Here is a 243,793-nt window from a genome sequence, read left to right as displayed (position 1 = left end):
GCAGATAAGGTTGGGGTATCAATTTGAATGAAGAACGTCAACCAACTTGGGTTAAGGCTTCCGCTTGATAATCATATACATGTATATCGTATTTTATGCATCTTTATATGGTGCCAATCATCGTGAGGTACGATATTTGTCGTAAAAAGGTCACATGACAAGAAACGTGCACGAGTACAAAAATTTTGTCATTGTCAAAAGATGTTTGTCAATAAGTGATGGCAGACTTGCAACCATCTAACACGAACAAAAACTCATCTTCAATCATCTTTATCAATTTTTTTAACAACTGAAACGTATATATTCAACCTAGTTACTACTAAACCAATCATATTTTTACGCCGTGGCACTCGAATGTAGTACATGTCTATTATAACGAATTGCTTAATCTTATTTCAATGTATTTTGTTTTCGGCCTGTGTGAGTAAAAAGCGCGTTTGAATTTCGCGAATGCAGTAAGACTAAAGGAATATGAATTTGTTTACTGCAAAGTTTATTCGCATTGTTTATTCGCGAAGTACTAGTTAGTGGAGCTGGTGTTGGACAGTCGCGAATGTAGTATATGTTTATTTGAACGAATTCTTTTTCTTCTTCCTCTTCGCTGCGTTTGTACACAGTAGATTTTGTTCTTGTTTTTGTCGTGAAAGACATGTTTTAAAAGTGATAGTGACAAAATTTTTAATTTGCATTGGAATTGAACTGAAATTCGTGTAATGAATCGCAGTACGTCGTTTTATGATCAAACGTCTACTGAACGTTGTACATGTTTCTATGTCAAGTACCAATTTTGGGTTTGTTATATGAATTTTGAAACTTTCTTCTTTATTTCCCATGATAAATTTCAGGAGAATTACGTTTCAAAGAATTTAAGCAAAATTTTTGTTTTGATCTGAGTAAGTAGTGAAAACTTTGCAAATGTGTTGCCGCAAATGTACCATTGAGTAACTACATTTTTCCGAGATAGGGGTCATTTATTTTCCAAAATTAGTGTTACTCTGGTTTCTCTTCAAACCCACGAATATATCTTTCGCCTTTTACTAAAGATATCCGTGGAGAGGAACAATTAATGAGTCTATAGACAATTTCTCTGTGCCCACTTCTGTGGGAATCATAACATTAATATAAAGTTTGTTCCTCTTAAATTTTACTTTCAGGTAAACCATCAGTGCAAGTAAACGAAGTGCAATGCTAATCGTGAATATATTTTTTTCAAAGTGGGTGCGGTGGTAAAATATAAAGCTGCAATGTGGTGTTCAATGTGTACCTGTATCGTACATTGTATTCATTGACTTAACTTACATGACGACTGTTGCCTTTGAGCTGCGTAACTGGTTCTCTCCGATTCCTCTCCAAGCACAGGCTAGTGCTAATCGTTAGAAATCATTAGCACTTAAGAGGTCCCTGGAAAAGCGACGGATATTCGATGTAGTTGTCCGTCAGGTTCTTCTCTCCTAGCACAGGCTAGTGCTAATTGATATTTAAACACCAGCACATGGCAAGTACCAGGAAAGATTTCCGACTTTAGTCCCATGTCCTGTGTCGTCTTCTCTGATCACTGTCTGGCTAATTATCCGAATGCATACTATACATATCGCCGTTCCCGTGTCATCTTGAGTTGAGCATCCGCTTGTTTTCACAACTGCATGTCATGATTGGAGTCGTGCATGCTAAACAAGTCCCAAGCCCGCGTGGCGCTAGCTATCCAAACAATATTGTTATGTTTTAATGACAAGTTTTAATTATTTTGATTTCAATGTAATATGTGCGTTTCTTTTTCCTCATCTCATACTTAAATGCAACTTTAAGAGAAAAAAATAATATCAAAACTTTACTTTAATCTTATTTCAATGTATTTTGTTTTCGGCCTGTGTGAGTAAAAAGCGCGTTTGAATTTCGCGAATGCAGTAAGACTAAAGGAATATGAATTTGTTTACTGCCAAGTTTATTCGCATTGTTTATTCGCGAAGTACTAGTTAGTGGAGCTGGTGTTGGACAGTCGCGAATGTAGTATATGTTTATTTGAACGAATTTTTTTTCTTCTTCCTCTTCGCTGCGTTTGTACACAGTAGATTTTGTTCTTGTTTTTGTCGTGAAAGACATGTTTTAAAAGTGATAGTGACAAAATTTTTAATTTGCATTGGAATTGAACTGAAATTCGTGTAATGAATCGCAGTACGTCGTTTTGTGATCAAACGTCTACTGAACGTTGTACATGTTTCTATGTCAAGTACCAATTTTGGGTTTGTTATATGAATTTTGAAACTTTCTTCTTTATTTCCCATGATAAATTTCAGGAGAATTACGATTCAAAGAATTTAAGCAAAATTTTTGTTTTGATCTGAGTAAGTAGTGAAAACTTTGCAAATGTGTTGCCGCAAATGTACCATTGAGTAACTACATTTTTCCGAGATAGGGGTCATTTATTTTCCAAAATTAGTGTTACTCTGGTTTCTCTTCAAACCCACGAATATATCTTTCGCCTTTTACTAAAGATATCCGTGGAGAGGAACAATTAATGAGTCTATAGACAATTTCTCTGTGCCCACTTCTGTGGGAATCATAACATTAATATAAAGTTTGTTCCTCTTAAATTTTACTTTCAGGTAAACCATCAGTGCAAGTAAACGAAGTGCAATGCTAATCGTGAATATATTTTTTTCAAAGTGGGTGCGGTGGTAAAATATAAAGCTGCAATGTGGTGTTCAATGTGTACCTGTATCGTACATTGTATTCATTGACTTAACTTACATGACGACTGTTGCCTTTGAGCTGCGTAACTGGTTCTCTCCGATTCCTCTCCAAGCACAGGCTAGTGCTAATCGTTAGAAATCATTAGCACTTAAGAGGTCCCTGGAAAAGCGACGGATATTCGATGTAGTTGTCCGTCAGGTTCTTCTCTCCTAGCACAGGCTAGTGCTAATTGATATTTAAACACCAGCACATAGCAAGTACCAGGAAAGATTTCCGACTTTAGTCCCATGTCCTGTGTCGTCTTCTCTGATCACTGTCTGGCTAATTATCCGAATGCATACTATACATACCGCCGTTCCCGTGTCATCTTGAGTTGAGCATCCGCTTGTTTTCACAACTGCATGTCATGATTGGAGTCGTGCATGCTAAACAAGTCCCAAGCCCGCGTGGCGCTAGCTATCCAAACAATATTGTTATGTTTTAATGACAAGTTTTAATTATTTTGATTTCAATGTAATATGTGCGTTTCTTTTTCCTCATCTCCTACTTAAATGCAACTTTAAGAGAAAAAAATAATATCAAAACTTTACTTTAATCTTATTTCAATGTATTTTGTTTTCGGCCTGTGTGAGTAAAAAGCGCGTTTGAATTTCGCGAATGCAGTAAGACTAAAGGAATATGAATTTGTTTACTGCCAAGTTTATTCGCATTGTTTATTCGCGAAGTACTAGTTAGTGGAGCTGGTGTTGGACAGTCGCGAATGTAGTATATGTTTATTTGAACGAATTCTTTTTCTTCTTCCTCTTCGCTGCGTTTGTACACAGTAGATTTTGTTCTTGTTTTTGTCGTGAAAGACATGTTTTAAAAGTGATAGTGACAAAATTTTTAATTTGCATTGGAATTGAACTGAAATTCGTGTAATGAATCGCAGTACGTCGTTTTGTGATCAAACGTCTACTGAACGTTGTACATGTTTCTATGTCAAGTACCAATTTTGGGTTTGTTATATGAATTTTGAAACTTTTTTCTTTATTTCCCATGATAAATTTCAGGAGAATTACGTTTCAAAGAATTTAAGCAAAAATTTTTGTTTTGATCTGAGTAAGTAGTGAAAACTTTGCAAATGTGTTGCCGCAAATGTACCATTGAGTAACTACATTTTTCCGAGATAGGGGTCATTAATTTTCCAAAATGAGTGTTACTCTGGTTTCTCTTCAAACCCACGAATATATCTTTCGCCTTTTACTAAAGATATCCGTGGAGAGGAACAATTAATGAGTCTATAGACAATTTCTCTGTGCCCACTTCTGTGGGAATCATAACATTAATATAAAGTTTGTTCCTCTTAAATTTTACTTTCAGGTAAACCATCAGTGCAAGTAAACGAAGTGCAATGCTAATCGTGAATATATTTTTTTCAAAGTGGGTGCGGTGGTAAAATATAAAGCTGCAATGTGGTGTTCAATGTGTACCTGTATCGTACATTGTATTCATTGACTTAACTTACATGACGACTGTTGCCTTTGAGCTGCGTAACTGGTTCTCTCCGATTCCTCTCCAAGCACAGGCTAGTGCTAATCGTTAGAAATCATTAGCACTTAAGAGGTCCCTGGAAAAGCGACGGATATTCGATGTAGTTGTCCGTCAGGTTCTTCTCTCCTAGCACAGGCTAGTGCTAATTGATATTTAAACACCAGCACATAGCAAGTACCAGGAAAGATTTCCGACTTTAGTCCCATGTCCTGTGTCGTCTTCTCTGATCACTGTCTGGCTAATTATCCGAATGCATACTATACATATCGCCGTTCCCGTGTCATCTTGAGTTGAGCATCCGCTTGTTTTCACAACTGCATGTCATGATTGGAGTCGTGCATGCTAAACAAGTCCCAAGCCCGCGTGGCGCTAGCTATCCAAACAATATTGTTATGTTTTAATGACAAGTTTTAATTATTTTGATTTTAATGTAATATGTGCGTTTCTTTTTCCTCATCTCCTACTTAAATGCAACTTTAAGAGAAAAAAATAATATCAAAACTTTACTTTAATCTTATTTCAATGTATTTTGTTTTCGGCCTGTGTGAGTAAAAAGCGCGTTTGAATTTCGCGAATGCAGTAAGACTAAAGGAATATGAATTTGTTTACTGCAAAGTTTATTCGCATTGTTTATTCGCGAAGTACTAGTTAGTGGAGCTGGTGTTGGACAGTCGCGAATGTAGTATATGTTTATTTGAACGAATTCTTTTTCTTCTTCCTCTTCGCTGCGTTTGTACACAGTAGATTTTGTTCTTGTTTTTGTCGTGAAAGACATGTTTTAAAAGTGATAGTGACAAAATTTTTAATTTGCATTGGAATTGAACTGAAATTCGTGTAATGAATCGCAGTACGTCGTTTTGTGATCAAACGTCTACTGAACGTTGTACATGTTTCTATGTCAAGTACCAATTTTGGGTTTGTTATATGAATTTTGAAACTTTTTTCTTTATTTCCCATGATAAATTTCAGGAGAATTACGTTTCAAAGAATTTAAGCAAAAATTTTTGTTTTGATCTGAGTAAGTAGTGAAAACTTTGCAAATGTGTTGCCGCAAATGTACCATTGAGTAACTACATTTTTCCGAGATAGGGGTCATTAATTTTCCAAAATGAGTGTTACTCTGGTTTCTCTTCAAACCCACGAATATATCTTTCGCCTTTTACTAAAGATATCCGTGGAGAGGAACAATTAATGAGTCTATAGACAATTTCTCTGTGCCCACTTCTGTGGGAATCATAACATTAATATAAAGTTTGTTCCTCTTAAATTTTACTTTCAGGTAAACCATCAGTGCAAGTAAACGAAGTGCAATGCTAATCGTGAATATATTTTTTTCAAAGTGGGTGCGGTGGTAAAATATAAAGCTGCAATGTGGTGTTCAATGTGTACCTGTATCGTACATTGTATTCATTGACTTAACTTACATGACGACTGTTGCCTTTGAGCTGCGTAACTGGTTCTCTCCGATTCCTCTCCAAGCACAGGCTAGTGCTAATCGTTAGAAATCATTAGCACTTAAGAGGTCCCTGGAAAAGCGACGGATATTCGATGTAGTTGTCCGTCAGGTTCTTCTCTCCTAGCACAGGCTAGTGCTAATTGATATTTAAACACCAGCACATAGCAAGTACCAGGAAAGATTTCCGACTTTAGTCCCATGTCCTGTGTCGTCTTCTCTGATCACTGTCTGGCTAATTATCCGAATGCATACTATACATATCGCCGTTCCCGTGTCATCTTGAGTTGAGCATCCGCTTGTTTTCACAACTGCATGTCATGATTGGAGTCGTGCATGCTAAACAAGTCCCAAGCCCGCGTGGCGCTAGCTATCCAAACAATATTGTTATGTTTTAATGACAAGTTTTAATTATTTTGATTTCAATGTAATATGTGCGTTTCTTTTTCCTCATCTCCTACTTAAATGCAACTTTAAGAGAAAAAAATAATATCAAAACTTTACTTTAATCTTATTTCAATGTATTTTGTTTTCGGCCTGTGTGAGTAAAAAGCGCGTTTGAATTTCGCGAATGCAGTAAGACTAAAGGAATATGAATTTGTTTACTGCCAAGTTTATTCGCATTGTTTATTCGCGAAGTACTAGTTAGTGGAGCTGGTGTTGGACAGTCGCGAATGTAGTATATGTTTATTTGAACGAATTCTTTTTCTTCTTCCTCTTCGCTGCGTTTGTACACAGTAGATTTTGTTCTTGTTTTTGTCGTGAAAGACATGTTTTAAAAGTGATAGTGACAAAATTTTTAATTTGCATTGGAATTGAACTGAAATTCGTGTAATGAATCGCAGTACGTCGTTTTGTGATCAAACGTCTACTGAACGTTGTACATGTTTCTATGTCAAGTACCAATTTTGGGTTTGTTATATGAATTTTGAAACTTTCTTCTTTATTTCCCATGATAAATTTCAGGAGAATTACGTTTCAAAGAATTTAAGCAAAAATTTTTGTTTTGATCTGAGTAAGTAGTGAAAACTTTGCAAATGTGTTGCCGCAAATGTACCATTGAGTAACTACATTTTTCCGAGATAGGGGTCATTTATTTTCCAAAATTAGTGTTACTCTGGTTTCTCTTCAAACCCACGAATATATCTTTCGCCTTTTACTAAAGATATCCGTGGAGAGGAACAATTAATGAGTCTATAGACAATTTCTCTGTGCCCACTTCTGTGGGAATCATAACATTAATATAAAGTTTGTTCCTCTTAAATTTTACTTTCAGGTAAACCATCAGTGCAAGTAAACGAAGTGCAATGCTAATCGTGAATATATTTTTTTCAAAGTGGGTGCGGTGGTAAAATATAAAGCTGCAATGTGGTGTTCAATGTGTTCCTGTATCGTACATTGTATTCATTGACTTAACTTACATGACGACTGTTGCCTTTGAGCTGCGTAACTGGTTCTCTCCGATTCCTCTCCAAGCACAGGCTAGTGCTAATCGATAGAAATCATTAGCACTTAAGAGGTCCCTGGAAAAGCGACGGATATTCGATGTAGTTGTCCGTCAGGTTCTTCTCTCCTAGCACAGGCTAGTGCTAATTGATATTTAAACACCAGCACATAGCAAGTACCAGGAAAGATTTCCGACTTTAGTCCCATGTCCTGTGTCGTCTTCTCTGATCACTGTCTGGCTAATTATCCGAATGCATACTATACATATCGCCGTTCCCGTGTCATCTTGAGTTGAGCATCCGCTTGTTTTCACAACTGCATGTCATGATTGGAGTCGTGCATGCTAAACAAGTCCCAAGCCCGCGTGGCGCTAGCTATCCAAACAATATTGTTATGTTTTAATGACAAGTTTTAATTATTTTGATTTCAATGTAATATGTGCGTTTCTTTTTCCTCATCTCCTACTTAAATGCAACTTTAAGAGAAAAAAATAATATCAAAACTTTACTTTAATCTTATTTCAATGTATTTTGTTTTCGGCCTGTGTGAGTAAAAAGCGCGTTTGAATTTCGCGAATGCAGTAAGACTAAAGGAATATGAATTTGTTTACTGCCAAGTTTATTCGCATTGTTTATTCGCGAAGTACTAGTTAGTGGAGCTGGTGTTCGACAGTCGCAAATGTAGTATATGTTTATTTGAACGAATTCTTTTTCTTCTTCCTCTTCGCTGCGTTTGTACACAGTAGATTTTGTTCTTGTTTTTGTCGTGAAAGACATGTTTTAAAAGTGATAGTGACAAAATTTTTAATTTACATTGGAATTGAACTGAAATTCGTGTAATGAATCGCAGTACGTCGTTTTGTGATCAAACGTCTACTGAACGTTGTACATGTTTCTATGTCAAGTACCAATTTTGGGTTTGTTATATGAATTTTGAAACTTTTTTCTTTATTTCCCATGATAAATTTCAGGAGAATTACGTTTCAAAAAATTTAAGCAAAAATTTTTGTTTTGATCTGAGTAAGTAGTGAAAACTTTGCAAATTTGTTGCCGCAAATGTACCATTGAGTAACTACATTTTTCCGAGATAGGGGTCATTTATTTTCCAAAATTAGTGTTACTCTGGTTTCTCTTCAAACCCACGAATATATCTTTCGCCTTTTACTAAAGATATCCGTGGAGCGGAACAATTAATGAGTCTATAGACAATTTCTCTGTGCCCACTTCTGTGGGAATCATAACAATAATATAAAGTTTGTTCCTCTTAAATTTTACTTTCAGGTAAACCATCAGTGCAAGTAAACGAAGTGCAATGCTAATCGCGAATATATTTTTTGCAAAGTGGGTACGGTGGTCAAATATAAAGCTGCAGTGTGGTGTTCAATGTGTACCTGTATCGTACATTGTATTCATTGACTTAACTTACATGACGACTGTTGCCTTTGAGCTGCGTAACTGGTTCTCTCCGATTCCTCTCCAAGCACAGGCTAGTGCTAATCGTTAGAAATCATTAGCACTTAAGAGGTCCCTGGAAAAGCGACGGATATTCGATGTAGTTGTCCGTCAGGTTCTTCTCTCCTAGCACAGGCTAGTGCTAATTGATATTTAAACACCAGCACATAGCAAGTACCAGGAAAGATTTCCGACTTTAGTCCCATGTCCTGTGTCGTCTTCTCTGATCACTGTCTGGCTAATTATCCGAATGCATACTATACATATCGCCGTTCCCGTGTCATCTTGAGTTGAGCATCCGCTTGTTTTCACAACTGCATGTCATGATTGGAGTCGTACATGCTAAACAAGTCCCAAGCCCGCGTGGCGCTAGCTATCCAAACAATATTGTTATGTTTTAATGACAAGTTTTAATTATTTTGATTTCAATGTAATATGTGCGTTTCTTTTTCCTCATCTCCTACTTAAATGCAACTTTAAGAGAAAAAAATAATATCAAAACTTTACTTTAATCTTATTTCAATGTATTTTGTTTTCGACCTGTGTGAGTAAAAAGCGCGTTTGAATTTCGCGAATGCAGTAAGACTAAAGGAATATGAATTTGTTTACTGCAAAGTTTATTCGCATTGTTTATTCGCGAAGTACTAGTTAGTGGAGCTGGTGTTGGACAGTCGCGAATGTAGTATATGTTTATTTGAACGAATTCTTTTTCTTCTTCCTCTTCGCTGCGTTTGTACACAGTAGATTTTGTTCTTGTTTTTGTCGTGAAAGACATGTTTTAAAAGTGATAGTGACAAAATTTTTAATTTGCATTGGAATTGAACTGAAATTCGTGTAATGAATCGCAGTACGTCGTTTTGTGATCAAACGTCTACTGAACGTTGTACATGTTTCTATGTCCAGTACCAATTTTGGGTTTGTTATATGAATTTTGAAACTTTTTTCTTTATTTCCCATGATAAATTTCAGGAGAATTACGTTTCAAAGAATTTAAGCAAAAATTTTTGTTTTGATCTGAGTAAGTAGTGAAAACTTTGCAAATTTGTTGCCGCAAATGTACCATTGAGTAACTACATTTTTCCGAGATAGGGGTCATTTATTTTCCAAAATTAGTGTTACTCTGGTTTCTCTTCAAACCCACGAATATATCTTTCGCCTTTTACTAAAGATATCCGTGGAGAGGAACAATTAATGAGTCTATAGACAATTTCTCTGTGCCCACTTCTGTGGGAATCATAACAATAATATAAAGTTTGTTCCTCTTAAATTTTACTTTCAGGTAAACCATCAGTGCAAGTAAACGAAGTGCAATGCTAATCGCGAATATATTTTTTGCAAAGTGGGTACGGTGGTCAAATATAAAGCTGCAGTGTGGTGTTCAATGTGTACCTGTATCGTACATTGTATTCATTGACTTAACTTACATGACGACTGTTGCCTTTGAGCTGCGTAACTGGTTCTCTCCGATTCCTCTCCAAGCACAGGCTAGTGCTAATCGTTAGAAATCATTAGCACTTAAGAGGTCCCTGGAAAAGCGACGGATATTCGATGTAGTTGTCCGTCAGGTTCTTCTCTCCTAGCACAGGCTAGTGCTAATTGATATTTAAACACCAGCACATAGCAAGTACCAGGAAAGATTTCCGACTTTAGTCCCATGTCCTGTGTCGTCTTCTCTGATCACTGTCTGGCTAATTATCCGAATGCATACTATACATATCGCCGTTCCCGTGTCATCTTGAGTTGAGCATCCGCTTGTTTTCACAACTGCATGTCATGATTGGAGTCGTGCATGCTAAACAAGTCCCAAGCCCGCGTGGCGCTAGCTATCCAAACAATATTGTTGTTTTAATGACAAGTTTTAATTATTTTGATTTCAATGTAATATGTGCGTTTCTTTTTCCTCATCTCCTACTTAAATGCAACTTTAAGAGAAAAAAAATAATATCAAAACTTTACTTTAATCTTATTTCAATGTATTTTGTTTTCGGCCTGTGTGAGTAAAAAGCGCGTTTGAATTTCGCGAATGCAGTAAGACTAAAGGAATATGAATTTGTTTACTGCCAAGTTTATTCGCATTGTTTATTCGCGAAGTACTAGTTAGTGGAGTTGGTGTTGGACAGTCGCGAATGTAGTATATGTTTATTTGAACGAATTCTTTTTCTTCTTCCTCTTCGCTGCGTTTGTACACAGTAGATTTTGTTCTTGTTTTTGTCGTGAAAGACATGTTTTAAAAGTGATAGTGACAAAATTTTTAATTTACATTGGAATTGAAATGAAATTCGTGTAATGAATCGCAGTACGTCGTTTTGTGATCAAACGTCTACTGAACGTTGTACATGTTTCTATGTCAAGTACCAATTTTGGGTTTGTTATGTGAATTTTGAAACTTTTTTCTTTATTTCCCATGATAAATTTCAGGAGAATTACGTTTCAAAGAATTTAAGCAAAAATTTTTGTTTTGATCTGAGTAAGTAGTGAAAACTTTGCAAATGTGTTGCCGCAAATGTACCATTGAGTAACTACATTTTTCCGAGATAGGGGTCATTTATTTTCCAAAATTAGTGTTACTCTGGTTTCTCTTCAAACCCACGAATATATCTTTCGCCTTTTACTAAAGATATCCGTGGAGAGGAACATTTAATGAGTCTATAGACAATTTCTCTGTGCCCACTTCTGTGGGAATCATAACATTAATATAAAGTTTGTTCCTCTTAAATTTTACTTTCAGGTAAACCATCAGTGCAAGTAAACGAAGTGCAATGCTAATCGTGAATATATTTTTTTCAAAGTGGGTGCGGTGGTAAAATATAAAGCTGCAATGTGGTGTTCAATGTGTACCTGTATCGTACATTGTATTCATTGACTTAACTTACATGACGACTGTTGCCTTTGAGCTGCGTAACTGGTTCTCTCCGATTCCTCTCCAAGCACAGGCTAGTGCTAATCGTTAGAAATCATTAGCACTTAAGAGGTCTCTGGAAAAGCGACGGATATTCGATGTAGTTGTCCGTCAGGTTCTTCTCTCCTAGCACAGGCTAGTGCTAATTGATATTTAAACACCAGCACATAGCAAGTACCAGGAAAGATTTCCGACTTTAGTCCCATGTCCTGTGTCGTCTTCTCTGATCACTGTCTGGCTAATTATCCGAATGCATACTATACATATCGCCGTTCCCGTGTCATCTTGAGTTGAGCATCCGCTTGTTTTCACAACTGCATGTCATGATTGGAGTCGTGCATGCTAAACAAGTCCCAAGCCCGCGTGGCGCTAGCTATCCAAACAATATTGTTATGTTTTAATGACAAGTTTTAATTATTTTGATTTCAATGTAATATGTGCGTTTCTTTTTCCTCATCTCCTACTTAAATGCAACTTTAAGAGAAAAAGATAATATCAAAACTTTACTTTAATCTTATTTCAATGTATTTTGTTTTCGGCCTGTGTGAGTAAAAAGCGCGTTTGAATTTCGCGAATGCAGTAAGACTAAAGGAATATGAATTTGTTTACTGCCAAGTTTATTCGCATTGTTTATTCGCGAAGTACTAGTTAGTGGAGTTGGTGTTGGACAGTCGCGAATGTAGTATATGTTTATTTGAACGAATTCTTTTTCTTCTTCCTCTTCGCTGCGTTTGTACACAGTAGATTTTGTTCTTGTTTTTGTCGTGAAAGACATGTTTTAAAAGTGATAGTGACAAAATTTTTAATTTGCATTGGAATTGAAATGAAATTCGTGTAATGAATCGCAGTACGTCGTTTTGTGATCAAACGTCTACTGAACGTTGTACATGTTTCTATGTCCAGTACCAATTTTGGGTTTGTTATATGAATTTTGAAACTTTTTTCTTTATTTCCCATGATAAATTTCAGGAGAATTACGTTTCAAAGAATTTAAGCAGAAATATTTGTTTTGATCTGAGTAAGTAGTGAAAACTTTGCAAATGTGTTGCCGCAAATGTACCATTGAGTAACTACATTTTTCCGAGATAGGGGTCATTTATTTTCCAAAATTAGTGTTACTCTGGTTTCTCTTCAAACCCACGAATATATCTTTCGCCTTTTACTAAAGATATCCGTGGAGAGGAACAATTAATGAGTCTATAGACAATTTCTCTGTGCCCACTTCTGTGGGAATCATAACAATAATATAAAGTTTGTTCCTCTTAAATTTTACTTTCAGGTAAACCATCAGTGCAAGTAAACGAAGTGCAATGCTAATCGTGAATATATTTTTTTCAAAGTGGGTGCGGTGGTAAAATATAAAGCTGCAATGTGGTGTTCAATGTGTACCTGTATCGTACATTGTATTCATTGACTTAACTTACATGACGACTGTTGCCTTTGAGCTGCGTAACTGGTTCTCTCCGATTCCTCTCCAAGCACAGGCTAGTGCTAATCGTTAGAAATCATTAGCACTTAAGAGGTCCCTGGAAAAGCGACGGATATTCGATGTAGTTGTACGTCAGGTTCTTCTCTCCTAGCACAGGCTAGTGCTAATTGATATTTAAACACCAGCACATAGCAAGTACCAGGAAAGATTTCCGACTTTAGTCCCATGTCCTGTGTCGTCTTCTCTGATCACTGTCTGGCTAATTATCCGAATGCATACTATACATATCGCCGTTCCCGTGTCATCTTGAGTTGAGCATCCGCTTGTTTTCACAACTGCATGTCATGATTGGAGTCGTGCATGCTAAACAAGTCCCAAGCCCGCGTGGCGCTAGCTATCCAAACAATATTGTTATGTTTTAATGACAAGTTTTAATTATTTTGATTTCAATGTAATATGTGCGTTTCTTTTTCCTCATCTCCTACTTAAATGCAACTTTAAGAGAAAAAAATAATATCAAAACTTTACTTTAATCTTATTTCAATGTATTTTGTTTTCGGCCTGTGTGAGTAAAAAGCGCGTTTGAATTTCGCGAATGCAGTAAGACTAAAGGAATATGAATTTGTTTACTGCAAAGTTTATTCGCATTGTTTATTCGCGAAGTACTAGTTAGTGGAGCTGGTGTTGGACAGTCGCGAATGTAGTATATGTTTATTTGAACGAATTCTTTTTCTTCTTCCTCTTCGCTGCGTTTGTACACAGTAGATTTTGTTCTTGTTTTTGTCGTGAAAGACATGTTTTAAAAGTGATAGTGACAAAATTTTTAATTTACATTGGAATTGAAATGAAATTCGTGTAATGAATCGCAGTACGTCGTTTTGTGATCAAACGTCTACTGAACGTTGTACATGTTTCTATGTCAAGTACCAATTTTGGGTTTGTTATATGAATTTTGAAACTTTTTTCTTTATTTCCCATGATAAATTTCAGGAGAATTACGTTTCAAAGAATTTAAGCAAAAATTTTTGTTTTGATCTGAGTAAGTAGTGAAAACTTTGCAAATTTGTTGCCGCAAATGTACCATTGAGTAACTACATTTTTCCGAGATAGGGGTCATTTATTTTCCAAAATTAGAGTTACTCTGGTTTCTCTTCAAACCCACGAATATATCTTTCGCCTTTTACTAAAGATATCCGTGGAGAGGAACAATTAATGAGTCTATAGACAATTTCTCTGTGCCCACTTCTGTGGGAATCATAACAATAATATAAAGTTTGTTCCTCTTAAATTTTACTTTCAGGTAAACCATCAGTGCAAGTAAACGAAGTGCAATGCTAATCGCGAATATATTTTTTTCAAAGTGGGTACGGTGGTAAAATATAAAGCTGCAGTGTGGTGTTCAATGTGTACCTGTATCGTACATTGTATTCATTGACTTAACTTACATGACGACTGTTGCCTTTGAGCTGCGTAACTGGTTCTCTCCGATTCCTCTCCAAGCACAGGCTAGTGCTAATCGTTAGAAATCATTAGCACTTAAGAGGTCCCTGGAAAAGCGACGGATATTCGATGTAGTTGTCCGTCAGGTTCTTCTCTCCTAGCACAGGCTAGTGCTAATTGATATTTAAACACCAGCACATAGCAAGTACCAGGAAAGATTTCCGACTTTAGTCCCATGTCCTGTGTCGTCTTCTCTGATCACTGTCTGGCTAATTATCCGAATGCATACTATACATATCGCCGTTCCCGTGTCATCTTGAGTTGAGCATCCGCTTGTTTTCACAACTGCATGTCATGATTGGAGTCGTGCATGCTAAACAAGTCCCAAGCCCGCGTGGCGCTAGCTATCCAAACAATATTGTTATGTTTTAATGACATGTTTTAATTATTTTGATTTCAATGTAATATGTGCGTTTCTTTTTCCTCATCTCCTACTTAAATGCAACTTTAAGAGAAAAAATAATATCAAAACTTTACTTTAATCTTATTTCAATGTATTTTGTTTTCGGCCTGTGTGAGTAAAAAGCGCGTTTGAATTTCGCGAATGCAGTAAGACTAAAGGAATATGAATTTGTTTACTGCCAAGTTTATTCGCATTGTTTATTCGCGAAGTACTAGTTAGTGGAGTTGGTGTTGGACAGTCGCGAATGTAGTATATGTTTATTTGAACGAATTCTTTTTCTTCTTCCTCTTCGCTGCGTTTGTACACAGTAGATTTTGTTCTTGTTTTTGTCGTGAAAGACATGTTTTAAAAGTGATAGTGACAAAATTTTTAATTTGCATTGGAATTGAAATGAAATTCGTGTAATGAATCGCAGTACGTCGTTTTGTGATCAAACGTCTACTGAACGTTGTACATGTTTCTATGTCCAGTACCAATTTTGGGTTTGTTATATGAATTTTGAAACTTTTTTCTTTATTTCCCATGATAAATTTCAGGAGAATTACGTTTCAAAGAATTTAAGCAGAAATATTTGTTTTGATCTGAGTAAGTAGTGAAAACTTTGCAAATGTGTTGCCGCAAATGTACCATTGAGTAACTACATTTTTCCGAGATAGGGGTCATTTATTTTCCAAAATTAGTGTTACTCTGGTTTCTCTTCAAACCCACGAATATATCTTTCGCCTTTTACTAAAGATATCCGTGGAGAGGAACAATTAATGAGTCTATAGACAATTTCTCTGTGCCCACTTCTGTGGGAATCATAACAATAATATAAAGTTTGTTCCTCTTAAATTTTACTTTCAGGTAAACCATCAGTGCAAGTAAACGAAGTGCAATGCTAATCGTGAATATATTTTTTTCAAAGTGGGTGCGGTGGTAAAATATAAAGCTGCAATGTGGTGTTCAATGTGTACCTGTATCGTACATTGTATTCATTGACTTAACTTACATGACGACTGTTGCCTTTGAGCTGCGTAACTGGTTCTCTCCGATTCCTCTCCAAGCACAGGCTAGTGCTAATCGTTAGAAATCATTAGCACTTAAGAGGTCCCTGGAAAAGCGACGGATATTCGATGTAGTTGTACGTCAGGTTCTTCTCTCCTAGCACAGGCTATTGCTAATTGATATTTAAACACCAGCACATAGCAAGTACCAGGAAAGATTTCCGACTTTAGTCCCATGTCCTGTGTCGTCTTCTCTGATCACTGTCTGGCTAATTATCCGAATGCATACTATACATATCGCCGTTCCCGTGTCATCTTGAGTTGAGCATCCGCTTGTTTTCACAACTGCATGTCATGATTGGAGTCGTGCATGCTAAACAAGTCCCAAGCCCGCGTGGCGCTAGCTATCCAAACAATATTGTTATGTTTTAATGACAAGTTTTAATTATTTTGATTTCAATGTAATATGTGCGTTTCTTTTTCCTCATCTCCTACTTAAATGCAACTTTAAGAGAAAAAAATAATATCAAAACTTTACTTTAATCTTATTTCAATGTATTTTGTTTTCGGCCTGTGTGAGTAAAAAGCGCGTTTGAATTTCGCGAATGCAGTAAGACTAAAGGAATATGAATTTGTTTACTGCAAAGTTTATTCGCATTGTTTATTCGCGAAGTACTAGTTAGTGGAGCTGGTGTTGGACAGTCGCGAATGTAGTATATGTTTATTTGAACGAATTCTTTTTCTTCTTCCTCTTCGCTGCGTTTGTACACAGTAGATTTTGTTCTTGTTTTTGTCGTGAAAGACATGTTTTAAAAGTGATAGTGACAAAATTTTTAATTTACATTGGAATTGAAATGAAATTCGTGTAATGAATCGCAGTACGTCGTTTTGTGATCAAACGTCTACTGAACGTTGTACATGTTTCTATGTCAAGTACCAATTTTGGGTTTGTTATATGAATTTTGAAACTTTTTTCTTTATTTCCCATGATAAATTTCAGGAGAATTACGTTTCAAAGAATTTAAGCAAAAATTTTTGTTTTGATCTGAGTAAGTAGTGAAAACTTTGCAAATTTGTTGCCGCAAATGTACCATTGAGTAACTACATTTTTCCGAGATAGGGGTCATTTATTTTCCAAAATTAGAGTTACTCTGGTTTCTCTTCAAACCCACGAATATATCTTTCGCCTTTTACTAAAGATATCCGTGGAGAGGAACAATTAATGAGTCTATAGACAATTTCTCTGTGCCCACTTCTGTGGGAATCATAACAATAATATAAAGTTTGTTCCTCTTAAATTTTACTTTCAGGTAAACCATCAGTGCAAGTAAACGAAGTGCAATGCTAATCGCGAATATATTTTTTTCAAAGTGGGTACGGTGGTAAAATATAAAGCTGCAGTGTGGTGTTCAATGTGTACCTGTATCGTACATTGTATTCATTGACTTAACTTACATGACGACTGTTGCCTTTGAGCTGCGTAACTGGTTCTCTCCGATTCCTCTCCAAGCACAGGCTAGTGCTAATCGTTAGAAATCATTAGCACTTAAGAGGTCCCTGGAAAAGCGACGGATATTCGATGTAGTTGTCCGTCAGGTTCTTCTCTCCTAGCACAGGCTAGTGCTAATTGATATTTAAACACCAGCACATAGCAAGTACCAGGAAAGATTTCCGACTTTAGTCCCATGTCCTGTGTCGTCTTCTCTGATCACTGTCTGGCTAATTATCCGAATGCATACTATACATATCGCCGTTCCCGTGTCATCTTGAGTTGAGCATCCGCTTGTTTTCACAACTGCATGTCATGATTGGAGTCGTGCATGCTAAACAAGTCCCAAGCCCGCGTGGCGCTAGCTATCCAAACAATATTGTTATGTTTTAATGACATGTTTTAATTATTTTGATTTCAATGTAATATGTGCGTTTCTTTTTCCTCATCTCCTACTTAAATGCAACTTTAAGAGAAAAAAATAATATCAAAACTTTACTTTAATCTTATTTTCAATGTATTTTGTTTTCGGCCTGTGTGAGTAAAAAGCGCGTTTGAATTTCGCGAATGCAGTAAGACTAAAGGAATATGAATTTCTTTACTGCCAAGTTTATTCGCATTGTTTAATCGCGAAGTACTAGTTAGTGGAGTTGGTGTTGGACAGTCGCGAATGTAGTATATGTTTATTTGAACGAATTCTTTTTCTTCTTCCTCTTCGCTGCGTTTGTACACAGTAGATTTTGTTCTTGTTTTTGTCGTGAAAGACATGTTTTAAAAGTGATAGTGACAAAATTTTTAATTTGCATTGGAATTGAAATGAAATTCGTGTAATGAATCGCAGTACGTCGTTTTGTGATCAAACGTCTACTGAACGTTGTACATGTTTCTATGTCCAGTACCAATTTTGGGTTTGTTATATGAATTTTGAAACTTTTTTCTTTATTTCCCATGATAAATTTCAGGAGAATTACGTTTCAAAAAATTTAAGCAAAAATATTTGTTTTGATCTGAGTAAGTAGTGAAAACTTTGCAAATTTGTTGCCGCAAATGTACCATTGAGTAACTACATTTTTCCGAGATAGGGGTCATTTATTTTCCAAAATTAGTGTTACTCTGGTTTCTCTTCAAACCCACGAATATATCTTTCGCCTTTTACTAAAGATATCCGTGGAGAGGAACAATTAATGAGTTTATAGACAATTTCTCTGTGCCCACTTCTGTGGGAATCATAACATTAATATAAAGTTTGTTCCTCTTAAATTTTACTTTCAGGTAAACCATCAGTGCAAGTAAACGAAGTGCAATGCTAATCGTGAATATATTTTTTTCAAAGTGGGTGCGGTGGTAAAATATAAAGCTGCAATGTGGTGTTCAATGTGTACCTGTATCGTACATTGTATTCATTGACTTAACTTACATGACGACTGTTGCCTTTGAGCTGCGTAACTGGTTCTCTCCGATTCCTCTCCAAGCACAGGCTAGTGCTAATCGTTAGAAATCATTAGCACTTAAGAGGTCCCTGGAAAAGCGACGGATATTCGATGTAGTTGTACGTCAGGTTCTTCTCTCCTAGCACAGGCTAGTGCTAATTGATATTTAAACACCAGCACATAGCAAGTACCAGGAAAGATTTCCGACTTTAGTCCCATGTCCTGTGTCGTCTTCTCTGATCACTGTCTGGCTAATTATCCGAATGCATACTATACATATCGCCGTTCCCGTGTCATCTTGAGTTGAGCATCCGCTTGTTTTCACAACTGCATGTCATGATTGGAGTCGTGCATGCTAAACAAGTCCCAAGCCCGCGTGGCGCTAGCTATCCAAACAATATTGTTATGTTTTAATGACAAGTTTTAATTATTTTGATTTCAATGTAATATGTGCGTTTCTTTTTCCTCATCTCCTACTTAAATGCAACTTTAAGAGAAAAAAATAATATCAAAACTTTACTTTAATCTTATTTCAATGTATTTTGTTTTCGGCCTGTGTGAGTAAAAAGCGCGTTTGAATTTCGCGAATGCAGTAAGACTAAAGGAATATGAATTTGTTTACTGCAAAGTTTATTCGCATTGTTTATTCGCGAAGTACTAGTTAGTGGAGCTGGTGTTGGACAGTCGCGAATGTAGTATATGTTTATTTGAACGAATTCTTTTTCTTCTTCCTCTTCGCTGCGTTTGTACACAGTAGATTTTGTTCTTGTTTTTGTCGTGAAAGACATGTTTTAAAAGTGATAGTGACAAAATTTTTAATTTGCATTGGAATTGAACTGAAATTCGTGTAATGAATCGCAGTACGTCGTTTTGTGATCAAACGTCTACTGAACGTTGTACATGTTTCTATGTCAAGTACCAATTTTGGGTTTGTTATATGAATTTTGAAACTTTTTTCTTTATTTCCCATGATAAATTTCAGGAGAATTACGTTTCAAAGAATTTAAGCAAAAATTTTTGTTTTGATCTGAGTAAGTAGTGAAAACTTTGCAAATTTGTTGCCGCAAATGTACCATTGAGTAACTACATTTTTCCGAGATAGGGGTCATTTATTTTCCAAAATTAGTGTTACTCTGGTTTCTCTTCAAACCCACGAATATATCTTTCGCCTTTTACTAAAGATATCCGTGGAGAGGAACAATTAATGAGTCTATAGACAATTTCTCTGTGCCCACTTCTGTGGGGATCATAACAATAATATAAAGTTTGTTCCTCTTAAATTTTACTTTCAGGTAAACCATCAGTGCAAGTAAACGAAGTGCAATGCTAATCGCGAATATATTTTTTTCAAAGTGGGTGCGGTGGTAAAATATAAAGCTGCAGTGTGGTGTTCAATGTGTACCTGTATCGTACATTGTATTCATTGACTTAACTTACATGACGACTGTTGCCTTTGAGCTGCGTAACTGGTTCTCTCCGATTCCTCTCCAAGCACAGGCTAGTGCTAATCGTTAGAAATCATTAGCACTTAAGAGGTCCCTGGAAAAGCGACGGATATTCGATGTAGTTGTCCGTCAGGTTCTTCTCTCCTAGCACAGGCTAGTGCTAATTGATATTTAAACACCAGCACATAGCAAGTACCAGGAAAGATTTCCGACTTTAGTCCCATGTCCTGTGTCGTCTTCTCTGATCACTGTCTGGCTAATTATCCGAATGCATACTATACATATCGCCGTTCCCGTGTCATCTTGAGTTGAGCATCCGCTTGTTTTCACAACTGCATGTCATGATTGGAGTCGTGCATGCTAAACAAGTCCCAAGCCCGCGTGGCGCTAGCTATCCAAACAATATTGTTATGTTTTAATGACATGTTTTAATTATTTTGATTTCAATGTAATATGTGCGTTTCTTTTTCCTCATCTCCTACTTAAATGCAACTTTAAGAGAAAAAAATAATATCAAAACTTTACTTTAATCTTATTTTCAATGTATTTTGTTTTCGGCCTGTGTGAGTAAAAAGCGCGTTTGAATTTCGCGAATGCAGTAAGACTAAAGGAATATGAATTTCTTTACTGCCAAGTTTATTCGCATTGTTTAATCGCGAAGTACTAGTTAGTGGAGTTGGTGTTGGACAGTCGCGAATGTAGTATATGTTTATTTGAACGAATTCTTTTTCTTCTTCCTCTTCGCTGCGTTTGTACACAGTAGATTTTGTTCTTGTTTTTGTCGTGAAAGACATGTTTTAAAAGTGATAGTGACAAAATTTTTAATTTGCATTGGAATTGAAATGAAATTCGTGTAATGAATCGCAGTACGTCGTTTTGTGATCAAACGTCTACTGAACGTTGTACATGTTTCTATGTCCAGTACCAATTTTGGGTTTGTTATATGAATTTTGAAACTTTTTTCTTTATTTCCCATGATAAATTTCAGGAGAATTACGTTTCAAAAAATTTAAGCAAAAATATTTGTTTTGATCTGAGTAAGTAGTGAAAACTTTGCAAATTTGTTGCCGCAAATGTACCATTGAGTAACTACATTTTTCCGAGATAGGGGTCATTTATTTTCCAAAATTAGTGTTACTCTGGTTTCTCTTCAAACCCACGAATATATCTTTCGCCTTTTACTAAAGATATCCGTGGAGAGGAACAATTAATGAGTTTATAGACAATTTCTCTGTGCCCACTTCTGTGGGAATCATAACATTAATATAAAGTTTGTTCCTCTTAAATTTTACTTTCAGGTAAACCATCAGTGCAAGTAAACGAAGTGCAATGCTAATCGTGAATATATTTTTTTCAAAGTGGGTGCGGTGGTAAAATATAAAGCTGCAATGTGGTGTTCAATGTGTACCTGTATCGTACATTGTATTCATTGACTTAACTTACATGACGACTGTTGCCTTTGAGCTGCGTAACTGGTTCTCTCCGATTCCTCTCCAAGCACAGGCTAGTGCTAATCGTTAGAAATCATTAGCACTTAACAGGTCCCTGGAAAAGCGACGGATATTCGATGTAGTTGTCCGTCAGGTTCTTCTCTCCTAGCACAGGCTAGTGCTAATTGATATTTAAACACCAGCACATAGCAAGTACCAGGAAAGATTTCCGACTTTAGTCCCATGTCCTGTGTCGTCTTCTCTGATCACTGTCTGGCTAATTATCCGAATGCATACTATACATATCGCCGTTCCCGTGTCATCTTGAGTTGAGCATCCGCTTGTTTTCACAACTGCATGTCATGATTGGAGTCGTGCATGCTAAACAAGTCCCAAGCCCGCGTGGCGCTAGCTATCCAAACAATATTGTTATGTTTTAATGACAAGTTTTAATTATTTTGATTTCAATGTAATATGTGCGTTTCTTTTTCCTCATCTCCTACTTAAATGCAACTTTAAGAGAAAAAAATAATATCAAAACTTTACTTTAATCTTATTTCAATGTATTTTGTTTTCGGCCTGTGTGAGTAAAAAGCGCGTTTGAATTTCGCGAATGCAGTAAGACTAAAGGAATATGAATTTGTTTACTGCAAAGTTTATTCGCATTGTTTATTCGCGAAGTACTAGTTAGTGGAGCTGGTGTTGGACAGTCGCGAATGTAGTATATGTTTATTTGAACGAATTCTTTTTCTTCTTCCTCTTCGCTGCGTTTGTACACAGTAGATTTTGTTCTTGTTTTTGTCGTGAAAGACATGTTTTAAAAGTGATAGTGACAAAATTTTTAATTTGCATTGGAATTGAACTGAAATTCGTGTAATGAATCGCAGTACGTCGTTTTGTGATCAAACGTCTACTGAACGTTGTACATGTTTCTATGTCAAGTACCAATTTTGGGTTTGTTATATGAATTTTGAAACTTTTTTCTTTATTTCCCATGATAAATTTCAGGAGAATTACGTTTCAAAGAATTTAAGCAAAAATTTTTGTTTTGATCTGAGTAAGTAGTGAAAACTTTGCAAATTTGTTGCCGCAAATGTACCATTGAGTAACTACATTTTTCCGAGATAGGGGTCATTTATTTTCCAAAATTAGTGTTACTCTGGTTTCTCTTCAAACCCACGAATATATCTTTCGCCTTTTACTAAAGATATCCGTGGAGAGGAACAATTAATGAGTCTATAGACAATTTCTCTGTGCCCACTTCTGTGGGGATCATAACAATAATATAAAGTTTGTTCCTCTTAAATTTTACTTTCAGGTAAACCATCAGTGCAAGTAAACGAAGTGCAATGCTAATCGCGAATATATTTTTTTCAAAGTGGGTACGGTGGTAAAATATAAAGCTGCAGTGTGGTGTTCAATGTGTACCTGTATCGTACATTGTATTCATTGACTTAACTTACATGACGACTGTTGCCTTTGAGCTGCGTAACTGGTTCTCTCCGATTCCTCTCCAAGCACAGGCTAGTGCTAATCGTTAGAAATCATTAGCACTTAACAGGTCCCTGGAAAAGCGACGGATATTCGATGTAGTTGTCCGTCAGGTTCTTCTCTCCTAGCACAGGCTAGTGCTAATTGATATTTAAACACCAGCACATAGCAAGTACCAGGAAAGATTTCCGACTTTAGTCCCATGTCCTGTGTCGTCTTCTCTGATCACTGTCTGGCTAATTATCCGAATGCATACTATACATATCGCCGTTCCCGTGTCATCTTGAGTTGAGCATCCGCTTGTTTTCACAACTGCATGTCATGATTGGAGTCGTGCATGCTAAACAAGTCCCAAGCCCGCGTGGCGCTAGCTATCCAAACAATATTGTTATGTTTTAATGACAAGTTTTAATTATTTTGATTTCAATGTAATATGTGCGTTTCTTTTTCCTCATCTCCTACTTAAATGCAACTTTAAGAGAAAAAAATAATATCAAAACTTTACTTTAATCTTATTTCAATGTATTTTGTTTTCGGCCTGTGTGAGTAAAAAGCGCGTTTGAATTTCGCGAATGCAGTAAGACTAAAGGAATATGAATTTGTTTACTGCAAAGTTTATTCGCATTGTTTATTCGCGAAGTACTAGTTAGTGGAGCTGGTGTTGGACAGTCGCGAATGTAGTATATGTTTATTTGAACGAATTCTTTTTCTTCTTCCTCTTCGCTGCGTTTGTACACAGTAGATTTTGTTCTTGTTTTTGTCGTGAAAGACATGTTTTAAAAGTGATAGTGACAAAATTTTTAATTTGCATTGGAATTGAACTGAAATTCGTGTAATGAATCGCAGTACGTCGTTTTGTGATCAAACGTCTACTGAACGTTGTACATGTTTCTATGTCCAGTACCAATTTTGGGTTTGTTATATGAATTTTGAAACTTTTTTCTTTATTTCCCATGATAAATTTCAGGAGAATTACGTTTCAAAGAATTTAAGCAAAAATTTTTGTTTTGATCTGAGTAAGTAGTGAAAACTTTGCAAATTTGTTGCCGCAAATGTACCATTGAGTAACTACATTTTTCCGAGATAGGGGTCATTTATTTTCCAAAATTAGAGTTACTTTGGTTTCTCTTCAAACCCACGAATATATCTTTCGCCTTTTACTAAAGATATCCGTGGAGAGGAACAATTAATGAGTCTATAGACAATTTCTCTGTGCCCACTTCTGTGGGAATCATAACAATAATATAAAGTTTGTTCCTCTTAAATTTTACTTTCAGGTAAACCATCAGTGCAAGTAAACGAAGTGCAATGCTAATCGCGAATATATTTTTTCAAAGTGGGTACGGTGGTAAAATATAAAGCTGCAGTGTGGTGTTCAATGTGTACCTGTATCGTACATTGTATTCATTGACTTAACTTACATGACGACTGTTGCCTTTGAGCTGCGTAACTGGTTCTCTCCGATTCCTCTCCAAGCACAGGCTAGTGCTAATCGTTAGAAATCATTAGCACTTAACAGGTCCCTGGAAAAGCGACGGATATTCGATGTAGTTGTCCGTCAGGTTCTTCTCTCCTAGCACAGGCTAGTGCTAATTGATATTTAAACACCAGCACATAGCAAGTACCAGGAAAGATTTCCGACTTTAGTCCCATGTCCTGTGTCGTCTTCTCTGATCACTGTCTGGCTAATTATCCGAATGCATACTATACATATCGCCGTTCCCGTGTCATCTTGAGTTGAGCATCCGCTTGTTTTCACAACTGCATGTCATGATTGGAGTCGTGCATGCTAAACAAGTCCCAAGCCCGCGTGGCGCTAGCTATCCAAACAATATTGTTATGTTTTAATGACAAGTTTTAATTATTTTGATTTCAATGTAATATGTGCGTTTCTTTTTCCTCATCTCCTACTTAAATGCAACTTTAAGAGAAAAAAATAATATCAAAACTTTACTTTAATCTTATTTTCAATGTATTTTGTTTTCGGCCTGTGTGAGTAAAAAGCGCGTTTGAATTTCGCGAATGCAGTAAGACTAAAGGAATATGAATTTCTTTACTGCCAAGTTTATTCGCATTGTTTAATCGCGAAGTACTAGTTAGTGGAGTTGGTGTTGGACAGTCGCGAATGTAGTATATGTTTATTTGAACGAATTCTTTTTCTTCTTCCTCTTCGCTGCGTTTGTACACAGTAGATTTTGTTCTTGTTTTTGTCGTGAAAGACATGTTTTAAAAGTGATAGTGACAAAATTTTTAATTTGCATTGGAATTGAAATGAAATTCGTGTAATGAATCGCAGTACGTCGTTTTGTGATCAAACGTCTACTGAACGTTGTACATGTTTCTATGTCCAGTACCAATTTTGGGTTTTTTATATGAATTTTGAAACTTTTTTCTTTATTTCCCATGATAAATTTCAGGAGAATTACGTTTCAAAAAATTTAAGCAAAAATATTTGTTTTGATCTGAGTAAGTAGTGAAAACTTTGCAAATTTGTTGCCGCAAATGTACCATTGAGTAACTACATTTTTCCGAGATAGGGGTCATTTATTTTCCAAAATTAGTGTTACTCTGGTTTCTCTTCAAACCCACGAATATATCTTTCGCCTTTTACTAAAGATATCCGTGGAGAGGAACAATTAATGAGTTTATAGACAATTTCTCTGTGCCCACTTCTGTGGGAATCATAACATTAATATAAAGTTTGTTCCTCTTAAATTTTACTTTCAGGTAAACCATCAGTGCAAGTAAACGAAGTGCAATGCTAATCGTGAATATATTTTTTTCAAAGTGGGTGCGGTGGTAAAATATAAAGCTGCAATGTGGTGTTCAATGTGTACCTGTATCGTACATTGTATTCATTGACTTAACTTACATGACGACTGTTGCCTTTGAGCTGCGTAACTGGTTCTCTCCGATTCCTCTCCAAGCACAGGCTAGTGCTAATCGTTAGAAATCATTAGCACTTAAGAGGTCCCTGGAAAAGCGACGGATATTCGATGTAGTTGTACGTCAGGTTCTTCTCTCCTAGCACAGGCTAGTGCTAATTGATATTTAAACACCAGCACATAGCAAGTACCAGGAAAGATTTCCGACTTTAGTCCCATGTCCTGTGTCGTCTTCTCTGATCACTGTCTGGCTAATTATCCGAATGCATACTATACATATCGCCGTTCCCGTGTCATCTTGAGTTGAGCATCCGCTTGTTTTCACAACTGCATGTCATGATTGGAGTCGTGCATGCTAAACAAGTCCCAAGCCCGCGTGGCGCTAGCTATCCAAACAATATTGTTATGTTTTAATGACAAGTTTTAATTATTTTGATTTCAATGTAATATGTGCGTTTCTTTTTCCTCATCTCCTACTTAAATGCAACTTTAAGAGAAAAAAATAATATCAAAACTTTACTTTAATCTTATTTTAATGTATTTTGTTTTCGGCCTGTGTGAGTAAAAAGCGCGTTTGAATTTCGCGAATGCAGTAAGACTAAAGGAATATGAATTTGTTTACTGCAAAGTTTATTCGCATTGTTTATTCGCGAAGTACTAGTTAGTGGAGCTGGTGTTGGACAGTCGCGAATGTAGTATATGTTTATTTGAACGAATTCTTTTTCTTCTTCCTCTTCGCTGCGTTTGTACACAGTAGATTTTGTTCTTGTTTTTGTCGTGAAAGACATGTTTTAAAAGTGATAGTGACAAAATTTTTAATTTACATTGGAATTGAACTGAAATTCGTGTAATGAATCGCAGTACGTCGTTTTGTGATCAAACGTCTACTGAACGTTGTACATGTTTCTATGTCAAGTACCAATTTTGGGTTTGTTATATGAATTTTGAAACTTTTTTCTTTATTTCCCATGATAAATTTCAGGAGAATAACGTTTCAAAGAATTTAAGCAAAAATTTTTGTTTTGATCTGAGTAAGTAGTGAAAACTTTGCAAATTTGTTGCCGCAAATGTACCATTGAGTAACTACATTTTTCCGAGATAGGGGTCATTTATTTTCCAAAATTAGTGTTACTCTGGTTTCTCTTCAAACCCACGAATATATCTTTCGCCTTTTACTAAAGATATCCGTGGAGAGGAACAATTAATGAGTCTATAGACAATTTCTCTGTGCCCACTTCTGTGGGAATCATAACAATAATATAAAGTTTGTTCCTCTTAAATTTTACTTTCAGGTAAACCATCAGTGCAAGTAAACGAAGTGCAATGCTAATCGCGAATATATTTTTTTCAAAGTGGGTACGGTGGTAAAATATAAAGCTGCAGTGTGGTGTTCAATGTGTACCTGTATCGTACATTGTATTCATTGACTTAACTTACATGACGACTGTTGCCTTTGAGCTGCGTAACTGGTTCTCTCCGATTCCTCTCCAAGCACAGGCTAGTGCTAATCGTTAGAAATCATTAGCACTTAACAGGTCCCTGGAAAAGCGACGGATATTCGATGTAGTTGTCCGTCAGGTTCTTCTCTCCTAGCACAGGCTAGTGCTAATTGATATTTAAACACCAGCACATAGCAAGTACCAGGAAAGATTTCCGACTTTAGTCCCATGTCCTGTGTCGTCTTCTCTGATCACTGTCTGGCTAATTATCCGAATGCATACTATACATATCGCCGTTCCCGTGTCATCTTGAGTTGAGCATCCGCTTGTTTTCACAACTGCATGTCATGATTGGAGTCGTGCATGCTAAACAAGTCCCAAGCCCGCGTGGCGCTAGCTATCCAAACAATATTGTTATGTTTTAATGACAAGTTTTAATTATTTTGATTTCAATGTAATATGTGCGTTTCTTTTTCCTCATCTCCTACTTAAATGCAACTTTAAGAGAAAAAAATAATATCAAAACTTTACTTTAATCTTATTTCAATGTATTTTGTTTTCGGCCTGTGTGAGTAAAAAGCGCGTTTGAATTTCGCGAATGCAGTAAGACTAAAGGAATATGAATTTGTTTACTGCAAAGTTTATTCGCATTGTTTATTCGCGAAGTACTAGTTAGTGGAGCTGGTGTTGGACAGTCGCGAATGTAGTATATGTTTATTTGAACGAATTCTTTTTCTTCTTCCTCTTCGCTGCGTTTGTACACAGTAGATTTTGTTCTTGTTTTTGTCGTGAAAGACATGTTTTAAAGGTGATAGTGACAAAATTTTTAATTTGCATTGGAATTGAACTGAAATTCGTGTAATGAATCGCAGTACGTCGTTTTGTGATCAAACGTCTACTGAACGTTGTACATGTTTCTATGTCAAGTACCAATTTTGGGTTTGTTAAGTGAATTTTGAAACTTTTTTCTTTATTTCCCATGATAAATTTCAGGAGAATTACGTTTCAAAGAATTTAAGCAAAAATTTTTGTTTTGATCTGAGTAAGTAGTGAAAACTTTGCAAATTTGTTGCCGCAAATGTACCATTGAGTAACTACATTTTTCCGAGATAGGGGTCATTTATTTTCCAAAATTAGTGTTACTCTGGTTTCTCTTCAAACCCACGAATATATCTTTCGCCTTTTACTAAAGATATCCGTGGAGAGGAACAATTAATGAGTCTATAGACAATTTCTCTGTGCCCACTTCTGTGGGAATCATAACAATAATATAAAGTTTGTTCCTCTTAAATTTTACTTTCAGGTAAACCATCAGTGCAAGTAAACGAAGTGCAATGCTAATCGTGAATATATTTTTTCAAAGTGGGTGCGGTGGTAAAATATAAAGCTGCAATGTGGTGTTCAATGTGTACCTGTATCGTACATTGTATTCATTGACTTAACTTACATGACGACTGTTGCCTTTGAGCTGCGTAACTGGTTCTCTCCGATTCCTCTCCAAGCACAGGCTAGTGCTAATCGTTAGAAATCATTAGCACTTAAGAGGTCCCTGGAAAAGCGACGGATATTCGATGTAGTTGTCCGTCAGGTTCTTCTCTCCCAGAACAGGCTAGTGCTAATTGATATTTAAACACCAGCACATAGCAAGTACCAGGAAAGATTTCCGACTTTAGTCCCATGTCCTGTGTCGTCTTCTCTGATCACTGTCTGGCTAATTATCCGAATGCATACTATACATATCGCCGTTCCCGTGTCATCTTGAGTTGAGCATCCGCTTGTTTTCACAACTGCATGTCATGATTGGAGTCGTGCATGCTAAACAAGTCCCAAGCCCGCGTGGCGCTAGCTATCCAAACAATATTGTTATGTTTTAATGACAAGTTTTAATTATTTTGATTTCAATGTAATATGTGCGTTTCTTTTTCCTCATCTCCTACTTAAATGCAACTTTAAGAGAAAAAAATAATATCAAAACTTTACTTTAATCTTATTTCAATGTATTTTGTTTTCGGCCTGTGTGAGTAAAAAGCGCGTTTGAATTTCGCGAATGCAGTAAGACTAAAGGAATATGAATTTGTTTACTGCAAAGTTTATTCGCATTGTTTATTCGCGAAGTACTAGTTAGTGGAGCTGGTGTTGGACAGTCGCGAATGTAGTATATGTTTATTTGAACGAATTCTTTTTCTTCTTCCTCTTCGCTGCGTTTGTACACAGTAGATTTTGTTCTTGTTTTTGTCGTGAAAGACATGTTTTAAAAGTGATAGTGACAAAATTTTTAATTTACATTGGAATTGAACTGAAATTCGTGTAATGAATCGCAGTACGTCGTTTTGTGATCAAACGTCTACTGAATGTTGTACATGTTTCTATGTCAAGTACCAATTTTGGGTTTGTTATATGAATTTTGAAACTTTTTTCTTTATTTCCCATGATAAATTTCAGGAGAATTACGTTTCAAAGAATTTAAGCAAAAATTTTTGTTTTGATCTGAGTAAGTAGTGAAAACTTTGCAAATTTGTTGCCGCAAATGTACCATTGAGTAACTACATTTTTCCGAGATAGGGGTCATTTATTTTCCAAAATTAGTGTTACTCTGGTTTCTCTTCAAACCCACGAATATATCTTTCGCCTTTTACTAAAGATATCCGTGGAGAGGAACAATTAATGAGTCTATAGACAATTTCTCTGTGCCCACTTCTGTGGGAATCATAACAATAATATAAAGTTTGTTCCTCTTAAATTTTACTTTCAGGTAAACCATCAGTGCAAGTAAACGAAGTGCAATGCTAATCGTGAATATATTTTTTTCAAAGTGGGTGCGGTGGTAAAATATAAAGCTGCAATGTGGTTTTCAATGTGTACCTGTATCGTACATTGTATTCATTGACTTAACTTACATGACGACTGTTGCCTTTGAGCTGCGTAACTGGTTCTCTCCGATTCCTCTCCAAGCACAGGCTAGTGCTAATCGTTAGAAATCATTAGCACTTAAGAGGTCCCTGGAAAAGCGACGGATATTCGATGTAGTTGTCCGTCAGGTTCTTCTCTCCTAGCACAGGCTAGTGCTAATTGATATTTAAACACCAGCACATAGCAAGTACCAGGAAAGATTTCCGACTTTAGTCCCATGTCCTGTGTCGTCTTCTCTGATCACTGTCTGGCTAATTATCCGAATGCATACTATACATATCGCCGTTCCCGTGTCATCTTGAGTTGAGCATCCGCTTGTTTTCACAACTGCATGTCATGATTGGAATCGTGCATGCTAAACAAGTCCCAAGCCCGCGTGGCGCTAGCTATCCAAACAATATTGTTATGTTTTAATGACAAGTTTTAATTATTTTGATTTCAATGTAATATGTGCGTTTCTTTTTCCTCATCTCCTACTTAAATGCAACTTTAAGAGAAAAAAATAATATCAAAACTTTACTTTAATCTTATTTCAATGTATTTTGTTTTCGGCCTGTGTGAGTAAAAAGCGCGTTTGAATTTCGCGAATGCAGTAAGACTAAAGGAATATGAATGTGTTTACTGCAAAGTTTATTCGCATTGTTTATTCGCGAAGTACTAGTTAGTGGAGCTGGTGTTGGACAGTCGCGAATGTAGTATATGTTTATTTGAACGAATTCTTTTTCTTCTTCCTCTTCGCTGCGTTTGTACACAGTAGATTTTGTTCTTGTTTTTGTCGTGAAAGACATGTTTTAAAAGTGATAGTGACAAAATTTTTAATTTGCATTGGAATTGAACTGAAATTCGTGTAATGAATCGCAGTACGTCGTTTTGTGATCAAACGTCTACTGAACGTTGTACATGTTTCTATGTCAAGTACCAATTTTGGGTTTGTTATATGAATTTTGAAACTTTTTTCTTTATTTCCCATGATAAATTTCAGGAGAATAACGTTTCAAAGAATTTAAGCAAAAATTTTTGTTTTGATCTGAGTAAGTAGTGAAAACTTTGCAAATTTGTTGCCGCAAATGTACCATTGAGTAACTACATTTTTCCGAGATAGGGGTCATTTATTTTCCAAAATTAGTGTTACTCTGGTTTCTCTTCAAACCCACGAATATATCTTTCGCCTTTTACTAAAGATATCCGTGGAGAGGAACAATTAATGAGTCTATAGACAATTTCTCTGTGCCCACTTCTGTGGGAATCATAACAATAATATAAAGTTTGTTCCTCTTAAATTTTACTTTCAGGTAAACCATCAGTGCAAGTAAACGAAGTGCAATGCTAATCGCGAATATATTTTTTGCAAAGTGGGTACGGTGGTAAAATATAAAGCTGCAGTGTGGTGTTCAATGTGTACCTGTATCGTACATTGTATTCATTGACTTAACTTACATGACGACTGTTGCCTTTGAGCTGCGTAACTGGTTCTCTCCGATTCCTCTCCAAGCACAGGCTAGTGCTAATCGATAGAAATCATTAGCACTTAAGAGGTCCCTGGAAAAGCGACGGATATTCGATGTAGTTGTCCGTCAGGTTCTTCTCTCCCAGAACAGGCTAGTGCTAATTGATATTTAAACACCAGCACATAGCAAGTACCAGGAAAGATTTCCGACTTTAGTCCCATGTCCTGTGTCGTCTTCTCTGACCACTGTCTGGCTAATTATCCGAATGCATACTATACATATCGCCGTTCCCGTGTCATCTTGAGTTGAGCATCCGCTTGTTTTCACAACTGCATGTCATGATTGGAGTCGTGCATGCTAAACAAGTCCCAAGCCCGCGTGGCGCTAGCTATCCAAACAATATTGTTATGTTTTAATGACAAGTTTTAATTATTTTGATTTCAATGTAATATGTGCGTTTCTTTTTCCTCATCTCCTACTTAAATGCAACTTTAAGAGAAAAAAATAATATCAAAACTTTACTTTAATCTTATTTCAATGTATTTTGTTTTCGGCCTGTGTGAGTAAAAAGCGCGTTTGAATTTCGCGAATGCAGTAAGACTAAAGGAATATGAATTTGTTTACTGCCAAGTTTATTCGCATTGTTTATTCGCGAAGTACTAGTTAGTGGAGTTGGTGTTGGACAGTCGCGAATGTAGTATATGTTTATTTGAACGAATTCTTTTTCTTCTTCCTCTTCGCTGCGTTTGTACACAGTAGATTTTGTTCTTGTTTTTGTCGTGAAAGACATGTTTTAAAAGTGATAGTGACAAAATTTTTAATTTACATTGGAATTGAAATGAAATTCGTGGAATGAATCGCAGTACGTCGTTTTGTGATCAAACGTCTACTGAACGTTGTACATGTTTCTATGTCCAGTACCAATTTTGGGTTTGTTATATGAATTTTGAAACTTTTTTCTTTATTTCCCATGATAAATTTCAGGAGAATTACGTTTCAAAAAATTTAAGCAAAAATATTTGTTTTGATCTGAGTAAGTAGTGAAAACTTTGCAAATTTGTTGCCGCAAATGTACCATTGAGTAACTACATTTTTCCGAGATAGGGGTCATTTATTTTCCAAAATTAGTGTTACTCTGGTTTCTCTTCAAACCCACGAATATATCTTTCGCCTTTTACTAAAGATATCCGTGGAGAGGAACAATTAATGAGTTTATAGACAATTTCTCTGTGCCCACTTCTGTGGGAATCATAACATTAATATAAAGTTTGTTCCTCTTAAATTTTACTTTCAGGTAAACCATCAGTGCAAGTAAACGAAGTGCAATGCTAATCGTGAATATATTTTTTTCAAAGTGGGTGCGGTGGTAAAATATAAAGCTGCAATGTGGTGTTCAATGTGTACCTGTATCGTACATTGTATTCATTGACTTAACTTACATGACGACTGTTGCCTTTGAGCTGCGTAACTGGTTCTCTCCGATTCCTCTCCAAGCACAGGCTAGTGCTAATCGTTAGAAATCATTAGCACTTAAGAGGTCCCTGGAAAAGCGACGGATATTCGATGTAGTTGTACGTCAGGTTCTTCTCTCCTAGCACAGGCTAGTGCTAATTGATATTTAAACACCAGCACATAGCAAGTACCAGGAAAGATTTCCGACTTTAGTCCCATGTCCTGTGTCGTCTTCTCTGATCACTGTCTGGCTAATTATCCGAATGCATACTATACATATCGCCGTTCCCGTGTCATCTTGAGTTGAGCATCCGCTTGTTTTCACAACTGCATGTCATGATTGGAGTCGTGCATGCTAAACAAGTCCCAAGCCCGCGTGGCGCTAGCTATCCAAACAATATTGTTATGTTTTAATGACAAGTTTTAATTATTTTGATTTCAATGTAATATGTGCGTTTCTTTTTCCTCATCTCCTACTTAAATGCAACTTTAAGAGAAAAAAATAATATCAAAACTTTACTTTAATCTTATTTCAATGTATTTTGTTTTCGGCCTGTGTGAGTAAAAAGCGCGTTTGAATTTCGCGAATGCAGTAAGACTAAAGGAATATGAATTTGTTTACTGCAAAGTTTATTCGCATTGTTTATTCGCGAAGTACTAGTTAGTGGAGCTGGTGTTGGACAGTCGCGAATGTAGTATATGTTTATTTGAACGAATTCTTTTTCTTCTTCCTCTTCGCTGCGTTTGTACACAGTAGATTTTGTTCTTGTTTTTGTCGTGAAAGACATGTTTTAAAAGTGATAGTGACAAAATTTTTAATTTACATTGGAATTGAAATGAAATTCGTGTAATGAATCGCAGTACGTCGTTTTGTGATCAAACGTCTACTGAACGTTGTACATGTTTCTATGTCCAGTACCAATTTTGGGTTTGTTATATGAATTTTGAAACTTTTTTCTTTATTTCCCATGATAAATTTCAGGAGAATTACGTTTCAAAGAATTTAAGCAAAAATTTTTGTTTTGATCTGAGTAAGTAGTGAAAACTTTGCAAATTTGTTGCCGCAAATGTACCATTGAGTAACTACATTTTTCCGAGATAGGGGTCATTTATTTTCCAAAATTAGAGTTACTCTGGTTTCTCTTCAAACCTACGAATATATCTTTCGCCTTTTACTAAAGATATCCGTGGAGAGGAACAATTAATGAGTCTATAGACAATTTCTCTGTGCCCACTTCTGTGGGAATCATAACAATAATATAAAGTTTGTTCCTCTTAAATTTTACTTTCAGGTAAACCATCAGTGCAAGTAAACGAAGTGCAATGCTAATCGCGAATATATTTTTTTCAAAGTGGGTACGGTGGTAAAATATAAAGCTGCAGTGTGGTGTTCAATGTGTACCTGTATCGTACATTGTATTCATTGACTTAACTTACATGACGACTGTTGCCTTTGAGCTGCGTAACTGGTTCTCTCCGATTCCTCTCCAAGCACAGGCTAGTGCTAATCGTTAGAAATCATTAGCACTTAAGAGGTCCCTGGAAAAGCGACGGATATTCGATGTAGTTGTACGTCAGGTTCTTCTCTCCTAGCACAGGCTAGTGCTAATTGATATTTAAACACCAGCACATAGCAAGTACCAGGAAAGATTTCCGACTTTAGTCCCATGTCCTGTGTCGTCTTCTCTGATCACTGTCTGGCTAATTATCCGAATGCATACTATACATATCGCCGTTCCCGTGTCATCTTGAGTTGAGCATCCGCTTGTTTTCACAACTGCATGTCATGATTGGAGTCGTGCATGCTAAACAAGTCCCAAGCCCGCGTGGCGCTAGCTATCCAAACAATATTGTTATGTTTTAATGACAAGTTTTAATTATTTTGATTTCAATGTAATATGTGCGTTTCTTTTTCCTCATCTCCTACTTAAATGCAACTTTAAGAGAAAAAAATAATATCAAAACTTTACTTTAATCTTATTTCAATGTATTTTGTTTTCGGCCTGTGTGAGTAAAAAGCGCGTTTGAATTTCGCGAATGCAGTAAGACTAAAGGAATATGAATTTGTTTACTGCAAAGTTTATTCGCATTGTTTATTCGCGAAGTACTAGTTAGTGGAGCTGGTGTTGGACAGTCGCGAATGTAGTATATGTTTATTTGAACGAATTCTTTTTCTTCTTCCTCTTCGCTGCGTTTGTACACAGTAGATTTTGTTCTTGTTTTTGTCGTGAAAGACATGTTTTAAAAGTGATAGTGACAAAATTTTTAATTTACATTGGAATTGAAATGAAATTCGTGTAATGAATCGCAGTACGTCGTTTTGTGATCAAACGTCTACTGAACGTTGTACATGTTTCTATGTCCAGTACCAATTTTGGGTTTGTTATATGAATTTTGAAACTTTTTTCTTTATTTCCCATGATAAATTTCAGGAGAATTACGTTTCAAAGAATTTAAGCAAAAATTTTTGTTTTGATCTGAGTAAGTAGTGAAAACTTTGCAAATTTGTTGCCGCAAATGTACCATTGGGTAACTACATTTTTCCGAGATAGGGGTCATTTATTTTCCAAAATTAGAGTTACTCTGGTTTCTCTTCAAACCTACGAATATATCTTTCGCCTTTTACTAAAGATATCCGTGGAGAGGAACAATTAATGAGTCTATAGACAATTTCTCTGTGCCCACTTCTGTGGGAATCATAACAATAATATAAAGTTTGTTCCTCTTAAATTTTACTTTCAGGTAAACCATCAGTGCAAGTAAACGAAGTGCAATGCTAATCGCGAATATATTTTTTTCAAAGTGGGTACGGTGGTAAAATATAAAGCTGCAGTGTGGTGTTCAATGTGTACCTGTATCGTACATTGTATTCATTGACTTAACTTACATGACGACTGTTGCCTTTGAGCTGCGTAACTGGTTCTCTCCGATTCCTCTCCAAGCACAGGCTAGTGCTAATCGTTAGAAATCATTAGCACTTAAGAGGTCCCTGGAAAAGCGACGGATATTCGATGTAGTTGTCCGTCAGGTTCTTCTCTCCTAGCACAGGCTAGTGCTAATTGATATTTAAACACCAGCACATAGCAAGTACCAGGAAAGATTTCCGACTTTAGTCCCATGTCCTGTGTCGTCTTCTCTGATCACTGTCTGGCTAATTATCCGAATGCATACTATACATATCGCCGTTCCCGTGTCATCTTGAGTTGAGCATCCGCTTGTTTTCACAACTGCATGTCATGATTGGAGTCGTGCATGCTAAACAAGTCCCAAGCCCGCGTGGCGCTAGCTATCCAAACAATATTGTTATGTTTTAATGACAAGTTTTAATTATTTTGATTTCAATGTAATATGTGCGTTTCTTTTTCCTCATCTCCTACTTAAATGCAACTTTAAGAGAAAAAAATAATATCAAAACTTTACTTTAATCTTATTTTCAATGTATTTTGTTTTCGGCCTGTGTGAGTAAAAAGCGCGTTTGAATTTCGCGAATGCAGTAAGACTAAAGGAATATGAATTTCTTTACTGCCAAGTTTATTCGCATTGTTTAATCGCGAAGTACTAGTTAGTGGAGTTGGTGTTGGACAGTCGCGAATGTAGTATATGTTTATTTGAACGAATTCTTTTTCTTCTTCCTCTTCGCTGCGTTTGTACACAGTAGATTTTGTTCTTGTTTTTGTCGTGAAAGACATGTTTTAAAAGTGATAGTGACAAAATTTTTAATTTGCATTGGAATTGAAATGAAATTCGTGTAATGAATCGCAGTACGTCGTTTTGTGATCAAACGTCTACTGAACGTTGTACATGTTTCTATGTCCAGTACCAATTTTGGGTTTGTTATATGAATTTTGAAACTTTTTTCTTTATTTCCCATGATAAATTTCAGGAGAATTACGTTTCAAAGAATTTAAGCAAAAATTTTTGTTTTGATCTGAGTAAGTAGTGAAGACTTTGCAAATTTGTTGCCGCAAATGTACCATTGAGTAACTACATTTTTCCGAGATAGGGGTCATTTATTTTCCAAAATTAGAGTTACTCTGGTTTCTCTTCAAACCCACGAATATATCTTTCGCCTTTTACTAAAGATATCCGTGGAGAGGAACAATTAATGAGTCTATAGACAATTTCTCTGTGCCCACTTCTGTGGGAATCATAACAATAATATAAAGTTTGTTCCTCTTAAATTTTACTTTCAGGTAAACCATCAGTGCAAGTAAACGAAGTGCAATGCTAATCGCGAATATATTTTTTTCAAAGTGGGTACGGTGGTAAAATATAAAGCTGCAGTGTGGTGTTCAATGTGTACCTGTATCGTACATTGTATTCATTGACTTAACTTACATGACGACTGTTGCCTTTGAGCTGCGTAACTGGTTCTCTCCGATTCCTCTCCAAGCACAGGCTAGTGCTAATCGTTAGAAATCATTAGCACTTAAGAGGTCCCTGGAAAAGCGACGGATATTCGATGTAGTTGTCCGTCAGGTTCTTCTCTCCTAGCACAGGCTAGTGCTAATTGATATTTAAACACCAGCACATAGCAAGTACCAGGAAAGATTTCCGACTTTAGTCCCATGTCCTGTGTCGTCTTCTCTGATCACTGTCTGGCTAATTATCCGAATGCATACTATACATATCGCCGTTCCCGTGTCATCTTGAGTTGAGCATCCGCTTGTTTTCACAACTGCATGTCATGATTGGAGTCGTGCATGCTAAACAAGTCCCAAGCCCGCGTGGCGCTAGCTATCCAAACAATATTGTTATGTTTTAATGACAAGTTTTAATTATTTTGATTTCAATGTAATATGTGCGTTTCTTTTTCCTCATCTCCTACTTCAATGCAACTTTAAGAGAAAAAAATAATATCAAAACTTTACTTTAATCTTATTTTCAATGTATTTTGTTTTCGGCCTGTGTGAGTAAAAAGCGCGTTTGAATTTCGCGAATGCAGTAAGACTAAAGGAATATGAATTTGTTTACTGCCAAGTTTATTCGCATTGTTTAATCGCGAAGTACTAGTTAGTGGAGTTGGTGTTGGACAGTCGCGAATGTAGTATATGTTTATTTGAACGAATTCTTTTTCTTCTTCCTCTTCGCTGCGTTTGTACACAGTAGATTTTGTTCTTGTTTTTGTCGTGAAAGACATGTTTTAAAAGTGATAGTGACAAAATTTTTAATTTGCATTGGAATTGAAATGAAATTCGTGTAATGAATCGCAGTACGTCGTTTTGTGATCAAACGTCTACTGAACGTTGTACATGTTTCTATGTCCAGTACCAATTTTGGGTTTTTTATATGAATTTTGAAACTTTTTTCTTTATTTCCCATGATAAATTTCAGGAGAATTACGTTTCAAAAAATTTAAGCAAAAATATTTGTTTTGATCTGAGTAAGTAGTGAAAACTTTGCAAATTTGTTGCCGCAAATGTACCATTGAGTAACTACATTTTTCCGAGATAGGGGTCATTTATTTTCCAAAATTAGTGTTACTCTGGTTTCTCTTCAAACCCACGAATATATCTTTCGCCTTTTACTAAAGATATCCGTGGAGAGGAACAATTAATGAGTTTATAGACAATTTCTCTGTGCCCACTTCTGTGGGAATCATAACATTAATATAAAGTTTGTTCCTCTTAAATTTTACTTTCAGGTAAACCATCAGTGCAAGTAAACGAAGTGCAATGCTAATCGTGAATATATTTTTTTCAAAGTGGGTGCGGTGGTAAAATATAAAGCTGCAATGTGGTGTTCAATGTGTACCTGTATCGTACATTGTATTCATTGACTTAACTTACATGACGACTGTTGCCTTTGAGCTGCGTAACTGGTTCTCTCCGATTCCTCTCCAAGCACAGGCTAGTGCTAATCGTTAGAAATCATTAGCACTTAAGAGGTCCCTGGAAAAGCGACGGATATTCGATGTAGTTGTACGTCAGGTTCTTCTCTCCTAGCACAGGCTAGTGCTAATTGATATTTAAACACCAGCACATAGCAAGTACCAGGAAAGATTTCCGACTTTAGTCCCATGTCCTGTGTCGTCTTCTCTGATCACTGTCTGGCTAATTATCCGAATGCATACTATACATATCGCCGTTCCCGTGTCATCTTGAGTTGAGCATCCGCTTGTTTTCACAACTGCATGTCATGATTGGAGTCGTGCATGCTAAACAAGTCCCAAGCCCGCGTGGCGCTAGCTATCCAAACAATATTGTTATGTTTTAATGACAAGTTTTAATTATTTTGATTTCAATGTAATATGTGCGTTTCTTTTTCCTCATCTCCTACTTAAATGCAACTTTAAGAGAAAAAAATAATATCAAAACTTTACTTTAATCTTATTTCAATGTATTTTGTTTTCGGCCTGTGTGAGTAAAAAGCGCGTTTGAATTTCGCGAATGCAGTAAGACTAAAGGAATATGAATTTGTTTACTGCCAAGTTTATTCGCATTGTTTATTCGCGAAGTACTAGTTAGTGGAGCTGGTGTTGGACAGTCGCGAATGTAGTATATGTTTATTTGAACGAATTCTTTTTCTTCTTCCTCTTCGCTGCGTTTGTACACAGTAGATTTTGTTCTTGTTTTTGTCGTGAAAGACATGTTTTAAAAGTGATAGTGACAAAATTTTTAATTTACATTGGAATTGAACTGAAATTCGTGTAATGAATCGCAGTACGTCGTTTTGTGATCAAACGTCTACTGAACGTTGTACATGTTTCTATGTCAAGTACCAATTTTGGGTTTGTTATATGAATTTTGAAACTTTTTTCTTTATTTCCCATGATAAATTTCAGGAGAATTACGTTTCAAAGAATCTAAGCAAAAATTTTTGTTTTGATCTGAGTAAGTAGTGAAAACTTTGCAAATTTGTTGCCGCAAATGTACCATTGAGTAACTACATTTTTCCGAGATAGGGGTCATTTATTTTCCAAAATTAGTGTTACTCTGGTTTCTCTTCAAACCCACGAATATATCTTTCGCCTTTTACTAAAGATATCCGTGGAGAGGAACAATTAATGAGTCTATAGACAATTTCTCTGTGCCCACTTCTGTGGGAATCATAACATTAATATAAAGTTTGTTCCTCTTAAATTTTACTTTCAGGTAAACCATCAGTGCAAGTAAACGAAGTGCAATGCTAATCGTGAATATATTTTTTTCAAAGTGGGTGCGGTGGTAAAATATAAAGCTGCAATGTGGTGTTCAATGTGTACCTGTATCGTACATTGTATTCATTGACTTAACTTACATGACGACTGTTGCCTTTGAGCTGCGTAACTGGTTCTCTCCGATTCCTCTCCAAGCACAGGCTAGTGCTAATCGTTAGAAATCATTAGCACTTAAGAGGTCCCTGGAAAAGCGACGGATATTCGATGTAGTTGTCCGTCAGGTTCTTCTCTCCTAGCACAGGCTAGTGCTAATTGATATTTAAACACCAGCACATAGCAAGTACCAGGAAAGATTTCCGACTTTAGTCCCATGTCCTGTGTCGTCTTCTCTGATCACTGTCTGGCTAATTATCCGAATGCATACTATACATATCGCCGTTCCCGTGTCATCTTGAGTTGAGCATCCGCTTGTTTTCACAACTGCATGTCATGATTGGAGTCGTGCATGCTAAACAAGTCCCAAGCCCGCGTGGCGCTAGCTATCCAAACAATATTGTTATGTTTTAATGACAAGTTTTAATTATTTTGATTTCAATGTAATATGTGCGTTTCTTTTTCCTCATCTCCTACTTAAATGCAACTTTAAGAGAAAAAAATAATATCAAAACTTTACTTTAATCTTATTTCAATGTATTTTGTTTTCGGCCTGTGTGAGTAAAAAGCGCGTTTGAATTTCGCGAATGCAGTAAGACTAAAGGAATATGAATTTGTTTACTGCCAAGTTTATTCGCATTGTTTATTCGCGAAGTACTAGTTAGTGGAGCTGGTGTTGGACAGTCGCGAATGTAGTATATGTTTATTTGAACGAATTCTTTTTCTTCTTCCTCTTCGCTGCGTTTGTACACAGTAGATTTTGTTCTTGTTTTTGTCGTGAAAGACATGTTTTAAAAGTGATAGTGACAAAATTTTTAATTTGCATTGGAATTGAACTGAAATTCGTGTAATGAATCGCAGTACGTCGTTTTGTGATCAAACGTCTACTGAACGTTGTACATGTTTCTATGTCAAGTACCAATTTTGGGTTTGTTATGTGAATTTTGAAACTTTTTTCTTTATTTCCCATGATAAATTTCAGGAGAATTACGTTTCAAAGAATTTAAGCAAAAATTTTTGTTTTGATCTGAGTAAGTAGTGAAAACTTTGCAAATTTGTTGCCGCAAATGTACCATTGAGTAACTACATTTTTCCGAGATAGGGGTCATTTATTTTCCAAAATTAGTGTTACTCTGGTTTCTCTTCAAACCCACGAATATATCTTTCGCCTTTTACTAACGATATCCGTGGAGAGGAACAATTAATGAGTCTATAGACAATTTCTCTGTGCCCACTTCTGTGGGAATCATAACATTAATATAAAGTTTGTTCCTCTTAAATTTTACTTTCAGGTAAACCATCAGTGCAAGTAAACGAAGTGCAATGCTAATCGTGAATATATTTTTTTCAAAGTGGGTGCGGTGGTAAAATATAAAGCTGCAATGTGGTGTTCAATGTGTACCTGTATCGTACATTGTATTCATTGACTTAACTTACATGACGACTGTTGCCTTTGAGCTGCGTAACTGGTTCTCTCCGATTCCTCTCCAAGCACAGGCTAGTGCTAATCGTTAGAAATCATTAGCACTTAAGAGGTCCCTGGAAAAGCGACGGATATTCGATGTAGTTGTCCGTCAGGTTCTTCTCTCCTAGCACAGGCTAGTGCTAATTGATATTTAAACACCAGCACATAGCAAGTACCAGGAAAGATTTCCGACTTTAGTCCCATGTCCTGTGTCGTCTTCTCTGATCACTGTCTGGCTAATTATCCGAATGCATACTATACATATCGCCGTTCCCGTGTCATCTTGAGTTGAGCATCCGCTTGTTTTCACAACTGCATGTCATGATTGGAGTCGTGCATGCTAAACAAGTCCCAAGCCCGCGTGGCGCTAGCTATCCAAACAATATTGTTATGTTTTAATGACAAGTTTTAATTATTTTGATTTCAATGTAATATGTGCGTTTCTTTTTCCTCATCTCCTACTTAAATGCAACTTTAAGAGAAAAAAATAATATCAAAACTTTACTTTAATCTTATTTCAATGTATTTTGTTTTCGGCCTGTGTGAGTAAAAAGCGCGTTTGAATTTCGCGAATGCAGTAAGACTAAAGGAATATGAATTTGTTTACTGCCAAGTTTATTCGCATTGTTTATTCGCGAAGTACTAGTTAGTGGAGCTGGTGTTGGACAGTCGCGAATGTAGTATATGTTTATTTGAACGAATTCTTTTTCTTCTTCCTCTTCGCTGCGTTTGTACACAGTAGATTTTGTTCTTGTTTTTGTCGTGAAAGACATGTTTTAAAAGTGATAGTGACAAAATTTTTAATTTGCATTGGAATTGAACTGAAATTCGTGTAATGAATCGCAGTACGTCGTTTTGTGATCAAACGTCTACTGAATGTTGTACATGTTTCTATGTCAAGTACCAATTTTGGGTTTGTTATGTGAATTTTGAAACTTTTTTCTTTATTTCCCATGATAAATTTCAGGAGAATTACGTTTCAAAGAATTTAAGCAAAAAATTTTGTTTTGATCTGAGTAAGTAGTGAAAACTTTGCAAATTTGTTGCCGCAAATGTACCATTGAGTAACTACATTTTTCCGAGATAGGGGTCATTTATTTTCCAAAATTAGTGTTACTCTGGTTTCTCTTCAAACCCACGAATATATCTTTCGCCTTTTACTAAAGATATCCGTGGAGAGGAACAATTAATGAGTCTATAGACAATTTCTCTGTGCCCACTTCTGTGGGAATCATAACATTAATATAAAGTTTGTTCCTCTTAAATTTTACTTTCAGGTAAACCATCAGTGCAAGTAAACGAAGTGCAATGCTAATCGTGAATATATTTTTTTCAAAGTGGGTGCGGTGGTAAAATATAAAGCTGCAATGTGGTGTTCAATGTGTACCTGTATCGTACATTGTATTCATTGACTTAACTTACATGACGACTGTTGCCTTTGAGCTGCGTAACTGGTTCTCTCCGATTCCTCTCCAAGCACAGGCTAGTGCTAATCGTTAGAAATCATTAGCACTTAAGAGGTCCCTGGAAAAGCGACGGATATTCGATGTAGTTGTCCGTCAGGTTCTTCTCTCCTAGCACAGGCTAGTGCTAATTGATATTTAAACACCAGCACATAGCAAGTACCAGGAAAGATTTCCGACTTTAGTCCCATGTCCTGTGTCGTCTTCTCTGATCACTGTCTGGCTAATTATCCGAATGCATACTATACATATCGCCGTTCCCGTGTCATCTTGAGTTGAGCATCCGCTTGTTTTCACAACTGCATGTCATGATTGGAGTCGTGCATGCTAAACAAGTCCCAAGCCCGCGTGGCGCTAGCTATCCAAACAATATTGTTATGTTTTAATGACAAGTTTTAATTATTTTGATTTCAATGTAATATGTGCGTTTCTTTTTCCTCATCTCCTACTTAAATGCAACTTTAAGAGAAAAAAATAATATCAAAACTTTACTTTAATCTTATTTCAATGTATTTTGTTTTCGGCCTGTGTGAGTAAAAAGCGCGTTTGAATTTCGCGAATGCAGTAAGACTAAAGGAATATGAATTTGTTTACTGCCAAGTTTATTCGCATTGTTTATTCGCGAAGTACTAGTTAGCGGAGCTGGTGTTGGACAGTCGCGAATGTAGTATATGTTTATTTGAACGAATTCTTTTTCTTCTTCCTCTTCGCTGCGTTTGTACACAGTAGATTTTGTTCTTGTTTTTGTCGTGAAAGACATGTTTTAAAAGTGATAGTGACAAAATTTTTAATTTGCATTGGAATTGAACTGAAATTCGTGTAATGAATCCCAGTACGTCGTTTTGTGATCAAACGTCTACTGAACGTTGTACATGTTTCTATGTCAAGTACCAATTTTGGGTTTGTTATATGAATTTTGAAACTTTTTTCTTTATTTCCCATGATAAATTTCAGGAGAATTACGTTTCAAAGAATCTAAGCAAAAATTTTTGTTTTCATCTGAGTAAGTAGTGAAAACTTTGCAAATTTGTTGCCGCAAATGTACCATTGAGTAACTACATTTTTCCGAGATAGGGGTCATTTATTTTCCAAAATTAGTGTTACTCTGGTTTCTCTTCAAACCCACGAATATATCTTTCGCCTTTTACTAAAGATATCCGTGGAGAGGAACAATTAATGAGTCTATAGACAATTTCTCTGTGCCCACTTCTGTGGGAATCATAACAATAATATAAAGTTTGTTCCTCTTAAATTTTACTTTCAGGTAAACCATCAGTGCAAGTAAACGAAGTGCAATGCTAATCGTGAATATATTTTTTTCAAAGTGGGTGCGGTGGTAAAATATAAAGCTGCAATGTGGTGTTCAATGTGTACCTGTATCGTACATTGTATTCATTGACTTAACTTACATGACGACTGTTGCCTTTGAGCTGCGTAACTGGTTCTCTCCGATTCCTCTCCAAGCACAGGCTAGTGCTAATCGTTAGAAATCATTAGCACTTAAGAGGTCCCTGGAAAAGCGACGGATATTCGATGTAGTTGTCCGTCAGGTTCTTCTCTCCTAGCACAGGCTAGTGCTAATTGATATTTAAACACCAGCACATAGCAAGTACCAGGAAAGATTTCCGACTTTAGTCCCATGTCCTGTGTCGTCTTCTCTGATCACTGTCTGGCTAATTATCCGAATGCATACTATACATATCGCCGTTCCCGTGTCATCTTGAGTTGAGCATCCGCTTGTTTTCACAACTGCATGTCATGATTGGAGTCGTGCATGCTAAACAAGTCCCAAGCCCGCGTGGCGCTAGCTATCCAAACAATATTGTTATGTTTTAATGACAAGTTTTAATTATTTTGATTTCAATGTAATATGTGCGTTTCTTTTTCCTCATCTCCTACTTAAATGCAACTTTAAGAGAAAAAAATAATATCAAAACTTTACTTTAATCTTATTTCAATGTATTTTGTTTTCGGCCTGTGTGAGTAAAAAGCGCGTTTGAATTTCGCGAATGCAGTAAGACTAAAGGAATATGAATTTGTTTACTGCCAAGTTTATTCGCATTGTTTATTCGCGAAGTACTAGTTAGTGGAGCTGGTGTTGGACAGTCGCGAATGTAGTATATGTTTATTTGAACGAATTCTTTTTCTTCTTCCTCTTCGCTGCGTTTGTACACAGTAGATTTTGTTCTTGTTTTTGTCGTGAAAGACATGTTTTAAAAGTGATAGTGACAAAATTTTTAATTTGCATTGGAATTGAACTGAAATTCGTGTAATGAATCGCAGTACGTCGTTTTGTGATCAAACGTCTACTGAACGTTGTACATGTTTCTATGTCAAGTACCAATTTTGGGTTTGTTATGTGAATTTTGAAACTTTTTTCTTTATTTCCCATGATAAATTTCAGGAGAATTACGTTTCAAAGAATTTAAGCAAAAATTTTTGTTTTGATCTGAGTAAGTAGTGAAAACTTTGCAAATTTGTTGCCGCAAATGTACCATTGAGTAACTACATTTTTCCGAGATAGGGGTCATTTATTTTCCAAAATTAGTGTTACTCTGGTTTCTCTTCAAACCCACGAATATATCTTTCGCCTTTTACTAAAGATATCCGTGGAGAGGAACAATTAATGAGTCTATAGACAATTTCTCTGTGCCCACTTCTGTGGGAATCATAACAATAATATAAAGTTTGTTCCTCTTAAATTTTACTTTCAGGTAAACCATCAGTGCAAGTAAACGAAGTGCAATGCTAATCGTGAATATATTTTTTTTCAAAGTGGGTGCGGTGGTAAAATATAAAGCTGCAATGTGGTGTTCAATGTGTACCTGTATCGTACATTGTATTCATTGACTTAACTTACATGACGACTGTTGCCTTTGAGCTGCGTAACTGGTTCTCTCCGATTCCTCTCCAAGCACAGGCTAGTGCTAATCGTTAGAAATCATTAACACTTAAGAGGTCCCTGGAAAAGCGACGGATATTCGATGTAGTTGTCCGTCAGGTTCTTCTCTCCTAGCACAGGCTAGTGCTAATTGATATTTAAACACCAGCACATAGCAAGTACCAGGAAAGATTTCCGACTTTAGTCCCATGTCCTGTGTCGTCTTCTCTGATCACTGTCTGGCTAATTATCCGAATGCATACTATACATATCGCCGTTCCCGTGTCATCTTGAGTTGAGCATCCGCTTGTTTTCACAACTGCATGTCATGATTGGAGTCGTGCATGCTAAACAAGTCCCAAGCCCGCGTGGCGCTAGCTATCCAAACAATATTGTTATGTTTTAATGACAAGTTTTAATTATTTTGATTTCAATGTAATATGTGCGTTTCTTTTTCCTCATCTCCTACTTAAATGCAACTTTAAGAGAAAAAAATAATATCAAAACTTTACTTTAATCTTATTTCAATGTATTTTGTTTTCGGCCTGTGTGAGTAAAAAGCGCGTTTGAATTTCGCGAATGCAGTAAGACTAAAGGAATATGAATTTGTTTACTGCCAAGTTTATTCGCATTGTTTATTCGCGAAGTACTAGTTAGCGGAGCTGGTGTTGGACAGTCGCGAATGTAGTATATGTTTATTTGAACGAATTCTTTTTCTTCTTCCTCTTCGCTGCGTTTGTACACAGTAGATTTTGTTCTTGTTTTTGTCGTGAAAGACATGTTTTAAAAGTGATAGTGACAAAATTTTTAATTTGCATTGGAATTGAACTGAAATTCGTGTAATGAATCGCAGTACGTCGTTTTGTGATCAAACGTCTACTGAACGTTGTACATGTTTCTATGTCAAGTACCAATTTTGGGTTTGTTATGTGAATTTTGAAACTTTTTTCTTTATTTCCCATGATAAATTTCAGGAGAATTACGTTTCAAAGAATTTAAGCAAAAATTTTTGTTTTGATCTGAGTAAGTAGTGAAAACTTTGCAAATTTGTTGCCGCAAATGTACCATTGAGTAACTACATTTTTCCGAGATAGGGGTCATTTATTTTCCAAAATTAGTGTTACTCTGGTTTCTCTTCAAACCCACGAATATATCTTTCGCCTTTTACTAAAGATATCCGTGGAGAGGAACAATTAATGAGTCTATAGACAATTTCTCTGTGCCCACTTCTGTGGGAATCATAACATTAATATAAAGTTTGTTCCTCTTAAATTTTACTTTCAGGTAAACCATCAGTGCAAGTAAACGAAGTGCAATGCTAATCGTGAATATATTTTTTTCAAAGTGGGTGCGGTGGTAAAATATAAAGCTGCAATGTGGTGTTCAATGTGTACCTGTATCGTACATTGTATTCATTGACTTAACTTACATGACGACTGTTGCCTTTGAGCTGCGTAACTGGTTCTCTCCGATTCCTCTCCAAGCACAGGCTAGTGCTAATCGTTAGAAATCATTAGCACTTAAGAGGTCCCTGGAAAAGCGACGGATATTCGATGTAGTTGTCCGTCAGGTTCTTCTCTCCTAGCACAGGCTAGTGCTAATTGATATTTAAACACCAGCACATAGCAAGTACCAGGAAAGATTTCCGACTTTAGTCCCATGTCCTGTGTCGTCTTCTCTGATCACTGTCTGGCTAATTATCCGAATGCATACTATACATATCGCCGTTCCCGTGTCATCTTGAGTTGAGCATCCGCTTGTTTTCACAACTGCATGTCATGATTGGAGTCGTGCATGCTAAACAAGTCCCAAGCCCGCGTGGCGCTAGCTATCCAAACAATATTGTTATGTTTTAATGACAAGTTTTAATTATTTTGATTTCAATGTAATATGTGCGTTTCTTTTTCCTCATCTCCTACTTAAATGCAACTTTAAGAGAAAAAAATAATATCAAAACTTTACTTTAATCTTATTTCAATGTATTTTGTTTTCGGCCTGTGTGAGTAAAAAGCGCGTTTGAATTTCGCGAATGCAGTAAGACTAAAGGAATATGAATTTGTTTACTGCCAAGTTTATTCGCATTGTTTATTCGCGAAGTACTAGTTAGTGGAGCTGGTGTTGGACAGTCGCGAATGTAGTATATGTTTATTTGAACGAATTCTTTTTCTTCTTCCTCTTCGCTGCGTTTGTACACAGTAGATTTTGTTCTTGTTTTTGTCGTGAAAGACATGTTTTAAAAGTGATAGTGACAAAATTTTTAATTTGCATTGGAATTGAACTGAAATTCGTGTAATGAATCGCAGTTACGTCGTTTTGTGATCAAACGTCTACTGAACGTTGTACATGTTTCTATGTCAAGTACCAATTTTGGGTTTGTTATGTGAATTTTGAAACTTTTTTCTTTATTTCCCATGATAAATTTCAGGAGAATTACGTTTCAAAGAATTTAAGCAAAAATTTTTGTTTTGATCTGAGTAAGTAGTGAAAACTTTGCAAATTTGTTGCCGCAAATGTACCATTGAGTAACTACATTTTTCCGAGATAGGGGTCATTTATTTTCCAAAATTAGTGTTACTCTGGTTTCTCTTCAAACCCACGAATATATCTTTCGCCTTTTACTAAAGATATCCGTGGAGAGGAACAATTAATGAGTCTATAGACAATTTCTCTGTGCCCACTTCTGTGGGAATCATAACAATAATATAAAGTTTGTTCCTCTTAAATTTTACTTTCAGGTAAACCATCAGTGCAAGTAAACGAAGTGCAATGCTAATCGTGAATATATTTTTTTCAAAGTGGGTGCGGTGGTAAAATATAAAGCTGCAATGTGGTGTTCAATGTGTACCTGTATCGTACATTGTATTCATTGACTTAACTTACATGACGACTGTTGCCTTTGAGCTGCGTAACTGGTTCTCTCCGATTCCTCTCCTAGCACAGGCTAGTGCTAATCGTTAGAAATCATTAGCACTTAAGAGGTCCCTGGAAAAGCGACGGATATTCGATGTAGTTGTCCGTCAGGTTCTTCTCTCCTAGCACAGGCTAGTGCTAATTGATATTTAAACACCAGCACATAGCAAGTACCAGGAAAGATTTCCGACTTTAGTCCCATGTCCTGTGTCGTCTTCTCTGATCACTGTCTGGCTAATTATCCGAATGCATACTATACATATCGCCGTTCCCGTGTCATCTTGAGTTGAGCATCCGCTTGTTTTCACAACTGCATGTCATGATTGGAGTCGTGCATGCTAAACAAGTCCCAAGCCCGCGTGGCGCTAGCTATCCAAACAATATTGTTATGTTTTAATGACAAGTTTTAATTATTTTGATTTCAATGTAATATGTGCGTTTCTTTTTCCTCATCTCCTACTTAAATGCAACTTTAAGAGAAAAAAATAATATCAAAACTTTACTTTAATCTTATTGCAATGTATTTTGTTTTCGGCCTGTGTGAGTAAAAAGCGCGTTTGAATTTCGCGAATGCAGTAAGACTAAAGGAATATGAATTTGTTTACTGCCAAGTTTATTCGCATTGTTTATTCGCGAAGTACTAGTTAGTGGAGCTGGTGTTGGACAGTCGCGAATGTAGTATATGTTTATTTGAACGAATTCTTTTTCTTCTTCCTCTTCGCTGCGTTTGTACACAGTAGATTTTGTTCTTGTTTTTGTCGTGAAAGACATGTTTTAAAAGTGATAGTGACAAAATTTTTAATTTGCATTGGAATTGAACTGAAATTCGTGTAATGAATCGCAGTACGTCGTTTTGTGATCAAACGTCTACTGAACGTTGTACATGTTTCTATGTCAAGTACCAATTTTGGGTTTGTTATATGAATTTTGAAACTTTCAGGAGAATTACGTTTCAAAGAATTTAAGCAAAAATTTTTGTTTTGATCTGAGTAAGTAGTGAAAACTTTGCAAATTTGTTGCCGCAAATGTACCATTGAGTAACTACATTTTTCCGAGATAGGGGTCATTTATTTTCCAAAATTAGTGTTACTCTGGTTTCTCTTCAAACCCACGAATATATCTTTCGCCTTTTACTAAAGATATCCGTGGAGAGGAACAATTAATGAGTCTATAGACAATTTCTCTGTGCCCACTTCTGTGGGAATCATAACATTAATATAAAGTTTGTTCCTCTTAAATTTTACTTTCAGGTAAACCATCAGTGCAAGTAAACGAAGTGCAATGCTAATCGTGAATATATTTTTTTCAAAGTGGGTGCGGTGGTAAAATATAAAGCTGCAATGTGGTGTTCAATGTGTACCTGTATCGTACATTGTATTCATTGACTTAACTTACATGACGACTGTTGCCTTTGAGCTGCGTAACTGGTTCTCTCCGATTCCTCTCCAAGCACAGGCTAGTGCTAATCGTTAGAAATCATTAGCACTTAAGAGGTCCCTGGAAAAGCGACGGATATTCGATGTAGTTGTCCGTCAGGTTCTTCTCTCCTAGCACAGGCTAGTGCTAATTGATATTTAAACACCAGCACATAGCAAGTACCAGGAAAGATTTCCGACTTTAGTCCCATGTCCTGTGTCGTCTTCTCTGATCACTGTCTGGCTAATTATCCGAATGCATACTATACATATCGCCGTTCCCGTGTCATCTTGAGTTGAGCATCCGCTTGTTTTCACAACTGCATGTCATGATTGGAGTCGTGCATGCTAAACAAGTCCCAAGCCCGCGTGGCGCTAGCTATCCAAACAATATTGTTATGTTTTAATGACAAGTTTTAATTATTTTGATTTCAATGTAATATGTGCGTTTCTTTTTCCTCATCTCCTACTTAAATGCAACTTTAAGAGAAAAAAATAATATCAAAACTTTACTTTAATCTTATTTCAATGTATTTTGTTTTCGGCCTGTGTGAGTAAAAAGCGCGTTTGAATTTCGCGAATGCAGTAAGACTAAAGGAATATGAATTTGTTTACTGCCAAGTTTATTCGCATTGTTTATTCGCGAAGTACTAGTTAGTGGAGCTGGTGTTGGACAGTCGCGAATGTAGTATATGTTTATTTGAACGAATTCTTTTTCTTCTTCCTCTTCGCTGCGTTTGTACACAGTAGATTTTGTTCTTGTTTTTGTCGTGAAAGACATGTTTTAAAAGTGATAGTGACAAAATTTTTAATTTGCATTGGAATTGAACTGAAATTCGTGTAATGAATCGCAGTTACGTCGTTTTGTGATCAAACGTCTACTGAACGTTGTACATGTTTCTATGTCAAGTACCAATTTTGGGTTTGTTATGTGAATTTTGAAACTTTTTTCTTTATTTCCCATGATAAATTTCAGGAGAATTACGTTTCAAAGAATTTAAGCAAAAATTTTTGTTTTGATCTGAGTAAGTAGTGAAAACTTTGCAAATTTGTTGCCGCAAATGTACCATTGAGTAACTACATTTTTCCGAGATAGGGGTCATTTATTTTCCAAAATTAGTGTTACTCTGGTTTCTCTTCAAACCCACGAATATATCTTTCGCCTTTTACTAAAGATATCCGTGGAGAGGAACAATTAATGAGTCTATAGACAATTTCTCTGTGCCCACTTCTGTGGGAATCATAACAATAATATATAGTTTGTTCCTCTTAAATTTTACTTTCAGGTAAACCATCAGTGCAAGTAAACGAAGTGCAATGCTAATCGTGAATATATTTTTTTCAAAGTGGGTGCGGTGGTAAAATATAAAGCTGCAATGTGGTGTTCAATGTGTACCTGTATCGTACATTGTATTCATTGACTTAACTTACATGACGACTGTTGCCTTTGAGCTGCGTAACTGGTTCTCTCCGATTCCTCTCCAAGCACAGGCTAGTGCTAATCGTTAGAAATCATTAACACTTAAGAGGTCCCTGGAAAAGCGACGGATATTCGATGTAGTTGTCCGTCAGGTTCTTCTCTCCTAGCACAGGCTAGTGCTAATTGATATTTAAACACCAGCACATAGCAAGTACCAGGAAAGATTTCCGACTTTAGTCCCATGTCCTGTGTCGTCTTCTCTGATCACTGTCTGGCTAATTATCCGAATGCATACTATACATATCGCCGTTCCCGTGTCATCTTGAGTTGAGCATCCGCTTGTTTTCACAACTGCATGTCATGATTGGAGTCGTGCATGCTAAACAAGTCCCAAGCCCGCGTGGCGCTAGCTATCCAAACAATATTGTTATGTTTTAATGACAAGTTTTAATTATTTTGATTTCAATGTAATATGTGCGTTTCTTTTTCCTCATCTCCTACTTAAATGCAACTTTAAGAGAAAAAAATAATATCAAAACTTTACTTTAATCTTATTTCAATGTATTTTGTTTTCGGCCTGTGTGAGTAAAAAGCGCGTTTGAATTTCGCGAATGCAGTAAGACTAAAGGAATATGAATTTGTTTACTGCCAAGTTTATTCGCATTGTTTATTCGCGAAGTACTAGTTAGTGGAGCTGGTGTTGGACAGTCGCGAATGTAGTATATGTTTATTTGAACGAATTCTTTTTCTTCTTCCTCTTCGCTGCGTTTGTACACAGTAGATTTTGTTCTTGTTTTTGTCGTGAAAGACATGTTTTAAAAGTGATAGTGACAAAATTTTTAATTTGCATTGGAATTGAACTGAAATTCGTGTAATGAATCGCAGTTACGTCGTTTTGTGATCAAACGTCTACTGAACGTTGTACATGTTTCTATGTCAAGTACCAATTTTGGGTTTGTTATGTGAATTTTGAAACTTTTTTCTTTATTTCCCATGATAAATTTCAGGAGAATTACGTTTCAAAGAATTTAAGCAAAAATTTTTGTTTTGATCTGAGTAAGTAGTGAAAACTTTGCAAATTTGTTGCCGCAAATGTACCATTGAGTAACTACATTTTTCCGAGATAGGGGTCATTTATTTTCCAAAATTAGTGTTACTCTGGTTTCTCTTCAAACCCACGAATATATCTTTCGCCTTTTACTAAAGATATCCGTGGAGAGGAACAATTAATGAGTCTATAGACAATTTCTCTGTGCCCACTTCTGTGGGAATCATAACAATAATATATAGTTTGTTCCTCTTAAATTTTACTTTCAGGTAAACCATCAGTGCAAGTAAACGAAGTGCAATGCTAATCGTGAATATATTTTTTTCAAAGTGGGTGCGGTGGTAAAATATAAAGCTGCAATGTGGTGTTCAATGTGTACCTGTATCGTACATTGTATTCATTGACTTAACTTACATGACGACTGTTGCCTTTGAGCTGCGTAACTGGTTCTCTCCGATTCCTCTCCAAGCACAGGCTAGTGCTAATCGTTAGAAATCATTAACACTTAAGAGGTCCCTGGAAAAGCGACGGATATTCGATGTAGTTGTCCGTCAGGTTCTTCTCTCCTAGCACAGGCTAGTGCTAATTGATATTTAAACACCAGCACATAGCAAGTACCAGGAAAGATTTCCGACTTTAGTCCCATGTCCTGTGTCGTCTTCTCTGATCACTGTCTGGCTAATTATCCGAATGCATACTATACATATCGCCGTTCCCGTGTCATCTTGAGTTGAGCATCCGCTTGTTTTCACAACTGCATGTCATGATTGGAGTCGTGCATGCTAAACAAGTCCCAAGCCCGCGTGGCGCTAGCTATCCAAACAATATTGTTATGTTTTAATGACAAGTTTTAATTATTTTGATTTCAATGTAATATGTGCGTTTCTTTTTCCTCATCTCCTACTTAAATGCAACTTTAAGAGAAAAAAATAATATCAAAACTTTACTTTAATCTTATTTCAATGTATTTTGTTTTCGGCCTGTGTGAGTAAAAAGCGCGTTTGAATTTCGCGAATGCAGTAAGACTAAAGGAATATGAATTTGTTTACTGCCAAGTTTATTCGCATTGTTTATTCGCGAAGTACTAGTTAGTGGAGCTGGTGTTGGACAGTCGCGAATGTAGTATATGTTTATTTGAACGAATTCTTTTTCTTCTTCCTCTTCGCTGCGTTTGTACACAGTAGATTTTGTTCTTGTTTTTGTCGTGAAAGACATGTTTTAAAAGTGATAGTGACAAAATTTTTAATTTGCATTGGAATTGAACTGAAATTCGTGTAATGAATCGCAGTACGTCGTTTTGTGATCAAACGTCTACTGAACGTTGTACATGTTTCTATGTCAAGTACCAATTTTGGGTTTGTTATGTGAATTTTGAAACTTTTTTCTTTATTTCCCATGATAAATTTCAGGAGAATTACGTTTCAAAGAATTTAAGCAAAAATTTTTGTTTTGATCTGAGTAAGTAGTGAAAACTTTGCAAATTTGTTGCCGCAAATGTACCATTGAGTAACTACATTTTTCCGAGATAGGGGTCATTTATTTTCCAAAATTAGTGTTACTCTGGTTTCTCTTCAAACCCACGAATATATCTTTCGCCTTTTACTAAAGATATCCGTGGAGAGGAACAATTAATGAGTCTATAGACAATTTCTCTGTGCCCACTTCTGTGGGAATCATAACAATAATATAAAGTTTGTTCCTCTTAAATTTTACTTTCAGGTAAACCATCAGTGCAAGTAAACGAAGTGCAATGCTAATCGTGAATATATTTTTTTCAAAGTGGGTGCGGTGGTAAAATATAAAGCTGCAATGTGGTGTTCAATGTGTACCTGTATCGTACATTGTATTCATTGACTTAACTTACATGACGACTGTTGCCTTTGAGCTGCGTAACTGGTTCTCTCCGATTCCTCTCCTAGCACAGGCTAGTGCTAATCGTTAGAAATCATTAGCACTTAAGAGGTCCCTGGAAAAGCGACGGATATTCGATGTAGTTGTCCGTCAGGTTCTTCTCTCCTAGCACAGGCTAGTGCTAATTGATATTTAAACACCAGCACATAACAAGTACCAGGAAAGATTTCCGACTTTAGTCCCATGTCCTGTGTCGTCTTCTCTGATCACTGTCTGGCTAATTATCCGAATGCATACTATACATATCGCCGTTCCCGTGTCATCTTGAGTTGAGCATCCGCTTGTTTTCACAACTGCATGTCATGATTGGAGTCGTGCATGCTAAACAAGTCCCAAGCCCGCGTGGCGCTAGCTATCCAAACAATATTGTTATGTTTTAATGACAAGTTTTAATTATTTTGATTTCAATGTAATATGTGCGTTTCTTTTTCCTCATCTCCTACTTAAATGCAACTTTAAGAGAAAAAAATAATATCAAAACTTTACTTTAATCTTATTTCAATGTATTTTGTTTTCGGCCTGTGTGAGTAAAAAGCGCGTTTGAATTTCGCGAATGCAGTAAGACTAAAGGAATATGAATTTGTTTACTGCCAAGTTTATTCGCATTGTTTATTCGCGAAGTACTAGTTAGTGGAGCTGGTGTTGGACAGTCGCGAATGTAGTATATGTTTATTTGAACGAATTCTTTTTCTTCTTCCTCTTCGCTGCGTTTGTACACAGTAGATTTTGTTCTTGTTTTTGTCGTGAAAGACATGTTTTAAAAGTGATAGTGACAAAATTTTTAATTTGCATTGGAATTGAACTGAAATTCGTGTAATGAATCGCAGTACGTCGTTTTGTGATCAAACGTCTACTGAACGTTGTACATGTTTCTATGTCAAGTACCAATTTTGGGTTTGTTATGTGAATTTTGAAACTTTTTTCTTTATTTCCCATGATAAATTTCAGGAGAATTACGTTTCAAAGAATTTAAGCAAAAATTTTTGTTTTGATCTGAGTAAGTAGTGAAAACTTTGCAAATTTGTTGCCGCAAATGTACCATTGAGTAACTACATTTTTCCGAGATAGGGGTCATTTATTTTCCAAAATTAGTGTTACTCTGGTTTCTCTTCAAACCCACGAATATATCTTTCGCCTTTTACTAAAGATATCCGTGGAGAGGAACAATTAATGAGTCTATAGACAATTTCTCTGTGCCCACTTCTGTGGGAATCATAACAATAATATAAAGTTTGTTCCTCTTAAATTTTACTTTCAGGTAAACCATCAGTGCAAGTAAACGAAGTGCAATGCTAATCGTGAATATATTTTTTTCAAAGTGGGTGCGGTGGTAAAATATAAAGCTGCAATGTGGTGTTCAATGTGTACCTGTATCGTACATTGTATTCATTGACTTAACTTACATGACGACTGTTGCCTTTGAGCTGCGTAACTGGTTCTCTCCGATTCCTCTCCAAGCACAGGCTAGTGCTAATCGTTAGAAATCATTAACACTTAAGAGGTCCCTGGAAAAGCGACGGATATTCGATGTAGTTGTCCGTCAGGTTCTTCTCTCCTAGCACAGGCTAGTGCTAATTGATATTTAAACACCAGCACATAGCAAGTACCAGGAAAGATTTCCGACTTTAGTCCCATGTCCTGTGTCGTCTTCTCTGATCACTGTCTGGCTAATTATCCGAATGCATACTATACATATCGCCGTTCCCGTGTCATCTTGAGTTGAGCATCCGCTTGTTTTCACAACTGCATGTCATGATTGGAGTCGTGCATGCTAAACAAGTCCCAAGCCCGCGTGGCGCTAGCTATCCAAACAATATTGTTATGTTTTAATGACAAGTTTTAATTATTTTGATTTCAATGTAATATGTGCGTTTCTTTTTCCTCATCTCCTACTTAAATGCAACTTTAAGAGAAAAAAATAATATCAAAACTTTACTTTAATCTTATTTCAATGTATTTTGTTTTCGGCCTGTGTGAGTAAAAAGCGCGTTTGAATTTCGCGAATGCAGTAAGACTAAAGGAATATGAATTTGTTTACTGCAAAGTTTATTCGCATTGTTTATTCGCGAAGTACTAGTTAGCGGAGCTGGTGTTGGACAGTCGCGAATGTAGTATATGTTTATTTGAACGAATTCTTTTTCTTCTTCCTCTTCGCTGCGTTTGTACACAGTAGATTTTGTTCTTGTTTTTGTCGTGAAAGACATGTTTTAAAAGTGATAGTGACAAAATTTTTAATTTGCATTGGAATTGAACTGAAATTCGTGTAATGAATCGCAGTACGTCGTTTTGTGATCAAACGTCTACTGAACGTTGTACATGTTTCTATGTCAAGTACCAATTTTGGGTTTGTTATATGAATTTTGAAACTTTCAGGAGAATTACCTTTCAAAGAATTTAAGCAAAAATTTTTGTTTTCATCTGAGTAAGTAGTGAAAACTTTGCAAATTTGTTGCCGCAAATGTACCATTGAGTAACTACATTTTTCCGAGATAGGGGTCATTTATTTTCCAAAATTAGTGTTACTCTGGTTTCTCTTCAAACCCACGAATATATCTTTCGCCTTTTACTAAAGATATCCGTGGAGAGGAACAATTAATGAGTCTATAGACAATTTCTCTGTGCCCACTTCTGTGGGAATCATAACATTAATATAAAGTTTGTTCCTCTTAAATTTTACTTTCAGGTAAACCATCAGTGCAAGTAAACGAAGTGCAATGCTAATCGTGAATATATTTTTTTCAAAGTGGGTGCGGTGGTAAAATATAAAGCTGCAATGTGGTGTTCAATGTGTACCTGTATCGTACATTGTATTCATTGACTTAACTTACATGACGACTGTTGCCTTTGAGCTGCGTAACTGGTTCTCTCCGATTCCTCTCCAAGCACAGGCTAGTGCTAATCGTTAGAAATCATTAGCACTTAAGAGGTCCCTGGAAAAGCGACGGATATTCGATGTAGTTGTCCGTCAGGTTCTTCTCTCCTAGCACAGGCTAGTGCTAATTGATATTTAAACACCAGCACATAGCAAGTACCAGGAAAGATTTCCGACTTTAGTCCCATGTCCTGTGTCGTCTTCTCTGATCACTGTCTGGCTAATTATCCGAATGCATACTATACATATCGCCGTTCCCGTGTCATCTTGAGTTGAGCATCCGCTTGTTTTCACAACTGCATGTCATGATTGGAGTCGTGCATGCTAAACAAGTCCCAAGCCCGCGTGGCGCTAGCTATCCAAACAATATTGTTATGTTTTAATGACAAGTTTTAATTATTTTGATTTCAATGTAATATGTGCGTTTCTTTTTCCTCATCTCCTACTTAAATGCAACTTTAAGAGAAAAAAATAATATCAAAACTTTACTTTAATCTTATTTCAATGTATTTTGTTTTCGGCCTGTGTGAGTAAAAAGCGCGTTTGAATTTCGCGAATGCAGTAAGACTAAAGGAATATGAATTTGTTTACTGCAAAGTTTATTCGCATTGTTTATTCGCGAAGTACTAGTTAGCGGAGCTGGTGTTGGACAGTCGCGAATGTAGTATATGTTTATTTGAACGAATTCTTTTTCTTCTTCCTCTTCGCTGCGTTTGTACACAGTAGATTTTGTTCTTGTTTTTGTCGTGAAAGACATGTTTTAAAAGTGATAGTGACAAATTTTTTAATTTGCATTGGAATTGAACTGAAATTCGTGTAATGAATCGCAGTACGTCGTTTTGTGATCAAACGTCTACTGAACGTTGTACATGTTTCTATGTCAAGTACCAATTTTGGGTTTGTTATGTGAATTTTGAAACTTTTTTCTTTATTTCCCATGATAAATTTCAGGAGAATTACGTTTCAAAGAATTTAAGCAAAAATTTTTGTTTTGATCTGAGTAAGTAGTGAAAACTTTGCAAATTTGTTGCCGCAAATGTACCATTGAGTAACTACATTTTTCCGAGATAGGGGTCATTTATTTTCCAAAATTAGTGTTACTCTGGTTTCTCTTCAAACCCACGAATATATCTTTCGCCTTTTACTAAAGATATCCGTGGAGAGGAACAATTAATGAGTCTATAGACAATTTCTCTGTGCCCACTTCTGTGGGAATCATAACATTAATATAAAGTTTGTTCCTCTTAAATTTTACTTTCAGGTAAACCATCAGTGCAAGTAAACGAAGTGCAATGCTAATCGTGAATATATTTTTTTCAAAGTGGGTGCGGTGGTAAAATATAAAGCTGCAATGTGGTGTTCAATGTGTACCTGTATCGTACATTGTATTCATTGACTTAACTTACATGACGACTGTTGCCTTTGAGCTGCGTAACTGGTTCTCTCCGATTCCTCTCCAAGCACAGGCTAGTGCTAATCGTTAGAAATCATTAGCACTTAAGAGGTCCCTGGAAAAGCGACGGATATTCGATGTAGTTGTCCGTCAGGTTCTTCTCTCCTAGCACAGGCTAGTGCTAATTGATATTTAAACACCAGCACATAGCAAGTACCAGGAAAGATTTCCGACTTTAGTCCCATGTCCTGTGTCGTCTTCTCTGATCACTGTCTGGCTAATTATCCGAATGCATACTATACATATCGCCGTTCCCGTGTCATCTTGAGTTGAGCATCCGCTTGTTTTCACAACTGCATGTCATGATTGGAGTCGTGCATGCTAAACAAGTCCCAAGCCCGCGTGGCGCTAGCTATCCAAACAATATTGTTATGTTTTAATGACAAGTTTTAATTATTTTGATTTCAATGTAATATGTGCGTTTCTTTTTCCTCATCTCCTACTTAAATGCAACTTTAAGAGAAAAAAATAATATCAAAACTTTACTTTAATCTTATTTCAATGTATTTTGTTTTCGGCCTGTGTGAGTAAAAAGCGCGTTTGAATTTCGCGAATGCAGTAAGACTAAAGGAATATGAATTTGTTTACTGCAAAGTTTATTCGCATTGTTTATTCGCGAAGTACTAGTTAGCGGAGCTGGTGTTGGACAGTCGCGAATGTAGTATATGTTTATTTGAACGAATTCTTTTTCTTCTTCCTCTTCGCTGCGTTTGTACACAGTAGATTTTGTTCTTGTTTTTGTCGTGAAAGACATGTTTTAAAAGTGATAGTGACAAATTTTTTAATTTGCATTGGAATTGAACTGAAATTCGTGTAATGAATCGCAGTACGTCGTTTTGTGATCAAACGTCTACTGAACGTTGTACATGTTTCTATGTCAAGTACCAATTTTGGGTTTGTTATGTGAATTTTGAAACTTTTTTCTTTATTTCCCATGATAAATTTCAGGAGAATTACGTTTCAAAGAATTTAAGCAAAAATTTTTGTTTTGATCTGAGTAAGTAGTGAAAACTTTGCAAATTTGTTGCCGCAAATGTACCATTGAGTAACTACATTTTTCCGAGATAGGGGTCATTTATTTTCCAAAATTAGTGTTACTCTGGTTTCTCTTCAAACCCACGAATATATCTTTCGCCTTTTACTAAAGATATCCGTGGAGAGGAACAATTAATGAGTCTATAGACAATTTCTCTGTGCCCACTTCTGTGGGAATCATAACATTAATATAAAGTTTGTTCCTCTTAAATTTTACTTTCAGGTAAACCATCAGTGCAAGTAAACGAAGTGCAATGCTAATCGTGAATATATTTTTTTCAAAGTGGGTGCGGTGGTAAAATATAAAGCTGCAATGTGGTGTTCAATGTGTACCTGTATCGTACATTGTATTCATTGACTTAACTTACATGACGACTGTTGCCTTTGAGCTGCGTAACTGGTTCTCTCCGATTCCTCTCCAAGCACAGGCTAGTGCTAATCGTTAGAAATCATTAGCACTTAAGAGGTCCCTGGAAAAGCGACGGATATTCGATGTAGTTGTCCGTCAGGTTCTTCTCTCCTAGCACAGGCTAGTGCTAATTGATATTTAAACACCAGCACATAGCAAGTACCAGGAAAGATTTCCGACTTTAGTCCCATGTCCTGTGTCGTCTTCTCTGATCACTGTCTGGCTAATTATCCGAATGCATACTATACATATCGCCGTTCCCGTGTCATCTTGAGTTGAGCATCCGCTTGTTTTCACAACTGCATGTCATGATTGGAGTCGTGCATGCTAAACAAGTCCCAAGCCCGCGTGGCGCTAGCTATCCAAACAATATTGTTATGTTTTAATGACAAGTTTTAATTATTTTGATTTCAATGTAATATGTGCGTTTCTTTTTCCTCATCTCCTACTTAAATGCAACTTTAAGAGAAAAAAATAATATCAAAACTTTACTTTAATCTTATTTCAATGTATTTTGTTTTCGGCCTGTGTGAGTAAAAAGCGCGTTTGAATTTCGCGAATGCAGTAAGACTAAAGGAATATGAATTTGTTTACTGCCAAGTTTATTCGCATTGTTTATTCGCGAAGTACTAGTTAGCGGAGCTGGTGTTGGACAGTCGCGAATGTAGTATATGTTTATTTGAACGAATTCTTTTTCTTCTTCCTCTTCGCTGCGTTTGTACACAGTAGATTTTGTTCTTGTTTTTGTCGTGAAAGACATGTTTTAAAAGTGATAGTGACAAAATTTTTAATTTGCATTGGAATTGAACTGAAATTCGTGTAATGAATCGCAGTACGTCGTTTTGTGATCAAACGTCTACTGAACGTTGTACATGTTTCTATGTCAAGTACCAATTTTGGGTTTGTTATGTGAATTTTGAAACTTTTTTCTTTATTTCCCATGATAAATTTCAGGAGAATTACGTTTCAAAGAATTTAAGCAAAAATTTTTGTTTTGATCTGAGTAAGTAGTGAAAACTTTGCAAATTTGTTGCCGCAAATGTACCATTGAGTAACTACATTTTTCCGAGATAGGGGTCATTTATTTTCCAAAATTAGTGTTACTCTGGTTTCTCTTCAAACCCACGAATATATCTTTCGCCTTTTACTAAAGATATCCGTGGAGAGGAACAATTAATGAGTCTATAGACAATTTCTCTGTGCCCACTTCTGTGGGAATCATAACATTAATATAAAGTTTGTTCCTCTTAAATTTTACTTTCAGGTAAACCATCAGTGCAAGTAAACGAAGTGCAATGCTAATCGTGAATATATTTTTTTCAAAGTGGGTGCGGTGGTAAAATATAAAGCTGCAATGTGGTGTTCAATGTGTACCTGTATCGTACATTGTATTCATTGACTTAACTTACATGACGACTGTTGCCTTTGAGCTGCGTAACTGGTTCTCTCCGATTCCTCTCCAAGCACAGGCTAGTGCTAATCGTTAGAAATCATTAGCACTTAAGAGGTCCCTGGAAAAGCGACGGATATTCGATGTAGTTGTCCGTCAGGTTCTTCTCTCCTAGCACAGGCTAGTGCTAATTGATATTTAAACACCAGCACATAGCAAGTACCAGGAAAGATTTCCGACTTTAGTCCCATGTCCTGTGTCGTCTTCTCTGATCACTGTCTGGCTAATTATCCGAATGCATACTATACATATCGCTGTTCCCGTGTCATCTTGAGTTGAGCATCCGCTTGTTTTCACAACTGCATGTCATGATTGGAGTCGTGCATGCTAAACAAGTCCCAAGCCCGCGTGGCGCTAGCTATCCAAACAATATTGTTATGTTTTAATGACAAGTTTTAATTATTTTGATTTCAATGTAATATGTGCGTTTCTTTTTCCTCATCTCCTACTTAAATGCAACTTTAAGAGAAAAAAATAATATCAAAACTTTACTTTAATCTTATTTCAATGTATTTTGTTTTCGGCCTGTGTGAGTAAAAAGCGCGTTTGAATTTCGCGAATGCAGTAAGACTAAAGGAATATGAATTTGTTTACTGCCAAGTTTATTCGCATTGTTTATTCGCGAAGTACTAGTTAGTGGAGCTGGTGTTGGACAGTCGCGAATGTAGTATATGTTTATTTGAACGAATTCTTTTTCTTCTTCCTCTTCGCTGCGTTTGTACACAGTAGATTTTGTTCTTGTTTTTGTCGTGAAAGACATGTTTTAAAAGTGATAGTGACAAAATTTTTAATTTGCATTGGAATTGAACTGAAATTCGTGTAATGAATCGCAGTACGTCGTTTTGTGATCAAACGTCTACTGAACGTTGTACATGTTTCTATGTCAAGTACCAATTTTGGGTTTGTTATATGAATTTTGAAACTTTTTTCTTTATTTCCCATGATAAATTTCAGGAGAATTACGTTTCAAAGAATTTAAGCAAAAATTTTTGTTTTGATCTGAGTAAGTAGTGAAAACTTTGCAAATTTGTTGCCGCAAATGTACCATTGAGTAACTACATTTTTCCGAGATAGGGGTCATTTATTTTCCAAAATTAGTGTTACTCTGGTTTCTCTTCAAACCCACGAATATATCTTTCGCCTTTTACTAAAGATATCCGTGGAGAGGAACAATTAATGAGTCTATAGACAATTTCTCTGTGCCCACTTCTGTGGGAATCATAACAATAATATAAAGTTTGTTCCTCTTAAATTTTACTTTCAGGTAAACCATCAGTGCAAGTAAACGAAGTGCAATGCTAATCGTGAATATATTTTTTTCAAAGTGGGTGCGGTGGTAAAATATAAAGCTGCAATGTGGTGTTCAATGTGTACCTGTATCGTACATTGTATTCATTGACTTAACTTACATGACGACTGTTGCCTTTGAGCTGCGTAACTGGTTCTCTCCGATTCCTCTCCAAGCACAGGCTAGTGCTAATCGTTAGAAATCATTAGCACTTAAGAGGTCCCTGGAAAAGCGACGGATATTCGATGTAGTTGTCCGTCAGGTTCTTCTCTCCTAGCACAGGCTAGTGCTAATTGATATTTAAACACCAGCACATAGCAAGTACCAGGAAAGATTTCCGACTTTAGTCCCATGTCCTGTGTCGTCTTCTCTGATCACTGTCTGGCTAATTATCCGAATGCATACTATACATATCGCCGTTCCCGTGTCATCTTGAGTTGAGCATCCGCTTGTTTTCACAACTGCATGTCATGATTGGAGTCGTGCATGCTAAACAAGTCCCAAGCCCGCGTGGCGCTAGCTATCCAAACAATATTGTTATGTTTTAATGACAAGTTTTAATTATTTTGATTTCAATGTAATATGTGCGTTTCTTTTTCCTCATCTCCTACTTAAATGCAACTTTAAGAGAAAAAAATAATATCAAAACTTTACTTTAATCTTATTTCAATGTATTTTGTTTTCGGCCTGTGTGAGTAAAAAGCGCGTTTGAATTTCGCGAATGCAGTAAGACTAAAGGAATATGAATTTGTTTACTGCCAAGTTTATTCGCATTGTTTATTCGCGAAGTACTAGTTAGTGGAGCTGGTGTTGGACAGTCGCGAATGTAGTATATGTTTATTTGAACGAATTCTTTTTCTTCTTCCTCTTCGCTGCGTTTGTACACAGTAGATTTTGTTCTTGTTTTTGTCGTGAAAGACATGTTTTAAAAGTGATAGTGACAAAATTTTTAATTTGCATTGGAATTGAACTGAAATTCGTGTAATGAATCGCAGTACGTCGTTTTGTGATCAAACGTCTACTGAACGTTGTACATGTTTCTATGTCAAGTACCAATTTTGGGTTTGTTATATGAATTTTGAAACTTTTTTCTTTATTTCCCATGATAAATTTCAGGAGAATTACGTTTCAAAGAATCTAAGCAAAAATTTTTGTTTTGATCTGAGTAAGTAGTGAAAACTTTGCAAATTTGTTGCCGCAAATGTACCATTGAGTAACTACATTTTTCCGAGATAGGGGTCATTTATTTTCCAAAATTAGTGTTACTCTGGTTTCTCTTCAAACCCACGAATATATCTTTCGCCTTTTACTAAAGATATCCGTGGAGAGGAACAAATAATGAGTCTATAGACAATTTCTCTGTGCCCACTTCTGTGGGAATCATAACATTAATATAAAGTTTGTTCCTCTTAAATTTTACTTTCAGGTAAACCATCAGTGCAAGTAAACGAAGTGCAATGCTAATCGTGAATATATTTTTTTCAAAGTGGGTGCGGTGGTAAAATATAAAGCTGCAATGTGGTGTTCAATGTGTACCTGTATCGTACATTGTATTCATTGACTTAACTTACATGACGACTGTTGCCTTTGAGCTGCGTAACTGGTTCTCTCCGATTCCTCTCCAAGCACAGGCTAGTGCTAATCGTTAGAAATCATTAGCACTTAAGAGGTCCCTGGAAAAGCGACGGATATTCGATGTAGTTGTCCGTCAGGTTCTTCTCTCCTAGCACAGGCTAGTGCTAATTGATATTTAAACACCAGCACATAGCAAGTACCAGGAAAGATTTCCGACTTTAGTCCCATGTCCTGTGTCGTCTTCTCTGATCACTGTCTGGCTAATTATCCGAATGCATACTATACATATCGCCGTTCCCGTGTCATCTTGAGTTGAGCATCCGCTTGTTTTCACAACTGCATGTCATGATTGGAGTCGTGCATGCTAAACAAGTCCCAAGCCCGCGTGGCGCTAGCTATCCAAACAATATTGTTATGTTTTAATGACAAGTTTTAATTATTTTGATTTCAATGTAATATGTGCGTTTCTTTTTCCTCATCTCCTACTTAAATGCAACTTTAAGAGAAAAAAATAATATCAAAACTTTACTTTAATCTTATTTCAATGTATTTTGTTTTCGGCCTGTGTGAGTAAAAAGCGCGTTTGAATTTCGCGAATGCAGTAAGACTAAAGGAATATGAATTTGTTTACTGCCAAGTTTATTCGCATTGTTTATTCGCGAAGTACTAGTTAGCGGAGCTGGTGTTGGACAGTCGCGAATGTAGTATATGTTTATTTGAACGAATTCTTTTTCTTCTTCCTCTTCGCTGCGTTTGTACACAGTAGATTTTGTTCTTGTTTTTGTCGTGAAAGACATGTTTTAAAAGTGATAGTGACAAAATTTTTAATTTGCATTGGAATTGAACTGAAATTCGTGTAATGAATCGCAGTACGTCGTTTTGTGATCAAACGTCTACTGAACGTTGTACATGTTTCTATGTCAAGTACCAATTTTGGGTTTGTTATGTGAATTTTGAAACTTTTTTCTTTATTTCCCATGATAAATTTCAGGAGAATTACGTTTCAAAGAATTTAAGCAAAAATTTTTGTTTTGATCTGAGTAAGTAGTGAAAACTTTGCAAATTTGTTGCCGCAAATGTACCATTGAGTAACTACATTTTTCCGAGATAGGGGTCATTTATTTTCCAAAATTAGTGTTACTCTGGTTTCTCTTCAAACCCACGAATATATCTTTCGCCTTTTACTAAAGATATCCGTGGAGAGGAACAATTAATGAGTCTATAGACAATTTCTCTGTGCCCACTTCTGTGGGAATCATAACATTAATATAAAGTTTGTTCCTCTTAAATTTTACTTTCAGGTAAACCATCAGTGCAAGTAAACGAAGTGCAATGCTAATCGTGAATATATTTTTTTCAAAGTGGGTGCGGTGGTAAAATATAAAGCTGCAATGTGGTGTTCAATGTGTACCTGTATCGTACATTGTATTCATTGACTTAACTTACATGACGACTGTTGCCTTTGAGCTGCGTAACTGGTTCTCTCCGATTCCTCTCCAAGCACAGGCTAGTGCTAATCGTTAGAAATCATTAGCACTTAAGAGGTCCCTGGAAAAGCGACGGATATTCGATGTAGTTGTCCGTCAGGTTCTTCTCTCCTAGCACAGGCTAGTGCTAATTGATATTTAAACACCAGCACATAGCAAGTACCAGGAAAGATTTCCGACTTTAGTCCCATGTCCTGTGTCGTCTTCTCTGATCACTGTCTGGCTAATTATCCGAATGCATACTATACATATCGCCGTTCCCGTGTCATCTTGAGTTGAGCATCCGCTTGTTTTCACAACTGCATGTCATGATTGGAGTCGTGCATGCTAAACAAGTCCCAAGCCCGCGTGGCGCTAGCTATCCAAACAATATTGTTATGTTTTAATGACAAGTTTTAATTATTTTGATTTCAATGTAATATGTGCGTTTCTTTTTCCTCGTCTCCTACTTAAATGCAACTTTAAGAGAAAAAAATAATATCAAAACTTTACTTTAATCTTATTTCAATGTATTTTGTTTTCGGCCTGTGTGAGTAAAAAGCGCGTTTGAATTTCGCGAATGCAGTAAGACTAAAGGAATATGAATTTGTTTACTGCAAAGTTTATTCGCATTGTTTATTCGCGAAGTACTAGTTAGTGGAGCTGGTGTTGGACAGTCGCGAATGTAGTATATGTTTATTTGAACGAATTCTTTTTCTTCTTCCTCTTCGCTGCGTTTGTACACAGTAGATTTTGTTCTTGTTTTTGTCGTGAAAGACATGTTTTAAAAGTGATAGTGACAAAATTTTTAATTTGCATTGGAATTGAACTGAAATTCGTGTAATGAATCGCAGTACGTCGTTTTGTGATCAAACGTCTGTCTACTGAACGTTGTACATGTTTCTATGTCAAGTACCAATTTTGGGTTTGTTATATGAATTTTGAAACTTTTTTCTTTATTTCCCATGATAAATTTCAGGAGAATTACGTTTCAAAGAATCTAAGCAAAAATTTTTGTTTTGATCTGAGTAAGTAGTGAAAACTTTGCAAATTTGTTGCCGCAAATGTACCATTGAGTAACTACATTTTTCCGAGATAGGGGTCATTTATTTTCCAAAATTAGTGTTACTCTGGTTTCTCTTCAAACCCACGAATATATCTTTCGCCTTTTACTAAAGATATCCGTGGAGAGGAACAAATAATGAGTCTATAGACAATTTCTCTGTGCCCACTTCTGTGGGAATCATAACAATAATATAAAGTTTGTTCCTCTTAAATTTTACTTTCAGGTAAACCATCAGTGCAAGTAAACGAAGTGCAATGCTAATCGTGAATATATTTTTTTCAAAGTGGGTGCGGTGGTAAAATATAAAGCTGCAATGTGGTGTTCAATGTGTACCTGTATCGTACATTGTATTCATTGACTTAACTTACATGACGACTGTTGCCTTTGAGCTGCGTAACTGGTTCTCTCCGATTCCTCTCCAAGCACAGGCTAGTGCTAATCGTTAGAAATCATTAGCACTTAAGAGGTCCCTGGAAAAGCGACGGATATTCGATGTAGTTGTCCGTCAGGTTCTTCTCTCCTAGCACAGGCTAGTGCTAATTGATATTTAAACACCAGCACATAGCAAGTACCAGGAAAGATTTCCGACTTTAGTCCCATGTCCTGTGTCGTCTTCTCTGATCACTGTCTGGCTAATTATCCGAATGCATACTATACATATCGCCGTTCCCGTGTCATCTTGAGTTGAGCATCCGCTTGTTTTCACAACTGCATGTCATGATTGGAGTCGTGCATGCTAAACAAGTCCCAAGCCCGCGTGGCGCTAGCTATCCAAACAATATTGTTATGTTTTAATGACAAGTTTTAATTATTTTGATTTCAATGTAATATGTGCGTTTCTTTTTCCTCATCTCCTACTTAAATGCAACTTTAAGAGAAAAAAATAATATCAAAACTTTACTTTAATCTTATTTCAATGTATTTTGTTTTCGGCCTGTGTGAGTAAAAAGCGCGTTTGAATTTCGCGAATGCAGTAAGACTAAAGGAATATGAATTTGTTTACTGCAAAGTTTATTCGCATTGTTTATTCGCGAAGTACTAGTTAGCGGAGCTGGTGTTGGACAGTCGCGAATGTAGTATATGTTTATTTGAACGAATTCTTTTTCTTCTTCCTCTTCGCTGCGTTTGTACACAGTAGATTTTGTTCTTGTTTTTGTCGTGAAAGACATGTTTTAAAAGTGATAGTGACAAAATTTTTAATTTGCATTGGAATTGAACTGAAATTCGTGTAATGAATCGCAGTACGTCGTTTTGTGATCAAACGTCTACTGAACGTTGTACATGTTTCTATGTCAAGTACCAATTTTGGGTTTGTTATATGAATTTTGAAACTTTTTTCTTTATTTCCCATGATAAATTTCAGGAGAATTACGTTTCAAAGAATCTAAGCAAAAATTTTTGTTTTGATCTGAGTAAGTAGTGAAAACTTTGCAAATTTGTTGCCGCAAATGTACCATTGAGTAACTACATTTTTCCGAGATAGGGGTCATTTATTTTCCAAAATTAGTGTTACTCTGGTTTCTCTTCAAACCCACGAATATATCTTTCGCCTTTTACTAAAGATATCCGTGGAGAGGAACAATTAATGAGTCTATAGACAATTTCTCTGTGCCCACTTCTGTGGGAATCATAACAATAATATAAAGTTTGTTCCTCTTAAATTTTACTTTCAGGTAAACCATCAGTGCAAGTAAACGAAGTGCAATGCTAATCGTGAATATATTTTTTTCAAAGTGGGTGCGGTGGTAAAATATAAAGCTGCAATGTGGTGTTCAATGTGTACCTGTATCGTACATTGTATTCATTGACTTAACTTACATGACGACTGTTGCCTTTGAGCTGCGTAACTGGTTCTCTCCGATTCCTCTCCAAGCACAGGCTAGTGCTAATCGTTAGAAATCATTAGCACTTAAGAGGTCCCTGGAAAAGCGACGGATATTCGATGTAGTTGTCCGTCAGGTTCTTCTCTCCTAGCACAGGCTAGTGCTAATTGATATTTAAACACCAGCACATAGCAAGTACCAGGAAAGATTTCCGACTTTAGTCCCATGTCCTGTGTCGTCTTCTATGATCACTGTCTGGCTAATTATCCGAATGCATACTATACATATCGCCGTTCCCGTGTCATCTTGAGTTGAGCATCCGCTTGTTTTCACAACTGCATGTCATGATTGGAGTCGTGCATGCTAAACAAGTCCCAAGCCCGCGTGGCGCTAGCTATCCAAACAATTTTGTTATGTTTTAATGACAAGTTTTAATTATTTTGATTTCAATGTAATATGTGCGTTTCTTTTTCCTCATCTCCTACTTAAATGCAACTTTAAGAGAAAAAAATAATATCAAAACTTTACTTTAATCTTATTTCAATGTATTTTGTTTTTGGCCTGTGTGAGTAAAAAGCGCGTTTGAATTTCGCGAATGCAGTAAGACTAAAGGAATATGAATTTGTTTACTGCCAAGTTTATTCGCATTGTTTATTCGCGAAGTACTAGTTAGTGGAGCTGGTGTTGGACAGTCGCGAATGTAGTATATGTTTATTTGAACGAATTCTTTTTCTTCTTCCTCTTCGCTGCGTTTGTACACAGTAGATTTTGTTCTTGTTTTTGTCGTGAAAGACATGTTTTAAAAGTGATAGTGACAAAATTTTTAATTTGCATTGGAATTGAACTGAAATTCGTGTAATGAATCGCAGTACGTCGTTTTGTGTGATCAAACGTCTACTGAACGTTGTACATGTTTCTATGTCAAGTACCAATTTTGGGTTTGTTATGTGAATTTTGAAACTTTTTTCTTTATTTCCCATGATAAATTTCAGGAGAATTACGTTTCAAAGAATTTAAGCAAAAATTTTTGTTTTGATCTGAGTAAGTAGTGAAAACTTTGCAAATTTGTTGCCGCAAATGTACCATTGAGTAACTACATTTTTCCGAGATAGGGGTCATTTATTTTCCAAAATTAGTGTTACTCTGGTTTCTCTTCAAACCCACGAATATATCTTTCGCCTTTTACTAAAGATATCCGTGGAGAGGAACAATTAATGAGTCTATAGACAATTTCTCTGTGCCCACTTCTGTGGGAATCATAACATTAATATAAAGTTTGTTCCTCTTAAATTTTACTTTCAGGTAAACCATCAGTGCAAGTAAACGAAGTGCAATGCTAATCGTGAATATATTTTTTTCAAAGTGGGTGCGGTGGTAAAATATAAAGCTGCAATGTGGTGTTCAATGTGTACCTGTATCGTACATTGTATTCATTGACTTAACTTACATGACGACTGTTGCCTTTGAGCTGCGTAACTGGTTCTCTCCGATTCCTCTCCAAGCACAGGCTAGTGCTAATCGTTAGAAATCATTAGCACTTAAGAGGTCCCTGGAAAAGCGACGGATATTCGATGTAGTTGTCCGTCAGGTTCTTCTCTCCTAGCACAGGCTAGTGCTAATTGATATTTAAACACCAGCACATAGCAAGTACCAGGAAAGATTTCCGACTTTAGTCCCATGTCCTGTGTCGTCTTCTCTGATCACTGTCTGGCTAATTATCCGAATGCATACTATACATATCGCCGTTCCCGTGTCATCTTGAGTTGAGCATCCGCTTGTTTTCACAACTGCATGTCATGATTGGAGTCGTGCATGCTAAACAAGTCCCAAGCCCGCGTGGCGCTAGCTATCCAAACAATATTGTTATGTTTTAATGACAAGTTTTAATTATTTTGATTTCAATGTAATATGTGCGTTTCTTTTTCCTCGTCTCCTACTTAAATGCAACTTTAAGAGAAAAAAATAATATCAAAACTTTACTTTAATCTTATTTCAATGTATTTTGTTTTCGGCCTGTGTGAGTAAAAAGCGCGTTTGAATTTCGCGAATGCAGTAAGACTAAAGGAATATGAATTTGTTTACTGCAAAGTTTATTCGCATTGTTTATTCGCGAAGTACTAGTTAGTGGAGCTGGTGTTGGACAGTCGCGAATGTAGTATATGTTTATTTGAACGAATTCTTTTTCTTCTTCCTCTTCGCTGCGTTTGTACACAGTAGATTTTGTTCTTGTTTTTGTCGTGAAAGACATGTTTTAAAAGTGATAGTGACAAAATTTTTAATTTGCATTGGAATTGAACTGAAATTCGTGTAATGAATCGCAGTACGTCGTTTTGTGATCAAACGTCTACTGAACGTTGTACATGTTTCTATGTCAAGTACCAATTTTGGGTTTGTTATATGAATTTTGAAACTTTTTTCTTTATTTCCCATGATAAATTTCAGGAGAATTACGTTTCAAAGAATCTAAGCAAAACTTTTTGTTTTGATCTGAGTAAGTAGTGAAAACTTTGCAAATTTGTTGCCGCAAATGTACCATTGAGTAACTACATTTTTCCGAGATAGGGGTCATTTATTTTCCAAAATTAGTGTTACTCTGGTTTCTCTTCAAACCCACGAATATATCTTTCGCCTTTTACTAAAGATATCCGTGGAGAGGAACAAATAATGAGTCTATAGACAATTTCTCTGTGCCCACTTCTGTGGGAATCATAACAATAATATAAAGTTTGTTCCTCTTAAATTTTACTTTCAGGTAAACCATCAGTGCAAGTAAACGAAGTGCAATGCTAATCGTGAATATATTTTTTTCAAAGTGGGTGCGGTGGTAAAATATAAAGCTGCAATGTGGTGTTCAATGTGTACCTGTATCGTACATTGTATTCATTGACTTAACTTACATGACGACTGTTGCCTTTGAGCTGCGTAACTGGTTCTCTCCGATTCCTCTCCAAGCACAGGCTAGTGCTAATCGTTAGAAATCATTAGCACTTAAGAGGTCCCTGGAAAAGCGACGGATATTCGATGTAGTTGTCCGTCAGGTTCTTCTCTCCTAGCACAGGCTAGTGCTAATTGATATTTAAACACCAGCACATAGCAAGTACCAGGAAAGATTTCCGACTTTAGTCCCATGTCCTGTGTCGTCTTCTCTGATCACTGTCTGGCTAATTATCCGAATGCATACTATACATATCGCCGTTCCCGTGTCATCTTGAGTTGAGCATCCGCTTGTTTTCACAACTGCATGTCATGATTGGAGTCGTGCATGCTAAACAAGTCCCAAGCCCGCGTGGCGCTAGCTATCCAAACAATATTGTTATGTTTTAATGACAAGTTTTAATTATTTTGATTTCAATGTAATATGTGCGTTTCTTTTTCCTCATCTCCTACTTAAATGCAACTTTAAGAGAAAAAAATAATATCAAAACTTTACTTTAATCTTATTTCAATGTATTTTGTTTTCGGCCTGTGTGAGTAAAAAGCGCGTTTGAATTTCGCGAATGCAGTAAGACTAAAGGAATATGAATTTGTTTACTGCAAAGTTTATTCGCATTGTTTATTCGCGAAGTACTAGTTAGCGGAGCTGGTGTTGGACAGTCGCGAATGTAGTATATGTTTATTTGAACGAATTCTTTTTCTTCTTCCTCTTCGCTGCGTTTGTACACAGTAGATTTTGTTCTTGTTTTTGTCGTGAAAGACATGTTTTAAAAGTGATAGTGACAAAATTTTTAATTTGCATTGGAATTGAACTGAAATTCGTGTAATGAATCGCAGTACGTCGTTTTGTGATCAAACGTCTACTGAACGTTGTACATGTTTCTATGTCAAGTACCAATTTTGGGTTTGTTATATGAATTTTGAAACTTTCAGGAGAATTACGTTTCAAAGAATTTAAGCAAAAATTTTTGTTTTGATCTGAGTAAGTAGTGAAAACTTTGCAAATTTGTTGCCGCAAATGTACCATTGAGTAACTACATTTTTCCGAGATAGGGGTCATTTATTTTCCAAAAGTAGTGTTACTCTGGTTTCTCTTCAAACCCACGAATATATCTTTCGCCTTTTACTAAAGATATCCGTGGAGAGGAACAATTAATGAGTCTATAGACAATTTCTCTGTGCCCACTTCTGTGGGAATCATAACATTAATATAAAGTTTGTTCCTCTTAAATTTTACTTTCAGGTAAACCATCAGTGCAAGTAAACGAAGTGCAATGCTAATCGTGAATATATTTTTTTCAAAGTGGGTGCGGTGGTAAAATATAAAGCTGCAATGTGGTGTTCAATGTGTACCTGTATCGTACATTGTATTCATTGACTTAACTTACATGACGACTGTTGCCTTTGAGCTGCGTAACTGGTTCTCTCCGATTCCTCTCCAAGCACAGGCTAGTGCTAATCGTTAGAAATCATTAGCACTTAAGAGGTCCCTGGAAAAGCGACGGATATTCGATGTAGTTGTCCGTCAGGTTCTTCTCTCCTAGCACAGGCTAGTGCTAATTGATATTTAAACACCAGCACATAGCAAGTACCAGGAAAGATTTCCGACTTTAGTCCCATGTCCTGTGTCGTCTTCTCTGATCACTGTCTGGCTAATTATCCGAATGCATACTATACATATCGCCGTTCCCGTGTCATCTTGAGTTGAGCATCCGCTTGTTTTCACAACTGCATGTCATGATTGGAGTCGTGCATGCTAAACAAGTCCCAAGCCCGCGTGGCGCTAGCTATCCAAACAATATTGTTATGTTTTAATGACAAGTTTTAATTATTTTGATTTCAATGTAATATGTGCGTTTCTTTTTCCTCGTCTCCTACTTAAATGCAACTTTAAGAGAAAAAAATAATATCAAAACTTTACTTTAATCTTATTTCAATGTATTTTGTTTTCGGCCTGTGTGAGTAAAAAGCGCGTTTGAATTTCGCGAATGCAGTAAGACTAAAGGAATATGAATTTGTTTACTGCAAAGTTTATTCGCATTGTTTATTCGCGAAGTACTAGTTAGTGGAGCTGGTGTTGGACAGTCGCGAATGTAGTATATGTTTATTTGAACGAATTCTTTTTCTTCTTCCTCTTCGCTGCGTTTGTACACAGTAGATTTTGTTCTTGTTTTTGTCGTGAAAGACATGTTTTAAAAGTGATAGTGACAAAATTTTTAATTTGCATTGGAATTGAACTGAAATTCGTGTAATGAATCGCAGTACGTCGTTTTGTGATCAAACGTCTACTGAACGTTGTACATGTTTCTATGTCAAGTACCAATTTTGGGTTTGTTATATGAATTTTGAAACTTTTTTCTTTATTTCCCATGATAAATTTCAGGAGAATTACGTTTCAAAGAATCTAAGCAAAACTTTTTGTTTTGATCTGAGTAAGTAGTGAAAACTTTGCAAATTTGTTGCCGCAAATGTACCATTGAGTAACTACATTTTTCCGAGATAGGGGTCGTTTATTTTCCAAAATTAGTGTTACTCTGGTTTCTCTTCAAACCCACGAATATATCTTTCGCCTTTTACTAAAGATATCCGTGGAGAGGAACAAATAATGAGTCTATAGACAATTTCTCTGTGCCCACTTCTGTGGGAATCATAACAATAATATAAAGTTTGTTCCTCTTAAATTTTACTTTCAGGTAAACCATCAGTGCAAGTAAACGAAGTGCAATGCTAATCGTGAATATATTTTTTTCAAAGTGGGTGCGGTGGTAAAATATAAAGCTGCAATGTGGTGTTCAATGTGTACCTGTATCGTACATTGTATTCATTGACTTAACTTACATGACGACTGTTGCCTTTGAGCTGCGTAACTGGTTCTCTCCGATTCCTCTCCAAGCACAGGCTAGTGCTAATCGTTAGAAATCATTAGCACTTAAGAGGTCCCTGGAAAAGCGACGGATATTCGATGTAGTTGTCCGTCAGGTTCTTCTCTCCTAGCACAGGCTAGTGCTAATTGATATTTAAACACCAGCACATAGCAAGTACCAGGAAAGATTTCCGACTTTAGTCCCATGTCCTGTGTCGTCTTCTCTGATCACTGTCTGGCTAATTATCCGAATGCATACTATACATATCGCCGTTCCCGTGTCATCTTGAGTTGAGCATCCGCTTGTTTTCACAACTGCATGTCATGATTGGAGTCGTGCATGCTAAACAAGTCCCAAGCCCGCGTGGCGCTAGCTATCCAAACAATATTGTTATGTTTTAATGACAAGTTTTAATTATTTTGATTTCAATGTAATATGTGCGTTTCTTTTTCCTCATCTCCTACTTAAATGCAACTTTAAGAGAAAAAAATAATATCAAAACTTTACTTTAATCTTATTTCAATGTATTTTGTTTTCGGCCTGTGTGAGTAAAAAGCGCGTTTGAATTTCGCGAATGCAGTAAGACTAAAGGAATATGAATTTGTTTACTGCAAAGTTTATTCGCATTGTTTATTCGCGAAGTACTAGTTAGCGGAGCTGGTGTTGGACAGTCGCGAATGTAGTATATGTTTATTTGAACGAATTCTTTTTCTTCTTCCTCTTCGCTGCGTTTGTACACAGTAGATTTTGTTCTTGTTTTTGTCGTGAAAGACATGTTTTAAAAGTGATAGTGACAAAATTTTTAATTTGCATTGGAATTGAACTGAAATTCGTGTAATGAATCGCAGTACGTCGTTTTGTGATCAAACGTCTACTGAACGTTGTACATGTTTCTATGTCAAGTACCAATTTTGGGTTTGTTATATGAATTTTGAAACTTTTTTCTTTATTTCCCATGATAAATTTCAGGAGAATTACGTTTCAAAGAATCTAAGCAAAAATTTTTGTTTTGATCTGAGTAAGTAGTGAAAACTTTGCAAATTTGTTGCCGCAAATGTACCATTGAGTAACTACATTTTTCCGAGATAGGGGTCATTTATTTTCCAAAATTAGTGTTACTCTGGTTTCTCTTCAAACCCACGAATATATCTTTCGCCTTTTACTAAAGATATCCGTGGAGAGGAACAATTAATGAGTCTATAGACAATTTCTCTGTGCCCACTTCTGTGGGAATCATAACAATAATATAAAGTTTGTTCCTCTTAAATTTTACTTTCAGGTAAACCATCAGTGCAAGTAAACGAAGTGCAATGCTAATCGTGAATATATTTTTTTCAAAGTGGGTGCGGTGGTAAAATATAAAGCTGCAATGTGGTGTTCAATGTGTACCTGTATCGTACATTGTATTCATTGACTTAACTTACATGACGACTGTTGCCTTTGAGCTGCGTAACTGGTTCTCTCCGATTCCTCTCCAAGCACAGGCTAGTGCTAATCGTTAGAAATCATTAGCACTTAAGAGGTCCCTGGAAAAGCGACGGATATTCGATGTAGTTGTCCGTCAGGTTCTTCTCTCCTAGCACAGGCTAGTGCTAATTGATATTTAAACACCAGCACATAGCAAGTACCAGGAAAGATTTCCGACTTTAGTCCCATGTCCTGTGTCGTCTTCTATGATCACTGTCTGGCTAATTATCCGAATGCATACTATACATATCGCCGTTCCCGTGTCATCTTGAGTTGAGCATCCGCTTGTTTTCACAACTGCATGTCATGATTGGAGTCGTGCATGCTAAACAAGTCCCAAGCCCGCGTGGCGCTAGCTATCCAAACAATATTGTTATGTTTTAATGACAAGTTTTAATTATTTTGATTTCAATGTAATATGTGCGTTTCTTTTTCCTCATCTCCTACTTAAATGCAACTTTAAGAGAAAAAAATAATATCAAAACTTTACTTTAATCTTATTTCAATGTATTTTGTTTTCGGCCTGTGTGAGTAAAAAGCGCGTTTGAATTTCGCGAATGCAGTAAGACTAAAGGAATATGAATTTGTTTACTGCAAAGTTTATTCGCATTGTTTATTCGCGAAGTACTAGTTAGCGGAGCTGGTGTTGGACAGTCGCGAATGTAGTATATGTTTATTTGAACGAATTCTTTTTCTTCTTCCTCTTCGCTGCGTTTGTACACAGTAGATTTTGTTCTTGTTTTTGTCGTGAAAGACATGTTTTAAAAGTGATAGTGACAAAATTTTTAATTTGCATTGGAATTGAACTGAAATTCGTGTAATGAATCGCAGTACGTCGTTTTGTGATCAAACGTCTACTGAACGTTGTACATGTTTCTATGTCAAGTACCAATTTTGGGTTTGTTATATGAATTTTGAAACTTTTTTCTTTATTTCCCATGATAAATTTCAGGAGAATTACGTTTCAAAGAATCTAAGCAAAAATTTTTGTTTTGATCTGAGTAAGTAGTGAAAACTTTGCAAATTTGTTGCCGCAAATGTACCATTGAGTAACTACATTTTTCCGAGATAGGGGTCATTTATTTTCCAAAATTAGTGTTACTCTGGTTTCTCTTCAAACCCACGAATATATCTTTCGCCTTTTACTAAAGATATCCGTGGAGAGGAACAATTAATGAGTCTATAGACAATTTCTCTGTGCCCACTTCTGTGGGAATCATAACAATAATATAAAGTTTGTTCCTCTTAAATTTTACTTTCAGGTAAACCATCAGTGCAAGTAAACGAAGTGCAATGCTAATCGTGAATATATTTTTTTCAAAGTGGGTGCGGTGGTAAAATATAAAGCTGCAATGTGGTGTTCAATGTGTACCTGTATCGTACATTGTATTCATTGACTTAACTTACATGACGACTGTTGCCTTTGAGCTGCGTAACTGGTTCTCTCCGATTCCTCTCCAAGCACAGGCTAGTGCTAATCGTTAGAAATCATTAGCACTTAAGAGGTCCCTGGAAAAGCGACGGATATTCGATGTAGTTGTCCGTCAGGTTCTTCTCTCCTAGCACAGGCTAGTGCTAATTGATATTTAAACACCAGCACATAGCAAGTACCAGGAAAGATTTCCGACTTTAGTCCCATGTCCTGTGTCGTCTTCTATGATCACTGTCTGGCTAATTATCCGAATGCATACTATACATATCGCCGTTCCCGTGTCATCTTGAGTTGAGCATCCGCTTGTTTTCACAACTGCATGTCATGATTGGAGTCGTGCATGCTAAACAAGTCCCAAGCCCGCGTGGCGCTAGCTATCCAAACAATATTGTTATGTTTTAATGACAAGTTTTAATTATTTTGATTTCAATGTAATATGTGCGTTTCTTTTTCCTCATCTCCTACTTAAATGCAACTTTAAGAGAAAAAAATAATATCAAAACTTTACTTTAATCTTATTTCAATGTATTTTGTTTTCGGCCTGTGTGAGTAAAAAGCGCGTTTGAATTTCGCGAATGCAGTAAGACTAAAGGAATATGAATTTGTTTACTGCCAAGTTTATTCGCATTGTTTATTCGCGAAGTACTATTTAGTGGAGCTGGTGTTGGACAGTCGCGAATGTAGTATATGTTTATTTGAACGAATTCTTTTTCTTCTTCCTCTTCGCTGCGTTTGTACACAGTAGATTTTGTTCTTGTTTTTGTCGTGAAAGACATGTTTTAAAAGTGATAGTGACAAAATTTTTAATTTGCATTGGAATTGAACTGAAATTCGTGTAATGAATCGCAGTACGTCGTTTTGTGATCAAACGTCTACTGAACGTTGTACATGTTTCTATGTCAAGTACCAATTTTGGGTTTGTTATGTGAATTTTGAAACTTTTTTCTTTATTTCCCATGATAAATTTCAGGAGAATTACGTTTCAAAGAATTTAAGCAAAAATTTTTGTTTTAATCTGAGTAAGTAGTGAAAACTTTGCAAATTTGTTGCCGCAAATGTACCATTGAGTAACTACATTTTTCCGAGATAGGGGTCATTTATTTTCCAAAATTAGTGTTACTCTGGTTTCTCTTCAAACCCACGAATATATCTTTCGCCTTTTACTAAAGATATCCGTGGAGAGGAACAATTAATGAGTCTATAGACAATTTCTCTGTGCCCACTTCTGTGGGAATCATAACAATAATATAAAGTTTGTTCCTCTTAAATTTTACTTTCAGGTAAACCATCAGTGCAAGTAAACGAAGTGCAATGCTAATCGTGAATATATTTTTTTCAAAGTGGGTGCGGTGGTAAAATATAAAGCTGCAATGTGGTGTTCAATGTGTACCTGTATCGTACATTGTATTCATTGACTTAACTTACATGACGACTGTTGCCTTTGAGCTGCGTAACTGGTTCTCTCCGATTCCTCTCCTAGCACAGGCTAGTGCTAATCGTTAGAAATCATTAGCACTTAAGAGGTCCCTGGAAAAGCGACGGATATTCGATGTAGTTGTCCGTCAGGTTCTTCTCTCCTAGCACAGGCTAGTGCTAATTGATATTTAAACACCAGCACATAGCAAGTACCAGGAAAGATTTCCGACTTTAGTCCCATGTCCTGTGTCGTCTTCTCTGATCACTGTCTGGCTAATTATCCGAATGCATACTATACATATCGCCGTTCCCGTGTCATCTTGAGTTGAGCATCCGCTTGTTTTCACAACTGCATGTCATGATTGGAGTCGTGCATGCTAAACAAGTCCCAAGCCCGCGTGGCGCTAGCTATCCAAACAATATTGTTATGTTTTAATGACAAGTTTTAATTATTTTGATTTCAATGTAATATGTGCGTTTCTTTTTCCTCATCTCCTACTTAAATGCAACTTTAAGAGAAAAAAATAATATCAAAACTTTACTTTAATCTTATTTCAATGTATTTTGTTTTCGGCCTGTGTGAGTAAAAAGCGCGTTTGAATTTCGCGAATGCAGTAAGACTAAAGGAATATGAATTTGTTTACTGCCAAGTTTATTCGCATTGTTTATTCGCGAAGTACTAGTTAGTGGAGCTGGTGTTGGACAGTCGCGAATGTAGTATATGTTTATTTGAACGAATTCTTTTTCTTCTTCCTCTTCGCTGCGTTTGTACACAGTAGATTTTGTTCTTGTTTTTGTCGTGAAAGACATGTTTTAAAAGTGATAGTGACAAAATTTTTAATTTACATTGGAATTGAACTGAAATTCGTGTAATGAATCGCAGTACGTCGTTTTGTGATCAAACGTCTACTGAACGTTGTACATGTTTCTATGTCAAGTACCAATTTTGGGTTTGTTATATGAATTTTGAAACTTTTTTCTTTATTTCCCATGATAAATTTCAGGAGAATTACGTTTCAAAGAATCTAAGCAAAAATTTTTGTTTTGATCTGAGTAAGTAGTGAAAACTTTGCAAATTTGTTGCCGCAAATGTACCATTGAGTAACTACATTTTTCCGAGATAGGGGTCATTTATTTTCCAAAATTAGTGTTACTCTGGTTTCTCTTCAAACCCACGAATATATCTTTCGCCTTTTACTAAAGATATCCGTGGAGAGGAACAAATAATGAGTCTATAGACAATTTCTCTGTGCCCACTTCTGTGGGAATCATAACAATAATATAAAGTTTGTTCCTCTTAAATTTTACTTTCAGGTAAACCTTCAGTGCAAGTAAACGAAGTGCAATGCTAATCGTGAATATATTTTTTTCAAAGTGGGTGCGGTGGTAAAATATAAAGCTGCAATGTGGTGTTCAATGTGTACCTGTATCGTACATTGTATTCATTGACTTAACTTACATGACGACTGTTGCCTTTGAGCTGCGTAACTGGTTCTCTCCGATTCCTCTCCTAGCACAGGCTAGTGCTAATCGTTAGAAATCATTAGCACTTAAGAGGTCCCTGGAAAAGCGACGGATATTCGATGTAGTTGTCCGTCAGGTTCTTCTCTCCTAGCACAGGCTAGTGCTAATTGATATTTAAACACCAGCACATAGCAAGTACCAGGAAAGATTTCCGACTTTAGTCCCATGTCCTGTGTCGTCTTCTCTGATCACTGTCTGGCTAATTATCCGAATGCATACTATACATATCGCCGTTCCCGTGTCATCTTGAGTTGAGCATCCGCTTGTTTTCACAACTGCATGTCATGATTGGAGTCGTGCATGCTAAACAAGTCCCAAGCCCGCGTGGCGCTAGCTATCCAAACAATATTGTTATGTTTTAATGACAAGTTTTAATTATTTTGATTTCAATGTAATATGTGCGTTTCTTTTTCCTCATCTCCTACTTAAATGCAACTTTAAGAGAAAAAAATAATATCAAAACTTTACTTTAATCTTATTTCAATGTATTTTGTTTTTGGCCTGTGTGAGTAAAAAGCGCGTTTGAATTTCGCGAATGCAGTAAGACTAAAGGAATATGAATTTGTTTACTGCCAAGTTTATTCGCATTGTTTATTCGCGAAGTACTAGTTAGTGGAGCTGGTGTTGGACAGTCGCGAATGTAGTATATGTTTATTTGAACGAATTCTTTTTCTTCTTCCTCTTCGCTGCGTTTGTACACAGTAGATTTTGTTCTTGTTTTTGTCGTGAAAGACATGTTTTAAAAGTGATAGTGACAAAATTTTTAATTTGCATTGGAATTGAACTGAAATTCGTGTAATGAATCGCAGTACGTCGTTTTGTGATCAAACGTCTACTGAACGTTGTACATGTTTCTATGTCAAGTACCAATTTTGGGTTTGTTATATGAATTTTGAAACTTTTTTCTTTATTTCCCATGATAAATTTCAGGAGAATTACGTTTCAAAGAATTTAAGCAAAAATTTTTGTTTTGATCTGAGTAAGTAGTGAAAACTTTGCAAATTTGTTGCCGCAAATGTACCATTGAGTAACTACATTTTTCCGAGATAGGGGTCATTTATTTTCCAAAATTAGTGTTACTCTGGTTTCTCTTCAAACCCACGAATATATCTTTCGCCTTTTACTAAAGATATCCGTGGAGAGGAACAATTAATGAGTCTATAGACAATTTCTCTGTGCCCACTTCTGTGGGAATCATAACAATAATATAAAGTTTGTTCCTCTTAAATTTTACTTTCAGGTAAACCATCAGTGCAAGTAAACGAAGTGCAATGCTAATCGTGAATATATTTTTTTCAAAGTGGGTGCGGTGGTAAAATATAAAGCTGCAATGTGGTGTTCAATGTGTACCTGTATCGTACATTGTATTCATTGACTTAACTTACATGACGACTGTTGCCTTTGAGCTGCGTAACTGGTTCTCTCCGATTCCTCTCCTAGCACAGGCTAGTGCTAATCGTTAGAAATCATTAGCACTTAAGAGGTCCCTGGAAAAGCGACGGATATTCGATGTAGTTGTCCGTCAGGTTCTTCTCTCCTAGCACAGGCTAGTGCTAATTGATATTTAAACACCAGCACATAGCAAGTACCAGGAAAGATTTCCGACTTTAGTCCCATGTCCTGTGTCGTCTTCTCTGATCACTGTCTGGCTAATTATCCGAATGCATACTATACATATCGCCGTTCCCGTGTCATCTTGAGTTGAGCATCCGCTTGTTTTCACAACTGCATGTCATGATTGGAGTCGTGCATGCTAAACAAGTCCCAAGCCCGCGTGGCGCTAGCTATCCAAACAATATTGTTATGTTTTAATGACAAGTTTTAATTATTTTGATTTCAATGTAATATGTGCGTTTCTTTTTCCTCATCTCCTACTTAAATGCAACTTTAAGAGAAAAAAATAATATCAAAACTTTACTTTAATCTTATTTCAATGTATTTTGTTTTCGGCCTGTGTGAGTAAAAAGCGCGTTTGAATTTCGCGAATGCAGTAAGACTAAAGGAATATGAATTTGTTTACTGCCAAGTTTATTCGCATTGTTTATTCGCGAAGTACTAGTTAGTGGAGCTGGTGTTGGACAGTCGCGAATGTAGTATATGTTTATTTGAACGAATTCTTTTTCTTCTTCCTCTTCGCTGCGTTTGTACACAGTAGATTTTGTTCTTGTTTTTGTCGTGAAAGACATGTTTTAAAAGTGATAGTGACAAAATTTTTAATTTGCATTGGAATTGAACTGAAATTCGTGTAATGAATCGCAGTACGTCGTTTTGTGTGATCAAACGTCTACTGAACGTTGTACATGTTTCTATGTCAAGTACCAATTTTGGGTTTGTTATGTGAATTTTGAAACTTTTTTCTTTATTTCCCATGATAAATTTCAGGAGAATTACGTTTCAAAGAATTTAAGCAAAAATTTTTGTTTTGATCTGAGTAAGTAGTGAAAACTTTGCAAATTTGTTGCCGCAAATGTACCATTGAGTAACTACATTTTTCCGAGATAGGGGTCATTTATTTTCCAAAATTAGTGTTACTCTGGTTTCTCTTCAAACCCACGAATATATCTTTCGCCTTTTACTAAAGATATCCGTGGAGAGGAACAAATAATGAGTCTATAGACAATTTCTCTGTGCCCACTTCTGTGGGAATCATAACAATAATATAAAGTTTGTTCCTCTTAAATTTTACTTTCAGGTAAACCATCAGTGCAAGTAAACGAAGTGCAATGCTAATCGTGAATATATTTTTTTCAAAGTGGGTGCGGTGGTAAAATATAAAGCTGCAATGTGGTGTTCAATGTGTACCTGTATCGTACATTGTATTCATTGACTTAACTTACATGACGACTGTTGCCTTTGAGCTGCGTAACTGGTTCTCTCCGATTCCTCTCCTAGCACAGGCTAGTGCTAATCGTTAGAAATCATTAGCACTTAAGAGGTCCCTGGAAAAGCGACGGATATTCGATGTAGTTGTCCGTCAGGTTCTTCTCTCCTAGCACAGGCTAGTGCTAATTGATATTTAAACACCAGCACATAGCAAGTACCAGGAAAGATTTCCGACTTTAGTCCCATGTCCTGTGTCGTCTTCTCTGATCACTGTCTGGCTAATTATCCGAATGCATACTATACATATCGCCGTTCCCGTGTCATCTTGAGTTGAGCATCCGCTTGTTTTCACAACTGCATGTCATGATTGGAGTCGTGCATGCTAAACAAGTCCCAAGCCCGCGTGGCGCTAGCTATCCAAACAATATTGTTATGTTTTAATGACAAGTTTTAATTATTTTGATTTCAATGTAATATGTGCGTTTCTTTTTCCTCATCTCCTACTTAAATGCAACTTTAAGAGAAAAAAATAATATCAAAACTTTACTTTAATCTTATTTCAATGTATTTTGTTTTCGGCCTGTGTGAGTAAAAAGCGCGTTTGAATTTCGCGAATGCAGTAAGACTAAAGGAATATGAATTTGTTTACTGCCAAGTTTATTCGCATTGTTTATTCGCGAAGTACTAGTTAGTGGAGCTGGTGTTGGACAGTCGCGAATGTAGTATATGTTTATTTGAACGAATTCTTTTTCTTCTTCCTCTTCGCTGCGTTTGTACACAGTAGATTTTGTTCTTGTTTTTGTCGTGAAAGACATGTTTTAAAAGTGATAGTGACAAAATTTTTAATTTGCATTGGAATTGAACTGAAATTCGTGTAATGAATCGCAGTACGTCGTTTTGTGATCAAACGTCTACTGAACGTTGTACATGTTTCTATGTCAAGTACCAATTTTGGGTTTGTTATGTGAATTTTGAAACTTTTTTCTTTATTTCCCATGATAAATTTCAGGAGAATTACGTTTCAAAGAATTTAAGCAAAAATTTTTGTTTTGATCTGAGTAAGTAGTGAAAACTTTGCAAATTTGTTGCCGCAAATGTACCATTGAGTAACTACATTTTTCCGAGATAGGGGTCATTTATTTTCCAAAATTAGTGTTACTCTGGTTTCTCTTCAAACCCACGAATATATCTTTCGCCTTTTACTAAAGATATCCGTGGAGAGGAACAAATAATGAGTCTATAGACAATTTCTCTGTGCCCACTTCTGTGGGAATCATAACAATAATATAAAGTTTGTTCCTCTTAAATTTTACTTTCAGGTAAACCATCAGTGCAAGTAAACGAAGTGCAATGCTAATCGTGAATATATTTTTTTCAAAGTGGGTGCGGTGGTAAAATATAAAGCTGCAATGTGGTGTTCAATGTGTACCTGTATCGTACATTGTATTCATTGACTTAACTTACATGACGACTGTTGCCTTTGAGCTGCGTAACTGGTTCTCTCCGATTCCTCTCCTAGCACAGGCTAGTGCTAATCGTTAGAAATCATTAGCACTTAAGAGGTCCCTGGAAAAGCGACGGATATTCGATGTAGTTGTCCGTCAGGTTCTTCTCTCCTAGCACAGGCTAGTGCTAATTGATATTTAAACACCAGCACATAACAAGTACCAGGAAAGATTTCCGACTTTAGTCCCATGTCCTGTGTCGTCTTCTCTGATCACTGTCTGGCTAATTATCCGAATGCATACTATACATATCGCCGTTCCCGTGTCATCTTGAGTTGAGCATCCGCTTGTTTTCACAACTGCATGTCATGATTGGAGTCGTGCATGCTAAACAAGTCCCAAGCCCGCGTGGCGCTAGCTATCCAAACAATATTGTTATGTTTTAATGACAAGTTTTAATTATTTTGATTTCAATGTAATATGTGCGTTTCTTTTTCCTCATCTCCTACTTAAATGCAACTTTAAGAGAAAAAAATAATATCAAAACTTTACTTTAATCTTATTTCAATGTATTTTGTTTTCGGCCTGTGTGAGTAAAAAGCGCGTTTGAATTTCGCGAATGCAGTAAGACTAAAGGAATATGAATTTGTTTACTGCCAAGTTTATTCGCATTGTTTATTCGCGAAGTACTAGTTAGTGGAGCTGGTGTTGGACAGTCGCGAATGTAGTATATGTTTATTTGAACGAATTCTTTTTCTTCTTCCTCTTCGCTGCGTTTGTACACAGTAGATTTTGTTCTTGTTTTTGTCGTGAAAGACATGTTTTAAAAGTGATAGTGACAAAATTTTTAATTTGCATTGGAATTGAACTGAAATTCGTGTAATGAATCGCAGTACGTCGTTTTGTGATCAAACGTCTACTGAACGTTGTACATGTTTCTATGTCAAGTACCAATTTTGGGTTTGTTATGTGAATTTTGAAACTTTTTTCTTTATTTCCCATGATAAATTTCAGGAGAATTACGTTTCAAAGAATTTAAGCAAAAATTTTTGTTTTGATCTGAGTAAGTAGTGAAAACTTTGCAAATTTGTTGCCGCAAATGTACCATTGAGTAACTACATTTTTCCGAGATAGGGGTCATTTATTTTCCAAAATTAGTGTTACTCTGGTTTCTCTTCAAACCCACGAATATATCTTTCGCCTTTTACTAAAGATATCCGTGGAGAGGAACAAATAATGAGTCTATAGACAATTTCTCTGTGCCCACTTCTGTGGGAATCATAACAATAATATAAAGTTTGTTCCTCTTAAATTTTACTTTCAGGTAAACCATCAGTGCAAGTAAACGAAGTGCAATGCTAATCGTGAATATATTTTTTTCAAAGTGGGTGCGGTGGTAAAATATAAAGCTGCAATGTGGTGTTCAATGTGTACCTGTATCGTACATTGTATTCATTGACTTAACTTACATGACGACTGTTGCCTTTGAGCTGCGTAACTGGTTCTCTCCGATTCCTCTCCTAGCACAGGCTAGTGCTAATCGTTAGAAATCATTAGCACTTAAGAGGTCCCTGGAAAAGCGACGGATATTCGATGTAGTTGTCCGTCAGGTTCTTCTCTCCTAGCACAGGCTAGTGCTAATTGATATTTAAACACCAGCACATAACAAGTACCAGGAAAGATTTCCGACTTTAGTCCCATGTCCTGTGTCGTCTTCTCTGATCACTGTCTGGCTAATTATCCGAATGCATACTATACATATCGCCGTTCCCGTGTCATCTTGAGTTGAGCATCCGCTTGTTTTCACAACTGCATGTCATGATTGGAGTCGTGCATGCTAAACAAGTCCCAAGCCCGCGTGGCGCTAGCTATCCAAACAATATTGTTATGTTTTAATGACAAGTTTTAATTATTTTGATTTCAATGTAATATGTGCGTTTCTTTTTCCTCATCTCCTACTTAAATGCAACTTTAAGAGAAAAAAATAATATCAAAACTTTACTTTAATCTTATTTCAATGTATTTTGTTTTCGGCCTGTGTGAGTAAAAAGCGCGTTTGAATTTCGCGAATGCAGTAAGACTAAAGGAATATGAATTTGTTTACTGCCAAGTTTATTCGCATTGTTTATTCGCGAAGTACTAGTTAGTGGAGCTGGTGTTGGACAGTCGCGAATGTAGTATATGTTTATTTGAACGAATTCTTTTTCTTCTTCCTCTTCGCTGCGTTTGTACACAGTAGATTTTGTTCTTGTTTTTGTCGTGAAAGACATGTTTTAAAAGTGATAGTGACAAAATTTTTAATTTGCATTGGAATTGAACTGAAATTCGTGTAATGAATCGCAGTACGTCGTTTTGTGATCAAACGTCTACTGAACGTTGTACATGTTTCTATGTCAAGTACCAATTTTGGGTTTGTTATGTGAATTTTGAAACTTTTTTCTTTATTTCCCATGATAAATTTCAGGAGAATTACGTTTCAAAGAATTTAAGCAAAAATTTTTGTTTTGATCTGAGTAAGTAGTGAAAACTTTGCAAATTTGTTGCCGCAAATGTACCATTGAGTAACTACATTTTTCCGAGATAGGGGTCATTTATTTTCCAAAATTAGTGTTACTCTGGTTTCTCTTCAAACCCACGAATATATCTTTCGCCTTTTACTAAAGATATCCGTGGAGAGGAACAATTAATGAGTCTATAGACAATTTCTCTGTGCCCACTTCTGTGGGAATCATAACAATAATATAAAGTTTGTTCCTCTTAAATTTTACTTTCAGGTAAACCATCAGTGCAAGTAAACGAAGTGCAATGCAAATCGCGAATATATTTTTTTCAAAGTGGGTGCGGTGGTAAAATATAAAGCTGCAATGTGGTGTTCAATGTGTACCTGTATCGTACATTGTATTCATTGACTTAACTTACATGACGACTGTTGCCTTTGAGCTGCGTAACTGGTTCTCTCCGATTCCTCTCCAAGCACAGGCTAGTGCTAATCGTTAGAAATCATTAGCACTTAAGAGGTCCCTGGAAAAGCGACGGATATTCGATGTAGTTGTCCGTCAGGTTCTTCTCTCCTAGCACAGGCTAGTGCTAATTGATATTTAAACACCAGCACATAGCAAGTACCAGGAAAGATTTCCGACTTTAGTCCCATGTCCTGTGTCGTCTTCTCTGATCACTGTCTGGCTAATTATCCGAATGCATACTATACATATCGCCGTTCCCGTGTCATCTTGAGTTGAGCATCCGCTTGTTTTCACAACTGCATGTCATGATTGGAGTCGTGCATGCTAAACAAGTCCCAAGCCCGCGTGGCGCTAGCTATCCAAACAATATTGTTATGTTTTAATGACAAGTTTTAATTATTTTGATTTCAATGTAATATGTGCGTTTCTTTTTCCTCATCTCCTACTTAAATGCAACTTTAAGAGAAAAAAATAATATCAAAACTTTACTTTAATCTTATTTCAATGTATTTTGTTATCGGCCTGTGTGAGTAAAAAGCGCGTTTGAATTTCGCGAATGCAGTAAGACTAAAGGAATATGAATTTGTTTACTGCCAAGTTTATTCGCATTGTTTATTCGCGAAGTACTAGTTAGTGGAGCTGGTGTTGGACAGTCGCGAATGTAGTATATGTTTATTTGAACGAATTCTTTTTCTTCTTCCTCTTCGCTGCGTTTGTACACAGTAGATTTTGTTCTTGTTTTTGTCGTGAAAGACATGTTTTAAAAGTGATAGTGACAAAATTTTTAATTTGCATTGGAATTGAACTGAAATTCGTGTAATGAATCGCAGTACGTCGTTTTGTGATCAAACGTCTACTGAACGTTGTACATGTTTCTATGTCAAGTACCAATTTTGGGTTTGTTATGTGAATTTTGAAACTTTTTTCTTTATTTCCCATGATAAATTTCAGGAGAATTACGTTTCAAAGAATTTAAGCAAAAATTTTTGTTTTGATCTGAGTAAGTAGTGAAAACTTTGCAAATTTGTTGCCGCAAATGTACCATTGAGTAACTACATTTTTCCGAGATAGGGGTCATTTATTTTCCAAAATTAGTGTTACTCTGGTTTCTCTTCAAACCCACGAATATATCTTTCGCCTTTTACTAAAGATATCCGTGGAGAGGAACAATTAATGAGTCTATAGACAATTTCTCTGTGCCCACTTCTGTGGGAATCATAACAATAATATAAAGTTTGTTCCTCTTAAATTTTACTTTCAGGTAAACCATCAGTGCAAGTAAACGAAGTGCAATGCTAATCGTGAATATATTTTTTTCAAAGTGGGTGCGGTGGTAAAATATAAAGCTGCAATGTGGTGTTCAATGTGTACCTGTATCGTACATTGTATTCATTGACTTAACTTACATGACGACTGTTGCCTTTGAGCTGCGTAACTGGTTCTCTCCGATTCCTCTCCTAGCACAGGCTAGTGCTAATCGTTAGAAATCATTAGCACTTAAGAGGTCCCTGGAAAAGCGACGGATATTCGATGTAGTTGTCCGTCAGGTTCTTCTCTCCTAGCACAGGCTAGTGCTAATTGATATTTAAACACCAGCACATAGCAAGTACCAGGAAAGATTTCCGACTTTAGTCCCATGTCCTGTGTCGTCTTCTCTGATCACTGTCTGGCTAATTATCCGAATGCATACTATACATATCGCCGTTCCCGTGTCATCTTGAGTTGAGCATCCGCTTGTTTTCACAACTGCATGTCATGATTGGAGTCGTGCATGCTAAACAAGTCCCAAGCCCGCGTGGCGCTAGCTATCCAAACAATATTGTTATGTTTTAATGACAAGTTTTAATTATTTTGATTTCAATGTAATATGTGCGTTTCTTTTTCCTCATCTCCTACTTAAATGCAACTTTAAGAGAAAAAAATAATATCAAAACTTTACTTTGATCTTATTTCAATGTATTTTGTTTTCGGCCTGTGTGAGTAAAAAGCGCGTTTGAATTTCGCGAATGCAGTAAGACTAAAGGAATATGAATTTGTTTACTGCCAAGTTTATTCGCATTGTTTATTCGCGAAGTACTAGTTAGTGGAGCTGGTGTTGGACAGTCGCGAATGTAGTATATGTTTATTTGAACGAATTCTTTTTCTTCTTCCTCTTCGCTGCGTTTGTACACAGTAGATTTTGTTCTTGTTTTTGTCGTGAAAGACATGTTTTAAAAGTGATAGTGACAAAATTTTTAATTTGCATTGGAATTGAACTGAAATTCGTGTAATGAATCGCAGTACGTCGTTTTGTGATCAAACGTCTACTGAACGTTGTACATGTTTCTATGTCAAGTACCAATTTTGGGTTTGTTATATGAATTTTGAAACTTTCAGGAGAATTACGTTTCAAAGAATTTAAGCAAAAATTTTTGTTTTGATCTGAGTAAGTAGTGAAAACTTTGCAAATTTGTTGCCGCAAATGTACCATTGAGTAACTACATTTTTCCGAGATAGGGGTCATTTATTTTCCAAAATTAGTGTTACTCTGGTTTCTCTTCAAACCCACGAATATATCTTTCGCCTTTTACTAAAGATATCCGTGGAGAGGAACAATTAATGAGTCTATAGACAATTTCTCTGTGCCCACTTCTGTGGGAATCATAACATTAATATAAAGTTTGTTCCTCTTAAATTTTACTTTCAGGTAAACCATCAGTGCAAGTAAACGAAGTGCAATGCTAATCGTGAATATATTTTTTTCAAAGTGGGTGCGGTGGTAAAATATAAAGCTGCAATGTGGTGTTCAATGTGTACCTGTATCGTACATTGTATTCATTGACTTAACTTACATGACGACTGTTGCCTTTGAGCTGCGTAACTGGTTCTCTCCGATTCCTCTCCTAGCACAGGCTAGTGCTAATCGTTAGAAATCATTAGCACTTAAGAGGTCCCTGGAAAAGCGACGGATATTCGATGTAGTTGTCCGTCAGGTTCTTCTCTCCTAGCACAGGCTAGTGCTAATTGATATTTAAACACCAGCACATAGCAAGTACCAGGAAAGATTTCCGACTTTAGTCCCATGTCCTGTGTCGTCTTCTCTGATCACTGTCTGGCTAATTATCCGAATGCATACTATACATATCGCCGTTCCCGTGTCATCTTGAGTTGAGCATCCGCTTGTTTTCACAACTGCATGTCATGATTGGAGTCGTGCATGCTAAACAAGTCCCAAGCCCGCGTGGCGCTAGCTATCCAAACAATATTGTTATGTTTTAATGACAAGTTTTAATTATTTTGATTTCAATGTAATATGTGCGTTTCTTTTTCCTCATCTCCTACTTAAATGCAACTTTAAGAGAAAAAAATAATATCAAAACTTTACGTTAACCTTATTTCAATGTATTTTGTTTTCGGCCTGTGTGAGTAAAAAGCGCGTTTGAATTTCGCGAATGCAGTAAGACTAAAGGAATATGAATTTGTTTACTGCCAAGTTTATTCGCATTGTTTATTCGCGAAGTACTAGTTAGTGGAGCTGGTGTTGGACAGTCGCGAATGTAGTATATGTTTATTTGAACGAATTCTTTTTCTTCTTCCTCTTCGCTGCGTTTGTACACAGTAGATTTTGTTCTTGTTTTTGTCGTGAAAGACATGTTTTAAAAGTGATAGTGACAAAATTTTTAATTTGCATTGGAATTGAACTGAAATTCGTGTAATGAATCGCAGTACGTCGTTTTGTGATCAAACGTCTACTGAACGTTGTACATGTTTCTATGTCAAGTACCAATTTTGGGTTTGTTATATGAATTTTGAAACTTTCAGGAGAATTACGTTTCAAAGAATTTAAGCAAAAATTTTTGTTTTGATCTGAGTAAGTAGTGAAAACTTTGCAAATTTGTTGCCGCAAATGTACCATTGAGTAACTACATTTTTCCGAGATAGGGGTCATTTATTTTCCAAAATTAGTGTTACTCTGGTTTCTCTTCAAACCCACGAATATATCTTTCGCCTTTTACTAAAGATATCCGTGGAGAGGAACAATTAATGAGTCTATAGACAATTTCTCTGTGCCCACTTCTGTGGGAATCATAACATTAATATAAAGTTTGTTCCTCTTAAATTTTACTTTCAGGTAAACCATCAGTGCAAGTAAACGAAGTGCAATGCTAATCGTGAATATATTTTTTTCAAAGTGGGTGCGGTGGTAAAATATAAAGCTGCAATGTGGTGTTCAATGTGTACCTGTATCGTACATTGTATTCATTGACTTAACTTACATGACGACTGTTGCCTTTGAGCTGCGTAACTGGTTCTCTCCGATTCCTCTCCTAGCACAGGCTAGTGCTAATCGTTAGAAATCATTAGCACTTAAGAGGTCCCTGGAAAAGCGACGGATATTCGATGTAGTTGTCCGTCAGGTTCTTCTCTCCTAGCACAGGCTAGTGCTAATTGATATTTAAACACCAGCACATAGCAAGTACCAGGAAAGATTTCCGACTTTAGTCCCATGTCCTGTGTCGTCTTCTCTGATCACTGTCTGGCTAATTATCCGAATGCATACTATACATATCGCCGTTCCCGTGTCATCTTGAGTTGAGCATCCGCTTGTTTTCACAACTGCATGTCATGATTGGAGTCGTGCATGCTAAACAAGTCCCAAGCCCGCGTGGCGCTAGCTATCCAAACAATATTGTTATGTTTTAATGACAAGTTTTAATTATTTTGATTTCAATGTAATATGTGCGTTTCTTTTTCCTCATCTCCTACTTAAATGCAACTTTAAGAGAAAAAAATAATATCAAAACTTTACGTTAACCTTATTTCAATGTATTTTGTTTTCGGCCTGTGTGAGTAAAAAGCGCGTTTGAATTTCGCGAATGCAGTAAGACTAAAGGAATATGAATTTGTTTACTGCCAAGTTTATTCGCATTGTTTATTCGCGAAGTACTAGTTAGTGGAGCTGGTGTTGGACAGTCGCGAATGTAGTATATGTTTATTTGAACGAATTCTTTTTCTTCTTCCTCTTCGCTGCGTTTGTACACAGTAGATTTTGTTCTTGTTTTTGTCGTGAAAGACATGTTTTAAAAGTGATAGTGACAAAATTTTTAATTTGCATTGGAATTGAACTGAAATTCGTGTAATGAATCGCAGTACGTCGTTTTGTGATCAAACGTCTACTGAACGTTGTACATGTTTCTATGTCAAGTACCAATTTTGGGTTTGTTATATGAATTTTGAAACTTTTTTCTTTATTTCCCATGATAAATTTCAGGAGAATTACGTTTCAAAGAATCTAAGCAAAAATTTTTGTTTTGATCTGAGTAAGTAGTGAAAACTTTGCAAATTTGTTGCAGCAAATGTACCATTGAGTAACTACATTTTTCCGAGATAGGGGTCATTTATTTTCCAAAATTAGTGTTACTCTGGTTTCTCTTCAAACCCACGAATATATCTTTCGCCTTTTACTAAAGATATCCGTGGAGAGGAACAATTAATGAGTCTATAGACAATTTCTCTGTGCCCACTTCTGTGGGAATCATAACATTAATATAAAGTTTGTTCCTCTTAAATTTTACTTTCAGGTAAACCATCAGTGCAAGTAAACGAAGTGCAATGCTAATCGTGAATATATTTTTTTCAAAGTGGGTGCGGTGGTAAAATATAAAGCTGCAATGTGGTGTTCAATGTGTACCTGTATCGTACATTGTATTCATTGACTTAACTTACATGACGACTGTTGCCTTTGAGCTGCGTAACTGGTTCTCTCCGATTCCTCTCCAAGCACAGGCTAGTGCTAATCGTTAGAAATCATTAGCACTTAAGAGGTCCCTGGAAAAGCGACGGATATTCGATGTAGTTGTCCGTCAGGTTCTTCTCTCCTAGCACAGGCTAGTGCTAATTGATATTTAAACACCAGCACATAGCAAGTACCAGGAAAGATTTCCGACTTTAGTCCCATGTCCTGTGTCGTCTTCTCTGATCACTGTCTGGCTAATTATCCGAATGCATACTATACATATCGCCGTTCCCGTGTCATCTTGAGTTGAGCATCCGCTTGTTTTCACAACTGCATGTCATGATTGGAGTCGTGCATGCTAAACAAGTCCCAAGCCCGCGTGGCGCTAGCTATCCAAACAATATTGTTATGTTTTAATGACAAGTTTTAATTATTTTGATTTCAATGTAATATGTGCGTTTCTTTTTCCTCATCTCCTACTTAAATGCAACTTTAAGAGAAAAAAATAATATCAAAACTTTACTTTGATCTTATTTCAATGTATTTTGTTTTCGGCCTGTGTGAGTAAAAAGCGCGTTTGAATTTCGCGAATGCAGTAAGACTAAAGGAATATGAATTTGTTTACTGCCAAGTTTATTCGCATTGTTTATTCGCGAAGTACTAGTTAGTGGAGCTGGTGTTGGACAGTCGCGAATGTAGTATATGTTTATTTGAACGAATTCTTTTTCTTCTTCCTCTTCGCTGCGTTTGTACACAGTAGATTTTGTTCTTGTTTTTGTCGTGAAAGACATGTTTTAAAAGTGATAGTGACAAAATTTTTAATTTGCATTGGAATTGAACTGAAATTCGTGTAATGAATCGCAGTACGTCGTTTTGTGATCAAACGTCTACTGAACGTTGTACATGTTTCTATGTCAAGTACCAATTTTGGGTTTGTTATATGAATTTTGAAACTTTCAGGAGAATTACGTTTCAAAGAATTTAAGCAAAAATTTTTGTTTTGATCTGAGTAAGTAGTGAAAACTTTGCAAATTTGTTGCCGCAAATGTACCATTGAGTAACTACATTTTTCCGAGATAGGGGTCATTTATTTTCCAAAATTAGTGTTACTCTGGTTTCTCTTCAAACCCACGAATATATCTTTCGCCTTTTACTAAAGATATCCGTGGAGAGGAACAATTAATGAGTCTATAGACAATTTCTCTGTGCCCACTTCTGTGGGAATCATAACATTAATATAAAGTTTGTTCCTCTTAAATTTTACTTTCAGGTAAACCATCAGTGCAAGTAAACGAAGTGCAATGCTAATCGTGAATATATTTTTTTCAAAGTGGGTGCGGTGGTAAAATATAAAGCTGCAATGTGGTGTTCAATGTGTACCTGTATCGTACATTGTATTCATTGACTTAACTTACATGACGACTGTTGCCTTTGAGCTGCGTAACTGGTTCTCTCCGATTCCTCTCCTAGCACAGGCTAGTGCTAATCGTTAGAAATCATTAGCACTTAAGAGGTCCCTGGAAAAGCGACGGATATTCGATGTAGTTGTCCGTCAGGTTCTTCTCTCCTAGCACAGGCTAGTGCTAATTGATATTTAAACACCAGCACATAGCAAGTACCAGGAAAGATTTCCGACTTTAGTCCCATGTCCTGTGTCGTCTTCTCTGATCACTGTCTGGCTAATTATCCGAATGCATACTATACATATCGCCGTTCCCGTGTCATCTTGAGTTGAGCATCCGCTTGTTTTCACAACTGCATGTCATGATTGGAGTCGTGCATGCTAAACAAGTCCCAAGCCCGCGTGGCGCTAGCTATCCAAACAATATTGTTATGTTTTAATGACAAGTTTTAATTATTTTGATTTCAATGTAATATGTGCGTTTCTTTTTCCTCATCTCCTACTTAAATGCAACTTTAAGAGAAAAAAATAATATCAAAACTTTACTTTGATCTTATTTCAATGTATTTTGTTTTCGGCCTGTGTGAGTAAAAAGCGCGTTTGAATTTCGCGAATGCAGTAAGACTAAAGGAATATGAATTTGTTTACTGCCAAGTTTATTCGCATTGTTTATTCGCGAAGTACTAGTTAGTGGAGCTGGTGCTGGACAGTCGCGAATGTTGTATATGTTTATTTGAACGAATTCTTTTTCTTCTTCCTCTTCGCTGCGTTTGTACACAGTAGATTTTGTTCTTGTTTTTGTCGTGAAAGACATGTTTTAAAAGTGATAGTGACAAAATTTTTAATTTGCATTGGAATTGAACTGAAATTCGTGTAATGAATCGCAGTACGTCGTTTTGTGATCAAACGTCTACTGAACGTTGTACATGTTTCTATGTCAAGTACCAATTTTGGGTTTGTTATATGAATTTTGAAACTTTCAGGAGAATTACGTTTCAAAGAATTTAAGCAAAAATTTTTGTTTTGATCTGAGTAAGTAGTGAAAACTTTGCAAATTTGTTGCCGCAAATGTACCATTGAGTAACTACATTTTTCCGAGATAGGGGTCATTTATTTTCCAAAATTAGTGTTACTCTGGTTTCTCTTCAAACCCACGAATATATCTTTCGCCTTTTACTAAAGATATCCGTGGAGAGGAACAATTAATGAGTCTATAGACAATTTCTCTGTGCCCACTTCTGTGGGAATCATAACATTAATATAAAGTTTGTTCCTCTTAAATTTTACTTTCAGGTAAACCATCAGTGCAAGTAAACGAAGTGCAATGCTAATCGTGAATATATTTTTTTCAAAGTGGGTGCGGTGGTAAAATATAAAGCTGCAATGTGGTGTTCAATGTGTACCTGTATCGTACATTGTATTCATTGACTTAACTTACATGACGACTGTTGCCTTTGAGCTGCGTAACTGGTTCTCTCCGATTCCTCTCCTAGCACAGGCTAGTGCTAATCGTTAGAAATCATTAGCACTTAAGAGGTCCCTGGAAAAGCGACGGATATTCGATGTAGTTGTCCGTCAGGTTCTTCTCTCCTAGCACAGGCTAGTGCTAATTGATATTTAAACACCAGCACATAGCAAGTACCAGGAAAGATTTCCGACTTTAGTCCCATGTCCTGTGTCGTCTTCTCTGATCACTGTCTGGCTAATTATCCGAATGCATACTATACATATCGCCGTTCCCGTGTCATCTTGAGTTGAGCATCCGCTTGTTTTCACAACTGCATGTCATGATTGGAGTCGTGCATGCTAAACAAGTCCCAAGCCCGCGTGGCGCTAGCTATCCAAACAATATTGTTATGTTTTAATGACAAGTTTTAATTATTTTGATTTCAATGTAATATGTGCGTTTCTTTTTCCTCATCTCCTACTTAAATGCAACTTTAAGAGAAAAAAATAATATCAAAACTTTACTTTGATCTTATTTCAATGTATTTTGTTTTCGGCCTGTGTGAGTAAAAAGCGCGTTTGAATTTCGCGAATGCAGTAAGACTAAAGGAATATGAATTTGTTTACTGCCAAGTTTATTCGCATTGTTTATTCGCGAAGTACTAGTTAGTGGAGCTGGTGTTGGACAGTCGCGAATGTAGTATATGTTTATTTGAACGAATTCTTTTTCTTCTTCTTCTTCGCTGCGTTTGTACACAGTAGATTTTGTTCTTGTTTTTGTCGTGAAAGACATGTTTTAAAAGTGATAGTGACAAAATTTTTAATTTGCATTGGAATTGAACTGAAATTCGTGTAATGAATCGCAGTACGTCGTTTTGTGATCAAACGTCTACTGAACGTTGTACATGTTTCTATGTCAAGTACCAATTTTGGGTTTGTTATATGAATTTTGAAACTTTCAGGAGAATTACGTTTCAAAGAATTTAAGCAAAAATTTTTGTTTTGATCTGAGTAAGTAGTGAAAACTTTGCAAATTTGTTGCCGCAAATGTACCATTGAGTAACTACATTTTTCCGAGATAGGGGTCATTTATTTTCCAAAATTAGTGTTACTCTGGTTTCTCTTCAAACCCACGAATATATCTTTCGCCTTTTACTAAAGATATCCGTGGAGAGGAACAATTAATGAGTCTATAGACAATTTCTCTGTGCCCACTTCTGTGGGAATCATAACAATAATATAAAGTTTGTTCCTCTTAAATTTTACTTTCAGGTAAACCATCAGTGCAAGTAAACGAAGTGCAATGCTAATCGTGAATATATTTTTTGCAAAGTGGGTGCGGTGGTAAAATATAAAGCTGCAATGTGGTGTTCAATGTGTACCTGTATCGTACATTGTATTCATTGACTTAACTTACATGACGACTGTTGCCTTTGAGCTGCGTAACTGGTTCTCTCCGATTCCTCTCCTAGCACAGGCTAGTGCTAATCGTTAGAAATCATTAGCACTTAAGAGGTCCCTGGAAAAGCGACGGATATTCGATGTAGTTGTCCGTCGGGTTCTTCTCTCCTAGCACAGGCTAGTGCTAATTGATATTTAAACACCAGCACATAGCAAGTACCAGGAAAGATTTCCGACTTTAGTCCCATGTCCTGTGTCGTCTTCTCTGATCACTGTCTGGCTAATTATCCGAATGCATACTATACATATCGCCGTTCCCGTGTCATCTTGAGTTGAGCATCCGCTTGTTTTCACAACTGCATGTCATGATTGGAGTCGTGCATGCTAAACAAGTCCCAAGCCCGCGTGGCGCTAGCTATCCAAACAATATTGTTATGTTTTAATGACAAGTTTTAATTATTTTGATTTCAATGTAATATGTGCGTTTCTTTTTCCTCATCTCCTACTTAAATGCAACTTTAAGAGAAAAAAATAATATCAAAACTTTACTTTGATCTTATTTCAATGTATTTTGTTTTCGGCCTGTGTGAGTAAAAAGCGCGTTTGAATTTCGCGAATGCAGTAAGACTAAAGGAATATGAATTTGTTTACTGCCAAGTTTATTCGCATTGTTTATTCGCGAAGTACTAGTTAGTGGAGCTGGTGTTGGACAGTCGCGAATGTAGTATATGTTTATTTGAACGAATTCTTTTTCTTCTTCCTCTTCGCTGCGTTTGTACACAGTAGATTTTGTTCTTGTTTTTGTCGTGAAAGACATGTTTTAAAAGTGATAGTGACAAAATTTTTAATTTGCATTGGAATTGAACTGAAATTCGTGTAATGAATCGCAGTACGTCGTTTTGTGATCAAACGTCTACTGAACGTTGTACATGTTTCTATGTCAAGTACCAATTTTGGGTTTGTTATATGAATTTTGAAACTTTCAGGAGAATTACGTTTCAAAGAATTTAAGCAAAAATTTTTGTTTTGATCTGAGTAAGTAGTGAAAACTTTGCAAATTTGTTGCCGCAAATGTACCATTGAGTAACTACATTTTTCCGAGATAGGGGTCATTTATTTTCCAAAATTAGTGTTACTCTGGTTTCTCTTCAAACCCACGAATATATCTTTCGCCTTTTACTAAAGATATCCGTGGAGAGGAACAATTAATGAGTCTATAGACAATTTCTCTGTGCCCACTTCTGTGGGAATCATAACATTAATATAAAGTTTGTTCCTCTTAAATTTTACTTTCAGGTAAACCATCAGTGCAAGTAAACGAAGTGCAATGCTAATCGTGAATATATTTTTTTCAAAGTGGGTGCGGTGGTAAAATATAAAGCTGCAATGTGGTGTTCAATGTGTACCTGTATCGTACATTGTATTCATTGACTTAACTTACATGACGACTGTTGCCTTTGAGCTGCGTAACTGGTTCTCTCCGATTCCTCTCCTAGCACAGGCTAGTGCTAATCGTTAGAAATCATTAGCACTTAAGAGGTCCCTGGAAAAGCGACGGATATTCGATGTAGTTGTCCGTCAGGTTCTTCTCTCCTAGCACAGGCTAGTGCTAATTGATATTTAAACACCAGCACATAGCAAGTACCAGGAAAGATTTCCGACTTTAGTCCCATGTCCTGTGTCGTCTTCTCTGATCACTGTCTGGCTAATTATCCGAATGCATACTATACATATCGCCGTTCCCGTGTCATCTTGAGTTGAGCATCCGCTTGTTTTCACAACTGCATGTCATGATTGGAGTCGTGCATGCTAAACAAGTCCCAAGCCCGCGTGGCGCTAGCTATCCAAACAATATTGTTATGTTTTAATGACAAGTTTTAATTATTTTGATTTCAATGTAATATGTGCGTTTCTTTTTCCTCATCTCCTACTTAAATGCAACTTTAAGAGAAAAAAATAATATCAAAACTTTACGTTAATCTTATTTCAATGTATTTTGTTTTCGGCCTGTGTGAGTAAAAAGCGCGTTTGAATTTCGCGAATGCAGTAAGACTAAAGGAATATGAATTTGTTTACTGCCAAGTTTATTCGCATTGTTTATTCGCGAAGTACTAGTTAGTGGAGCTGGTGTTGGACAGTCGCGAATGTAGTATATGTTTATTTGAACGAATTCTTTTTCTTCTTCCTCTTCGCTGCGTTTGTACACAGTAGATTTTGTTCTTGTTTTTGTCGTGAAAGACATGTTTTAAAAGTGATAGTGACAAAATTTTTAATTTGCATTGGAATTGAACTGAAATTCGTGTAATGAATCGCAGTACGTCGTTTTGTGATCAAACGTCTACTGAACGCTGTACATGTTTCTATGTCAAGTACCAATTTTGGGTTTGTTATATGAATTTTGAAACTTTTTTCTTTATTTCCCATGATAAATTTCAGGAGAATTACGTTTCAAAGAATCTAAGCAAAAATTTTTGTTTTGATCTGAGTAAGTAGTGAAAACTTTGCAAATTTGTTGCAGCAAATGTACCATTGAGTAACTACATTTTTCCGAGATAGGGGTCATTTATTTTCCAAAATTAGTGTTACTCTGGTTTCTCTTCAAACCCACGAATATATCTTTCGCCTTTTACTAAAGATATCCGTGAAGAGGAACAATTAATGAGTCTATAGACAATTTCTCTGTGCCCACTTCTGTGTGAATCATAACATTAATATAAAGTTTGTTCCTCTTAAATTTTACTTTCAGGTAAACCATCAGTGCAAGTAAACGAAGTGCAATGCTAATCGTGAATATATTTTTTTCAAAGTGGGTGCGGTGGTAAAATATAAAGCTGCAATGTGGTGTTCAATGTGTACCTGTATCGTACATTGTATTCATTGACTTAACTTACATGACGACTGTTGCCTTTGAGCTGCGTAACTGGTTCTCTCCGATTCCTCTCCAAGCACAGGCTAGTGCTAATCGTTAGAAATCATTAGCACTTAAGAGGTCCCTGGAAAAGCGACGGATATTCGATGTAGTTGTCCGTCAGGTTCTTCTCTCCTAGCACAGGCTAGTGCTAATTGATATTTAAACACCAGCACATAGCAAGTACCAGGAAAGATTTCCGACTTTAGTCCCATGTCCTGTGTCGTCTTCTCTGATCACTGTCTGGCTAATTATCCGAATGCATACTATACATATCGCCGTTCCCGTGTCATCTTGAGTTGAGCATCCGCTTGTTTTCACAACTGCATGTCATGATTGGAGTCGTGCATGCTAAACAAGTCCCAAGCCCGCGTGGCGCTAGCTATCCAAACAATATTGTTATGTTTTAATGACAAGTTTTAATTATTTTGATTTCAATGTAATATGTGCGTTTCTTTTTCCTCATCTCCTACTTAAATGCAACTTTAAGAGAAAAAAATAATATCAAAACTTTACTTTAATCTTATTTCAATGTATTTTGTTTTCGGCATGTGTGAGTAAAAAGCGCGTTTGAATTTCGCGAATGCAGTAAGACTAAAGGAATATGAATTTGTTTACTGCCAAGTTTATTCGCGAAGTACTAGTTAGTGGAGCTGGTGTTGGACAGTCGCGAATGTAGTATATGTTTATTTGAACGAATTCTTTTTCTTCTTCCTCTTCGCTGCGTTTGTACACAGTAGATTTTGTTCTTGTTTTTGTCGTGAAAGACATGTTTTAAAAGTGATAGTGACAAAATTTTTAATTTGCATTGGAATTGAACTGAAATTCGTGTAATGAATCGCAGTACGTCGTTTTGTGATCAAACGTCTACTGAACGCTGTACATGTTTCTATGTCAAGTACCAATTTTGGGTTTGTTATGTGAATTTTGAAACTTTTTTCTTTATTTCCCATGATAAATTTCAGGAGAATTACGTTTCAAAGAATTTAAGCAAAAATTTTTGTTTTGATCTGAGTAAGTAGTGAAAACTTTGCAAATTTGTTGCCGCAAATGTACCATTGAGTAACTACATTTTTCCGAGATAGGGGTCATTTATTTTCCAAAATTAGTGTTACTCTGGTTTCTCTTCAAACCCACGAATATATCTTTCGCCTTTTACTAAAGATATCCGTGGAGAGGAACAATTAATGAGTCTATAGACAATTTCTCTGTGCCCACTTCTGTGGGAATCATAACAATAATATAAAGTTTGTTCCTCTTAAATTTTACTTTCAGGTAAACCATCAGTGCAAGTAAACGAAGTGCAATGCAAATCGCGAATATATTTTTTTCAAAGTGGGTGCGGTGGTAAAATATAAAGCTGGAATGTGGTGTTCAATGTGTACCTGTATCGTACATTGTATTCATTGACATAACTTACATGACGACTGTTGCCTTTGAGCTGCGTAACTGGTTCTCTCCGATTCCTCTCCAAGCACAGGCTAGTGCTAATCGTTAGAAATCATTAGCACTTAAGAGGTCCCTGGAAAAGCGACGGATATTCGATGTAGTTGTCCGTCAGGTTCTTCTCTCCTAGCACAGGCTAGTGCTAATTGATATTTAAACACCAGCACATAGCAAGTACCAGGAAAGATTTCCGACTTTAGTCCCATGTCCTGTGTCGTCTTCTCTGATCACTGTCTGGCTAATTATCCGAATGCATACTATACATATCGCCGTTCCCGTGTCATCTTGAGTTGAGCATCCGCTTGTTTTCACAACTGCATGTCATGATTGGAGTCGTGCATGCTAAACAAGTCCCAAGCCCGCGTGGCGCTAGCTATCCAAACAATATTGTTATGTTTTAATGACAAGTTTTAATTATTTTGATTTCAATGTAATATGTGCGTTTCTTTTTCCTCATCTCCTACTTAAATGCAACTTTAAGAGAAAAAAATAATATCAAAACTTTACTTTAATCTTATTTCAATGTATTTTGTTTTCGGCCTGTGTGAGTAAAAAGCGCGTTTGAATTTCGCGAATGCAGTAAGACTAAAGGAATATGAATTTGTTTACTGCCAAGTTTATTCGCATTGTTTATTCGCGAAGTACTAGTTAGTGGAGCTGGTGTTGGACAGTCGCGAATGTAGTATATGTTTATTTGAACGAATTCTTTTTCTTCTTCCTCTTCGCTGCGTTTGTACACAGTAGATTTTGTTCTTGTTTTTGTCGTGAAAGACATGTTTTAAAAGTGATAGTGACAAATTTTTAATTTGCATTGGAATTGAACTGAAATTCGTGTAATGAATCGCAGTACGTCGTTTTGTGATCAAACGTCTACTGAACGTTGTACATGTTTCTATGTCAAGTACCAATTTTGGGTTTGTTATGTGAATTTTGAAACTTTTTTCTTTATTTCCCATGATAAATTTCAGGAGAATTACGTTTCAAAGAATTTAAGCAAAAATTTTTGTTTTGATCTGAGTAAGTAGTGAAAACTTTGCAAATTTGTTGCCGCAAATGTACCATTGAGTAACTACATTTTTCCGAGATAGGGGTCATTTATTTTCCAAAATTAGTGTTACTCTGGTTTCTCTTCAAACCCACGAATATATCTTTCGCCTTTTACTAAAGATATCCGTGGAGAGGAACAATTAATGAGTCTATAGACAATTTCTCTGTGCCCACTTCTGTGGGAATCATAACATTAATATAAAGTTTGTTCCTCTTAAATTTTACTTTCAGGTAAACCATCAGTGCAAGTAAACGAAGTGCAATGCTAATCGTGAATATATTTTTTTCAAAGTGGGTGCGGTGGTAAAATATAAAGCTGCAATGTGGTGTTCAATGTGTACCTGTATCGTACATTGTATTCATTGACTTAACTTACATGACGACTGTTGCCTTTGAGCTGCGTAACTGGTTCTCTCCGATTCCTCTCCTAGCACAGGCTATTGCTAATCGTTAGAAATCATTAGCACTTAACAGGTCCCTGGAAAAGCGACGGATATTCGATGTAGTTGTCCGTCAGGTTCTTCTCTCCTAGCACAGGCTAGTGCTAATTGATATTTAAACACCAGCACATAGCAAGTACCAGGAAAGATTTCCGACTTTAGTCCCATGTCCTGTGTCGTCTTCTCTGATCACTGTCTGGCTAATTATCCGAATGCATACTATACATATCGCCGTTCCCGTGTCATCTTGAGTTGAGCATCCGCTTGTTTTCACAACTGCATGTCATGATTGGAGTCGTGCATGCTAAACAAGTCCCAAGCCCGCGTGGCGCTAGCTATCCAAACAATATTGTTATGTTTTAATGACAAGTTTTAATTATTTTGATTTCAATGTAATATGTGCGTTTCTTTTTCCTCATCTCCTACTTAAATGCAACTTTAAGAGAAAAAAATAATATCAAAACTTTACTTTAATCTTATTTCAATGTATTTTGTTTTCGGCCTGTGTGAGTAAAAAGCGCGTTTGAATTTCGCGAATGCAGTAAGACTAAAGGAATATGAATTTGTTTACTGCCAAGTTTATTCGCATTGTTTATTCGCGAAGTACTAGTTAGTGGAGCTGGTGTTGGACAGTCGCGAATGTAGTATATGTTTATTTGAACGAATTCTTTTTCTTCTTCCTCTTCGCTGCGTTTGTACACAGTAGATTTTGTTCTTGTTTTTGTCGTGAAAGACATGTTTTAAAAGTGATAGTGACAAAATTTTTAATTTGCATTGGAATTGAACTGAAATTCGTGTAATGAATCGCAGTACGTCGTTTTGTGATCAAACGTCTACTGAACGTTGTACATGTTTCTATGTCAAGTACCAATTTTGGGTTTGTTATATGAATTTTGAAACTTTTTTCTTTATTTCCCATGATAAATTTCAGGAGAATTACGTTTCAAAGAATTTAAGCAAAAATTTTTGTTTTGATCTGAGTAAGAAGTGAAAACTTTGCAAATTTGTTGCCGCAAATGTACCATTGAGTAACTACATTTTTCCGAGATAGGGGTCATTTATTTTCCAAAATTAGTGTTACTCTGGTTTCTCTTCAAACCCACGAATATATCTTTCGCCTTTTACTAAAGATATCCGTGGAGAGGAACAATTAATGAGTCTATAGACAATTTCTCTGTGCCCACTTCTGTGTGAATCATAACATTAATATAAAGTTTGTTCCTCTTAAATTTTACTTTCAGGTAAACCATCAGTGCAAGTAAACGAAGTGCAATGCTAATCGTGAATATATTTTTTTCAAAGTGGGTGCGGTGGTAAAATATAAAGCTGCAATGTGGTGTTCAATGTGTACCTGTATCGTACATTGTATTCATTGACTTAACTTACATGACGACTGTTGCCTTTGAGCTGCGTAACTGGTTCTCTCCGATTCCTCTCCTAGCACAGGCTATTGCTAATCGTTAGAAATCATTAGCACTTAACAGGTCCCTGGAAAAGCGACGGATATTCGATGTAGTTGTCCGTCAGGTTCTTCTCTCCTAGCACAGGCTAGTGCTAATTGATATTTAAACACCAGCACATAGCAAGTACCAGGAAAGATTTCCGACTTTAGTCCCATGTCCTGTGTCGTCTTCTCTGACCACTGTCTGGCTAATTATCCGAATGCATACTATACATATCGCCGTTCCCGTGTCATCTTGAGTTGAGCATCCGCTTGTTTTCACAACTGCATGTCATGATTGGAGTCGTGCATGCTAAACAAGTCACAAGCCCGCGTGGCGCTAGCTATCCAAACAATATTGTTATGTTTTAATGACAAGTTTTAATTATTTTGATTTCAATGTAATATGTGCGTTTCTTTTTCCTCATCTCCTACTTAAATGCAACTTTAAGAGAAAAAAATAATATCAAAACTTTACTTTAATCTTATTTCAATGTATTTTGTTTTCGGCCTGTGTGAGTAAAAAGCGCGTTTGAATTTCGCGAATGCAGTAAGACTAAAGGAATATGAATTTGTTTACTGCCAAGTTTATTCGCATTGTTTATTCGCGAAGTACTAGTTAGTGGAGCTGGTGTTGAACAGTCGCGAATGTAGTATATGTTTATTTGAACGAATTCTTTTTCTTCTTCCTCTTCGCTGCGTTTGTACACAGTAGATTTTGTTCTTGTTTTTGTCGTGAAAGACATGTTTTAAAAGTGATAGTGACAAAATTTTTAATTTGCATTGGAATTGAACTGAAATTCGTGTAATGAATCGCAGTACGTCGTTTTGTGATCAAACGTCTACTGAACGTTGTACATGTTTCTATGTCAAGTACCAATTTTGGGTTTGTTATATGAATTTTGAAACTTTTTTCTTTATTTCCCATGATAAATTTCAGGAGAATTACGTTTCAAAGAATCTAAGCAAAAATTTTTGTTTTGATCTGAGTAAGTAGTGAAAACTTTGCAAATTTGTTGCCGCAAATGTACCATTGAGTAACTACATTTTTCCGAGATAGGGGTCATTTATTTTCCAAAATTAGTGTTACTCTGGTTTCTCTTCAAACCCACGAATATATCTTTCGCCTTTTACTAAAGATATCCGTGGAGAGGAACAATTAATGAGTCTATAGACAATTTCTCTGTGCCCACTTCTGTGGGAATCATAACATTAATATAAAGTTTGTTCCTCTTAAATTTTACTTTCAGGTAAACCATCAGTGCAAGTAAACGAAGTGCAATGCTAATCGTGAATATATTTTTTTCAAAGTGGGTGCGGTGGTAAAATATAAAGCTGCAATGTGGTGTTCAATGTGTACCTGTATCGTACATTGTATTCATTGACTTAACTTACATGACGACTGTTGCCTTTGAGCTGCGTAACTGGTTCTCTCCGATTCCTCTCCTAGCACAGGCTATTGCTAATCGTTAGAAATCATTAGCACTTAACAGGTCCCTGGAAAAGCGACGGATATTCGATGTAGTTGTCCGTCAGGTTCTTCTCTCCTAGCACAGGCTAGTGCTAATTGATATTTAAACACCAGCACATAGCAAGTACCAGGAAAGATTTCCGACTTTAGTCCCATGTCCTGTGTCGTCTTCTCTGACCACTGTCTGGCTAATTATCCGAATGCATACTATACATATCGCCGTTCCCGTGTCATCTTGAGTTGAGCATCCGCTTGTTTTCACAACTGCATGTCATGATTGGAGTCGTGCATGCTAAACAAGTCCCAAGCCCGCGTGGCGCTAGCTATCCAAACAATATTGTTATGTTTTAATGACAAGTTTTAATTATTTTGATTTCAATGTAATATGTGCGTTTCTTTTTCCTCATCTCCTACTTAAATGCAACTTTAAGAGAAAAAAATAATATCAAAACTTTACTTTAATCTTATTTCAATGTATTTTGTTTTCGGCCTGTGTGAGTAAAAAGCGCGTTTGAATTTCGCGAATGCAGTAAGACTAAAGGAATATGAATTTGTTTACTGCAAAGTTTATTCGCATTGTTTATTCGCGAAGTACTAGTTAGTGGAGCTGGTGTTGGACAGTCGCGAATGTAGTATATGTTTATTTGAACGAATTCTTTTTCTTCTTCCTCTTCGCTGCGTTTGTACACAGTAGATTTTGTTCTTGTTTTTGTCGTGAAAGACATGTTTTAAAAGTGATAGTGACAAAATTTTTAATTTGCATTGGAATTGAACTGAAATTCGTGTAATGAATCGCAGTACGTCGTTTTGTGATCAAACGTCTACTGAACGTTGTACATGTTTCTATGTCAAGTACCAATTTTGGGTTTGTTATGTGAATTTTGAAACTTTTTTCTTTATTTCCCATGATAAATTTCAGGAGAATTACGTTTCAAAGAATTTAAGCAAAAATTTTTGTTTTGATCTGAGTAAGTAGTGAAAACTTTGCAAATTTGTTGCCGCAAATGTACCATTGAGTAACTACATTTTTCCGAGATAGGGGTCATTTATTTTCCAAAATTAGTGTTACTCTGGTTTCTCTTCAAACCCACGAATATATCTTTCGCCTTTTACTAAAGATATCCATGGAGAGGAACAATTAATGAGTCTATAGACAATTTCTCTGTGCCCACTTCTGTGGGAATCATAACAATAATATAAAGTTTGTTCCTCTTAAATTTTACTTTCAGGTAAACCATCAGTGCAAGTAAACGAAGTGCAATGCAAATCGCGAATATATTTTTTTCAAAGTGGGTGCGGTGGTAAAATATAAAGCTGGAATGTGGTGTTCAATGTGTACCTGTATCGTACATTGTATTCATTGACATAACTTACATGACGACTGTTGCCTTTGAGCTGCGTAACTGGTTCTCTCCGATTCCTCTCCAAGCACAGGCTAGTGCTAATCGTTAGAAATCATTAGCACTTAAGAGGTCCCTGGAAAAGCGACGGATATTCGATGTAGTTGTCCGTCAGGTTCTTCTCTCCTAGCACAGGCTAGTGCTAATTGATATTTAAACACCAGCACATAGCAAGTACCAGGAAAGATTTCCGACTTTAGTCCCATGTCCTGTGTCGTCTTCTCTGATCACTGTCTGGCTAATTATCCGAATGCATACTATACATATCGCCGTTCCCGTGTCATCTTGAGTTGAGCATCCGCTTGTTTTCACAACTGCATGTCATGATTGGAGTCGTGCATGCTAAACAAGTCCCAAGCCCGCGTGGCGCTAGCTATCCAAACAATATTGTTATGTTTTAATGACAAGTTTTAATTATTTTGATTTCAATGTAATATGTGCGTTTCTTTTTCCTCATCTCCTACTTAAATGCAACTTTAAGAGAAAAAAATAATATCAAAACTTTACTTTAATCTTATTTCAATGTATTTTGTTTTCGGCCTGTGTGAGTAAAAAGCGCGTTTGAATTTCGCGAATGCAGTAAGACTAAAGGAATATGAATTTGTTTACTGCAAAGTTTATTCGCATTGTTTATTCGCGAAGTACTAGTTAGTGGAGCTGGTGTTGGACAGTCGCGAATGTAGTATATGTTTATTTGAACGAATTCTTTTTCTTCTTCCTCTTCGCTGCGTTTGTACACAGTAGATTTTGTTCTTGTTTTTGTCGTGAAAGACATGTTTTAAAAGTGATAGTGACAAAATTTTTAATTTGCATTGGAATTGAACTGAAATTCGTGTAATGAATCGCAGTACGTCGTTTTGTGATCAAACGTCTACTGAACGTTGTACATGTTTCTATGTCAAGTACCAATTTTGGGTTTGTTATGTGAATTTTGAAACTTTTTTCTTTATTTCCCATGATAAATTTCAGGAGAATTACGTTTCAAAGAATTTAAGCAAAAATTTTTGTTTTGATCTGAGTAAGTAGTGAAAACTTTGCAAATGTGTTGCCGCAAATGTACCATTGAGTAACTACATTTTTCCGAGATAGGGGTCATTTATTTTCCAAAATTAGTGTTACTCTGGTTTCTCTTCAAACCCACGAATATATCTTTCGCCTTTTACTAAAGATATCCGTGGAGAGGAACAATTAATGAGTCTATAGACAATTTCTCTGTGCCCACTTCTGTGGGAATCATAACATTAATATAAAGTTTGTTCCTCTTAAATTTTACTTTCAGGTAAACCATCAGTGCAAGTAAACGAAGTGCAATGCAAATCGCGAATATATTTTTTTCAAAGTGGGTGCGGTGGTAAAATATAAAGCTGGAATGTGGTGTTCAATGTGTACCTGTATCGTACATTGTATTCATTGACTTAACTTACATGACGACTGTTGCCTTTGAGCTGCGTAACTGGTTCTCTCCGATTCCTCTCCTAGCACAGGCTATTGCTAATCGTTAGAAATCATTAGCACTTAACAGGTCCCTGGAAAAGCGACGGATATTCGATGTAGTTGTCCGTCAGGTTCTTCTCTCCTAGCACAGGCTAGTGCTAATTGATATTTAAACACCAGCACATAGCAAGTACCAGGAAAGATTTCCGACTTTAGTCCCATGTCCTGTGTCGTCTTCTCTGATCACTGTCTGGCTAATTATCCGAATGCATACTATACATATCGCCGTTCCCGTGTCATCTTGAGTTGAGCATCCGCTTGTTTTCACAACTGCATGTCATGATTGGAGTCGTGCATGCTAAACAAGTCCCAAGCCCGCGTGGCGCTAGCTATCCAAACAATATTGTTATGTTTTAATGACAAGTTTTAATTATTTTGATTTCAATGTAATATGTGCGTTTCTTTTTCCTCATCTCCTACTTAAATGCAACTTTAAGGGAAAAAAATAATATCAAAACTTTACTTTAATCTTATTTCAATGTATTTTGTTTTCGGCCTGTGTGAGTAAAAAGCGCGTTTGAATTTCGCGAATGCAGTAAGACTAAAGGAATATGAATTTGTTTACTGCCAAGTTTATTCGCATTGTTTATTCGCGAAGTACTAGTTAGTGGAGCTGGTGTTGGACAGTCGCGAATGTAGTATATGTTTATTTGAACGAATTCTTTTTCTTCTTCCTCTTCGCTGCGTTTGTACACAGTAGATTTTGTTCTTGTTTTTGTCGTGAAAGACATGTTTTAAAAGTGATAGTGACAAAATTTTTAATTTGCATTGGAATTGAACTGAAATTCGTGTAATGAATCGCAGTACGTCGTTTTGTGATCAAACGTCTACTGAACGTTGTACATGTTTCTATGTCAAGTACCAATTTTGGGTTTGTTATATGAATTTTGAAACTTTTTTCTTTATTTCCCATGATAAATTTCAGGAGAATTACGTTTCAAAGAATTTAAGCAAAAATTTTTGTTTTGATCTGAGTAAGAAGTGAAAACTTTGCAAATTTGTTGCCGCAAATGTACCATTGAGTAACTACATTTTTCCGAGATAGGGGTCATTTATTTTCCAAAATTAGTGTTACTCTGGTTTCTCTTCAAACCCACGAATATATCTTTCGCCTTTTACTAAAGATATCCGTGGAGAGGAACAATTAATGAGTCTATAGACAATTTCTCTGTGCCCACTTCTGTGGGAATCATAACATTAATATAAAGTTTGTTCCTCTTAAATTTTACTTTCAGGTAAACCATCAGTGCAAGTAAACGAAGTGCAATGCTAATCGTGAATATATTTTTTTCAAAGTGGGTGCGGTGGTAAAATATAAAGCTGGAATGTGGTGTTCAATGTGTACCTGTATCGTACATTGTATTCATTGACTTAACTTACATGACGACTGTTGCCTTTGAGCTGCGTAACTGGTTCTCTCCGATTCCTCTCCTAGCACAGGCTATTGCTAATCGTTAGAAATCATTAGCACTTAACAGGTCCCTGGAAAAGCGACGGATATTCGATGTAGTTGTCCGTCAGGTTCTTCTCTCCTAGCACAGGCTAGTGCTAATTGATATTTAAACACCAGCACATAGCAAGTACCAGGAAAGATTTCCGACTTTAGTCCCATGTCCTGTGTCGTCTTCTCTGACCACTGTCTGGCTAATTATCCGAATGCATACTATACATATCGCCGTTCCCGTGTCATCTTGAGTTGAGCATCCGCTTGTTTTCACAACTGCATGTCATGATTGGAGTCGTGCATGCTAAACAAGTCACAAGCCCGCGTGGCGCTAGCTATCCAAACAATATTGTTATGTTTTAATGACAAGTTTTAATTATTTTGATTTCAATGTAATATGTGCGTTTCTTTTTCCTCATCTCCTACTTAAATGCAACTTTAAGAGAAAAAAATAATATCAAAACTTTACTTTAATCTTATTTCAATGTATTTTGTTTTCGGCCTGTGTGAGTAAAAAGCGCGTTTGAATTTCGCGAATGCAGTAAGACTAAAGGAATATGAATTTGTTTACTGCCAAGTTTATTCGCATTGTTTATTCGCGAAGTACTAGTTAGTGGAGCTGGTGTTGGACAGTCGCGAATGTAGTATATGTTTATTTGAACGAATTCTTTTTCTTCTTCCTCTTCGCTGCGTTTGTACACAGTAGATTTTGTTCTTGTTTTTGTCGTGAAAGACATGTTTTAAAAGTGATAGTGACAAAATTTTTAATTTGCATTGGAATTGAACTGAAATTCGTGTAATGAATCGCAGTACGTCGTTTTGTGATCAAACGTCTACTGAACGTTGTACATGTTTCTATGTCAAGTACCAATTTTGGGTTTGTTATATGAATTTTGAAACTTTTTTCTTTATTTCCCATGATAAATTTCAGGAGAATTACGTTTCAAAGAATCTAAGCAAAAATTTTTGTTTTGATCTGAGTAAGTAGTGAAAACTTTGCAAATTTGTTGCCGCAAATGTACCATTGAGTAACTACATTTTTCCGAGATAGGGGTCATTTATTTTCCAAAATTAGTGTTACTCTGGTTTCTCTTCAAACCCACGAATATATCTTTCGCCTTTTACTAAAGATATCCGTGGAGAGGAACAATTAATGAGTCTATAGACAATTTCTCTGTGCCCACTTCTGTGGGAATCATAACATTAATATAAAGTTTGTTCCTCTTAAATTTTACTTTCAGGTAAACCATCAGTGCAAGTAAACGAAGTGCAATGCTAATCGTGAATATATTTTTTTCAAAGTGGGTGCGGTGGTAAAATATAAAGCTGCAATGTGGTGTTCAATGTGTACTGTATCGTACATTGTATTCATTGACTTAACTTACATGACGACTGTTGCCTTTGAGCTGCGTAACTGGTTCTCTCCGATTCCTCTCCTAGCACAGGCTATTGCTAATCGTTAGAAATCATTAGCACTTAACAGGTCCCTGGAAAAGCGACGGATATTCGATGTAGTTGTCCGTCAGGTTCTTCTCTCCTAGCACAGGCTAGTGCTAATTGATATTTAAACACCAGCACATAGCAAGTACCAGGAAAGATTTCCGACTTTAGTCCCATGTCCTGTGTCGTCTTCTCTGACCACTGTCTGGCTAATTATCCGAATGCATACTATACATATCGCCGTTCCCGTGTCATCTTGAGTTGAGCATCCGCTTGTTTTCACAACTGCATGTCATGATTGGAGTCGTGCATGCTAAACAAGTCCCAAGCCCGCGTGGCGCTAGCTATCCAAACAATATTGTTATGTTTTAATGACAAGTTTTAATTATTTTGATTTCAATGTAATATGTGCGTTTCTTTTTCCTCATCTCCTACTTAAATGCAACTTTAAGAGAAAAAAATAATATCAAAACTTTACTTTAATCTTATTTCAATGTATTTTGTTTTCGGCCTGTGTGAGTAAAAAGCGCGTTTGAATTTCGCGAATGCAGTAAGACTAAAGGAATATGAATTTGTTTACTGCCAAGTTTATTCGCATTGTTTATTCGCGAAGTACTAGTTAGTGGAGCTGGTGTTGGACAGTCGCGAATGTAGTATATGTTTATTTGAACGAATTCTTTTTCTTCTTCCTCTTCGCTGCGTTTGTACACAGTAGATTTTGTTCTTGTTTTTGTCGTGAAAGACATGTTTTAAAAGTGATAGTGACAAAATTTTTAATTTGCATTGGAATTGAACTGAAATTCGTGTAATGAATCGCAGTACGTCGTTTTGTGATCAAACGTCTACTGAACGTTGTACATGTTTCTATGTCAAGTACCAATTTTGGGTTTGTTATATGAATTTTGAAACTTTTTTCTTTATTTCCCATGATAAATTTCAGGAGAATTACGTTTCAAAGAATCTAAGCAAAAATTTTTGTTTTGATCTGAGTAAGTAGTGAAAACTTTGCAAATTTGTTGCCGCAAATGTACCATTGAGTAACTACATTTTTCCAAGATAGGGGTCATTTATTTTCCAAAATTAGTGTTACTCTGGTTTCTCTTCAAACCCACGAATATATCTTTCGCCTTTTACTAAAGATATCCGTGGAGAGGAACAATTAATGAGTCTATAGACAATTTCTCTGTGCCCACTTCTGTGGGAATCATAACATTAATATAAAGTTTGTTCCTCTTAAATTTTACTTTCAGGTAAACCATCAGTGCAAGTAAACGAAGTGCAATGCTAATCGTGAATATATTTTTTTCAAAGTGGGTGCGGTGGTAAAATATAAAGCTGCAATGTGGTGTTCAATGTGTACTGTATCGTACATTGTATTCATTGACTTAACTTACATGACGACTGTTGCCTTTGAGCTGCGTAACTGGTTCTCTCCGATTCCTCTCCTAGCACAGGCTATTGCTAATCGTTAGAAATCATTAGCACTTAACAGGTCCCTGGAAAAGCGACGGATATTCGATGTAGTTGTCCGTCAGGTTCTTCTCTCCTAGCACAGGCTAGTGCTAATTGATATTTAAACACCAGCACATAGCAAGTACCAGGAAAGATTTCCGACTTTAGTCCCATGTCCTGTGTCGTCTTCTCTGACCACTGTCTGGCTAATTATCCGAATGCATACTATACATATCGCCGTTCCCGTGTCATCTTGAGTTGAGCATCCGCTTGTTTTCACAACTGCATGTCATGATTGGAGTCGTGCATGCTAAACAAGTCACAAGCCCGCGTGGCGCTAGCTATCCAAACAATATTGTTATGTTTTAATGACAAGTTTTAATTATTTTGATTTCAATGTAATATGTGCGTTTCTTTTTCCTCATCTCCTACTTAAATGCAACTTTAAGAGAAAAAAATAATATCAAAACTTTACTTTAATCTTATTTCAATGTATTTTGTTTTCGGCCTGTGTGAGTAAAAAGCGCGTTTGAATTTCGCGAATGCAATAAGACTAAAGGAATATGAATTTGTTTACTGCCAAGTTTATTCGCATTGTTTATTCGCGAAGTACTAGTTAGTGGAGCTGGTGTTGGACAGTCGCGAATGTAGTATATGTTTATTTGAACGAATTCTTTTTCTTCTTCCTCTTCGCTGCGTTTGTACACAGTAGATTTTGTTCTTGTTTTTGTCGTGAAAGACATGTTTTAAAAGTGATAGTGACAAAATTTTTAATTTGCATTGGAATTGAACTGAAATTCGTGTAATGAATCGCAGTACGTCGTTTTGTGATCAAACGTCTACTGAACGTTGTACATGTTTCTATGTCAAGTACCAATTTTGGGTTTGTTATATGAATTTTGAAACTTTTTTCTTTATTTCCCATGATAAATTTCAGGAGAATTACGTTTCAAAGAATTTAAGCAAAAATTTTTGTTTTGATCTGAGTAAGTAGTGAAAACTTTGCAAATTTGTTGCCGCAAATGTACCATTGAGTAACTACATTTTTCCGAGATAGGGGTCATTTATTTTCCAAAATTAGTGTTACTCTGGTTTCTCTTCAAACCCACGAATATATCTTTCGCCTTTTACTAAAGATATCCGTGGAGAGGAACAATTAATGAGTCTATAGACAATTTCTCTGTGCCCACTTCTGTGTGAATCATAACATTAATATAAAGTTTGTTCCTCTTAAATTTTACTTTCAGGTAAACCATCAGTGCAAGTAAACGAAGTGCAATGCTAATCGTGAATATATTTTTTTCAAAGTGGGTGCGGTGGTAAAATATAAAGCTGCAATGTGGTGTTCAATGTGTACCTGTATCGTACATTGTATTCATTGACTTAACTTACATGACGACTGTTGCCTTTGAGCTGCGTAACTGGTTCTCTCCGATTCCTCTCCTAGCACAGGCTAGTGCTAATCGTTAGAAATCATTAGCACTTAAGAGGTCCCTGGAAAAGCGACGGATATTCGATGTAGTTGTCCGTCAGGTTCTTCTCTCCTAGCACAGGCTAGTGCTAATTGATATTTAAACACCAGCACATAGCAAGTACCAGGAAAGATTTCCGACTTTAGTCCCATGTCCTGTGTCGTCTTCTCTGATCACTGTCTGGCTAACTATCCGAATGCATACTATACATATCGCCGTTCCCGTGTCATCTTGAGTTGAGCATCCGCTTGTTTTCACAACTGCATGTCATGATTGGAGTCGTGCATGCTAAACAAGTCCCAAGCCCGCGTGGCGCTAGCTATCCAAACAATATTGTTATGTTTTAATGACAAGTTTTAATTATTTTGATTTCAATGTAATATGTGCGTTTCTTTTTCCTCATCTCCTACTTAAATGCAACTTTAAGAGAAAAAAATAATATCAAAACTTTACTTTAATCTTATTTCAATGTATTTTGTTTTCGGCCTGTGTGAGTAAAAAGCGCGTTTGAATTTCGCGAATGCAGTAAGACTAAAGGAATATGAATTTGTTTACTGCCAAGTTTATTCGCATTGTTTATTCGCGAAGTACTAGTTAGTGGAGCTGGTGTTGGACAGTCGCGAATGTAGTATATGTTTATTTGAACGAATTCTTTTTCTTCTTCCTCTTCGCTGCGTTTGTACACAGTAGATTTTGTTCTTGTTTTTGTCGTGAAAGACATGTTTTAAAAGTGATAGTGACAAAATTTTTAATTTGCATTGGAATTGAACTGAAATTCGTGTAATGAATCGCAGTACGTCGTTTTGTGATCAAACGTCTACTGAACGTTGTACATGTTTCTATGTCAAGTACCAATTTTGGGTTTGTTATATGAATTTTGAAACTTTTTTCTTTATTTCCCATGATAAATTTCAGGAGAATTACGTTTCAAAGAATTTAAGCAAAAATTTTTGTTTTGATCTGAGTAAGAAGTGAAAACTTTGCAAATTTGTTGCCGCAAATGTACCATTGAGTAACTACATTTTTCCGAGATAGGGGTCATTTATTTTCCAAAATTAGTGTTACTCTGGTTTCTCTTCAAACCCACGAATATATCTTTCGCCTTTTACTAAAGATATCCGTGGAGAGGAACAATTAATGAGTCTATAGACAATTTCTCTGTGCCCACTTCTGTGGGAATCATAACATTAATATAAAGTTTGTTCCTCTTAAATTTTACTTTCAGGTAAACCATCAGTGCAAGTAAACGAAGTGCAATGCTAATCGTGAATATATTTTTTTCAAAGTGGGTGCGGTGGTAAAATATAAAGCTGCAATGTGGTGTTCAATGTGTACCTGTATCGTACATTGTATTCATTGACTTAACTTACATGACGACTGTTGCCTTTGAGCTGCGTAACTGGTTCTCTCCGATTCCTCTCCAAGCACAGGCTAGTGCTAATCGTTAGAAATCATTAGCACTTAAGAGGTCCCTGGAAAAGCGACGGATATTCGATGTAGTTGTCCGTCAGGTTCTTCTCTCCTAGCACAGGCTAGTGCTAATTGATATTTAAACACCAGCACATAGCAAGTACCAGGAAAGATTTCCGACTTTAGTCCCATGTCCTGTGTCGTCTTCTCTGATCACTGTCTGGCTAATTATCCGAATGCATACTATACATATCGCCGTTCCCGTGTCATCTTGAGTTGAGCATCCGCTTGTTTTCACAACTGCATGTCATGATTGGAGTCGTGTATGCTAAACAAGTCCCAAGCCCGCGTGGCGCTAGCTATCCAAACAATATTGTTATGTTTTAATGACAAGTTTTAATTATTTTGATTTCAATGTGACATGTACGTTTCTTTTTCCTCATCTCCTACTTAAATGCAACTTTAAGAGAAAAAAAATAATATCAAAACTTTACTTTAATCTTATTTCAATGTATTTTGTTTTCGGCCTGTGTGAGTAAAAAGCGCGTTTGAATTTCGCGAATGCAGTAAGACTAAAGGAATATGAATTTGTTTACTGCCAAGTTTATTCGCATTGTTTATTCGCGAAGTACTAGTTAGTGGAGCTGGTGTTGGACAGTCGCGAATGTAGTATATGTTTATTTGAACGAATTCTTTTTCTTCTTCCTCTTCGCTGCGTTTGTACACAGTAGATTTTGTTCTTGTTTTTGTCGTGAAAGACATGTTTTAAAAGTGATAGTGACAAAATTTTTAATTTGCATTGGAATTGAACTGAAATTCGTGTAATGAATCGCAGTACGTCGTTTTGTGATCAAACGTCTACTGAACGGTGTACATGTTTCTATGTCAAGTACCAATTTTGGGTTTGTTATATGAATTTTGAAACTTTTTTCTTTATTTCCCATGATAAATTTCAGGAGAATTACGTTTCAAAGAATTTAAGCAAAAATTTTTGTTTTGATCTGAGTAAGTAGTGAAAACTTTGCAAATTTGTTGCCGCAAATGTACCATTGAGTAACTACATTTTTCCGAGATAGGGGTCATTTATTTTCCAAAATTAGTGTTACTCTGGTTTCTCTTCAAACCCACGAATATATCTTTCGCCTTTTACTAAAGATATCCGTGGAGAGGAACAATTAATGAGTCTATAGACAATTTCTCTGTGCCCACTTCTGTGGGAATCATAACAATAATATAAAGTTTGTTCCTCTTAAATTTTACTTTCAGGTAAACCATCAGTGCAAGTAAACGAAGTGCAATGCAAATCGCGAATATATTTTTTTCAAAGTGGGTGCGGTGGTAAAATATAAAGCTGCAATGTGGTGTTCAATGTGTACCTGTATCGTACATTGTATTCATTGACTTAACTTACATGACGACTGTTGCCTTTGAGCTGCGTAACTGGTTCTCTCCGATTCCTCTCCTAGCACAGGCTAGTGCTAATCGTTAGAAATCATTAGCACTTAAGAGGTCCCTGGAAAAGCGACGGATATTCGATGTAGTTGTCCGTCAGGTTCTTCTCTCCTAGCACAGGCTAGTGCTAATTGATATTTAAACACCAGCACATAGCAAGTACCAGGAAAGATTTCCGACTTTAGTCCCATGTCCTGTGTCGTCTTCTCTGATCACTGTCTGGCTAACTATCCGAATGCATACTATACATATCGCCGTTCCCGTGTCATCTTGAGTTGAGCATCCGCTTGTTTTCACAACTGCATGTCATGATTGGAGTCGTGCATGCTAAACAAGTCCCAAGCCCGCGTGGCGCTAGCTATCCAAACAATATTGTTATGTTTTAATGACAAGTTTTAATTATTTTGATTTCAATGTAATATGTGCGTTTCTTTTTCCTCATCTCCTACTTAAATGCAACTTTAAGAGAAAAAAATAATATCAAAACTTTACTTTAATCTTATTTCAATGTATTTTGTTTTCGGCCTGTGTGAGTAAAAAGCGCGTTTGAATTTCGCGAATGCAGTAAGACTAAAGGAATATGAATTTGTTTACTGCCAAGTTTATTCGCATTGTTTATTCGCGAAGTACTAGTTAGTGGAGCTGGTGTTGGACAGTCGCGAATGTAGTATATGTTTATTTGAACGAATTCTTTTTCTTCTTCCTCTTCGCTGCGTTTGTACACAGTAGATTTTGTTCTTGTTTTTGTCGTGAAAGACATGTTTTAAAAGTGATAGTGACAAAATTTTTAATTTGCATTGGAATTGAACTGAAATTCGTGTAATGAATCGCAGTACGTCGTTTTGTGATCAAACGTCTACTGAACGTTGTACATGTTTCTATGTCAAGTACCAATTTTGGGTTTGTTATATGAATTTTGAAACTTTTTTCTTTATTTCCCATGATAAATTTCAGGAGAATTACGTTTCAAAGAATTTAAGCAAAAATTTTTGTTTTGATCTGAGTAAGTAGTGAAAACTTTGCAAATTTGTTGCCGCAAATGTACCATTGAGTAACTACATTTTTCCGAGATAGGGGTCATTTATTTTCCAAAATTAGTGTTACTCTGGTTTCTCTTCAAACCCACGAATATATCTTTCGCCTTTTACTAAAGATATCCGTGGAGAGGAACAATTAATGAGTCTATAGACAATTTCTCTGTGCCCACTTCTGTGGGAATCATAACATTAATATAAAGTTTGTTCCTCTTAAATTTTACTTTCAGGTAAACCATCAGTGCAAGTAAACGAAGTGCAATGCTAATCGTGAATATATTTTTTTCAAAGTGGGTGCGGTGGTAAAATATAAAGCTGCAATGTGGTGTTCAATGTGTACCTGTATCGTACATTGTATTCATTGACTTAACTTACATGACGACTGTTGCCTTTGAGCTGCGTAACTGGTTCTCTCCGATTCCTCTCCTAGCACAGGCTATTGCTAATCGTTAGAAATCATTAGCACTTAACAGGTCCCTGGAAAAGCGACGGATATTCGATGTAGTTGTCCGTCAGGTTCTTCTCTCCTAGCACAGGCTAGTGCTAATTGATATTTAAACACCAGCACATAGCAAGTACCAGGAAAGATTTCCGACTTTAGTCCCATGTCCTGTGTCGTCTTCTCTGACCACTGTCTGGCTAATTATCCGAATGCATACTATACATATCGCCGTTCCCGTGTCATCTTGAGTTGAGCATCCGCTTGTTTTCACAACTGCATGTCATGATTGGAGTCGTGCATGCTAAACAAGTCCCAAGCCCGCGTGGCGCTAGCTATCCAAACAATATTGTTATGTTTTAATGACAAGTTTTAATTATTTTGATTTCAATGTAATATGTGCGTTTCTTTTTCCTCATCTCCTACTTAAATGCAACTTTAAGAGAAAAAAATAATATCAAAACTTTACTTTAATCTTATTTCAATGTATTTTGTTTTCGGCCTGTGTGAGTAAAAAGCGCGTTTGAATTTCGCGAATGCAGTAAGACTAAAGGAATATGAATTTGTTTACTGCCAAGTTTATTCGCATTGTTTATTCGCGAAGTACTAGTTAGTGGAGCTGGTGTTGGACAGTCGCGAATGTAGTATATGTTTATTTGAACGAATTCTTTTTCTTCTTCCTCTTCGCTGCGTTTGTACACAGTAGATTTTGTTCTTGTTTTTGTCGTGAAAGACATGTTTTAAAAGTGATAGTGACAAAATTTTTAATTTGCATTGGAATTGAACTGAAATTCGTGTAATGAATCGCAGTACGTCGTTTTGTGATCAAACGTCTACTGAACGTTGTACATGTTTCTATGTCAAGTACCAATTTTGGGTTTGTTATGTGAATTTTGAAACTTTTTTCTTTATTTCCCATGATAAATTTCAGGAGAATTACGTTTCAAAGAATTTAAGCAAAAATTTTTGTTTTGATCTGAGTAAGTAGTGAAAACTTTGCAAATTTGTTGCCGCAAATGTACCATTGAGTAACTACATTTTTCCGAGATAGGGGTCATTTATTTTCCAAAATTAGTGTTACTCTGGTTTCTCTTCAAACCCACGAATATATCTTTCGCCTTTTACTAAAGATATCCGTGGAGAGGAACAATTAATGAGTCTATAGACAATTTCTCTGTGCCCACTTCTGTGGGAATCATAACATTAATATAAAGTTTGTTCCTCTTAAATTTTACTTTCAGGTAAACCATCAGTGCAAGTAAACGAAGTGCAATGCTAATCGTGAATATATTTTTTTCAAAGTGGGTGCGGTGGTAAAATATAAAGCTGCAATGTGGTGTTCAATGTGTACCTGTATCGTACATTGTATTCATTGACTTAACTTACATGACGACTGTTGCCTTTGAGCTGCGTAACTGGTTCTCTCCGATTCCTCTCCTAGCACAGGCTAGTGCTAATCGTTAGAAATCATTAGCACTTAAGAGGTCCCTGGAAAAGCGACGGATATTCGATGTAGTTGTCCGTCAGGTTCTTCTCTCCTAGCACAGGCTAGTGCTAATTGATATTTAAACACCAGCACATAGCAAGTACCAGGAAAGATTTCCGACTTTAGTCCCATGTCCTGTGTCGTCTTCTCTGATCACTGTCTGGCTAACTATCCGAATGCATACTATACATATCGCCGTTCCCGTGTCATCTTGAGTTGAGCATCCGCTTGTTTTCACAACTGCATGTCATGATTGGAGTCGTGCATGCTAAACAAGTCCCAAGCCCGCGTGGCGCTAGCTATCCAAACAATATTGTTATGTTTTAATGACAAGTTTTAATTATTTTGATTTCAATGTGACATGTACGTTTCTTTTTCCTCATCTCCTACTTAAATGCAACTTTAAGAGAAAAAAAATAATATCAAAACTTTACTTTAATCTTATTTCAATGTATTTTGTTTTCGGCCTGTGTGAGTAAAAAGCGCGTTTGAATTTCGCGAATGCAGTAAGACTAAAGGAATATGAATTTGTTTACTGCCAAGTTTATTCGCATTGTTTATTCGCGAAGTACTAGTTAGTGGAGCTGGTGTTGGACAGTCGCGAATGTAGTATATGTTTATTTGAACGAATTCTTTTTCTTCTTCCTCTTCGCTGCGTTTGTACACAGTAGATTTTGTTCTTGTTTTTGTCGTGAAAGACATGTTTTAAAAGTGATAGTGACAAAATTTTTAATTTGCATTGGAATTGAACTGAAATTCGTGTAATGAATCGCAGTACGTCGTTTTGTGATCAAACGTCTACTGAACGTTGTACATGTTTCTATGTCAAGTACCAATTTTGGGTTTGTTATATGAATTTTGAAACTTTTTTCTTTATTTCCCATGATAAATTTCAGGAGAATTACGTTTCAAAGAATTTAAGCAAAAATTTTTGTTTTGATCTGAGTAAGTAGTGAAAACTTTGCAAATTTGTTGCCGCAAATGTACCATTGAGTAACTACATTTTTCCAAGATAGGGGTCATTTATTTTCCAAAATTAGTGTTACTCTGGTTTCTCTTCAAACCCACGAATATATCTTTCGCCTTTTACTAAAGATATCCGTGGAGAGGAACAATTAATGAGTCTATAGACAATTTCTCTGTGCCCACTTCTGTGGGAATCATAACATTAATATAAAGTTTGTTCCTCTTAAATTTTACTTTCAGGTAAACCATCAGTGCAAGTAAACGAAGTGCAATGCTAATCGTGAATATATTTTTTTCAAAGTGGGTGCGGTGGTAAAATATAAAGCTGCAATGTGGTGTTCAATGTGTACCTGTATCGTACATTGTATTCATTGACTTAACTTACATGACGACTGTTGCCTTTGAGCTGCGTAACTGGTTCTCTCCGATTCCTCTCCAAGCACAGGCTAGTGCTAATCGTTAGAAATCATTAGCACTTAAGAGGTCCCTGGAAAAGCGACGGATATTCGATGTAGTTGTCCGTCAGGTTCTTCTCTCCTAGCACAGGCTAGTGCTAATTGATATTTAAACACCAGCACATAGCAAGTACCAGGAAAGATTTCCGACTTTAGTCCCATGTCCTGTGTCGTCTTCTCTGATCACTGTCTGGCTAATTATCCGAATGCATACTATACATATCGCCGTTCCCGTGTCATCTTGAGTTGAGCATCCGCTTGTTTTCACAACTGCATGTCATGATTGGAGTCGTGCATGCTAAACAAGTCCCAAGCCCGCGTGGCGCTAGCTATCCAAACAATATTGTTATGTTTTAATGACAAGTTTTAATTATTTTGATTTCAATGTAATATGTGCGTTTCTTTTTCCTCATCTCCTACTTAAATGCAACTTTAAGAGAAAAAAATAATATCAAAACTTTACGTTAACCTTATTTCAATGTATTTTGTTTTCGGCCTGTGTGAGTAAAAAGCGCGTTTGAATTTCGCGAATGCAGTAAGACTAAAGGAATATGAATTTGTTTACTGCCAAGTTTATTCGCATTGTTTATTCGCGAAGTACTAGTTAGTGGAGCTGGTGTTGGACAGTCGCGAATGTAGTATATGTTTATTTGAACGAATTCTTTTTCTTCTTCCTCTTCGCTGCGTTTGTACACAGTAGATTTTGTTCTTGTTTTTGTCGTGAAAGACATGTTTTAAAAGTGATAGTGACAAAATTTTTAATTTGCATTGGAATTGAACTGAAATTCGTGTAATGAATCGCAGTACGTCGTTTTGTGATCAAACGTCTACTGAACGTTGTACATGTTTCTATGTCAAGTACCAATTTTGGGTTTGTTATATGAATTTTGAAACTTTTTTCTTTATTTCCCATGATAAATTTCAGGAGAATTACGTTTCAAAGAATCTAAGCAAAAATTTTTGTTTTGATCTGAGTAAGTAGTGAAAACTTTGCAAATTTGTTGCAGCAAATGTACCATTGAGTAACTACATTTTTCCGAGATAGGGGTCATTTATTTTCCAAAATTAGTGTTACTCTGGTTTCTCTTCAAACCCACGAATATATCTTTCGCCTTTTACTAAAGATATCCGTGGAGAGGAACAATTAATGAGTCTATAGACAATTTCTCTGTGCCCACTTCTGTGGGAATCATAACATTAATATAAAGTTTGTTCCTCTTAAATTTTACTTTCAGGTAAACCATCAGTGCAAGTAAACGAAGTGCAATGCTAATCGTGAATATATTTTTTTCAAAGTGGGTGCGGTGGTAAAATATAAAGCTGCAATGTGGTGTTCAATGTGTACCTGTATCGTACATTGTATTCATTGACTTAACTTACATGACGACTGTTGCCTTTGAGCTGCGTAACTGGTTCTCTCCGATTCCTCTCCAAGCACAGGCTAGTGCTAATCGTTAGAAATCATTAGCACTTAAGAGGTCCCTGGAAAAGCGACGGATATTCGATGTAGTTGTCCGTCAGGTTCTTCTCTCCTAGCACAGGCTAGTGCTAATTGATATTTAAACACCAGCACATAGCAAGTACCAGGAAAGATTTCCGACTTTAGTCCCATGTCCTGTGTCGTCTTCTCTGATCACTGTCTGGCTAATTATCCGAATGCATACTATACATATCGCCGTTCCCGTGTCATCTTGAGTTGAGCATCCGCTTGTTTTCACAACTGCATGTCATGATTGGAGTCGTGCATGCTAAACAAGTCCCAAGCCCGCGTGGCGCTAGCTATCCAAACAATATTGTTATGTTTTAATGACAAGTTTTAATTATTTTGATTTCAATGTAATATGTGCGTTTCTTTTTCCTCATCTCCTACTTAAATGCAACTTTAAGAGAAAAAAATAATATCAAAACTTTACTTTGATCTTATTTCAATGTATTTTGTTTTCGGCCTGTGTGAGTAAAAAGCGCGTTTGAATTTCGCGAATGCAGTAAGACTAAAGGAATATGAATTTGTTTACTGCCAAGTTTATTCGCATTGTTTATTCGCGAAGTACTAGTTAGTGGAGCTGGTGTTGGACAGTCGCGAATGTAGTATATGTTTATTTGAACGAATTCTTTTTCTTCTTCCTCTTCGCTGCGTTTGTACACAGTAGATTTTGTTCTTGTTTTTGTCGTGAAAGACATGTTTTAAAAGTGATAGTGACAAAATTTTTAATTTGCATTGGAATTGAACTGAAATTCGTGTAATGAATCGCAGTACGTCGTTTTGTGATCAAACGTCTACTGAACGTTGTACATGTTTCTATGTCAAGTACCAATTTTGGGTTTGTTATATGAATTTTGAAACTTTCAGGAGAATTACGTTTCAAAGAATTTAAGCAAAAATTTTTGTTTTGATCTGAGTAAGTAGTGAAAACTTTGCAAATTTGTTGCCGCAAATGTACCATTGAGTAACTACATTTTTCCGAGATAGGGGTCATTTATTTTCCAAAATTAGTGTTACTCTGGTTTCTCTTCAAACCCACGAATATATCTTTCGCCTTTTACTAAAGATATCCGTGGAGAGGAACAATTAATGAGTCTATAGACAATTTCTCTGTGCCCACTTCTGTGGGAATCATAACAATAATATAAAGTTTGTTCCTCTTAAATTTTACTTTCAGGTAAACCATCAGTGCAAGTAAACGAAGTGCAATGCTAATCGTGAATATATTTTTTGCAAAGTGGGTGCGGTGGTAAAATATAAAGCTGCAATGTGGTGTTCAATGTGTACCTGTATCGTACATTGTATTCATTGACTTAACTTACATGACGACTGTTGCCTTTGAGCTGCGTAACTGGTTCTCTCCGATTCCTCTCCTAGCACAGGCTAGTGCTAATCGTTAGAAATCATTAGCACTTAAGAGGTCCCTGGAAAAGCGACGGATATTCGATGTAGTTGTCCGTCGGGTTCTTCTCTCCTAGCACAGGCTAGTGCTAATTGATATTTAAACACCAGCACATAGCAAGTACCAGGAAAGATTTCCGACTTTAGTCCCATGTCCTGTGTCGTCTTCTCTGATCACTGTCTGGCTAATTATCCGAATGCATACTATACATATCGCCGTTCCCGTGTCATCTTGAGTTGAGCATCCGCTTGTTTTCACAACTGCATGTCATGATTGGAGTCGTGCATGCTAAACAAGTCCCAAGCCCGCGTGGCGCTAGCTATCCAAACAATATTGTTATGTTTTAATGACAAGTTTTAATTATTTTGATTTCAATGTAATATGTGCGTTTCTTTTTCCTCATCTCCTACTTAAATGCAACTTTAAGAGAAAAAAATAATATCAAAACTTTACTTTGATCTTATTTCAATGTATTTTGTTTTCGGCCTGTGTGAGTAAAAAGCGCGTTTGAATTTCGCGAATGCAGTAAGACTAAAGGAATATGAATTTGTTTACTGCCAAGTTTATTCGCATTGTTTATTCGCGAAGTACTAGTTAGTGGAGCTGGTGTTGGACAGTCGCGAATGTAGTATATGTTTATTTGAACGAATTCTTTTTCTTCTTCCTCTTCGCTGCGTTTGTACACAGTAGATTTTGTTCTTGTTTTTGTCGTGAAAGACATGTTTTAAAAGTGATAGTGACAAAATTTTTAATTTGCATTGGAATTGAACTGAAATTCGTGTAATGAATCGCAGTACGTCGTTTTGTGATCAAACGTCTACTGAACGTTGTACATGTTTCTATGTCAAGTACCAATTTTGGGTTTGTTATATGAATTTTGAAACTTTCAGGAGAATTACGTTTCAAAGAATTTAAGCAAAAATTTTTGTTTTGATCTGAGTAAGTAGTGAAAACTTTGCAAATTTGTTGCCGCAAATGTACCATTGAGTAACTACATTTTTCCGAGATAGGGGTCATTTATTTTCCAAAATTAGTGTTACTCTGGTTTCTCTTCAAACCCACGAATATATCTTTCGCCTTTTACTAAAGATATCCGTGGAGAGGAACAATTAATGAGTCTATAGACAATTTCTCTGTGCCCACTTCTGTGGGAATCATAACATTAATATAAAGTTTGTTCCTCTTAAATTTTACTTTCAGGTAAACCATCAGTGCAAGTAAACGAAGTGCAATGCTAATCGTGAATATATTTTTTTCAAAGTGGGTGCGGTGGTAAAATATAAAGCTGCAATGTGGTGTTCAATGTGTACCTGTATCGTACATTGTATTCATTGACTTAACTTACATGACGACTGTTGCCTTTGAGCTGCGTAACTGGTTCTCTCCGATTCCTCTCCTAGCACAGGCTAGTGCTAATCGTTAGAAATCATTAGCACTTAAGAGGTCCCTGGAAAAGCGACGGATATTCGATGTAGTTGTCCGTCGGGTTCTTCTCTCCTAGCACAGGCTAGTGCTAATTGATATTTAAACACCAGCACATAGCAAGTACCAGGAAAGATTTCCGACTTTAGTCCCATGTCCTGTGTCGTCTTCTCTGATCACTGTCTGGCTAATTATCCGAATGCATACTATACATATCGCCGTTCCCGTGTCATCTTGAGTTGAGCATCCGCTTGTTTTCACAACTGCATGTCATGATTGGAGTCGTGCATGCTAAACAAGTCCCAAGCCCGCGTGGCGCTAGCTATCCAAACAATATTGTTATGTTTTAATGACAAGTTTTAATTATTTTGATTTCAATGTAATATGTGCGTTTCTTTTTCCTCATCTCCTACTTAAATGCAACTTTAAGAGAAAAAAATAATATCAAAACTTTACGTTAATCTTATTTCAATGTATTTTGTTTTCGGCCTGTGTGAGTAAAAAGCGCGTTTGAATTTCGCGAATGCAGTAAGACTAAAGGAATATGAATTTGTTTACTGCCAAGTTTATTCGCATTGTTTATTCGCGAAGTACTAGTTAGTGGAGCTGGTGTTGGACAGTCGCGAATGTAGTATATGTTTATTTGAACGAATTCTTTTTCTTCTTCCTCTTCGCTGCGTTTGTACACAGTAGATTTTGTTCTTGTTTTTGTCGTGAAAGACATGTTTTAAAAGTGATAGTGACAAAATTTTTAATTTGCATTGGAATTGAACTGAAATTCGTGTAATGAATCGCAGTACGTCGTTTTGTGATCAAACGTCTACTGAACGCTGTACATGTTTCTATGTCAAGTACCAATTTTGGGTTTGTTATATGAATTTTGAAACTTTTTTCTTTATTTCCCATGATAAATTTCAGGAGAATTACGTTTCAAAGAATCTAAGCAAAAATTTTTGTTTTGATCTGAGTAAGTAGTGAAAACTTTGCAAATTTGTTGCAGCAAATGTACCATTGAGTAACTACATTTTTCCGAGATAGGGGTCATTTATTTTCCAAAATTAGTGTTACTCTGGTTTCTCTTCAAACCCACGAATATATCTTTCGCCTTTTACTAAAGATATCCGTGAAGAGGAACAATTAATGAGTCTATAGACAATTTCTCTGTGCCCACTTCTGTGTGAATCATAACATTAATATAAAGTTTGTTCCTCTTAAATTTTACTTTCAGGTAAACCATCAGTGCAAGTAAACGAAGTGCAATGCAAATCGCGAATATATTTTTTTCAAAGTGGGTGCGGTGGTAAAATATAAAGCTGGAATGTGGTGTTCAATGTGTACCTGTATCGTACATTGTATTCATTGACATAACTTACATGACGACTGTTGCCTTTGAGCTGCGTAACTGGTTCTCTCCGATTCCTCTCCAAGCACAGGCTAGTGCTAATCGTTAGAAATCATTAGCACTTAAGAGGTCCCTGGAAAAGCGACGGATATTCGATGTAGTTGTCCGTCAGGTTCTTCTCTCCTAGCACAGGCTAGTGCTAATTGATATTTAAACACCAGCACATAGCAAGTACCAGGAAAGATTTCCGACTTTAGTCCCATGTCCTGTGTCGTCTTCTCTGATCACTGTCTGGCTAATTATCCGAATGCATACTATACATATCGCCGTTCCCGTGTCATCTTGAGTTGAGCATCCGCTTGTTTTCACAACTGCATGTCATGATTGGAGTCGTGCATGCTAAACAAGTCCCAAGCCCGCGTGGCGCTAGCTATCCAAACAATATTGTTATGTTTTAATGACAAGTTTTAATTATTTTGATTTCAATGTAATATGTGCGTTTCTTTTTCCTCATCTCCTACTTAAATGCAACTTTAAGAGAAAAAAATAATATCAAAACTTTACTTTAATCTTATTTCAATGTATTTTGTTTTCGGCCTGTGTGAGTAAAAAGCGCGTTTGAATTTCGCGAATGCAGTAAGACTAAAGGAATATGAATTTGTTTACTGCCAAGTTTATTCGCATTGTTTATTCGCGAAGTACTAGTTAGTGGAGCTGGTGTTGGACAGTCGCGAATGTAGTATATGTTTATTTGAACGAATTCTTTTTCTTCTTCCTCTTCGCTGCGTTTGTACACAGTAGATTTTGTTCTTGTTTTTGTCGTGAAAGACATGTTTTAAAAGTGATAGTGACAAAATTTTTAATTTGCATTGGAATTGAACTGAAATTCGTGTAATGAATCGCAGTACGTCGTTTTGTGATCAAACGTCTACTGAACGTTGTACATGTTTCTATGTCAAGTACCAATTTTGGGTTTGTTATGTGAATTTTGAAACTTTTTTCTTTATTTCCCATGATAAATTTCAGGAGAATTACGTTTCAAAGAATTTAAGCAAAAATTTTTGTTTTGATCTGAGTAAGTAGTGAAAACTTTGCAAATTTGTTGCCGCAAATGTACCATTGAGTAACTACATTTTTCCGAGATAGGGGTCATTTATTTTCCAAAATTAGTGTTACTCTGGTTTCTCTTCAAACCCACGAATATATCTTTCGCCTTTTACTAAAGATATCCGTGGAGAGGAACAATTAATGAGTCTATAGACAATTTCTCTGTGCCCACTTCTGTGGGAATCATAACATTAATATAAAGTTTGTTCCTCTTAAATTTTACTTTCAGGTAAACCATCAGTGCAAGTAAACGAAGTGCAATGCTAATCGTGAATATATTTTTTTCAAAGTGGGTGCGGTGGTAAAATATAAAGCTGCAATGTGGTGTTCAATGTGTACCTGTATCGTACATTGTATTCATTGACTTAACTTACATGACGACTGTTGCCTTTGAGCTGCGTAACTGGTTCTCTCCGATTCCTCTCCTAGCACAGGCTATTGCTAATCGTTAGAAATCATTAGCACTTAACAGGTCCCTGGAAAAGCGACGGATATTCGATGTAGTTGTCCGTCAGGTTCTTCTCTCCTAGCACAGGCTAGTGCTAATTGATATTTAAACACCAGCACATAGCAAGTACCAGGAAAGATTTCCGACTTTAGTCCCATGTCCTGTGTCGTCTTCTCTGATCACTGTCTGGCTAATTATCCGAATGCATACTATACATATCGCCGTTCCCGTGTCATCTTGAGTTGAGCATCCGCTTGTTTTCACAACTGCATGTCATGATTGGAGTCGTGCATGCTAAACAAGTCCCAAGCCCGCGTGGCGCTAGCTATCCAAACAATATTGTTATGTTTTAATGACAAGTTTTAATTATTTTGATTTCAATGTAATATGTGCGTTTCTTTTTCCTCATCTCCTACTTAAATGCAACTTTAAGGGAAAAAAATAATATCAAAACTTTACTTTAATCTTATTTCAATGTATTTTGTTTTCGGCCTGTGTGAGTAAAAAGCGCGTTTGAATTTCGCGAATGCAGTAAGACTAAAGGAATATGAATTTGTTTACTGCCAAGTTTATTCGCATTGTTTATTCGCGAAGTACTAGTTAGTGGAGCTGGTGTTGGACAGTCGCGAATGTAGTATATGTTTATTTGAACGAATTCTTTTTCTTCTTCCTCTTCGCTGCGTTTGTACACAGTAGATTTTGTTCTTGTTTTTGTCGTGAAAGACATGTTTTAAAAGTGATAGTGACAAAATTTTTAATTTGCATTGGAATTGAACTGAAATTCGTGTAATGAATCGCAGTACGTCGTTTTGTGATCAAACGTCTACTGAACGTTGTACATGTTTCTATGTCAAGTACCAATTTTGGGTTTGTTATATGAATTTTGAAACTTTTTTCTTTATTTCCCATGATAAATTTCAGGAGAATTACGTTTCAAAGAATTTAAGCAAAAATTTTTGTTTTGATCTGAGTAAGAAGTGAAAACTTTGCAAATTTGTTGCCGCAAATGTACCATTGAGTAACTACATTTTTCCGAGATAGGGGTCATTTATTTTCCAAAATTAGTGTTACTCTGGTTTCTCTTCAAACCCACGAATATATCTTTCGCCTTTTACTAAAGATATCCGTGGAGAGGAACAATTAATGAGTCTATAGACAATTTCTCTGTGCCCACTTCTGTGTGAATCATAACATTAATATAAAGTTTGTTCCTCTTAAATTTTACTTTCAGGTAAACCATCAGTGCAAGTAAACGAAGTGCAATGCTAATCGTGAATATATTTTTTTCAAAGTGGGTGCGGTGGTAAAATATAAAGCTGGAATGTGGTGTTCAATGTGTACCTGTATCGTACATTGTATTCATTGACTTAACTTACATGACGACTGTTGCCTTTGAGCTGCGTAACTGGTTCTCTCCGATTCCTCTCCTAGCACAGGCTATTGCTAATCGTTAGAAATCATTAGCACTTAACAGGTCCCTGGAAAAGCGACGGATATTCGATGTAGTTGTCCGTCAGGTTCTTCTCTCCTAGCACAGGCTAGTGCTAATTGATATTTAAACACCAGCACATAGCAAGTACCAGGAAAGATTTCCGACTTTAGTCCCATGTCCTGTGTCGTCTTCTCTGACCACTGTCTGGCTAATTATCCGAATGCATACTATACATATCGCCGTTCCCGTGTCATCTTGAGTTGAGCATCCGCTTGTTTTCACAACTGCATGTCATGATTGGAGTCGTGCATGCTAAACAAGTCCCAAGCCCGCGTGGCGCTAGCTATCCAAACAATATTGTTATGTTTTAATGACAAGTTTTAATTATTTTGATTTCAATGTAATATGTGCGTTTCTTTTTCCTCATCTCCTACTTAAATGCAACTTTAAGAGAAAAAAATAATATCAAAACTTTACTTTAATCTTATTTCAATGTATTTTGTTTTCGGCCTGTGTGAGTAAAAAGCGCGTTTGAATTTCGCGAATGCAGTAAGACTAAAGGAATATGAATTTGTTTACTGCAAAGTTTATTCGCATTGTTTATTCGCGAAGTACTAGTTAGTGGAGCTGGTGTTGGACAGTCGCGAATGTAGTATATGTTTATTTGAACGAATTCTTTTTCTTCTTCCTCTTCGCTGCGTTTGTACACAGTAGATTTTGTTCTTGTTTTTGTCGTGAAAGACATGTTTTAAAAGTGATAGTGACAAAATTTTTAATTTGCATTGGAATTGAACTGAAATTCGTGTAATGAATCGCAGTACGTCGTTTTGTGATCAAACGTCTACTGAACGTTGTACATGTTTCTATGTCAAGTACCAATTTTGGGTTTGTTATGTGAATTTTGAAACTTTTTTCTTTATTTCCCATGATAAATTTCAGGAGAATTACGTTTCAAAGAATTTAAGCAAAAATTTTTGTTTTGATCTGAGTAAGTAGTGAAAACTTTGCAAATGTGTTGCCGCAAATGTACCATTGAGTAACTACATTTTTCCGAGATAGGGGTCATTTATTTTCCAAAATTAGTGTTACTCTGGTTTCTCTTCAAACCCACGAATATATCTTTCGCCTTTTACTAAAGATATCCGTGGAGAGGAACAATTAATGAGTCTATAGACAATTTCTCTGTGCCCACTTCTGTGGGAATCATAACATTAATATAAAGTTTGTTCCTCTTAAATTTTACTTTCAGGTAAACCATCAGTGCAAGTAAACGAAGTGCAATGCTAATCGTGAATATATTTTTTTCAAAGTGGGTGCGGTGGTAAAATATAAAGCTGCAATGTGGTGTTCAATGTGTACCTGTATCGTACATTGTATTCATTGACTTAACTTACATGACGACTGTTGCCTTTGAGCTGCGTAACTGGTTCTCTCCGATTCCTCTCCTAGCACAGGCTATTGCTAATCGTTAGAAATCATTAGCACTTAACAGGTCCCTGGAAAAGCGACGGATATTCGATGTAGTTGTCCGTCAGGTTCTTCTCTCCTAGCACAGGCTAGTGCTAATTGATATTTAAACACCAGCACATAGCAAGTACCAGGAAAGATTTCCGACTTTAGTCCCATGTCCTGTGTCGTCTTCTCTGATCACTGTCTGGCTAATTATCCGAATGCATACTATACATATCGCCGTTCCCGTGTCATCTTGAGTTGAGCATCCGCTTGTTTTCACAACTGCATGTCATGATTGGAGTCGTGCATGCTAAACAAGTCCCAAGCCCGCGTGGCGCTAGCTATCCAAACAATATTGTTATGTTTTAATGACAAGTTTTAATTATTTTGATTTCAATGTAATATGTGCGTTTCTTTTTCCTCATCTCCTACTTAAATGCAACTTTAAGGGAAAAAAATAATATCAAAACTTTACTTTAATCTTATTTCAATGTATTTTGTTTTCGGCCTGTGTGAGTAAAAAGCGCGTTTGAATTTCGCGAATGCAGTAAGACTAAAGGAATATGAATTTGTTTACTGCCAAGTTTATTCGCATTGTTTATTCGCGAAGTACTAGTTAGTGGAGCTGGTGTTGGACAGTCGCGAATGTAGTATATGTTTATTTGAACGAATTCTTTTTCTTCTTCCTCTTCGCTGCGTTTGTACACAGTAGATTTTGTTCTTGTTTTTGTCGTGAAAGACATGTTTTAAAAGTGATAGTGACAAAATTTTTAATTTGCATTGGAATTGAACTGAAATTCGTGTAATGAATCGCAGTACGTCGTTTTGTGATCAAACGTCTACTGAACGTTGTACATGTTTCTATGTCAAGTACCAATTTTGGGTTTGTTATATGAATTTTGAAACTTTTTTCTTTATTTCCCATGATAAATTTCAGGAGAATTACGTTTCAAAGAATTTAAGCAAAAATTTTTGTTTTGATCTGAGTAAGAAGTGAAAACTTTGCAAATTTGTTGCCGCAAATGTACCATTGAGTAACTACATTTTTCCGAGATAGGGGTCATTTATTTTCCAAAATTAGTGTTACTCTGGTTTCTCTTCAAACCCACGAATATATCTTTCGCCTTTTACTAAAGATATCCGTGGAGAGGAACAATTAATGAGTCTATAGACAATTTCTCTGTGCCCACTTCTGTGTGAATCATAACATTAATATAAAGTTTGTTCCTCTTAAATTTTACTTTCAGGTAAACCATCAGTGCAAGTAAACGAAGTGCAATGCTAATCGTGAATATATTTTTTTCAAAGTGGGTGCGGTGGTAAAATATAAAGCTGGAATGTGGTGTTCAATGTGTACCTGTATCGTACATTGTATTCATTGACTTAACTTACATGACGACTGTTGCCTTTGAGCTGCGTAACTGGTTCTCTCCGATTCCTCTCCTAGCACAGGCTATTGCTAATCGTTAGAAATCATTAGCACTTAACAGGTCCCTGGAAAAGCGACGGATATTCGATGTAGTTGTCCGTCAGGTTCTTCTCTCCTAGCACAGGCTAGTGCTAATTGATATTTAAACACCAGCACATAGCAAGTACCAGGAAAGATTTCCGACTTTAGTCCCATGTCCTGTGTCGTCTTCTCTGACCACTGTCTGGCTAATTATCCGAATGCATACTATACATATCGCCGTTCCCGTGTCATCTTGAGTTGAGCATCCGCTTGTTTTCACAACTGCATGTCATGATTGGAGTCGTGCATGCTAAACAAGTCACAAGCCCGCGTGGCGCTAGCTATCCAAACAATATTGTTATGTTTTAATGACAAGTTTTAATTATTTTGATTTCAATGTAATATGTGCGTTTCTTTTTCCTCATCTCCTACTTAAATGCAACTTTAAGAGAAAAAAATAATATCAAAACTTTACTTTAATCTTATTTCAATGTATTTTGTTTTCGGCCTGTGTGAGTAAAAAGCGCGTTTGAATTTCGCGAATGCAGTAAGACTAAAGGAATATGAATTTGTTTACTGCCAAGTTTATTCGCATTGTTTATTCGCGAAGTACTAGTTAGTGGAGCTGGTGTTGGACAGTCGCGAATGTAGTATATGTTTATTTGAACGAATTCTTTTTCTTCTTCCTCTTCGCTGCGTTTGTACACAGTAGATTTTGTTCTTGTTTTTGTCGTGAAAGACATGTTTTAAAAGTGATAGTGACAAAATTTTTAATTTGCATTGGAATTGAACTGAAATTCGTGTAATGAATCGCAGTACGTCGTTTTGTGATCAAACGTCTACTGAACGTTGTACATGTTTCTATGTCAAGTACCAATTTTGGGTTTGTTATATGAATTTTGAAACTTTTTTCTTTATTTCCCATGATAAATTTCAGGAGAATTACGTTTCAAAGAATCTAAGCAAAAATTTTTGTTTTGATCTGAGTAAGTAGTGAAAACTTTGCAAATTTGTTGCCGCAAATGTACCATTGAGTAACTACATTTTTCCGAGATAGGGGTCATTTATTTTCCAAAATTAGTGTTACTCTGGTTTCTCTTCAAACCCACGAATATATCTTTCGCCTTTTACTAAAGATATCCGTGGAGAGGAACAATTAATGAGTCTATAGACAATTTCTCTGTGCCCACTTCTGTGGGAATCATAACATTAATATAAAGTTTGTTCCTCTTAAATTTTACTTTCAGGTAAACCATCAGTGCAAGTAAACGAAGTGCAATGCTAATCGTGAATATATTTTTTTCAAAGTGGGTGCGGTGGTAAAATATAAAGCTGCAATGTGGTGTTCAATGTGTACTGTATCGTACATTGTATTCATTGACTTAACTTACATGACGACTGTTGCCTTTGAGCTGCGTAACTGGTTCTCTCCGATTCCTCTCCTAGCACAGGCTATTGCTAATCGTTAGAAATCATTAGCACTTAACAGGTCCCTGGAAAAGCGACGGATATTCGATGTAGTTGTCCGTCAGGTTCTTCTCTCCTAGCACAGGCTAGTGCTAATTGATATTTAAACACCAGCACATAGCAAGTACCAGGAAAGATTTCCGACTTTAGTCCCATGTCCTGTGTCGTCTTCTCTGACCACTGTCTGGCTAATTATCCGAATGCATACTATACATATCGCCGTTCCCGTGTCATCTTGAGTTGAGCATCCGCTTGTTTTCACAACTGCATGTCATGATTGGAGTCGTGCATGCTAAACAAGTCCCAAGCCCGCGTGGCGCTAGCTATCCAAACAATATTGTTATGTTTTAATGACAAGTTTTAATTATTTTGATTTCAATGTAATATGTGCGTTTCTTTTTCCTCATCTCCTACTTAAATGCAACTTTAAGAGAAAAAAATAATATCAAAACTTTACTTTAATCTTATTTCAATGTATTTTGTTTTCGGCCTGTGTGAGTAAAAAGCGCGTTTGAATTTCGCGAATGCAGTAAGACTAAAGGAATATGAATTTGTTTACTGCCAAGTTTATTCGCATTGTTTATTCGCGAAGTACTAGTTAGTGGAGCTGGTGTTGGACAGTCGCGAATGTAGTATATGTTTATTTGAACGAATTCTTTTTCTTCTTCCTCTTCGCTGCGTTTGTACACAGTAGATTTTGTTCTTGTTTTTGTCGTGAAAGACATGTTTTAAAAGTGATAGTGACAAAATTTTTAATTTGCATTGGAATTGAACTGAAATTCGTGTAATGAATCGCAGTACGTCGTTTTGTGATCAAACGTCTACTGAACGTTGTACATGTTTCTATGTCAAGTACCAATTTTGGGTTTGTTATATGAATTTTGAAACTTTTTTCTTTATTTCCCATGATAAATTTCAGGAGAATTACGTTTCAAAGAATTTAAGCAAAAATTTTTGTTTTGATCTGAGTAAGAAGTGAAAACTTTGCAAATTTGTTGCCGCAAATGTACCATTGAGTAACTACATTTTTCCGAGATAGGGGTCATTTATTTTCCAAAATTAGTGTTACTCTGGTTTCTCTTCAAACCCACGAATATATCTTTCGCCTTTTACTAAAGATATCCGTGGAGAGGAACAATTAATGAGTCTATAGACAATTTCTCTGTGCCCACTTCTGTGGGAATCATAACATTAATATAAAGTTTGTTCCTCTTAAATTTTACTTTCAGGTAAACCATCAGTGCAAGTAAACGAAGTGCAATGCTAATCGTGAATATATTTTTTTCAAAGTGGGTGCGGTGGTAAAATATAAAGCTGGAATGTGGTGTTCAATGTGTACCTGTATCGTACATTGTATTCATTGACTTAACTTACATGACGACTGTTGCCTTTGAGCTGCGTAACTGGTTCTCTCCGATTCCTCTCCTAGCACAGGCTATTGCTAATCGTTAGAAATCATTAGCACTTAACAGGTCCCTGGAAAAGCGACGGATATTCGATGTAGTTGTCCGTCAGGTTCTTCTCTCCTAGCACAGGCTAGTGCTAATTGATATTTAAACACCAGCACATAGCAAGTACCAGGAAAGATTTCCGACTTTAGTCCCATGTCCTGTGTCGTCTTCTCTGACCACTGTCTGGCTAATTATCCGAATGCATACTATACATATCGCCGTTCCCGTGTCATCTTGAGTTGAGCATCCGCTTGTTTTCACAACTGCATGTCATGATTGGAGTCGTGCATGCTAAACAAGTCACAAGCCCGCGTGGCGCTAGCTATCCAAACAATATTGTTATGTTTTAATGACAAGTTTTAATTATTTTGATTTCAATGTAATATGTGCGTTTCTTTTTCCTCATCTCCTACTTAAATGCAACTTTAAGAGAAAAAAATAATATCAAAACTTTACTTTAATCTTATTTCAATGTATTTTGTTTTCGGCCTGTGTGAGTAAAAAGCGCGTTTGAATTTCGCGAATGCAGTAAGACTAAAGGAATATGAATTTGTTTACTGCCAAGTTTATTCGCATTGTTTATTCGCGAAGTACTAGTTAGTGGAGCTGGTGTTGGACAGTCGCGAATGTAGTATATGTTTATTTGAACGAATTCTTTTTCTTCTTCCTCTTCGCTGCGTTTGTACACAGTAGATTTTGTTCTTGTTTTTGTCGTGAAAGACATGTTTTAAAAGTGATAGTGACAAAATTTTTAATTTGCATTGGAATTGAACTGAAATTCGTGTAATGAATCGCAGTACGTCGTTTTGTGATCAAACGTCTACTGAACGTTGTACATGTTTCTATGTCAAGTACCAATTTTGGGTTTGTTATATGAATTTTGAAACTTTTTTCTTTATTTCCCATGATAAATTTCAGGAGAATTACGTTTCAAAGAATCTAAGCAAAAATTTTTGTTTTGATCTGAGTAAGTAGTGAAAACTTTGCAAATTTGTTGCCGCAAATGTACCATTGAGTAACTACATTTTTCCGAGATAGGGGTCATTTATTTTCCAAAATTAGTGTTACTCTGGTTTCTCTTCAAACCCACGAATATATCTTTCGCCTTTTACTAAAGATATCCGTGGAGAGGAACAATTAATGAGTCTATAGACAATTTCTCTGTGCCCACTTCTGTGGGAATCATAACATTAATATAAAGTTTGTTCCTCTTAAATTTTACTTTCAGGTAAACCATCAGTGCAAGTAAACGAAGTGCAATGCTAATCGTGAATATATTTTTTTCAAAGTGGGTGCGGTGGTAAAATATAAAGCTGCAATGTGGTGTTCAATGTGTACTGTATCGTACATTGTATTCATTGACTTAACTTACATGACGACTGTTGCCTTTGAGCTGCGTAACTGGTTCTCTCCGATTCCTCTCCTAGCACAGGCTATTGCTAATCGTTAGAAATCATTAGCACTTAACAGGTCCCTGGAAAAGCGACGGATATTCGATGTAGTTGTCCGTCAGGTTCTTCTCTCCTAGCACAGGCTAGTGCTAATTGATATTTAAACACCAGCACATAGCAAGTACCAGGAAAGATTTCCGACTTTAGTCCCATGTCCTGTGTCGTCTTCTCTGACCACTGTCTGGCTAATTATCCGAATGCATACTATACATATCGCCGTTCCCGTGTCATCTTGAGTTGAGCATCCGCTTGTTTTCACAACTGCATGTCATGATTGGAGTCGTGCATGCTAAACAAGTCACAAGCCCGCGTGGCGCTAGCTATCCAAACAATATTGTTATGTTTTAATGACAAGTTTTAATTATTTTGATTTCAATGTAATATGTGCGTTTCTTTTTCCTCATCTCCTACTTAAATGCAACTTTAAGAGAAAAAAATAATATCAAAACTTTACTTTAATCTTATTTCAATGTATTTTGTTTTCGGCCTGTGTGAGTAAAAAGCGCGTTTGAATTTCGCGAATGCAGTAAGACTAAAGGAATATGAATTTGTTTACTGCCAAGTTTATTCGCATTGTTTATTCGCGAAGTACTAGTTAGTGGAGCTGGTGTTGGACAGTCGCGAATGTAGTATATGTTTATTTGAACGAATTCTTTTTCTTCTTCCTCTTCGCTGCGTTTGTACACAGTAGATTTTGTTCTTGTTTTTGTCGTGAAAGACATGTTTTAAAAGTGATAGTGACAAAATTTTTAATTTGCATTGGAATTGAACTGAAATTCGTGTAATGAATCGCAGTACGTCGTTTTGTGATCAAACGTCTACTGAACGTTGTACATGTTTCTATGTCAAGTACCAATTTTGGGTTTGTTATATGAATTTTGAAACTTTTTTCTTTATTTCCCATGATAAATTTCAGGAGAATTACGTTTCAAAGAATTTAAGCAAAAATTTTTGTTTTGATCTGAGTAAGTAGTGAAAACTTTGCAAATTTGTTGCCGCAAATGTACCATTGAGTAACTACATTTTTCCGAGATAGGGGTCATTTATTTTCCAAAATTAGTGTTACTCTGGTTTCTCTTCAAACCCACGAATATATCTTTCGCCTTTTACTAAAGATATCCGTGGAGAGGAACAATTAATGAGTCTATAGACAATTTCTCTGTGCCCACTTCTGTGTGAATCATAACATTAATATAAAGTTTGTTCCTCTTAAATTTTACTTTCAGGTAAACCATCAGTGCAAGTAAACGAAGTGCAATGCTAATCGTGAATATATTTTTTTCAAAGTGGGTGCGGTGGTAAAATATAAAGCTGCAATGTGGTGTTCAATGTGTACCTGTATCGTACATTGTATTCATTGACTTAACTTACATGACGACTGTTGCCTTTGAGCTGCGTAACTGGTTCTCTCCGATTCCTCTCCTAGCACAGGCTAGTGCTAATCGTTAGAAATCATTAGCACTTAAGAGGTCCCTGGAAAAGCGACGGATATTCGATGTAGTTGTCCGTCAGGTTCTTCTCTCCTAGCACAGGCTAGTGCTAATTGATATTTAAACACCAGCACATAGCAAGTACCAGGAAAGATTTCCGACTTTAGTCCCATGTCCTGTGTCGTCTTCTCTGATCACTGTCTGGCTAACTATCCGAATGCATACTATACATATCGCCGTTCCCGTGTCATCTTGAGTTGAGCATCCGCTTGTTTTCACAACTGCATGTCATGATTGGAGTCGTGCATGCTAAACAAGTCCCAAGCCCGCGTGGCGCTAGCTATCCAAACAATATTGTTATGTTTTAATGACAAGTTTTAATTATTTTGATTTCAATGTAATATGTGCGTTTCTTTTTCCTCATCTCCTACTTAAATGCAACTTTAAGAGAAAAAAATAATATCAAAACTTTACTTTAATCTTATTTCAATGTATTTTGTTTTCGGCCTGTGTGAGTAAAAAGCGCGTTTGAATTTCGCGAATGCAGTAAGACTAAAGGAATATGAATTTGTTTACTGCCAAGTTTATTCGCATTGTTTATTCGCGAAGTACTAGTTAGTGGAGCTGGTGTTGGACAGTCGCGAATGTAGTATATGTTTATTTGAACGAATTCTTTTTCTTCTTCCTCTTCGCTGCGTTTGTACACAGTAGATTTTGTTCTTGTTTTTGTCGTGAAAGACATGTTTTAAAAGTGATAGTGACAAAATTTTTAATTTGCATTGGAATTGAACTGAAATTCGTGTAATGAATCGCAGTACGTCGTTTTGTGATCAAACGTCTACTGAACGTTGTACATGTTTCTATGTCAAGTACCAATTTTGGGTTTGTTATATGAATTTTGAAACTTTTTTCTTTATTTCCCATGATAAATTTCAGGAGAATTACGTTTCAAAGAATTTAAGCAAAAATTTTTGTTTTGATCTGAGTAAGAAGTGAAAACTTTGCAAATTTGTTGCCGCAAATGTACCATTGAGTAACTACATTTTTCCGAGATAGGGGTCATTTATTTTCCAAAATTAGTGTTACTCTGGTTTCTCTTCAAACCCACGAATATATCTTTCGCCTTTTACTAAAGATATCCGTGGAGAGGAACAATTAATGAGTCTATAGACAATTTCTCTGTGCCCACTTCTGTGGGAATCATAACATTAATATAAAGTTTGTTCCCCTTAAATTTTACTTTCAGGTAAACCATCAGTGCAAGTAAACGAAGTGCAATGCTAATCGTGAATATATTTTTTTCAAAGTGGGTGCGGTGGTAAAATATAAAGCTGCAATGTGGTGTTCAATGTGTACCTGTATCGTACATTGTATTCATTGACTTAACTTACATGACGACTGTTGCCTTTGAGCTGCGTAACTGGTTCTCTCCGATTCCTCTCCAAGCACAGGCTAGTGCTAATCGTTAGAAATCATTAGCACTTAACAGGTCCCTGGAAAAGCGACGGATATTCGATGTAGTTGTCCGTCAGGTTCTTCTCTCCTAGCACAGGCTAGTGCTAATTGATATTTAAACACCAGCACATAGCAAGTACCAGGAAAGATTTCCGACTTTAGTCCCATGTCCTGTGTCGTCTTCTCTGATCACTGTCTGGCTAATTATCCGAATGCATACTATACATATCGCCGTTCCCGTGTCATCTTGAGTTGAGCATCCGCTTGTTTTCACAACTGCATGTCATGATTGGAGTCGTGTATGCTAAACAAGTCCCAAGCCCGCGTGGCGCTAGCTATCCAAACAATATTGTTATGTTTTAATGACAAGTTTTAATTATTTTGATTTCAATGTGACATGTACGTTTCTTTTTCCTCATCTCCTACTTAAATGCAACTTTAAGAGAAAAAAAATAATATCAAAACTTTACTTTAATCTTATTTCAATGTATTTTGTTTTCGGCCTGTGTGAGTAAAAAGCGCGTTTGAATTTCGCGAATGCAGTAAGACTAAAGGAATATGAATTTGTTTACTGCCAAGTTTATTCGCATTGTTTATTCGCGAAGTACTAGTTAGTGGAGCTGGTGTTGGACAGTCGCGAATGTAGTATATGTTTATTTGAACGAATTCTTTTTCTTCTTCCTCTTCGCTGCGTTTGTACACAGTAGATTTTGTTCTTGTTTTTGTCGTGAAAGACATGTTTTAAAAGTGATAGTGACAAAATTTTTAATTTGCATTGGAATTGAACTGAAATTCGTGTAATGAATCGCAGTACGTCGTTTTGTGATCAAACGTCTACTGAACGGTGTACATGTTTCTATGTCAAGTACCAATTTTGGGTTTGTTATATGAATTTTGAAACTTTTTTCTTTATTTCCCATGATAAATTTCAGGAGAATTACGTTTCAAAGAATTTAAGCAAAAATTTTTGTTTTGATCTGAGTAAGTAGTGAAAACTTTGCAAATTTGTTGCCGCAAATGTACCATTGAGTAACTACATTTTTCCGAGATAGGGGTCATTTATTTTCCAAAATTAGTGTTACTCTGGTTTCTCTTCAAACCCACGAATATATCTTTCGCCTTTTACTAAAGATATCCGTGGAGAGGAACAATTAATGAGTCTATAGACAATTTCTCTGTGCCCACTTCTGTGGGAATCATAACAATAATATAAAGTTTGTTCCTCTTAAATTTTACTTTCAGGTAAACCATCAGTGCAAGTAAACGAAGTGCAATGCAAATCGCGAATATATTTTTTTCAAAGTGGGTGCGGTGGTAAAATATAAAGCTGCAATGTGGTGTTCAATGTGTACCTGTATCGTACATTGTATTCATTGACTTAACTTACATGACGACTGTTGCCTTTGAGCTGCGTAACTGGTTCTCTCCGATTCCTCTCCTAGCACAGGCTAGTGCTAATCGTTAGAAATCATTAGCACTTAAGAGGTCCCTGGAAAAGCGACGGATATTCGATGTAGTTGTCCGTCAGGTTCTTCTCTCCTAGCACAGGCTAGTGCTAATTGATATTTAAACACCAGCACATAGCAAGTACCAGGAAAGATTTCCGACTTTAGTCCCATGTCCTGTGTCGTCTTCTCTGATCACTGTCTGGCTAACTATCCGAATGCATACTATACATATCGCCGTTCCCGTGTCATCTTGAGTTGAGCATCCGCTTGTTTTCACAACTGCATGTCATGATTGGAGTCGTGCATGCTAAACAAGTCCCAAGCCCGCGTGGCGCTAGCTATCCAAACAATATTGTTATGTTTTAATGACAAGTTTTAATTATTTTGATTTCAATGTAATATGTGCGTTTCTTTTTCCTCATCTCCTACTTAAATGCAACTTTAAGAGAAAAAAATAATATCAAAACTTTACTTTAATCTTATTTCAATGTATTTTGTTTTCGGCCTGTGTGAGTAAAAAGCGCGTTTGAATTTCGCGAATGCAGTAAGACTAAAGGAATATGAATTTGTTTACTGCCAAGTTTATTCGCATTGTTTATTCGCGAAGTACTAGTTAGTGGAGCTGGTGTTGGACAGTCGCGAATGTAGTATATGTTTATTTGAACGAATTCTTTTTCTTCTTCCTCTTCGCTGCGTTTGTACACAGTAGATTTTGTTCTTGTTTTTGTCGTGAAAGACATGTTTTAAAAGTGATAGTGACAAAATTTTTAATTTGCATTGGAATTGAACTGAAATTCGTGTAATGAATCGCAGTACGTCGTTTTGTGATCAAACGTCTACTGAACGTTGTACATGTTTCTATGTCAAGTACCAATTTTGGGTTTGTTATATGAATTTTGAAACTTTTTTCTTTATTTCCCATGATAAATTTCAGGAGAATTACGTTTCAAAGAATTTAAGCAAAAATTTTTGTTTTGATCTGAGTAAGTAGTGAAAACTTTGCAAATTTGTTGCCGCAAATGTACCATTGAGTAACTACATTTTTCCGAGATAGGGGTCATTTATTTTCCAAAATTAGTGTTACTCTGGTTTCTCTTCAAACCCACGAATATATCTTTCGCCTTTTACTAAAGATATCCGTGGAGAGGAACAATTAATGAGTCTATAGACAATTTCTCTGTGCCCACTTCTGTGGGAATCATAACATTAATATAAAGTTTGTTCCTCTTAAATTTTACTTTCAGGTAAACCATCAGTGCAAGTAAACGAAGTGCAATGCTAATCGTGAATATATTTTTTTCAAAGTGGGTGCGGTGGTAAAATATAAAGCTGCAATGTGGTGTTCAATGTGTACCTGTATCGTACATTGTATTCATTGACTTAACTTACATGACGACTGTTGCCTTTGAGCTGCGTAACTGGTTCTCTCCGATTCCTCTCCAAGCACAGGCTAGTGCTAATCGTTAGAAATCATTAGCACTTAACAGGTCCCTGGAAAAGCGACGGATATTCGATGTAGTTGTCCGTCAGGTTCTTCTCTCCTAGCACAGGCTAGTGCTAATTGATATTTAAACACCAGCACATAGCAAGTACCAGGAAAGATTTCCGACTTTAGTCCCATGTCCTGTGTCGTCTTCTCTGATCACTGTCTGGCTAATTATCCGAATGCATACTATACATATCGCCGTTCCCGTGTCATCTTGAGTTGAGCATCCGCTTGTTTTCACAACTGCATGTCATGATTGGAGTCGTGCATGCTAAACAAGTCCCAAGCCCGCGTGGCGCTAGCTATCCAAACAATATTGTTATGTTTTAATGACAAGTTTTAATTATTTTGATTTCAATGTAATATGTGCGTTTCTTTTTCCTCATCTCCTACTTAAATGCAACTTTAAGAGAAAAAAATAATATCAAAACTTTACTTTAATCTTATTTCAATGTATTTTGTTTTCGGCCTGTGTGAGTAAAAAGCGCGTTTGAATTTCGCGAATGCAGTAAGACTAAAGGAATATGAATTTGTTTACTGCCAAGTTTATTCGCATTGTTTATTCGCGAAGTACTAGTTAGTGGAGCTGGTGTTGGACAGTCGCGAATGTAGTATATGTTTATTTGAACGAATTCTTTTTCTTCTTCCTCTTCGCTGCGTTTGTACACAGTAGATTTTGTTCTTGTTTTTGTCGTGAAAGACATGTTTTAAAAGTGATAGTGACAAAATTTTTAATTTGCATTGGAATTGAACTGAAATTCGTGTAATGAATCGCAGTACGTCGTTTTGTGATCAAACGTCTACTGAACGTTGTACATGTTTCTATGTCAAGTACCAATTTTGGGTTTGTTATGTGAATTTTGAAACTTTTTTCTTTATTTCCCATGATAAATTTCAGGAGAATTACGTTTCAAAGAATTTAAGCAAAAATTTTTGTTTTGATCTGAGTAAGTAGTGAAAACTTTGCAAATTTGTTGCCGCAAATGTACCATTGAGTAACTACATTTTTCCGAGATAGGGGTCATTTATTTTCCAAAATTAGTGTTACTCTGGTTTCTCTTCAAACCCACGAATATATCTTTCGCCTTTTACTAAAGATATCCGTGGAGAGGAACAATTAATGAGTCTATAGACAATTTCTCTGTGCCCACTTCTGTGGGAATCATAACATTAATATAAAGTTTGTTCCTCTTAAATTTTACTTTCAGGTAAACCATCAGTGCAAGTAAACGAAGTGCAATGCTAATCGTGAATATATTTTTTTCAAAGTGGGTGCGGTGGTAAAATATAAAGCTGCAATGTGGTGTTCAATGTGTACCTGTATCGTACATTGTATTCATTGACTTAACTTACATGACGACTGTTGCCTTTGAGCTGCGTAACTGGTTCTCTCCGATTCCTCTCCAAGCACAGGCTAGTGCTAATCGTTAGAAATCATTAGCACTTAAGAGGTCCCTGGAAAAGCGACGGATATTCGATGTAGTTGTCCGTCAGGTTCTTCTCTCCTAGCACAGGCTAGTGCTAATTGATATTTAAACACCAGCACATAGCAAGTACCAGGAAAGATTTCCGACTTTAGTCCCATGTCCTGTGTCGTCTTCTCTGATCACTGTCTGGCTAACTATCCGAATGCATACTATACATATCGCCGTTCCCGTGTCATCTTGAGTTGAGCATCCGCTTGTTTTCACAACTGCATGTCATGATTGGAGTCGTGCATGCTAAACAAGTCCCAAGCCCGCGTGGCGCTAGCTATCCAAACAATATTGTTATGTTTTAATGACAAGTTTTAATTATTTTGATTTCAATGTAATATGTGCGTTTCTTTTTCCTCATCTCCTACTTAAATGCAACTTTAAGAGAAAAAAATAATATCAAAACTTTACTTTAATCTTATTTCAATGTATTTTGTTTTCGGCCTGTGTGAGTAAAAAGCGCGTTTGAATTTCGCGAATGCAGTAAGACTAAAGGAATATGAATTTGTTTACTGCCAAGTTTATTCGCATTGTTTATTCGCGAAGTACTAGTTAGTGGAGCTGGTGTTGGACAGTCGCGAATGTAGTATATGTTTATTTGAACGAATTCTTTTTCTTCTTCCTCTTCGCTGCGTTTGTACACAGTAGATTTTGTTCTTGTTTTTGTCGTGAAAGACATGTTTTAAAAGTGATAGTGACAAAATTTTTAATTTGCATTGGAATTGAACTGAAATTCGTGTAATGAATCGCAGTACGTCGTTTTGTGATCAAACGTCTACTGAACGTTGTACATGTTTCTATGTCAAGTACCAATTTTGGGTTTGTTATGTGAATTTTGAAACTTTTTTCTTTATTTCCCATGATAAATTTCAGGAGAATTACGTTTCAAAGAATTTAAGCAAAAATTTTTGTTTTGATCTGAGTAAGTAGTGAAAACTTTGCAAATTTGTTGCCGCAAATGTACCATTGAGTAACTACATTTTTCCGAGATAGGGGTCATTTATTTTCCAAAATTAGTGTTACTCTGGTTTCTCTTCAAACCCACGAATATATCTTTCGCCTTTTACTAAAGATATCCGTGGAGAGGAACAATTAATGAGTCTATAGACAATTTCTCTGTGCCCACTTCTGTGGGAATCATAACATTAATATAAAGTTTGTTCCTCTTAAATTTTACTTTCAGGTAAACCATCAGTGCAAGTAAACGAAGTGCAATGCTAATCGTGAATATATTTTTTTCAAAGTGGGTGCGGTGGTAAAATATAAAGCTGCAATGTGGTGTTCAATGTGTACCTGTATCGTACATTGTATTCATTGACTTAACTTACATGACGACTGTTGCCTTTGAGCTGCGTAACTGGTTCTCTCCGATTCCTCTCCTAGCACAGGCTAGTGCTAATCGTTAGAAATCATTAGCACTTAAGAGGTCCCTGGAAAAGCGACGGATATTCGATGTAGTTGTCCGTCAGGTTCTTCTCTCCTAGCACAGGCTAGTGCTAATTGATATTTAAACACCAGCACATAGCAAGTACCAGGAAAGATTTCCGACTTTAGTCCCATGTCCTGTGTCGTCTTCTCTGATCACTGTCTGGCTAACTATCCGAATGCATACTATACATATCGCCGTTCCCGTGTCATCTTGAGTTGAGCATCCGCTTGTTTTCACAACTGCATGTCATGATTGGAGTCGTGCATGCTAAACAAGTCCCAAGCCCGCGTGGCGCTAGCTATCCAAACAATATTGTTATGTTTTAATGACAAGTTTTAATTATTTTGATTTCAATGTGACATGTACGTTTCTTTTTCCTCATCTCCTACTTAAATGCAACTTTAAGAGAAAAAAAATAATATCAAAACTTTACTTTAATCTTATTTCAATGTATTTTGTTTTCGGCCTGTGTGAGTAAAAAGCGCGTTTGAATTTCGCGAATGCAGTAAGACTAAAGGAATATGAATTTGTTTACTGCCAAGTTTATTCGCATTGTTTATTCGCGAAGTACTAGTTAGTGGAGCTGGTGTTGGACAGTCGCGAATGTAGTATATGTTTATTTGAACGAATTCTTTTTCTTCTTCCTCTTCGCTGCGTTTGTACACAGTAGATTTTGTTCTTGTTTTTGTCGTGAAAGACATGTTTTAAAAGTGATAGTGACAAAATTTTTAATTTGCATTGGAATTGAACTGAAATTCGTGTAATGAATCGCAGTACGTCGTTTTGTGATCAAACGTCTACTGAACGTTGTACATGTTTCTATGTCAAGTACCAATTTTGGGTTTGTTATATGAATTTTGAAACTTTTTTCTTTATTTCCCATGATAAATTTCAGGAGAATTACGTTTCAAAGAATTTAAGCAAAAATTTTTGTTTTGATCTGAGTAAGTAGTGAAAACTTTGCAAATTTGTTGCCGCAAATGTACCATTGAGTAACTACATTTTTCCGAGATAGGGGTCATTTATTTTCCAAAATTAGTGTTACTCTGGTTTCTCTTCAAACCCACGAATATATCTTTCGCCTTTTACTAAAGATATCCGTGGAGAGGAACAATTAATGAGTCTATAGACAATTTCTCTGTGCCCACTTCTGTGGGAATCATAACATTAATATAAAGTTTGTTCCTCTTAAATTTTACTTTCAGGTAAACCATCAGTGCAAGTAAACGAAGTGCAATGCTAATCGTGAATATATTTTTTTCAAAGTGGGTGCGGTGGTAAAATATAAAGCTGCAATGTGGTGTTCAATGTGTACCTGTATCGTACATTGTATTCATTGACTTAACTTACATGACGACTGTTGCCTTTGAGCTGCGTAACTGGTTCTCTCCGATTCCTCTCCAAGCACAGGCTAGTGCTAATCGTTAGAAATCATTAGCACTTAAGAGGTCCCTGGAAAAGCGACGGATATTCGATGTAGTTGTCCGTCAGGTTCTTCTCTCCTAGCACAGGCTAGTGCTAATTGATATTTAAACACCAGCACATAGCAAGTACCAGGAAAGATTTCCGACTTTAGTCCCATGTCCTGTGTCGTCTTCTCTGATCACTGTCTGGCTAATTATCCGAATGCATACTATACATATCGCCGTTCCCGTGTCATCTTGAGTTGAGCATCCGCTTGTTTTCACAACTGCATGTCATGATTGGAGTCGTGCATGCTAAACAAGTCCCAAGCCCGCGTGGCGCTAGCTATCCAAACAATATTGTTATGTTTTAATGACAAGTTTTAATTATTTTGATTTCAATGTAATATGTGCGTTTCTTTTTCCTCATCTCCTACTTAAATGCAACTTTAAGGGAAAAAAATAATATCAAAACTTTACTTTAATCTTATTTCAATGTATTTTGTTTTCGGCCTGTGTGAGTAAAAAGCGCGTTTGAATTTCGCGAATGCAGTAAGACTAAAGGAATATGAATTTGTTTACTGCAAAGTTTATTCGCATTGTTTATTCGCGAAGTACTAGTTAGTGGAGCTGGTGTTGGACAGTCGCGAATGTAGTATATGTTTATTTGAACGAATTCTTTTTCTTCTTCCTCTTCGCTGCGTTTGTACACAGTAGATTTTGTTCTTGTTTTTGTCGTAAAAGACATGTTTTAAAAGTGATAGTGACAAAATTTTTAATTTGCATTGGAATTGAACTGAAATTCGTGTAATGAATCGCAGTACGTCGTTTTGTGATCAAACGTCTACTGAACGTTGTACATGTTTCTATGTCAAGTACCAATTTTGGGTTTGTTATATGAATTTTGAAACTTTTTTCTTTATTTCCCATGATAAATTTCAGGAGAATTACGTTTCAAAGAATTTAAGCAAAAATTTTTGTTTTGATCTGAGTAAGAAGTGAAAACTTTGCAAATTTGTTGCCGCAAATGTACCATTGAGTAACTACATTTTTCCGAGATAGGGGTCATTTATTTTCCAAAATTAGTGTTACTCTGGTTTCTCTTCAAACCCACGAATATATCTTTCGCCTTTTACTAAAGATCTCGTGGAGAGGAACAATTAATGAGTCTATAGACAATTTCTCTGTGCCCACTTCTGTGGGAATCATAACATTAATATAAAGTTTGTTCCTCTTAAATTTTACTTTCAGGTAAACCATCAGTGCAAGTAAACGAAGTGCAATGCTAATCGTGAATATATTTTTTTCAAAGTGGGTGCGGTGGTAAAATATAAAGCTGCAATGTGGTGTTCAATGTGTACCTGTATCGTACATTGTATTCATTGACTTAACTTACATGACGACTGTTGCCTTTGAGCTGCGTAACTGGTTCTCTCCGATTCCTTTCCAAGCACAGGCTAGTGCTAATCGTTAGAAATCATTAGCACTTAAGAGGTCCCTGGAAAAGCGACGGATATTCGATGTAGTTGTCCGTCAGGTTCTTCTCTCCTAGCACAGGCTAGTGCTAATTGATATTTAAACACCAGCACATAGCAAGTACCAGGAAAGATTTCCGACTTTAGTCCCATGTCCTGTGTCGTCTTCTCTGATCACTGTCTGGCTAATTATCCGAATGCATACTATACATATCGCCGTTCCCGTGTCATCTTGAGTTGAGCATCCGCTTGTTTTCACAACTGCATGTCATGATTGGAGTCGTGCATGCTAAACAAGTCCCAAGCCCGCGTGGCGCTAGCTATCCAAACAATATTGTTATGTTTTAATGACAAGTTTTAATTATTTTGATTTCAATGTGACATGTACGTTTCTTTTTCCTCATCTCCTACTTAAATGCAACTTTAAGAGAAAAAAAATAATATCAAAACTTTACTTTAATCTTATTTCAATGTATTTTGTTTTCGGCCTGTGTGAGTAAAAAGCGCGTTTGAATTTCGCGAATGCAGTAAGACTAAAGGAATATGAATTTGTTTACTGCCAAGTTTATTCGCATTGTTTATTCGCGAAGTACTAGTTAGTGGAGCTGGTGTTGGACAGTCGCGAATGTAGTATATGTTTATTTGAACGAATTCTTTTTCTTCTTCCTCTTCGCTGCGTTTGTACACAGTAGATTTTGTTCTTGTTTTTGTCGTGAAAGACATGTTTTAAAAGTGATAGTGACAAAATTTTTAATTTGCATTGGAATTGAACTGAAATTCGTGTAATGAATCGCAGTACGTCGTTTTGTGATCAAACGTCTACTGAACGTTGTACATGTTTCTATGTCAAGTACCAATTTTGGGTTTGTTATATGAATTTTGAAACTTTTTTCTTTATTTCCCATGATAAATTTCAGGAGAATTACGTTTCAAAGAATTTAAGCAAAAATTTTTGTTTTGATCTGAGTAAGTAGTGAAAACTTTGCAAATTTGTTGCCGCAAATGTACCATTGAGTAACTACATTTTTCCGAGATAGGGGTCATTTATTTTCCAAAATTAGTGTTACTCTGGTTTCTCTTCAAACCCACGAATATATCTTTCGCCTTTTACTAAAGATATCCGTGGAGAGGAACAATTAATGAGTCTATAGACAATTTCTCTGTGCCCACTTCTGTGTGAATCATAACATTAATATAAAGTTTGTTCCTCTTAAATTTTACTTTCAGGTAAACCATCAGTGCAAGTAAACGAAGTGCAATGCTAATCGTGAATATATTTTTTTCAAAGTGGGTGCGGTGGTAAAATATAAAGCTGCAATGTGGTGTTCAATGTGTACCTGTATCGTACATTGTATTCATTGACTTAACTTACATGACGACTGTTGCCTTTGAGCTGCGTAACTGGTTCTCTCCGATTCCTTTCCAAGCACAGGCTAGTGCTAATCGTTAGAAATCATTAGCACTTAACAGGTCCCTGGAAAAGCGACGGATATTCGATGTAGTTGTCCGTCAGGTTCTTCTCTCCTAGCACAGGCTAGTGCTAATTGATATTTAAACACCAGCACATAGCAAGTACCAGGAAAGATTTCCGACTTTAGTCCCATGTCCTGTGTCGTCTTCTCTGATCACTGTCTGGCTAATTATCCGAATGCATACTATACATATCGCCGTTCCCGTGTCATCTTGAGTTGAGCATCCGCTTGTTTTCACAACTGCATGTCATGATTGGAGTCGTGCATGCTAAACAAGTCCCAAGCCCGCGTGGCGCTAGCTATCCAAACAATATTGTTATGTTTTAATGACAAGTTTTAATTATTTTGATTTCAATGTAATATGTGCGTTTCTTTTTCCTCATCTCCTACTTAAATGCAACTTTAAGAGAAAAAAATAATATCAAAACTTTACTTTAATCTTATTTCAATGTATTTTGTTTTCGGCCTGTGTGAGTAAAAAGCGCGTTTGAGAAAAGGAGAGTTACAGTCCTTGATCTGCTAAGGTGTATTGAGGATAGCTCCGACAAAACTTGATTTATTACAAATTCAATTGAACGTTGTTTATCCAGATTTGTTCTGGAAGTTCCTAAGACATTAACGTTTACACGTAAATGCATTTTGATACATTAGAAGGCAGTATTTTGATTGTAAAATAACTTTTTTCGTTGAACGAAACAACAATAACAAACATGGAGGCGTCCTATTCTGATGTTGCGAGAACAGACACTAACGCTAGTGGTGATAAAAAAGTTGATGACGGCCCTAATTCTGTGAAACCAATTTTCGTAAAAGACAGTGATATATTTGGTTCTGTAATTCCCAAAAAAGAATCTTTTGTCACACATGTTGAAATATACAAGGCTATCGGCGAAGTAGTAGACCCATGTACAATCAAAGGTATCCAACGTATTCGTCGTATGTGGCGTATATATATGGACAACCAGGAAGGTCGTTTGTCTTTGTTAACAAAGGGCATTGCGCTGAGGGGCAAGCAAATAAACATTCACACACACAATCCAAACAACCCTTTGACTGCAAACCTGGCCATAATGAAAGTTATAGTGAAAGGGGTCCCTCTTAGTGCTGATGATGGCATTATTAAAAGAACAATAGAACTTAAAGGGGTAAAAGTGGATTTCATAACAAGAGCACATATCAGAGTTGATGGGAGACTCACTAACTGTGAAAATGGAGACAGGATCCTATTGTGTAAAACCTTTATAGAACCTCTACCTAAATTCATGAAAATGGGGAGATACAGTGCTATAGTCTTACACAGTGGCCAGTCTACAGACAGTAATTCAAATGAGTCAAATGTTAAAACATGCAATAAATGCTTTGAAACTGGGCATATGATTGTAGAATGTCCAAATGATTGGAAATGTAAAAGGTGTAATGAATCAGGGCACAGACAAATGGATTGTCCAGAAGCATTAACACCAGAAATGTTTAGTGACAATGAAGGTAAAGATGATGATGATGATGATGTTGAATTAAGTGAAAATGAAAATGATCATAATGATAGTACAAAAGCTGATGAGCCTGAGATACAACAAGAACAATGTGAACAACAAAAAAGAACAATAAAACAACAACAGACAATGAAACAACAGCAGAAAGAAAAAGGGGGTCAACAGTCAAATGGACAGGCCTTTGGGCAATCTGACAAGACACCCTATCAACAAGAAAAACCAAGAACTGGGAGAAATCAAAACACTTCCAAAAAAAATGAAAAGTCTGTTTCTTTTGTTAAATCTCAAGGTACAATCGACGCTTCTGTAAACACTCCAGAAAGTAGAAATCAACATGGTAAGGGTAGAAACAAAAATCAACACACTCCTCCAACACCTGAGGAGAGGGACAAAGGTAAAAAAGCAAATAAAGGTTAATTACTATGTAATAGTGTAATTTTAATTAAACCCCCCCAAAAAAAAAACTTTAAAAAAAGATAAAAATGGTATGTAAAAACAAGCTCTTCAAAAGAGTAAACATTGAATTGTGTTTTTGTGAAAAGATAATGATTCTTTTCTTAAAGTTTGTTGTATTGAATTTAATTGTGATGTATATTTCACATAGAGATGATATTAATATTTGTGTGAAGGATTCTAATATAAAGAAAATCAAAACTTGTTTTAGTTTTTCTTTTGTATGCAATACATCTTTAATGTTGTGTAACACTATAATTAAGTTGTACCGTACAGGCACTTACTTTATTACGTTGTTACAAACTATGAAAAAATGTAAAACAATACAAGGTTCTAATGTAAAATCAAAATATTTAATAGAAAGTGGTAATAACAGAGTTGCCAAAATAGAATTAATTATGTCAAACTATGTAGCTGATTTAATTTACAAAAACTGTGAAATGAGTTTTACCAACAATAGCTTGTTAAATAATTCGTTTACAAACAAAAACGAAAGAATAAAATATGTCAAGATCACATATCCTATTTATGTTTACAAACGTTTATTAAAACAGCTGAAGTTTGTTTACGTTTTATTTTGGATTTTACCAATTCTATTTTTAGCACTAGACAAACTATATTTGGGTTTTTGTTTATACCGTTTTATAGTATGTATGTACGACACTGTCCATTTAAATTCTGATTTAAGACCAAATTTTGGAAATTTACTTATCACTTCATATTTCATTCGATCTATAAGTGGTTACAACAATTGTCTCAATCGGTGTTTTCATAACATCTTATACGTGTACTTGCATATGTTACACGATGTCTGCAAAAAATATTTGCTAGCTTATACTGAAGAAACTTATAAAATCGAGAAATACTCACAGTATTTTATCCGTTTGTGTCTCGAGCTCCACGTCTTTGTAGGGTTTGCTGTCTCGGTGCGTTTCAAAGAACACACTGATAATTTTTATCCCGTTTTGAGTAAGGAAACACTTGTTCAATCCAAATTCATCACATTTTGTTCCAAAGTTTTCATCTTACAGCTATCTTTCACAAAATACGCAATTGTCACAACTTACATTTTTTATATTTCTCAGGCTAATACCCATTGTCACTTCAGAACAATAATTTTCCCACTTTTTACGGATGTTAATGTTATTTTAGATGAAAAAAAGTGAATATCCAGGTAAAATAGCACACGCTCTTGACCACATGTTTTGTGTCTATCATTATAAAGCTTTGACCCAGACAAGGTCAATAGGTGCTATCAGGTCACGTACACTTTACCCAATGTTTGTACCCGTTTTAAGTGTGTTGTGTAACTATATCTGTGTCATCGTTTGTGTAAAGTTTTTTGTTTGTGTAAATGTTAATAAATGTTATATTGATATATATGTATTTAATATAAAAATTATTATCACTATTTACAATGGGATCTGAAAATGTATTAAATCTAAATACTTTAAATGTAAACGGTTTGAAATGTAGAAATAAACGGAATAGAGTTTTTGAATGGATTAAATCACAAAAGTGTTCGATTTGCTTTTTACAGGAAACACATTTTGATATTAATATTGAAAAAGAAATGTTGAAATACGACGAATTTAAAGTTTATTGCAGTAATGCAACAACAAACAGGTGTGGTGTTGCAATAGTAATTAAAAAATCATTAAATCATAAAATTATTGATACATTTTCAGATGAGGAAGGTAGGATCATTTTGATTAATATTGAAATAGATAATTGTATATTCTCTTTATTATCTTTATATGCGCCTAATTGTAAAACTAGTAGAAATGCATTTTTTAAAAAAGTAAATAGTATGCTTAAAGAACATGGGATTGGAATTCCTATATTGGGGGGTGATTTTAACGATAATTTCAAAAGTATTGATAGGAAAAGTATTAGAGTAGGGACACAAAATAACCAACCAGTTAATAGTCTTAAAGTTTTAATAAAAGAAAATAAGTTAACTGATATCTGGAGACTTTTGAATGAAAATAAACAACAATTTACTTGGCGGAGAAAGGATAAGTCTCAAGCGAGTCGCATAGATATGATATTGACCGGAAAAGATTTTATCCCGTTTGTAGAATGTTGTAAAATTAAGCCAGCTGTCATTAATTATACAGATCATCAGAGCATATTTTTAAAGTTTAAGACCGGTGCGTCAGAAAAAGGGAGGGGTTATTGGAAGATAAATAAATCGGTTTTAAATGATGATGTTTATGTAAATACGATTAATCTATTAATTGATAAGTGTTTTAAAGATAAACAACATACTAATGACATACAATTGGCATGGGATGTTTTCAAAATTGAGGTAAGGGAGATAACTGTTGAATATTGCAGAAATAAAGCAAAAACAACTAGGGAAAATTTGAAACTTCTTGAGAAAAATTTGGGACATAAGTTGAAGGTAAGGGATGAACAAGACGTAGATTCAGATATTACAGATAAGGAAATTAATAATCTTGAAATTGAAATTGAAATTGGTAAAATTTACGATGAAAAGGCAAAAGGGGCACAAATCAGATCTAGGGAAAAATGGATTGAACTTGGTGAAAAAAATAATTCGTATTTTCTTGGTTTAGAAAAACAGAGACAAATTAAGAAATCAATTAACAAATTAACGTCCGGGGATGGAAACATTCTAACAGATCAGGGGGAGTTGCTAACAAATATTAAAAATTATTATGAAAATTTATATTCATCTTCTTATCCAGACAAAATACTTAGTGACCAATACATATTTAATACTAATCTTGATCCTAAAATAGGCGAAATTGACAAATCTAATTGTGACGGAGAAATAACATAAGACGAATGTACTAACGCTATTTTTAAAATGAAGCTTAATAGGTCACCTGGTTTAGACGGACTAATTGTTGAAATTTACAGAAAATTTTTGGGGAAATTGAAAAATATTATAGTTTCGGTTTTAAATACTGGCTATAGAAACCAAAACCTCACATATTCACAACGTACAAGTGTATTAACACTTTTATTTAAAAAGGGAGATCCTTTGTCTTTGGATAATTATCGCCCAATTTCGCTCTTAAACGTGGATTTGAAACTTCTGTCATATATTCTGGCTCAAAGGTTAAAACAAATTTTACCTGATATCATTAATGAAGATCAGACTGGTTATGTTAAAAATCGTTTTATTGGTTTCAACCTGCGGCAAATACAAGATATTATCGACTACACAGAGTTATATAAAATAGAAGGGGCAATTGTATTTGTTGATTTTTCAAAAGCGTTTGATTCCCTAGAATGGAACTTCATGTTAACTGTTCTTAAACATTTTGGTTTTAATGATTCATTTATATCGTGGGTTAAAACGTTGTATAATGGTATTCAAACTTGTGTCACTAATAATGGATGGATTTCTGAAATATTTAAAAACACAAGGGGAATACGCCAAGGATGTCCTTTATCTGCTCTTTTATTTGTATTATCTGTAGAAATAATGGCATCACGAATACGAAGTAATAATGACATCAAAGGTATCAATATCAAATTAGACCAAAGAAATCATAGTATAAAAATTTCTCAGTTAGCAGACGATACTACTCTGTTATGTAGCTCAAAGCAAGAAGTAGAATTTGCTATGAACGAAATTGAAATTTTTGGGTCTTTTTCTGGGTTAAAATTAAATCGAAACAAGACGGAGGGAATATGGGTAGGGAAGTTAAAATCTTGTAAAGATAAAGTTGCAGGAATTAGTTGGACTATAAATCCAGTAAAAGCTCTGGGGGTATATTTTGGCTATTGTAGGGAAGAATGTGAAAAATTAAATTGGGAAAATAGAATAAATAAGATGAATAGACTTTTTGATACATGGGGAAAGAGAAACCTAACAATTTTAGGAAAAATTTTGATAACAAAAACACTTGTCTTGCCAATTTGTACATACATAGGGTCCACTTGTATCGTACCAGAAGTGTACATTAAAGAAATAGAAAGTAGATGTTTTAAATTTATATGGGATAATAAACCCGATAAAGTAAAACGAAACACAATTATTGGTAGATATGAAGTAGGGGGATTGCGAATGGTAGACATAAGGAGTTATATTTGTTCATTGAAAGCCGCGTGGGTGCAAAGATTAGCTATCGGAGAAATTGTAAATTGGAAGGTTATTCCTCATAAATATTTTAATGGTATTGGTACAAATTGGTTAATTTTTATGGCGAATAATGATAATAGTATAAAACATAAATATTTTAAAGATATTCCTGGTTTTTACAAAGAAGTATTAAAATGTTGGAATTTATCAGGTGGGGGCAATCAAGAAAAACCTACTACATTCACAGAAATAAGAAAACAAATATTATGGAATAATAAATATATTAAATTTGAAAATAAACCTGTAATTTTTGATAATTGGATTAAAAGTAATATAATTTATATAAATGACATAATAGATGCAAATGGATGCATATCTCACGAAATCATTTTAAGTAAATTGAAAAACAAATCTAACTGGATAGCAGAAATTCAAACTTTGAAAAAAGCCATACCTTTCGAATGGAAACAATCTTTATCATCAGAAAATTCTGTAAAGAGTGTGGTTCATTTTAAAAGATTTCAAATTTGTTGGAAAAATATAGATATAAATGTAAAAAATATTTCGAACAAGATATTGTATGAATCATTTATAGTTAAAAAATTTGAATCTTCTATTGGAGTAAGCAAATGGTTAAGAATTTTTGATATAAAAGACGTGTTTTTTATGCCAAACATTTATAATTTTATTTTTGGTTATTTACAAGAAAACAAATTGAAGATGTTTCGATGGAAACTTCTACAATTCATAATTCCTAACAGAAAACTATTATGTAAGTGGAAAATAACTCAAAATATTCATTGCAATTTCTGTAATGAAGACGAAGATTATCTTCACTACTTTATATCCTGTTCGTGCTTAGATAATTTTTGGACAAAAATACAAGAAATTCTTCGTGTATGTAACATGAATTTTGAGATTACTTTAAAACATCTTGTTTTGGGATATAAAATATTTGATGAAACATATTTTTGGTTAAATCTCTTATTAACTATAATAGGTTTTTCTATTTATAAAGCATACTATGTATCTGAACATAGAACCAAACATGTTAATACTTCTGATATCTTTGTTAAAGAATTGAAGACTACAATTAACTCAGTTAATAGTAATTCAAAATTAATATTCATCAAAAATTATGTATCAAACAACTATTAGAAGTGATATTGTATGTTAAGTTGAATGTATTTATGTATTAGTAAATTTATGCTTGAAATATTTTATTTTGACACTTTTTACTACCCTGGGTAACTAGTGATCATGAACAGGGAGCGTCAGAAGGTGCTTGGACTTCTGACGTAAACTGTAACAAGCTTTATTGATAATAGAGAATATTATTTGTTGTTAAAAAAAAGCGCGTTTGAATTTCGCGAATGCAGTAAGACTAAAGGAATATGAATTTGTTTACTGCCAAGTTTATTCGCATTGTTTATTCGCGAAGTACTAGTTAGTGGAGCTGGTGTTGGACAGTCGCGAATGTAGTATATGTTTATTTGAACGAATTCTTTTTCTTCTTCCTCTTCGCTGCGTTTGTACACAATTTAATCTCATTAAATGGATTAAGATTCTTTATCATGATTTATATTCTAGTGTTATTGTTAATAATATTATTTCTGATCCTGTGAAGATCACTCGCTCTGTTAAACAGGGCTGCAGTCTGTCGCCACTTTTATATGTATTGTGCTTAGAACCTTTTGCTATTAAAGTTAGAAAAGATAATGATATTGTAGGTATGAATTTACCTGGTTCTACTGATACTTCTAAAATTTCTTTATTTGCTGATGATAGTACTGGTATACTAACAACTGTTAAAGGTATTCATAGATTTTTATATTTAATTGAGGTTTTTGGTAGAGCTTCGGGCTCCAGATTAAACAAGCAGAAAACCAAGGGTTTATGGCTTGGTGCTTGGAAAGATAGAAAAGATAATTATAGATTTGGAATTGATTTTGCAGAAACTTTAAAAATTGTTGGTGTTAAATTTGGGAATGTTAGCCAAGATGATGTATGGAACTCAATTTTATTGAAAGTGGAAAATTTATTGAATAGTTGGAAATATAGAAAATTGTCTCTATTAGAGAAATCTATTGTTATTAATATTTTAGCTAGTTCTAAATTATGGTATGTAGGCAGTGTTTTACATATGTCTAAATGTTATATTAAGAAATTTCAAAGATTGATTTTTAACTTTTTGTGGAACAGTACTAGAAAGCCTATTGCTCGAAAGACTGTAAATCTAGACAAGTTGTCTGGTGGTTTAAATATAATTAATATACAGTTAAAGCTGAAAGCATTGCGCTTGAGGCATTTACAAGATATTATAAGTAAGAGAGATGCCAAATATGTATACTTTTCTGTGTATTGGGTTGGTTTACGATTACGTGAATACAATCCAGATTTTATTTCTTTATCTATACCACATTGTGTTGATGATTTAAATGACCTTAAAGGTTGTGATGATATTGATGTTCGTGTTATTTTACCGGTAAAGTGTTTGTATTTTAAATTATTAGAGAAGGAAAAGTATTTACCGAATGTTGTTAGTAAAAATAGATTATTGAATTTTGATCACGTGTTTAAAAACCTTTTTGATAAGTTTATTGATAAGTTTGCACGTGATGTTATGTATAGAATTGTTCACGGTGTGTTACCTGTTAATAGCAGGATGTATTATTTGAATATTTATCGGTCTAATCTTTGTACGTTTTGTTCTAAGGAACCTGAGACTTTGCAGCATTTATTTTTTGATTGCCCTACTGTTAAATTATTATTGAGTTTGACAAGTAATTGGATTTTTTCTTTATCTGTTGGTGAAATTGGGTTGAATGTCAACCATGTCTTAAGATTTGATGTTGATTTAGTCAGTAAATGGAGACGTAGTATTGTATTATTTTTGATATCTTTATTTTGTAAATCGGTTTGGTTGAGCCGAAATTTAAAGAAGTTTGAAAAGAAGCGTGTTACTAATAAAACAATTTATATGAAGTTTTTGAGCGAACTTAAAGTACGCATTACTGCTGATTTTTTTAGATTTTCCCGATTTGAATTTAATGAATATTGGAGACAGACTGATTTATTTTGTACAATAGATGATGATGATGATAAATTGACATTTAATTGTGTTTAATTATATTGATTGTACAATGTCTTATCTGTGATATTTGATTTTATGAACTTGTTGTACAATTAGTATATATATTTATTCTATGAATAAACAGTTTGAAATATAAAAAAAAAAGATATCCGTGGAGAGGAACATTTCGCTGTTATGGCGTATGACAATGCATTGATGTCAAGGACATTGAAACTTAGGTTTCGGTCGGATGTCCGCAGAGTAACTACGAGGGAGAAGGTTATGCAGGAGATGGTGGACCTGGTGGACCTGCCGGAGATGGAGGCTATTTATAAGTGCGGCGAGGGAGCTGACTGGTACATAACCTTCAAGTCTGAGGACATAATTAGTAGATATGGTGACCTGGACACGGTGGACGGGAAAGATGGAATGGTTATCCAAGTGGGAAGGATTGATAGGTTCCCTATCAAATTCCGAGTTCACTGGTACCCCTACCACATGAATATTGCCGAGGTTCGTAATTTCATGTCGAAATTCGAAAAACAGGCTGCGGTTTTTCACGAAACCATGAAATACGGGCCGACGCAGGTGGAGGTTAAGACGGGAGCCATTTCAGGAACTTTGATCGGGAACGACAAAGACAAGATGTCAATCTCGGATGTTGCCATTATTGCTGGGAAGAAGGTGCTGATTACTGTGGTAGGGAGACAAAACATGTGTCTCCGATGTAACCAGTTAGGTCACAGGAGGGCGACATGTCCCAGGAAAGAAGATCAAGCACCTAGTGGAAGAAGGAGTTACGCGGAGGTCACAAGAAACACCGAGGAAGAATCATCACAGGAAACAGAAGTACAGGTTGTTTCGGTTCCCCCGCAGGACAAAAATTAGTGTTACTCTGGTTTCTCTTCAAACCCACGAATATATCTTTCGCCTTTTACTAAAGATATCCGTGGAGAGCCGTGATGGCGTTTGACAATGGGATGATGCAAAGGACATTGAGAATGAAGTTTGAGGGACCTTATAAAGTAAATACTAGAGAGAAGGTATTGGCTGAATTGAAGGAGTTAGTCAATCTGGAGTCCGTTGAAGCCATTTATAAATGTGGAGACTGTCCGGATTGGTATGTTTGTTTTGACAGCCCAGAGATTGTGGACAGGCTTGGTGATCGCGGTAAAGTTGATGGAAAAGAAGATGTATGTATCAACATTGAACGAATTGATAGATTTCCGATTAAGTTCAGGATCCATTGGTATCCGTACCATATGAACATAGAAGAAGTAAAAGCCTTTATGTCTCGTTTTGGGAAGAAAGTGTCCATCTATCATGAGACAATGAAATATGGAGAAATTGAGATTAAAACGGGAGCAATTACAGGGTCGTTAATAGGAAACGAGAGAGACAAAATGATGATCCCGGACACGGCCTTTATTGCTGGGAAGAAAGTTCTGTTGACCGTACTAGGTCGACAGTCACTTTGTCTCCGCTGTAACCAGTATGGTCACAGGAGAGGTACCTGCCCAGAGAAGAGTAACGGTGATACTAGAGGAAGGAAGAGCTATGCTGAAGCTGCCCGCTCTTTGGATGTAGCTTCACAGCAAGTTGTACAGGAGACTGCAACTGAGGAAGGAGAAATACGCCCCTCGCAAGACATAGCGCGAGAGGGGGCAGGAGTGAGTGATAGTATGGTCACCCCGCAAGACACTGCGCAGGAGGGTGAAGGAGATGGTTTTACTATGGTCACCCCGCAAGACACTGCGCGGGAGGGTGAAGGAGATGGTTTTACTATGGTCCCCCAGCAAGACAAAGCGCGGGAGGGGGATGGAGAGAATGGTAGTGGCGAGGAGACAAGTGATATGGAGGTAGAGGCTGAGAAGGAAGTGTGTGGTAAAAGAAGGTCTTCCAGTATGGGGAAGGATGGGAAAAAGAAGAAGAAAAGAAACAGTAAGGTAGATCCTCCTACGAAGGTGGTTAAGCAAGAATTTATTAAATCACTCCCAATTGTTATGGGAAGAGATAATGAAGGAGGGCCTAATCCTGGTTTAAATGACACCAATGCAATTTATGTTGATAGTTAAATTTATTTGCGTGTTGGTTATTTCCCTTGTTGTGACTAGGCTTTGTTTTACGGACTATGAAACTGAATATTGGCTTTATATTTTCACTTTTCATAAGTGTAGTTTTTGTAATTATTCTGCATCTACTTTTGTTACTTATAATTGTAAAAATATTTTGACAGAGTTTTTTCTCTTTGATATTTTTCAAGTTAATGTCCTATTGAGTCAAGTCTTTCCTTTATCCAGAGTTCTGTATTTTTACCCTTTCATTTTGACACTGTTTAGTAGATTTTTATTTACAGTGAGTAAATTTTGTTTCTTTTCTAGAGCAATTTCACTCCTTTTAAAAATCTTTATTGTATTGTATCCAGGGCATTTAAATTTCCGCCGATTTTTCTACATGAGTAGGTTTATATGTACTTTAGTGGACTCATGGTACCTTGATATTCACCTTAACACTAATTATGAATTTACCTTTAGCAGACGATGAAATCACTGTTTGTACGTTAAATGTTAACGGATTGTTAGATTTCCATTGTCAGTATAGCTTGAAGCAGTTTTGGTTTAAAAATAAAATTGATGTATTGTTTTTACAAGAAACTGATGTGTCGAATTTAAAATTTGCTAAAAATTTAGAAAAGTTCTTTGATTTATATAGATGTTACTGGCATTTCGGCTCTATTCATGGTAGATGCACTTCTATCTTTGTATCGCATTCTTTAGAGTGTACTATTAATAAATACCATAAAGATTTAGATGGTAGATTCCAGTTTGTTGATTATAGATTATTGAATGAATATGCTCCTATCAGCAGAACTGTTTGTTTGTTTGTTGGGGTTTAACGTCCGAGCAGCAATATTTCAGCTATATTCAGACGATGAACATGAAATGAAAAAGGGATAGGACACAAGGACAATAGGATCGACAAATTTTGATTGCCACTAGAAATAGGGAGAGATGGGTAAGGTCGGGCAATTTAGCCTCCTGTGGCGGAGCCCTATGGTTCCTACTCCGGGAGAATACCACAGTAGGGTTCTTTAACGTGCGAGGAACGTGGCATCTTTCCCAACACGGTGCACCACTATGGTTTGCGGTTAGATTTTCCGTATTATAGCCTGACAACCTCAGCATGTAACACGCCTGGGGTACCCCATTCCACCACCTGGGGCACAAATCCCAGTTGCTCCGTGGGCAGAGCGCCCTAGCCCCCGGCTAGGGTTCTGAGCACTATTTAGTCGCCTTTTACGACAAGCTTAGCGCTGCTACAGGCCTATTCTTTTAACACCCGGACCTGCACGGGGCAACAGCAGAATTGAGCGTAAAGAATTTTTAAATGATATCTATCTATTTATTATGTGTTATCGTAATAAGATTTTTGGTGGTGATTTCAATTGCATAGATCAGATAAGTATTGATAAAATAGGGGGAAGTTGTAATTTTGGAACTGATTGTTTTGACATAATTAGAAGTTTTGTTTCTGATTTTGATTTATTCGATGTTTATAGGCATTTTGAGCCAAAAAAAGTAAATGTTACTTGGAATAGAGGAAATGTTGGTTGTAGATTAGACAGATTGTATTTATCGATGAATTTAAAGAGCTGTTTGAAATCGTGTTGTAATTATCCGTTTTCTTACAGTGATCACGATAGTGTTATTTTTACCTTTGTAAATAATTCTGAGGTTAAGAAAGGCCATGGTTATTGGCCTTAAATAACTCTATATTGTATGGTAAAGCTTTTTGTATGAGTTTTCGTTTGTTTCTTGGGGTATAACGTCCGAGCAGCATTATTTCAGCTATATTCAGACGATAAACATGAAATGATGATGAAATGAAAAAGGGATGGGACACCAGGACAATGGGGACGACAAAATCTGATTGCCACTGGAAATAGGGAGAGATGGGTAGGGTCGGGCAATTTAGCCTCCTGTGGCGGAGCCCTATGGTTCCTACTCCTATCGAATACCACAATAGGGTTCTTTAACGTGCGAGAAACGTGGCATCTTTCCCAACACGGTGCATCACTATGGTTTGCGGTCAGTTTTTCCGTATTATAGCTTGACAACCCCAGCATGTAACACGCCTGGGGTACCCCATTCCACCACCTGGGGCACACATCCCAGTTGCTCTGTGGGCAGAGCGCCCTAGCCCCCGGCTAGGGTTCTGAGCACTATTTAGTCGCCTTTTACGACAAGCTTAGCGCTGCTGCAGGCCTATTCTTTTAACACCCGGACCTGTACGGGGCAAGAGAATATTAAGACATTTTGTATTGATTATTGTAAGAGAAAAAGTAGAGTTAAGTTTGATGTTATTAAAGAGTTAGAGAGAAAATATTTCTTGTTGTTAAAAGAGATTGTGTATCCAGGTGAATATTTTGAACAATTACGCGAGTTAAAAGCTCAAATTAAACAGTTTGTTTCTTGGGGTTTAACGTCCGAGCAGCAATATTTCAGCTATATTCAGACGATGAACATGAAATAAAAAAAAGGATGGGACACAAGGATAATAGGGTCGACAAACTTTGATTGCCACTGGAAAAAGGGGGATGGGTTTTTGGTTTGTTTGTTTGTTGGGGTTTAACGTCCGAGCAGCAATATTTCAGCTATATTCAGACGATGAACATGAAATGAAAAAAAAAGGATCGGTCACAAGGATAATAGGGTTGACAAATTTTGATTGCCACTGGAAAAAGGGGGATGGGTAAGGTCGGGCAATTTAGCCTCCTGTGGCGGAGCGCAAAGGTTCCTACTCCGATCAAATACCACAGCAGAGTTCTTTAACGTGCGAGGAACGTGGCATCTTTCCCAACACAGTGCACCACTATGGTTTGCGGTCAGGTTTTCCGTATTATAGTCTGACAACCCCAGCATGTAACACGCCAGGGGTACCCCATTCAACCACCTGGGGCACACATTCCAGTTGCTCTGTGGGCAGAGCGCCCTAGACCCCGGCTAGGGTTCTGAGCACTATTTAGTCGCCTTATACGACTTTGTTTGTTTGTTGGGGTTTAACGTCCAAGCAGCAATATTTCAGCTATATTCAGACAATGAACATGAAATGGATGATATAATGAACATGAAATAAAAAAAAAAGGATGGGTCACAAGGATAATAGGGTCGACAAATTTTGCTTGCCACTGGAAAAAGGGGGAATGGGTAAGGTCGGGCAATTTAGCCTCCTGTGGCGGAGCGCAAAGGTTCCTACTCCTATCGAATACCATAGCAGGGTTCTTTAACGTGCGAGGAACGTGGCATCTTTCCCAACACGGTGCACCACTATGGTTTGCGGTCAGGTTTTCCGTATTATAGCCTGACAACCCCAGCATGTAACATGCCAAGGGTACCCCATTCCACCACCTGGGTCACACATCCCAGTTGCTCTGTGGGCAGAGCGCCTAGCCCCCGGCTAGGTTTCTGAGCACTATTTAGTCGCCTTTTACGACAATCTTAGCGCTGCTGCAGGCCTATTCTTTTAACACCCGGACCTGCACGGGGTCAAAACTTTGCAAATTTGTTGCCGCAAATATACCGTTGAGGAACTACATTTTTCCCAGATAGGGGTCATTTATTTTCAGAACTTAGTGTTACTCTGGTTTCTCGTAAAACCCACGAATATATCTTTCGCCTTTTACTAAAGGCGTGGAGACCCAAGAGCCGTTATGGCGTATGATAATGCTGTTATGTCTAGGACTTTGAAGTTACGATTTGAAGTTGCCTATAAGATTTCTACCAGGGAAAAGGTGATGGAGGAGATTAAGGACTTCATGAATCTGGAGTCGATCGAGGGAATTTACAAGTGTGAGGGTCGAGATTGGTACGTTTGTTTTGACTCCCAGGATATAGTTGAACGGCTTGGTGATCTTGGTAAAGTATTTGGTAAAGGACAAGAGGAAATGTGTATAAACATTGAGCGGATAGACAGATTCCCAATTAAATTTCGGATACACTGGTTTCCATATCACATGAATATTGAGGATGTTAAGACTTTCATGTCGCATTTTGGGAAGAAAGTTTCAACATGAAACCATGACGTACGGAAAGGTTAAAATAAAGACAGGTGCTATTTCTGGGACTGTCATTGGAAATGACCGGGATAAGGCTATGATTCCTGATACAACCACTATAGCTGGGAAGAAGGTTTTAATAACTGTTGTAGGCCGACCGGCGTTATGTTTAAAGTGTAACGAGGTAGGTCACATGAGAGCGACGTGCCCAAGGAACAATAGGGATACAGACTCCAGGAGGAGTTATGCCGATGTCGCCAGGAACACGGCTGAAGTCTCCGATGTAGAAGACAGGGAAGTGGTCCCCCCGCAAGACATAGCGCGGGAGGGGGAAGGAGGTGACAGCTCTATGGCCCCCCCCGCAAGACACAGCGCGGGAGGGGGAAAGAGATGATAGCTCTATGGTCCCCCGCAAGACACAGCCAGCGCGGGAGGGGGAAGGAAGTGATGAGGCAGAAGATAATGGTGACGATTACGATAGTGAGATGGAAGTACAGGAGAGACGAAAGAAGGTGAAGACAGGAAAGAAAAGATCAAGAGAAGAAAATCAAGATGGAAAGAAGAAGGTTTCAGCTAAGGTAGGTCGTCCTTCGAAGGAAGTGAAGAAGGAGTTGTTGAAGACATCCAGCAGTCTCCCACCCCTTATTATTGCGGGCAGTCAGCCAGAAGGAGGACCTAACCCGGGACTTTCAGAGCCTGTTTATGTTGGCTAATTTTATACATGTAATTTTGATTGCACCCCTTACGTTCAATATGCTATGGTTAAAGGACTATGAGATTAAATATTGGCTATATTTTACCACTTTTTGTAAGTGTATTTTTTGTATGTATTTATACAATATTTTTGTGACTTATTTATTTAACAGTATTTTGAAAGAGCTTTTCCTATACAGTAATGTTTTATTTGATAATTTTCTATTAAATCCCCGTGCAGATCCGGGTGTTTAAAAGAATAGGCCTGCAGCAGCGCTAAGCTTGTCGTAAAAGGCGACTAAATAGTTCTCAGAAACCTAGCCGGGGGATAGGCGCTCTTCCCACGGGGCAACTGGAATGTGTGCCCCTGGCATGTTACATGCTGGGGTTGTCAGGCTATAGTACGGAAAACCTGACAACCTGACAACCCCAGCATGTAACACGCCTGGGGTACCCCATTCTACCACCTGGGGCACACATTCCAGTTGCTCCGTGGGAAGAGCGCCCTAACCCCCGGCTAAGGTTCTGAGCACTATTTAGTCGCCTTTTACGACAAGCTTAGCGCTGCTGCAGACCTATTCTTTTAACACCTAGACCTGCATAGGGAGGATTGAAAAGAAATGTGTTTCAAGTTTTTATATTTTTTTTAAAATAAATTAAAGTTCGCATTACTGCTGATTTTTAATAAATTTGACAGATCAAGATTTAATAAGTATTGGAGACAGACTGATCTTTTTAATGATGTCAATGATGATGAATTGAAAATTATTTTTTCTTGATTTTAATAAGTGTACAATGTCTTATATGTAATATAATGATTTTACTTATACAATTGATAGTATGATATGTGGAAGAAACTGTTTGAAATATGAAACAAAAGGCTCCAAGGAGCCTGAATTGCTCACTTGGTTGAATTTCAAGGACAGGAAATTAAAGCAGTTCTCAAGATATTAGCTGAAAACTATAAAAAGACTGTAATTTGTCCCCTCTTACAAGGAATCGTCTGACAACTTTTTACTAAAGATTTTTGTAGTCCTAATAATAAGGATCATTTCAGCTAAAGAAAGAATTTGGATACCATGACGGTTTTGGGGATACATGTGAAAAACTGTCTGCCCCTTATGTTCTATTTTTAGTAACAGTGGCCATGTTTGATAACGGATCAAAAATCCCCACATCAGTTCTATGCAGGATACCCCAAAAACGTTCATACCAAGTTTGGTTCCACTTGTTTAATAATGTCAGAGTAGAAAATTCTTGATTGATTGATTGATTGTTGGGGTTTAACGTCCGAGCAGCAATATTTCAGCAATATTCAGACGATGAACATGAAATAGGTGATAAAATGAACATGAAATAATGATGAAATGAAAAATGGGATGGGACACAAGGATAGTAGGGTCGACAAATTTTGATTGCCACTAGAAAAAGGGAGGGATGGGTAAGGTCGGGCAATTCAGCCTCCTGTGGCGGAGCGCAAAGGTTCCTACTCCTATCGAATACCATAGCAGGGTTCTTTAACGTGCGAGGAACGTGACATCTTTCCCAACACGGTGCACCACTATGGTTTGCGGTCAGGTTTTCCGTTTTATAGCCCGACAACCCCAGCATGCAACACGCCAGGGGTACCCCATTCCACCACCTGGGGCACACATCCCAGTTGCTTTGTGGGCAGAGCGCCTAGCCCCCGGCTAGGTTTCTGAGCACTATTTAGTCGCCTTATACGACAAGCTTAGCGCTGCTGCAGGCCTATTCTTTAACACCCGGGCCTGCACGGGGCGAAAATTTTTGAAAGAAATAAAAAAAAATATAGCAATTGTTTGTTTCTTTGTTGGGGTTTAACGTCCGAGCAGCAATATTTCAGCTTTATTCAGACGATGAACATCAAAATTAACATAAAATGATGATGAAATAAAAACAAAAGAGATGTTTGTTTGTTGGGGTTTAACGTCCGAGCAGCAATATTTCAGCTATAATCAGACAATGAACATGAAATGGATGATAAAACGAACATGAAATGAAAAAAAAAGGATGGGTCACAAGGATAATAGGGTCGACAAATTTTGTTTGCCACTGGAAAAAGGGGGATGGGTAAGGTAGGACAATTTAGTCTCCTGTGGCGGAGCCCAAAGGTTCCTACTCCTATCGAATACCACAGCAGGGTTCTTTAACGTGCGAGGAACGTGGCATCTTTCCCAACACGGTGCACCACTATGGTTTGCGGTCAGGTTTTCCGTATTATAGCCTGACAACCCCATTCCACCACCTGGGGCACACACCCCAGTTGCTCTGTGGGCAGAGCGCCTAGCCCCCGGCTAGGTTTTTTGAGCACTATTTAGTCGCCTTTTACGACAAGCTTAGCGCTGCTGCAGGCCTATTCTTTTAACACCCGGACCTGCACGGGGCACAAAAGAGATAAGACACAAGGATAATAGGGTCAACAAATTTTGATTGGAACTAGAAAAAGTGAGGGATGGGTAAGGTCGGACAATTTAGCCTTCTGTGGCGAAGTCTTATGGTTCCTACTTCGCAAAAATACCACAGTTGGCTTTTTAACGTGCGAGGAACGTGGCATCTTTCCCAACACGGCGCACCACTATGATTTGCGTTCAGGTTTTCGGTATTATAGCCTGACAACCCCAGCATGTAACACATCAGGGGTACACATCGCAGTTGCTCCGTGGGAAGGGCGCCCTAACCCCCGGCTAAGGTTCTGAGCACTATTTAGTCGCCTTTTACAACAAGCTTAGCGCTGCTTCAGGCTTATTCTTTTGACACCCGGACCTGCACGGGTCTCGACAAATTTTGCCACTGAAAAAAAAGGGAGGGATGGGGAAGGTCGGGCAATTTAGCCTTGTGTGATGGAGGTTGTTTGTTGGGGTTTAACGTCCGAGCAGCAATATTTCAGCTATATTCAGACAATGAACATGAAATGGATGATAAAATGAACATGAAATGAAAAAAAAAAGGATGGGTCACAAGGATAATAGGGTCGACAAATTTTGATTGCCACTGGAAAAAGGGGGATGGGTAAGGTCGGGCAATTTAGCCTCCTATGGCGGAGCGCAAAGGTTCCTACTCCTATCGAATACCACAGCAGGGTTCTTTAACGTGGAAGGAACGTGGCATCTTTCCCAACACGGTGCACCACTATGGTTTGCGTGGTTTGGTTTGGTTTGTGTGGTGGAGAACAAAGGTTCCTACTTCTATCGAATACTATAGCAAGGTTCTTTCCCCAACACGGTCCACGACTATGGTTATGCGGTCAGGTTTTCCGTATAAGCCTGACAAAACCAGCATGTAGTAGGCCAGGGGTACACAACCAATTTGCTCTGTAGGCAGAGGGCCTAGCCCCTGGCTAGGTTTCTGAGCACTATTTAGTCGCCTTTTATAAGAAGCTTAGAGCTGCTGCAGGCCTATTCTTTCAACACCCGGACCTACACGGGGAAGACGAGTTGTGAAAAATTGTTAACGACGACGGACGCCAAGTGATGGCAATAGAAAAAAAAAGATATAAGCAGACAGCCGTGATGGCGTATGATAATGCTTTTTTGTTTGTTTGTTGGGGTTTAACGTCCGAGCAGCAATATTTCAACTATATTCAGACGATGAACTGAGAATGATTATGAAATGAAAAAGGGATGGGACACAAGGATAATGGGGTCGACATATTTTGATTGCCACTGGAAGTAGGGAGAAATGGGTAGGGTCGGGCAATTTAGCCTCCTGTGGCGGACTCCTATGGTTACTACTCCGGAAGAATACCACAGTAGGGTTCCTTAACGTGGGAGGAACGTGGCATCTTTGAACACATTTGAAACTATGATCTTGAACTGGATAATTACGCATATAAATGTATGAAAATTGAACTCCTGGCTGATTGATTATCATATCACGTTCTTTGTATCATCCCTTTCACGTTCATCGCCAGAATATAGCTGAAATACTGCTGCTCGGGCGTTAAACCCCAACAATCAATCAATCAATCTATCACAAATTACCTTCATCAATGAAAATTTGGCATGTAAACTTCAAATTCCTGCCCCGTGCAGGTCCGGGTGTGAAAATTTGTTTTTGTTTGTTTGACCACAGTAGGGTTTTTTAACGTGGCTGCAGGCATATTCTTTTAACACCCTATCCCCGTGCAGGTTCGGGTGTTTAAATAATAGGCCTGCAGCAACGCTAAGCTTGTCGTATAAGGCGACTGAATAGTGCTTAGAACCCCAGCCGGAGGCTAGGGCGCTCTGCCCACAGAGAAACGGGGTTGTGTGCCCCAGGTCGTGGAATGGGGTACCCCTGGCGTGTTACATGCTGGGGTTGTCAGGCTATAATACGGAAAACATAACCGCAAACCATAGTGGTGCACCGTGTTGGGAAAGATGCAACGTTCCTCGCTCGAACCTTACTGTGGTATTCTCCCGGAGTAGGAAGCATAGGGCTCCGCCACAGAAGGATGAATTGCCTGACTCTACCCACCTTTCCCTATTTCCAGTGGCAATCAAAATGTATCGACCCCATTGCCCTTGTGTCCCATCCCTTTTTCATTTTATCATCAATTTCAAGTTCATCGTGCCCCGTGCAGGTCCCTGTGTTAAAGGATAGGCCTGAAGCAGCGCTAAGCTTGTCGTAAAAGGCGACTAAATAGTGCTCAGAACCCTTTCTCGACCCCATTGTCCTTGTGTCCCATCCCTTTTTCATTTCATCATAGTTTCATGTTCAACGTCTGAATATAGCTGAAATATTGCTGCTCGGACGTTAAACCCCAACAAACAAACAATCCTACTCCGGGAAAATACCACAGTAGGGTTTTTTAACGTGCGAGGAACGTGGCATCCTTCCCAACACGGTGCACCACTATGGTGGGCGGTTACGTTTTTCGTATTATCGCCTGACAACCCCAGCATGTTACACACCAGGGGCACCCCATTCCACCACTTGGGGCAGACAACCCATTTGCTCTGTGAACAGAGCGCCCTAGCCCCGGCTAAGGTTCTGATCACTATTTAGTCGCCTTTTTCAACAAGCGTAGCGCTGCTGTAGGCCTATTCTTTAACACCCGGACCTGCACGGGGTGACTCGGATTCCGAGTCTGACATGGAAACAAGAGATGATGAACTTTGTCTAGGTGAAAACTGGCTGGGTGCCGACCTTGATCCGATTGACCAAACACCCTGTTGCCATGAAAAAGTACAAGGAGCAGTCTGCCCAGACAATTCGAATTGACCTTACTGGCGGCACTCGCACCAGCAAGGCATCGAGTTGTGGTCGTGGATCCAAGTCGGGGAAAATATCTCCCATTGGTCACCCATAAAAATGGCCAAATTACTTAAACGGAAATGTCGAGGTTTAAAGGCTAATATTTTTGAATTAACTCTTCTTGTTCAGTCTATTTTCCCAGTTGCATTATTCATTGAAAAGAAACGGATCACATTTCTGTAAAGGGATATACAATGTACAATACATTTGCTGAGGCAAAGGAACGAGCTGTGGGTCATTTTTGTTAGGGACAGGAGGCTAAATTGCCCGATCCTACCCACCTCTCCCTATTTCCAGTGGCAATCAAAATTTGCCGACCTCATTATCCTTGTGTGCCATCCCATTTTTCATTTCATGTTCGTTTTATCATCCATTTCATGTTCATCGTCTGAATATAGCTGAAATATTGCTGCTCGGACGTTAAACCCCAACAAACCAACATCATGTTATCACCGGCTTGAATATAGCTGAACGGGCGTTAAACTTCAACAATCAATCAATCGCCCCGTGCAGGTCCGGGTGTCAACAGAATAGGTCTGCAGCAGCGCTAAGCTTGTCGTAAAAGGCCACTAAATAGTGCTCAGCAACCTAGCCGGGGGCTAGGCGCTCTGCACACAGAGGAACTGGGATGTGTGCCCCAGGTGGTGGAATGGGATACCTAGTCTTTGTCCTTTGAATATATTTTCTTTATTTTCGTTCTAATCTTTGGGTCTATTTGATTACTCTTTCACTGCAAATTTTAAATTAACAAAATATGTAACGGGTGTACTTTTATTGTTAACATGACATTTGATCCTTTTTTCTGAATCGAGGTATTTAAAAGAAAATGCCGAACTCACAACCACAAATCGAACAACCCCGTGCAGGTCCGGGTGTTAAAAGAATAGGCCTGCAGCAGCGCTAAGCTTGTCGTAAAAGGCGACTAAATAGTGCTCAGAAACCTAGCCGGGCGCTAGGCGCTCTGCCCACAGAGCAACTGGGATGTGTGCCCCAGGTGGTGGAATGGGGTACCCCTGGCGTGTTACATGCTGGGGTTGTCAGGCTATAATACGGAAAACCTGACCGCAAACCATAGTGGTGCACCGTGTTGGGAAAGATGCCACGTTCCTCGCACGTTAAAGAACCCTGCTGTGGTATTCGATAGGAGAAGGAACCTTTGCGCTCCGCCACAGGAGGCTAAATTGCCCGACCTTACCCATCCCCCTTTTTCCAGTGGCAATCAAAATTTGTCGACCCCATTGCCCTTGTGTCCCATCCCATCATTATTTCATGTTCATTTTATCATCAATTTCATGTTCATCGTCTGAATATAGCTGAAATATTGCTGCTCGGACGTTAAACCCCAACAAACAAACAAACAAAAATTTCATGTTCATTGTCTGAATATAGCTCCACCCTGTGGATCGCTATCCTTGTCGTGGTAGAGGGGCTTGCGTGCCTCAGTGATCCTAAGAGCTATGGCAGCTGGTTTTTTCTCCTGGTAGGGTTACCCATGCTGGAAAGGTCAAAGGTTAGAGGCCAGACTAAAGCGATCCGAACATCGACCGTGGGCCCGGTGTTTCAAATAAAAAGTGGGTTCACCTACTTGTTTGCCGTGAGTTGCAACCCGTGAGTTATTGGTGGGCGAGGAGGTCCTAGTGGATGAAGATCGTATCTAGACTCCAGTCGTGACGTAACCCCCGTGTCATCGATGTCTGGATGATCGAGGATGCGGCTGTATATACCACTCGGCTTTCAGGTCATCTAAACGGGAGATCGAATGGACCCGGTTCGATCAATCGGCTGGTTACGCCATGCCCTTCATTTGTCCACCTGCTTTACTGATGGCATTTTGTTAAATCCAATGTTTCTAAGATTTTCAAAAGCTAACAAATGGCAAATGAAGAAGGCGGTGGCTCATGGGTCAATCGAGTAGTACGCTGTCTATGCGCCATTGATAGATACGCTCTGTTCGAGTATGTCGTCTCTGGAATCCCTGATGCTATCTGCTGGAAATCCGTAGAGTCCTAGCATCGCCCGTGTTGGCACTCGGTGGCGGGTGGGGAACAGAGACGATGAAACTTACTAAAACTTAACATGGCGACAAAAAACAACGGGGAGTCCAATGTTTCTTATTAAAAAAAACGAAAAAGTGATGTCTGCAATTCTTCTGACGAAAGTGATAAAAACTGGCCAAGATTTATTGTAATTTCTGCAAAAGATAAAGACAAAAATGTTAATGACCTTTCTCCTTTTTTAATACAGAAAACTATCAAGGGTGTAGCTGGTGATGTTAAAGATACAAAGAAAATAAGATCAGGAATTTTAATTGAATGCCTCAGACCTGGCCAATCATCAAATTTGTTAAAATTAACCAGGATTGGTGACCTTGATGTGGTTACATCTGCACACAAGTCACTAAATCAGTCACAGGGTGTCCTTAAATACCGGGGTCGAGACCTCGACACCTTGACTGATGAAGAGATCTGTGAGGAACTGAAATCACAAGGCGTTAAGTCAGTGAAAAGATTTACTTCTCGACGTGCAGATGCAACCACACCAATGAGAACAATCCTGTTAACATTTGGTTCCACTTCAGTGCCATCTCATGTCTACATTGGTCCATACAGGACAGCTGTCAGTCTGTATATTCCTAACCCACTTCGGTGTTTTAAATGGCAGAAGTTTGGGCATGGAAAGGGCCAGTGTAGAGGAAAACTTGTTTCCGATGCTCTGAAGAAGGACACGAGGGAATCGACTGCAGAAAAGATCTGAAATGCAGAAACTGTGAGGAAGCCCACATGTCATCATCTAAAGATTGCCCTCTTTATAAGAAAGAAAAAGATATTTTAAAGATAAAAACTGAAAACAAAATTTCATATAGTGAAGCTCGCCAGAAGTGGTCCCTTTCCAACAATTTTCTTGCATCTGGCAAAACATCTTATGCTAGTGTTGCAAAGCGTGCTTGTCTGTCCTCGACTGTTGAGGTGCAGACGATCATGAGTTGGAAAGAGGATATCAATGGTCTTGCCAAACTGCCCACTGAGGTATCCACCAAAATAATGAAACCATCCAAAAAATGTTTAGAGGAAATTAAAAAGGCCAGAGCTAAGAAATCTCACCAATGTTCCCAGACTCAGTCATCCCAAAATTCCGGATCATCTTCAAAATCATCTCCATCATCACAACAGTCATCGTCTTCCAAATCTCAACAGAAGAATGTCCAACCCCTCAAAAAGTTGGGGAATTTCCGTGTGGAGGACTTGGAGAAATCCAAGTCTAGGCGACAGATTGTGTCGCCTGTGGTGTCGGACTCGGTTTTCGAATCTGACATGGAAACAACATATCATGGACTTTGTCCAGGTGAAAACTGGCTGGGTCCCGACCTTGATCAGATTGACCAAACAGATTCTGTTGCCATGAAAAAATACAAGGAGAAGCGCGCTCAGTCAATTCAAATTGACCTTAATGGTGGCACTCGTACTAGAAGGTCATCGAGTGGTGGTCGCGGATCCAAGTCAGAGAAAATATCCCCCATTCGTCACCCATAAAAATGGCCAAATTACTTCAATGGAATTGTCGAGGTTTAAAGGCTAATATTTTGGAATTAACTCTTCTTGTTCAGTCTATTTTACCAGTTGCATTATGTCTCCAGGAGACTCATTTAAAAGAAACGGATCAAATTTCCGTAAAAGGATATACAATGTATAGTACATTTGCTGAGGCAAATGAACGAGCTGCTGGTGGATCTACCATTTTTATTAGGGACAGAGTAATACATAGTTCAGTTCCTTTAACTACCGATCTACAAGCACTGGCCGTTCGGTTATCCCTTGATAAAACCATAACCATTTGTTCCATTTACATTCCCCCAAATTCAATTTTGTGCAGAAATAAATTAGTTGATTTGGTTAAGCAGTTGCCCAAACCATTTATTATTTTGGGTGACTTTAATGCTCATAATCCTTTATGGGGAAGTAATCATACGAATGATAAAGGTAAAAAAGTTGAGGAGCTCCTTCAGCAAGAAGATTTGTGCATATTTAATGACGGATCTTCAACGTTCCTTCATTGAGGCAATGGATCGTATTCTTCTATTGATTTAAGCATTTGTGATCCTCTCGTACTTTCAGAGTTTACATGGCGAGTTCATGATGACTTGTGCGGGAGTGATCATTTTCCAATTATTTTGGAGCATTTATCCTCCAAAACGGAGGAACGTCAACCTCGTTTTAAACTTGAGAAAGCAGATTGGGCTTCATTTGAAGCCCACTGTCTTGAAGAATTACGATTAGAAACGATGAAGGATGTTGAAGATCCCATTTTATTATTTAATGAAAGACTGACATCAATTGCTAATAAAACAATACCTAAAACCTCGACAAATCCAAAAAGACCTAGTAAACCATGATTTACTGATGAGTGCGACAAAGCGATCGAAGAACGCAACAAGGCCCATCGCCGGTTTGACAAAAATCCTACACCAGCAAATCTGTCAAACTTCCGAATATTTCGAGCAAAAGCTCGACGTACATGTAAACAAGCCAGACGAACCTCTTGGAAAAATTTTGTTTCTAGTATTAAATCTCACACTCCCCTCAATAAAGTATGGAATTTTATTAGAAAAGTAAAAGGAAAAAAATCGAATTCTTCAGTCAAACACCTTAAAGTTGGTAATACCACTCTAACCACCGAAAAAGATATCGCCAATAAGCTAGCTGAAACATTCGCTAAACATTCATCCTCAACTAACTACAAACCGGATTTTCAAAAAATTAAATCATCTGCAGAAAAGACAAAATTAAACTTCAAGTCAAATAATGCTGAATCCTGCAACTCTCAATTTTCTATGGAGGAACTAAAATCGTCACTGGCTAAAGCCCACGATACCGCTAGTGGGCTAGATAATATTCACTATCAACTTTTGAAACATCTTCCTGATCCATCTCTACATACACTTCTTGCGTTAATGAACGAGATATGGACTTCTGGTAACGTTCCGTCCATCTGGAAAACGGCTTCAGTAGTCCCTATTCCAAAACCAGGAAAGGATCATACGGATCCTTCAAATTATCGCCCGATCGCATTGACAAGCTGCGTCTGCAAGACAATGGAACGAATGGTCAATGATCGCCTTGTGTGGTTCCTTGAGAAGCACAACTTACTCACTAATATTCAATGTGGTTTTAGGCAAGGCAGAAGTACTCTTGACCATTTAGTCCGGTTTGAAACGCTCAATAGAAATGCATTTGCTAAAAATGAACATGTTGTGTCGGTCTTTTTTCGATTTAGAAAAAGCCTATGACACGACGTGGAAATATGGTATTTTAAAAGATATATTTGATATGGGGTTGAAAGGAAGACTTCCTCTGTTCTTGTCTAATTTTTTGTCAGATCGTCATTTTAATGTGAGGGTAAATTCGACTTTTTCTGAGGAGAAGGAACAGGAAATGGGAGTTCCTCAGGGAAGTATTCTTTCTGTCACTCTCTTCAGTATTAAAATTAATAGTTTAGCCCAAGTTTTGAAGGACAATATTGACGGTTCCTTGTATGTAGACGACTTTTTGATCTGCTACAGGGGACAAAATATGAGTAATATTGAAAGGCAGTTACAACTTTGCCTCAAAAGAATTGAGAAATGGGCTTTGGAGAATGGGTTTAAGTTTTCTACATCTAAAACTGTTGGTATGCACTTTTGTCGAAAGCGAAAGCTGCATCCGGACCCAGATCTCTTTCTTTATGGTAATAAAATCAAAATAGAAGAAGAAACAAAATTCCTTGGATTACTTTTTGATAGTAAACTTTCTTTTCTTCCCCATATCAAATTACTTAAATCTAGGTGTCTTAAGGCACTAGATATTTTGAAAATGGTGTCCAGTGCCAATTGGGGTGCTGATACCTCAATTTTATTAAATTTATATAGATCTTTGGTTAGGTCTAAACTTGGTTATGAATCTATTGTTTATGGTTCCGCCAAAAAATCTTACCTTAAAATTTTAGACGCTGTTCACCACCAGGGGTTGCGACTTTGCCTTGGTGCCTTCAGAACCTCTCCTATTGAGAGCCTTTATGCCGAGGCAAATGAACCATCCCTTGGAGACAGACGTTTGAAATTAGGTCTTCAATATGTAAGTAAACTTATGGCCTACCCAGATAGCCCTGCCTACGACTGTGTCATTAATCCTATTTATGTCGACATTAATCGAAAACATGAAAGCAAAACCCCTCCTTTTGGAATTCGAATAAAACCTCATTTGGAAGCAATTCATCTGGAGACCAATGCAGTGACACCTGTTGTTACTTCGAAATGCCCTCCATGGGAGCTTCCACACCCTTCTTTCATTTTTGATCTGCGTGAATATAAAAAGTCCGATACCAATCCTTTATTTTTACAACAAAACTTTTCTGAAATTAAAGCAAATTATCCGGATTTTTTGACGGTGTATACAGATGGCTCAAAAGATGGCGATAGCGTTGCATGTGCTGCTGTCTATGGTGACAGAACTGTAACTGAACGGTTGCCATCAAGCGCTTCCATATTCAGAGCTGAAGCTCGAGCCATATTGTTAGCACTTAAATTGATTACTCAATCTAATCTGTCACAATTTATTATTTGTTCTGACTCTTTGAGCAGTCTTTTGGCAATTAAGAATCACAAACTGAAAAACACTCTTATCTTACAAATTTTATATTTTATTCATCGACTTCGGGAATTCGATATAGAGATTGTTTTTCTCTGGGTACCCAGTCATGTTGGTATTCAGGGGAATTCAGTTGTAGACAGGGTTGCCAAGAAGGCATTAAATGAAATAATAAAGGACGTTAGTTTGCCATACACCGATTTTAAACCTTTAATAAGGAAATATATTTTAAAGATGTGGCAGGACCGATGGGACGGTCTTGAACACAACAAACTCAATTCCATAAAACCCGATCTAGGCGTTCATCAATCCGGGTCGGGCAATCGCAAAGAGCAAGTGGTCATGACTAGATGCCGCATTGGACATTCTAGATTCACACATGGCCATTTGCTTGTTGGTGATCCTCCACCTGAGTGTATCCCATGTGATTGCCCTTTCTCTATCAAACATGTTCTTCTAGATTGTGTGGATTTTGCCAATATCAGGCAAAATTATTTTGACTGCGCCAATATGTTTGATTTGTTCAAGACCGTTTCATCTAAAAACATTATCGATTTTTTGCGGGACATCGGTTTATTTAATAAAATCTAAATTGGATACCTTCCTTGATTTTTCAATATTTTAAATGTTTTATCGAAGTTATGTTTCTATATGTATTTTATGTCTTAGGTTCACCTTTTATGTACCTTTTTATATGTAAATAGCTGTTTTAATTTCATTATTTTATGAAGATACTTTGATCTTGCTTTTAATGTTTTCCTTGCATTAAATGTTCTTGCCGTGATATGGCCCTGGTCGCCGAAACGGCAATAAACAACAACAATCAATCTGAATATAGCTGAAATATTGCTGCTCGGACGTTAAACCCCAACACACAAACAAAGAATGGTTTATGTCAATATTGTATTTCATTTATTTGACAACGCTTATGTGCTAAAAGGATACAATCTTGTTTTAAACGAAGCTATTTATGCCCAAATGTGACTCGCATCATGATTGATATTTTGAAGACAATTTTAACCACACGTATTAATCGTGCTCAGTTTGTGAAAAGTATGTTTTTCCTTGCTCTTAACTTTTAATAAGAGACAGCTTTGACATTGCCAATGATACAGTTCTTGATTTGTTTGTTTGTTGGGGTTTAACGTCCGAGCAGCTCTATTCAGACAATGAACATCCCCGTGCAGGTCCGAGTGTTTAAAAGAATAGGCCTGCAGCAGCGCTAAGCTTGTCGCAAAAGGCGACTAAATAGTGCACAGAAATGTAATGAACATGAAATGGATGATAAAATGAACATGAAATGAAAAAAAAGGATGGGACACAAGGACAATAGGGTCGACAAATTTTGATTGCCACTGGAAAAAGGGGGGATGGGTAAGGTCTGGCAATTTAGCCTCCTGTGGCGGAGCGCAAAGGTTCCTACTCCTATCGAATACCGCAGCATGATTCTTTAACGTGCAAGGAACGTGGCAATGGCAACTTTCCCAACACGGTGCACCACTGTGGTTTGCAGTCAGGTTTTCCGTATTATAGCCTGACAACCCCAGCATGTAACACGCCAGGGGTACCCCATTCAACCACCTGGGGCACACATCCCTGTTGCTCTGTGGGCAGAGCGCCTAGCCCCCGGCTAGTTTTCTGAGCACCATTTAGTCGCCTTATACGAGAAGCTTAGCGCTGCTGCAGGCCTGTACACCCGGACTTGCACGGGGCGATACAGTTCTTCAAGGTTACTTACTCAGATGCCCTTGCAACTATCGTATCATAATTTGTTTGTTTGTTGGGGTTTAACATCCGAGAAGCAATATTTCAGCTATATTCAGACGATGAACATGAAATGATGATGAAATGAAAAATGGATGGTACACAAGGACCATGGGATCGACAAATTTTTATTGCCACTGGAAATAGGGAGAGGTGGGTATGGTCGGGGAATTTAGCCTCCTGTGGCGGTGTTCTATGGTTCTTACTCCGGGAGAATACCACAGTAGGGTTCGTTGACGTACAAGGAACGTGGCATCTTTTCCAACACGGTGCACCACTATGGTTTGCGGTCAGGTTTTCCGTCTAATAGCCTGACAACCTCAGCATGTAACACACCAGAGGTACCCCATTCCACCACCTGGGGCACACATCCCAGTTGCTCTGTGGGCACAGCGCCCTAGCCCCCGGCTAGGGTTCTGAGCACTATTTGGTCGCCTATTACGACAAGCTTAGCGCTGCTGCAGGCCTACTCTTTTAACACCCAGACCTGCACGGGGCTTAACAATTTGGAAGAGCGTGTTAAGTTGTCTTTCATGACATGTTTTGATTTTAGCTTGGCTATGCTTAATTTAGAGCCCTGTGCAGGTCCGGGTGTTAAAAGAATAGGCCTGCAGCAGCGCTAAGCTTGTCGTATAAGGCGACTAAATAGTGCTCAGAAACCTAGCCGGGGGTTAGGCGCTCTACCCACAGAGGAACTGGGATGTTTGCCCCAGGTGGTGGAATGGGGTACCCCTGGCGTGTTACATGCTGGAGTTGTTAGGCTATAATACGGAAAACCTGACCGCAAACCATAGTGGTGCACCGTGTTGGGAAAGATGCCACCTTCCTCGCTCGTTAAAGAATCCTGCTGTGGTATTCGATAGGAATAGGAAGCTTTGCGTTCCGCCACAGGAGGCTAAATTGCCTTACCTTACCCATCCCCCCTTTTTCCAGTGGCAATCAAAATTTGTCGACCCTATTATCCTTGTGACCCATCCTTTTTATTTTTCGTTTCATGTTCATTTTATCATCAATTTCATGTTCATTGTCTGAATATGTCTGAAATATTGCTGCTCGGGCGTTAAACCCCAACAACAACTTAATTTAGAAAATTTATATTTGTTTACAACAGAAGATTCCTACGGTGAAGAGCCAAGAGAAAGAAAAAAAATCGAGGGGACCGAAAATTAACTTGAAAGGAGAGAATGAGCAAATCAAGATGAAAAATTGCAATGAAAACGAGAGAAATTTAATGAATAGAACCTTTCGGGTCCTTTAAAAAAGATTACTTAGATGACAATAGTAACAACAACATTACCGAACACTAATCCAGTTCATAATAAAGTCAAGTCCAAAATAAATATGTCAAAATAGATAGAACACCACCGGAGCAGCTGGTACTGCAATGGCCCTGACTTGTTACAAGACACAGTTTTGACACTAAGTCTGACTTGCCACATTTCGTTTGTTCTTTAGTACTATAGTGAACTTAAGAGGTTTCGAAATTAAAACATGAATCGGCTACTTGATGAATGGTGCATATATGATTAGAAGGGACCAAATAAATAAAGATTGTTATAAAACTAGTCATTAATACCCGACAAGATTCATCTAGATTAAAAATTTAAAAGTACATTTTGTCAAATTTTAAACTAATGTTCACATATGTATACAAAATCCTTATCCTTATCATGCTGGGGTTGTCAGGCTATAATACGGAAAACCTGACCGCAAACCATAGTGGTGCACCGTGTTGGGAAAGATGCCACGTTCCTCGCACGCACGTTAAAGAACCCTGCTGTGGTATTCGATAGGAGTAGGAACCTTTGTGCTCCGCCACAGGAGGCTAAATTGCCCGACCTTACCCATCCCCCCTTTTTCCAGTGGCAATCAAAATTTGTCGACCCTATTATCCTTGTGACCCATCCTTTTTTTTTCATTTCATGGTCATTGTCTGAATGTAGCTGAAATATTGCTGCTCGGACGTTAAACCCCAACAAACAAACAAACCTTATCAATACAAACTGATTTTTCAATATTTTAAATGTTTTATCGAATTTATGTTTCTATATGTATTTTATGTCTTACGTTCACATTTTATGTACCTTTTTATATGTAAATAGCTGCTTGTTTTAATTTCATTATTTTATGAGGAGACTTTGATCTTAATTTTAATATTTTCCTTGCATTAAATGTTCTTGCCGTGATATGGCCCTGGTCGCCGAAACGGCAATAAACAACAATCAATCAATCAATCAATACAAACTAAATATATTAATTGATTATTGATACAAACACAGTATAGAGGTTCTATTCGATATTTTTATAGTATGATAACAGGTAACCCACACAATATCTTATCTTAAATGGAATCTTTTTGTTCTTTTTCTGTTTTTTAAATTTGATTTTGTCAATAGATAATTATCATTCATACGATATTCCAGCGTTTTTACTAATATTTAATATTATTTTAATTTAAATTTGTGTCAACATCTGTTAGCTAAATGACAATTATCTAAAATATGGTCCCGTGCAGGTCCGGATGTTAAAGGAATAGGCCTGCAGCAGCGCTAAGCTTGTCGTAAAAGGCGACTAAATAGTGCTCACAACCCTAGCAGGGGGCTAGGGCGCTCTGCCCACGGAGCAACTGGGATGTGTGCCCCAGGTGGTTGAATGGGGTACCCCTGGAGTGTTACATGCTGGGGTTGTCAGGCTATAATACGGAAAACCTGACCACAAACCATAGTGGTGCACCGTGTTGGGAAAGATGCCACGTTCCTCGCACATTGAAGAATCCTGCTGTGGTATTCGATAGGAGTAGGAACCATAGGGCTCCGCCACAGGAGGCTAAATTGCCCGACCTTACCCATCCCCCCTTTTTCCAGTGGCAATCAAAATTTGTCGACCCTATTATCCTTGTGACCCATCCTTTTTTTTCATTTCATGTTCATTTTATCATCAATTTCATGTTCATTGTCTGAATATAGCTGAACGGACGTCAAACCCCAACAACAACTTAATTTGGAAAATTCATATTTGTTTACAACACAAGATTCCTACGGTGAAGAGCTAAGAGAAAGAAAACAAATCGAGGGGACCGAAAATTAATTTGAAAGGAGAGAATGAGCAAATCAAAGAGATGAAAAATTGCAATGAAAACGAGAGAAATTTAATGAATAGAACCTTTCGGGTCCTTTCAAAAAGATTACTTAGATGATAATAGTAACAACAACATTACTGAACACTAATCCAATTCATAATAAAGTCAAGTCCAAAATAAATCTGTCAAAATAGATAGAACACCACCGGAGCAGCTGGTACTGCAATGGCCCTGACTTGTTACAAGACACAGATTTTACACTAAGTCTGACTTGCCACATTTCGCTTTTTCATGTTGTATGTGGCTGTTTGTTCTTGTAGTACTATAGTGAACTTAAGAGGTTTCGAAATTAAAACATGAATCAGCTACTTAATGAATGGTGCATATATGATTAGAAGGGACCAAATAAATAAAGATTGTTATAAAACTAGTCATTAATACCCGACAAGATTCATCTAGATTAAAAATTTAAAGTACCTTTTGTCAAATTTTAAACTGTAATGTTCACATATGTATACAAAATCCTTATCCTTATCATGCTGGGGTTGTCAGGCTATAATACGGAAAACCTGACCACAAACCATAGTGGTGCACCGTGTTGGGAAAGATGCCACGTTCCTCGCACGTTAAAGAACCCTGCTGTGGTATTCGATAGGAGTAGGAACCTTTGCGCTCCGCCACAGGAAGCTAAATTGCCCGACCTTACCCATCCCCCCTTTTTCCAGTGGCAATCAAAATTTGTCGACCCTATTATCTTTGTGACCCATCCTTTCTTTTTTTCATTTTATTCTTTTTATGTTCATTGTCTGAATATAGCTGAAATATTGCTGCTCGGACGTTAAACCCCAACAAACAAACAAACCTTATCAATACAAACTGTAAATATATTAATTGATTATTGATACAAACACAGTATACAGGTTCTATTCGAGATTTTTATAGTATGATAATAGGTAACCCATACAATATCTTATCTTAAATGGAATCTTTTTGTTTGTTCTTTTTCTGTTTTTTAAATTTGATTTTGTCAATAGATGATTATCATTCATACGATATTCCAGCGTATTTACTAATATTTAATATTATTTTAATTTAAATTTGTGTCAACATCTGTTAGCTAAATGATAATTATCTAAAATATGGTCCCGTGCAGGTCCGGATGTTAAAGGAATAGGCCTGCAGCAGCGCTAAGCTTGTCGTAAAAGGCGACTAAATAGTGCTCAGAACCCTAGCAGGGGGCTAGGGCGCTCTGCCCACGGAGCAACTGGGATGTGTGCCCCAGGTGGTTCAATGGGGTACCCCTGGAGTGCTACATGCTGGGATTGTCAGGCTATAATACGGAAAACCTGACCACAAACCATAGTGGTGCACCGTGTTCGGAAAGATGCCACGTTCCTCGCACGTTAAAGAACCCTACTGTGGTATTCTCCCGGAGTAGGAACCATAGGGCTCCGCCACAGGAGGCTAAATTGCCCGACCCTACCCACCTCTCCCTATTTCAAGTGGCCCTGTGCAGGTCCGGGTGTTAAAAGAATAGGCCTGCAGCAGCGCTAAGCTTGTCGTAAAAGGCGACTAAATAGTGCTCAGAAATCTAGCCGGGGGCTAGGCGCTCTGCCTACAGAGCAACTGGGATGTGTGCCCCAGGTGGTGGAATAGGGTACCCCTGGCGTGTTGCATGCTGGGGTTGTAAGGCTACAATACGGAAAACCTGACCGCAAACCATAGTGGTGCACCGTGTTGGGAAAGATGCCACGTTCCTCGCACGTTAAAGAACCCTGCTGTGGTATTCGATAGGAGTAGGAACCTTTGCGCTCCGCCACAGGAGGCTAAATTGCCCGACCGTACCCAACCCGCCCCCTTTTTCCAGTGGCAATCAAAATTTGTCGACCCTATTATCCTTGTGACCCATCCTTTTTTTTTCATTTCATGTTCATTTTATCATCCATTTCATGTTCATCGTCTGAATAGAGCTGAAATATTGCTGCTCGGACGTTAAACCCCAACAAACAAACACACAAACATTTAAATGTACTTGTATGTTGTAAAAACAACAATAATGATTTTACCTGTAATATACCCTGTATTGACAGGTACTAAAATTCCAGGGTACCTAACAAGTGAAAGCTGTTACTATCAGGTTTTTATAACAGCTTTGCCAAATAAAGTACATTTTTAGGGGGGAAAATGATAACTAGCACTCAAGCTTGTACATTTATTAACATAATGGACCATAAAGCAACTTATAATTATATATTTTATACTGTTGAGAACCGAGATTAGTCTTGCTTTTTAATGTCTACTTCTGACCCAGTTAAAATATACGAGTATAAAGAATCTGCAACTCGCACGTACAGCCGAAATTGACTAATGTATCTCGGACTAGAACTACCGGACGTATATTAGCTATTTTACAAATTGCAATGTATTGAATTTAATTTTTGTTTATTATGTTACAGAGGAATGGGACAGTTAACAACAATAATGGGGTGGGAGAGGGAATAAGCACACCAATAATAAAACATCAAATAATCAGGTAAAATAAAACACATATCTTTATACATCGCATCTACCCCAAGTTTTTGTTTTGTTTGTTGGGGTTTAACGCCCGAGCAGCCACGTTCCTCGCAGGTTAAAAAACCCTACTGTGATATTCTCCCAAAGTAGGAACCATTGGGCTGCGCCACAGGAGGCTAAATTACCCGACCCTTCCCATCTCTCCCTATTTCTTTGTTTTGTTTGTTGGGGTTTAACGTCCGAGCAGCAATATTTCAGCTATATTCAGACAATGAACATGAAATGAAAAAAAGGATGGGTCACAAGGACAACAGGGTCGACAAATTTTGATTGCCACTAGAAAAAGGGGGGATGGGTAAGGTCGGGCAATTTACCCCCCTGTGGATCGCTATCCTTGTCGTGGTAGGGGGGCTTGCGTGCCTCAGTGATCCTAAGAGCTATGCTAGCTGGAGTTTTTTCTTCTGGTAGGGTTACCCATGCTGGAAAGGTCAAAGGTTAGAGGCCAGACTAAAGCGATCTGAACATCGACCGTGGGCCCGGTGTTTAAAATAAAAAGTGGGTTCACCTACTTGTTTGCCGTGAGTTGCAACCCGTGAGTTATTGGTGGGCGAGGAGGTCCTAGTGGATTAAGGTCGTATCTAGACTCCAGTCGTGACGTAACCCCCGTGTCATCGATGGCTGGATGATCGAAGATACGACTGTATATGCCACGCTCTTAGGTCATCTAAACGGGAGATCGGATGGACCCGGTTCGATCAATCGGCTGGTCACGCCATGTCCTTCATTTGTCCACCTGCTTTACTGATGGCATTTTGTTTAATCCAATGTTTTTAAGATTTTCAAAAGCTTACAAATGGCAAATGAAGAAGGCGGTGGCTCATGGGTTAATCGAGTAGTAATGTCTGTGCGCCATTGATAGATACGCTCTGTTCGAGTATGTCGTCTCTGGAATCCCTGATGCTATCTGCTGGAAATCCGTAGAGTCCTAGCATCGCCCGTGTTGGCACTCGGTGGCGGGTGGGGAACAGAGACGATGAAACTTATAAAAACTTAACATGGCGACAAAAAACAACGTTTCTTATTCAAAAAAACGAAAAAGTGATGTCTGCAATTCTGACGAAAGTGATAAAAACTGGCCAAGATTTATTGTGATTTCTGCAAAAGATAAAGACAAAAATGTTAATGACCTTTCTCCTTTTTTAATACAGAAAACTATCAAGGGTGTAGCTGGTGATGTTAAAGATACAAAGAAAATAAGATCAGGAATTTTAATTGAATGCCTCAGACCTGGCCAATCATCAAATCATCAAATTTGTTAAAATTAACCAGGATTGGTGACCTTGATGTGGTTTCATCTGCACACAAGTCACTTTTGTTTGTTTGTTTGTTGGGGTTTAACGTCCGAGCAGCAATATTTCAGCTATATTCAGACAATGAACATGAAATGGATGATAAAATGAACATGAAATGAAAAAAAAATGATGGGTCACAAGGATAATAGGGTCGACAAATTTTGATTGCCACTGGAAAAAGGGGGATGGGTAAGGTCGGGCAATTTAGCCTCCTGTGGCGGAGCGCAAAGGTTCCTACTCCTATTGAATACCACAGCAGGGTTCTTTAACGTGCGAGGAAGGTGGCATCTTTCCCAACACGGTGCACCACTATGGTTTGCGGTCAGGTTTTCCGTATTATAGCCTGACAACCCCAGCATGTAACACGCCAGGGGTACCCCATTCCACCACCTGGGGCACACATCCCAGTTGCTCTGTGGGCAGAGCGCCTAGCCCCCGGCTAGGTTTCAGAGCACTATTTAGTCGCCTTTTACGACAAGCTTAGTGCTGCTGCAGGCCTATTCTTTTAACACCCGGATCTGCACAGGGCTAAATCAGTTGGGAAAGATGCCACGTTCCTCGCACGTTAAAGAACCTTGCTGTGGTATTCGATAGGAGTAGGAACCTTTGGGCTCCGCCACAAAGAGGCTAAATTGTCCGACATTACCCATCCCCCTTTTTCCAATAACGGAAAACCTGACCGCAAACCATAGTGGTGCACCGTGTTGGGAAAGAAGCCACGTTCCTCGCACGTTAAAGAACCAAGCTGTGGTATTCTCCCGGAGTAGGAACCATAGGGCTCCGCCACAGGAGGCTAAATTGCCCGACCCTACCCACCTCTCCCTATTTCCAGAGGCAATCATAATTTGTCGAGCCCATTGTCCTTGTGTCCCATCCCTTTTTCATTTCATCATCAATTTGATGTTCATCGTCTGAATATAGCTGAAATATTGCAGCTCGGACGTTAAACCCCAACAAACAAACAAACAATCCAATGGCAATCAAAATTTGTCGACCCTATTATCCTTGTGACCCATCCTTTTTTTTCGTTTCATGTTCATTTTATCATCCATTTCATGTTCATCGTCTGAATATAGCTGAAATATTGCTGCTCGGACGTTAAACCCCAACAAACAAACAAACAAACAAACAAACTAAATCAGTCACAGGGTGTCCTTAAATACTGAGGTCGAGACCTCGACGCCTTGACTGATGAAGAGATCTGTGAGGAACTGAAATCACAAAGCGTTAAGTCAGTGAAAAGGTTTACTTCTCGGCGTGCAGATGCAACCACACCAATGAGAACAATCCTGTTAACATTTAGTACCACTTCAGTGCCATATCGTGTCTACATTGGTCCATACAGGATAGCTGTCAGTCTGTATATTCCTAACCCACTTCGGTGTTTTAAATGCCAGAAGTTTTGGCATGAAAAGGGCCAGTGTAGAGGAAAACTGTTTTGTTTCCGATGCTCTGAAGAAGGACACGAGGGAATCGACTGCAAAAAGGATCCGAAATGCAGACTGTGAGGAAGCTCACGTCATCATCTAAAGATTGCCCTCTTCATAAGAAAGAAAAAGATATTTTAAAGATAAAAAACTGAAAAAAAAATTTCATATAGTGAAGCTCCCCAGAAGTGGTCCCTTTCCAACAATTTTCTTGCATCTGGCAAAACATCTTATGCTAGTGTTGCAAAGCGTGCTTGTCTGTCCTCGACTGTTGAGGTGCAGACGATCATGAGTTGGAAAGAAGATATTAATGATCTTGCCAAACTGCCCACTGAGGTATCCACTAAAATAATGAAACCATCCAAAAAATGTTTAGAGGAAATTAAAAAGGCCAGAGCTAAGAAATCTCACCAATGTTCCCAGACTCAGTCATCCCAAAATTCCGGATCATCTTCAAAATCATCTCCATCATCACAACAGTCATCGTCTTCCAAATCTCAACAGGTGAATGTCCAACCCCCAAAAAAGTTGGGGAATTTCCGTGTATAGGACTTTGAGAAATCTAAGTCTAGGCGACAGATTGTGTCGCCTGTGGTGTCGGACTCGGATTCCGAGTCTGACATGGAAACAACAGATCATGGACTTTGTCCAGGTGAAAACTGGCTGGGTTCCGACCTTGATCTGATTGACCAAACATATCCTGTTGCCATGAAAAAGTACAAGGAGCAGCGCGCTCAGTCAATTCGAATTGACCTTAATGGTGGCACTCGTACTAGGTCATCGAGTCGTGGTCGCGGATCCAAATCAGAGAAAATATCCCCCATTCGTCATCCATAAAAATGGCCAAATTACTTCAATGGAATTGTCGAGGTTTAAAGGCTAATATTTTGGAATTAACTCTTCTTGTTCAGTCTATTTTACCAGTTGCATTATGTCTCCAGGAGACTCATTTAAAAGAAACGGATCAAATTTCCGTTAAAGGATATACAATGTATAGTACATTTGCTGAGGCAAATGAACGAGCTGCTGATGGATCTACCATTTTTATTAGGGACAGAGTAATACATAGTTCAGTTCCTTTAACTACCGCCCCGTGGAGGTCCGGGTGTTAAAAGAATAGGCCTGCAGCAGCGCTAAGCTTGTCGTAAAAGGCGACTAAATAGTGCTCAGAAACCTAGCGGGAGTTAGGCGCTCTGCCCACAGAGCAACTGGGATGTGTGCCCCAGGTGGTGGAATGGGGTACCCCTGGCGTGTTACATGCTGGGGTTGTCAGGCTATAATACGGAAAACCTGACCGCAAACCATTGTGGTGCACCGTGTTGGGAAACATGCCACGTTCCACGCACGTTAAAGAACCCTGCTGTGGTATTCGATAGGAGTAGGAACCTTTGTGCTCCGCCTCAGGAGGCTAAATTGCCCGACGTTACCCACCCCCCCCTTTTTCCAGTGGCAATCAAAATTTGTCGACCCTATTATCCTTGTGACCCATCTTTTTTTTTTCATTTCATGTTCATTTTATCATCCATGTCATGTTCATTGTCTGAATATAGCTGAAATATTGCTGCTCGGACGTTAAACCCTAACAAACAAACCTTTAACTACCGATCTACAAGCAGTGGCCGTTCGGTTATCCCTTGATAACCGTTTGTTCCATTTACATTCCCCCAAATTCAATTTTGTGCTGAAATAAATTAGTTGATTTGGTTGCCCAAACCATTTATTTTTTTGGGTGACTTTAATGCTCATAATCCTTTATGGGGAAGTAATCATACGAATGATAAACGTAAACAAGTTGAGTAGCTCCTTCAGCAAGAAGATTTGTGCATATTTAATGACGGATCTTCAACGTTCCTTCATTGAGGCAATGGATCGTATTCTTCTATTGATTTAAGCATTTGTGATCCTCTCGTATTTTCAGAGTTTACATGGCGAGTTCATGATGACTTGTGCGGGAGTGATCATTTTCCAATTATTTTGGAGCATTTATCCTCCAAAACGGAGGAACGTCAACCTCGTTTTAAACTTGAGAAAGCAGATTGGGCTTCATTTGAAGCCCACTGTCTGGAGGAATTACAATTAGAAACGATGAAGGATATTGAAGATCCCATTTTATTATTTAATGAAAGACTGACATCAATTGCTAATAAAACAATACCTAAAACCTCGACAAATCCAAAAAGGCCTAGCAAACCATGGTTTACTGATGAGTGCGACAAAGCGATCGAAGAACGCAACAAGGCCCATCGCCGGTTTGACAAAAATCCTACACCAGCAAATCTGTCAAACTTCCGAATATTTCGAGCAAAAGTTCGACGTACATGTAAACAAGCCAGACGAACCTCTTTGAAAAATTTTGTTTCTAGTATTAAATCTCACACTCCCCTCAATAAAGTATGGAATTTTATTAGAAAAGTAAAAGGAAAAAATTCGAATTCTTCAGTCAAACACCTTAAAGTTGGTAATACCACTCTAACCACCGAAAAAGATATCGCCAATAAGTTAGCCGAAACGTTCGCTAAACATTCATCCTCAATTAACAACAAACCGGATTTTCAAAAAATTAAATCATCTGCAGAAAAGACAAAATTAAACTTAATGCTGAATCCTACAACTCTCAATTTTCTATAGAGGAACTAAAATCGTCACTGGCTAAAGCCCACGATACAGCTAGTGGGCTAGACAATATTCACTATCAACTTTTGAAACATCTTCCTGATCCATCTCTACATACACTTCTTGCGTTAATGAACGAGATATGGACTTCTGGTAACGTTCCGTCCATCTGGAAAACGGCTTCAGTTGCCCCTATTCCAAAACCAGGAAAGGATCATACGGTTTGTTTGTTTGTTTGTTGGGGTTTAACGTCCGAGCAGCAATATTTCAGCTATATTCAGACGATGAACATGAAATGGATCATATAATGAACATGAAATAAAGAAAAAAAAGTGGGGTCACAGGGATAATAGGGTCAACAAATTTTGATTGTCACTGGAAAAAGGGGGATGGGTAAGGTTGGGCAATTTAGCCTCCTGTGGCGGAGCGCAAAGGTTCCTTCTCCTATCGAATACCACAGCAGGGTTCTTTAACGTGTGAGGAACGTGGCATCTTTCCCAACACGGTGCACCACTATGGTTTGCGGTCAGGTTTTCCGTATTATAGCCTGACAACCCCAGCATGTAACACGCCAGGGGTACCCCATTCCACCATCTGGGGCACACATCCCAGTTGCTGTGTGGGCAGAGCGCCTAGCCCCCGGCTAGGTTTCTGAGCACTATTTAGTCGCCTTATACGACAAGCTTAGCGCTGCTGCAGGCCTATTCTTTTAACACCCGGACCTGCACGGGGCTAGGATCATACGGATCCTTCAAATTATCGCCCGATCGCATTGACAAGCTGCGTTTGCAAGACAATGGAACGAATGGTCAATTATCGCCTTGTGTGGTTCCTTGAGAAGCACAACTTACTCACTAATATTCAGTGTGGTTTTAGGCAAGGCAGAAGTACTCTTGACCATTTAGTCCGGTTTGAAACGCTCATCAAAAATGCATTTGCTAAAAATGAACATGTTGTGTCGGTCTTTTTTGATTTAGAAAAAGCCTATGACACGACGTGGAAATATGGTATTTTAAAAGATATATTTGATATGGGGTTGAAAGGAAGACTTCCTCTGTTCTTGTCTAATTTTTTGTCAGATCGTCATTTTAATGTGAGGGTAAATTCGACTTTTTCTGAGGAGAAGGAACAGGAAATGGGAGTTCCTCAGGGAAGTATTCTTTCTGTCACTCTCTTCAGTATTAAAATTAATAGTTTAGCCCAAGTTTTGAAGGACAATATTGACGGTTCCTTGTATGTAAACGACTTTTTGATCTGCTACAGGGGACGAAATATGAGTAATATTGAAAGGCATTTACAACTTTGCTTCAAAAGAATTGAGAAATGGGCTTTGGAGAATGGGTTTAAGTTTTCTACATCTAAAACTGTTGGTATGCACTTTAGTCGAAAGCGAAAGCTGCATCCGGACCCAGATCTCTTTCTTTATGGTAATAAAATCAAAATAGTAGAAGAAACAAAATTCCTTGGATTACTTTTTGATAGTAAACTTTCTTTTCTTCCCCATATCAAATTACTTAAATCTAGGTGTCTTAAGGCACTAGATATTTTAAAAATGGTGTCCAGTACCGATTGGGGTGCTGATACCTCAATTTTATTAAATTTATATAGATCTTTGGTTAGGTCTAAACTTGATTATGAATCTATTGTTGATGGTTCCGCCAAAAAATCTTACCTTAAAATTTTAGACGCTGTTCACCACCAGGGGTTGCGACTTTGCCTTGGTGCCTTCAGAACCTCTCCTATTGAGAGCCTTCATGCCGAGGCAAATGAACCATCCCTTGGAGGCAGACGTTTGAAATTAGGTCTTCAATATGTAAGTAAACTTATGGCCTATCCAGATAGCCCTGCCTACGACTGTGTCATTAATCCTATTTATGTCGACATTAATCGAAAACATGAAAGCAAAACCCCTCCTTTTGGAATTCGAATAAAACCTCATTTGGAACAATTCATCTGGAGACCAATGCAATGACACCTGTTGTTACTTCGAAATGCCCTCCATGGGAGCTTCCACACCCTTCTTTCATTTTTGATCTGCGTGAATATAAAAAGTCCGATACCAATCCTTTATTTTTACAACAAAAAATTTCTGAAATAAAAGGAAAGTATCCAGATTTTTCGACGGTGTATACAGATGGCTCAAAAGATGGCGATAGCGTTGCATGTGCTGCTGTCCATGGTGACAGAACTGTAACTGAACGGTTGCCATCAAGCGCTTCCATATTCACAGCTGAAGCTCGAGCCATATTGTTAGCACTTAAATTGATTACTCAATCTAATCTGTCACAGTTTATTATTTGTTCTGACTCTTTGAGCTGTCTTTTGGCAATTAAGAATCACAAACTGAAAAACAATCTTATCTTACAAATTTAATATTTTATTCATCGACTTCGGGAATTCGATATAGAGATTGTTTTTCTCTGGGCACCCAGTCATGTCGGTATTCAGGGGAATTCAGTTGTAGACAGGGTTGCCAAGAAGGCATTAAATGAAATAATAAAGGACGTTAGTTTGCCATACACCGGTTTTAGCCCCGTGCAGGTCCGGGTGTTAAAAGAATAGGCCTGCAGCAGCGCTAAGCTTGTCGTAAAAGGCGACTAAATAGTGCTCAGAACCCTAGCCAGGGGCTAGGGCGCTCTGCCCACAGAGCAACTGGGATGTGTGCCCTAGGTGGTGGAATGGGGTACCCCTGGCGTGTTACATGCTGGGGTTGTCAGGCTACAATACGGAAAACCTGACCGCAAACCATAGTGGTGCACCGTGTTGGGAAAGATGCCACGTTCGTCGCACGTTAAAGAACCCTACTGTGGTACTCTCCCAGAGTAGGAACCATAGGGCACCACCAGAGGAGGCTAAATTGCCCGACCCTACCCACCTCTGCCTATTTCCAGTGGCAATCAAATTTTGTCGACCCCATTGTCCTTGTGTCCCATCCCATTTTTCATTTCATCATCATTTCATGTTCATTTTATCATCTACTTCATGTTCATTGTCTGAATATAGCTGAAATATTGCTGCTCGGGCGTTAAACCCCAACAAACAAACATATTATCATCCATTTCATATTCATTGTCTGAATATAGCTGAAATATTGCTGCTCAGACGTTAAACCCAAACAATCAATCAATCATGGCAACCCTAAACTCGTTTACTGACCGCAAACCATAGCGGTGCACAGTGTTGGGAAAGATGCCACGTTCCTCGCACGTTAAAGAACCCTACTGTGGTATTCTCCCGGAGTAGGAACCATAGGGCTCCGCCGCAGGAGGCTAAATTGCCCAACCCTACCCACCTCTCCCTATTTCCAGCGGCAATCAAAATTTGTCGACCCCATTATCCTTGTGTCCCATCCCATTTTTCATTTCGTCATCCACTTCATTTTCATCACCTGAATCAATCTAAATTCGTTTATTATTGTAAATGCAATTGAGAACCAAACAAGTCTCTGAAAATTTTGCAAGGTTCAATGATTAAATAAAAATCGTCTTTAGTATTTTATGTGCATGATAAGGGGGAAAGGATTGGGAGTATAAATATATGCATTATGACGTTTGAAAACTATATAATCATTTCAGTTTATATTATATCGAATAGAATATATTCACATTATAATATCTGTGTATGTACGTCCCAGAATTTGACATGGGGAGAACCTTGAACATGAAAGTTTATATTAAAGTCATTTTGTTAATTCTTCAAAGCTTTCAAAGTAAAACTAGTCCTGTTTGTTTTAAAGTTACACTTGTATCCTTAAATCATATACCTTTATTGTATCAATTCGTATCATGTAAGAGAACTGAACGTCACGGTACATTTTCACGGTTGACGACGTTATTGTTAATTTCCGAAGAAAATATTGGTAAATATCGTACACTGTCAACTTTTTGTAATTTATAATCAGGACATTTCCTTTTTTGTCCCATTATTACGTAGAACAGAAAACCAAACGCTAAACACAGTGACATGCTTGAGGTTTGTCGAAGCGTAACGTAGAATAAATCTCCCGGTTGACGTCGTACTTTATGGAGGTTTATTTAAGGATCAAATGTAATTTTACCAGCAACCTTTTCGACATTACTGGGTATGGATATCCTAACCCGACACCCATTAAAGGTAAGATTTAACTTCATTTTTCAAGTCTATTGTTTGCCTTCCTTCATGAATTTTAAAAAATAAAACTATGGATAGATTTGATTCTTGAAGCATTCACTTCATGCATCGTACGTTTCCGCTAGAATCTTGGTTCTCTTGATGACTCTTATATTGACTGATTTTATAACTTAATTGTTCAATAATATATAGTTGTTTAACAGACATTTTATTGTTTTCCATAAGAACCTCTGAAATTAACTCCTTTATCTTATAAAGCCTTTTTTCACTAGGAGTAATAGTAAAATGAAAACAAAACGGGACTGTACTACTCATTATTGAAAGTAAACAAACTCAACTAGAATATTTGTAAAACTTGTATAAACCGCACTCCGAATGATCCGAAAACTTGTATAAATCGCACTCCGAATGATCCAAAACTTCTATAAACCGAACCCGAATTAATGATCCGAAAAACTGTATAAACCGTACTCCGAATGATCCGAAAACTTCTATAAACCGAACCCGAATTAATGATCCGAAAACCTGTGTAAACCGCACTCCGTATGATCCGAATAAACCAGACAAGTTTTGAACACCTATTATATCAAATTTAATGAACTATGAACCTTGGTAAACAGAATAACTGTCTAAACCGAACCAATTTTAAAGTCCAGTAGGGGTTCGATCTACCTACGTCTCACTATAGTTGTTTAATTTCTTTCTATAACCTTGGTTCCCTTGATTACTCTTTAAAAGGACCTACAAAATTGCAACAATAAGACAACTTTCAATTCAAACAACAAACCAAAATTAATATCATGATTGGTTAAACGGTTGACCACAAATAAATACATGGACAATAATATTAATTGTCTTATTGTTCATATGCTAAATTTTCTTTCAACGAACGAGTGTCTTTTTTAAAATCTCTACCCGTCTGAAAAGTGTGTACTTCATCCATTCTTCATATCCATAAGTATTTAAGTAGATGACGCTTACCCTATCGGAGCACCTGGGCCACGATCCCATTTTTTGATGTAGTCCTAGTTCAATTACTTTTGTTTAGTTGTGTTATTTTATGTTCTTTCTTGTGTGTGCGTGTGTCTGTTTTCCCTGTCTGTTCTTTATCCTTGGATTATATTCTTTTGATTTCTTCTCTATTCTTCGTTCCAGTTATTACTCTTCTTCGAACAACACTGAATGAATTTAGTGAACCATTTCTTCTTGGATTAATTTGATTTTTGGTAAAAATAGTCGTCTAAAATAGTATTGGAATAAAGATAACATTTGAAACTTTTACCTACTTTGCTTAGAATGATACTTAACTAATATGGAGAATTGCCATGTGAAGTGATATGTTCATCGTGTCATTGGGTATCTTTTTCGTCTGCATGGACGTGACATTTCATGGGCAGTTAGGTGGGTGTCTCTAGAAACTAGTGTTTCTAGTGCACCTAGAGCATGATCAAGTTTTTGGTGGAGTCAAGGTAGTTCATTTTCCTTCGATATTATTTTCGTGTTATTGTTAATATTCTATGTCGTCTGTTTGTGTGTCTATTTTTCTCATCGGTATCCTTGGATGTTCTCTTTTAATTTCGTCGACTCTATGTTCCCCTGGTTTTTGTTTTACCTATTTTTGACACCTGCAGCTGACAGTGACAAAGATGTAAAGAATGAGGAAAAGTTAACGTCCACTAACATATGACAAATGTTTGTCCTTACTGATTAATTACTTCAATCAACATCTCCGATGCTCTTAGAACATAAATTATTTCAGCATTTTTTCATAGTAAGTTGAATGACATTGTTATACCTTAAAGTGTTTTTGACATGTTTTCTCTTCACGAAAGTCCCGTGCGGGCCCGGGTGTAAAAAAGAACAGACTCACAGCAGCTCTAACCTTGTCGAAGAAGGCGACGACACAGCGTTCAGAACCCTGGCTGGGGCAGGGGCGCTCTGGGCAGGGGCGCTCTGGGCAGGGGCGCTCTGTCCAGGATGTGTGCCCAAGTTGGTTGAAAGAGGAAAGGAAAACTATGACACATTGACCAAATAGGTTTTCATGGAGAAGTACGACACTCCATCTAAAGCTTTAAGCGTTTTACAGAACTCGTCACTTGGTTGAAGGATGACGACCACATTGTCTTTGTGTCCCATCCCTTTTTCATTTCATCATCATTTCATGTTCATTTTATCACCATTTCATGTTCATCGTCTGAATATGGCTGAAATATTGCTGCTCGGACGTTAAACCCCAACAAGCAAACAAACAAACATCTCACAGTTATTATCCATGACCAGTTTGTTGAAAACTATTATAGATAGAAACTCAGAGCTGAAAAAAAAATAGTTCCTTATGATAAAGCCTAATAGGTTGACATGTTTGAAGATGACTTTTTGTAGACTAATTGCCCTTAAAAGGCAATAAAATTCTTCTTTTTTTCAATTTTCAGTCTATGAATTTGTGATCTTGGGTTTAGGAGTAAGATCACGTGATGTTCTGTTTTTATGGTGTGACGTAATAGGCTGGAATGAAAACCAAGTTAACACAATATAACTTTATTAAAATAGATGTTTCTTGTATGGCGGCCGTTGTCCAAGTGGCCCGAATAATATAATCAAAACAATATGATAATGCATTAGAATAGGTTAATAGCTAACATTTATGCATAAATTAAACAATGGGGAATTTAACTCATATTTTGATAAAGTGGGGGAATTTAGCTCATATAATGTTATTAGACAGTGCCAAACAAATATTGTGAATTATGAAAACATGGGGCTTCTTTTACTTAAATGTAACTACATGGTTGCCATAGAAACCAAAATGTAAACAATAATGATTGACATATCTAGATAAAGATTAAATTGAAACTGTCACTAAATTGACATAATAACTACTAAAAACATATATACAACGCGCTGTGATCTAAAGAAAAAGTTAGTAAATGAAATGCAAAGCGTGCAGCATAATTGAAATTCAAGTTACGCTTACTAAACTATGTTGGTATTGAGCTGCTAAAAAGTATTACATAAGTACAGCTCATTTGTTTAATTTTACCTTTAAATGCCTATTTACGGCTGAATTCATAGCTATAAATGAAATGTAACTTTGCCGCTGTTTACAAAATAAAGTTTCAAGTGGAGATAACTCCTACAATATATCTTAAAACCAAAGCTTGAACTTGTTGCCAATAAATGCGCATGAACCATAGTAAGTATTGCAAAGTAAGTAATTGAGACAATGATTCAGTAGATTATTATAGAACTACATACACATAAGTAAATGTTAAAATGTACACACACATATATGAACACAAATAACAACTGATTGTCATGTGCTAATAAAGATATTCTATTCAGATAAAGTGCGCTAATTACTGCAAGTTAAAACACTTAAAAATAAGTATCAAAATGTAATTTATACTAAGACATAAATATCTCATATTAACTATTAAACATTCAAATTGTAATATAAAAATTTACTACTTACCTGGAATGAAAACCAAGTTAACACAATATAACTTTATTAAAATAGATGTTTCTTGTATGGCGGCCGTTGTCCAAGTGGCCGAGTTTACCAAACATAAAGTTATGTTTTCACTCCAGGTGAGGCCCATTGAAGGAAAATAGCTATATACACAAAGAGCAAATATATTAAAACCCCTTATTGAACCTCTATGAAAAAATATGTGAAAAGCCATTTCATGTCACCTAATCCACCTATGTTAAGTGCTAGGACGCAGTCCTTAATCCGGATATGCTATAATCTTATCCCTGATTTTGTATAGCCTTAATTATACAGTTAATTATCAAGTCTTGGTATCTATTTAGTCTTACGTAAGATATTTACATACTTAAAACATGTTGGCACTACAGCATTATGTTTCTTTTTAAATATATGTTTATTAAAATACTTGTGAAACAATATTAAGTTTAGGTGACTGGCTTGGATATTACCATGTACAAACATGAAAAATATCAAATGAAACAATAAAGAAAAATATATGCATATTATGTACAAGAAGGGATGATGGCTTGTTTTCCCTATCACAAATACTCCCCTCATTAAGGTTTCTTTGTCCTCAAAGAACAAAGCTAATTGTCAAATAAATAGGAAAATGACTGATCAAAACAACATTCACATCCGATACCATCAGATGGCAAGTCACACGAAGAGGCAGAAGACCATGCCCAACGCATACAATGTTTATATATTGAGAACTTTAGCCAAAGAGGTACGTCTGTAAAAGATCTCCCTAGCTATGTGGTTGGTTTGTAAATTTTTTTTTTTTTTATTTGACTACTTGGAAAAAGTTGTTATGCACTATCAATATATAACAAGTAAATGGTGACTTGAACATGTGTTTTAAGCATCTTGCTTTGATGGGATTTATTGAAATTAGATCAGGTACATGTAAGGTGTGTTTAGTGTGTGTATTTATAATGTTGAGGCCTGACAATTGAATGTGTAATCTGGTGAAGATGGTGCCGGAGATTCTCATGTTAGAAATATTGTGTGGATTTGATATTTCCCAGTCTTGTGGACATAAAGGTAGATCTATAAGTGGAACAGTTATACAGTGTATACCATTACTGATCTCTAACAAAACTTTGGTACAATGTTTGGTGCAAAATTGTTTGTAAAAATAGTGAATAACACCAAAAAATGCAATAATGGTGAAAGCTGACATCGTGATGGAAGACCATTGATAGATGTGTGGTGTGAATGAAATTTGAATGCTTTCTGTGGTTGTCAGTGGTGAAAACTTGTAATGAAATGTTGGTGGTGTTTGAGGAGTAACAAAAGCATGTGTTGATGGTACTTTTTGCAGTAAGACTAATGCAGCTGTTAGTGCTCTAACCTTGTTAAACAGAATGACACAGCTAACACTTACTAAAAGTGATAAGCCTAGAGCAGCAATTGAAAAAATGCCATCTAGACTTGGCCATGAGTCATTAACATCTATGTCACCTTCCAGCAGAGGCTCTGACAAAGATGTAAATACTTTTCTATCTTGCTTTACTGCTGTGGCAATTCTTTTTAAACTTAAATGCAATTTACTGTCTTGTGCCAGCATGGATGAAAATGAGTGGTTGTATAACTGAATGTTTGGAAGTGAGATGTCTACTGGCTGTGTAAAAGTTGTATCTCCTAAAATGGAGTTGTAAGTGTCTGATGAAAAGAAGTGTTGTATTAACGCAAGGTTTACAGGGTGTACAATAGTTATTTTATCTGTGTGATTCTGACATTTTCCAATTTTAGCAGGAATAAACAATAAATCAGTTTTGACAGAGCATAAACATGGAACCTGTACAAGGCAAAATGCACATCCCTTGTTTATTTGGTGTCCTGAGGGACAATCGAATGAAATAGTTTTTGTTTGATAAACTAACAACATGTCAGAGGTTAATTCTTGTACCTCAGGTTGTATTGTATTTGTAATGAATCTGAAGTCGCATTCTGAATGTACTTTTTGTTTGTCATTGTACAGTAATGCAATTGAACAAGTGGGTGCAACCGAAGATAAAAGTGGAAATGAATTTTTGCAAAGTAATGTTTCTGATCCTTCACATGATTTAACATAGTTGTTTGTGAGCTCTGCAAATTGTCTGTTGTCTGATGAAATTATCAAGTATTCTGGAAGATTTAAAAGCTGTGTGGCATGATTGCTTGAAGTGTTTATAGGTACAGGGTATGTATGTATTTTGTATAATGTAAGCGGTGTTAAAAAGGTTGATATAGGAAATTTGATACTGATGAATAAAAAGTTGTGATGTCGTGCATATAGGATGTTCGCATGTGCATAGTAAAAAGATGGATCTGTGCTTGCTAGAAAAAATCCCTTGTACTTAGAATTCAAAATATTTTGAATATGTTGTAAGGTCATCTTTAGAATATGTGGCTTTAACAAAAATGGTGACAATTTTCCCTTAATTAATTCGTGTATTGCCAACTTGAGTTCTTCTAAATATTTGTTAATTTCTGTTGTTTCATTCATTTGCTTAATCAGAAAGTTTGACAGTTTCATGTTAATTCGTTCGAAATGGGCAACGAATTTAGCTGTTTCTTTTGTAATATTCTTAATACCTTCATAGTTGTTTTCAATACCTTTGATTACATTGTCAAACCTATCATTTGTTTTTTCCATGAATGAGGACAATAATTCATCATGATGTATAAGGTCTTTTGCAAAAGCATTGTTCTTATGGATCAAAATGTTTATGTGTTTAGCCAATCGGTTGACATCATCTACGGTTGCTGTGCCGAATAGAGATTTTGAAATGGATCCTATAAAATCAAACAATCCACGGCGAGTTCTAGATTCAGTGTCAGATTTAATTGTCACATCTGTATGCTTTAACATGTTATGCACCATGTCCACTGTTTGGTTTAAATTTGTCGATACTTGTGTCCTTATCGCTGATAACTGTGACACTACTTGATTTAAGATGAAACAATTGCTATGTATAATATCACACTGTTTAAATACTTCATGTCCTTGTTTTCTTGGTAAGGGTATTTTAAAAGTATGAGTCCAATATTCACAGCTGGGTAGTAGTTTAGCTTGTTTGGTAAAGAACACTCCATAGTTAATACGTTGTAAGCTCTCTCTGTCTGTTGACATACCCTCGACCATACTTATTATCATGAGAAGGCAGGCAAATCTTAGTACTCCTATTGAAAACAAAGATGAAGAAATTTTAAGACGGCAGTGTTTATCGTTTAAGGGAGGATCCATTCCCTAATAGCACTATGTAACATGAGAACGAGCTCATAATTTTGACAAACACTACACTAGAAATCATAGAAGAGAAAAATGTAAGAAGAGTACATAGGAAGTGCCTTACAATCTCACATCTAACTTGTAGATCAAATCAGGCATAGATGAGCAATCAAAAATGAAGTGAAGTTGTTTGCAATTGTTAAATGCAAAATGCTTTAATGTAAAATGAAAACACTTGAAAGTGAAATGCAAAACACTGTAGTGTGAATTGTAAAATGCTTCTATGTTAACTATAACAATAGACATGTAAAATGAAAAATGATTATCCAGTAAAAATGTGTAATGTAAAAATAAATTGTATTCCTATAAATGGCAATATGAAGTTTTCACTATTCCATTTATTTTGCCTTGTGTGTAAGACTCATTTTCTGAAGCAGGGATTTCTATGTGGACGTTTTCGTTTCCTACCCTGTTGTGTTTTTGTTGCATGGTAATGGGTAATGGTATCCTCTGACAAGTTTTCTGCAGGTTGCCATGATGAACCCGTATAACCTTTCCATTTGATGAGGTACTCCTTTTTACCATTGACCGTTTTTGAACGAAGGATTTTTTCTATGGGATATTCCCTGTCATCTATTTGAACCGCTGGCTCATTGTTTGTGTTTTCATTTTTGTCTATGTTTTCATTATTGTGTTGTTGCTGTGGTATGTTTGGTTGTACTGGTCTGGGTAATTCTGGACGTGGGACGTCTGGTCCTGGTGCATTTAAATTTTGTCTGTGATCTGGATCATGGTAATGTTTGAGTCTATTTGCATTGATTAAACTCTTGATTTCTTTGTTTGTACCACACCTTCGAAGTTTGTAAGTGTAGTTTGGACCCTTGTCAACAATGTAAAATGGTCCATCTTGTTTTTTGTACAGTTTGGATGAGTACCCTACTGGAACTCTTGGAGTGTAAAGAAGCACTCTGTCATTGATTTTAAAGTCTGGAACTCCTGTGTTTTTGTCATAATGTTGTTTCTGTTGTTGTTGTGCAATGGCTAAGTTTTCAGTTGCAATTGTTTTGGCAATTTTCAAATTGTTGAGAATGTTGTCAATGTGTTTTTTCAAATTTTTGTTTAGATCTTCTCGTGGAATGAGATTTGCATCAAAAAATATGTTCATCTCTTTTCCAAAAACAAGATGATGTGGTGAAAATTGTGATGATGCTGATGGTGTCATACGAAATGCCATGAGTACTCCTGGTAATAACTCAGGCCAGTTGGATTGTGACTCATCTACTACAGTTCGTAAGCATTGTATGATGGTTTTGTTTGTGCGTTCTGCTATGGAGTTTGTTTGTGGATGGTATGAACTTGTGAAACTATGTTTGACATTGAAAATGTGGTTAACTGCTGCCACAAGTTTGCTCATGAAACCTTGTCCTCTATCAGTGCAAATAGAGTGTGGACTTCCATAGCGTGTAAAAATTTCTTTGTACATGACTGTAGCAATTTCTTCAGCAGTTTCAGATCTAACAGGATGAGCTTCAACCCATTTACTGAAAGAATCTACTATGATCAATATAAAGCGATAACCTTGTTTTGTTTCTTTTTTGAATGGACCAATCAAGTCCATGTGCCATCTTGAAAAGGTGTCTGTGATTGGCATTGGTGTCATTGGAACTCTTTTTGAGTGTGGTGGGTACTTTGCTTTTTGACATGGATCACAAGCTTTACAGTAATCTGCTACAGCTTGATACATGCCTGGGAAGAAGTATTTTTGCTGTATTGACCTGTATGTGCGATCAAATCCAAAGTGTCCTTGATCATGGTATGCTTTCATAAGATCATTTCGAAGTGTGCGTGGTAATGCAAGTTGTTTAATGAATCTGTCATGTTTTTGTTTTCCCTTGTACCTTGGTTCATATTGGTGGTACAGGACTCCATCTTGCATGATGTACTGATTTGCTTCAATTGTGATTTTGCGTGCCATTTTTTCATCATCTGGTAAGTCTTGTGATTTAAGGTATGTGTACAAATGACAAAAGTCTGTACATTCACTTTGTAGTTTGCCTATGTCAACTGGTATAATGTCTGAAACTGTGACTTCCGCAATTGTTGGTGGTTTTGTTACTGTTGGTTCATTGTAAAGAAATGTCACTTCAAGTGCATCATTGTCTGTACTGTTCATGGAGTTGACAGTGGGTATGCTATCCTCTGGCTCAGTGACATCAACCTCCCGTGTCTCAGGATAGCTACGCCTTGAGAGACAGTCAGCAACTACATTGCTTTTGCCCTCTCTGTACAAAATCTCCATATCATACCCTTGTAACAGAACTGACCATCTAGCCAAACGACCAGAACTTTGTTTGATGTTGTTAAGAAATTTGAGTGCTCTGTGATCAGTGTAAACTTGGAAATGTTTGCATGCTAAATATACATGGTAGTGTTTTATTCCTTCTAGGATTGCTAAACATTCATGTTCACTAGCTGACCATTTTCTTTCAGCTTCTGTCATACTTCTACCACCATAAGCTATGACTTTTTCTTGTTTGTTTTCATGTAACTGTGAAAGGTAATAGCCGATAGCTGTGCCGCTTGCATCTGTGGTGAGAATGAAGTCTTTGGACATGTCTGGGTATGCTAGTATTGGTGCTGATGTAAGTGCATGTTTTAATGTGTCAAATGCCGATTGACATTGCTCTGTCCATTGAAATGTAACACTTTCTTTTGTTAAGTTTGTAAGTGGACTTGCAATTTTGCTGAAACCTTTGACAAACCGCCTGTAATACCCACATAAACCCAGAAAGCTTTTTATGTCCTTTTCATTTTTTGGAACTGGAAAAGATTTTACTGCTTCAATTTTTTCATGATCAACTTCAACACCTTGTTTTGATATTTTGTGGCCCAAGTAAATGACATTTTTGCGAGCGAACTGACATTTGCTTGGATTGAGTGTAAGGTTTGCTGCTATCAATCTATCAAAAACCAGTTGTAAATGTTTTAAATGTTCCTCAAATGTTTTACTGAACAGCAAAATGTCATCAACATAGACTAGTGCAATTTGGTAGTTCAGACGATGTAGCACTTGTGTCAGCAGGTGTTGAAATGATGAAGGTGCTGCTGCTAAACCAAATGGTAGACGTTTCCATTGGTATACCCCACTAGGTGTAACAAAGGCTGATTTTTGTGCAGTAGCTGGATCTAACGGACATTGCCAATAGCCTGACAACAGATCCAGTGTGCTGAATATCTGAGCCTGGGAACGCCCTAGGGAGTCTAGCACATCTTCAATGCGTGGCAGTGGAAAAAATTTTGGCTTTGTAACTTTGTTCAGTGCACGAAAATCACAGCAAAATCTAAGTTCACCATTTTTCTTTTTGCACATTACCACTGGAGCTGCCCACTCACTGTTTGACTCTTCAATTATGTCATGTTTTAGCATTTTTTCTAGCTGTTTGTTCATTGTATCTAAGACTGTTGGTGATTGTCTGTAAAATCTTTTTCTGATTGGTGTTGCATCTCCTGTATCTATTGTGTGTTTGTATAGATCAGTTAAACCTAATTCACTTAGATCTCTTGCAAATGCTTTTCTGTTTTTGTGTAAAAATGCTAAAAGCAATGTTTTTTGTTCTTCTGTTAAGTCTGAGTGGCTCAAGTCAAAATCTAAACATGGTTGATCTTCGGTATGATTCATGGTACATGTAGTGTGTTGGTTTTCATCATTTGGTGGGTCTTGTAATGGTGTGATTGAATTGGATTCAACTTGACAGACTGATGCAACAACTACATTTGCTGGTAAATGTATGTTTTTCTTTGTTGGGTTCATGATCCTGATGCATGAGTCACCCGTTTCATCTAGTTTGACTAAGCATTTTGCGCCTGCGAGTGATTGTGTTGGTAGGTTTTGTAAAGGTTCTAGAAGTGCAATGGTATTCTTGAGATGTGACACTTTAATTGGTATATCAACTTGATGCATTGGTTTGATTTTCATGTGTCTTTTTGTTCTAGCTAAGCCACTGTCTAATGCAATAGAGTGTGTGATTGGAATTTCTTCACTGTCTGGTTCTGGGATGTGTAAAGTATGTGTTGGACAATCAATGTTTGCTCTGTGTTTTGTTAAAAAGTCAAATCCAAGAATCAGACTCTGTTGCATTTTTGGAAAAACATGAAACTTGTATATGAAGGACATGTGTCCTATGTTGAAAGACAAAAGTATGAGACCTATGATTGAATGATGTTCACCTCCTACACCTACAGCATCTTGAACGTGGCATTTTTGTATTTGTGAGAGGTCAAAATTTAAAGATTTGAGAAGGTTGAGGGAACAACAACTGATGGTCGCTCCCATTCCCCATTGTTTAATTTATGCATAAATGTTAGCTATTAACCTATTCTAATGCATTATCATATTGTTTTGATTATATTATTCGGGCCACTTGGACAACGGCCGCCATACAAGAAACATCTATTTTAATAAAGTTATATTGTGTTAACTTGGTTTTCATTCCAGCCTATTACGTCACACCATAAAAACAGAACATCACGTGATCTTACTCCTAAACCCAAGATCACAAATTGAACCAATAATAGAAAGAAACAACTCTTGATCATTGAAAGATTCCTATGATTTGTACTACAAACACATTGCCATGAAAAAAATCCTAGAAGGAGTTACTGCCTCTGAAGGGTCAAACATAGCTGTTTTGCAGAATTTACTTATATTTTTGGATAATAAATATTCATAAGGCAAGGACACGAGCTCCAGATTAGCGATACAGCCCCTCTGGGGCCCCTAGTTCATAACACTTATGCCAGGTAACCACGTACATGTGTGGAAAAAAGACACCTGTTGATTTTTATCAACTGGTCTAAGTCAAGGTCACATGCACTTCACAATGTTTGTTTGAGACGGGGGTTTGCTTGATTTCTTGATTGTTTGATTGCAGATCATATTACACGTTTTTAGTTTCAATGTGCATTCTCGTTTAGTTCTAATTATTTATAATTTAATTGGTTACGTGTTCAACGTCAGGATTAGTCTTTTATAAACAGCCGCAGAGTTATAAAATGTAAAGTGCGGGGTAGACAAACAAGGAAAGGAAAACTAACACTGAACTAATCGGTTCTCGTGATGCAGATGCATACATTAAAGCGATCCACGAGTTCATGATAACAATAGTAAAACTTATGAATTCATGACTTCAATCTCAAGACAACACAGCCCTCTTTTAGCAGCTTAGTTGTTAGAAGTCGAAGGTTCAAAACGTCCACGTAGCTACGACAAGCTCTTGCATAACGTATAAATTGTAATACAAAAACTCATTACACAGAAATTTTATAATATGGAAAGAGAGGTCATTGCGTTTGTAGAACAGTGTTGTCATGGATGTTCCTTACCATCGATCCCTTTGTATAGGTCAAGATATGCTGCTGACCTCATAGTGTCTTTAGTGTCCTTTATTCTTAAGTTGGGGTAGATGAGATGTATGAAATCCTAGAGACTATGATTGTTTGAAGATAATCTGTCATCTATATAGCAGAAACTAAGATAAGATTCAAGGATTCCTTCTTTTAGGTCAGATCAGATATAAAGTCTGCCTAATAAGAGTGAAGGAATAGGTCAGTGCATTTTGATAACATTTTGTCGGTATATTTGGTAGAAGATTTTTTATAAAGTATGAGAAATCTCTACTAATGGGCAATTAGATTCCAAAACAGTTTATTGTCAGTATTTTCTCTCAGACCTACCTTGTCTAATGTTTATGGATCGATGTATCATACAGAGTTTGTCATATAATAAAATCAATGACTTGTTTGCGGTTGACAAAAAGAAATCAAAAACTTTTGGGGTCTTAAACTGCTAATAAATCTTATATTTAAAATTGGAATTCTTAGATTAATGTTCAGTGATAAGGTTTTATAAAATATTAATTGCATTAGCTAATTATACAAAAAATAAGTTTACATTTGGAATTTTATTGCTTAAAATGTTAAAAATAAGAATATACATGAAAATATGACTTATTCTACCATCTAAACTATACATGGACAAGAGATAATACCAAATATTGCATGCAAGGCTAACGATATATGTCAACCAGTCGCAATAAGTATCAGATAGGTCAGTAGAAATGGGTCAGAGAAATGAATTCAAAGTGAAAGTAGCCTTGATTAAAACATTAAAATATGCAGTTCATAAACCAAGAAAAAAAAAGAATATTTCAGTATCTCGATCCGCTACGCTTAGTTATTTTTTAAATACACTGTTTAAAAAACATTTATTAGTTTCACAAATAGTAAGTCGTTTCAATGAACCTGACATTTTTTCTTAATAAAAAGTCATTATTAATAATAATCATGTCAATATTATTTGACAGGTCATCAAGGGTGTCAAAGCCGTTATTGCTGTCGCAAAAGTATCGAATAATCAAGAAAAGAACTAATTACTTCATGGAGATGCCCTCAATATTTATACTTTCTGTGTGCTAGTATAACACGCCATTTACATTAACCTTCAGGCACAAAAATAACACATTCTCTATAGTTTCTTGTACTTTGTATATCAATTTATTATAACAGTGAACACGTATAAACACTTTGTAGAATGGTATCTTTAGCTTTAGTATCACACTACTAATTCAATCAAATGGGTTTTAGAACGTACGCTAAAATAGTTTTACACAACTTTTAATGCACATTAGTTAGTTACATATATTATACGTCATTTAGATCATTTTGGAAAAAGTTACATCAAAGCTCCAATGAACATCATCGTCTTTTAAGCAAAGGTCCGGGTGTCAAAAGAATTGACCCGCAGCAGCTTAAAGCTTGTCGTGCTGGGGTTGTCAGGCTATAATACGGAAAACCTGACCGCAAACCATAGTGGTGCACCGTGTTGGGGAAGATGCCACGTTCCTCGCACGTTAAAGAACCCTACTGTGATATTCTCCCGGAGTAGGAACCATAGGGCTCCGCCACAGAATTTTCAGCGGAAACTGGCCCCATTATCCTTGTGTCCCATCCAATTTTTCATTTCATCATCATTTCATGTTCATTTTATCATCCATTTCATGTGCATCTCCTGGATGAAATATTTCTGCTCCGTCGTTAAAACCCCATCAATCTTTTAACAGACTTTTATTTTCTCTTTATTTGTACATAAAGTGGTTACTGAATTTACTGAAATCTTCTAAGGAGTTCTATATGATGCAACCTTTTTGTAAAACGTAGGGAAATTTTCATTCTATTGTGGCTTGTAGACTTCTAGGAGTTGGTGTTTTACTGCAAGATAGTAAACCTCATTTCAGGGCTGTTAGTATAATCATGCAGCCTTTAGGTGATACATAGTTTTCGTTAGATTAAACTTGAAGTAGAAGCTTCATAAAACATTGAACATAGTTTACTTGGGATTAAAGCATATTATGGTAAACCACTTTCCATTCGTTCACACATATACGTTCCTTCAACAGTTGATTGATTTCAGTGATATTTATTTCACAAGTGTTTGGCCCAGTGAAAGGATTTTTACGTTAGCTTTGCATTCCCTATTGATTTTTTTAGAGTTATGGGAATACATTTTGTAATATTATGAACAGTTATTGTTGTTAATTTCTCGTTCAAATGATTAGTTGTAATTTGTATTTATTTTATATTTATCATGTATTGCGTGTAATTGTAAAAATATTAAAATGTTATTGTGTTAAGTCATATAAAACATCCAATATATTCCCGTATAAACTAGCCCAAATATAAAGTTTTTGTGACCCCATCTGGAACAAAAAGACGTTTTGAATAAATGTTTAAGCTTGGAAGTATTTTAAGTTTACAGTTGTATAAATATTCAGAAGGCACTATTTGCCCCTATCGGAGGAGGACATTGAAATGTGTATTATTATAAGGAGCATTATATATCAATGTAATGGATGATACTAAATTGATATGAAATGCTGTTGTATTACTGTTTTGCGCCAGATTATGAACAAAGAACTAAATGTTGTCGCTTTTATGACATATTTACAACATATTGATTGGAAAATACATACAGTAACAAATACTAATAAATCAGTCGAATGAAGGCGTGAAACACACGATTTGTTTTATCAAAACACCATATTGCAATGCAATTATGTATATTTATTTTACAATTTATAAGAAGTTGTAGAAAGCCAATATTCTAGGTGAAGTATTTAGTAATTCCAATACCTAATGAATTGTCCACAATTTTAGTGTTTTGTGCATTAGTTTAGAATGAAATTATAAGCTCAGTCTATTCTATCTGAAGAAACAATTTCCGTTTATGAAAGGTGTCAGTCATAGGTGTCCCTTATAGCTTCTCCTATTCAGTACTAAATAGAAATAATAATATGTGTCAGTGTAAATGTAAATGACTAGACCTGGAGAAGTGTTAGGCTATCGTGATTACAACCATTAGCTTAACAGTAAAAACACATTCTCTGTTACCATAATGGTTTTTTGTGATACTAAGCTATGTACTATATCTATTTTGTAGCGAAAGTATTTCACAAATAAATGCCAAGAATAAACACTCAATATAAGTCCGAGAAAACGTTTTCTTTTTCAGACATTGGATTATAGAGAATATTAGCCATGTCAAAAGTTTCTGGAAATTCCAGTAAAATGGATCTTTTATGTCAACCAATATATAAATTTGAAAATGGATTCAATTTGTGAAATAAATAGAGAAAAATAATGAAATATCTTCTGTTTCTACTATGGATAATATATATCGAGTCCGTTCAAGGACATGGGAAATTATGGGAACCTCCCGCAAGATCTACCATGTGGAGAAGGGGTTTTAATACGCCAAGGAATGCCAACGATAATGAATTAAACTGTGGCGGGTTCCAAGTAGGTAAAAATATCAATTACTTAAAGGGGTGTTTATTTATCATCACTTCTTAAATTTGATTTTCTTCTGATTTTATTTTGTTTTTGGTTGTCTATGTTTTTAAATGTTATTTTTTCAAATATTGTTTTTTTTCTTAATTTATTCACTAGTCACTTTTGTCATATATTAACTTATTCTTGTATTTGTACTTATCCATCACTGCAAAAATAATTTGTAGAAATTTTAATTTTTATGTGACATAATTAACATTTTTTACTATCTTAAAATTGGAATAATTTGCTTTACGTAAATTCTTTTTCGTAATAGAGGAGTTCAATTTGCGTGTTTATTTTAGAACCACTGGATTACACAGGCAGGTCGATGTGGTGTATGTGGTGACCCCTATCAACAGGTGCCACGACCAAACGAAGCGGGAGGAACCTACGGCAAGGGCGTCATCTCTCGACACTACAGAACTAATCAAATTATTGATTTAGCAGTTGATGTAACTGCAAATCACGTGGGATATTTTGAATTCAGAGTCTGTCCAAATAACGATATTAAAAAACCGGTGACACAAAAGTGCTTGGACAGGTATCCCGTTTTTGTCGTTGGTTCCAAGGACGGCAGATTTCACGTAGGTGGTAATCAAAATGGCATTGTGTCAATGAAAGGTAAACTTCCGAAAGAACTTGTTTGTACCCAGTGTGTGTTGCAGTGGCGATACAGAACAGGTAATGTTTTTTTTTTATCTTTGCTCATTTGCTTTATTTATGCATAATCTACCAATAGACACATATGATACATTTATAATCATTGTTTGATTAAAACAGAGAATTCAGTATAAAATTCATTATAAGAAAAATATATGAACAGGACAAATAACTTACTCTCTGGTTGAAATGTTTTCATCACTTTATTATTTTTTTTTCATTTATACAATAGATGATGCATAACTGATAAAACAAAAACATTTATAAAGATAGAAAATTCGGATTCTTGAAAATTACACAATTGTAGTATTCCTACTCTTAGTTTTCTATGCAATTTTGTATAGGGGAGGACTATTCGTACGCCTCCAAAACCTCGTCCACACATACCTTTAAAAGTGGATAAAATATTTTACATTAAATTTTGATATATCACAAGTTCTACCCCTAACATTCCCGTGCCTTGCTTCGCTTGGCTTTTTTCTTTTCACACCCATAGCCTGAAATCCGGAATCTTACCTCGATAACATTATTGACAGGCAATGAATTGTTTTTTTTATTATTATTAAAGGCAATCGATGGGGTTGTGATAAAAAAAGCGGAAGTTGTGGCAAAGGTATCGGACCACAGGAAGAGTTCTATGGTTGTGCAGATGTGTCTATAACGGACCATGTTTCTATAAAGCGCATGGGAATGAGAAAGCCAGTTCAAATGATTGATAAAATGAAATCAAATTTCAATCTACTTTCGAATCCTTCAGAACTCATCGACTTGATTGGGGCAAAAACCAAGTTAGCTCCTGCCCTTGATAAATTGACCAGTGTTCTGTGGACACTGTTACAGACCGTTGTTTCAACAAACCGCAATTCAAGATTAGCCTTGGTTCAATGGAATCCTATTGGGCATGATATAGTAGAGATGACGAAGCCTAATCACTTGCCATTGTTTAACGTTAAGGGTAAATCTAAAAGTAACAGACCGTCAAGTCATTGGCCACCATCAAAACCAACTATTGTGGAGGCGGATTTGGGAGACCCCACAGGCCCTATGATGCTAAGCGAGCTCATTGTGGACGAAGATTGGCGGAGACCCACCATACTAAAAAAATATAAACCTAAGACACAAAATATGAAAACTGACCATGTACCGGTGGAACCAAGATGCCATGCTACCAAAGAGTTTGAGAAAGTTGCGGGAACTAGCGAGTGGTGTAGCGTGAACTGTAATGCGGGAAACTGCCCAACAATAATGTGCACATGTGATTCTAGAACTACACATGTGGTGATGCCACAATTGACAACATATCCTGTTGGAAATACTCGTCATTCAAGAAATATTCAACATATTTCACAAAACAGTATATCAGATGTTAAAGAAAGCTCTCGACACGAGGTGGCTCCTGTGTCTGCTCATAACTTTCTTCGGTTACTAAGTTCGAACAAAAACAAAGCTGTTCCGAACAAAATAAATATACCAAAACGTAAAGTAATTCCATCTAGTGCACAAATGCGGTGCAGAGGCGCAGGAAAGTTTGCCACACATAATAATATGATAGGGTGGTGTTTAGAAAATTGTTCCAAAGGCTTTTGTCCAAAAACTATATGTGTTTGTTCGAAATAAATAAATCTACGTGTGCTTTCTTAATATTGTTCATCGATTAAGATATTTGGTCAAAATGGTATTCGGATTATTATTTATTATATTGATACATACACTTGTCTAATTAATAAGTACCTTTATCGGCTGGGCATACATTGTGAAGCTGTATTTATGCAACTTACAAAATAGAGATTGTGTTTGTGTATAGAAACTACAAGATTAAATCATAGGCGGGTCCATGCCCCCCTCCTTTATGCTCAAAACATTAGTAAAACATACAGCAAATTGTAAAACACTAGAGTTGGTCATAAGTCAGCGCCTCCTTCCTTTTTGGAATTTCTTGATCCGCCACTTAAAGCATAACATTTCAAGTAGTGTGTCCAAACGACACCGATTCCACCAACTCCTGAGTTCTAAACAATCATTGTTCAGCTAATGCCGCCGGAAGTTCCTACATGATCAAGACAAAAGTCGTGCTGAAGTTACACCGTTGCATGCTGATGTCACATCCTATAATGCTGATGCCACACCCTATCATGTTGATGTCACACCCAATCGTGCAGAAGTCACACCCTATCATGCTAATATCACACCCTATCTTGCATGCTGATGTTACACCCTATCATGCTGATGTCAAATATCCTTTCATGCAGATGTCACACGCTACTATGCTGATATCACACCCTATCATGCTGATATCACACCCTAACACTCTGATGTCACATCCTATCATGCTGATGTCATTCCCTATCATGCTAATGTCAAACCTTATCATGCTGAAGCTACATAAAAGTTGACATCAACTTAATCATTATAAAACAAACAGCTTATACCTACATGAGTGTTGAAATCACAGGCATCAGTATTCACATCATATAGTTTTGGACAGTTGGTCTTATAACTGCAATTTTTTTTTAAATAAAAACGAATATTACACACCTGAACAGGAAACACCCTTATCCTAGAGAATTAAACCTTAAACTCCAAATAAAAAAAACCCAAAGCCCTGTAGTAAGCAAATATTTTTCACATAAAATTCATGTTAATTGATATTCACGATAACTTCACATGTAATTAATGTGATTTTCACATGAAATTCACTTAATACGAATTCCATGTGAACAATTGACATGAATTTCACGTGAAGGATCGATTCTCTCGAATTTCACGTGAACACTGTAATAAAGTTTATTTGCTCGATTCAGGTGAAAATCAAGTGAAATAGTTATTAATTTTGCCTGTGTATAGTGTACTCCATTTCAAACCCCATGAATTATAGATAATAAACGCACAGAAATACGAATCGACAACAAAGTATGAAACGTCACGTTCTGGGTCACGATATAAACTATGTAGCCATGTCAGTCCTAAATACCTACATTAGAACAATAACTTACCCTGACATTGACATTTGTTAAACAGGTGATGAAATTGATGTTGACAAGTACAATGTAGAAACTAGGGACGACGGAATTATAATAAACGGTTTTAAGAACATTATTTATTTCATCAAATAGTTTATCTAAAAAACATTTAACACGCACAACCTCAAAATATTTTAATCAAATGTTCTAATTAAAACTACTCATGTTCTCATAAAATATGATTCTTATTTTTGATAAAAGAATGTTGATGACCTTACTTTTTTTGTTTGTTGTTGTTTTTTGCTTTGTTTTGTTTGTTTGTCTGTTTGTTTGTTATTATTCAAACGGCCGCAAAAATGAATGCGGTCGAATAATGGTGTAGCGTTGTTGGTGTCGTCGTCTCTGTCATCGTCGTCGGTCGACACTTGGTTTTCGTGCCATAACTTGAAATAAGTCGGTAGATCTTTGATTTTACCACAAGTTTTGGTTATAGAGATTATGGCCTCGACCGCTTGGAAGAGACAAACACATGTTCTTCAAAGAATTTAACTGTTTAGCTCAACTCTAATAAAAACAAATTGATGGTCATACTTGGATTTATTTGGGCGTTAATATTTTTAAATGATAGACCAAGAAGGGGACAGCAATTAGCATTTTCCCGATATCGGAACAATTACATGACTGTGAGTACAAATATCTCTTTTGAACCGCACTACTCGGTGTAATGTCAAAACAGGAAGTCTGGATTGATTTTGAGGGTTGTGACTTAGGCCGATTTAGAAAAAAAATAATAGGGGAAAAAGGGGGAACAAGAAGGGCCTTAAAGAAGCATTTGTCTGATTCCTGTATGATAACTTGAATAAATAAGAATGAATTTCTTGTAATTACACCACAAAGCGCCACTACCCAAACTGAAGAGGTTGGGATTGACTTTGGAGATCGTGACACTAACCATTTAGGAAGAAGGGGCCAAAAACTGGCCTGATCAAATTCTTATATTGTGTCAAATGTCTAATCGCAATCAATCTTAAAATCTGTATAAATATTGAATGTTTTGTCCACACTGTTCATTGTTCGACTTATGCGGTTGTATCAAGCTTCGAAGCATTTTATTTTTTTTTCTGTTTACATTTTGCTGTCGATATTTACTAAGAGGTATCAATAATGTAGCTTTTTAATCTCTAATTAGGCAGTCAATATAGTTATTACTGATTTTCAATCCTAATCATTGGGGATAAAAGAGTGAATAGGGTTTTGGGTACTGTAAGGCGGAATACTACTTAAAACACCACGAAAAACATTTAAATGTTGCGTTTTCCCATTGAATATCTGATTTGCTTTACCGGGTTTTAAATTCATTTTTGAAGAATAATCAAGAGAACCAAGATTCTAGCGGAAATCAAAAGAATGTAATCCTGGGACGAAGACCAGACGTGGAAAACAGACAAACACAACAGAAAACATAAAATAACCAAAATAATACATACAAAGTAACAAAAGGAAATGAGCAACTCGGACTCCACTAAAACTTGGAGCATAGATCAGGTGTGCACTGTAGGAAATAGGTGTTAATTGAAAATTGAAGGCAACTCAACTACAAGTATGATAATACATGTACTATCATTGTTCGATTACTCTGGTCTACATATAAACATATACATATAACTTTTTTATTTCTAAATCTAAATATAGCACTTGATGTTTTATATGTCTATGTGGGAGATGTTTAGTTTTATCGTGTTTTTATGACCCCTACTAGAAATAATAATTACTTACGTTAAAACATTATTTCTCTGGTCGATAAACGATTACAGTTTTTAGACAAACGGAAGCTTCAGCACTACATGTACACGTCTTCAAAAAAGCTTCATCACCGTAAGCCTATTTTTGTTTTATGAGTAACAAACATTCGTTGATAGAAAACGTTTCATAAATGATAACTTTTCAAAACTTCGGTTGCGTAAGTAATGAAGTGTTAGTTATTAGCCAGATCCATATGCCATATTGAATTTGGTTGCGGTAGCAACATGTATGGCATATTCACTTACTATTAAGTATCTTGACAATGTGGTTATACACGACGGTATCTTGTTTGTACTTAAACAACATTACTATAATGTTAAATTGCAATGGATAATTGATACAGGATCATACCGTTGTCATAAACAGAAAATCGCTGAGTCAAGTTCATGAATGGTTCTTTCTTTTGAAATGTCCACTTGCATTTCCGGAAATTGTATTGAATCAATACCTAGTTTACAATTAATATATAAGTTTGCAAGATCCATGAGAAGTCAAATTATCCATTCAAATTGCTCACCGGGTACAAAGGTGAGAATATATATATTATTCAGTATAACTTCCAGTAATGATTGACATTCAAAAAGGAAACGCATATTTTGTGCGGCTAATCTTGATGTGCGTGCCAATTTGCATTAGGTAAGCACAATCAGTATCGTTTACACTGAATAATGTGCAGTGATAAATGTGTGACCTAAATCACCGATCGTACACCCGATCTTTTAAATTATTAAATCTATTTGATATTGTTAAATTGTACCTGTTATTGCAGTAGGAAGATGAAGTAGAACTACACGGAACAAGTAGGACTCTTTTGAAGATTATCTATCGAATAAGAAAAATATTGCCAATTATTATTGCCACTTGAAAAATGCATGTCATTCATCATGTTTGTTTTAGTAGAAAAATCAGGATCACCAAAGAAATTAGTTTAAATTACTTTATTCAACGAACAAGTGTTAATAGTATCAATATTAACCTTTTTTTATTTCTAAATGAATACATAAAACGAGATTCCAGTATTAGAATGCTTTCTTGAAACAACTAGTTGATCTGTTCATAACTTTAACTGTATATTTTATAGCAGGGTCTAGGGTTAAAGACATATCAGCATGTGGACTACACGTTTTTTTATTCCTATTTATATCTACATTTTACTATACTCTGTTTGGCTTCATTCAGAAGTCAAAGAAAAACTAAAAAATAGCCAAGAGCCAATGGCTATAAAGGGACAATAAGCAAGGCAACAATTATTAGAACGAATAATAGGATATCCAGAATCACAAAAACGACAAAAATAATTTAAAAAAATTAAATGAAAATATCAGAAAAGAAGAAAGAAACAGTCACAACACATTATTTATTAACACAAATTAATGCATGTAGAAGATAATTAATTGGTTTACAAACACAAAATAGCTTACGGTGAGCAAACATTAGTAGAACGTTAGTACACGTTTAACGTTGTAATCTTAACTTGTAAGTACAGGAATATTACATACAGTTTAATTATGAACTAGCATGAGCTTATAGTTGCGAGGATTAACGTTTTGTGTTTTTTTACATAAAATTGCCATACTTGAACAAAACAATTCCAGCTCTTGCATAGATTAAGGAAACTAGTGCATTTATGTGTATTTGCGTGAATGGCATGTAGACACGTTTATAACCATGGAGTAGACTAAATGTACAATCAATGCATTAACTACAAATAATGTAACTAATCTTTAAATAAAAGATGTTTTTGCATACCCTCTATTTTCTACTTACTTTTTTGAGAAAATTCCCTTACAGATAAAAATTTACTGCAGCAGAAAAAAAATCTGATACCCTTATTGAATTCGACATAATAAGAGCAATCGAGGGAACCAAGATTCTAGAGGAAATCAAAAGAATGCAATCCATTTGACAAAGACCAGACATAAGAAACAGACACACAGAATGTAACCAAAAGCAATACATACAAAGTAACAAATGTAAATGTTAATAAAACAGTATATCTTCATAACGACATCATTTTAGGTTAATCTTTACAAGAATAAAAAAGACGGGGCTTGTAGTTTTAAGAAAAATTTTAGGGCTGAAATTTCATTACCCTATGTTGCAATGCTTTCAGCATTATAAAAGGCGGTGTTTTTTTCCTGTTTCCACGTTCTTCATAAAATGAATGAAAGGATGTTTATCTAGGATATTGACTGAATAACCACTTTAATTTTCAAATAAATTAGATAACATCGTTCCTTTCTATACCAAAACATGTGCTCGTAGGATATGATAGGATTCTTTGTTAAAAAACCAATTAGGTTTCATTGATTTATAAAAATGAAAAAAATAACCTTCTGGCGCAATGATGCAGTCAGATAATTCAGGTACAAAAGGTATTGTTTTCTTTTATGTCGTGGGGTTATCAAACAAATTAGTTGTCTGACATTTTATGAGATAAATAGATTTACAATACAAAATAGAAAAACATCTTGCGTTTACAAGTGCAAAGCTAAGTGGATAAAAATCATTCAAAGTTCTAGCTTGTTACTTATATAAAAACAACGTCAATGCGTCGTATCAAAAAAAAAGTGTAGGTGTACTCCAGTCATAAAAACGGGCAATATTTTACCCATAAATTGTCGGGCAGTTTTTATTTTTCCATGCCCCCACTCAACGAGTGGGTGGTAAATTTCATTGTCCGTCTGAATTTTTGTCTTAATTCGACTCCCGATAGATTTATGGTATGTAGCTTTACAAAAATGGGGCATACGTTGTAAGGTGATTTTAGTTGCTGTCCTATATCAGCTTCATGTACATGGCATGGAAATACCAACCACGACAAAGCGTGTAGTAAATATGTTTTCCGTGAAAGTTGTACGTTATAACATGTTACACGGTTTTTATCTTCTAACTAGAGGAGTGTTGATAAACACTAATGGAGTATTGATAAATTGACGGAAACTTTGTATAATCCTCTTTTGTCATACTGTAACAGTATAAAAAATCTTCAAATTTCCGCCCTTGACTGTTGCCTGGAGTTTTTGTCAACCAGTGTGGCAGTTTTGTTATTACCCTTTATTAATTACTAACAAGCAATATGAAGAAGATGACCGCCTTGCAATGAACTACAATCGAATTATAATTGAATTTTCTTTCTAATGAAAAATCTCCAGCGATGAGTTGATTCCAACGCATTTAGTTTTACCACACCAAATACATTATAGAATGTCGCTTTAAAATCGACTCAACGGGTCTATGCTCATACATGTTATTTCAGAATTTCTTAAAATCTCAATATATTGAATAGCTTGTTTGGAGTTTAACATTGCACAACATGAGATTTGTCGTTCATGAATATCATCTAATTGCAAACTTGTCTTGCTTACCTAAAGTTTTTTTTTATGTTGTTTGTTTTGTATACATGTATTTTCACTTAATATCAGTGATCATGTTAGCATGATAATGCACTCTTCATTTGTATATTAGCGACTCTTGTTTAATTAGTAATTATTTTCGAAAGCCAATTTTGAAAGCAAAGTTTCCAAAATAAAGACACCAATACAATCAATTACTGTTTTAGTAACATCTATATAAACGGTTTTGGGTATTCGAATATTTTGTCGCGGCCGAAGTTGATGGCGATAGAAAAGATCATAATAATAAGAAAAAAAATCACAAAGACATAAATACTGTGTAAGAGTCTTCGAAAACATGCAAAAAAATGTAAGCGCTCTGTCTCTGTCCATAAAGAACTGTTAGCAGGCACCAGGTACATGTGTATATCGTGAAAGTGGGCATCCTCTGCTTTTCTTTTAAGAATCACTAGCCAATATTTTAGAATTTCAGAATTACATGACTGTAATATATGTAATATACTGTAGCATGAGTTGGATAGATTAGAAATATACAATTACGAAACGATAGCGCTTTCAGACTTTTTAAGACAGTATTAGGGCTTATGTTATTGTATGAATGATGTACTTGTTGGGCAAAAAGAGGGGGTAAATTACGGAGATTTATTCGATTTTAACAGTCATTTCCATATAGATAAAGTCATATATATAATTCCGATTTTTGATCAAACATTTTAAATAAACGATTTAACAAGGCTGACGAATATCTGATGATTAAGCTATTTGAGCATATGGTCTTCGATTTTAACATGCAATGTGTTTCACGAACGTATCAAGTGTTTAAATACCGTCTATTTATTGACGCTTTAGTGTCAGTCTCTGTAAGAATCAGGCACTGAGTAAAAGACAGGAAAGAATTACCGACCACTTTCACAGTGTGATTTGTGTCATCAGAATCAATAAATAAATGCAATCTTTATATATCCTTTTAATATAATATTTCATAATTTGATTGCAATACCCTTCAAGTGAACATGGTCAATCTAATAAAAATCTTTGAAGCACGTCCACTGAAGCAGAGATTAAACAGTGGACTTAAATCGTCAGATTGGTTGGTGTTTGACATGCATGTAATATGATTTTTCACATCGTGCATGTTTCTTAAAAAGATTAATTGTTGTACCAAAGAATATTGCCAGTACTTGTCAGATAATCCTTGTTTAATACATGCAACTCGCTCCCTTTCGAGCTAAATCAGACTTATGAACAAGCATCATTCAATATTTTTTTATAGGTATTACGTAACTGGCGGGAAATAAAATCGTTTATACAAAACTTAATACAAATGTAAAATAGTCCACACAGAATCGTGCCACAGATTTTATAGTCTTTGCCATGCCAACACAACAAAGATATAATTGCAGAAAACATTTTTTTCACTTAATATCAAAATAAGTCATCCTACCATCTAGATCATGACTGCTGTATACCGCTGAAAAAGTAAAAAATATCTTTCTGAGTGTGGCCTTCTGTTGATTCTTTAGACTACTACATGTAAAGTGTTGTAAAACACAGTGATACAGTGTAACCTTTCTAAACAGAACGTCGTTTTGACAGGCGGTTTTGCTTCGTTTAGGCAGTGGTTACAGAGGTTCAAAACATATTGACAGAATGGAATTTTAAAGATGTCTGGGTTTAGACTGGTGTTCGATTTATTCAGGGTACGGTTTAAAAAGGGTGTAAAAAATCACAATTTACAAAATAAATAAATTGTATGATAATACTAATGTCTCTGAAAGACTCTGGTATGAATGTAGATGAAACTTGTATAGAAAAAATATATATCAAACGGTGTAATTTCAGTACAGTAAATCGAACACCTACACCAGACATCTGATTAAATCCCCCATCTGTTTATAGTAATAATGTGTTTTGATCCTCTGTAAAATGAACACATGCCTAAACGGAACGACAGGGCGTTTCGCCGTATGTGTGAAACCTGTATAAATCGAGCCTTGAATAAATCGAACACCATCCTATACAAATAATCTTCTTCGATCCCTTTCTGTCAATGTCAATGTGTTTCGAAATCTGTGAAGCGAACACCTGTCTAAAGTGAACCAAAAACCTCCAGTCAGAAAGGGGTTCAGTTTAGACAGGTTTATACTGTAATACAAAGTAGAAGTTTACTGATTCTATTGTATATGCAGAACAATATTTCATACCGGCTTAAGTTGGCATCGCCGTCACTGACGTTTTATATACATCTTGCACGTCCACCCCTTACGAAGAATTTGGAGACAGCGGAGCTAGCCATACATGTATCGTATTTAACTGTTCTATACATGTATTACATCAATAGAGGTAGCTACAAGTAAATTGTAGCATGTGATCGACAAAAATGGCGCAAATAATACATCTTAAAGAACAGGATCAGAGCAAACGTATGATGCCCATAACATGATAGGTCGTAAGGTCGATGGGCCTGCGCGATATAATTAAACTTCAGAGAGGTAGTGCTTGCATTTGGGGTAGAATAAAATAATTTTCCATGCGAAGGTGTATATTTAGTACGTCCAGTCCACAGTTACCTGAACATGAAAGGGAATAACTAGTAGATTTGCTTTTAAATTAATATCGTAAACAGGACGGCTACCCTCGCTACGACAAAAGATAGAACCAATTTAAGGCTTGAAAAGGTATTACATTATATCTGCTTTATGGTTCTTTCATTCGTCTTTAATTTTTCAATAATGCGGCCACAATGAACATAGATATTACAAAACCAGCATGGCAAAAAAAAATGTCAGATATAATTACAGACTAGATATACATATGATTACAAGAACGCCAGAAAATATATATTAATTTTCAATGTATGTAAAGAAAAAATATTAAAATAAATAAATGATAAAAAATGAGGTATTGGTTTAAATCATGCAGTAAGCCGACTATATCTTGCGGAGCACTGAACAATGTTGGAGGGACAAAGTTTCCTTAACGATTTACCAGTCTTGTAAATCAGTTTGCGGCCGTTTTCGTAATAAAATTTGGTAGAAATCATCATCACCATAACACGAGAGTTCCTGTTATAGTGATAGAGGGAGGTTCTCAATTATCATATCTAACCAAATACCACGCAGAACGTTCGTGCATGGACCACTGCATGAACTTGTAAAAACAAATCTCTGTATATTCGACCAAAAACGAAGTACTATTTCTCTGAAAAATCAAGAATGTCGCATAGCAATTTCGTATCAAACTACGAGGTACAAATTTTGCTGTACGTTTTTGCTTCAGACCAGAACTTCGCAAATGAATATCACTGATGTATGGATATTTCGGAATCTAGTTTATACGATACTTCCAACTGACAGTTTGAATTGAAGACATATTTTGATTGACTACTTTCTTTTGAACTTGTTTAGATGGGAAATATCCATCACTTGTAGATGTTCCTGTCTGTAACGGTGAAGTATATATAAACGTTTAAAAAGAGGAACAAGAAAAATCTTCTCTGATAAATTGTTATGATTAAGGTAACAACAGATCTAGAGTTTCTGCTAAAGAACAGCTTCCTTTTATATATCTGACTAATGATTTGGTTGAAAGCCGCCATTTGCAATTTACCGAAAGAGTCTTCAAGGAAAAAAAGCGATAAATAAAATTCAGACAACTTGGGCTTGGAATTTTAAGAGTCAAACTCCGTTTTCAAGAAACTTTCTTTATGTGTAAAGTCGGACAATTCATTCACAAATCTTACATTGATGTTGTTCGTATATGCTTTTGTTTTGTGAATTGGTAGTCTGATTAAACACATCGATAAATTAAGGATAAACAGTGTTTAGTCCTATTTATATGAGGCAGAGGACGAAGTTGAAAATATAGATTGATTTGACAATCTTTTTGTCGCTATTTTTCCCTTCTTGTCACCTTTTCTAGACATTTTGATGGATTATGTCACTTCTTGAAGCTTCTTGTCACCTCGTGTCGCTAATTGGTGAGACCGGTAGTTACTTCGGAATTTCCGACTAAAGCCTGAAATGCCTACTCTTATAGCATGTCGGAAACGAAAAAAAAATCTGAATTAATTATTGAAATTCATATAATTATCGCTTTTAAGTCAAGGTTGAAGATACGAAAATATCGAACTTAGTATGGGAAGCTCAAAAAGACGTGACTACCTGTCAGACTGGAATCAGACTTTCGGTACTTCCAAGCTATGACTTCACTTCATATCATATGTCGAAAGGACTTTGGCCAAATTTCCCGGTATTTCGTTCATAGAAAAGTACTCAAGAATTAATGTTATAATTAAACCATTTAAGTAAATCACGAATCGGTTATATTTGCTTGATTGAAAAAAAAAAACAAGGATAATAGTAAGATAATTAATTGGAAAAAGTGAATTACTAGTCTAGATTTAACCAGGTGGAGAACTTGTAAACCAATGGATTACCCTATTTATTATCTAGATTTCGATCTAGTATTCTTTGTTATTTTCAACATAAATTTTAAATTTTGTGAACGGCGGACTGATATTCGTGTTGTGACGCTTGTCTTGGAGAAAGCGTGAGAGTGAAATTACCGAATTTATTTCATTGTGTGAATTATCAAAAATTTTGGACTGAGAACATTCGGTAAATCACAGCTACATACATCTATATTTTAATAGGGGTTACATATGTATATAATGAAATAATTCGAACAATTCTTTGACGAAGTAAGTAGTCGATTATTGAAAAAAAAAAAAATAGCAATCACATTTAACAGGAGGGTCGGGCTTTGATTCTTCCGCTCCCAGCTGTTATCTGAAAATGTCTAATTTAGACAATGCAGTGACCTCAAAAACCAACAACAACGACTATGCTTTCCCAATTCTCAATTCAGACCATTGATTAATTGACGATGGCTGCAAAATGAGGCAGTTGCTCTGTTATATGTAGACATTCTTCGTTTACAAGTTCGATCACAGGGAATTGAGTTATGGCAGTATATAGAGAAAATACTATAGTTTTTATACTTTATATAAATTCAACATAATGTATATGCAAACATAACAATGTCATATCAAAACATTTCAATTCAACAGTTGTAAATTAAATGAGTATCAAAGAAATATCAAATTTATATTTAGCTACCAAAATTAATTGTAGTTTAACTATTGCACTTATTTATTCCATAATGAGCACTAAAACTCCCGTATTTAAATCTATTACTTACATTTCAAGACATGTACTTTGTAAGTCCGGCAACACAGTTCTATATTTTAACCTTCACCTTGAATTTGGATATGAAGGACAAAAAAAGGCAAGAAAAGAACACGCTGTGGTGTTATTTAAATAAACAAGTTACCTATTTATAATCCATATTTTAGTAGAAAAGGAGCTTCTGAAAAATAAAAGATTTTGTCAGATTTTACTCAATTGGAGCACATTAGTGACTTTCCAAAAGTCCAAGTAACTTTTATATCATTATGAAATCATGGGTTAAAAGTGAGCCATACTTTAGCTACTGGTCGTTCCAAGACAATTCGAAAATTTCTTGTAAAAATATATATGCTGAAATCATTTCTTTTTTTATTTGGTATTGAACGATTAGTAAAACACCAAATATTTATTTATTATAACACTTTCCTACTTCTAAAGCTTTTAATAAGTAGTTTTTACCTAAAGAAACTATAAACATACATTATTTTATATTATTATAACTTACAACGACTTTTATTATTGATTTGTGGTTCTGTATGTATTCAAGGGAGATAATTACATAATTACTATAGGCGAAATCGTACACACATATTTATTTAACCAAAACAAACAAACACAAACAAATTAACACATTCATGAAAGATAAAAATATGCTAGGGTTAGACTCGAACATTTTTTTCAACTATGACTGTCAAGTTAGCTGGACTGCGAACACTACATAACAGAACTGTCATGAACAGGTTTAGTTGTTTCTAAGTTTTTATTTTTTAACAAAAGGTTCCATTTTGTTTTAGTTACTATATTCGAAATGATTATGTATGTGTAGATACAGTATGGGTGGAGCTAAAATTAACGAGAAAGTTCTGCTCTCGAGTCAGTTTTAGATTCACCCATGCTGTATCTACACCTACCCAATACATTCGAATAGAGTAAATCACACGCGCCATGATTCATTTGACGTTACGATGGTCAGTTCATGCAATTTTTCCTCGTGTTGTCCAGCTTACAACGAGCAGCCAATTGGAGGTGCATGACCGAAAACGATTTACTACAATGGTAAATTTATTCGGCTTGAGGGATGTGGATGTACGCAGAAATTTGTCCTTTAAACAGTTTGTTTGAGATAGGCATCGACCAAAATGGAACATATCTTAAGTTTTAAGGACGAGTACACAAGACCTACAAAGGTAAGAGTAATCAAGAGAGCCACGATTCTAGCGGAAATAAAAAGAATGAAATTCAGGGACAAAGACAAGACATAGAAAATGGACACACGCAACAAAGAACACAAAATAACCGAAATAATACATACGAAGTAACAAACATGAGTGAGCAACTCGGACTCCACTTAAAACTGGGAACATGGATCAGTTGTACCGGTAGGGTAAGCGTCCTCCACTTTTCTAGAAACACCCACCGAGCTGCTCATAAAAAAATAAGTCCAGGGTAGATAAACTTTGACAATCCGTGTGTTTTAATGTTCATTTCCCTCATTGAAGAAGTTTGTATAAAAAATAATCTAAAAACGACAAAAAATCAGAAAAAGCGGCCGGTTTTCGTTGAGGTCCGCTTGCTAAATGCCTTACGTTTCGATGATTTTTTTGATAATCTGGGTGTCCTTGTGAACAGAGTAATGCTTTGCATGCACATCATTTCGTCGATTTGTCCTATTGAAAGTACGTACCACTTTATAAACAACAAAAGGATAATGGGAAATTCTAGTATTTTACAAATGCACTTTTCAAGCATTCGCAAGCTGATTGAAAAATATTTAAATATTTGTTATTTTAAACCCTGCAAAATTGAATATTATATTTATTCTGTAGGTAGTCTGAACCAGCGACATTTGAACACCAAATAGATTATAAAACACTACTTTGAATAACCTTGGTTTTTTCAATTAATGGATATACTTCTTAACAACGTTGTAATGTAAATGTAATGGTTGAAACAATGCTTTTATGAAAATTTCCGAATCAAAGTGTTTCATCTAGAGCAAAAGTATCGAAAATATCTAAAGTCTGACAAATCTTGCATTTTTGGAAAAAAAATAAGGTTTTTTGTCTACAGGTTTTAATGTCAAATTTCGGCCATTTAAGTATTTTGTGTTGGTCCAACTTGTAGGAAGAATCCTAGTAAACATAAGGCCTAGGTTCCCTTTGTAGGTCTCTGAAATTTGGTGAGAAGTCAAAATTCGATCAAGCGTGTTGTCAGCACATATCATTTAGCGAGCAGATACTAATAAAATTTCCCCCACTTAGTATATCAATATCTGCCTACAAACGGAGGTGCATTTAAAATCTTTATCTCACATTAGAGCATTGATTTATGATTAATATGTATATACACCAAACAAACATATAAAGACAAAAGAAAGCATGTTACAAAACGTAAAAACTTGACTTTTTATGAGCAACTCGGCGGGTGTTTCTAGAAAAGCAGAGGACGCTTACCCTACCGGTGCACCTGGTCCATGCTCCCAGTTTTTAGTGGAGTCCGAGTTGCTCACTTACTTTTGTTACTTTGTATGTATGATTTTAGTTACTTTATGCTCTTTGTTGTGTATGTCTGTTTTCCATGTCTGGTTTTTGTTCCTGGATTACATTCTTTTGATTATCGTTATAACCTTGGTTCCCTTGATTACTCTTAGTGAACAAATAAATCACAATAGGAATTGAATCTATTGAATTTTATTTATAATTTTGTCAAAAGAAGAAAAAAAAAATATCATACATCACCGTCCATTTAAAGTTAACTAGATAAATGTTGTTATGAGGGTATCGGCAAAAATATACCAGTATAACACTTGGCCTGGACGTGAACTAAGGGAGTAAAGACTATCTACATACACAATATAGCATTCCAGATAAAATTGGTTACACGAAACAAAACTGAAGATACGGAACTAAAAAACACAAAACAACAAAAAAAAAAATATGTGACATCAGATGCTCCGCCAGCGAGCGAGAGATGTTGAATAGAAAAGGCCTCTCTCAACAGCTAACAAAGAGAGATTTATAAGAGGTGTTATTTTTTTCAGTATAAATTATATGTTATTACTGCAGATTAAACTCTTATAAAAGGACATCAGTGGTGGATCGAGAAACCCCGAAAGATGGCGGTTCCAAAGAACCCCTCCCCGGTGGATCCGGACTACGGACTTGTATTTTCTTCCTAACATATTTTCTGAAATCTATTTGACTCGTTTAAAGTTCTTAAATTTATTCAGTGTTTTACTTTGATAAAAGAAGCAAAAGATATAAATTTCAAGATATTGTAACCACGTGTTGCATGGGAAGAATTTCAATGAACATATAGTAGCTTCAGCAACAAAACTTTTGATCACTAAGACGCTCTGAGTTTGATATCAGAATGTTACAAAATAAAACATTTTGCTGATTTTTACAGGTTTGATTTTTTAGGTGTTGTGTGCCCCTTTAAGTATTTTTTTTACAAAATCATAGCCCCTAAGTTTTACAAAATCAAAGTGTCTCCCATTTGGAATCTCAAATCAAGAAATAGATCATTGTATGCACATATACATGCTATATATCCTGTCAAAAACAGATGTACAAAAAAGGACTTGAGCAGAAACGGAGAATATAAAGCTGTTATGATCCAGTCCATACTTAACCCCTCTCCAATTACATGTACATCACCTATAATCATGCACTTTGATGTCTGATCATGCAGTGGTTTATTACCCTAAATTTTAACATTCACTGGGTGACACCTACTTGAGTACAATATTAGTAGACAATCGCCAGTAATGTCATCCTTAACGTTACTTCATTATAACATGTAACACTTACAATTATCCACTTAAGTATTATCCATTTTAAGTATGAATAGTCAATCGTGCAAACTATGTAATATTTGACATAAATGATGGAAAATTTTCAAGGGGAATCTTAATTACTAGGTTAATGGTCAAACAATACATGTAGCATGCCTCTAATTTACGATACAAATGGTTTTTTTTTTTATTTTAAATGTACAAATGATTGCAATATCAAATTAGAAGCATCCTTTAACGAGTTAACAGTTAATCATCGATGGTATTAGATAAATTAGTTTCAATAGTTTGTTCAAACTGCAATAATTAGGTGTATCAGAAAAGAAATCATTGGAGGCACGAGACCGCAATTAATTTTCAAGTACATTTCAATATACACATTTGAGCAGATGAAAAAAATTCCACCGGCGCAAACTGAATAAAACTTCTCCGGCCTAAAGATATGTACAAACAGGATTTTATATATAAATTGTAGAAAATTTTACCATCATTTTCTGAAATTAATACATACAATTTAGAGATGGGGTAAACATGACAAATGAACTGAGTTAAAAGTCCTAAATTTTAACCTTCTTCCACTGAACCAAATCACAACTTTAAGTCAGAATTGATTAATGAAAAAAATCCCATGTAATTTTAACCTATTTTCTACCAATTAGAGGCAAAACTTCAGCAAATAAGTTTCCAGTAAAAATATGAAAAAATGTGGAAGGTACCTACTACCAAAGTTGGAACTATATATACAACGAAAACCAAGGGGAATTAATTGTGTTCTCGTACCTGGAATACTAAGCTAATATCCAGAACATAATATATGCCTACCCTAACAGGGCTACATTTGTATATTGCAATCACCTCGTGTGTTCATCTGTCCGTCAGCGTGTCCGTTGCACGTTTCCGAAGCAGATTTCTAAGCTTCTGTTGAAGGAAATCGTTAACAGATTCATGATGACTGGCACCCAAGTTAGTCGCTTATCTACTTCCATTTTACTGTACGACAGTAATTATTTAGATCATGTGTTTGTAACAGATTTTTTAACTTCTCTTGAAGGGATTTCTTGGATATATTGCTTGTATGATGACATGTATTGTGCCTGGTTGCTTATCTACTTACTGTTTACCGTAGGATTTCGTTACTATTCGGGTGATACACAATCAAAATTCACAGCTTCTTTTATAAAGAATGACATGAAACTGATATTAACCCACTTTCCACATTGTAATTATGCTTTTAATCAGCAAAACTTGTGGTTAATTGTCTATAATTCATTTTGTTTTTTTTTAACTTACCAATTAAGGGCGGGGACATTGCACCGTAGTTTGAATCATTTATCAATTTATGTGCACAGGTAAAGATCGCAGTACTGCATGACCAGATTGCGTATTATTGTCCAGTAACACCTTCTGGCGGTTCCCCAGCTGTAGGCACGGACATTACTCAGAATGACGATTAAGTTCTTGTTTTTCAGGACTACGCCGGGTTTGTTTGTTTTTGTTTTTGTTCGTTGTTGTGTTTTATTTTGTTTTGTGTTTTGCTTTTGTTTTGATTTGGTTTTTTTGTTTTGTTTGTCTTTGTTTAGAACTTAAAACTTTGATAAGTCAAAACGAGTTCTGGTGATTTAAATCTTCTAACAGAGACCAAAATGATCAGTTTCTTTAATACAAACCCTGTTTACATTAATTTGTTTTAGTTTTACCACTTAAATGCGAGTACTCCTCTTTATAATTCCGGTGATTTCTGAAATACTTATAATAAATCGAAGCCAGAGGGAAATCATACCTTTCCGTTAATAGCATGGTAACTTAAACTTATGCCGAAATTTATAACTGTTGTATGTTTTAATCCATAACAAAGTTTAAGAAAATCTATACTCGGTTATTGACCTTTGAACTGAGTCACACATGTACGGCCTTCATTTTGTTTTTGGTTTATATTTATTTAACAATAGATATGTGCTCTTGTATTACTGATGATATATAATAGAAACCTGTGAACAATAATGCCGTTTATACTTGGCATATTGTTATTTGTCAGTCATTTTGATGTCTATATAATAATCGAGCGAAATACACACGCAATACGACACAAGGAATGGACACAGATTAATCTTGAAAAAGTTAAACATTGTCGTTCTATAACTGCTATCAGATTTCCAGTTGTTTCCCATACCAGGCAAATTAGTACATTATGTAACTGGTAGACTCACAGCATTTATTCGAGTGTTCTTATAACACACCAAGGACAGTGTCTTACATACATGTAACCATAAAATATGAATCTTAGTAAGCAAATAATATGATAATAACCAATTTCGCCAAAACTTGTCCTTCGAATAAATTATTATACTCTAATGATTTACTTGAAAATGTGTATGGCAAAGGTGAACAACAGTAAGTACTAAACAAAGAAAGATATTTTTTACATCATTTATTTAATCAGGTATGAAAATTATTCAATGAACAAATGGAACGTTAGTTGACATGTGCAAGGATTTCTTTTGTATGGTCTACTTTAAAGATCATTCATAAGTGACAGCTTGTATTGCTCTTCATGGCACACAATGACTTTTTATCAGCGGTATACGTGAATGTAATCAATATGTGAATTTTAATAGTAAAATAAAAATAATTTACATTCCTTTTATCATTATCAAGGATTTTTATACTATTATATGTATTGATACATGAGTTTTGATATGGTTTTATTATTTTTCAAAATGGAATTTAAATTTTCACAAGGTATTTTCATAAGCCTTCTCGCTCAAAATTTAATATTTCAGTAATAGTCATAATACCTAAAAGCTATAGAGAGTCTGAATCACGGTCACATGGTCAAAAACAGTCTTTTCTGCCTTCTAAAGCAATTATAACTCTTCATCCTACTGAAATATTGTCATAGGAATCATTTAATTATTATAGTTCATCTTGGTTATCCACTCATGCAGTTATTATGAAATAATCTCTCTCATAGTCACTTTTGGGCTTTTTAAGGGCACATTTGACTCTGGCATCGGTTAATAGGTCTTAATGAAATTTCGGCATAGGTCATGCTGATCTATTCTATCCTTATCAGAATTTGGCTTAACCCATTGGTTTTCGAATTATAAAAATCTTTAATTTGACCTCTATGGTCTATTTTTAGTAACGACAGTAGTTTCAAGATTGGAAATGTAACATGCGAGGAAGACATCAATTTTAGGACCCACAACTCATCTATTAATAGAAAGGCAATGCTTGTTAAACATACCCTAAGGAACATTAAGGTAAAATTTTGTTTCAATCTGTCTTGTAGTTTCAGAGGCGGAGAGGTTTGAAAAAGTTAACGGACGACGATTAACACGCAGTGATTGCAAAATCTCACATGTCCCTTCGGCGCAAATGAACTAAAAATAAAAAAAGACGAGAGTTGTTACGTGCATGGAAAGAGTGCTGAAGACCAGTCGAAGATAGTGGACGTGTGTTTTCTGTGCTGAAGACGAACAGTTCTGAATTTGTCTATAATAGGACAGGATTCACACGAATAGCTAATAATCAGCATTATTACATGTATATTGTTAGCAGTTATTTACCAAATGTTCCCAGTGTAAAACAAATCTGTAATTTAACTCTCACACATTCTCCCGCCTGAAATGTCACAAAACAAAAATATCCCTCTGCTGTTGACGAAATTTAGAATTTATTTTGGAAATAGCAACTAATAATGGAGGAAATCTATATAATAAATAGGATAATCAATTGGTTATCGTGAATAACCAAAATATGATTACTCGTGCCAAGAACGCATTCAGATTTAACTGAAACAAGTTCCGCACACTCGTTAAATCGAGGCGTTTTTTGGCACTCATGATCATGTTTTCACTCTCTTTCCAAATAATTTTCCTATTATTCAATATCAAATAATCAAGCAGTTATTAACGGAAAACTCAAATCTTCTTATATTAAAAGTAGCTTTTGATTGAGAGTTGATTCGGCACCAACTGCATACTCCCTCCATTTTTACAGAAGCATTCTTCTTCGGAAATTTAGTTAATTATTGTTTCTTAGATATGAGTGTAAAGAATTGTTATTAAAGAAAAAAACATTGTTGCTTTTACGAACATAGAAGTTGTTTTTTGAACCAGGTCAGTGATTTCGGCTCTTTAAAGCCTCTAGTTTTTCTACTTCACTATAAACACTGTTTCGTGTATTCTTCACAAAAACGTGGGAAATGTCTATTGCTTAAAGAGGCAACTTTCCATTCTTTAACGAAGAAGTATATTAAAAATATCAGGTATAAATCCATACCTTTTCTTAACGGTTCGTTCAAAAAGAGGAACAATCTAGCAAGGAAAATGTTCTTTGATAATTTTTATTGACTAAAGGCAATAGAAATTCTACAGATGAACAACTTCTTTCTTTTATCTATCTGACAAATGATCGATTGAAGGCCACCATTTGCAATGTTATTGGAAGAGAGTCTTCATGGAAAAAGCGATTAATAAAATTCAGATAGCTTGGGCTTAGAATTTGTAGGATTAAACACTGTTTTCCAGAGAATTTATGGCAGTGTAAAATCGGACCATTCACTCACAAGCTTGATATAAAAGTCATTAGGACATTTATTGTTTTGTGAATTCACAGTCCGATTTTACACATCGATAAATTTTGGATAAATAGTGTTTAGTCCTAATTACTGTTAAAGAATAAATTTTCGCTATCTTCATGGTGAACAAAAATGCGCGAAAAATAGTACCAACGAGATTGACTTTTAACACTAAGTAGGGCTTATCATTTTTTTATTATCGCAAAAATTGATACCTGCAAATATGTCCACTTTACAGAATTCGCGAAAATTAGCACCGCAAAAATAGGTACATTTACAGTATATGAGGCAGATGTAACCTGTAAGAGGACGCAGCTGAATATATAAATTAAATTAAAAAATCTTTACATTGCATTTTGATGGTTTTGTCACTTTCACTGCTGGCTAAAATAATGACGGTAATGTCTATGCACAGTCAAAATATAACTGAAGCAAACAAATTTTATCTAATTAAACGCTCATTTCGTTTCACTTAGTCATATTTTGACACTTAAAATGTCCATTTAAAACACAATTTGTCGAAGTCAACACGAAAATGCGTTGTAGTAGACAATCATAAACCATCAAAGCAAATGTAGTGTTGAGTAGGACAGAAAATGTCTAATACAACGTTTTGTTGTGTTGAGGTTGACAGTCCTCACCGCAAAAAGTGTTGACGTAGACATTTTATGTCTAAATCAACCAAAAAAGCAATGACATAGACATTTCTTAACCAACTCAACAAAAAAAACTATTGATATAGCCAAAACATGCCTACCAAAACATTTTATTATATTTAAGTAGAATTTTTCGTCTGAATATAGCTGAAATATTGCTGCTCGGACGTTAAACCCCAACAAACAAACAAACAAAAAATGACCAATGCAACACGTTTTGCCGTTGTGGTAGACAAAATGTATTTTTCATGGAGAGAAAAAGTGTTGATTGAGACATTTTGTGTCTGTATCAGGCAACAAAGTCTGTGGGTGGTCATATCAGTCATTATTGTTTTGGGGGCGGAGTTATGGTTTATATTGCTGATCATTTACATACCGAACGAAGACTTGATTTGGAATTCGTGAATGGCGAGTTAATCTGATTCGAACTAACATTTCCCAGATACAAGATATTGGTACGTGTTGTTTATAGGTCACCGGGGGCAACATTGCCTTTTTTTGGGATAACTTCCATGCGTCACTGGAAAAAGCACTGGAAAAAGCTTTCGAATCATCACCAAGAATACTGACCACTGGTGATTTAAATGTTAATTTATTGGTTGACAGAAACCATGTTCTGAATGAAATAATGAATATTTTTAATTTGAAAAATTGTATTTCCGAAGCTACGCGTCAAGGGGCATTACTTGACCCTATTTTAGCGTCCAATGAGTGTGAAATTTATTTTCTGATGTAATTGCAGTGTATAGAATTGTAAGCGATCATGATGCCACCACAGCATCAACGACAATTCCTTTAACTCCATAACATCATATCAAAGAGATGTATGGATTTATAAAAACGGTAATTTTCATGGATTTAACGACAAAATTGACAATACTAATAGGGATGATTTTTTTTATGGTATCCCAAGATGTTGATGATATGACTTCTAAATTTACTGCATCCCTTCCATGTAAGCTGATAGTTCAGTTACAGATAAGAGTAACCAGAGTAATTGGCAGACGGACAAGGTGATTACAATATAGCCAATGGGGATGTAATAAAATTTTTGACTTTGATAATCTGGGAGCTTTCCATTTATCACATATAACAATGGTTTATCTTATTTTTAATATCTGATATTTTTTTCAGTTAAAAATTAACCTTAGTCTAAAATCAAGTTTTATGGCTTAAAATAAAATATAACTTACTGTATCCTCTTAAATTTGCCCATATCAACGACAACATCAATAACACTACCAGATCTAACTAGACCTTTACACATAGCTCTTCCATCATAGTAATCTAATCCCACAATCTGGGTCAGCTCATACCATGATCCACCACATTTTGGAACTCGTTGTGTAAATAATCTAGATATTGATCAAATTAACCCCAATGAAGTTCAAGATGTTCTTGAGACGCTGCAGTTGGGCAAAGCTACTGGCAATGATTATATTAGCCATCATATGTTAAAATATACTGCTTCAACTGTATGTTATCCCCTGTGTATTATATTCAACAAATTACTAAGGGATGATAGATATCCGTCTACCTGGAAATCTGCTAATGTACTAGCTCTTTTCAAAGAAGGATCAAGATTAGATCCAACTAATTATAGACCAATTTCATTAGTAAGTTGTGTTGGTAAAGTCTTCGAACGTGTTATTTACAAATATATGTATAACTTTCTGGTAGATAATTCCTTAATTTACTGGTTCCAATCTGGATTTATGCATGGACACTCTACAGTTCATCAATTGATTGAAATTTATCATAATATTAGTCTAGCTCTTGAAAAGAAACAAATTATGGGCACTGTTTTTTTTGGTGATATATCGAAAGCGTTTGACCGCGTTTGGTACAAAGGCTTAATTCAAAAGATAAAGGCATAAGGTATATCTGGAAATTTATTAAAATGGATTGAAAAGTATATGGCAAAACAAAAACCAAAAGGTATTAATAGGAAATTGTCTATCAGATATAGGTACTATTAAAGGAGGTGTTCCTCAAGGGTCAGTGCTAGGACCGCTTTTTTTTCTTATTGTATATAAATGACATTGCTGACAATACCACAAGTCTATCCAGGTTATTTGCTGATGATACATCACTGTCATATGCCCCCGAAATATAAATCAAATTGAAGAAAACATTAACTCGGATTTAGAAAAGATAAATAACTGGTAAAAAAACTGGCTAGTAAATTTTAATCCTCAAAAAAAACCAGAAAATTTGTTATTTTCTACAAATCGGCAACTGGATAGACCAAGTATTAGATTCAATGATCAGTTGATTGATTGTGTTAAAAATCATAAACACTTAGGTGTTACATTCCATTCAAATTGTAAATGGACTTGTCACATTCAAAATATAGTAAAAAGCGCTTCCAATCAACTTTCCATGCTGCGTAAATTTAAATTTATTCTTAGTAGACAGAACCTGGAAAAAATTTACTTTGCCTATATTGTACCCATGTTGGAATATGCATGTGAACTTTGGGATGGTTGTACACAAGATGATATGAACAAAATTGAACGAGCGCCACATGCGGCTGCAAGAATTTCACTGGTCTTCCAAAATATGCAAATATAGACTCCTTATATTTTGAAACTGGTTGGGAAATCCTTCAATCTAGAAGGAAAAGAAGGAAACATAGTTTGTTTTATAAAATTCACCATCAAGATTGTCCATCTTATCTTAATGACTGTTTATCACCTTATCAACGAGATGCAAGGCAAAGAAACTTGCGAACTGATTCTGACTATCGGCAACCATTTACAAGATTACAGTTATTTTCCAACCCTTTTTCCCGTTCGCGATTAGACTTTGGAACAATTTGTAATCAAATATACGTAATCTTCCAACCATTTCTAGATTCAAAAAAGCCAACCGATTTGAAATATATAATAAACCTCCTTCTTATTATTTCACAGGTTGTATATTATATAATATTTTACACACGAAACTTAGACATAGATGTAGTGCCCTGAATGCAGATCGATTCCGTGTTAATTTTGTGAATGATCCGGTTGTATCTGCGGCTGGGTGGTTGAAGATGCCCTACATTACCTTTTGGAATGCCCATTATATTTTGAGACACGAGAAAAATTGAAAAATAATACTGCCTTTTAACCAGAATTAACATTCGAAACTTTGCTTTTTGGAAATGAAACATTATCTGATGATTTAAACAAAGATATTTTTAAATCAGTTCAATTATTCATCAAACAACCAAAGCGTTTTGACATAGGATGATCAGAGAAAGCAATTTTAACTTCATCCTGTTAATATTTCCCATATTTCCTCTCTTTTATACTCTTTTTTTTAGTTCAGATAACTATTGCCACATGCATTGAAATGACAAGTTCATCACATATGATAACATATATGATGTTTTTGATTACGTTTTCTTATAACAGGTTGTTTACATTGTATAGTATGTTTTGTTTCTGACGTATTTTCACAAAATATTTGTAATGAATTATGTGGAAAGGACCTTTGTAAGTTGGTATAACTTATGTCCAATCAAATTGCCTGTAAATTTTAGCAATAAAATGTGTTTAAACCAGACACCAGTCATTATTTGGTCCAGTAGTGTTCTTGACGTTTCTTGACACTTCTTGTTGCTAATTAGTGAGACAGCACGTACCCCGGACTTTCCGGTGAAAGGCAGAAATGCCCCCGTAGAAAATGTCCAAAACAAAAAGAATATCTGAATTTAAATAATTATTGAAAACTATATTATTAACACTATTCAGTGAAGATCAAAGACACGAAAATATCGAACTTAGTACGGAAAACTCCGAAAGATATGACTTCCTGTCAGACTGGAATTAGGCTGTCAATGCTATCAAGCTATGACTTTACATCGCATCACAAGTCGAAAGAATTTCGGCCAACTTTCTCGATATTTCGGTCATAGAAAAGTACTCACGAATTAATATTATAATTAAGCCATTTAAATATGCAACGAATCTGTTATATATGGCTGGTTTTGAAACACAAGGATAATAACAGGTAAATGAATTGGAAAGAATAAATAACAAATATGAACACGATAACCCTGTTCCAGAAGCTTCATTATAAGAAGTCTAGCGCGATATAAAGAGTATGGGTAGTAACGGCAAGCTCTGGCATAGCGTATGAAAACTCCATACGCAGGTGTTGAATGGATGTTGCCACAAATGAAAGAAAAGTTGACATTTCTGAATGAGCAGTAATCGCGTTTGTCGTATAGTTTGGTCAGTAGTTTTCCTTTACCATCGATCTCTGTGTGTAGGTTATATTCGAATTAAAAATTCAATTTATTTTTAATTTTTGTTAACCTCTTAACAATCCGTGTGTTTTAATTTTCATTTCCCTCATTGATGAAATTTGTGTAAAAAGTAATCCAAAAACGGCAAAAAATCAGAAAAAAACGGCCGGTTTTCGTTGAGGTCCGTTTGCTGAATTGCTATACGTTTCGATGATTTTTTTTTTTTTTTTGAAAATCTGGGTGTCTTTAAAACTACATTTCTGCTAATAATATAATCTTTGCATGCACATCATTTCACTGTCGATTTGTCCTATTGAAAATACGTACCACTTTATAAACAATAGAAGGATAATGGGAAATTCTAGTATTTTACAAATGCACTTTTCAAGCATTCGCAAGCTGATTGAAAAATATTTATATATTTGTTATTTAGTGGTTATAAGTAAACCCTGCAAAATTGAACATTATATTTATTCTGTAGGTAGTCTGAACCAGCGACATTTGAACACCAAATAGATTATAAAACACGACTTTTAATAACCTTGTTTTTTTTCAATTAACGGATATACTTCTTTCGTACCGATTTATTCACTTTTTCATTTTTCCGAAGCCATTTAGATCTTGCTATATTATATGAGGTTCTTCTTACTGTATCGAACGGCGATGGCATTTCTCCTTGACATTTACCCAATTTCCTTTATTTTTCATTTTTACCAAACGTATTTTACTTATTTAGCCCATGTCCTATGCAATATGTGCAGATATCACATGGCTTTAAACAAAATAAAGTCGAATGAAGTATGGTTCATCATTTAAAAGTTCCTTGCCAAGTATTTTGCGATAATTTTTCATTAATCGTAGATAACAAAAATAACAACGTTGTAATGTAAATGTAATGGTTGAAACGATGCTTTTATGAAAATTTCCGAATCAAAGTGTTTCATCTAGAGCAAAAGTATCGAAAATATCTAAAGTTTAGCAAATTTTTCATTTTTTGGAAAAAAATAAGGTTTTTTTTTCTACAGGTTTTAATGTCAAATTTCGGCCATTTAAGTATTTTTGTTGGACCAACTTGTGGCAAGAATCCTAGGAAACATAGGCCTATGTTCCCTTTGTAGGTCTCTGAAATTTGGTGAGAAGTCAAAATTCGATCAAGCGTGTTGTCAGCACACATCATTTAGCGAGCAGATACTAATAAAATTTCTCCCACTTAGTATATCAATATCTGCCTAAAAACGGAGGTGCATTTAAAATCTTTATCTCACATTAGAGCATTGATTTATGATTAATATGTATATACATCAAACAAAAATATAAAGACAAAAGGAAGCAGTTAATTCAACATGTTACAAAACGTAATAATACGAAGTAAATCATTCCTTAGTGAAAAAATAAATCACAATAGGAATTGAATCTATTGAATTTTATTTATAATTTTGTCAATAGAATAAAAAGAAAAATATCATACATCATCGTCCATTTAAAGTTAACTAGATAAATGTTACGAGGGTATCTGCAAAAATATACCAACACGCCAGTAGATATAAAAAAAAACATGGCCTGAAAATGAACACTGGAAACAATTCAAATAGATTACACGAAAAAAAATAAGATACGGAAAATAAGACGTAACACAATAACTTAAGCACTGGCAAAATGAACTTCAACAAAAAACAAGAGGCTCCCAGGAGCTTGAATCACTCAACTGGTTACTTATTTTGCCTTTTAAGGGCAATAACTCCAACAAGGAGTTGTCCGACAATTTTGACTCCAAAACAGCTAAAACACCTTTAAACTATTTTCACTCCGGTAAGTACCTGAATGGTTTGAAATCAGTTATTTGGAAGTATCCAAGTACTTACCGCGGCTCTTATAAATTGAATTTTTCAATCGAAAGTCTACTGCTGTTCATTGCTCCAATTTCACAGTAGACCACTCTGTCGGATGACAAATTTGTAGAAGTTGTCTGACAACTTTGATCCCATGCAGACTCATGTAGGCCTTATAATAAGGATCATTTCGGAAATTTAAACGCTTCGGCTAAACCTAACTGCTTTGGAGATATATGAAAAAACTTCTGACCGACCCCTTTGTTTTATTTTTTTAGTTACAGCGGCCGTTTGTCGACGGATAAAAAATTCCCACATCGGTTCTATGCCGGAAACCCTAGGAAACATTCATAACAACTTTGGTTCTAATTGGTTAATAATGTCCAATGCGGGGTTGGGTAATTGAAACCAGTAATTACAATCAATTACAACTAAATACATTTTTGGGAGTAATTACAAAGTATTTGTAATTGATGGAATTTTTAATTACATGTATTTGAAAGTATTAAAAAATGATTCTTTTAAATACATGTCAATTACATTCCAATTACATTGCAATTTAATGATGAATTCATCTTTTGGCATTCAAGCAATAGGTAACATATAAAATGTTGTCATTCGAGGAAGACACCGTTTTAGTCTAATAATTAAATGTTGGAGAAACGTGAATAAACCAAATTTAATCAATATGTTAATTTTAATAGTTAAATAAAAATAATTTACACTCCTTTTATCATCATCAAAGATTTTCATACTATTAAATGTTTGTTTTTGTTTGTTTGTTGGGGTTTAACGTCCGAGCAGCAATATTTCAGCTATATTCAGACGATGAACATGAAATTGATAAATGAACATGAAATGATGATGAAATGAAAGAAGGATGGGACACAAGGACAATGGGGTCGACAAATTTAGATTACCACTGGAAATAGGGAGAGGTGGGTAGGGTCGGGCAATTTAGCCTCCTGTGGCGGAGCCCTATGGTTCCTACTCCGGGAGAATACCACAGTAGGGTTCTTTAACGTGCGAGGAACGTGGCATCTTTCCCAACACGGGGCACCACTATGGTTTGCGGTCAGGTTTTCCGTATTATAGCCTGACAACCCCAGCATGCAACACGCCATGGGTACCCCATTCAACCACCTGGGGCACACATCCCAGTTGCTCTGTGGGCAGAGCGCCCTAGCCCCCCGGCTAGGGTTCTGAGCACTATTTAGTCGCCTTTTACGACAAGCTTAGCGCTGCTGCAGGCCTATTCTTTTAACACCCTGACCTGCAAGGGGCGACTATTACATGTAAAGCTATGTCAAATCGTTAAGGATAGCATTTTCGGTATTGACATTGATTATGTCATAGGATCTTTGCATAGAAATTAAACACAGGGACTATATCTAAAAGCATGGTATGACATGGATTATGCCCTTATTGTATGATTATGATGTACCGTGATTCTCAATCTCATATGGGATGAACTGGGATTGTTCGAAAAAGTTTACAGACGAAGATGATGACGAACGACAGACAAAAAGTGACGGCACCTTTGGACCAGGTGAGCCCAAAATAAAAAAAAGAAAAAGAAAGGAGTAGATAAATGGTGTGTTCACGTTTCTTCAACATCTAAAAATTGGACCAAAATAACATTCAATCAAATTTTGGGATTATGGGGCCAACAAAAGGGCTGGGTATTGAAATCAGACCTGTACTTAAATTATCTTTTCCAATAAACAATGTTCAATGAAATATTTTCGATAATATCATTGATAAAGGAAACAGAATATTTCTCTTTTGGTATAGTTTTTATAACATATTTATTTTTTTTTCTGGTTTTGCAAATAATATTTTATAACATATTAAAACAATAAAGATTAATTGTACTTTCCTCTTTTTAAGGTATATATTTGATTTCATATTTAAATTAAAATGAATTTTTAAATATTACTTGCAATACTGATTATTGTTAATTACAAGATATTTTGTTTCATAATAATGCACTTATTTCAAAAGGTTTAGCTTTAGTCATCATTTTTTAATTCTTTTATTATATAATATCAATAATAATAAAGAAATTTAGCCAATTGCAGCTAAAATTGAAGCTTGCATTATTTATAGTTTACTGCGCACCGCCACAAGAGGCTAAATTGCCCGACCTTACCCATCCGTCCCTTTTTCTAGTGGCAATCAAAATTTGTCGACCCTACTGTCCTTGTGTCCCATCCCATTTTTCATTTCATCATAATTTCATGTTCATTTTATCATCCTTTTCATGTTCATCGTCTGAATATAGCTGAAATATTGCTGCTCGGACGTTAAACCCCAACAATCAATCAGTCAATATTATTAGTTTACGTTGCGAATTCGTTTGAGCTCACTGATGCCTTATAAGACAATGTCTGTCTGTTTAGGTTCATTTAACGGCAATGGCAAATGCAATGCTTGCAGCAAACTTTGTACCAAATAAGTCTGGCAGATTCAGACTTGAGTTTAATGGATATCAATACATGGTTAAGACAAGAAAAGGCGACAGAAGATATTAGAAAATGTATACGTATGGTTTCATTTTGTATAGAAACAGCAAATATACTCATCTAACTTGGGACTCCACACCAAGATGCATCGAACATATCTAGAATAAAGTCCGAGGAAGTAAT

General features: G+C 36.4%; 2 protein-coding genes, 105 non-coding genes and 1 pseudogene across 107 annotated transcripts; 107 read left to right on the top strand and 1 right to left on the bottom strand.

Moving 5' to 3' along the window:
* The first annotated feature begins 990 nt into the window (after window positions 1-990).
* LOC148600901 (U5 spliceosomal RNA) lies at window positions 991-1,108 on the top strand. The gene has a single exon (XR_015917426.1). It is a non-coding gene; the product is annotated as a U5 spliceosomal RNA (small nuclear RNA).
* Window positions 1,109-2,439: 1,331 nt separating this feature from the next.
* Window positions 2,440-2,557, top strand: LOC148600900 (U5 spliceosomal RNA). Its single transcript, XR_015917425.1, has one exon. It is a non-coding gene; the product is annotated as a U5 spliceosomal RNA (small nuclear RNA).
* A 1,332-nt stretch (window positions 2,558-3,889) lies between these two features.
* On the top strand, window positions 3,890-4,007 carry LOC148600899 (U5 spliceosomal RNA). The gene has a single exon (XR_015917424.1). It is a non-coding gene; the product is annotated as a U5 spliceosomal RNA (small nuclear RNA).
* Window positions 4,008-5,339: 1,332 nt separating this feature from the next.
* Window positions 5,340-5,457, top strand: LOC148600898 (U5 spliceosomal RNA). The gene has a single exon (XR_015917421.1). It is a non-coding gene; the product is annotated as a U5 spliceosomal RNA (small nuclear RNA).
* Window positions 5,458-6,789: 1,332 nt separating this feature from the next.
* On the top strand, window positions 6,790-6,907 carry LOC148600897 (U5 spliceosomal RNA). The gene has a single exon (XR_015917420.1). It is a non-coding gene; the product is annotated as a U5 spliceosomal RNA (small nuclear RNA).
* Window positions 6,908-8,239: 1,332 nt separating this feature from the next.
* On the top strand, window positions 8,240-8,357 carry LOC148600896 (U5 spliceosomal RNA). Its single transcript, XR_015917454.1, has one exon. It is a non-coding gene; the product is annotated as a U5 spliceosomal RNA (small nuclear RNA).
* A 1,332-nt stretch (window positions 8,358-9,689) lies between these two features.
* On the top strand, window positions 9,690-9,807 carry LOC148600895 (U5 spliceosomal RNA). Its single transcript, XR_015917419.1, has one exon. It is a non-coding gene; the product is annotated as a U5 spliceosomal RNA (small nuclear RNA).
* Window positions 9,808-11,138: 1,331 nt separating this feature from the next.
* LOC148600894 (U5 spliceosomal RNA) lies at window positions 11,139-11,256 on the top strand. Its single transcript, XR_015917441.1, has one exon. It is a non-coding gene; the product is annotated as a U5 spliceosomal RNA (small nuclear RNA).
* Window positions 11,257-12,588: 1,332 nt separating this feature from the next.
* Window positions 12,589-12,706, top strand: LOC148600893 (U5 spliceosomal RNA). The gene has a single exon (XR_015917418.1). It is a non-coding gene; the product is annotated as a U5 spliceosomal RNA (small nuclear RNA).
* A 1,332-nt stretch (window positions 12,707-14,038) lies between these two features.
* Window positions 14,039-14,156, top strand: LOC148600892 (U5 spliceosomal RNA). The gene has a single exon (XR_015917417.1). It is a non-coding gene; the product is annotated as a U5 spliceosomal RNA (small nuclear RNA).
* Window positions 14,157-15,487: 1,331 nt separating this feature from the next.
* LOC148600891 (U5 spliceosomal RNA) lies at window positions 15,488-15,605 on the top strand. The gene has a single exon (XR_015917416.1). It is a non-coding gene; the product is annotated as a U5 spliceosomal RNA (small nuclear RNA).
* Window positions 15,606-16,937: 1,332 nt separating this feature from the next.
* On the top strand, window positions 16,938-17,055 carry LOC148600890 (U5 spliceosomal RNA). The gene has a single exon (XR_015917415.1). It is a non-coding gene; the product is annotated as a U5 spliceosomal RNA (small nuclear RNA).
* Window positions 17,056-18,388: 1,333 nt separating this feature from the next.
* Window positions 18,389-18,506, top strand: LOC148600889 (U5 spliceosomal RNA). Its single transcript, XR_015917431.1, has one exon. It is a non-coding gene; the product is annotated as a U5 spliceosomal RNA (small nuclear RNA).
* Window positions 18,507-19,838: 1,332 nt separating this feature from the next.
* Window positions 19,839-19,956, top strand: LOC148600888 (U5 spliceosomal RNA). Its single transcript, XR_015917443.1, has one exon. It is a non-coding gene; the product is annotated as a U5 spliceosomal RNA (small nuclear RNA).
* Window positions 19,957-21,289: 1,333 nt separating this feature from the next.
* On the top strand, window positions 21,290-21,407 carry LOC148600887 (U5 spliceosomal RNA). Its single transcript, XR_015917430.1, has one exon. It is a non-coding gene; the product is annotated as a U5 spliceosomal RNA (small nuclear RNA).
* A 1,332-nt stretch (window positions 21,408-22,739) lies between these two features.
* On the top strand, window positions 22,740-22,857 carry LOC148600886 (U5 spliceosomal RNA). The gene has a single exon (XR_015917442.1). It is a non-coding gene; the product is annotated as a U5 spliceosomal RNA (small nuclear RNA).
* A 1,332-nt stretch (window positions 22,858-24,189) lies between these two features.
* Window positions 24,190-24,307, top strand: LOC148600885 (U5 spliceosomal RNA). The gene has a single exon (XR_015917444.1). It is a non-coding gene; the product is annotated as a U5 spliceosomal RNA (small nuclear RNA).
* A 1,332-nt stretch (window positions 24,308-25,639) lies between these two features.
* LOC148600884 (U5 spliceosomal RNA) lies at window positions 25,640-25,757 on the top strand. Its single transcript, XR_015917429.1, has one exon. It is a non-coding gene; the product is annotated as a U5 spliceosomal RNA (small nuclear RNA).
* Window positions 25,758-27,089: 1,332 nt separating this feature from the next.
* On the top strand, window positions 27,090-27,207 carry LOC148600883 (U5 spliceosomal RNA). Its single transcript, XR_015917414.1, has one exon. It is a non-coding gene; the product is annotated as a U5 spliceosomal RNA (small nuclear RNA).
* A 1,332-nt stretch (window positions 27,208-28,539) lies between these two features.
* On the top strand, window positions 28,540-28,657 carry LOC148600882 (U5 spliceosomal RNA). Its single transcript, XR_015917413.1, has one exon. It is a non-coding gene; the product is annotated as a U5 spliceosomal RNA (small nuclear RNA).
* A 1,331-nt stretch (window positions 28,658-29,988) lies between these two features.
* On the top strand, window positions 29,989-30,106 carry LOC148600881 (U5 spliceosomal RNA). The gene has a single exon (XR_015917412.1). It is a non-coding gene; the product is annotated as a U5 spliceosomal RNA (small nuclear RNA).
* Window positions 30,107-31,438: 1,332 nt separating this feature from the next.
* LOC148600880 (U5 spliceosomal RNA) lies at window positions 31,439-31,556 on the top strand. Its single transcript, XR_015917410.1, has one exon. It is a non-coding gene; the product is annotated as a U5 spliceosomal RNA (small nuclear RNA).
* Window positions 31,557-32,888: 1,332 nt separating this feature from the next.
* LOC148600879 (U5 spliceosomal RNA) lies at window positions 32,889-33,006 on the top strand. Its single transcript, XR_015917428.1, has one exon. It is a non-coding gene; the product is annotated as a U5 spliceosomal RNA (small nuclear RNA).
* Window positions 33,007-34,338: 1,332 nt separating this feature from the next.
* LOC148600878 (U5 spliceosomal RNA) lies at window positions 34,339-34,456 on the top strand. Its single transcript, XR_015917555.1, has one exon. It is a non-coding gene; the product is annotated as a U5 spliceosomal RNA (small nuclear RNA).
* A 1,332-nt stretch (window positions 34,457-35,788) lies between these two features.
* On the top strand, window positions 35,789-35,906 carry LOC148600877 (U5 spliceosomal RNA). The gene has a single exon (XR_015917544.1). It is a non-coding gene; the product is annotated as a U5 spliceosomal RNA (small nuclear RNA).
* A 1,333-nt stretch (window positions 35,907-37,239) lies between these two features.
* LOC148600876 (U5 spliceosomal RNA) lies at window positions 37,240-37,357 on the top strand. Its single transcript, XR_015917409.1, has one exon. It is a non-coding gene; the product is annotated as a U5 spliceosomal RNA (small nuclear RNA).
* A 1,333-nt stretch (window positions 37,358-38,690) lies between these two features.
* LOC148600875 (U5 spliceosomal RNA) lies at window positions 38,691-38,808 on the top strand. Its single transcript, XR_015917427.1, has one exon. It is a non-coding gene; the product is annotated as a U5 spliceosomal RNA (small nuclear RNA).
* Window positions 38,809-40,140: 1,332 nt separating this feature from the next.
* LOC148600874 (U5 spliceosomal RNA) lies at window positions 40,141-40,258 on the top strand. Its single transcript, XR_015917408.1, has one exon. It is a non-coding gene; the product is annotated as a U5 spliceosomal RNA (small nuclear RNA).
* A 1,332-nt stretch (window positions 40,259-41,590) lies between these two features.
* On the top strand, window positions 41,591-41,708 carry LOC148600873 (U5 spliceosomal RNA). The gene has a single exon (XR_015917457.1). It is a non-coding gene; the product is annotated as a U5 spliceosomal RNA (small nuclear RNA).
* A 1,332-nt stretch (window positions 41,709-43,040) lies between these two features.
* On the top strand, window positions 43,041-43,158 carry LOC148600872 (U5 spliceosomal RNA). The gene has a single exon (XR_015917407.1). It is a non-coding gene; the product is annotated as a U5 spliceosomal RNA (small nuclear RNA).
* Window positions 43,159-44,490: 1,332 nt separating this feature from the next.
* Window positions 44,491-44,608, top strand: LOC148600871 (U5 spliceosomal RNA). The gene has a single exon (XR_015917406.1). It is a non-coding gene; the product is annotated as a U5 spliceosomal RNA (small nuclear RNA).
* Window positions 44,609-45,940: 1,332 nt separating this feature from the next.
* Window positions 45,941-46,058, top strand: LOC148600870 (U5 spliceosomal RNA). The gene has a single exon (XR_015917405.1). It is a non-coding gene; the product is annotated as a U5 spliceosomal RNA (small nuclear RNA).
* Window positions 46,059-47,391: 1,333 nt separating this feature from the next.
* On the top strand, window positions 47,392-47,509 carry LOC148600869 (U5 spliceosomal RNA). The gene has a single exon (XR_015917404.1). It is a non-coding gene; the product is annotated as a U5 spliceosomal RNA (small nuclear RNA).
* A 1,333-nt stretch (window positions 47,510-48,842) lies between these two features.
* Window positions 48,843-48,960, top strand: LOC148600868 (U5 spliceosomal RNA). Its single transcript, XR_015917403.1, has one exon. It is a non-coding gene; the product is annotated as a U5 spliceosomal RNA (small nuclear RNA).
* A 1,307-nt stretch (window positions 48,961-50,267) lies between these two features.
* LOC148600867 (U5 spliceosomal RNA) lies at window positions 50,268-50,385 on the top strand. Its single transcript, XR_015917402.1, has one exon. It is a non-coding gene; the product is annotated as a U5 spliceosomal RNA (small nuclear RNA).
* Window positions 50,386-51,718: 1,333 nt separating this feature from the next.
* LOC148600866 (U5 spliceosomal RNA) lies at window positions 51,719-51,836 on the top strand. Its single transcript, XR_015917401.1, has one exon. It is a non-coding gene; the product is annotated as a U5 spliceosomal RNA (small nuclear RNA).
* Window positions 51,837-53,169: 1,333 nt separating this feature from the next.
* Window positions 53,170-53,287, top strand: LOC148600865 (U5 spliceosomal RNA). Its single transcript, XR_015917399.1, has one exon. It is a non-coding gene; the product is annotated as a U5 spliceosomal RNA (small nuclear RNA).
* A 1,332-nt stretch (window positions 53,288-54,619) lies between these two features.
* LOC148600864 (U5 spliceosomal RNA) lies at window positions 54,620-54,737 on the top strand. The gene has a single exon (XR_015917398.1). It is a non-coding gene; the product is annotated as a U5 spliceosomal RNA (small nuclear RNA).
* A 1,332-nt stretch (window positions 54,738-56,069) lies between these two features.
* On the top strand, window positions 56,070-56,187 carry LOC148600863 (U5 spliceosomal RNA). The gene has a single exon (XR_015917397.1). It is a non-coding gene; the product is annotated as a U5 spliceosomal RNA (small nuclear RNA).
* A 1,307-nt stretch (window positions 56,188-57,494) lies between these two features.
* On the top strand, window positions 57,495-57,612 carry LOC148600862 (U5 spliceosomal RNA). Its single transcript, XR_015917396.1, has one exon. It is a non-coding gene; the product is annotated as a U5 spliceosomal RNA (small nuclear RNA).
* Window positions 57,613-58,944: 1,332 nt separating this feature from the next.
* LOC148600861 (U5 spliceosomal RNA) lies at window positions 58,945-59,062 on the top strand. The gene has a single exon (XR_015917395.1). It is a non-coding gene; the product is annotated as a U5 spliceosomal RNA (small nuclear RNA).
* A 1,332-nt stretch (window positions 59,063-60,394) lies between these two features.
* On the top strand, window positions 60,395-60,512 carry LOC148600860 (U5 spliceosomal RNA). Its single transcript, XR_015917571.1, has one exon. It is a non-coding gene; the product is annotated as a U5 spliceosomal RNA (small nuclear RNA).
* A 1,332-nt stretch (window positions 60,513-61,844) lies between these two features.
* On the top strand, window positions 61,845-61,962 carry LOC148600859 (U5 spliceosomal RNA). Its single transcript, XR_015917570.1, has one exon. It is a non-coding gene; the product is annotated as a U5 spliceosomal RNA (small nuclear RNA).
* A 1,332-nt stretch (window positions 61,963-63,294) lies between these two features.
* On the top strand, window positions 63,295-63,412 carry LOC148600858 (U5 spliceosomal RNA). Its single transcript, XR_015917569.1, has one exon. It is a non-coding gene; the product is annotated as a U5 spliceosomal RNA (small nuclear RNA).
* Window positions 63,413-64,744: 1,332 nt separating this feature from the next.
* Window positions 64,745-64,862, top strand: LOC148600857 (U5 spliceosomal RNA). Its single transcript, XR_015917440.1, has one exon. It is a non-coding gene; the product is annotated as a U5 spliceosomal RNA (small nuclear RNA).
* Window positions 64,863-66,194: 1,332 nt separating this feature from the next.
* On the top strand, window positions 66,195-66,312 carry LOC148600856 (U5 spliceosomal RNA). The gene has a single exon (XR_015917568.1). It is a non-coding gene; the product is annotated as a U5 spliceosomal RNA (small nuclear RNA).
* Window positions 66,313-67,648: 1,336 nt separating this feature from the next.
* On the top strand, window positions 67,649-67,766 carry LOC148600855 (U5 spliceosomal RNA). Its single transcript, XR_015917439.1, has one exon. It is a non-coding gene; the product is annotated as a U5 spliceosomal RNA (small nuclear RNA).
* Window positions 67,767-69,098: 1,332 nt separating this feature from the next.
* LOC148600854 (U5 spliceosomal RNA) lies at window positions 69,099-69,216 on the top strand. Its single transcript, XR_015917567.1, has one exon. It is a non-coding gene; the product is annotated as a U5 spliceosomal RNA (small nuclear RNA).
* Window positions 69,217-70,550: 1,334 nt separating this feature from the next.
* Window positions 70,551-70,668, top strand: LOC148600853 (U5 spliceosomal RNA). Its single transcript, XR_015917565.1, has one exon. It is a non-coding gene; the product is annotated as a U5 spliceosomal RNA (small nuclear RNA).
* A 1,332-nt stretch (window positions 70,669-72,000) lies between these two features.
* LOC148600852 (U5 spliceosomal RNA) lies at window positions 72,001-72,118 on the top strand. Its single transcript, XR_015917438.1, has one exon. It is a non-coding gene; the product is annotated as a U5 spliceosomal RNA (small nuclear RNA).
* Window positions 72,119-73,425: 1,307 nt separating this feature from the next.
* LOC148600851 (U5 spliceosomal RNA) lies at window positions 73,426-73,543 on the top strand. The gene has a single exon (XR_015917564.1). It is a non-coding gene; the product is annotated as a U5 spliceosomal RNA (small nuclear RNA).
* A 1,332-nt stretch (window positions 73,544-74,875) lies between these two features.
* LOC148600850 (U5 spliceosomal RNA) lies at window positions 74,876-74,993 on the top strand. Its single transcript, XR_015917437.1, has one exon. It is a non-coding gene; the product is annotated as a U5 spliceosomal RNA (small nuclear RNA).
* Window positions 74,994-76,325: 1,332 nt separating this feature from the next.
* LOC148600849 (U5 spliceosomal RNA) lies at window positions 76,326-76,443 on the top strand. The gene has a single exon (XR_015917563.1). It is a non-coding gene; the product is annotated as a U5 spliceosomal RNA (small nuclear RNA).
* A 1,332-nt stretch (window positions 76,444-77,775) lies between these two features.
* LOC148600848 (U5 spliceosomal RNA) lies at window positions 77,776-77,893 on the top strand. Its single transcript, XR_015917562.1, has one exon. It is a non-coding gene; the product is annotated as a U5 spliceosomal RNA (small nuclear RNA).
* Window positions 77,894-79,225: 1,332 nt separating this feature from the next.
* Window positions 79,226-79,343, top strand: LOC148600847 (U5 spliceosomal RNA). Its single transcript, XR_015917561.1, has one exon. It is a non-coding gene; the product is annotated as a U5 spliceosomal RNA (small nuclear RNA).
* Window positions 79,344-80,675: 1,332 nt separating this feature from the next.
* On the top strand, window positions 80,676-80,793 carry LOC148600846 (U5 spliceosomal RNA). Its single transcript, XR_015917436.1, has one exon. It is a non-coding gene; the product is annotated as a U5 spliceosomal RNA (small nuclear RNA).
* A 1,332-nt stretch (window positions 80,794-82,125) lies between these two features.
* Window positions 82,126-82,243, top strand: LOC148600845 (U5 spliceosomal RNA). Its single transcript, XR_015917560.1, has one exon. It is a non-coding gene; the product is annotated as a U5 spliceosomal RNA (small nuclear RNA).
* A 1,334-nt stretch (window positions 82,244-83,577) lies between these two features.
* Window positions 83,578-83,695, top strand: LOC148600844 (U5 spliceosomal RNA). The gene has a single exon (XR_015917435.1). It is a non-coding gene; the product is annotated as a U5 spliceosomal RNA (small nuclear RNA).
* A 1,332-nt stretch (window positions 83,696-85,027) lies between these two features.
* On the top strand, window positions 85,028-85,145 carry LOC148600843 (U5 spliceosomal RNA). Its single transcript, XR_015917433.1, has one exon. It is a non-coding gene; the product is annotated as a U5 spliceosomal RNA (small nuclear RNA).
* Window positions 85,146-86,477: 1,332 nt separating this feature from the next.
* Window positions 86,478-86,595, top strand: LOC148600842 (U5 spliceosomal RNA). The gene has a single exon (XR_015917432.1). It is a non-coding gene; the product is annotated as a U5 spliceosomal RNA (small nuclear RNA).
* A 1,332-nt stretch (window positions 86,596-87,927) lies between these two features.
* On the top strand, window positions 87,928-88,045 carry LOC148600841 (U5 spliceosomal RNA). The gene has a single exon (XR_015917559.1). It is a non-coding gene; the product is annotated as a U5 spliceosomal RNA (small nuclear RNA).
* A 1,332-nt stretch (window positions 88,046-89,377) lies between these two features.
* On the top strand, window positions 89,378-89,495 carry LOC148600840 (U5 spliceosomal RNA). Its single transcript, XR_015917558.1, has one exon. It is a non-coding gene; the product is annotated as a U5 spliceosomal RNA (small nuclear RNA).
* Window positions 89,496-90,802: 1,307 nt separating this feature from the next.
* Window positions 90,803-90,920, top strand: LOC148600839 (U5 spliceosomal RNA). Its single transcript, XR_015917557.1, has one exon. It is a non-coding gene; the product is annotated as a U5 spliceosomal RNA (small nuclear RNA).
* Window positions 90,921-92,227: 1,307 nt separating this feature from the next.
* Window positions 92,228-92,345, top strand: LOC148600838 (U5 spliceosomal RNA). Its single transcript, XR_015917556.1, has one exon. It is a non-coding gene; the product is annotated as a U5 spliceosomal RNA (small nuclear RNA).
* Window positions 92,346-93,677: 1,332 nt separating this feature from the next.
* LOC148600837 (U5 spliceosomal RNA) lies at window positions 93,678-93,795 on the top strand. Its single transcript, XR_015917554.1, has one exon. It is a non-coding gene; the product is annotated as a U5 spliceosomal RNA (small nuclear RNA).
* A 1,307-nt stretch (window positions 93,796-95,102) lies between these two features.
* On the top strand, window positions 95,103-95,220 carry LOC148600836 (U5 spliceosomal RNA). The gene has a single exon (XR_015917553.1). It is a non-coding gene; the product is annotated as a U5 spliceosomal RNA (small nuclear RNA).
* Window positions 95,221-96,527: 1,307 nt separating this feature from the next.
* LOC148600835 (U5 spliceosomal RNA) lies at window positions 96,528-96,645 on the top strand. The gene has a single exon (XR_015917552.1). It is a non-coding gene; the product is annotated as a U5 spliceosomal RNA (small nuclear RNA).
* Window positions 96,646-97,952: 1,307 nt separating this feature from the next.
* On the top strand, window positions 97,953-98,070 carry LOC148600834 (U5 spliceosomal RNA). The gene has a single exon (XR_015917551.1). It is a non-coding gene; the product is annotated as a U5 spliceosomal RNA (small nuclear RNA).
* Window positions 98,071-99,377: 1,307 nt separating this feature from the next.
* On the top strand, window positions 99,378-99,495 carry LOC148600833 (U5 spliceosomal RNA). The gene has a single exon (XR_015917550.1). It is a non-coding gene; the product is annotated as a U5 spliceosomal RNA (small nuclear RNA).
* A 1,332-nt stretch (window positions 99,496-100,827) lies between these two features.
* LOC148600832 (U5 spliceosomal RNA) lies at window positions 100,828-100,947 on the top strand. The gene has a single exon (XR_015917447.1). It is a non-coding gene; the product is annotated as a U5 spliceosomal RNA (small nuclear RNA).
* Window positions 100,948-102,264: 1,317 nt separating this feature from the next.
* Window positions 102,265-102,382, top strand: LOC148600831 (U5 spliceosomal RNA). The gene has a single exon (XR_015917549.1). It is a non-coding gene; the product is annotated as a U5 spliceosomal RNA (small nuclear RNA).
* A 1,331-nt stretch (window positions 102,383-103,713) lies between these two features.
* Window positions 103,714-103,831, top strand: LOC148600830 (U5 spliceosomal RNA). Its single transcript, XR_015917548.1, has one exon. It is a non-coding gene; the product is annotated as a U5 spliceosomal RNA (small nuclear RNA).
* A 1,332-nt stretch (window positions 103,832-105,163) lies between these two features.
* Window positions 105,164-105,283, top strand: LOC148600829 (U5 spliceosomal RNA). Its single transcript, XR_015917453.1, has one exon. It is a non-coding gene; the product is annotated as a U5 spliceosomal RNA (small nuclear RNA).
* A 1,330-nt stretch (window positions 105,284-106,613) lies between these two features.
* On the top strand, window positions 106,614-106,731 carry LOC148600828 (U5 spliceosomal RNA). Its single transcript, XR_015917547.1, has one exon. It is a non-coding gene; the product is annotated as a U5 spliceosomal RNA (small nuclear RNA).
* Window positions 106,732-108,063: 1,332 nt separating this feature from the next.
* On the top strand, window positions 108,064-108,181 carry LOC148600827 (U5 spliceosomal RNA). Its single transcript, XR_015917455.1, has one exon. It is a non-coding gene; the product is annotated as a U5 spliceosomal RNA (small nuclear RNA).
* Window positions 108,182-109,513: 1,332 nt separating this feature from the next.
* LOC148600826 (U5 spliceosomal RNA) lies at window positions 109,514-109,631 on the top strand. The gene has a single exon (XR_015917546.1). It is a non-coding gene; the product is annotated as a U5 spliceosomal RNA (small nuclear RNA).
* Window positions 109,632-110,963: 1,332 nt separating this feature from the next.
* LOC148600825 (U5 spliceosomal RNA) lies at window positions 110,964-111,081 on the top strand. Its single transcript, XR_015917545.1, has one exon. It is a non-coding gene; the product is annotated as a U5 spliceosomal RNA (small nuclear RNA).
* Window positions 111,082-112,413: 1,332 nt separating this feature from the next.
* LOC148600824 (U5 spliceosomal RNA) lies at window positions 112,414-112,531 on the top strand. Its single transcript, XR_015917543.1, has one exon. It is a non-coding gene; the product is annotated as a U5 spliceosomal RNA (small nuclear RNA).
* A 1,331-nt stretch (window positions 112,532-113,862) lies between these two features.
* Window positions 113,863-113,980, top strand: LOC148600823 (U5 spliceosomal RNA). The gene has a single exon (XR_015917542.1). It is a non-coding gene; the product is annotated as a U5 spliceosomal RNA (small nuclear RNA).
* Window positions 113,981-115,311: 1,331 nt separating this feature from the next.
* LOC148600822 (U5 spliceosomal RNA) lies at window positions 115,312-115,431 on the top strand. Its single transcript, XR_015917452.1, has one exon. It is a non-coding gene; the product is annotated as a U5 spliceosomal RNA (small nuclear RNA).
* A 1,330-nt stretch (window positions 115,432-116,761) lies between these two features.
* On the top strand, window positions 116,762-116,879 carry LOC148600821 (U5 spliceosomal RNA). The gene has a single exon (XR_015917541.1). It is a non-coding gene; the product is annotated as a U5 spliceosomal RNA (small nuclear RNA).
* Window positions 116,880-118,212: 1,333 nt separating this feature from the next.
* Window positions 118,213-118,330, top strand: LOC148600820 (U5 spliceosomal RNA). The gene has a single exon (XR_015917540.1). It is a non-coding gene; the product is annotated as a U5 spliceosomal RNA (small nuclear RNA).
* A 1,332-nt stretch (window positions 118,331-119,662) lies between these two features.
* On the top strand, window positions 119,663-119,780 carry LOC148600819 (U5 spliceosomal RNA). The gene has a single exon (XR_015917539.1). It is a non-coding gene; the product is annotated as a U5 spliceosomal RNA (small nuclear RNA).
* A 1,332-nt stretch (window positions 119,781-121,112) lies between these two features.
* LOC148600818 (U5 spliceosomal RNA) lies at window positions 121,113-121,230 on the top strand. Its single transcript, XR_015917538.1, has one exon. It is a non-coding gene; the product is annotated as a U5 spliceosomal RNA (small nuclear RNA).
* A 1,333-nt stretch (window positions 121,231-122,563) lies between these two features.
* LOC148600817 (U5 spliceosomal RNA) lies at window positions 122,564-122,681 on the top strand. The gene has a single exon (XR_015917537.1). It is a non-coding gene; the product is annotated as a U5 spliceosomal RNA (small nuclear RNA).
* Window positions 122,682-124,013: 1,332 nt separating this feature from the next.
* Window positions 124,014-124,131, top strand: LOC148600816 (U5 spliceosomal RNA). The gene has a single exon (XR_015917531.1). It is a non-coding gene; the product is annotated as a U5 spliceosomal RNA (small nuclear RNA).
* A 1,307-nt stretch (window positions 124,132-125,438) lies between these two features.
* On the top strand, window positions 125,439-125,556 carry LOC148600815 (U5 spliceosomal RNA). Its single transcript, XR_015917523.1, has one exon. It is a non-coding gene; the product is annotated as a U5 spliceosomal RNA (small nuclear RNA).
* Window positions 125,557-126,863: 1,307 nt separating this feature from the next.
* On the top strand, window positions 126,864-126,981 carry LOC148600814 (U5 spliceosomal RNA). Its single transcript, XR_015917512.1, has one exon. It is a non-coding gene; the product is annotated as a U5 spliceosomal RNA (small nuclear RNA).
* Window positions 126,982-128,313: 1,332 nt separating this feature from the next.
* On the top strand, window positions 128,314-128,433 carry LOC148600813 (U5 spliceosomal RNA). Its single transcript, XR_015917446.1, has one exon. It is a non-coding gene; the product is annotated as a U5 spliceosomal RNA (small nuclear RNA).
* A 1,330-nt stretch (window positions 128,434-129,763) lies between these two features.
* Window positions 129,764-129,881, top strand: LOC148600812 (U5 spliceosomal RNA). Its single transcript, XR_015917500.1, has one exon. It is a non-coding gene; the product is annotated as a U5 spliceosomal RNA (small nuclear RNA).
* A 1,332-nt stretch (window positions 129,882-131,213) lies between these two features.
* On the top strand, window positions 131,214-131,333 carry LOC148600811 (U5 spliceosomal RNA). The gene has a single exon (XR_015917451.1). It is a non-coding gene; the product is annotated as a U5 spliceosomal RNA (small nuclear RNA).
* Window positions 131,334-132,663: 1,330 nt separating this feature from the next.
* On the top strand, window positions 132,664-132,781 carry LOC148600810 (U5 spliceosomal RNA). Its single transcript, XR_015917489.1, has one exon. It is a non-coding gene; the product is annotated as a U5 spliceosomal RNA (small nuclear RNA).
* Window positions 132,782-134,113: 1,332 nt separating this feature from the next.
* On the top strand, window positions 134,114-134,233 carry LOC148600809 (U5 spliceosomal RNA). Its single transcript, XR_015917450.1, has one exon. It is a non-coding gene; the product is annotated as a U5 spliceosomal RNA (small nuclear RNA).
* A 1,330-nt stretch (window positions 134,234-135,563) lies between these two features.
* Window positions 135,564-135,681, top strand: LOC148600808 (U5 spliceosomal RNA). The gene has a single exon (XR_015917477.1). It is a non-coding gene; the product is annotated as a U5 spliceosomal RNA (small nuclear RNA).
* Window positions 135,682-137,012: 1,331 nt separating this feature from the next.
* LOC148600807 (U5 spliceosomal RNA) lies at window positions 137,013-137,130 on the top strand. Its single transcript, XR_015917466.1, has one exon. It is a non-coding gene; the product is annotated as a U5 spliceosomal RNA (small nuclear RNA).
* Window positions 137,131-138,462: 1,332 nt separating this feature from the next.
* On the top strand, window positions 138,463-138,580 carry LOC148600806 (U5 spliceosomal RNA). Its single transcript, XR_015917456.1, has one exon. It is a non-coding gene; the product is annotated as a U5 spliceosomal RNA (small nuclear RNA).
* Window positions 138,581-139,911: 1,331 nt separating this feature from the next.
* On the top strand, window positions 139,912-140,031 carry LOC148600805 (U5 spliceosomal RNA). The gene has a single exon (XR_015917449.1). It is a non-coding gene; the product is annotated as a U5 spliceosomal RNA (small nuclear RNA).
* Window positions 140,032-141,361: 1,330 nt separating this feature from the next.
* Window positions 141,362-141,479, top strand: LOC148600804 (U5 spliceosomal RNA). The gene has a single exon (XR_015917445.1). It is a non-coding gene; the product is annotated as a U5 spliceosomal RNA (small nuclear RNA).
* A 1,333-nt stretch (window positions 141,480-142,812) lies between these two features.
* Window positions 142,813-142,930, top strand: LOC148600803 (U5 spliceosomal RNA). The gene has a single exon (XR_015917434.1). It is a non-coding gene; the product is annotated as a U5 spliceosomal RNA (small nuclear RNA).
* A 1,332-nt stretch (window positions 142,931-144,262) lies between these two features.
* On the top strand, window positions 144,263-144,380 carry LOC148600802 (U5 spliceosomal RNA). Its single transcript, XR_015917422.1, has one exon. It is a non-coding gene; the product is annotated as a U5 spliceosomal RNA (small nuclear RNA).
* Window positions 144,381-145,712: 1,332 nt separating this feature from the next.
* On the top strand, window positions 145,713-145,830 carry LOC148600801 (U5 spliceosomal RNA). Its single transcript, XR_015917411.1, has one exon. It is a non-coding gene; the product is annotated as a U5 spliceosomal RNA (small nuclear RNA).
* Window positions 145,831-147,162: 1,332 nt separating this feature from the next.
* Window positions 147,163-147,280, top strand: LOC148600800 (U5 spliceosomal RNA). Its single transcript, XR_015917400.1, has one exon. It is a non-coding gene; the product is annotated as a U5 spliceosomal RNA (small nuclear RNA).
* Window positions 147,281-148,613: 1,333 nt separating this feature from the next.
* LOC148600799 (U5 spliceosomal RNA) lies at window positions 148,614-148,731 on the top strand. The gene has a single exon (XR_015917566.1). It is a non-coding gene; the product is annotated as a U5 spliceosomal RNA (small nuclear RNA).
* Window positions 148,732-150,063: 1,332 nt separating this feature from the next.
* LOC148600798 (U5 spliceosomal RNA) lies at window positions 150,064-150,180 on the top strand. Its single transcript, XR_015917458.1, has one exon. It is a non-coding gene; the product is annotated as a U5 spliceosomal RNA (small nuclear RNA).
* Window positions 150,181-151,513: 1,333 nt separating this feature from the next.
* On the top strand, window positions 151,514-151,633 carry LOC148600797 (U5 spliceosomal RNA). The gene has a single exon (XR_015917448.1). It is a non-coding gene; the product is annotated as a U5 spliceosomal RNA (small nuclear RNA).
* Window positions 151,634-161,903: 10,270 nt separating this feature from the next.
* On the top strand, window positions 161,904-161,958 carry LOC148600796 (U5 spliceosomal RNA; annotated as a pseudogene).
* Window positions 161,959-196,315: 34,357 nt separating this feature from the next.
* Window positions 196,316-214,358, top strand: LOC148600794 (uncharacterized). The gene is made up of 4 exons (XM_088555265.1): window positions 196,316-196,487; window positions 211,758-212,044; window positions 212,380-212,758; window positions 213,306-214,358. The coding sequence occupies exons 2-4, from the start codon at window positions 211,886-211,888 to the stop codon at window positions 214,352-214,354; spliced, it is 1,587 nt and encodes a 528-aa protein (XP_088411391.1). The 5' UTR covers window positions 196,316-196,487; window positions 211,758-211,885; the 3' UTR covers window positions 214,355-214,358.
* On the bottom strand, window positions 200,582-203,206 carry LOC148600795 (uncharacterized). The gene has a single exon (XM_088554823.1). The coding sequence runs from the start codon at window positions 203,204-203,206 to the stop codon at window positions 200,759-200,761; it is 2,448 nt and encodes an 815-aa protein (XP_088410949.1). The 3' UTR covers window positions 200,582-200,758.
* Window positions 214,359-243,793: the final 29,435 nt, after the last annotated feature.

Source organism: Perna viridis, chromosome 12 (genome assembly GCF_037379345.1).
Source record: "Perna viridis isolate PV_CMFRI_1.1 ecotype Kerala chromosome 12, ASM3737934v1, whole genome shotgun sequence".
In the NCBI taxonomy this organism is placed as follows: Eukaryota; Metazoa; Mollusca; class Bivalvia; order Mytilida; family Mytilidae; genus Perna; species Perna viridis.
Note: the sequence above shows the minus strand (reverse complement) of the source record. Positions and strands in the feature narration are given on the sequence as shown.

What these genes read in the sequence shown, in the direction of transcription:
- LOC148600795 (XM_088554823.1), bottom strand. Translation starts at nt 203,206, where the DNA reads ATGGATCCTCCCTTAAACGATAAACACTGCCGTCTTAAAATTTCTTCA.
- LOC148600794 (XM_088555265.1), top strand. Translation starts at nt 211,886, where the DNA reads ATGAAATATCTTCTGTTTCTACTATGGATAATATATATCGAGTCCGTT. An exon ending in TAAACTGTGGCGGGTTCCAA is followed by an intron (nt 212,045 to 212,379) that starts GTAGGTAAAAAT and finishes TGTTTATTTTAG; the next exon opens with AACCACTGGATTACACAGGC. An exon ending in GCAGTGGCGATACAGAACAG is followed by an intron (nt 212,759 to 213,305) that starts GTAATGTTTTTT and finishes TTATTATTAAAG; the next exon opens with GCAATCGATGGGGTTGTGAT.